At 41.0% G+C, this 255,000-nt stretch overlaps 5 protein-coding genes across 21 annotated transcripts; 1 reads left to right on the top strand and 4 right to left on the bottom strand.

Annotated features, from left to right (window-relative positions):
* Nucleotides 1-120,765: 120,765 nt before the first annotated feature.
* On the bottom strand, nucleotides 120,766-163,517 carry mRpL4 (mitochondrial ribosomal protein L4). The gene is made up of 8 exons (XM_070102222.1): nucleotides 163,361-163,517; nucleotides 160,436-160,533; nucleotides 140,928-141,093; nucleotides 140,031-140,128; nucleotides 138,082-138,208; nucleotides 135,467-135,576; nucleotides 129,661-129,734; nucleotides 120,766-121,704 (listed from the first exon to the last, which is right to left on the bottom strand). Exons 1-8 carry the CDS (start codon nucleotides 163,403-163,405, stop codon nucleotides 121,562-121,564), a joined length of 861 nt encoding a protein of 286 aa, XP_069958323.1. The 5' UTR covers nucleotides 163,406-163,517; the 3' UTR covers nucleotides 120,766-121,561.
* A 6,788-nt stretch (nucleotides 163,518-170,305) lies between these two features.
* LOC128702343 (zinc finger protein 585A) lies at nucleotides 170,306-179,864 on the bottom strand. 7 transcript variants are annotated; one of them, XM_053796560.2, is made up of 3 exons: nucleotides 179,710-179,864; nucleotides 177,365-179,230; nucleotides 170,306-174,083 (listed from the first exon to the last, which is right to left on the bottom strand). In XM_053796560.2, the coding sequence occupies exon 3, from the start codon at nucleotides 173,743-173,745 to the stop codon at nucleotides 170,941-170,943; it is 2,805 nt and encodes a 934-aa protein (XP_053652535.2). In that variant the 5' UTR covers nucleotides 173,746-174,083; nucleotides 177,365-179,230; nucleotides 179,710-179,864; the 3' UTR covers nucleotides 170,306-170,940. The 7 variants fall into 7 exon arrangements, with proteins under 7 accessions (XP_053652535.2, XP_069958324.1, XP_053652538.2 ...); XM_070102223.1 differs by having other exon boundaries at nucleotides 177,365-179,864; XM_053796563.2 differs by lacking the exons at nucleotides 177,365-179,230; nucleotides 179,710-179,864 and adding an exon at nucleotides 175,593-176,672.
* A 152-nt stretch (nucleotides 179,865-180,016) lies between these two features.
* LOC128702427 (uncharacterized) lies at nucleotides 180,017-197,605 on the bottom strand. Of its 2 annotated transcripts, XM_070102226.1 has the most exons (8): nucleotides 197,392-197,604; nucleotides 196,973-197,246; nucleotides 188,292-188,471; nucleotides 187,635-187,743; nucleotides 186,203-186,304; nucleotides 185,547-185,610; nucleotides 183,130-183,189; nucleotides 180,017-181,879 (listed from the first exon to the last, which is right to left on the bottom strand). In XM_070102226.1, exons 2-8 carry the CDS (start codon nucleotides 197,229-197,231, stop codon nucleotides 181,349-181,351), a joined length of 1,305 nt encoding a protein of 434 aa, XP_069958327.1. In that variant the 5' UTR covers nucleotides 197,232-197,246; nucleotides 197,392-197,604; the 3' UTR covers nucleotides 180,017-181,348. The 2 variants fall into 2 exon arrangements, with proteins under 2 accessions (XP_069958327.1, XP_069958328.1); XM_070102227.1 differs by having other exon boundaries at nucleotides 188,292-188,468; nucleotides 196,973-197,605.
* A 118-nt stretch (nucleotides 197,606-197,723) lies between these two features.
* LOC128702345 (uncharacterized) lies at nucleotides 197,724-224,808 on the top strand. 9 transcript variants are annotated; one of them, XM_070102228.1, is made up of 9 exons: nucleotides 197,724-197,858; nucleotides 201,511-201,692; nucleotides 210,452-210,619; nucleotides 212,601-212,706; nucleotides 216,888-216,980; nucleotides 217,570-217,627; nucleotides 217,996-218,079; nucleotides 221,133-221,299; nucleotides 222,450-224,808. In XM_070102228.1, the coding sequence occupies exons 2-9, from the start codon at nucleotides 201,569-201,571 to the stop codon at nucleotides 222,769-222,771; spliced, it is 1,122 nt and encodes a 373-aa protein (XP_069958329.1). In that variant the 5' UTR covers nucleotides 197,724-197,858; nucleotides 201,511-201,568; the 3' UTR covers nucleotides 222,772-224,808. The 9 variants fall into 9 exon arrangements, with proteins under 9 accessions (XP_069958329.1, XP_053652545.1, XP_053652544.1 ...); XM_053796570.2 differs by having other exon boundaries at nucleotides 197,779-197,797; XM_053796569.2 differs by having other exon boundaries at nucleotides 197,785-197,847.
* A 4,623-nt stretch (nucleotides 224,809-229,431) lies between these two features.
* Nucleotides 229,432-241,677, bottom strand: LOC128702344 (protein-tyrosine sulfotransferase 1-like). Of its 2 annotated transcripts, none has more exons than XM_070102221.1 (6): nucleotides 241,273-241,677; nucleotides 236,713-237,018; nucleotides 235,019-235,228; nucleotides 234,235-234,383; nucleotides 233,312-233,419; nucleotides 229,432-232,037 (listed from the first exon to the last, which is right to left on the bottom strand). In XM_070102221.1, exons 1-6 carry the CDS (start codon nucleotides 241,411-241,413, stop codon nucleotides 231,752-231,754), a joined length of 1,200 nt encoding a protein of 399 aa, XP_069958322.1. In that variant the 5' UTR covers nucleotides 241,414-241,677; the 3' UTR covers nucleotides 229,432-231,751. The 2 variants fall into 2 exon arrangements, with proteins under 2 accessions (XP_069958322.1, XP_053652540.2); XM_053796565.2 differs by having other exon boundaries at nucleotides 235,034-235,228; nucleotides 241,273-241,673.
* Nucleotides 241,678-255,000: the final 13,323 nt, after the last annotated feature.

Genomic DNA, 255,000 nt, shown 5'->3' with positions numbered 1-255,000 from the left:
TAAAACTAGGTCAGAGAATGTCAAAACTACAGCCAAGGCACAAAACAGATTGCATTCAGGAATATAAGAGATTTTTGCATATTATTCAAGTAGACCTGAACTCAAATGATACTGAACCTGCCATTAATCTGCTCGCCGGGAAACAGCCTTAGTTTCTCCCCTTTGTTTTGTCTGTGTTTTCTGCTACTATAGTTGACTGCTATCGCTCTTGCCTGGTCAGTAGTCGCCGTGTAGGAGCGAACATTGCTGCTGCTGATACTACTACTACTACTACTAATAATAATAATAATCCTTTGAAGAATAAATAGGCACAATACCATGACTGGAACAATACACAAATAACCCGTACATAGGACCGAAACGTCGTCACAAGTTTCTTTGTCTTACATTCGCATTTTTTGTGAAATAATCTTTTGTTTTACAAATACATAACACAAATGATACAGACCTAGCTGCCATCAATGGCATACTATGTAAGTGGCAGCTACTTTCCTTGGTGACAAGGCTTGGCCGATGACATTTTATAACTGTCTATTCAAGACTGACGGGAAGGAAAGGTAAATTTCATTGTTTGAGACTGCATGTATGGCACCACAAAAGATAACTTGTGCAAGGAGCACTGGGACTGTGTTGCATGTGCAAGCTGATTAGTACAACGTTTTCTGAGCAACTCTGAAGGAAGACCCAACTGTTGCTCAGCTCGCTATTATGCATTATCACCAGGAGTCGGTCAACCCGTAAGGGATAACAAGTTAATGGGAAATTGGAGAACACTTATTATAACCATGGGAAGCGCTAAGCACGTATGGGCGATACGGAGTCTGTGGAACTGTAGGGATCGGGAGGTAATAAAATTTAATACGGAGAATGAGATAGCTAATTCCTATAATCAAGAGTATTTCACCAGAATCAAGGCATCAACACCTTATAAGCGACGTTTATAATATATATATTATAAATCGCAGACAGGCGATCTTAAGTATGTATGACAAGCCACGGGGGGTGGAAATCTTTAGCTCAAGTACTTTCACACTTCTCAGTGCGTCATCAGGAGCTATGCAATGTTGCAAGGCAGCAACTGAAGGGGTGAGGGGAAGTTTTCTCAGAGTAGCGCAGTGCGGGTCTGTCACCTGCCGCTGCCTCTCTGTGGTAGGTGACAGATCCACACTGCGCTACTCTGAGAAAACTTCCCCTCACCCCTTCAGTTGCTGTCTTGCAGCACTACATAGCTCTTCATGACACACTGAGAAATTATATATATATATATATATATATATATATATATATATATATATATATATATATATATATATATATATATATATATATATATATATAAACAGGTAGCCAACGTGTTGAAAATGGTATATAATACCGACAAGTTGAGAAGTAAGATTTGTGCAACAGTTGGTTATCTTTATTGCTGACTGAAACCTTTTGCCTATGTTACACTTCTGACTGCGCAACGTAAAGAAAAGTCCTGGCTCCTAAATGCCCTTAGACCTGCCTAGTCTAAGGGCATTTATATTATTTAAAATAGAAAAAGAAACCACTCTAGGACCAGTCTGTACCTTCACATTAAGTGCGAAGACAATATTAAATTTATAGACACAAAAACTCACCTATACAAATATATATATATATATATATATATATATATATATATAGTAAACTTATATATACAACATACAATCTATTCTACTACATGCCAACATCGCCACACTTGAGTACATATTTACCCAGTACTCACACTAGCTCACTAGCACAGTGCCACTAGTGAGTAAAACAAAATATGTAAACAGAGAGGGTCCTGACACCCCCTTTCTGCAGGCTACTCAACCTGCAGGTTGTACTAGTACTCTCCCAAAACTTAAACAGGCCTCTGCACACTAGGGCCTTACAGGTAAACATGAGAGCACTTCAACCAAAAAGCTAACCTATGGTATAAACTTAAAAAAAAAAAACTACAAAAACCAAACCGTGACGTCTTAGGACATTTTGCTCCAGGTTCTGCCCCACAAACACACCTCACTCTCCTCTCTTGGCCAATCTGACTGACAAGGAATAATACGCGTCTCAGAACAAATCCCGGAAACTGACATTATATATGGAGTGTTTTCTTTTATACAATATTCACTACAACACACTGTGTAATACCTACACAGCAGGCTTCTTCAAATACAGAGTAAGCAGGCGTGGTAGTTTAAATCATGTAATCAGCTCATCAACCTTCGAGAAAAAATTTATGACGTGGTCAGTCCCTCAATCTTGAGAAATATTCAGCTCCATAGTCTGGAAAAATGTTTCAAGGCTGAGGGACTGACCACGTCATAAACTTTTTCTCTAAGGCTGATGGACTGATTATATATCTTTTACTATTACGCCTACTCCCTCTATATTTGACTGAAGAAGTCTACTGTGTAGGCGAAATGTTTCAGTTTCAATAAACAATAAAGATATCCAACTGTTGCACACGTATCTTACACTTCAGTTCGACAATGAGCAACAACGAAGTCACTGTCAGCTTCTCGTACGTGAGAGTAAACATTATTAAAGGTTCTTCACTCTGGCTCATAAATGTATATGACATCTAAAAATTATAAATTTCTGTTTATATTCCAAATAAATTTTACTGTGTGCTTCTTAATATTTCTTGTCATTGTTTCCTTCCCAATTAAGAAGACTTGGTCTGAGACCGGAGCGCTGGGACGAGGATTTCCTAAACCAACATGAAAAACAACCTCTTATACGTACCACAAAAACATCTCCAACTAAAATCAAACTTTAAATTCGAAAACATGGACTTTCTGGAGAAACTTTAGCGGTGAATACGCATGACCTGCTCGGCCAATTAGAATGCAGCAAGAGGTGCCTACTGAAGCGTGATTGGCCGCCTCTTTAGCAGCAAATCACCTTCCAGAAATGTTTAAAATATATAGAATTTCTTACTTATTTCATCCTCCTTGTGCAATTTGAGAGGAACGTGGCATGCTTGCCCAATTACATACCTTACTTCCCAGTCTTTCCAAAATTACAACGCTTTGAAAAAACATGTAAAGCCAATCATAACCGGTTACACACTGCAGTTTGCAATGATCCATGATAAAATTTAGGCTTGTACCAAAACTTGACGGATAATCTTACAAGTAATGCGACAAAAGTGTGGCTAGTTCCTCGGCAACTCAGACACCAGTGCACACGACTAATGCAACATAACACTCGCTACACTGATGAAACAACTGGAAACACAGCTGGATCACCGCTGATAACGCTGGCAACACAGCAGACACACAACTGGAAATACAGCTGTAACAAAATTGGGAATACAGCTCAGTCACAGCTGGGAATAAAGCTACAACATAAAATAAGGAAACATTGGCAACACAAGATTTGCAAATACAGCTACAACACAAGATTAGCAACATAGCTCCTACTGTGTGACCTATGACACAGCAACACAAGACAGCCACCACGAGACTAGCAACATAGCAGCAACACAGGACTGGCCCCACAGATGCAACACAAGACTATCAACATAGCAGCAACAAAAGACTGGCGCCATACACGTCTTCCTCAACATTTTCAGACCTTAAGACTCTTGACATTCCGAAAAAGTTTAGACGAGATCCATTTATTCTGAGAGCGTTCTTACTGACCTCGAGCACCAGTCTTAATATTCATAAAGACAAGACTCGTTCTCACGCGCGCGCGCGCACGCACACACGCACACACACACACACACACACACACACACACACACACACACACTGAGCACATCTCCTGAGGCGCACATCAACCAGATAACTGCTGCAGCATATGGGCGTCTGGCAAACCTGAGAATCGCGTTCCGATACCTCAGTAAGGAATCGTCCAAGACTCTGCACAACGTGTACGTCAGGCCCATACCTGGTCAAGCACGTCAAGAAATTAGAGAAAGTGCAAAGGTTTGTAGCAAGGCTAGTTCCTGAGATAAGGAGAATGTTCTACGAAGAAAGGTTTAGGGAAATCGGCCTGACGACACTGGAGGACAGGAGGGTTAGGGGAAACAAGATAACGACATACAAAATACTGCGAGGAATTGACAAGGTGGACAGAGACAGGATGTTCCAGAGATGGGACACAGAAACAAGGGGTCACAATTGGAAGTTGAAGACTCAGATGAGTCAAAGAAATGTTAGGAAATATTTCTTTAGTCATAGAGTTGTCAGGAAGTGGAATAGTCTGCCAAGTGACGTAGTGGAGGCAGGAACCATACATAGTTTTAAGACGAAGTTTGATAAAGCTCATGGAGCAGGGAGAGAGAGGACCTAGTAGCGATCAGTGAAGAGGCGGGGCCAGGAGCTATGTCTCGACCTTTGCAACCACAAATATAGGTGATTATAGGCGAGTACACGCACACGGTAGTTGGAGGAACAAAGATGGAATATTATCACGATATACATAAATTATCAAGGTAGAGTTCGACAAATGGTGGTAAGAACGTAGATATGCCGAAAACTTTGAGAGGGGATAAGCACACTAATTCATTTACTTTGGACACTTACTGAAAACGTATCTTAAGTTATCAAAGTTCTAGGACTAAAACGTCTTCAAAACGCATTTACGTCCTTTTCCCTCTACTGATGGTAGACAAAGATGAGTGCTACTAGGGATGTAGCAGGACCAAGGGTGTGGGATTGGGAATTACATATCCCAAGGAACCACAGGGAAATAAAAAAAAAACCTTCAACGAAGAGTGAGGTGAAATGACCTGAATAACAACACAATAGAAGTAGATTCCACACTTGGGTAAAAAAAAAAAAAGCCGATGTGATGAAGCTGTTTTGCCAGTCCGTCGAAATCATTGTGAAGGGAATAAAACAATATACAGGTGAGTGGTATTCCAGGAAAAAAGGACAAAAAATATTTGGGGAAAAACAAAAGCTTGAAATTCTGTTAAAAAATAAACTAAAAGGTCCGAAAGTTGAAAGAGAAATGAAAATTTCCTCACAGTATGAAGGAATAGACTGTGCGTAGATTACGGTGGATTACACCCATTCAGCCACAGTGTACAAAATATCTCTGCAGGTAACCCAGATTACCCACTTTTATAAAGTTCCCGATACCACACGAGCCTTGTGGATACAGCATCAGATCATCTATTCATCACTTCTGTTGTACTTTTACCAGGGAAATACTAGCAAATGGAAAGTGAATTTATGAATAAAAAAACAGTGGAGGAAAATTAGACAAACCAGCGAGTAACAATAAACATTTATATAGAGAGTTGTGGAACTTTAAGAACACAGGTACCAGTTGGTTACTTAAAGTTCTCTTCATTATATGGTCTAAACACTTATAAACATAAGGAAACAGATTCCACTACTGCAGTTTAAAAATTCACCCGTTAAATACATTAACCACTAAACCCCCCCCCCCCTAAAAAAAAAAAGAGGGTTTAACACACACCCGTTATTATAATTAACTTAAAGCTACGAGTCAACAAAAGAACACAAACAGTATTAAGACATTAACCAAAGTTAGCGACATGCTATTAGTCACAAAAAAAAAAAAAAGGCATACTGCCTCGACAGCAGCTAGGTACATAGCTTGTTTTGAAATTTAAACTTTCCCGTGATTTCCACAGGTACACTTGTAATTATAGAAACCATGACGAATGCGAAAAGCCTAAATCGTGGGCAAACATTTGAAATGTGTTCCACAGTCAACTACACGCCAGAAGCTACGGAGATGGATGTGGGTAGGGTAGAGAAGCACCTGCCAACAGACAGCTATGGGTGAAGTATGTATGCCCGATCCTCAGTCAGCAGAAAGTTGTCTCCAAGCGACGATTCCTATTGGAGGAAGAAGGCCAAGCACCCACGTCCTGCTGAACTCTGTATAGACTTTTCCTCATCTGTGGGGCCCACCATTTAAAAGTATCTGCGTTAGTGGCCCATGAAGTCACTGTGAGGCACAAGTCTGTTATAACCTGACCAGTGTGAGATGTACCTCACATCTTTCCTCCCTTGTGGCTAGTAGTAAGAGACTAATATGTCTTCCTTTCTGTAACTGTTTAGTTTTCAGGGCGTGCTGAATCCAGTCTTGTGACTGTACCTTCCTAGCTTCCAGGGAGTGCTGGAGTCCAGTGTCTTGTGACCGTAACTTTCCAGCTTCTAGGAAGTACTGGAGTCCAGCCTCATGACTAACTTTTTAGCTGTCCGCAATAACATTCATGAGGAAACGCTAAACTGATAATGCGTAATCAGATGTGATCCAAAGAGGAGTTTCAATTCCTCAGATCAAGATTGCAACACCGGCGTCATGACCCCTTACCCTAACCCTCCCGTCCCATGGAGTTTTCTGCAGGTGCTGGAGCCCAGTCTGGCCTTCCAGGAATGCCGAGAATTTGAGGAAGCAGCATTTTGCAAGGGTAATAACGTGAGATATGCGCCTCTCGTAAATACCGCCCACTCGTGAAGAAAATTATTATACCAAGTCAAAATAAATAGGACGAAACAATTTTACTAGTGAACATTGTTTGGCTGAATACCAAGGTAATTCTCTCACCCTTCAGGAGATGATCTTTCATGCCGGTGTAGGGCTCCTGATCCAGAGAATTGGAGCTACTGCTATTTTCACTTTCCCGAAAATAATAATCTACTTTAATCATATTTTTATAGTGATTTCAAATTCTTCATTTGTTTATCAAATATTCGGAAGCGCTAACCCATAGGGGTCTTTCAGCGCCTGAGGAATGGGGGGCAATCTAAATCCAAGAAACTCCAATTCTCTGAATCAAGAGCTCTTCACTAGTAACACGGCACCCTTCCCTTCTTAAATGGTGCTTTAGTACAGAACATATATTTTCCCAAATGACCCCAAACGGTGACTCAAAAAGGCTCCTAATTGACCAAACAATTTAAAATAATGCACTCTCTTGGACTTTTACTAACCTACATAAGCGAACTTGTGACACTTTGGATAATTTGGAGCCGCCATCAGTTCATAAGGTGGGATTGAACGAGAATATTTCCATTTGAATTCCTTTGGGTCTCCATTTGGGTAAATCGATGCGCCGTGCTGCCATCTACACGCAGTGACTGTCACACACTTATCTAAATTACTGCGTGCAGCCAGCACCAACAACCTTACTGGTTCAGAAAACCGACAAGTTCTCAAACTCCTTCAACCATTCTTCTTGATGGTACTTTATTGATGAAGCCACAGTGTGGCGAAACGTTTCCACAATAAAGATACCCAAGTGTTGCATATGTGTAATTTATCAACAACTTTATTGATCAGGCAATAAAGAGAGGTCTGTTCTGGGCTGGGGCTGAAGGGGCGATGCCCCTGGAAACTACCTTCAAGTAATGTGGTTGTGAATGGTATGATGATACTGATAAGCATGGACACATACAGATATACACAGGATATTTTGCCATGAGTGGCAAAAACAAAGTCATTAGGGCTCACAATGCCATTCGTGGCAAAAGGTTTCCTTTAATAAATGTCTTGAACTGTACATAAGTAGCCTTAGCTTCAGGCAATTTACTGACCTCCAATGGTAGGGAAGGCTAGCAGATGAAGGAGTTTTTGATCAAATTCCACCAAAACATTTAATGGTCGCGCTTGGGAATGAAGGCCACACCTACACTACTTGAAGACTCAACTTTCCAGGTAAAATTCTTCCTCTTCCCAGCATATCATAATGAACTTTACTTGCCGAGGAGGAGATATGATCGAAATTAAAGCTATGGCTTACATGGGTAATCAACTATCTTCCCTACCTTTCTCATATGTTTCCTTCCCACAAAATGGGTCACATCCACGTGATGCGGGAGTCTCTGGAGAGTGCTGAGTGAATCTTTCAGGCAAGTCTCCCAGCTCAGTCTGACAGATTTCGTTACATTGTGTATGCAGTCTATCCTGCGAGGGAGCATGATAGGGAAACATGTTTCCAGTGTTATATTCAGGAGATATCGCTAAACCCATAAGGGTTATACAACACCTGGATAATGGAAGTTAATTATCTGTGATTCAAAGGGAGGGTAGCTCTAATTACTCTTATCAAGAACTCTTTAACGGTATCAAGGTACCCTCTTTGAAGGTTATTTCACTATCAACGATAAGCTCAACATTTTCTTTGTGGCTTAGACGGAGAGGATATTTTCTCATTAATGCTTTTTCATTACCTTAAGTTTACCCGAAGATGGTCTCGGGGATCAACGTCTTTACGACCCGGTCCCAGACCAGGCCTCCGTGTTAACAGCCTGATCAATGAGATTATTGGTTCTCACAAAACTTGGTGCAACGTAAGCACCACAGTTCGGCCGATCAGGAACTCTCCGGAAATTTACCAAATTCTTTCTTGAATAGCTTGAGGTCTATTAGTAATTATCTGTTTGATGAGAGGAAGTTGAAAAGTCTTAGATTCCTTATGCTTATGCATAACTACTATATGTGTAACGTTTGTGTAACTACTTTACCCTTGTTTTTTATTGGGATTACTTTTGTCTATTATGTTTCCCGTTCTTGCAAGAAGTTAATCCGTGCAGATCTGAAACAATTTCCTAGAACTCTGTTAAATTCTGATACAGTTTTCTTGTTTGCACTCCAGGCAGTACAATTTGTAGGATTTTCAGCGTTTAAGAAATTTATAGGAAGCTGGAGTTTACCTGAAAACAGCTTCGTGTGTCAGTGTGTTCCCAGCCTGGTCCCAGACCAAGCTTTCCGGTGGATGGCTTGATCAAACAGGCTGTGGGTTCTACCCGGAAATTGTCCAACGCCTCCAACACAGCCCGACTGATCAGGAACCGACCTTAAGAACCGAGATTTCTTCTTTAAGACAACTAGGAGTCTGTAAGTAAATAAATCGCAATATTTCTTTTCCTCACTTCTCTTCCTTTAATAAACGAGTAGTGTTAAAAAGCATCAGTCTGATAATAAATAAAACAGTATACGACTTCATTATAAGAGCAAAAGAAAGAAGGGGCACTGCAGGCCTACTGGCCCAAGCTAGCCAGGTCTAATTCACACCCACCCCCACTCACTCGTGTATTTAATTAAGGAGGAACACTGCCGAAGGCCTACTGGCCCATACTTATCTAATCTATTTTTAAAACTACACAACGTTTTAGCTTTAATGACGTTACTCGGGAGTTCTACTCGCTCAGTTCGGAGCGTGGCCATAATTTAACAGTCTCCCTCCAGCGAAATGAAGTTATAATAAAGATTTATATTATTTTGTGTGTCTTTCCCTGCACTTGTGGGCTCGCTGCCTCTTCCACCAACTTGAAGTCTCGTTAGCGGCCTCAATAAGATGCTTGTAATTGCCTTCAACATTTCACCAAGTTGAAAAGTTTCCTGGCGTTCAACTCAACATCTTCGCAGCTTCCACCAAGTTTATACCAAATCATGAATTAATTCTAAGTATTGTTTTATGAAATGTTGTGAAGAGAACGGCGTGTTGGCACAACACCTTTGCAAGTTGCAATTCTCAAGTAAGCTATATGTGCAACTCTTACCCTGGTTCAGAATGAAGACGGAAACAAGTGCGGTTTAACAAGACTTAATCGGAACAATGTCCCGCTCTAAGGAGAGCTTTTGCAAGTCTTGAAAAAGCTCGTCTTAAAAACGTTGTCCCAATAACAGTTTGTTCTATGTGTCTGTCTTATAAATGAAAAATATTTTCTCACTTAATAAAATATCTCCGTAGATACACTGTACCTGAGTCACAATCAAATCTGACTTACATATAACACGGGTTCGATCCCCCTGCTAGCCGCAGTGTGTTATTGATATAAACACTCCACCTGTTTCCCGCCGAGGTAGGATGACCCGACAAAGAATACAGTAAATACATTTTTTTTATTTTAGACGAAAGCTTAACCTTACTAAAAATTTACGTGCGCTGACATAAGTTAGCTTATCCCTTCCCAACTTAAGTCTGCCTAAATTTACAGTAAGGTTAGTAAGATTACAAGGTGCCAGCGTGAGAATGAATACATTAACAGTATGCCATGTACACAGTGTTCAACAAGGTGATGATGGGTAAAAGATAATAACATCTGACACAACGCCAGACTGATAGCAACACCTGCAAACCCAACTCTCCCCTCTCCCTTATCCCCCCATCTCCCCCTCTACCATCACCCCTCACTGTCTGCACTAACAATCAGTAACCGGGATTAACAATCAGTGTACCTAAGCCCCCCTCCCCTTACCCGCAACCACTCCTCTCCCTCTCATTTCACTCACCCTTCCATCCCACCACCCCTCTCACTCCTTACTCTTACTATGCCACCACACACTTCCACTCACCAATTTCTTTTCCCTTCTTCTCAGCATCTACACCAATCCCTTCCCTGCCTTCCATGTCCTTTCCATTTTGAATAACCCTCATATTCATCTTACCACTTCCTTATTCGTCACAAAAACAAAGATCAGGAGACCCAAGGTATGAGTAGTGGTAATTTACAACCCCAGTGAACAAGAGGCAGGGCAACGATGAAGAGCCACCTGTCCGAGCGATTTAATAAGGCAGTGATGATACTGAATAACAGGGATGGAAGGACTAACAACAGAAATTAGACAGCATCTACATCTTAAAAGACAAGGCGTCAACATGGGTACTGAAACACTGAACAATAGTATGGTTTAAGCCTATAGAAAGAGGTACAAGTCAGTAGAGATGAGACCAAGTATGGACAGCTTTTAAACTGTAAATTTAGTTCAAACAGAAAAGCCGGGAAACAAGAAGTACAGTACTGAATTTCACGCATGTAACAGACGTATATGCTGTCGAAAGTATTGGGGAAAACATCAGGAAAAGGTTGGTCGAGCATCAAGAGAGGAGCTTGGTTACAGAAAACAAGCATGGATTTAGGGAAGTCATGCTTCAGGAATAATGGAGATCAAGAAATACAGATGACTAGACTGCATGTTTTTGGACTGAAAGAAAATATCTGATAATAACCCTTCTGAGGTTGAGCCATAATTTAGAGGATCAACAAGGGATACAAGGTAAAGTGTTACAGTGGATCATGGAAAACCTAACAAACAAAAGGCTTGGAGTGATGAATGGGCAGACATTTAAACATCGGAAAGATTAACAAGTGGGGTTTCATGACTGCTAAAACCATTATCGTTCTTATCCTTCACCTAACTGCCAATGATAAAGACAACGTGAAGAATAAGAAGTGATTTTTTTAATTTAAATAGCGTACTTCACTGTGTAGAACTTTTCAAGTAGACCTGGTAAAGTTATCAAGGAAAGGATACAAGACAAGGACAAGTTGCAAGGGTGGTAACAAATGATTACTGGAGTTAAACTCTAATAAGTGCAAGGCCATGCAAACTGCGGAGACAAGACCGGAGACGGAATACAGCTTGAGAGATGAGAAACTATAATCACTCGGGAAGTGCACAGGCAGCATATGCTAAGATAGGCACTCTCAAAATTATCTTGAGACTTTTTTAATGAATCTTATGAATCTGTACACGAATAATGTCAGGCCTATCACAGTACGCAGCATCAACATGAAGCCAACACTAGGTCAACAATATTCGAAAATTCGAGAAGGTCCAGAAGCTTGCAGACTAGTCCCAGAGCCGAGGGGACTGAGTTATGAGGAGACTAATAGAACTGAACCAGGCGGCTTTGGAAGATTAAACTTAAACATTTACGTCATACATACAAGATACTCAAAGGATCTGACAGGACGAATGTGGAGAGACTTAAATGAGACACATGGGCGAGGGACCACAGATGAAAGCTAATAACAAAGCTTGTTAAGAAACAAGACTTCAGTTTCAGGGTGAAGCAAACTGAACACACACACAGTTTCAAGAGTAAGATAAGGCCCAAGGGGCTAGGAACCAATAATACCAGCAATTGTAGTTTCAGAGACTGAGCCACGAGCAGAGATTCCGCCCCACGCAAACACAAGGTACAAACAATAACACTACTACCAAGAATACCATCTATACACCACAACAACAGAAGAAAACCACACACAAAAATAAGCTGAACAAAAACACAATGGCCAAACCAACTGAATATAACCGCCAACAGCAGCAGCAGCAGCAACTTTACAAGTGACGAGCAGCTCAATCTGCATCACCCAAGGGAGAGATGCTGCCTGCATCACCCAGGGAACCTGAGTGAGGTGATGTGGTACAAATCAGATGGAGTGAGTGAGGGAGCGACCAGGTCCTAGCCAACATCCTGGAGGCGTGGCTATTCTCAATTCAAGGTTTCCAGTCACGCGTGTAATCTGAGGCCATACCCCAACGCGCTACTGCAGAAGCTAGCCTCAAGAAGACTTTATTCGGATTAGTAACCCAGGAGGGATAATAACACAGTATAACAAAAGAAAGCTAAGCAATGTGGAAATAAGTCACTCTGACTTCTTTTGGGTTATCCTAGGTTCTCTACACATATGCTGCTATGTATGATAATTCTATGTAACTATTTGTGTATACCTGAATAAACTCACTTACTTACTTATTTACCTCTTCCAGAATGCGACCCACAACAGTCTACTAACTCTTTGGCATTTCTTTACTGCAACGTAACCGAGTTAGCAGGTAGGTAATACAAGACAGCAGAACAAGCCTTTACTAACATAACGTTTCACTCATGGGGGAGGGGGGGGGTGCTTTATCATAGTATTGAATAAATTAAGAAAAACGACAAATTGATAAACGAGATGCTGGTGCAATATTTGGGAATCTTTATTCTGTAAATGTTTCGCCAGCAAGTGGCTTCTTCAGTCCTATGCAGAGAAATGGTGGATGATGATGATGAGTTTGAGGTAATCGATCCCTCAACCTGGAGTTGACGTGTTCAGTCCGTCAAGATTAATATCTTCTTCCATTTCTCTGCACAGGACTGAAGAAGCCACTGGCTGGCGAAACTTTTCCAGAATAAAAATTCCCAATTGCTGTACAAGTGTTTCATATTTTCAATTTATCACGGTATTTCCATCATGGTGTCTTAATAAAGGGTTGTCATACTCTGTCTCTGCATTACTTATATTCGTCGGCACTGCCTTCCAACCATGAGCAGCAGGTGTTAGGAAACTTGCTTATTGATGTTACGAAATCACCTGACAAGAGTCAGCTAATCTGCACTTGTCAGACATATCGAACGTGACTCCACGCGAACTTATATTGATAAGCTATGCGATAAACTCATGATTTATACCATCAAGTGGTGAACAGTATCTCTCCCAACACTGGAAAGGAGGTGAAAGCCTACAAAAACTTTGATACATTCCAGCACTTTAGGACTGGGTAACAAATCCACGTATCTGGGGCTGGTAATAAATTTTTTTTTTTTTAATCAAGTACTTGATACTTCTCCTGTCGCAGCGCTTGTGGACACACCACTTCACTCCTGCTACAGTACTTGGCCTGCATCGCCATATCTCATAATTATAAACATTAGCGAAGTCAAGCACGCACTAGTGTCCCCTGTAAGTAACTGTCCAACCATCTGTCAACTGATGTAAAGGTTTGAGACACCATATATTCCCCTTTCGTTTGGTTTGGTAAGGTTAGCCAGGAAACAGGACAAGTGTTTCCTGACGCGAGCCTTAGTCATATGATGACCCACAGCTGGAGCTTTTGGTCATCTGACCGAGGCCTTTCCCTACCTCACTATATCCTTATCCAACCACCTTAGGGCAATCCCCCCCCCCATCTCTCTCTTTCAACTTACCTTCTAGCTATCTTCTCTTCTGATCACTTTATTATGGCTTCGAGTCTTCCTGGGAAGTTAACAATTCTATCTTGTACGATGGCAAGCAATCAACTTTCCCAAGCAGGAAGACGAGGAAGAGCAGTAAGAGGAAGATTAGGAAGTAGAATAAAAGAAAAAGAGAAGTGAAAATGTAGAAAGAACAGAAGGAAAATGGAAAGGAAAAGATAATGAATTGGAGGAAAATGAGAAGATAAAGATAATGGAGAAGATACGGAAGATAATGAGAAGAGAAAAAGGAGAAAATCTTGAGAATGAGGAAGAGGCAGATAAATATGAAGAGGAACAGGAGGGGAATGGAGACAATGAAGAGGACGAGAATAAAAACAGTTGAAAAAACAGAAGAGAATGAGAATGTAGAAATAGGATTAAAACGTAGGGAAAGAAGAGAGAGAAAGAGGAAAATGGGAAAGAGGAGGAGGATAAGAATGTATGAGGAGGAAGAAGGGAAAAAGGGCAGAACAGGAAAAGAAGGACGAGAAGGTATCGAAGAAGAAGGAACAGTACAATATGAAGAAAGAGGATAAACAAAAGAAGGCGTAAGTGGTGGTAATGTTGGTGGTGTAGCAAGCAACTGGCCTCTGGGAGGATACCAACCAACCAGTTCACACTGCTCAATAAGGAGTTATAGAAAGTAAACGTGCTTCACTTGTGACCTAAACGATGCCTCCACCAACCTTCTTGCAAGCTGGTTGACGCCACTGCAAGCCTATCCACAAACAAGGGTTATTAAAACTGCATGTCACCTATTCACCACCCTCAAGAATGATCTCCAATATGAGTTTACTGAGATTCAAGTAAACTAAGTGTACATGTACTGAGATATCCCTCGAATCCCACGTAAACATGCAGTTTTCATCTCAGTATACGATAGATATAAAATATTTATCAAACTACTAAACAAAAAGTAACTCAGGATCAATTTTATCTCTTCAATTGACAACATTAACTACTGAAAGCTTATTATTATAAGACTTATCGTTTCAACGTAACGATGACTAAAATCAACAGCAGCAACAGACTGTGATGAACGTGAGTCTGCGGGCATCAACAGCTTGCTTCATCACCCAGTCAACCATGAAGCCACCTTAGGCCCAGGTGCAAGAATAACCCTGGAAACTGTCCACAGGCATATCACAGGTATACCCAGAGTCAACAATAGTGACAGTAACAGTGTAAGTAACGTAAAGTGAGGGTTCTGATCCAGGTTCAGCCGGGTGGCAACCCACACCTGGGTGATGATGGTGCCTGACTGCCCAGGGTTCGATCTCGGCTGCCCCGTGCTCTACCTCGGCTGCCCCGGGTTCTACCTCATATGAAGCCCATCCTCAAACTTTATTTTGTGTTCGAGAGAAAATAAACGTTCTAAGGTGGTATGACAAGCTCCGCACTGCCAGACGTAAGCCACATTTATTTTTCATTTCGTTATAGTTGGGTAATCGTACCTAGCAATTGTATATTTCCAATACTTTCATTATTAAAAATATTTTATGTCCTTTGTATAGTTTTTTCGGTGAATTTCCCTCGATGTGGATTTGTATGATTAAGTGGAGAGTGGAGGACGTTCTCTACTGGGAAGTGAAGTGGAGGACGTTCTCTACTGGGAAGTGAAGTGGAGGACGTTCTCTACTGGGAAGTGAAGTGGAGGACGTTCTCTACTGGGAAGTGAAGTGGAGGACGTTCTCTACTGGGAAGTGAAGTGGAGGTCGTTCTCTACTGGGAAGTGAAGTGGAGGTCGTTCTCTACTGGGAAGTGAAGTGGAGGACGTTCTCTACTGGGAAGTGAAGTGGAGGTCGTTCTCTACTGGGAAGTGAAGTGGAGGTCGTTCTCTACTGGGAAGTGAAGTGGAGGACGTTCTCTACTGGGAAGTGAAGTGGAGGTCGTTCTCTACTGGGAAGTGAAGTGGAGGTCGTTCTCTACTGGGAAGTGAAGTGGAGGACGTTCTCTACTGGGAAGTGAAGTGGAGGACGTTCTCTACTGGGAAGTGAAGTGGAGGTCGTTCTCTACTGGGAAGTGAAGTGGAGGTCGTTCTCTACTGGGAAGTGGAGGACGTTCTCTACTGGGAAGTGGAGGACGTTCTCTACTGGGAAGTGGAGGACGTTCTCTACTGGGAAGTGGAGGACGTTCTCTACTGGGAAGTGGAGGACGTTCTCTACTGGGAAGTGAAGTGGAGGACGTTCTCTACTGGGAAGTGAGGACGTTCTCTACTGGGAAGTGGAGGACGTTCTCTACTGGGAAGTGAAGTGGAGGACGTTCTCTACTGGGAAGTGGAGGACGTTCTCTACTGGGAAGTGGAGGACGTTCTCTACTGGGAAGTGGAGGACGTTCTCTACTGGGAAGTGGAGGACGTTCTCTACTGGGAAGTGGAGGACGTTCTCTACTGGGAAGTGGAGGACGTTCTCTACTGGGAAGTGGAGGACGTTCTCTACTGGGAAGTGGAGGACGTTCTCTACTGGGAAGTGGAGGACGTTCTCTACTGGGAAGTGGAGGACGTTCTCTACTGGGAAGTGGAGGACGTTCTCTACTGGGAAGTGGAGGACGTTCTCTACTGGGAAGTGGAGGACGTTCTCTACTGGGAAGTGGAGGACGTTCTCTACTGGGAAGTGGAGGACGTTCTCTACTGGGAAGTGGAGGACGTTCTCTACTGGGAAGTGGAGGACGTTCTCTACTGGGAAGTGGAGGACGTTCTCTACTGGGAAGTGGAGGACGTTCTCTACTGGGAAGTGGAGGACGTTCTCTACTGGGAAGTGGAGGACGTTCTCTACTGGGAAGTGGAGGACGTTCTCTACTGGGAAGTGGAGGACGTTCTCTACTGGGAAGTGGAGGTCGTTCTCTACTGGGAAGTGGAGGTCGTTCTCTACTGGGAAGTGAAGTGGAGGTCGTTCTCTACTGGGAAGTGAAGTGGAGGACGTTCTCTACTGGGAAGTGAAGTGGAGGACGTTCTCTACTGGGAAGTGAAGTGGAGGACGTTCTCTACTGGGAAGTGAAGTGGAGGACGTTCTCTACTGGGAAGTGAAGTGGAGGACGTTCTCTACTGGGAAGTGAAGTGGAGGACGTTCTCTACTGGGAAGTGAAGTGGAGGACGTTCTCTACTGGGAAGTGAAGTGGAGGACGTTCTCTACTGGGAAGTGAAGTGGAGGACGTTCTCTACTGGGAAGTGAAGTGGAGGACGTTCTCTACTGGGAAGTGAAGTGGAGGACGTTCTCTACTGGGAAGTGATGTGGAGGACGTTCTCTACTGGGAAGTGAAGTGGAAGACGTTCTCTACTGGGAAGTGAAGTGGAAGACGTTCTCTACTGGGAAGTGAAGTGGAGGACGTTCTCTACTGGGAAGTGAAGTGGAAGCTCTCACACCCGGGTAAGACATCCACCCATATAACCCACCACCACCCACACAACACCACCACCCACACAACCTCACCACCACAACCCACACAACCTCACCACCACAACCCACACCTCACCACCACCACCCACACAACCTCACCACCCACACACCACCACCCATACAACCTCACCACCCACACAACCTCACCACCACAACCCACACAACCTCACCACCACCACCCACACAACCTCACCACCACCACCCACACAACCTCACCACCACCACCCACACAACCTCACCACCACCACCCACACAACCTCACCACCACCACCCACACAACCTCACCACCACAACCCACACAACCTCACCACCCCCACCTATACCTCAGCACCACAACCCACACAACCTCACCATCACCACCCATACAACCTCACCACCCACAACCCCACCACCCCGTAATGGTCAAGCGGGGAGAAGAAATGAACGCAGAATTACCGTTACCAACTACTTTATAAGAGACAGTCTTATGCTGATATCTGTCTCTCTCTCTCTCTGTCTCTCTGTGTCTCTCTCTCTCTCTCTCTCTCTCTCTCTCTCTCTCTCTCTCTCTCTCTCTCTCTCTCTCTCTCTCTCTCTCTCTCTCTCTCTCTCTCTCTCTCTCACACACACACACACACACACACACACACACACACACACACACACACACACACACACACACACACACACACACACACACACACACACACACGCACACACACACGCACACACACACGCACACACACACGCACACACACACGCACACACACACGCACACACACACGCACACACACACGCACACACACACGCACACACACACGCACACACACACGCACACACACACGCACACACACACGCACACGCACACACACACACACGCGCACACACACGCACACACACACGCACATACACACACACACACCTAGGTCTGTGACAGATGAAAGGAAAAAAAAAAAGGGACAGATGAGGAAGGAAGAAAGGAAGGACGGACAGCAAGAAGAGGGTAAAAAGAAAGAATGGGGGAGAGGAGGAAAAAAGTGGAAAAAAAACAGTAAAAGAGGATGAGAAGAGGATTAAAAAGGAAAAGAGAAGTGTAAGAGAAAAGGTACAAGCAAAGGATAGGAAGAGATGATGTAAAAATAATACGAGTAAGAGAGGAACAAACAACGGGAAAGGAGGAAAATAAATGGGAATAACTGAGGCAAACGGAGATGCAAGAGACCAATATAAGGCTAATTGAAGTTTTAAAATTACTTGTGGAATTCAAACCGGTGTGCTGAGTGTCCCCAGACCAGCATGATAACCACCCCATCATCTACCAACTTAATAAATAAGACACATGTGCAACAAAGAATGGTGAAGATCAGAAGGAGTTTGAGGTAATCAGTCCCTCAGCCTCGAGTCGATTAAGCTACGCCTAATCTTTTCACTACCAGACAAGAATATTTAAATTCTAAAACAGGAATTAAACTCATAGATTGGTAAGAAAATAATGCAGGAATAATAACTACATGCACATTGAAAGCACCTCACGTGTTTACGCGGCACGAAAATCAATAATTAAAATTACTTTCATTAGATCAGTGGTACAATACCGATAAGTTGATGACTAAGATATGTGCAAAATGGGTATCGCATCAGGATTTGTCAAGGTGTCCCGTGGCTTGGTTGGTAACGCGCTCGGCTCACATGCAGAGTGTCCGCGGTTCGATTCCCGGCCGGGTGGAAACGCTGGGTATGTTTCTTTACACCTCATGCCCCTGTTCACCTAGCAGTAAGTAGGTACCTGGGTGTTAGCTAACTGCTGTGGGTCGCATTGGGGGTGGTAGTATACGTCAGATAGGGCTGGACTCTGAAATGATCTTAGGTAGGTTAACAGCTCTTAACCTGTAAAATTGATGTTTAAAAAAAACAAAGCCTGCTGGTAAGGCGAAGCATCTCTTAGTAAAGGTGTTGCTTCGTCTAAAGATTTTTATACCACACAGTTATCCTACCTCAGCTTGTTTACAGGCTAAAAGCTGTTATCCTACCTCTGCTCGTTTACAAGTTTAAAACTGTTATATTGCCACAGCTGACTAACAGGCTTAGTAAGAGCGACTATCCTACAAAACTCGGCCCTTTCTTCCGTATGCTACCACCGCCCAGGATACCACCCACAACAGTCTACTAACACCTATATACCCATTTACTGTTCAGCTGAACACAAGCAGCAGGCAAACATGCTTATCGTTTCCAACAACCCCAGGATTGAACCTAGGTCCTTCGGTTGTGAGTCCGGATCTTTATGAAGAAACATGTGCAGTAAAAAATAATTAAAATATGAAAAATACAAGTGTTGGGACAAATTAATACTTATGTACAAGTCAAATATTTTTCTTATTTTTTCTTGCAAACCACCAACAGATTGCAAGAAAAGTAGATAAAGAAAGCAAAGGCTGCAAGCGCCTTGAATCATGCAAGAGCACTTTACAACAATGATAGCGAGACGGGGACCCATCACCACTGATGTTACAAAAATTGTCAGAGGCCAGCATTATGCAATGGCTGGCTAGTGGTGGTAACCTGAGCCAGCGACTGCCCAATGACCCAGCCTGTGTGTGTGTGTGTGTGTGTGTGTGTGTGTGTGTGTGTGTGTGTGTGTTAGTTACCATTTTGTCCTAGGCACATGTCGATTAGACACTAGGCCCGTTGTATCTGCGTGCTTGTATGTATGTATGTGTGTGTGTGTGTGTGTACTCACCTAATTGTGGTTGCAGGGGTCGAGACTCAGCTCCTGGCCCCGCCTCTTCACTGATCGCTACTAGGTCCTCTCTCTCTTTCTCTGCTCCCTGAGCTTTGTGTGTGTGTGTGTGTGTGTGTGTGTGTGTGTGTGTGTGTGTGTGTGTGAGAAATAGGGAGAGAGAGAAATAGGGAGAGAGAGAAATAGGGAGAGAGAGAAATAGGGAGAGAGAGAAATAGGGAGAGAGAGAAATAGGGAGAGAGAGAAACAGGGAGAGAGAGAAATATAGAGAAACAGAGAGAGAAATAGAGAAAAGGAGAGAGAGAGACGACCGGCCAGCCACACCAATTAGAGTGAGTTTTGTGTATGTTAAAGTACACAGAGGGAAGGACTGGAATTAATGGTATGTGTTATGGTGGTCAGGCAGGCAAGCTAGTAGCCCGGCCGCCCTGACGACACTCACAGACAAGCAAGCAGGAAAGAGGACAGGTAGGCGTCAACTATTCAGTGTGCCAGCCAGCCTAGGAACCACTCAGTAAGGCAGGGTGAGAAGTCACCATTCAACCCTAGATAATAAAGGCTGAAACAATCTTTCCCCCGTGCAATATTTCTCCCCTCACTATTTACCTTGTATCTGTTTTCCCCTCACATCTGCCTCACTCCTGCCTTAGAACACGTGCATCCTCTCTATCCTTCCCCACCCTTATAAACCTGTGAACCTCAGCTCTTCCCCATCCTCCCCACATTATTCATTGAGGAAATTTTCGGCTACCCCCACATGGAGGTAATAGAGACTCGAATCATTCAATACAGTGGGAAAAAACACAAAGGAAAATCTTACACTCAAAGATCATAAGTATTATTGATAAGTAAGGCATATGTGCAATAGTTAGGTATTTTTATTCCGAAACGTTTCGGCTACACAGTAGGCTTCTTCAGTCGAGTACAGAGGAGTCTGACGTAGAGATGAGAAGACGATGTAACCAGTCCATCATCCTTGAAGAATATGGAGCAAAACCTCTCTTCCAGGCTCACATCTCTACTGCTAACTCCTCTGTACTCGATTGAAGACACCTACTGTGTAGGCGAAACGTTTCGACAATAGATGCCCAACTGCTGCCCATGTCATTTAATCAAGATATCACAACTTACACATAGCACTACTTTCAGAAGGAAACTTAGAACTGCGTATAGGGAGCAGCCACAGCCTCTCTGATTAGACCATCAATAAGAGTCCTGGTCTGGGAGCGAGCCGCAATTAAATTACTGCAAGAAGTGCACTAAAAGACAACTCATTAAGGATCCATGGCTTTCAACCTGCCTTCGTATACAAGGAGAATTAATTACTAAAAGCTTGTCTTTAAAGGGACCTTCCTTCAAGCAGTTTGATTAGTCTGGAACCACGCATGTTGACACAGTCAACATGCGTGGTCCTGGACTCCTCAAATAAGAAAATATTGCCGAAAAAAGCAGAAATTTCCAAAACGAAAGTGAACTTATTACTACAGGAAGTGGTAACTTGTGATGGCTATGTAGATCTGCTGGCAGCAACAGCATGATCAGGCAATCAACGTCGCGTAGCTGCAACGGATGAAAGATCCTCGCAATCTGTCACAGGTACGCCTCCAGTGGAGGCGTGATAAATGATAAATGTTGTCCTGCTTCCTGCTCTCCCATGATAAATGTTGTCCTGCTTCCTGCTCTCCCATGATAAATGTTGTCCTGCTTCCTGCTCTCCCATGATAAATGTTGTCCTGCTTCCTGCTCTCCCATGATAAATGTTGTCCTGCTTCCTGCTCTCCCATGATAAATGTTGTCCTGCTTCCTGCTCTCCCATGGTAAATGTTGTCCTGCTTCCTGCTCTCCCATGATAAATGTTGTCCTGCTTCCTGCTCTCCCATGATAAATGTTGTCCTGCTTCCTGCTCTCCCATGGTAAATGTTGTCCTGCTTCCTGCTCTCCCATGATAAATGTTGTCCTGCTTCCTGCTCTCCCATGATAAATGTTGTCCTGCTTCCTGCTCTCCTATAAATGTTGTCCTGCCCCCTGCTCTCCCATGGTAAATGTTGTCCTGCTTCCTGCTCTCCCATGATAAATGTTGTCCTGCTTCCTGCTCTCCCATGATAAATGTTGTCCTGCTTCCTGCTCTCCTATAAATGTTGTCCTGCCCACTGCTCTCCCATGATAAATGTCCTGCTTCCTGCTCTCCCATGATAAATGTTGCTCTGTCTCCTGCTCTCCCATGACAAATGTTGTCCTGCCTCCTGCTCTCCCATGATAAATGTTGTCCTGCCCCCTGCTCTCCCATGATAAATGTTGTCCTGCCCCCTGCTCTCCCATGATAAATGTCCTGCTTCCTGCTCTCCCATGATAAATGTCCTACTTCCTGCTCTCCCATGATAAATGTTGTTCTGTCTCCTGCTCTCCCATGATAAATGTTGTCCTGCCTCTTGCTCTCCCATGATAAATGTTGTCCTGCCTCCTGCTCTCCCATGATAAATGTTGTCCTGCCCCTGCTCTCCCATGATAAATGTTGTCCTGCCTCCTGCTCTCCCATGATAAATGTCCTGCTTCCTGCTCTCCCATGATAAATGTCCTGCTTCCTGCTCTCCCATGATAAATGTTGTTCTGTCTCCTGCTCTCCCATGATAAATGTTGTCCTGCCTCCTGCATCCCATGATAAATGTTGTCCTGCTCTCCCATGATAAATGTTGTCCTGCCCCCTGCTCTCCCATGATAAATGTTGTCCTGCTCTCCCATGATAAATGTTGTCCTGCCTCCTGCTCTCCCATGATAAATGTTGTCCTGCTCTCCCATGATAAATGTTGTCCTGCCTCCTGCTCTCCCATGATAAATGTTGTCCTGCCTCCTGCATCCCATGATAAATGTTGTCCTGCTCTCCCATGATAAATGTTGTCCTGCTCTCCCATGATAAATGTTGTCCTGCTCTCCCATGATAAATGTTGTCCTGCTCTCCCATGATGAATGTTGTCCTGCTCTCCCATGATAAATGTTGTCCTGCCTCCTGCTCTCCCATGATAAATGTTGTCCTGCCTCCTGCTCTCCCATGATAAATGTTGTCCTGCTCTCCAATGATAAATGTTGTCCTGCTTCCTGCTCTCCCATAATAAATGTTGTCCTGCCTCCTGCATCCCATGATAAATGTTGTCCTGCCCCCTGCTCTCCCATGATAAATGTTGTCCTGCCCCCTGCTCTCCCATGATAAATGTTGTCCTGCCTCTTACAATAAATACCCTCCCCCCAAGATAAATATACTTCCGTCACCACAACAATCAATGCTCCATCAAAATTGCTCCTCCACTATAAAAAACGCTCTTCTAGGAAAAATATTTTCCCAGCACCACAAACACTGCTCCTCCAGCACCCCAAGCAATGCTCCTCCAGCGCCCCAATCAATGCTCCTCCAGCGCCCCAATCAATGCTCCTCCAGCGCCCCAATCAATGCTCCTCCAGCGCCCCAATCAATGCTCCTCCAGCGCCCCAATCAATGCTCCTTCAGAACCACAATCAATGCTTCTCCAGCACCACAAACAATGCTCCTCCAGCACCCCAAACAATGCTCCTCCAGAACCATAATCAATGCTCCTCCAGCACCCCAAACAATGCTCCTCCAGAACCACAATCAATGCTCCTCCAGCACCACAAATAATGCTCCTCCAGCACCCCAAGCAATGCTCCTCCAGAACCACAATCAATGCTCCTCCAGCGCCCCAATCAATGCTCCTCCAGCACCCCAAGCAATGCTCCTCCAGAACCACAATCAATGCTCCTCCAGCACCACAATCAATGCTCCTCCAGCACCCCAAGCAATGCTCCTCCAGGACCACAATCAATGCTCCTCCAGCACCACAATCAATGCTCCTCCAGCACCACAAACAATGCTCCTACAACACTCCAAGCAATGCTCCTCCAGAACCACAATCAATGCTCCTCCAGCACCCCAAGCAATGCTCCTCCAGAACCACAATCAATGCTCCTCCAACACCCCAATCAATGCTTCTCCAGCACCCCAATCAATGCTTCTCCAACACCCCAAGCAATGCTCCTCCAACACCCCAATCAATGCTCCTCCAGCACCCCAAGCAATACTCCTCCAGCACCCCAAGCAATGCTCCCCCAGAACCACAATCAATGCTCCTCCAGCACCACATATTTTCCAGAGAAAACGTACTAAAGGGTGAGAGTTCTTCAATAGCAGTAAAATACAATAAAAACCACAATAAAGAATAAAAGTTAGGTGAGCACAATTCAAACTTCCATAACTATATTGTAAAGCAGCGTCCACATTACACTACCTGGGTGAAGCAGCGTCCACATTACACTACCTGGGTGAAGCAGCGTCCACATTACACTACCTGGGTGAAGCAGCGTCCACATTACACTACCTGGGTGAAGCAGCGTCCACATTACACTACCTGGGTGAAGCAGCGTCCACATTACACTACCTGGGTGAAGCAGCGTCCACATTACACTACCTGGGTGAAGCAGCGTCCACATTACACTACCTGGGTGAAGCAGCGTCCACATTACACTACCTGGGTGAAGCAGCGTCCACATTACACTACCTGGGTGAAGCAGCGTCCACATTACACTACCTGGGTGAAGCAGCGTCCACATTACACTACCTGGGTGAAGCAGCGTCCACATTACACTACCTGGGTGAAGCAGCGTCCACATTACACTACCTGGGTGAAGCAATGAGGTGCACCTGCACGCGCGCGCGCGCACACAAAAACCATCACAAGTTAAGTATCTGTAGAGAAGTGCTTATTACAATTGGTAAGCAACTAAAACACACACACACACACAACTGATGCACACAAGCACGCGCGCACACACAAAACAGGCAAAGTACTCACCTAATTGTGGTTGCAGGGATCGAGACTCAGCTCCTGGCCCCGCCTCTTCACCTGTGTCTAACGACAAGTGCCTTTGACAAATGGTAACTAACAAGTACACGCACAGGGTGGTCAGTGGGGTGGTCTTGGTGGGGTAGTGGTAGAGGCAGGCTGCATACATAGTTTTAAGAGCAGGTACGATAGGGCCCACTAGGCTAAGAGGGAGTTAATTTCGAGTGTCAAATTAAGAGGGGGGGGAGGGTCAGGCTCTGAGACTATCCCTGCAAGCACAAACAGGCGAGTATAAACAGTGATGCCGATCATAGTCCAGAATGTGGGGCTATATGCAGAGTCTCGACCCTTAAAAACACAATTAGTAGAGTACAGAAAGCCAGACTACAGAAATAGACTATGAAGATATAAAATTTTCTTGTGAAGTGGGAAAGGGAACTGGAAGGATAGAGAATCCAGATGATGACAACAAAGTCAAGTGTAGAGATACCATGGAAAGATTATTATTTAGACATCAGAGGAAGACAATCTAAATGCAGGAGCGCTCAGGATACAACCAGGGCTATATGGAAGCCAGAACAAGGACCAAAGAACGGGAAAATATACAGAGCACAGAGGTAAGAAAAACGGGAAAGGCAGATGAGCTAGAAAAGACTATGGTTACGAAAGAAAGCGGAGAGTGAAAATGACTCGAGTTTTATGACAAAGTAACAGAAACAATGCAAGAGGTCAGGTAGACTGCAACTTCCTAGACTAAGACAGCATGTGACACAGTACCGCACAGAAATCTGACACAGAGCCACACAGAAAGCTACTATGCAAACTAGAAGTGCAGGCAGGTGTAGCAGGGAAGGTAGTGTAGCTTAAAGAAAGCGGAGGACAACAGTAAGGAAGTGTCGGCGTGGACATGGATAATGAGTAGAGTCCTTCAAACATCAGTGCTTGGACCCACCCCTGCATTTTCTAATGTACGTAAACAAGTGGGCAGAAGAAACGGAATCCCGTGGATCACCGTAAATGTGCAATTGGTAAGAAGGATAAGTGGAGAAGACGGAGAGGCTAAAGAGGGATTAAACAGGCTGCAAACAAGATCAACAACGTGTTAACTCGAATTCAATCCTGACAAGAATAAACAAATGAAAACTGGACAATGAGTGAGAAGATCGGAAAAGGAATACAACCTGGGAAGAGAAGCTGCACACAACTTGCAAGAAGAAAGAGCTGGGAGCAATCACTGTTCCAAGTATATCACCAGAAATACATATACATGGTACAATTTCGGTGGAATATACAAACTAGTTAACCTAAAAATTGCTTTCATAAATCTGAATAAAGATTCACTTAGAGCATTATAAACAATGTACATTAAATCCATGTTGGGGTATACAGTGCCAGTAACAAAGCTCTATCTGATCAAACACGAATGTCGAGTGTAGTGGACTACGAGAGCCTTAAATTAGGAAAGATAAGGACCAGGGGGAAGATGATCATAACGTACTCGAGGAGCAGAGTGAGTTAATCTGTTTGAGGTGTAAGGAGAGGGAGTGAGGGGACACAGATGGCAACTCAAGACGAAGATGTAACAGCTACTGCCATGCTAGTAAGTAAGTAAGTAAGTAAATTTATTCAGGTATACACAATACAGTTACATAGAATTATCATACATAGCAGCATATGTGTAGAGAACCTAGGATAACCCAAAAAAGTCAGACAGAGTGACTTATTTCCATTGGGGTCCTTTTACCTTATTATAATATAAAGGTTATAATATTTTCTTATTATTCTATAATGAAGATAACATCTTATTATCATACTAAAAAGACTACTACACGAGGGTCATTAAGACTATCTACAATACGAGGGTCATTAAGACTATCTACAATACGAGGGTCATTAAGACTATCTACAATACGAGGGTCATTAAGACTATCTACAATACGAGGGTCATTACTAGGGATAAGGTAAAATTTACACGTATTTTAGCTAGAAAATAGAAAATCATTCCCCTCCCTTTCTGTTGCTTCATTCATCAGACACTTTTTGGCAGTCTTCTTGAACTGGTTCAAGCTATGACTGGCCTTGACATTTGTGGGTAGTCTGTTCCATTCCTTTATTGCTGTACAATAAAAGGTGTTTGAAGCCTGGCCACTGACTGTGGGTACTACAAAGTTGTGCTCTCTCCCCCTAGTACTATGATTGCTGCGGTTCCCAACCTTGACAAAATTGACAGCAAGATATTCTGGACACTGTTTGTGAGCAATTTTATAAAAAATGATTTAGCTTCAGTTGTTTTACTCTGTCTTCAACATTCAGCATATCCAACTGCTGTAATTCATCCTGGCCTACATGTTCTCTTGGTCCCAGCCCCAGGATGAATCTTACGATTTTGTTCTGGGTGATTTGCAGTCTATCTTTCAGTTTTTTTGTCAAGGCAGAGTACCAAGAAGAGCAAGCGTAATCCATATGGCATTGTATAAGGGCTAGACATAGGGTCCTGCGAGCCTCAGTAGGTAGACACTGTGCTTGTCTATACAGGAACTTCAGCCTGGCATTCGCTTTCTTTACTACACTGTTCCCTATCAATTCTCCTGACATGCATGGGTCAAAGGGGATTCCCAGATATTTAACTGATGAAACCAAAGTGATGGACTCCCCATTACACTGAACATTAAAATTATTTACCCTTCTCAGTTTATGTTTCGTTCCAAAGAGAATGGCTTCAGTTTTCCCTAGGTGTAATGATAGTTTGTTGTCTACTAACCATTTGCTGCAGGACTCCAGTTCCAGTGTTAAAACATTAGCAATATCTTGTGGTTCTTTACCTGTCACTAACAGAGCACTGTCATCTGCATACAGTAGGAGTTTGCACTTGACACTGATAGGCATATCATTGACATAACATAAGAATAGTAAGGGACCCAGAATACTACCTTGGGGAACTCCACATGTTATCGGCAGGGGTTCTGATTCCGTTTTGTTGATTTTGACTATTTGTCTCCTGTTGCTAAGGTAGGACTTAAACCAGTCTACAGAACCTATACCGATAGATTGAAGTTTATTACATAATATATTGTGGTTGACAGTATCGAAGGCCTTTTGCAGGTCTAAGGTTACCATACCTATGAGGTTCCCTTTTGACATTTCAGTTCTCAGGTAATCCATCAGATTAATAAGGGAGGTATCGGTTGAGTAGGATCTTCTAAAGCCCGATTGATAGCTAACGCTCTAATAGCACCTCAAGTCCCAACTCTTCTTGCAGTGTAAAACGTAGGGTTGACAACGCTTTAAGTAGCGACAGTGTGTCCCTGGTTATAATTTCGTTATTAATGGTTAACAATACGTAACTATTCGCTAATTTATTTCAGGTTAATTTAACCTAGGAAAACTATTTTTTTGATCGCTGCAAAGACCGTGAAGAGAAACACTTCCTAACGTTTACATGAAAATGACTAATTGTTGGACAAGTAGCTCCTCCCATCTCGCTGATTTAACACACACTTACGAAACTGCTGGGTGTGCAACATTCTCTGTCAACATCTTTTCCACGCATCTTCCACCCCTTCTTCGGTCTTTCCGTCCTCCTCCTCCCCTATATCTACAATTAAAACATTTTATATTCCCTTTAAACCCGTCATACTGCTCTGTTCTTCCTGTGACACAAACCATTTCAACACTTTCTCGAAGAATAAAAATCACAGCACAGAGGCTCGAACAATTCACCAAAAAAGGAGCACTAAGGAGAGGAACCTGAAGAAGTTTCGGTCCGCTCTGGACCCTTGTCACGTCACAAGATTCATCTCATAAGAACGGGTTTCGTAGACGTTTCGGTCCGACTTAGACTATTAACAAGCCACACACTAACACACGAAGGTAAGGGAACGAGTATATATACTGGCTAAGGGCTCCCGTACCTTCGTTCGTCAGTGTGTGGCTAGTTGACGGTCCGACCCGACTAAGACCATTATCATAAGTTTTTCTCTATGTGCGGGTTATCCGTGTATTGTTCCAGTAACGGTATTGTGTCTTTTCGTTCTCTATAGAGAATATACAGGATGCGAGTGTTGAGAAGGTCGAGGCCTCTACCGACTCTTCTCCCACCTTGGCCAGTGGCAGCTCACACCGGTTTGGCTTAAGTGTTATTCGACCCCTGGGTTTCCACACCGGCTTATCTCTCATCCCTTTCCTAAACCTCTCACCCCATTTTTCCACAATATGTTTTTAAAACTTCGTAACAGCTTTCTAACCTAGCAGTGTCTAACGAAACTTAAATCTAACAATCTCGTCTTAGGGAAACGATAATTGGTTAAGTTTGATTAGGAATGTAGATAAATGGTTCAAAGAACTGACAAAATGTTAAATTAGACATGTGCAACACTTGGGCATCTTCATTGTGGAAACGTTTGGCCACACAGTGGCCTCATCAGTCCAACTGGACTTATGAAGCCATATTTACCTGGAGTTTACCTGGAGAGAGTTCCGGGGGTCAACGCCCCCGCGGCCCGGTCTGTGACCAGGCCTCCTGGTGGATCAGAGCCTGATCATGTGGCCAAAGCTCTCGCTTCACACGGTGAGGGTTCGGGTTCGATTCCCGGCGAAGGCGTGGAAACATTGGACGTGTTTCCTCACACCGGTTGTCTATGTTCACCCATCAGTAAAATGGGTACCTGGGTGTTAGTAGACTGCTGCGAGTCGCATCCTGGGATAAAACTGACCTAATTTGCCCGAAATGCTCGCATAACAAGGGGCTTTCTGTATAGTATTTGATGTCAGCTAGGACTGTATACCTTGCACATGTATTTGTAGTAAATAAAGATATTAATATTATTATAAAGTTACCTAAGTGTTGCACACGTGTCTAATTTATCAAGTTTGCTTAATTAACGTTAACCTAACCTATAAAGTATGTAGAGAAACTGGCTTAAGCATGTAAAGTAAAAACAAAAATGGTGTAAAGACAGGTTGCATTAATCTTAGACTTGACATATTTAATGTCGTTAAGCTAATTATTTTAATATTGAAAGAGCATGTTTCACACCCACACAAAGGTGCCGGTACCACTATACTCTGATACATATTGTCCCGTATAGGAATGGTATACAATACCGACAAGATGAAGAATTAGACACACGTGCAACATCTGGGTATCTTTAATTGTAGACGTTTCGCCATCCAGTGGCTTTATCAATACAAGCACATAATGTGAAGACTGTAGAAGTATATACAAAAGATGAGGTAATCAGTCCCTCAGCCTTAGAGTAGGTGATGAGCACCGTAGTCTTTCAAGATTGAAAATATATACAATGCATAAGAGGTGATGACCATTGTAAGATTACATACATCTAGGAAAGAACATTCACAGAACAACCAAATGAGAATATAATCACAACTATAGAACAAAAGAAACAGTACAGCAATATTGTAAGGAACAAATGCTGAACTTTTCAAGCAATTTTATAAAGACTGACTTAAATGGTCACTGTAATGAACACCGTAGTGTGTCCTGCCGAGAATAATCCAACATCAGGCTGCGACCCAAGTCATTTTTCCGGGAAGAAAATAAGGGGATATAATTATTTTCTGAAATTATCACCTTGAAATTTTTTTAAGATAGTACAGCAATAAAAAATTAATCTGGACAATAAAAAAAAGTCATCAATTTAAAGCTTGACCATCAACCTTATTATCCAGAATTTTTTTTCATTCTTCACAGTTCATTCACTTAAATTACGTCCCAGACCTTAAACTCAGCCAGCTCTCACACTAAACCTGCTTTCTAAACCCACTAACAGACTTTACCTTCCTTTTATTTCCACGTGTGGAGAAAAATCTCCAACAGGGGGAGAATAACATGGGGGCTACGCTCCCTCTCTATTCACCCCTCCTGGAGATTTTTCTCCACACAGAGCATAACATGTGGACATCATCCAACCTTTAAACAATCACGTTACATTTCATTAAGCTAATACGCTTGACAACAATCTGCTTTACACATCTACTAATACAACACTTCCTTTGTCTGCTTCACTTCCTGCTCAGCTTGCCCTCTATAACACACTGGTAACAGTCTCCTCCCTTTGGAAAAATAAACAAGCATGCAGTATAATGCATCCTTCATTAACTACGTTTCGCCCGCAATATACTACATGTGTGTTTACTTTTCCATCGTGTCGGTACTTTTTACCATTTATTTCCTCCTCCCTTTCTACACTGGTCAACGCTAAGAGCCCGCCAGCTTTTGCATAGAAATAAAAGTAAATATAAATGTAAATATAAAAGTAAATATAAATTGTCTGAAATGTAAAAGATGTTTGTCGAGGAGAATATTTTGTCACATGACATCCCACACCGGCCTACCTGGATACCTGGAGGTTATTCCGGGGATCAACGCCCCCGCGGCCCGGTCCACGACCAGGCCTCCCGATGGATCAGGGCCTGATCAACTAGGCTGTTACTGCTGGCCGCACGCAGTCCGACGTACGAGCCACAGCCCGGCTGATCCGGCACTGACTTTAGGTATCTGTCCAGCTCTCTCTTGAAGGCAGCCAGGGGTTTATTGGCAATTCCCCTAATGCTTGATGGGAGGCTGTTGAACAGTTTTGGGCCCCGGACACTTATGGTGTTTTCTCTTAGTGTACCAATGGCGCCCCTACTTTTTATTGGCGGCATTTTGCATCGCCTGCCCAGTCTTTTACTTTCGTAGGGAGTGATTTCTGTGTGCAGATTTGGGACCATTCCTTCCAAGATTTTCCAAGTGTAGATTATGATATATCTCTCCCTCCTGCGTTCCAACGAGTACAAGTCAAGTGCTTCCAAGCGTTCCCAGTAGTTAAGGTGCTTGACAGAACTTATACGTGCAGTAAAGGATCTCTGTACACTCTCAAGATCTGCGATTTCACCTGCTTTGAATGGAGATGTTAATGTACAGCAGTATTCCAGCCTAGAGAGAACAAGTGATTTGAAAAGGATCATCATGGGCTTGGCATCTCTCGTTCTGAAAGTTCTCATTATCCATCCTATCATTTTCTTTGCACGTGCGATCGTGGCACTGTTGTGATCCTTGAAAGTGAGATCCTCAGACATTACTACTCCCAGGTCCCTTACATTATTTTTCCGCTCTATTGTATGGCCGGAGTCAGTAGTATACTCTGTTCTAGTTATTATCTCCTCCAGTTTTCCATAACGGAGTAGTTGGAATTTGTCCTCATTGAACATCATATTGTTTACCGTTGCCCACTGGAAAACTTTGTTTATATCTTCTTGGAGGTTGACCGCGTCCTCAGCAGATGACAGCCTCATGCAGATCCTAGTATTATCCGCAAAGGATGATACGGTGCTGTGGTGTATATCTCTGTTTATGTCTGATATGAGGATAAGGAATAAGATGGGGGCGAGTACTGTGCCTTGTGGAACAGAGCTCTTCACTATGGCAGCCTCCGATTTAACTCTGTTGACCACTACTCTTTGTGTTCGATTTGTTAGGAAGTTGAAGATCCATCTCCCCACTTTCCCAGTTATTCCTTTAGCACGTATTTTATGGGCTATTACGCCATGATCGCATTTGTCAAATGCTTTTGCAAAGTCTGTGTATATTACATCTGCATTCTGATTTTCTTCCAGTGCATCCAAGGCCATGTCATAGTGATCCAGTAGTTGTGAGAGGCAGGAGCGACCTGCCCTGAACCCATGTTGCCCTGGATTGTGCAGATTTTGGGAATCCAGGTGATTTGCAATCCTGCTTCTTAGCAGTCTTTCAAAGATTTTTATGATGTGGGACGTCAGAGCTATTGGTCTATAGTTCTTAGCTAATGCTTTGCTGCCACCTTTATGGAGCGGGGCTATATCCGTTGTTTTAAGTGACTGTGGAATTTCACCCATGTTCAAGCTCCTCCTCCATAGTGTACTTAGGGCACGCGAGAGGAGTTTCTTGCAGTTCTTAATGAAAACAGAGTTCCACGAGTCTGGGCCCGGGGCTGAGTGCATAGGCATGTTGTCAATGGCTTTTTCGAAATCTATCGGAGTTAGGGTAATGTCGGAAATCTGGCATACATTTATGGAGTTTTGAGGCTCATTCATGAAGAAATCATTTGGGTCGTCGATCCTCAGACCGATTAGTGGTTCACTAAACACAGAGTCGTACTGGGATTTCAATATTTCACTCATTTCCTTGTTGTCGTCTGTGTAAGTCCCATCCTGTCTGAGTAAGGGCCCGATACTAGATGTGGTATTTGCCTTGTTTTTGGTATATGAAAAGAAATATTTGGAATTTCTTTCAATTTCACTAATAGCTTTAAGCTCCTCCTGCCTCTCCTCACCTCACATCTTAAACACTCGCCATGCTACAACATTTTAAAAGGTAAATACCCGCTAACATTTATGTTTCACCTAAAAAACGTCATTCAATAAAACATTTATGTTCATGTCCAGTATCTCAATAGCTGTATTTTTTTAATCATTATTAAATTTAAAGGAGAAAAAAAATCAAACTTCAGACAAAACAGTTATTACAAGAGAAATTTTCACAGAAAATTGGTCTGAATGGAGAAAATTACTTGGATAAAGGTTTAGAGGAAAGAATTCTCGTTCCAAATATATATATAACTTTATACTTTTATTTAAAACTTTTGACCGACCACTCTTTACAAGTGGTATAAATGGTGGCAGTGGAGAGTGAGGAAAGGCCACCACCACCAGTGGTCTTATATCTGGGTGGGTTTCATCTCGTGTCCTACAAGGAAGCGCTAACAGGAGACTTGAACTGTAGCCTACAGTTACTGCCCAGTCATCGGTAAGTCACGTGATGTCTGCTCATGCTTGCTCCCGTTATGTCCTCTCTGCACATTTCCTTACACAGATTACACCAGGGATAGACCCAAGAGGGAGATGGATACGTAAAGTCAGTACCTGACCAGCCGGGCTGTTGGACTAAGTGCGGCCAGCAGTAACAGCCTAGTTGATCAGGCCCTGATCCATCGGAAGGCCTGGTCAATGACTAGGCCGCGGGGGCGTTGACCCCCGGAACACCCTCCAGGTAAGAGTTCTCAACCAAGGGGGTGCGATATGGCATTTCAGAGGAAGCGACAGAGTCCCAATGAAAAGCACAATTCCGTTGACTTTACCAAAAACTTTTCTAATTGCTCAATTTATATTTGAAATTTGACTTCATCTTCAAATGTGATATTATTGTTGTAGGAGGCGCAACATTAATCAAACATTTCCTAGGGCTGCGGGACATAGAAAACGTTAGAAACCCTGGATTACACCAACAAAAATTTTGAGTAAATGATTTAGAAATCCGATAAGTTGATAAATGAAACACTTGTGCAATATTTGGGCATCTTTATTACGGAAACGTTTCGCCAGCCAGTGGCTTCTTCAGCCAAATGAAAAAAAAAAGTGATTACCTGTACTGAACTGAAGCCAATGATCGGCGAAACGTTTCCAGAATGAAGATACCGAAATGTTGCACAAGTGTGTCATTTATCAACAAAACTCTTGCTAGAAAATGTGTCTAATATTAATGAGCAGGAATGCTGTGCAATCCTCAATCTCTTAACTGTTTCTCACTTGTAAAACTGAAAGAAAATCTCTCAAACTCAATGAGACTCAAGAGAATATGAGATCATTTATAACAAGAAAGCTTGGGAGTCGTACGTTAAAACTACTCTGTCAGAACTGAACAGACAGGACAGCGAGATCTGTGATACTCCAGTACTGAAACTATGTACTGTGCCAAAACAAAAGTATTCACATTGCTAAACTCACAAACTAATATTTAGTCACTTAGCCATAATACCAACTTACCTCATAATTTGTAATATTTTAAATTTAAGAATTATTCTAAGTCTGCCCGAAATGCCTAGCCATGCTAGGTGTTCTAGTGGTACACTCTGTAATTATTATTTTTCTACATGTAAACCACACAATAACCAAATTCTGTAAACTCAGCATTGTAATCCTTATAGAGAATAAACTTTGAATTTGAATTTGAATTTGTATTGTGTGCGTCAAATGCTTTCGCATTTACATACTGCAGGGCATTTACCGTATGCCAAGTCAGCACAAATCTATTTGAAGCAGATGTCTGAGCCCTCTAATACAAGAAAGAATGTAGACAGCTGACAAAGTAAGATTTTATCATGGCATGGCGCAACTAACGACACCAATTAGGAAGGTGGATGGATATGACCATAGAGCAGTTTCTGATGAGATAAAATGACTTGCGAAATCGTAATAACGATTGCAAACAAATGACAAAACGGGTGGGGCTTGAATCTATGGCGAGTGAGTTTTAGGACTCACTTGCCAGGGGTTCAAACCCCATCCACTCTGTGATTTAAAGCCCCACCCATTCTGTAAATGAAAGAGATAAAATGTTTTGGAGGTCTCCCTCACGGAAGAGGTATTAAAAAAAAAAAATCCCAACAGATACACAACCATTGCCAACCAGTAAGCAACTAACTGAAGCTGAAGAGAAATTTTCGGACGTTTCATCCATGACAACAGAACAAGTTGAACTGCGGGAATCACACCTGAGTCGAGGTCAAGATGTTTAACCTGTAACTACCTTTCATGCACCTTTGATGTGTTCGGAGAGTTTTTCTACTCCCAGAGCCCGGCCATGGGGCCTGGCTCGTCTGGTGTTTGCCTGGTCAACCAGGCTGTTGATGCCGGTGAAGATATTTGTCCATTTTCCTCTTGAAGATTTCTACACTTGTCCCAGCAGTGTTTTTGATACCTTCTGGTAAGATGTTAGTCTGGAGCCACGGACGTTGATTAAAGTGTCCCCCTATTGTGCCCACTGCACCTTTGCTTTCACTAGGTTTATTTTGCGCTAATGGAAAGCTGGATACGATTTCGCTCTCTCTATTTAAACAATCCGTCGATGGTTTGGTTTCTCGTGTAGCATGAATAATGACTGATGACTCAATCGGCTGCGATACAGAAGAAATTATTGGCTTAGCAGAAATGCGTGCTATAGACGATAAAAAAAAAATACATCATAAGTGAAAGAATATGATACAATTCACTGCAATGATGACTTAAGATGGTGAAGAAGTTATAATAATCAGCTGTCAAAAGCTATTCAACAGAATCATGTGTGCAATACAAGAGGGTGACCAGCTGGTCAGTCTCGTGACTTACCACTTAGGCTCTAAATCCACGCACTCCTTGATGATGAGGTGTCGACGAAACAAACAAGACAGTACTGCGAGAATTATGCGAATCTCAGCAAGGAAATCTCAGGAAATTACCAGCACATTACAGGACAGGTCAGGTGAAGGAGCGTGGAGAGAGAAGACAGGCCAGGTGAAGGAGTGACGAGAGAAAATACAGGTCAGGTGAAGAAGCGAGGAGAGAAAATACAGGTCAGGTAAAGGAGTGACGAGAGAGAAGACAGGCCAGGTGAAGGAGTGACGAGAGAAAATACAGGTCAGGTGAAGAAGCGAGGAGAGAAAATACAGGTCAGGTAAAGGAGTGACGAGAGAGAAGACAGGCCAGGTGAAGGAGTGACGAGAGAAAATACAGGTCAGGTGAGGGCGTGACGAGAGAGAAGACAGGCCAGGTGAAGGAGTGACGAGAGAAAATACAGGTCAGGTAAAGGAGTGACGAGAGAGAAGACAGGCCAGGTGAAGGAGTGACGAGAGAAAATACAGGTCAGGTGAAGGAGTGACGAGAGAGAAGACAGGCCAGGTGAAGGAGTGACGAGAAAATACAGGTCAGGTGAAGGAGTGACGAGAGAAAATACAGGTCAGGTGAAGGAGTGACGAGAGAGAAGACAGGTCAGGTGACTTGTTGACGATGATAACATGAAGACAACCCAGCAGTGGGGTATATTTTCACTGATGACCTCGAGTCCTCTGTCCCGGGAAGCCGCCCATAACAAATGATAATACCTATTTACTACCAGTGAACAACTCTCTAATACCTATTTACTACCAGTGAACAAGGGTAACAGGTACAAGGAGACTTGCCCATACCTCTCGACTCGCCCGTGAAGGGAACCCAGGTGTCCTCTTTGGCTAGCCCAGCGGTGTACCACTGAGTTTTGTAGATGAATGGTTCAGAGAACCGACATGTTGATAAATTAGACACGTATGCAACTCTTGGGTATCTTTATTGAGGAAACGTTTCGCCACACAGTGGCTTCATCAGTCCATACAAAGGAGAATCTTGAACAGGAGGAGAATGAGGTAATCAGTCCCTCAACCTTGAGTCGATGTGGTCAGTCCATCAATCTTGAATAGAATACGGCATACGTGTGGAGAAGGAGCTTATAAACCGTTGGTAGGAGAGGTGCAGCAGTCATAGGTGGTGTCACATTTGTTCAATGTGGAAGTAGGTCGTGCCCACCACCTATGACTGCTGCACCTCTCCTACCAACGGTTTATAAGCTCCTTCTCCACACGTATGCCGTATTCTATTCAAGATTGATGGACTGACCACATCGACTCAAGGTTGAGGGACGGATTACCTCATTCTCCTCTTGTTCTTCAAGATTCTCCTTTGTATGGACTGATGAAGCCACTGTGTGGCGAAACGTTTCCTCAATAAAGATACCCAAGAGTTGCACACGTGTCTAATTTATCAACATGTCGGTTCTCTGAACCATTCATCTACAAACCTGTCAGACACTGCAACTTCTTGGGATCTTAACACTTGGGAATTCTTCGCTTGCCTAATTCTTGGGCACGACCTACTTCCATTGAACAAATGTGACACCACCTATGACTGCTGCACCTCTCCTACCAACGGTTTACAAGCTCCTTCTCCACACGTATGCCGTATTCTATTCAAGATTGATGGACTGACCACATCGACTCAAGGTTGAGGGACTGATTACCTCATTCTCCTCCTGTTCTTCAAGATTCTCCTTTGTATGGACTGATGAAGCCACTGTGTGGCGAAACGTTTCCTCAATAAAGATACCCAAGAGTTGCACACGTGTCTAATTTATCACCACTGAGTTAGGTTAGCCCAGTAATGAATGTGACGATGGTTACCAAACCTGCCACTTCATGATTGCTCTCTAGCATCCATCCTCTCAAGTAGCGCCTTGACGCTGATGAAGGGCTTTTGATTCAAAGAATTAGAGCTACCCTTCCCTTGTACTCATTTCCCCAGGCGCTGGGCGATCCTTACGTGTTTAGCGCTCCCCCCCAATCATTATACAATGTAAAAAAAACACCATCCTCTTGCAGTTCTTTCTAATCTTTTATTCTTGATAAGGTTTCATTTTTCTTTTCCTCTTTCTTCAGTTTTCCTCTTATCATTTCCTCGTTTCTCCAGTTTTTCATTCTCTCCTCTCCATAATCCTCCCTACTTCCCCTCTTACCTCCCATAACACTCTTCATCCCTCCCTACCTTCTTTACCGAGCCCTCAGTCTCTCTTCTCTCCCTCCTTACATTCCCTCCCCTCCCTCCTTGCATTCCTTCCCCCTCCCTTCTCTCCCTCCTTGCATTCCCTCCCCCTCCCTTCTCTTCCTCCCTCCCCGGCCAAGAGCCTAATAATAGCGCCACAAAATAAGTGGGGATCAGGATATAGTTAATAGAGATATCCTTAACGCACAAACAATAAATTGAGTTCACAATATTCTCAGCGTGGGGCTGGGGAGACTATAATAGTGCACCCTGGCTGCTAGGGAGAGTGTCAGGGAGCAGAGGCAGGGTGAGTGTCAGAGAGCAGAGGCAGGGTGAGTGTCAGAGAGCAGAGGCAGGGTGAGTGTCAGAGAGCAGAGGCAGGGTGAGTGTCAGAGAGCAGAGGCAGGGTGAGTGTCAGAGAGCAGAGGCAGGGTGAGTGTCAGAGAGCAGAGGCAGGGTGAGTGTCAGAGAGCAGAGGCAGGGTGAGTGTCAGAGCAGAGGCAGGGTGAGTGTCAGAGAGCAGAGGCAGGGTGAGTGTCAGAGAGAAGAGACAGGGCGAGTGTCAGAGCAGAGGCAGGGTGAGTGTCAGAGAGCAGAGGCAGGGCGAGTCTGAGAAAGCAGAAAGACAGGGAAAGTGTAAGAGAGCAGGAAGGCAGGGAGAGTGTGAGAGAGCAGGAAGACAGGGAGAGTGTGAGAGAGCAGGAAGGCAGGGAGAGTGTGAGAGAGCAGAGGCAGGGAGAGTGTGAGAGAGCAGAGGCAGGGAGAGTGTGAGAGAGCAGAGGCAGGGAGAGTGAGAGAGCAGAGGCAGAGAGTGTGAGAGAGCAGGAAGGCAGAGAGTGTGAGAGAGCAGAGGCAGGGAGTGTGTGAGAGAGAAGAGGCAGGGAGTGTTTGAGAGAGAAGAGGCAGCGAGTGTGTGAGAGAGAAGAGGCAGGGAGTGAGAGAGAAGAGGTAGGGGGTATGTGAAAGAGAAGAGGTAGGGAGTATGTGGGGGAGCAGAGGCAGGGAGTATGTGAGAGAGAAGAGGTAGGGAGTATGTGGGAGAGCAGAGGCAGGGAATATGCGAGAGAGAAGAGGTAGGGAGTATGTGAGAGAGAAGAGGCAGGGAGTATGTGAGAGAGCAGAGGCAGGGAGTATGTGAGAGAGCAGAGGCAGGGAGTATGTGAGAAGAGGTAGTGAGTATATGAGAGAGAAGAGGTAGTGAGTATATGAGAGAGAAGAGGTAGGGAGTATGTGAGAGAGAAGAGGCAGGGAGTATGTGAGAGAGAAGAGGCAGGGAGTATGTGAGAGAGAAGAGGCAGGGAGTATGTGAGAGAGAAGAGGTAGGGAGTATGTGAGAGAGAAGAGGAGTATGTGAGAGAGAAGAGGTAGGGAGTATGTGAGAGAGAAGAGGTAGGGAGTATGTGAGAGAGAAGAGGTAGGGAGTATGTGAGAGAGAAGAGGTAGGGAGTATGTGAGAGAGAAGAGGTAGGAAGTATGTGAGAGAGAAGAGGTAGGGAGTATGTGAGAGAGAAGAGGTAGGGAGTATGTGAGAGAGCAGAGGCAGGGAGTATGTGATAGAGAAGAGGTAGGAAGTAAGTGAGAGAGAAGAGGTAGGGAGTATGTGAGAGAGAAGAGGTAGGAAGTATGTGAGAGAAGAGGTAGGGAGTATGTGAGAGAGAAGAGGTAGGGAGCATGCGAGAGAGCAGAGGCAGGGAGTATGTGAGAGAGCAGAGGCAGGAAGTATGTGGGAGAGAAGAGGCATGGAGTATGTGAGAGAGCAGAGGCAGGAAGTATGTGGGAGAGAATAGGCAGGGAGTATGTGGGAGAGAAGAGGCAGGGAGCATGTGGGAGAGAAGAGGCATGGAGTATGTGGGAGAGCAGAGGCAGGAAGTATGTGGGAGAGAAGAGGCAGGGAGTATGTGGGAGAGAAGAGGCAGGGAGTATGTGAGAGAGAAGAGGCAGGGAGTATGTGAGAGAGAAGAGGTAGGGAGTATGTGAGAGAGAAGAGGTAGGGAGTATGTGAGAGAGAAGAGGTAGGGAGTATGTGAGAGAGAAGAGGTAGGGAGTATGTGAGAGAGAAGAGGTAGGGAGTATGTGAGAGAGAAGAGGTAGGGAGTATGTGAGAGAGAAGAGGTAGGGAGTATGTGAGAGAGAAGAGGTAGGGAGTATGTGAGAGAGAAGAGGTAGGGAGTATGTGAGAGAGAAGAGGCAGGGAGTATGTGAGAGAGAAGAGGTAGGGAGTATGTGAGAGAGAAGAGGTAGGGAGCATGCGAGAGAGCAGAGGCAGGGAGTATGTGAGAGAGCAGAGGCAGGAAGTATGTGGGAGAGAAGAGGCATGGAGTATGTGAGAGAGCAGAGGCAGGAAGTATGTGGGAGAGAATAGGCAGGGAGTATGTGGGAGAGAAGAGGCAGGAAGTATGTGGGAGAGAAGAGGCAGGGAGCATGTGGGAGAGAAGAGGCATGGAGTATGTGGGAGAGCAGAGGCAGGAAGTATGTGGGAGAGAAGAGGCAGGGAGTATGTGGGAGAGAAGAGGCAGGGAGAATGTGATAGTAAACACGGAGGGGGAAACAGCTAAAATTTGAGATGAAGATAGAGGTATAAATAAGGGAGGTGAAAATATGAAAGTGAAAAAAAAATACAAAAAGCGAAAGGGAAGCATATGAAGAAGGAAGATGAGAGAGGGAGAAATGAAAGAAGAACGGGATAAAAAGAAAGGAAAGGAAGGAGAAGGCAGAATAGCAAGAAAGAAGAGAATGAGAGAGTTAGGGGAGGGAGAGAGGTGCGTGTTAAGGCCTCAGACCAACTGGTAGAGCAGACCAATATAGTGTACTTTCCTTTCAGGTTTCCCAGTGCGCCAGACCTCACAGGTATGTTACACTGGTCTTGGACCAGTGTAACATACCTGTCTATGCATTATTTTTGTAGTTATGGAAAGCGCTAAACTCGTATGAGTCGTACAAAGTCTGGGGAATGGGAGGTAATCAAGTCTGATACAAGGAGAGGGTAGTTCCATTCCCTTGAATCAAGAGCCATTAGCTAGCATCATGGCACCTCATGGGAACCATGATAACGACGTACAAGGTGGTCGGAAGCTGGAAACACAAGTGAGCTACAGATGTAGGTACGATAATACCCACTAACCAGTGTATGTAGGACAATTTTTGAGGTTGAAGGGGAAGACCAGCAGCTGTGTTTCGACCCTCCCCCTCAAACACATAAGCTACTCACACTACTACTAAACACACTATTGCTGCTACGACTACTACTACTATACACACACTGCTGCTACTACTATACACACACTGCTGCTACTACTATACACACACTGCTGCTACTACTATACACACACTGCTGCTACTACTATACACACACTGCTGCTACTACTATACACACACTGCTGCTACTACTATACACACACTGCTGCTACTACTATACACACACTGCTGCTGTTGCTACTGCTACTACTGTTCACACACTGCTGCTGTTGCTACTGCTACTACTGTTCACACACTGCTGCTGTTGCTACTGCTACTACTGTTCACACACTGCTGCTGTTGCTACTGCTACTACTGTTCACACACTGCTGCTGTTGCTACTGCTACTACTGTTCACACACTGCTGCTGTTGCTACTGCTACTACTGTTCACACACTGCTGCTGTTGCTACTGCTACTACTGTTCACACACTGCTGCTGTTGCTACTGCTACTACTATTCACACACGGCTGTTGTTGCTACTACTGTTCACACACTGCTGCTGTTGATACTGCTACTACTGTTCACACACTGCTGCTGTTGTTACTGCTACTACTATTCACACACTGCTGCTGTTGCTACTACTGTTCACACACGGCTGCTGTTGCTACTACTACTACTGTTCACACACTGCTGCTGTTGCTACTGCTAGTACTATTCACACACTGCTGCTGTTGCTACTGCTATTATTCACACACTGCTGCTGTTGCTACTGCTACTACTGTTCACACACTGCTGCTGTTGCTACTGCTACTACTGTTCACACACTGCTGCTGTTGCTACTGCTACTACTGTTCACACACTGCTGCTGTTGCTACTATTCACACACTGCTGCTGTTGCTACTGCTACTACTGTTCACACACTGCTGCTGTTGCTACTATTACCACACTGCTGCTGTTGCTACACACACACACACGACTTGTTCACACACTGCTTACCACTAGCCAACTACTGCTCTCAGCTAGTCTGTTGCTATTACCACACACTGCACTGATAGCCTCTAGACCACACCTTCACTCTCATGGGCTCTACACTGCTCTATTCTCGTCTTGATCTGTACAATGATAGCTATCTAGCTCACTCTACACTTCTCGAACTGTCCTATCTCGCTCTCCCCACCTCACTGCCTATCTTGAGGCCCTTCTGCTCCACTAACTCCTGCTTGGGCCTGGCAGTGCGTAGGCCTCTTTCAGAGTAATTTACATAACAATGGCACAACTAGCCATAGCATAGCATACATCGTCACCACGCCATATGCTATGTATGCTCTCTCAAAACCTCTGTTGAGGTATACTTGAACACATTTCTGCTTTATATTATGACGACCGGGAGAGAGCTAAGAAGATATAAGCTCAAAAAGGACAATGCTTCCTACACGGTCCAGCTATGATGACCGCAGCTGAGCTATAGAGAAAGCTTGATGAACAGAGTTACTAGATGCGTGAAGGAAGGTATCAGCGTAGTCATCTTCCTGGTGGCGAGTAAGACGCCTCTTATACTGCTTCACATTTTCTCCTGCAGCTAAAGCCTAGTAATTTCCCTCCCCGCTTTCTCTTCCTTTCTTATTACTCATCTTCCTCTTGTCTGTCCTCCTTTACTACCTCATTACTATTACTAATGCTATTTCTTATGCTACTAGTACTACTATTACTAATGCTATTACTATTACTGCTTTAATATTAAACCTGCTACCATTCATACTTATAAAATAATTTACAATTAAAACTTCTAATGTCATTATGATTACTATAATTAATTTATGCTGTTAAAAGTACCAACACTACTAAAAACAGTATCATTTTCTATAAAACCTAAAACAATTTTATAAAACCACTACAAGTGTTCACGAGGTCGCTACTATTACTGCTTTCGTAAAGAAAACTGCAAAAACTATCTTATTTTATGAACACTACAACAACACATTTATAAAACAAACTACTACTATTATCACTACATTTATATAACAAACAATAACTTATCACTACATTTATATAATAAACAATAACTTATCACTACATTTATATAACAATAACTACTACACTCTTCAAATAAAGTTACGTATCTACACGAACCACACTCAACAAACAATATTCTTTTCATATTCTTATTCTCTCTAATTCCCCCTCACCCGTATTTCATATTCTCTCGTTCCTATTTAATTCCCTCATATTTCATTCTCTCGTTCCTATTTAATTCACTCATTTCATGCTCTCGTTCCTATTTGATTCTCATATTTCCTTTCCTCACTACTATTTCATTCTCCCACTCTCTCTCTACAAAAGGAGCACTTTATTTCACATCAGTAAACCACCTCTGCTCTCCTCCATGTTCTTCCCTATTCTCTCCCTCTCACCCATTCTTCCTCTTTCCACTATTTCTATGCTCCCTCTCCTCATAACTACCCCAGCAACACTACCTTAAAAACCACTCGTACGTAACTATTTGTACGTCTCTCCCTCGTTCTCTCTACTACACCCACCTCTCCAGTTTTATTACGTATCCCCAGAAAGGGGATACCCATGTCAGAATTTTTTCCTGCGAGGTTTCCATGAGATAACTTGAGAATGCCTCTTCTGATCGGCTTAAACTTTCAACGCTATTGTATTTTAAATAAAAATTCTGGCACTGGACTGGACCAGGTCTCCATTTGCTGGCTGTGCTTGCAGTACACAGTGCACTCTTTATCGTTGTATTATTGAAATAAAAGATGAATTTTGTATGTGTTTCTGTTATAGTTTTTCTAAGATCATTTTACTCTTATGACTTTTGCTACAACTTTCATAGTTTTAAGATTTTCTTTGAAAGAGTCCAGTCATTATTCTCTCACGTCTAGAGCTACACTGATTCACATCTCGCCTCCTCACTCCCTCCAGGAAGAAGTTACGAGTCTGATTGGTTCTCTGGGGAAGGTAATGGCTTCGACTACTGGCTAGACACCATTTATTTCGTTTTCCATGATAAGACACTAGAAATTATCAAAAAATGTGTGCGTTTCGGGCTATAAGGGGTTAATAAAGCACCATAGCCCAACTGATCTCAAAATGTACAGAGAAACCCATAAAGGTTCCTCTTACAGCAGCTCGATCCTCATCCACAATTAGCAGACGGAGAATCGAGCCTCCAGCAGTCCTTACACTTAATGACCCAAGTGGGTATAGCACCGCACTATCCTAGATTCGGTTGGAGAACACTAAAGTTCAGAGGGTTATTACTGAATCATAACACTGGTCAACAATTTTTGAAAAGTTGTATGCTTCTTAAATGAGATTAGTTAATTGTTATGTATTTTTATGTCCTGAATCCAAATATCACATTGAAAAGTGCTTAATGGTTATAGCTTTAAAGATACGAGACATGTAATATTTGATTTTATTATAACGTACAATATGTGCCAGTATGTTTTAAATTCTAATCCGTACCTACTCTCTGACTTTTTGCGTGACGCTTATAGTGGGCTGAAGAATCATCTTTTGTCAATGACCAGCAATAGTCTGCAAGGATTCTTGTGCCCCATTCGCCCTGGTACCATTTTACCATGGTTGAAAGATCTTGGTGAAACCTTTCACCATGTTCGTCACTAACAGCCCCACAGTTCGCTGGAAAAAAGTCTAAATGTGAGTCCAAAAGGTGGATTTTAAGTGACATGTTACATCCCATGTTCTTTCAAGCCTTGATGAGGTTCTCCACCAATTCTTCTTAGTTGCCTTCCTTTCTGTTTCCAAGAATCCCTTCGCCACTAACTTGAATGCTTCCCAAGCAGCTTTCTCCTCCCCATGGAGGTCTGAATCAAAGTCACCATCTTGAAGCTCTCAAATCTGAGGACCACTGAAGACTCCCTCTCTTATCTTAGCGTCGCTCAGTGAGGGGAATTTTAATGTTAAATACTTGAATCCCTCACCGGATTTGCCCATAGCTTTTACAAAGTTTTTCATGAGTCCCAGCTTTGTGTGTAGTGGTGGTAACAAAATTTTGTTTGGTTCAATGAGAGGTGGATGCTGAACATCTTTCATCCCAGGCTCCAATGATTGACGAGGTGGCCAGTCTCTCCTGGTGTAGTGGGAACCTCTTACACGGCTGTCCCATTCACATATAATAAATATTCATTGCTGCTTTCTAATTTAAAAAGTGTTTGGCTAATAAAATCACCTACCTTTCACCTCAAAATATAAACCTGCACAGCACAACCACCTTCTATGACTGCTGGAACAATAATGAAGGTCAGTGAGACTGTGAGTGTGGTAAGAAACACACTGCCACAAGCCTGTTGGAACCTGTTGTGACACGTAGATGTATACTGAAAAGTACAGCTAACAAACAATGTTAACCATGATATTCATTATCAGTGACCTAAAATTATTTGTAAATTGCTACTCTGGTCTCTGAAGCATTTTCGTTGTTGACCAGTGATATATAATGCCCGAGTACTTCTACATAGACTAAGGAGTGATGTGTTTTCTTCGTTGGGTCGGCCGGCCTTGATAGGAAATAAGCATAGTTATAATAATAATAATAATACCTTTATTTACTACAAGTACATGTACAAGGTATACAGTCCTAGCTGACAACAATGACATACTACTATATAGAAACTCCCTTGTTATGCTTCGCATTTCGGGCAAATTAGGTCAGTGTCCCAGGATGCGACCCACACCAGTCGACTAACACCCAGGTACCCATTTTACTGATGGGGAACATAGACAACAGGTGGAAAGAAGCACGTCCAATGTTTCTACTCTGGCTGGGAATCGAACCCAGGCCCTCGCCGTGTGAAGCGAGAGCGTTAGCCACCAGGCCACCAGTTATTTCAATTATGAGCAAAACCTATTATTTCCGATTTACTATATATATATATATATATATATATATATATATATATATATATATATATTCTTCTTCAACAAGTCGGCCGTCTCCCACCGAGGCAGGGTGACCCAAAAAAGAAAGAAAATCCCCAAAAAGAAAATACTTTCATCATCATTCAACACTTTCACCACACTCGCACATTATCACTGTTTTTGCAGAGGTGCTCAGAATACAACAGTTTAGAAGCATATACGTATAAAGATACACAACATATCCCTCCAAACTGCCAATATCCCAAACCCCTCCTTTAAAGTGCAGGCATTGTACTTCCCATTTCCAGGACTCAAGTCCGACTATATGAATATATATATATATATATATATATATATATATATATATATATATATATATATATATATATATATATATATATATATATATATATATATATGTCGTGCCGAATATGCAAAACTGGTCAATTAGCAAGAACTCACTTAAAATTAAGTCCTTTCCAAAATTTTCTCTTATACGTTTAAAGATATATATTTTTCATTAATGTTGATGTAAAAAATTTTAATTTTGCACCAAAAGAAACTTAGAAAACTTACCTAACCTTATTATAACAAGAAAAATTTATTTTAGCCTAACCCAACTAAATATATTTTAAATTTGTTTACAGTAATTTAATACTAAACAAACACAATGAAATATATTTTTTTCGTTAGGTTCAGAATGATTTTGGCGAAATTATTGCATACTCAAATTTTCACTTGTCCTATATGGCAAGATGAGCGTTGCTATTTAAGCCAAGATCGCAAGTTCTGCCTATTCGGCACGACATATATATATATATATATATATATATATATATATATATATATATATATATATATATATATATATATATATATATATATATATATATATATATAATTTTTCCATGGAGAAGTGGAACAGAATTCTTCCTCCGTAAGTCATGCCTGTCGTAAGAGGCGACTAAAATGCAGTGAACAAGGGGCTAGTAACCCCTTCTCCTGTATATATAACTAAATTTCAAAGGATTAACTTTCGATTTTCCTTTCGAGTCACCCCGCCTCGGTGGGATACGGCTGGTGTGTTGAATTATATATATATATATATATATATATATATATATATATATATATATATATATATATATATATATATATATATATATATATATTATATATATAATATACATATATATAAAACACGAAATTCAATCATCAGAGGGTGTTCAGCAGGGTAACCCACTCGCTCCACTTCTCTTCTGCTTGGCAGTAAGAGAACTAACTTCCAGCCTACGCAGTGAGCTCAATATCTGGTACCTGAACATTAAAATGGTATGAAATACCGACAGGTTGTTAGGTAAGACACATATGCAACAGTTAGGTATCTTTATTTCGATACAGGAGGTTGTCGAAGTGGTCTGTACCAAGATACCCTTGTGTTGCAGTGTCTGACAGAATGAACATTAAAATGGTATGAAATACCGACAGGTTGTTAGGTAAGACACATATGCAACAGTTAGGTATCTTTATTTCGATACAGGAGGTTGTCGAAGTGGTCTGTACCAAGATACCCTTGTGTTGCAGTGTCTGACAGAATGAACATTAAAATGGTATGAAATACCGACAGGTTGTTAGGTAAGACACATATGCAACAGTTAGGTATCTTTATTTCGATACAGGAGGTTGTCGAAGTGGTCTGTACCAAGATACCCTTGTGTTGCAGTGTCTGACAGAATGAACATTAAAATGGTATGAAATACCGACAGGTTGTTAGGTAAGACACATATGCAACAGTTAGGTATCTTTATTTCGAAATATGCAACCTAACTGTTGCATATGTGTCTTACCTAACAACCTGTCGGTATTTCATACCATTTTAATGTTCATTCTGTCAGACACTGCAACACAAGGGTATCTTGGTACAGACCACTTCGACAACCTCCTGTATCGAAATAAAGATACCTAACTGTTGCATATGTGTCTTACCTAACAACCTGTCGGTATTTCATACCATTTTAATGTTCATTCTGTCAGACACTGCAACACAAGGGTATCTTGGTACAGACCACTTCGACAACCTCCTGTATCGAAATAAAGATACCTAACTGTTGCATATGTGTCTTACCTAACAACCTGTCGGTATTTCATACCATTTTAATGTTCATTCTGTCAGACACTGCAACACAAGGGTATCTTGGTACAGACCACTTCGACAACCTCCTGTATCGAAATAAAGATACCTAACTGTTGCATATGTGTCTTGCCTAACATCTGGTACCTGGATGACGGCACTCTGGCAGGTACTGAAGAGTCCCTCGTGGATGACGGCACTCTGGCAGGTACTGAAGAGTCCCTGGTGGGGGACCTACAACTAGTGAAAACACAGGGAGAAGACTTGGGACTCATTCTCAATCCCTCCAAGTGTGAAATCATCACAGCGAACCAGGAAATAATCAATGCTGTGCGAAGAATCCTCCCGGAAGTCTCAACTACCACTCCGTCCAACAGTACCCTCTTGGGAGCACCGCTGGGTCACCAGGCCATCGACACTGTCCTCAGGGACAAATTGAATGACCTGATGAGAATGGAGGAGAGAATAAGCGATCTTGATGCCCACGATGCTCTGTATCTCCTCACAAGGTGTCTTACTATGCCAAGACTCACTCACTTCTTGAGGTGTGCACCCTCTTTTGACAACCCAACACTTGATGAATATGACGCACACCTGAGATCAACTTTTAAGAAGGCACTGAACCTGTCACTAGAGGATGAGCAATGGGATCGGGCAACCCTCCCTGTGCGACTGGGAGGTATAGGGGTGCGCAAAGCAACGCATGCTGCTTTACCTGCTTTTCTGTCTTCGTGTTTGGCTTCCAGTGCATTACTCAAGAAAATAGTTCCCGAACGCTTGAGAGACGTGGTAGGAGCTCAAGACCCCAGGTTTACTGAAGCAGCGATTCGGTGGGACACCCTTACAGACTCCTCCAGTAGACCAGCTCCTCCCAAAGAGCACAAACAGTCCCACTGGGACAAACCGATCATGGAAAACATCGCCAACACAATGCTCTCCAGTGCTTCAGAAAAGGACAAATCTAGTCTCCTGGCAGTGAAGGCACCACACTCAGGAGATTTCCTGTTAGCTGTTCCCAATTCCTTCCTGGGCACCCGTCTCGACCCACAGGCCATTCGGATTGGTGTTGGTCTTCGCCTAGCCGCCCCCCATCCTCACCAAACAGGTGTATTTGCGGCAGGGCGACAGCTGATCAATTCGGACAGCAGAAGGGAAGTATGCCAAACATGAGGAGGTCAATGACATCATAAAGAGAAGCCTCGCCACAGCCCGTTGCCCAGCTCAACGGGAACCCCAAGTACAGAGGTCTGATGGAAATCAAAAGCGTCCTGATGGAGCCACTATGCTACCCTGGAAGGATGGAAAGCAGATTGCCTGGGACTACACCTGTGCCGCCACATTGGCAGACACCTACTTGCCATACTCCGTAGTGGAAGGGGGTGGAGCTGCCAGCCACAGGGAGATCCAGAAGATCCGAAAATATGAAGACCTTCCCCCTTGCTATAACTTCATTCCAATAGGGTTGGAGACCCTTGGAGCATGGGTCAAATGTGCTCTAAAGTTCCTCAAAGAGCTGGGTGAAAAGCTCATCGTAGAAACCAAGGACTACACGGTGACCAGCTTCTTCTTTCAGAGACTCAGTGTTGCGATCCAGAGAGGAAATGCCTGCAGCATTCTAGGCACACAGCCCACCGCAGGGGAGCTGGACGAAGTATGCGAGATGTAGCTCTGAGTTACCTATGTTGTTTTACTTTCTGTTGTATTTTTGTGAATGTTTGGCCAATGTATTTTGTCTTTATATATATTTATATATATTTATATATATATATATATATATATATATATATATATATATATATATATATATATATATATATGTCGTGCCGAATATGTAAAACTGATCAATTAGCAAGAACTCATTTAAAATTAAGTTTTCTAAAAAATTTCTCTTATACGTTTAAAGATATATTTTTTTCATTAACGTTAATGTAAAAAAAATTAATTTTGCACTAAAAGAATCTTAGAAAACTTACCTAACCTTATTCTAACAAACGCAATTTATTTTAGCCTAATCCTACTAAATATATTTTAAAAGCGTTTACAGTAGTTTAATACTAAACAAGCACAATGAAATATATTTTTTTCGTTAAGTTCAGAATGATTTTGGCGAAATTATTGCATACATAAAACTTCGCTTGTCCTATATGGCAAGATGAACGTTGCTATTTAAGCCAAGATCGCAAGTTCTGCCTATTCGGCACGACATATATATATATAATATATATAGATATATATATATATATATATATATATATATATATATATATATATATATATATATAGATATATATATATATATATATATATATATATATATAATAATATATATATATATTATATATATATATATATATATATATATATATATATATATATATATTATATATAATGAGATGAAAAGCTGTAAGCCTTCTCCCTGAAAGCTGGCTGCCTTGGATCAAAGTCTAGCGCAAGTTGGACGCCAAGGTATTGGTCCAGTGTGGTGAGTTTGGTATAGCACTGCATACCTTGTTCTAAGGTTCGTAGGTTCGAGTCTCCTTCAGCCAGAGATCAGTGTTTGTGTATATTTCGCCTGCTCTTGCGAATTCCTTGCGCGCATATATATATATATATATATATATATATATATATATATATATATATATATATATATATATATATATATATATATATATATATATATATATATATATATATATATGCACGCTCCAGTCAGAAAATTATCAATAATTGCTAAAAATCATGATTATTTCTGCTGATTATCACAACTCTGCAAAATTATTAGATGTTATTAAGATTATCCCGAGGATGCACTCCCGAATGTGTAATGTGCAGTACATCACCTCATAACAGAATATCATAATTATTTTTTTTTATTATCACACTGGCCGATTCCCACCAAGGCAGGGTGGCCCGAAAAAGAAAAACTTTCACCATCATTCACTCCATCACTGTCTTGCCAGAAGGGTGCTTTACACTACAGTTTTTAAACTGCAACATTAACACCCCTCCTTCAGAGGGCAGGCACTGTACTTCCCATCTCCAGGACTCAAGTCCGGCCTGCCGGTTTCCCTGAACCCCTTCATAAATGTTACTTTGCTCACACTCCAACAGCACGTCAAGTATTAAAAACCATTTGTCTCCATTCACTCCTATCAAACACGCTCACGCATACCTGCTGGAAGTCCAAGCCCCTCGCACACAAAACCTCCTTTACCCCCTCTCTCCAACCTTTCCTAGGGGGACCCCTACCCCGCCTTCCTTCCACTACAGACTGATACACTCTTGAAGTCATTCTGTTTCGCTCCATTCTCTCTACATGTCCGAACCACCTCAACAACCCTTCCTCAGCCCTCTGGACAACAGTTTTGGTAATCCCGCACCTCCTCCTAACTTCCAAACTACGAATTCTCTGCATTATATTCACACCACACACTGCTCTCAGACATGACATCTCCACTGTCTCCAGCCTTCTCCTCGCTGCAACATTCATCACCCATGCTTCACACCCATATAAGAGCATTGGTAAAACTATACTCTCATACATTCCCCTCTTTGCCTCCAAGGACAAAGTTCTTTGTCTCCACAGACTCCTAAGTGCACTACTCACTCTTTTCCCCTCATCAATTCTATGATTCACCTCATCTTTCATAGACCCATCCGCTCCCAAATATCTGAATACATTCACCTCCTCCATACTCTCTCCCTCCAATCTGATATTCAATCTTTCATCACCTAATCTTTTTATCCTCATAACCTTACTCTTTCCTGTATTCACCTTTAATTTTCTTCTTTTGCACACCCTACCAAATTCATCCACCAATCTCTGCAACTTCTCTTCAGAATCTCCCAAGAGCACAGTGTCATAAGCAAAGAGCAGCTGTAACAACTCCCACTTTGTGTGTGATTCTTTATCTTTTAACTCCACGCCTCTTGCCAAGACCCTCGCATTTACTTCTCTTACAACCCCATCTATAAATATATTAAACAACCACGGTGACATCACACATCCTTGTCTAAGGCCTACTTTTACTGGGAAATAATTTCCCTCTTTCCTACATACTCTAACTTGAGCCTCACTATCCTCGTAAAAACTCTTCACTGCTTTCAGTAACCTACCTCCTACACCATACACTTGCAACATCTGCCACATTGCCCCCTATCCACCCTGTCATACGCCTTTTCCAAATCCATAAATGCCACAAAGACCTCTTTAGCCTTATCTAAATACTGTTCACTTATATGTTTCACTGTAAACACCTGGTCCACACACCCCCTACCTTTCCTAAAGCCTCCTTGTTCATCTGCTATCCTATTCTCCGTCTTACTCTTAATTCTTTCAATAATAACTACCATACACTTTACCAGGTATACTCAGCAGACTTATCCCCCTATAATTTTTGCACTCTTTTATCCCCTTTGCCTTTATACAAAGGAACTATGCATGCTCTCTGCCAATCCCTAGGTACCTTACCCTCTTCCATACATTTATTAAATAACTGCACCAACCACTCCAAAACTCTATCCCCACCTGCTTTTAACATTTCTATCTTTATCCCATCAATCCCGGCTGCCTTATCCCCTTTCATTTTACCTACTGCCTCACGAACTTCCCCCACACTCACAACTGGCTCTTCCTCACTCCTACAAGACGTTATTCCTCCTTGTCCTATACACGAAATCACAGCTTCCCTATCTTCATCAACATTTAACAATTCCTCAAAATATTCCCTCCATCTTCCCAATACCTCTAACTCTCCATTTAATAACTCTCCTCTCCTATTTTTAACTGACAAATCCATTTGTTCTCTAGGCTTTCTTAACTTGTTAATCTCACTCCAAAACTCACCCACTCTCTCATTTGCTCTCTTTTTACATTGCTTCACCACTCTCTTAACCTCTCTCTTTTTCTCCATATACTCTTCCCTCCTTGCATCACTTCTACTTTGTAAAAACTTCTCATATGCTAACTTTTTCTCCCTTACTACTCTCTTTACATCATCATTCCACCAATCGCTCCTCTTCCCTCCCGCACCCACTTTCCTGTAACCACAAACTTCTGCTGAACACTAACACTACATTTTTAAACCTACCCCATACCTCTTCGACCCCATTGCCTATGCTCTCATTAGCCCATCTATCCTCCAATAGCTGTTTATATCTTACCCTAACTGCCTCCTCTTTTAGTTTATAAACCTTCACCTCTCTCTTCCCTGATGCTTCTATTCTCCTTGTATCCCATCTACCTTTTACTCTCAGTGTAGCTACAACTAGAAAGTGATCTGATATATCTGTGGCCCCTCTATAAACATGTACATCCTGAAGTCTACTCAACAGTCTTTTATCTACCAATACATAATCCAACAAACTACTGTCATTTCGCCCTACATCATATCTTGTATACTTATTTATCCTCTTTTTCTTAAAATATGTATTACCTATAACTAAACCCCTTTCTATACAAAGTTCAATTATCATAATTATTACTAGATATTATTACCTTCAAAGCGAAACTGTAAACCCATAAGGGTCATACATGTTGATGAGGGCATCAATCAGGAGGCCTGGTCTGGGACCGGGAGGTGGAATCTGCTACAGGTAGAAAGGCAGGTAGTGCCTGGAGGGACGGGGGTAATCAGGTTTGATCCGAGAATGGGGAAAGTAGCACAATTTTTTTGGAACAAGATCCCTTACTCAGCATCAAATTTGGGTGACTTCCTTACGTTAAGGACACTGCCCACTGTAACTACCCCTCTTGGTAACGACCAATCCAATCACTGCTTCCTGTAACGACTACCAAGAGGCTACACTGCTCAATTTCAATGGACGATTTTCTTTTATGAATATGCGTAAATGGTGCAAGTTTCATGTCAATACGTGTAAGCGTTCTCAAGATATCCACGAACAAAACGGCCGATAAAATTCTATACAATAATCGGACAAAAACTTAAAGACTCATTTTCATGTGAACCTCTGCAAATGCGTTTTTGCCTATGCATCGGATTATAACGAGCGCCTTTTTTTTCCCCACTATAAGTCTTGGAAAATCAGGCTGCGCCTTATAGGCTCAAGGTCAGGGTCAACGGTTTGCTTTGGGTTACACTAGCGTAAAGAGGGTAAGTAACCCTTGAATATGATTACTGGTTTACCATTATGATAATTCTGTCGTGCGCCTTATATGCCGGAAAATACGGTATCATGACTGTGATAGGCGACGGTCACACCAAAATGTGAACGTCTGTTTGTAGTGTATTCCTCGTGGTGGCTTCCCTTTTATGGCAACAAAATAAACTTTTAACACTACCAAGATCAACTTTGTTTACAACACTATCAATATCAATTGTTTCTGCATCAATATCAACTGTTTCTGCAACTATCAACTTCTTGTGGTAGCTATATCTTTTTTCTACAATATCAACTTTTTCTGCAACAATATCAACTTGTTGTGTCAACAATATTAAGATCAACATCATATGGCAACATCAGAAACATTATATGGCGAGCACAATTATGTTAAATTCATATGATTAATATAGAGAAAACGCACATTTCACTTCTGAGAATGACAACAAAAAATAAACACAATGGCAATTACATCTCTGAAAAAAATATGAATATTAATTCAGTTCTAGTTGAACAGACCAGAATAATTTGCACCAGAAATTACATTCTTCACTCTCGCACCCATTCCGCCCCCCCTCCGCGCGCGCGCACACACACACACACACACACACACACACACACACACACACACACACACACACACATTTGTGAACGACATGACGGAAGGAATAGACTCTGAGGTGTCCCTGTTTGCAGATGACGTGAAGTTGATGAGAAGAATACACTCGATCGAAGACCAGGCAGAACTACAAAGGGATCTGGACAGGCTGCAGACCTGGTCCAGCAATTGGCTCCTGGAGTTCAATCCCACCAAGTGCAAAGTCATGAAGATTGGGGAAGGGCAAAGAAGGCCGCAGACGGAGTACAGTCTAGGGGGTCAGAGACTACAAACCTCACTCAAGGAAAAAGATCTTGGGGTGCGTATAACACCAGGCACATCTCCTGAAGCGCACATCAACCAAATAACTGCTGCAGCATATGGGCGCCTAGCAAACCTCAGAACAGCATTCCGACATCTTAATAAGGAATCATTCAGGACCCTGTACACCGTGTATGTTAGGCCCATATTGGAGTATGCGGCACCAGTTTGGAACCCACACCTAGCCAAGCACGTGAAGAAACTAGAGAAAGTGCAAAGGTTTGCAACAAGACTAGTCCCAGAGCTAAGAGGTATGTCCTACGAGGAGAGGTTAAGGGAAATCAACCTGACGACACTGGAGGACAGGAGAGATAGGGGGGACATGATAACGACATACAAAATACTGAGAGGAATTGACAAGGTGGACAAAGACAGGATGTTCCAGAGATTGGACACAGTAACAAGGGGACACAGTTGGAAGCTGAAGACACAGATGAATCACAGGGATGTTAGGAAGTATTTCTTCAGCCACAGAGTAGTCAGTAAGTGGAATAGTTTGGGAAGCGATGTAGTGGAGGCAGGATCCATACATAGCTTTAAGCAGAGGTATGATAAAGCTCACGGCTCAGGGAGAGTGACCTAGTAGCGATCAGTGAAGAGGCGGGGCCAGGAGCTCGGACTCGACCCCCGCAACCTCAACTAGGTGAGTACAACCTCAACTAGGTGAGTACAACCTCAACTAGGTGAGTACAACCTCAACTAGGTGAGTACACACACACACACACACACACACACACACACACACACACACACACATTGAAGTGACGTGTTAGAGGCATGATCCATGCATAGCTTTAAGAACTGTAGTATGACAAGGTTTCCGAAACCAGGAGACACTGAACCCTGTAGAGATTTGAAGAGCTGGGGTCCGTAGCTGACTCGACCCCTGGAACCATGTGAGTACACACACACTTCCCCCTCCTCCTCCTCTCTTTCTCCTACATACTCCCTTTCTATACTGCATACCTCGGATCAAGCCAGATTCCCCTTCTCCTATTCCCCAGACTCTGTATGACTCCCTACGAATTTAAACGTTCCCTTTGAATATAAATCCTGTTTCGCGAGTAGGGACAATTACACAGAAGCTTAACAAGCAATTTATTATACACAAATAATTTCCAGTACTGTGCCAGGAGGGTTAGAATTATTTAGTACACTTATGCTTCTGCCAACTTGTTTATTAATAAATTAATTTCTGGCCCTTACAGCTTATTACACAAATAATTACCATTATACATTTAACAGAGAATTACGCTCCACTGAGCGTGTGTGTATGTATGTATGTATATATATATATATATATATATATATATATATGTGTGTGTGTGTGTGTGTGTGTGTGTGTGTGTGTGTGTGTGTGTGTGTGTGTGTGTGTGTGTGTGTGTGTGTGTGTGTGATGCCGAATGGGTAAAACTGGTCAATTAGCAAGAGCTCATTTAAAATTAAGTCCTTTCTAAAATTTCCTCTTGTACGTTTCAAGATATATTTTTTTAAATGATGTTACTGTAAAAATTTTGTACCAAAAGTACCTTAGAAAACTCACTTAACATTATTATAACAAGCGCAATTTAATTTAGCCTAATCCAACCAAACATATTTTAGATAAGTTTACAATAATTTAATAATAAATAATGAAATACATTTTCTTCGTTAGGTTTAGAATGATTTTTGTGAAATAATTGCATTCACAAATTTTCTTTTGCCTCATTAGGCAAGAATAGCGTTGCTATTTAAGCCAAAATAGCAAGTTTTACCTATTTGGCACGACATATTTATATGTATATATATATATATATATATATATATATACAGAGAGAGAGAGAGAGAGAGAGAGAGAGAGAGAGAGAGAGAGAGAGAGAGAGAGAGAGAGAGAGAGAGAGAGAGAGAGAGAGAGAGAGAGAGAAAGAGTTAGTTTCAGAAATACAAGTTGTTACTGACGCTGATTACATCCTCAGTGTGCTGCTTACTTATTGTATATGATAGTAGTTAAATAGTAGGAACCCCAGCGGTGTATCAGCCTTAGCACTATATGATAGGTACACGGTGGTAACACCCGCAATGTGCTGCTGTACATTGCGGGTGGGGGTGTTTTCCCGGCAAACGTACTAGCTATGTTTCCCTGTCATATTCCAACACACAAGATGGGTTTGATACATCAGGTAATCAAGTGAGTCAGTCTGAGCTGGAACACTTCAGTTGGCATAGCAGCTTCAGTTCCCTTCTAACAGATCTGGGGTTACTATTATTTGGGAATTACGAGCTTTCAGGATGGCATGTTGGTACTGGTTAGAGGCGATACACACGGTAATAATGGTGGCGCTCATGGTGTTGGTACTAGAGACAGCGGTAATGCTTGTGACGATGGCATTAGCAGTGATAATAGTGGCAGACAGAGCTTCAATAGTATTCGTAGTAGAAATAGTGATGACAGTAGTGGTGGTGGTACGTAACTTGTGAGAGGGTGGGAGGGAAGGAAGAGGCAGACTCCTAAGTGATGGTAGTAGATAATTGCATAGTGTAGGAAGTGAGGAATGTAGTGGAGGTGGTGTGGGCGGAAAAGATGGTAATGTGAGAGAAGGGGGGGTGATAATTTAGCTGATAGTGGCGGTTTATTCGTCAAGAAACAGAACAAGTGTCTCCTGACACGGGTCAAATAATGACCAGTAACTGGTTAAACATCTGGTGTTGCCCTGATAGTTTTTTTTTTCGGGGTTTAAAATCGAGAATCACTACCTAGTAGTGAAGAGTGAGCGCCTTAGTGTAGTGAGAGTGGTGTGTTGTGGATGATACCCTGATGACTTGTCACTTCCTACTTGGAATAAAACTGTGATAAGCCTCATATTCACTTCAATGATTGTTACTTTATATGTTCCTCAATATCAACAATAAATTCTAATTAGAAATGTTATATTTTCATATCTGTACTCATCAGGTACAGTGAATCCGAGTATAACAGACGAAGACTATTCCTAGAACTATAACTGAACCTCGCCCTGTGAACAAGGAGTTTGTGGGTGCCTGAAGGTTAACATCGTCCGTTTGTGAATCTAAAGTAACTGTCATCGATTAAGAACAGAGCTAAACTAAGCTAGGAAAGTCTGTGTTTCTGAGAGAAGAATATAAGTCATAACTGGCTACATTGGACATGGAAACACGTGAAAGGAAATGAAGAAGAGACAAAGGATTAAAAGTGAAAGCATTAGAGCAGGTGTTGTATAATTCGCCGTGTTTAAAGTTGAATGCAGAGGAAATATAACTTATAAATGGAGAGTTCAAAATAACCGGTGACTAACAGCCTACCATCTCTAAATCTCTTAAAATTTAGGATTTCGGGTTATCGTATGCTCTGAACTTGCACCTTTGTAAATCTTAGCTCAGTCTGACCTACTGGTCAACTTATTACACAGGTTATTTTGAGGTCGCAGGACAGCAAGCCTTTCTCTGGAATACATAACTCGAGAAATAATTATCATATATTTATTATACATATGGTATTAGGAATCAGAGTATATAAGGATTCCATTGTTGCAAGTTTTACTGCCCTAGGTGAAAAATTGAATATCTGACCTTTTATCTAGCCTAGAGGTCACCATAGGACCAAAGAAAAATTAGCTATAAACAAAGGCTGATTTATCTAATAAAAATTTAGTGTAAATGCATGTTCTTGTTACAGCAAGTTCTCAAAAAAATGTGTGTGCATCTTAAGAAAATTACGTTCATATGACTGGAATCTATGGAAGCAGGTGTATGGGGAAGGCTGTATGCTCCACAGATTGCCATACCAAAGATAAGTACATGTATAGATTGTGTATGCATCAGTGACTGTCAGGAAGTTCCCCAAAATGCGCATATTAAATTTTTGTTTTAATCTACAAAAATAGAATTTACTTCACCGGAAATTATTGTATTCTGATAATTCCTAATATGTATAGTTTAATATGTATATAATTATTAGATAAAAGGACAAGTGCAACTAATGTGACATTTTATTGTAGCAACGTTTCGCTATCCAGGAACTTTATCAAGCTTGATAAAGCTCCTGGAGAGTGAAACGTTGCCACAATAAAATGTCACATTAGCTGCATTTGTGTCCTTTTACCTAACATACTGTCGGTAATTATAAAACATTAATACAAAGTTGATGTTCAAAAAACATTATTTTCCTGTAACTTCAAAATGACCCAAGTCATTAATTACTCTTGACCTATAAATCAGTGGTCAGACTGAGCTAACATTTACAGGCGTTAGTTCAGGATAGGATAACCTTGAAAACCAACTTTAGAGAGAACTGGAGAAGGTAAAGTGTTAAATCCCAGAAAATATTAGTTGTGTTGACATGGAACTCCCGAAATAACAACCAAGGCACCGCAACTAACTCGGCGGTAATATACGACTTACGTTATCATGTCAGATACAAAATACAGTAAATGTTTTCTTGTTAGGGCTGATTATCTGATACATGTATCGTGTCATTGTTATAAGGAGAGGAAACGAGCCTTTTCTTCCTGGCACGTGGAATTTTTTATGAACAAGACCAACAGTATCGTTTGGAAACTGGAAAAAACATGACATTGCTTTCTCCGGAACATTACGAGGGAATTATACTATGAGGTTACAAGTGAGGAATTAATAGGTAATTTAACAACAAGGCGTTACATAGATTAGTGCTATTACATCCATGTTCAAGACCTAAATCCGTAGGGATAAATCAGGGCCTGCAGAATGGGGTAATTAGGTTTGATCCAAGGGGAGAATAGCTTCATTTCCTTGTATCTCGAGTCCTTCGCCACACTCAAGATACCCCACTTTAGGTTGGTACATTATACAAAAATAAATGAGGCGTAATATCTATCGTGTGATATAAATTGTATAGAACCGAAAAGTTGAAGAGATACTTGTGCAACATTTGGGAATCTTTATTGCGGAAACGTTTCGCCAGCCAGTGGCTTCTTCAGTTCAATACAGAGAAGAACGGTGGACGATGAGTTTGAGGTAATCAGTCCCTCAGCCTGGAATCGATGTGTTCAGGCCATCAATCTTGAGAAAAGTACAGCATATGCTGGAAGAGGTGCACGTGATGTACAGCATATGCTCGAAGAAGTGCATATGCTGTACTTTTTTCAAGATTGTTGGACTGAACACATCGATTCCAGGCTGAGGGACTGATTACCTCAAACTCATCTTCCACAGTTCTTCTCTGTATTGGACTGAAGAAGCCACTGGCTGGCGAAAAGTTTCCTCAAAGATTCCCAAATATCGTAATACCTATCACATATAGCATATTACTGCCATGGATGATGGTGCTCGAGGCATCACTCCAGAGAGTCGTAGCAATAAATGATAGGGCGAGATGAGGAAAACCATATAAAGCTCAGTGACCATTGGGACACCATTCTCGTCGAAACTGTCATGTATGCAAGGGATGGGCTTGATGTCTGAAGACTGGTAGTCAAGAGCATTGACTGATCATTGGAGTGGGAGGAGCAGCGTCAGTGGCTGGAGGCGGGTATAAGCTTAAGAGTGATCTGGAGAAGTCTGTAAACAGAGACTAAGGAAATGATCCCAATGTGTAAAAATAAACAGTGTCTGAGTAAAAGCGAAACTTTACGAAACCAATTACAAGATTAATAACAGGAGAAGTGAAGATAAAGCAAAGAGGAGATATGAGAAGAAAAACTTCCTTAACAAATATTTTACAAATAACCAACCTGCAAGAAATTAAACAAGTTAATTCAACTTACAGATTTTTTTGTTTTTTTTGCAATGATCAAGATGGTTAAATGCAAAGTGTCGAGACAAACCTAGCGGAAATCACAAATAAGGATGAACTATTGCACACTGAAAGTGACTTCAAGAAAGTGCCTGAGTGGCAAGTTGTCAGTCAAGTGATGAATTACAACAAATACACATGAAGGATGAAGAGGCAGATGTGTTGAAAAAATGTAGTCATCATTATCGGGTAATTTTTATCATTAATGATCCGATATCTCGATAAGGACGATTTACCGTTCTGTCATACGAGTGTGAAACTGAAGCCTGTTATACGTTTTGAATTCTGGAAGATTGCTGGTCTTATCCTTTCTGTTTCATGAACATGTACGATGACACCTTAACCTTACAAACTTATACCTGCAATTATTATGCATTATTTTTCAGCGTGTTTCTAAATAGTTCTTAATCCTGTAACATTTCCTTTCCGATTTATAAGACCTGGTCTGTGACCGGGTCGCTGAGGCAATGATTCCAGACCCATTAATAGATAACCTTATTGGATCAGTGTTTGGTTTATATGGTTAGCTGTATGTTTACATGCAGTAAATATTGGTTTGTTGATATGTTTGTTTTCAGCAATTGACTTTTGTGGACACGAATCCCTTGATTCAATTCATTCGCTTTTACAAACACTCCAACTTTTTTTGTTCAGATATTTATACTAAACCATATATTAGGCAGGTATTGTAACGTTCGATGCTGGATTAAAAATATAAAAATCATATAACATGATAAAACTTAAAAAAAAAAAAACTACATAATCATACATTTACAAATATATGAATCGACAAAATTAACTCGTTTGTGTTAATTTTGTTATTCATTAAAGCTTAATCAGGTTATTTTTGGCTAATAAAAGTAGAGAATGTTATTACTAGGCAGACGTAACTAGGTAGCCGCTACGGGTGAAGAATGATGTGTGCGCGAGAGGTGGCGGGGAGCATCCATCACCCTGGTGGCACCTCATCAATCAACTTTTAATTTGTAGTTATGTTGTGCTCTGTAGCCATACCTTGCCATCTTAGCTCATAAAGCAACGATTGTCTTGACAAAATAAGCAGTGTAAATTTACGGTTGTAGCGGTGAGTGACCTTTACAAGATTTAAAAAAGTAATAATTATAACAACAATAATATAAAAGTAAATTACAATATATATTTATTATAGTAATAACTATAATAATAATTCATTATTGTAATAACTCGTTCTGAATTTCACAAAAAGAATATATTTATCTTACATTAATTTGTGAATGTGGGTTTGTGGTTATATTTTCCATAAGTCAGTTTTCATGAAAGCCACTACAACCAAACTTTATCACAGGCTTCCGTGTACCCAGGACCAGGTTTTATGCTGTAGGGCATTCCAAAATTTTTAGAGGAAGACGGCGCTTCTTGAGTTGGGGGAGGGGGGTGATCCCGCTCCTGTACTGGAGTGCCTACACTTGTGTTGAGGTTATGACTCAATATTCAAAGGAAAGTGCTAAAGTTTTAAAAATCGTACAGCACCTGTGTAATGGGAGGCTCGAGGTATTCAGGAATGATCTTGTAAGGCAACTTATTCTTTGGATCAAAGGTCCTTCACGGGCATCGTGCCCGTATATACCCTCATGAATTCACCAGCTGCCCTCATCTCAGGTTTCCTTCTCTAATAAACAGAGGCTTCGCTATTTTTATTTTTTGAAACTGTTCGCCTTTGTTGCACTCATTTTAGATCAAATCATAAATGATAAAAAAGATAAACATGTAACACTTAACATCTTAATGTGACGTACTCATTATTCTGTGATCCGACTGAAGAGCGTTGAGCAGGTTAAATACTTTAAAATATAATGTTTATTTTAGTTTTCCGTGTATGTATGTGTGTGTGAGAGAGAGAGAGAGAGAGAGAGAGAGAGAGAGAGAGAGAGAGAGAGAGAGAGAGAGAGAGAGAGAGAGAGAGAGTTATAAATATATATTACTAATACATATATTGAAACACTGGGCGCTCGCTTTCTGCAAAGCAATGATTATGTTCTATACTATACAAACATCACCCACAGGAATAAAGGTAGATTTCAGGAGGTTAAACTGCTACCTACTACAAGTATCTGAACGGTCACTGTAATGACTATCTGGGTCTGCGGGCCGCAAGCAGCAACAGCCTGATGACCCAGTTCGTCGGTAAGGAAGTCTGGCCTAACGCCGGGCTGCGCAGGAAGAACAACCCTCAAAACCGGTCACATGAATAACAAATAAGGCAGGTGAGAGATTTTATGTCAGGAGAAACTGGAAGATTCATCCCGATGTGGATGTTTTCCAGGTAATGACCCGCTCAGTGGGGCTTTTGGTCATCTGACCTAGATCTTTTCCCGGCTTACCGACCCACCTTGTAAAATATCACACAATATACGGAAGAAAAAAAAACGAATGAGGGGAAAAAAAACACCGACGAATTTACAATGAAATTATAGCATCAAGTGATTTAACGATTAAAACCTGCTTACCATAATCCTATGTTAATACACAGCCTCATCCTGTGATCCGATAAGTGACTACTGCTGATCCAAAGATTATTATTACTCCCGTCATTGTCAGTATTAAGTTCATAAACGGGCATAACAGGAGGTACTACACTCCTGTCACATGACTGGGAAAGCGAAGCACGTAAAACGTTTTTCACGTATAGTATTGCTGGTCTTTTCTACCTATGAACGTTCAAGATGACAATATTCTTCTGGAATTCAGTACATATTTGACTTGCTTTCCTGGGCGTTTCTTAACAGTCATTTATTCTTGTAATATTTCCTTTCCAGTATAGTGTTTGAGACCGGGCAGCTGGGAGGGGGAGGGGGGAGGCGATGACTACAAAAAAATCAGTTGTAATAAATATAACATTATCTAACAGAAGACAGACATGGAAAAAATACACTAAGACTTTTAAATTTCTAGTTTGCAATTGGTAAAATCGTGGAAAGCAGTAAGGAGCTTGACAGGAACAAATTGCATTCAGACGCCGTGTAAAGTACATGCCGTAACTCATACGTCCCGAGGGTCTCCCCAGGCAAGCAGCGCCTCATACACGTAGTCGAACACAAGGCTTGCACTGCATACCATTAAACAACTTAGTGTGGAATAAGGAACTATGTCCTGGACTTTAGATTTAGCTGTAATATATGCTAGCGATTATGTCTTACTTTTAGAAGTTTTTATGTTATTACCTAACTAACCGTTATGAAATGTAGTACTACTACTAGTAGTAGTAGTACGTTTCGCACGCATGTTACTAGTAGTAGTATGCGTGCGAAACACAAGCACCGGGTAGGCTGGTAGATAGTAACCAGCCAGGGAGGTGTTACCCTCCTGGCATAAAACAGTGAAATTGTAAACTATTAAAAGTTTTTATTTTTAGCATTTTAGAAGGATTATCTTCTCTGTCAAATAAGCATTAGATGTCATGTAAATCTTAAACTTTTGACAGGGATTCAGAATATAATTATTTTAACCATTTTATACTTTAGTTTCCTAATTTCAGAGGCCTAACCATAACCAGGCACAATGTAGCATTTGTTGAACACTGAGACGGCATACTTGTGCCTCTAAGATAAAAAAATAATCAATAGAAATAAATCATCCCATTTACATTTGCTGTGATATCCTAACATAAATAAAATCAACATTACTCGCCAACATTGTAACTATAATAACAACGGGGGTAATTAAGGCAGTCATTGTTGAGTCCAGTTTCAAGGTTAGGTAAGCTTCGTCAGGAAACAGGATAAGTGTTTCTTGACGCGGATCTAAGTCACATGATGACCCGCCAGTGGAGCTTCTGGTCATTCGACCGAGGCCTTCCGCTGGCTTACCTGGCTTACCCTTGAAAAAAAAATACAATTTCATGATACTGTATCGGGTAGCTCAGAAATCTTCATACTGCCTGACAGGATCTAACCTCCACCCAATCTTTGTGCTAAATAATCCACACACAAGTATAGCATTTCAACTTATACCATTAATAGTAGTATCATCAATAACATTCACAATTATATTAACAATATTAACAAATATCATTAGCAACAATATGAACAAATAACATTAACAACAATATTAACAAAACACTAACAGTAATATTAACAAATAGCTAACAAACAACATTAACAAATAACATTAACATTAAGACGTATAACCTTGAGAATAAGAATATTACAACAATGCAACTGTTCAAAAAAAAAAAAAGTAGACTACTTTACAAAAAAAAAAAAACTGCAAATCTAAGGTAAACAAGTGTAAACACCAGTATGTATAAGGTTTCCCCCACGAGGCTGCAGCCACATGTATTCATGGAGGGGAGCATGATAAGCTATTTCACCAGTCGACTGCTTGAGCCACCTCGCAACGGTTATGCGCGCAACGAATACCAACAAGCCGTTGGATCAGAAGATTGAAAACGTACCTCGGGCGAATCGAGCTGCAGGGATGGGAAGGCAACCTACTTAAATATAGTTTTGACCCGTACCTCGCCTAAAACTGAACTCGTGAAGCGTCAACATGCCAACAAGCGGCCTTTTAACCGATTTTATGCAGCCTGGGAAATGGGAGGTAATCAGGTCTGATCCATGTACGGTAAAGGCAGCTCCGATTACTTAACTCAAGGGAACAATGGTTATAAGAACCATATCATTTAAAGGGATGAACAGGTAAGCCAGCGGAAGGCCTCTGTCAGTTAACCAAAAGCTCCAGCTGCGGGTCATATGATGACTAAGACCCGGCTCAGGAAACACTGTCCTGTTTCATGAAGAACCTTACCTAACCTAACCTGTAGCTCAAGAGCCTTTCACTACCTTCAAGGCACATCCCTCTCCTTCCTCTCCCTCCCTCCTTAAAAAGCAGTTGTCGTGGAAAAAAAAAATGCATAACCTTAGTTAACTGTGTTCCTTGATTTAGAATCCCCCCTCCATCCCCCCCCCCGTTACGCACACAGAAACCCGTTAATTAAACTTATGCCATTTTTTATGCCAAATTTCTAATTTTGCACCATAACTAACATCATAACCTAGCATTCCCAAAATTTACATAATCTAACATATTATTGCATTAAAAAATTCGCGAAACCCGTGTGGATTTACTGCAAATATTAGGAGAGAAGTAAATAATGAATATGAAAGCCATAGGAACACAAGCCTGAGTACATGTTGATAACATGGACGTAGATAAGCATATTTAGGGAGCAACTTGCTTTATAAACATACTGACTGGTGTACTTGTAGCCAGACTTTGGTTTCATTACAAGCACTGCTGGCATATACGTAGATGATCGAATCTGTCTCAAAGAACTGAGTGGGGTTCGAATCTATGCTGTAAACCAGTTGTAAAACTATCAGGTCAACGCTCTAACCGCTGTACCATGCTCAAACTAAAGGTAATGTATATGATCAGATTTATAGTCACTCTCTGAATTCAAATTGCTTGATTGTCCGCTTATTAAGGAAAACAGAGATAGTACGATAGCCTATGTAATATGTCAAAGTATCACAGTTAAAACAAGATATCAGAAATTTAGAGCAAGTATACCACATTTGCTTTTAACATACAATATAAATTATAAATATATACGCAGATATACTCCTGGTAACCCTGCTTCCCAGGCCTTTGCTTTATTCGTATGCTCTTGCGCTACAGTCCACAGGATCGATATGGTGCACAAACTAGCCGCCACTGTTCACATGATGGATATGGTGCACAAACTAGCTGCCACTGTTCACAGGATGGATATGGTGCACAAACTAGCCGCCACTGTTCACAGGATGGATATGGTGCACAAACTAGCCGCCACTGTTCACAGGATGGATATGGTGCACAAACTAGCCGCCACTGTTCACAGGATGGATATGGGGTGTACGATAAACACACCTTTCCCGTGCAAAACAAACTACATATTACCGTCCACAAGATGGATATGAGAGTGGAAAAATTACCTTCTACAGGATGGATATCGGATTACACTATGAACTAGCCTGTACCAACCACAGGATGGTTATGAGGTGCACAATGTAGGCACTTCGTATCTTAATTTACCTAAAACATCTAAGAATTTATCTTAGTTAAGTTACCTGTTTTCCGTGTGGGTGGGGAAGAGATGGAGGGAAGATGAGGGGAGACAAGGCCAGTCGTCAGGAGCAGTGGTTGGTTTAAGATAATTTCCTTTCCAGCAAACCTGAAATCCTTAATGAAGAGTAAACGCGACAGCAGAAAATGCTTCGTCCCAGATTATAATAACAGTGTAAAACAACAGAGGATCAACTGCCACATCTGCACCTGACTGGATGGTCGCATTTTTATCTGGGGCGTTGACAATTCCTTAACCCTCCAGGTCAACTTGTCATGGTGGAAGGTTCGAGCCCCGCGAAACTGGGACACCTTAGGTGGCGAGGTTCGAGCCGCAAGACACTGGGTCACCTTAGCTAGGTGGCGAGGTTCGATTTCGAGCCCCCAAACACCGGGTCACTTTAGCTAGGTGCCGAGGTTCGGCCGCTCTCTCCCTTCCCCCTATTCTTTTCCTATCACTGGATCCTCGCACAATAATGTGCCAAGATACAATAAAGGTTTTTAAGACTAGAACAATAATATACACAAAACTGCACTTATGCAAGATGATAAAACTGGCAGTTACCATTAAGGTCGTTCAGACAATAACAGGGATATATTGGATAACTCTGGCTTCACTCGAAATCAAATTGAAAATGAAATACAATCACCAACATTCCCAGACAGTATGCATGCGGCATCATTATATCTGCATCAGCTTGAAACAATGAAGAGAAATACAGTGTCTTCATATACAATGAAGCTCATGTTCCTATCATTGTGCAGTTACCTGTCCCTAAACTCCATGTACTACGGTTATTCTGCAAGTGTACTTTCAAAACCACATTAATACATCGATAATTCTCTGCCTGCTAACCTTCCTGTCTACTGCTATGGATCAATAAATGAACAACTGAAGAGCTGCAACAGCCTTATGCGTACTGGACTGAAATACGTAGCAATCAAATCTAGTAACCCACGAGACTCTGTCCTTACAAAGAATAAAAGATAGTAACGTTACTGGTGCAATACAGAAATAACGTGCACTTAAGACACAAACTTACGGCGAGGTTTCGGTCCGACTTGGCCCATTAGCTAGTTAATGGTCCAAGTCGGACCGAAACGTCATCATGAGTTTCATTCTCTTAAGTGCTGATTGTGTGTTTATCCTTATAAATATTACAGCAGAGAGATAAGATACGGTAGGTTAGGTTAGGTAAGGTTTATCAAGTAACAGGACAAGAATTTCCTGACGCGGGTCTTAAGTCATATGATGACCTGCACCTGGAGCTTTTGGTCATCTGATCTTAACATTTACAGAGCATTTGGACTGCGTACGCCACTTAGCGGTTACTGCCAGAAAATAAAAGGGATAAAATAAACAATAAAAGCAACGAACACTCAACACAAACTCTAACCAACATCAATTAAAGAACCCATAAAATTACTGTTACAAGACTCCACTAAAAGTTCCCCGAGGTCCCTACAGGCAGCTGTAAGGTTAGACTTGCGCACCAAATATCACAGCTCTGACATGGCCGTGCATATGAAACACCAGAGGCAGGTTTAGATATGTTTTCATCTCTTTTGGGCACACTTTGCTGTGTTAATGCTAAGCCTGATTACTGTGTAGGGAAGTGACCAATGAAGCATTTCAGTTATGGAAAAAATCATGTGAAATAGTATACGAAAGTTTTACGTACCTACCTTAAGCCAACAGTGACCTGTTGTGCCTATTTACAATACTGGCGTGTTGTACCTACTTACAATCAACCCTGACCTGTCGTACCTACTTTCAACCAACACTGACCTTGTATCTACTTGCAACCAGCACTGTGCCGTTGAGTCACCACAAATTGTCTATCTTTTGATCACACTAACACCCCAAGAAAACCTTGATGAAACCTACCACGATAAATGATAAAGCTTATTGTCAGCGTTCTTCTCACAAGCGAAATAACACGGTTCAATGCGTCAGTTGGGACGTGTGTGCAAGTCTCCATACACCTCCTGTTCACCTGACAATAATGCTTTATCTAAGAGTCAGTCGATTGTTTTGAGTCGCATCTTGGGAGAGGATTTAATGACTCCCAATGGAAATAAGACCCACTACTTGGCTAATTGGGAAGGAAAGTAGTTTTGAGATTTGAAGAACTTTTACCTGACATATCACTTAGCGATCTTGGTAATATTATTAGAGAAAAAAAATCCATTGTAATAATAAATTAAAAATGTTAACTACTGGCACGAAGAAAACACAGAAAACAAACGAATTCTGTTACACCAAGTTAAAACAACCTGCTTCAGTTAGAAACCTCGACCTGTTGAGTTAATCTTAAGAGGTTAATCTGAAGGAAGTAGTAGTTTTCAGCACTTCTCTCGAAACATGAGGGAAAGTTGTTACTTGACAATGTTCCAGAACGCGCACAAACGTCCCCTGTATACATTTACAATTTACGGACCTATAATTTACAGATATAAAGCAGCACCACATGGTGCACTAAAAATATTAAATCCTAACATCTGTTAATGGCTCCAGAGATCATCGTCCCCGGAGATCAACGGCCTCCTAAATTGAAAATGAAAAGAGTATTATAGAATATGAACTATTAAGAATCACATGAAAATGTGTTTATACTGAATGTAAGTTGAAGTTTGTAAAAGTTACCATTCATCTTGAGCGTTCATGACAAAGAAAAACCCTATCAGTCCTGCAATAATAAAAACGTTTAATACATTTCAGTTTCACATATATGACAGAACGGCAATACCTCCGGGGATCATTAGAAATACTAAATTCGTTACACTTCAGTGACAACCGTAAACTGCAAATTTTACGAAGGTGACGCTTCAACAATTCACTTATATGAGCTCATCCTCTCTTCGTGTCCCCCCCCCCCCCGTGTAACAAGCCATAAAACGGAGTTCATCCACTCGACTCGTCAATTAGGCAACGTAACTTGGTTATGACATCGCCAGCCCTTGTACGACGCTGTGCCACGAGCAGAGAGAGAGGACAACACCTAATGAGCAGCTCAACCTTCTATAAGAACGTAGGTTTAGACGAATAAGTGCATATTAAAAGCAACGCTATTAAGATGCGACATTTTTTAAATGTATGGTTATAAAGTGACCTCTCCGTAACATTACATTAATGATATACAATACCGACAATACAGAAAACCAGGTAGAAACAGATAAATGCGGTGTAATAAGATCCTTTATCAGCAACGTTTCCCCCCATGTAATGGACATTTTCAGCTCGCAGAGACACATGGCTGGATTTCATTACACCGCATTTGTGTACTTCCATCGTTTAAGTATTTTATACTATTTTTCTCCAATGATATCCAAGTGTTACACATTTGTAATTCGTTCGTCTCTCCGTGTTCATCCTGCCGCTGTTACATCAAGAGAACATGAAGGTTACCTGAAGGATGTTTTTGGGAGTCAACGCCCCCGCGGCCCAGTCCCAGACCAAGCCTCCTGGCTGAACAAGGCCTGATCAACTACGCATCCTTCGATATATATTATTACTTAAAATTAAGTAGTGAAGTCAGCTAAGATTTACATATTAGAAAACTCACGTTTTAATTTACGAGGCCAACACATGATGAGGCCCATAAACTCCCCCTCCCCTCCCCACCCACCCCGTGCCTAATTATGAGGAATTAATACTGCTCATTACATTCCTTATTCTAAGTAAAACTTTTTTTGTTAAGATTTCACAACCGAAGCGGCTAGTTAACTTATTGTGCACCTCATATCCAAAGGGTTAACAGGAGTACAACTGGAACTGTCTTTACAATTGTCCCGTCTCTGGAAAGGAAATTTAGGATATTGGCTTCATGTCTGGTATCTCATTTTCATTAAGATACCTTGACATATCACATAGGTTATTATACTGTATATCTCTATATTCCTCAATAAGTGGACAATCAAGCACATAAAACTGAAATTAAGAAAGAAAGATTATAGTGTTAAGAGCCAGTTCGTACTTAACTAGGTGGTTCATTAATTAATGGGGATCATCTGTTGCTTGCATTTACCACTACAATTACAACTGTAATTATAAAACAAATATGTTGTATGAGCTCTTGCAAAATAAAACTTTGCTTGATTTTAATTTACAGAAATAGCTAACTATCTCTATTTGTCGGCAGAACGTTAGTTACGTATTCCAAAAACTTACAGTGTGTCTGACAGCACATGTTACAGTGGTATCATCCACCATATTGTGGGTCAGCGATTGTTTGCCTCTCGAGAATCGCGACAAACAGTGCTGTGGGATGTTCAAACAGAAGGGAGAAGTCATGTTTTATCATATTCTTGTCGAGAAAGATGGTCGAGAGAAGTGACTACCATCGATCTAAATGCAAAATTGGGTGCCAAAAGATTACACAGACAAACCTGTGTATCAAACACTTCAATTTAAGTAAGTGGTTGTTAATTATTCACGTTTACCATAAAACAAAATGGTTGTCAAATTCCAACATTTAGCTTGAGTAGACTTTTTAACAGTTCGAGCAGCTTCAGCGAAACAGGTCGTGGGATATACTTATCAGCGTGGTCCGAAGTTACCGGGAGAATTGAATTTCTTGGACTCTTGCTCCAGACTTATTTGCAACATTACATAAAGCCCCTGACGTTCATCATTTGCCAGCGGAGGGACTTTCAGAGTTGTGGGTGGAGCTGATACCGTAGATAGATGTCGCTTTCCTTTCTAGTAAAATTGTTTCCTCAGGCGAGTAAGATACACGTGTAACATTTCGGCATTTTTATTGTGGAGGTATTTCGTCAACCACTAATGGACTGATAAAGCCATAGGCCTTATCAGTACAATACAGAAAATACTACTGGAGTAGTAGTATCTGTATTGCAGTGATAAAGCCACTGACCGGTGAAAATTCCACAGTAAAAGATACCTAAGTGTTGCATATGTGTCCAGTACACAAAGATACCCAAGTGCTGCACGTGTGTCCTCCAGATACCCAAATATTGCACAGGTGTCCTTCACAGATACCCAAGTGTTGCACGTGTCCTTCACAGATACCCAAGTGTTGCATGTATCCTTCACAAAGATACTCGATACATTTGTCCTCCACAGATACCCCAATGTTGAACATGTGTCCTGTACAATGATGCTCATTACACATGTGTCCACATGCCCAAGTGTTACACATGAATCCTCCACAAACATACCCAAGTGTTACACAAGTGTCTTATTCTTCATCTTATTGGTTTTGTAAATCACTGATCTATAATAAATGTTTCCTCAGCATCTGCCATTCTTCTGACCTCTCCTGTTCCTGGAATATTTCATGAACATAGATATTCAGTCGAGGACTTTCATATTTCAATCTCGCAGCAGCTTCAGCTACGATCAGTACTGTTCCTACATGTGGCCATACATCTCAAGGCCAACCTGCAAGTACACTATCATCCTGGACCCCAATATCCATGAATGAGCGAGTGTGTTGATTAGGTTCACCATCCTGGACCCCCTCCCCCATGAATGTGCGGGGTGTCACTCAGGTTCAGGGACACCATCATCCTCGCCCCTCCCCACACCCATGGACGTGATGGGTGTCACTCAGGTTCAGAGAATGACACCATCATCTTGTGCCCCGACGTATGTGTAGGGGGTGTCACCCAGGTTGTGAATGACAATTATTCTGGATCCCCTTCCGTCAGACAATGGCGTCCTCGTGATAGTGTCGATCAGATTCACCATCTTGAACCCTAATCCATGATTGTGTGAGGGTGTTGCTAAGGCTCACAAAAAGACACCATCCTAGACTCACAATGAGAAACATAATAGATTACCTGGAACATACAATTCATTTAAAGTTTGTTCATATAAAATTTCCAACAAATTTTTATGTTTTAGTCGTATGTTCAACGATCTTTATCTTGCTAACATTTCAGTACAAATTTTAAACCCAGCATTCACATGTACATATTTTAAATTAACACTATGAATATACCTACTTTTTTCTATTTCATTAATACAATTATTAAAAATACGTATACAATAACATAGTTTTAAGACATTTGAAGTCTACTAGACAATAACCGTGTGTCTGACCGGCAAAATGGCGGACCCAGTTGCTGTAATCATGTGGCCAAACTCTGTCGTGGTTGTCGGAATATTTTCCCTTATAACTTACAACTTAAGAACGCTTTTTATAATTAACACTACTGGTCTAGACAACCCAGCATCAGTAACTACTGAACTGATACTAAAGATCAACATGTACAGCGAATTACAGATTTTCGCAAACCAACTTGCATATCTGTAAGTAGAATAAAAACTTAGAACATTTCATTGAACAATAAAACAAAATTACTGGTAGTGATACAACAAAAATAGTGACATTTAAAACTTCAACTGAATAATGGGTTAGGTTAGGTAAGGTTTGTAAGGAAACAGGACAAGTGTTTCCTGACGCGGGTCTTAGTCATATGACGACCTGCAGCTGGAGCTTTTGGCGATCTGACCGAGGCCTTCCGCTGGCTTACTGGTCCACCCCTTTAAAAATTATGGATATGATTATAACCATTTTTAAGGTTAATTATGGGGGGATTTTTATTTTGGTAATCAGTTTTAAATCATTTACGCACTGGCCTTGAGTTTTAGGACTCACTTGCCATGGATTGAAACCCCACCCGTTACGTGGTTTGTTTACATCACTTATCAGTCGGCCTAATGACTCCTTATGGTTCGTCCAATGGGCACCAAATCTGCTACGGACGTATGCGTTTTAAACTCATCCTTCAAGGAAAAAGGTTCCTTGGTGTAGGAGAGGGGCTCTTCATCCAAGGAACTGAACTTGTACTCTCGTCCCTTGGATGGAACCTGATTTCCTCTCATTTTCCAGGTGTTGTAAGACTCACGGTTTTAGCGCTGCCCCTAAATATAATAAAACATTAACAATAATTTTAATAATAACACGAGTATGATTCTCGTATTTTAAACCAAAATTATTCCAACACATATGAATTTTTGCGTATAGAAAAAATCTGAAATATTTTTTTCATATAGAGTATTTTCGATTAACCGGGAACAATTGGAAAACACATACGTCAATTGTGCAATGTTCAGGATATTTTTTTTTTAGTGAACAATGCACGTCATTATTTCTGTATGCAGAAATCATGACGTGCTGGATCAAACCTGACTTCAGATGAGGAATCAGTATAGACGATTATAATAATCCTGGGGAAGGGCTAAACCCGTAGGCGTCACAGGGCATAAGAAATGAGAAGTAATCACGTGCGATACAAGAAAGGGGAGGACAGGTCCAGTTTCCAGAATAAAGAACCCATCACCGAGGAAAGCATACAGCACCTGATTTGTCATAGTAGTTACTGAGGCATAATATAGCCCGATGCAGTCCTATATTAATGGGGAAGAGCTAAACCCGTAGGGGGGTCATGTATATTCACCGGGAATCCTCGTAATGGCCAAAACAGCGCCTGAGGGGAATTAAGAGATAACTAGGATTGATCAAAGATAAACTTGGTTTTAATTCCTCGAGTCAAGAAATCTTGACCATCACCGGTTGCAATAACCTTCTCCATGTCATCTTTATAACGACTGACTCGCTCCTGGTTAACACAGCTGTACCTTAAAATACCAGCAAAGTTGATGTCATGACTACTGCACATTACTACTCCAGACTGCTCTACATAATGCATGTTGACTTTTATTTTTTTTAATATGGACACAATCAATTGCAGTGTATAAGGATCATTCACCATATAAAAACGCTGGTATACATTATAACCATGATTAATATACATCAATTTAGTCTCGTTTTACCAGGATAAGTCTGAATTAGCTTGTAGATTCATTTTTTAAACAGTAACCTCTAAAAAACATTGCATTATTTAGGTAATTACGTACAATGCTATACTGCATTATAACTTTATACAGAGGTTCAAATACATAATTGTTAAAGAAACACAAGAAGTAAATTATGCAGATTTAACCTAATCTATTATTTTAAACATTGACTTATTTTAGACCTAAGCTATTAATTTTTAATAAGGACACATTCACATACAGTGTACAAGGAGCATTCGTCAAACAATGCTAGCATACATTATAATCCGGGCTTATATTTACGCCTTGAAAGCACTGGCTTGTTTTACCTTGCTTGCCCCGTCTCTCTGGTAAACAGCAATGTCCTGCTTATCTTTAAAGCTTTGCCTGGCCCACAACACCGGTGGCGAGGCACAACACTTACCCAGAGGACAGCCCAAGAGCAGCTCAATATACTGTGTGGAGGAGACTCAAGGTATTCATGTTTAAGCACACATACAACACGATCAGCGCCCCAACCCACCGACCATCACCACTGCCCGAGCAAGACTAACCTCAGCTGAGGAGCAGGGAGGCAGACAGACAGGGAGGGGAGCAGGGTGGATGGTTGGATGTTGGAGGATGGGAGGGAGTGTTGAGGGAGGGAGGAAGAGAGAGAGGAGGGAGGGAGGTTTGCGCACTCGCATAGTGAGGTTTCTTCTTCTCCACATTCAGCGGCCGTTTAATTTCGCGCTTAAGATACAACAACTTCTCGATGTCGCACAAACCGCTAATCCTTCCATCAAATTAATATAAACATTAAAATGTAGTAAATATAAAAGCTAACCAATTTGCCTAATTAAAAGAGTATATAAATGAAAGACTAGCCTAAAAAAAAAAAAAAATAGCGCAGAACTGTCAGCAGGGGGTATTATTGACAACTGAAGGGGTTTCACTCTTCGTCAAAACTTAACGAATGAGAAACATTGATGGCAGCTGGTGATGGTAGGAGGAAAGTTATCGATGCTTAGCGAGTGTTAAGAGTGTATGAAGGGAAGCGTAGAGGAAGATAATGATTACTAAGCAAACAGCGGCTGGTCACAGGAAGGGGCGGCGGTGCATACAGGGTGGGTGGGTCACACTACTTTTGTTTAGCTATTCTCGTGAATTTTAATGAAAAATATACACTGTTGTTCGTTATATTATTTCTTCATTTACAATTTCTCGTTAAGGGGTCTACCTGGAGGTTATTCCCGGGATCAACGCCCCCGCGATCCGGTCCAACACCAGGCCTCCCGGTGGGTCAGGGCCTGATCAACCAGGCTGTTACTGCTGGGAGTACGTAGTCCAACGTACGAACCACAGCCCGGCTGATCCGGCACCGACTTTAAGTATCTGTCCAGCTCGCCCTTGAAGGCAACCAGGGGCTCTTGATCTAGGGAACTGGATCTGTGCTCCAGTTCCCTGAGTGATAAGTGGTTTTGAAACCGACAAGTTGAAGATTGAGACACTTATGCAACATACGGGAATCTTTATTAAGGAAACATTTCGCCACACAGTGGCTTCATCAGTCATATACAAAGTAGAAATGGGTAAGGAGAGGAGGAGTTTGAGGTAATCAGTCCCTCAGCCTGGAATCGATGTGTTCAGTCCATCACTCTTGTAGAAAGTGAGTGATGGCAGGTCATTATCTCAGTCTTGCAGAACTATGCACAGAAGACGACCTGTGTCAGGACATTAGTCTTTATGAATTTCAAGCATAAACAGGAAGATGGACTCTACACCTCACTTCATTCCTGTATACAAGAATCCGTCTTCCTGATTATGCTGTTCATCACTTCTCAGACATCTTCCACTGAGGGGTCATTTCTTCCACTGTCTTCCGTGTATAGTTATGCTAGACTGAGGACTGTTTACTTCATCTACTGTCTTTGTACATTTCTGCACTGAACCGAGGAAGCCAGTAGTTTGCCAAACTTCTTTAGGTTTTGTCTAACTCCTCATTACCAACAATATATAGGTTCCAGGCGAGTGACGTAACTTGTAGCAAAAACTAACACTGACAGCGAGGACACTATGAAGCCAACAGCAACAACTCTATAGCTCTGACCATAAATAACAGCTCTTGTGTTCGATTCCCAGGCAAGGTAAGACGTGACATCAGTTAAAAATTCAAAATAGGACTCGCAAATGGAATCAAGATAATACATCCGTGCAGACTGTAGGCACGCACTGATTTGGCAATGGAGTTGTAAGTGTAGCAAACTGCCAAGCTGGCACGGACGCTCCTACATTATGTTCATTTCTTCACCGTAAGATCGATAAAGAGGAGGAACAAGTTATAATAAACCCAATAAAAGCCATTTCTTTCAAGAGTTTAAACATAAATACGTTGGGGATGATTTAGGTCAATCCATCGAAAGTTTAATGAGTCAAAAAGTTGTACCTCCGCACGCCGCAAAAGAAAAATGAGTTGGGTAATTACAGCGACTTGCTACCACATAGCAAGTCTGTGATCATGTGATATCAAGGCCACAACTTATCAAATAATGATTTTCTTCGAATTGCTTGTCTTCTCAGGGCTGGAATATTGCCGTACACTAATGACCCCTTTCAAGGCATGCGAAATTGCAGACCTGGAGAATATACAGAGAACTTTCGCCGCACGTTTAAGCACAATGAAGCCTGGAGTTTACCTGGAGAGAGTTCCGGGTGTCAACGCCCCCGCGACCCGATCTGTGACCAGGCCTCCTGGTGGATCAGAGCCTGATCAACCAGGCTGTTGCTGCTGGCTGCACGCAAACCAACGTACGAGCCACAGCCCGGCTGGTCAGGAACCGACTTTAGGTGCTTGTCCAGTGCCAGCTTGAAGACTGCCAGGGGTCTGTTGGTAATCCCCCTTATGTATGCTGGGAGGCAGTTGAACAGTCTCGGGCCCCTGACACCTAAATTACTGGGACGGTTGAAGTCCCTTGACCTGTACTCCTTGGAACGCAGGCGAGAAAGATACATGATAATATACACCTGGAAAATCCAAGAGGAACTAGTCCCAAATCTGCACACTGAAATCACTCCCTACAAAAGCAAGACTCATCCGGTGGTGCACCATCCCCCAATGAAAAGCAAGGGCACCACGAGTACGCTAAGAGAACACGCTAAGTGTCAGGGGGCCCCAAGACTGTTCAAATGCCTCCCAGCATACATAAAGGGGATAACAATAGACCCCTGTGTTTTCAAGGAGCTGGACAGGCACCTGAAGTCAGTACCTGACCAACGTCGGCTTATATGCGGCCAGCAGTAACAACCTGGGTGATCAGGCCTTGATCCACCAAGAGGCCTAATCATGGACCGGGCCGCTGGGGCACTCGCCTCCCCCATCCCGAACACCCTCCAGGTATAAAGTAACAAGGAAATCATTACGAAGCTTTTTAAGAAGCCATTTAGTGGCTCATCACATGATGGCGCGCGTTAATTGATTTACCTTGGCGGACAACTAATAACATTCACCACAACATCCACTATAACATTCTAGTGCACATTATTATAAAGCAGCAAGCTAAGCCTTACATTACACAAGACATCGTGAAGTGTGGACAGGTTAATTGTATAGCAAGGCGAAATTAAATTATATTTACTCTGAAAACTGACCTAACAACAAAAGATTTAAACTAAAAATAATAAACAGCTCTCAAGAGAGACCAAGTTTGCAGACACGTAATGTCTGCCTCAAGTATTCTGTTACCCGGCCACGCAACGTGGTACAGCATGAAGCACTGTTCTACGTAGCTCTATATATCTTGACTACACATCAAGTATTGTGCTACGTACTCTACATATACTGATTACACAACATCAAGTATTGTGCTTTATGGTTCTACGTATCTTGAATATACAATGTCAAGTATTGTGCTACATAGTTATACATATCTTGACTCTAGAACGTCAAGTATTCTACATGGCTGGGCATATCTTGAACACACAACGTCAAATATTCTACATGGCTGGGCATATCTTGAACACAACATCAAGCAAGGGCGTTCATACCTAAACTGCAAGTCACTGAATATCTTTATTTCATATCACAAATGAATAATTTCAGAAACTGGTATCGCTAGAGATAAAACACCTCCTTCAATTATGTATCGCTCCCATGAAATCAAACCTCCGGAAATGGCGTTTCCGGTTCTTCAATTTTATGAAGAGAAATTACAAAAACTTTCGTCTGCATGTGCCAGCCCTCTACTGGCTGCTTGGTTTGTTGGGTGTGAAGTCTGTCGACTACACGAGAGCTCTTAATGGCTGCATGTTTACTTATATCTGGAGTTTATCTGGAGAGAGTTCCGGGGGTCAACGCCCCCGCGGCCCGGTCTGTGACCAGGCCTCCTTAGGTCAGTGTCCCAGGATGCGACCCACACCAGTCGACTAACACCCAGGTACCCATTTTACTGATGGGGAACATAGACAACAGGTGGAAAGAAACACGTCCAATGTTTCTACTCTGGCTGGGAATCGAACCCAGGCCCTCACCGTGTGAAGCGAGAGCGTTAACCACCAGGCCACCACAAGTCAACGATAATTTAATCGCTAAAGCAGTAAAACCTGAGCGCTTTCTGTGCTTACATACACACACACATCTTCACGAATCTGAAGATGTGTAAGCACATGAAAGCCCTCAGGGGCATACAGCACCTGCAAAATGGGAAGTAATCAGATTTAATCCATGGAAGGAGAGGAATAACTCCAATGCCCTGGAACATGAGCATTCAGGTGCCCACCTTGCAGACAGTTTCTGGATAACGTTCTGCTTTTCACGATATGCTTGCATAAAATCTTATCGAGCTTAGGGAAGAGCTTCCAATCCCCCAATCAAATCAAACGCGGTGGGGATCCTTAACATATTCCATGCAAATCTTCATGTGAATTGGGCAAGATCTCGATTCCGGAAAACTGCCTCTGATAGTTTCACTCTGTGCTATCTGCATCTCGAGTCACAAAGTTGTAGAGGGGGTATATACACAGAGGTGCATGTATCTCGGTGCGAATTTACTCAGAGGTAATATCTCGGTGTATATACACAGGTTTGTATATCTTGCATATCCACTCACCATCCTTCTCATACACACAAATACACCACAAGTGCTGGAGCCTACACTCCCTCACATACACACAAATGCATATCAAGTGCTGGAGCCTACATTCCCTCACATACACACAAATGCACCACAAGTGCTGGAGCCTACACTCCCCCGCATGCACACAAACTCACCAAAGGTGCGTAACAATATTTACATATGTGCTAGACACTTCAATATTGTTTCCGGCTAGTGTATGCGTCACAGAAATCATTAAAGGGTATTCAAATCTCCAAAACAAATTCCAAGTCTCGTTAATTCTTGTAAAAAAACATTTTATCATATAAAATAGAATTTCACGTCAAATTGAGTCTTTTATGTTCATTTAGCGATTGTAGCATTTTGCATATTATTCTTTTGATGGCACTCCCAGATTTAAATTGTTTGATATAACCGAAAACTAAATTATTTCCGCTTTTACATACATGAGTGACTCATTTAAAAAAAAAACTTTGAAATTTTATAAATTTAGAGAGAAACGGAAGAGCAAAGTGACGAGCGTTTTAATACCAACGTTTGTGATTTACTAACCCAATTACACCTCATGTCCAGCAACACATGCAAACTTTGGGCTCTGCAAAAAAAAAAAAAAAATCTAAATTTTTTCTTTCTTTTATACGAGAAATTTATTATTATTATTAGTAGTAGTAGTAGTATTCTACAGTGGGTAGTGCTCTGGTCTGCAAGTTCTACAAATGGTTCCAACCCTTCGTTCAATGAGTTGTTTACAGGCTTGTCATTACGATCACGCCAGTCATTAATACTGCATTACATTAATGTGTTTCTCAATCTTTGGTGAGGAACTTGTATAGCAAGTAATATCGAAAATGACGGGTTTACTATAAAAAAAATGTACTAGCGTATTTTGAGATTTCAAGATAATCATATACTGTAGTTACAGAGGTGACTTGGCAACCCGCATTGGTGGCGCTGAGACGAGTGTGGGAAGAATGTTCACGAATATTGGTGAGAGAACTGGAGAGCAACGATATACATACACAGATAGGTGCAATAAGATCACAGTAAACAGGTCACAATATGCAAAACAACTACTGAAAAAATTGTGAAATTCCATATTATCAAGGACCTCTATAATGATAATGTGAGAAATCACGAAAGCGATTGGAATTTCATTATTTTTCCCAGTGGTTGCTTTGCACAAAGACAAGTATGTATCTCTTAGTGTATATATACTGACGGTTTACTTCTAGATAGGCTTAAAGCTCAACTAACCAAGTGAATGATGAAGTCATTTCCCAGTTATTTACAAGAATTGGTGGTAGCTGAATTATAATCATAACTAAGTGCTAAACCCACAAGGGTCATATAGCGCTGTGGTAGCTGAAGCTTTTCATAACAATGTTGCAAGAATTCAGGAGTTATACAAGGGCCTGGTATGATATTAAGAACATAGGTACAAATGGACGCCCTACAGTACCTGACGGTAAGTCAGGTGTCCAGGCAAGGAACAATCCACGAAAATAAAGACGGGCAAACACCAAGGATGCTTTACTTTTAAGTGTCCATATATTCCCACCACCAATATTTACAAAGTGTACAGAGCAACGTAAGCAGACACTGTACAAATCAAGAAAAATAATGAGTGAGAGCAAAGCGAGTTCACTCTCTGCTATTGACTTACGACTCTTACAATAGACATGTGTACTGATCTTGCTAGTGCAAGACTGACTCCAACCTGGGGTGTAAGTGTAACAACAATTTGACTGGCGTCAATCTTTCACCCAAATGGTTGGACGTATAACCCGGATAGCCAATCAGCGTGACTGGGGAGCCCCAACAACCGCACTGCCAACTGTCAGCATAGCTAGTACAGTGGGAATGCAAAAGTGGTCGTGGGATGAATTGTAACATACCCTGCCTAGGCAAAGTATGTTACAATTGTAAGTAATGTTGTTATCTGTCTCAGTGAGGCACAAGCAACAATGTACATCCGTGTACTCGTCTATTTATGGTTGCAGGGGTCGAGTCGCAGCTCCTGGCCCTGCCTCTTCGTGGGTGGCTACTACGTTCACTCCCTTCTCCATGAACTTTATCGAACCTCTTCTTAAAGCTATGTATGGATCCTGCCTCCACTGCCTCACTCCAGATAGTTCCACTTCCTGACAACTCTGTGTGTGTGTGTGTGTGTGTGTGTGTGTGTGTGTGTGTGTGTGTGTGTGTGTGTGTGTGTGTGTGTGTGTGTGTGTGTGTGTGTGTGTGTGTGTGTGTGTGTGTGTGTGTGTGTGTGTGTGTGTGTGCGCGCGCGCGCGCGCGCGCCCGCCCGCCCGCCCGCCGTTGCGTGTCACTTATTTGTACTCGCCTGTCCGTGACTGCAGAGGTCGAGTGTCAGCTCCTAGCCTGTACTGGGTTCACTCTCCTGGCTTCGTGAGGCCTTCGTATGTGTGAGAGGGTTAGGGCGGAGAGCTAACCCCAATAAGAGAATTATATACACAAGCAAAAAGACCTGACAACATACGTAAGGTAAGATTAGGGTTCAGTTAGGGTGTAGAATAGGGTAACTTGGTTTAAGTCACGGATGGTTAGATTAAAGCTAGCTTTATATTATTTTTAGTTTAGATTAGGTTTAATAACCATCACTTTTGAGGCAAACGAATGACTTTATGCAGGCAATAACTTGTATAGTAATTTATATTCATTAAATTTAATCTTCTTTTAACTGTGTTTAAAATTAAAATATGTTTAACTAGAAACATTATAGTGAAGACTTACTGACGCTAACAGTAGATAAAACAAGACCCTTTAAATTAAGAGTACCCATAGGGTATATACACCAGAGTACTCTCAGGGTATATACGTCACAGAGTACTCTCAGGGTATATACGTCACAGAGTACTCTCAGGGTATATACGCCAGAGTACTCTCAGGGTATATACACCAGAGTACTCTCAGGGTATATACGCCAGAGTACTCTCAGGGTATATACACCAGAGTACTCTCAGGGTATATACGTCACAGAGTACTCTCAGGGTATATACGTCACAGAGTACTCTCAGGGTATATACGCCAGAGTACTCTCAGGGTATATACGTCAGAGTACTCTCAGGGTATATACGTCACAGAGTACTCTCAGGGTATATACGCCACAGAGTACTCTCAGGGTATATACACCAGAGTACTCTCAGGGTATATACGCCACAGAGTACTCTCAGGGTATATACGCCACAGAGTACTCTCAGGGTATATACGCCACAGAGTACTCTCAGGGTATATACGCCACAGAGTACTCTCAGGGTATATACGCCACAGAGTACTCTCAGGGTATATACGCCACAGAGTACTCTCAGGGTATATACGCCAGAGTACTCTCAGGGTATACAAGCCACAGAGTACTCTCATGGTATATACGTCACAGAGTACTCTCAAGGTATATACGCCACAGAGTACTCTCAGGGTATATACGCCACAGAGTACTCTCAGGGTATATACACCACAGAATACTCAGGGTATATACGCCACAGAGTACTCTCAGGGTATATACGCCACAGAGTACTCTCAGGGTATATACGCCACAGAGTACTCTCAGGGTATATACACCACAGAATACTCAGGGTATATACGCCACAGAGTACTCTCAGGGTATATACGCCATAGGGGATATTTTTGTTTATATATGTCTAGTTCACTTCTTTAATTACCTTCCTCAGTAAGTCAAGCTTACGTGCTTGGTTTATTTGCTAAATATAAAGCCTATCGGCTATACAAAGATCATTAAGGCTGCATATTGTTTTCTGTCAGGATAACAGTTCTTAACCCGTAAATTCAGCAGTAAAAAAAAAAGTGGCACTGTAAACACTGAGTTACAATAGTGTTAGCTCCACACCACCAGGAAATGACACGAGCAAAAGGCAGGCAACTGTAACAGTGCCGTCACTTGCTCTGTTTGTCACTGCTTCTTAATGTTGAGGAAACTTACCCAGCATAACGTTAGCAAATTGTTCCTTCTGCCCTACGCTACAGTTTTATTACTGCTGTTTATTTTATACGTATTTAATTAGTGATTCTATATTGAATTAATTTAGGAAAGGAAAACAGGTGGTGGCAGGGAATATGTTTAGTGGTATTTCCCTAGAGCTTGCTGACTTGGTTTATAACGCAACGATAATTCTGTCAGACAAGCAGAGTTTAAATTCACTGTTGCAATAGCTCAGAGAAAATCCGTCTGAACATCACGAAATTAATATATTTCAATGATGCTCTATGAATTTAATTAAATTTTTGCAGAGATGAAGGTGTATTATATAACATTTTCGTTTACGTGCTAAAATATTTTTTTAATACCCTGTCCGTCTCCCACCGAGGTAGGGTGACCCGAAAAAGAAACACTCACCATCATTTTCACTCTCACTGTCTTGCCTGAGGCTCACAGATACCACAGTGTAGATGTCCCTCTCAACAGCAAATCTCCCAAAATCCTCCTTTAGAGTACAGGCACTGTACTTCCCACCTCCAGGACTAGTGAATTAAGTACCCTCTCATTTCACAAAATCCTCTTCTAATTGCGTAGGAGAAATTCTACGAGGATGTTGGGGAGAACTGGATGAGGATGGTGTGGAAGACAGGAGGATGCTGCGAAAGATAGGATGATGCTGTGGAGAGAGGAGTTCAGCATGTTTGACCCAGTATGGCTATAAATACGACAAATATGCTGATAAGTGTTTATCTATGTATTTTCATTAAAAGGTGTTTACTGATGTGTATAAACATTGAAAAAGTTTCTATGTATATATGCAGTGAAAGTTTAATTTGATCCATATTTTAATTAAGCATGTTTGATGTGAGAGTACATATAAATTGCAGCGTTAATGGTCCCCGTGGAGTTGATAGGCCGTACAACTAACAAATAAACTAAGAGGATATGTGGAAGGCCCACTCATGTGTGAGATACATCATGAAATTTATCGTGAAAACCAACCAAACTGATATAATAGTCCACAGATCCAGATAAATTTTTTTGAACCACTGGTACTTCGCAAGGTGGCAAATTCCAGTTAAGTATTATTAAATAATCTACATCAATACAGATCGATATCTACATATTTACCAGGTGGTATTTGGTAAGTGTTAGATAACAAAGTTTTATCCGAAGACGTGGAGAGTTAGCTATAATTCCTTGGATCAAGAGCTCTTCAACAACATCAAGTACGCCTCCTTCGAAGGGTCAAAAGGACTATATAGTCACCTATCGGTTAGTATACTATTTATATGAAGTAATTAATTACTATTTTAGAGCCTAGAGGCTTATAAACTTAGTATATTGTTACTTTATCATGGCAGAGAAGAGGCTTCTAACATTAATATTAAAACTTAACGTACGGAGGACAATATGTTGATAAACCTTGCATCAACCAGACAGGACAGACGTGAACAATATACCCAGTACTTAATACACATCTAGTAAAGTTAGACGGCAGAACGGAGCGTTATCAAGTGCCTGGTAAGGCTCTCACTTTATTAAGCTCAACACACAGGGAAACTTTTTCCCTCTTAGGATAAGCCATAAGAAGGATGGAAATAATTTCCTATTATTGCTATCCCTCTTATGGCAAACTAATTTTAAACGAAAACTTTAGCTAAGTTCTTTTTCCGAATCTTATGAAAATTCCACGCCACTATTTTTCAATCTTGATTTTTCTTATCTGATTCTCCCATACATTACACACACACAAATCTCTCATCTATAAGAGACACACTGAAAAATGCGTGAACAGGAAGAGGGTGGTAAAAAATATATATGGTTAAGGTGGCCTCACCCCATAGGGCGTTTTTTAAGCAAGTTGCTTCTGTCACACTGTGAAATGTGTCGTTGCTGATGAACAAGACGTGCAACAACCGGGTCTCTTTAGTCTGAAGATATTTCGCCAACCAGTGACTTCATCAAATTAATATAGAGAGGTTACTTAAATGTGTTGAAACTGTAGACAGACAGCAGAAGACAAGGCAAAAAGTCTCTCAGTCTAGATGGTGTTCACTCTAAACCTGATGAATCTGTATTGTACTGATGAAACCAGTGGTTAGCAAACCTTCTTCAAAATAGATACCCACATGTTGCACATGTCTCGTATTCATCAACCGTACGTGTCCTTATGTCTAACATTACCTCTTTTACGTAAATATTTGCATTACCTTATACATATGATATTCATCTTCTACGAGGTGCACTGGTACTTACCTCCAGCAATATCAAGAGGTTATAATCATAACAATGGAACAATGGTTATAAGAACCATATCATTTAAAGGGGATGGACAGGTAAGCCAGCGGAAGGCCTCGGTCAGATAACCAAAAGCTCCAGCTGCGGGTCACCATATGGCTAAGACCCGTGTCAGGAAACACTTGTTCGGTTTCCTGACGAACAGTACCTAACTTAACCTTACCTTGCCTCCAGCTGAAGGTCTCTGTCAAATTACCAAAAGCTCCACTATGCGGGCCATCTTTTCACTAAGATCCGCATGATGAGGAATGTTCAATTTTGTTTTTCCTGACAAATAAAATACGCCCGTGGCCCGGCAGGGAGGTTGAAACCCAAATAATAACCGAGTCGGTTAAACTCCTAGAAAAACCCTCACAGAGTTGACTTTCAAGCTTTATGGTGGCGTTTTCAGGTGGATTTTGCTCTTAATTCTGTTATCGGTAAGCTTTACACCCAGTCAGTGGGTGGGACTTGCTGAATGCTGGAACCCAGTGAGTGCAAGGACCTACCGAGTTCTGGAACTTAGTGAGCTCTGGAACTCAGTGGTCAGTAAGCGTACTAGACATTACCAAGAGAACCACGGAAACAATACAACATAAAAAAAATACACTTATACAAATCCACCATTATTAGAAGCCACAGAACAGCACCTACACAAATCAATCAATATTAAATTCACACTAACGCCTCGCATCGCCCATAAAATATAGAAAAATCCTAAAAATATATAAAAACGAGCTCATAAAAGATTAACTGCGCATCCATTAAAAAATACATTAGACGGCTCACATTAAAATCCTCATGGTGGGAGAAGGGGGGATGAAGGAGGGGGAGTACGAGGGAGAGGGGGCACAAAATGAAGATGAAACTGTGATGACAAATACATTCATGGGGAAGCTCTAAACCCGTAGGGGTCACAGTGCCTGGGGAATGGAGTAATGATTGATGCAAGGGGAGGGTAGCTCCAATATCCGGCACCAAGGCAGCATACCCTTGAAGGGATGAAGGGCAGGAAACGAATTATGTTAGCTAGTTAGTTACCAAGTGTCAAAGGCACTTGTCGATAGACACTGCCTATTCTGTGTGTACTCACCTAGTTGTGGTTGCAGGGGTCGATTCACAGCTCCTGGTCCCTGTTTTTTTTTTGTGTGTGTGCATTCACCTATTTGTAGTTGCAGGGATCGAGTCATAGCTCCTGGCCCCGCCTCTTCACTGCTACTAGATCCTCTCTCTCCCTGCTCCATGAGCTTTATCGTACCTCTTCTTAAAGCTGTGTGTGGATCCTGCCTCCACTACATCACTCTCCAGATTGTTCCATTTCTTGGCAACTCTATGACTGAAGAAATCTTTCCTAACATCCCTGTGACTCATCTGAGTCTTTAAGTTCCAAGTTTGACCTTTTGCTACTGTGTCCCATCTCTGAAGCATTCTGTCCCTATCCACCTTGTCAATTCCTCTCAGTATTTTATGTTATGTTCTCACTATCCCTCCTATCCTCCAGTGTTGTTAGGTTGAGTTCCCCTAACCTCTCCTAGGACATACCCCTTAGCTTCGGAACTAGTCTTGTTGCAAACCCTTGTACTTTATCTAATTTCTTGACGTGCTTGACTAGGTGTGGGTTCTATACCAGTGCTGCACACTTCAATGTGGGCCTGACGTACAGTGACTTGAATGATTCCTTACTCAGTTATCGAAACATTGTTCCTAGGTTTGCTAGGCGCCCTTATGCTGCAGCAGTTATTTGGTTGATGCGAGTCTCAGGAGATGCGCTCAGTATAATACTCACCCCAAGATCATTTTCCTTGAGTATGATTTGTAGCCTGTGGCCCCCTAGCCTGTACTCTGCGGTCTTCCTTGACCTCAAATCTTCATGACTTCGCACTTGGTGGGGGTTAAACTCCAGGAGCCAGTTGCTGGATCAGGCATGCAGCCTGTCCAGATCTCTTTGCAGTTCTTCTTGACCCTCATCTGCTTGAATTCTTCGCATTAGCTTCACATCGTCTACAAATAGGAACACTTCTGAATTTATCCCATTTTATTTTGTCATTCACCAGAAACAGCACCGGTCCTAGGACTGACCCCTGTGGAACCCCGATCGTGTGAGTGAGCTTAAAAGTTGAAGAAGTTTTTTTTTTTTTTTTTTTTTACAAAGTTACAGTGGCAGAAAAGCTAAGCTGTGATGGTTAAGTTATCCTGCGAGCCGTTAGCAACAGCAGCTTGGATGATCAATCAACAAGGAAGCCTGGCCTCAGGCCGGGCTGTGAGGGCAGGGACACCCTCGAAACCAAACTAGGTATGTCACAAGATTACTAATTAAGAGCTGATATTCTACCTGACTCATTTCAAAGCCAAGTCCTAAGGTGCATTAACGCACTCCCCAGGATGTCACCCACAAGTCTACTAACGCCCAGGTGCCTATTTTACTGTTAGGTAAATAGAATTGGTGGGTCTATGAAGACTTGCCCATACGTTTTACCCTGCTTGGGAGTCGAACTCCAGACAGCTATGGAAGGAAGATGGTCAAGAATTCACCTACATTTTGAGGGAAATTATCAGTCGTTGTCCAATAAGTAATAGTGAGAGCACCGACATAAAAAAGATGCCCAGGAACCAGACTACTCTGAGAGTATACAGTTTGTAAACTCACACCATCACCACTGAGGGAAAAGTTCAATATATAGGAGTAGGGAAAGTATGAATGTATGGTGATGGTAGTTTGTTGGGCAGTCTGCTTGTTCAGGTAGGGCGGGTGCCTTAAGAGCCAGCGTTGTCAAAGACTTTCTTTAGATCTGACAGGGCTGAGTAAGCTTTCACAACCACTAGCACACTCATTTTTTTAAAATATCAGAGCACACTCATTTTTTTTAAATATCAGAGATCACTTCTTCGTTCAATTTGGTATTTGAAGTTCGCGTCAGGTTCATGTGTATATTGCTATTCCCTAACTTCAAATAAAAATGCTAGTCCCCCTCCGGCACATTGGACTGTTTTCTTCTCCCCTATACCACACTGGACCCTGCTCTCTTCCTCTTAAGGCACTTCATGCCATGTTTTCTCCTCTATAGCCATCTTCTGGATATCTCTCTTGGATGAGTCATAGCCAGTACTTTTTTCATGTTTTTTTTTTTTTTTTGATCGACAGTCCTTAGTATGTAGGCAGTAAAACATCGATGGTTTCTTTATTTTTGCTATAATTAATTTGATGTCAATATTTTTTCTAATAAAACACTTTTTTCTCTCTTCTGCAAAGAAAGTTTCAAAAAGTTAAAGTGAAGAGTTATCTAAAGAAGAATTAAGGAGATAGCAAGGGCCATTACCTGATGCCTTGGCTTGTGAAGCGAGTGTTCTACCTCTGAGGAGCACGTTGCTTCTGAGGGTGAGCGGGAAAGGCAAGAGTTAACGACGAAATAAATGATATAAAACACGCACCTGGGGAGTGAAAACGGCATGACAGTGACAAACTGCTGCTAGCAGGTGCAACACACTCGAACCTGGTGTGGAATGTTGAGAGAACAACGAGGTATAATATCGGGAGAAGGCAAGGGAAGAAGCAAGAATAGAAGAATGGAAAGAAGAAAAGATGGATGGAAGGAATCAAACCTCAACGGAAGTCAATAAACTTAAGAAAATGAAGTTCGCAACTAGACTAGTCCTGGATTCAGCCAATGGAAATGAACTATGAAGAGAGAGCAAAGGAACTGAAACTGATGAAGCTACAGGACATAAGGAACAAAGAAGATATAAGATGGAAGGTGTGGCGGGAAATGGGCACATATAAGCACATTTGAATTAAGACAAAGGAGACTGGGATATTTTGAAGTATTTATTCAGCTTATAAGTGTGTGTGTTATATACATATATATTTATATGAGAGAGAGGGAGAGAGAGAGAGAGAGAGAAAGAATACACATACATAAATAAACACACATACACATACCCCTCGGGGCCAGTGATCATGTGGTTCTGAGCTTCGAATACATAGTAGAGTTACAAGTGGAAAGAGAAGCAAGAAGGACCGGACGAATGAAGCCAAACTACAAGAAAGGAGACTACGCAGGCATGAAGAATTTCCTGCACGGGGTTCAGTGGGACAGAGAACTGGCAGGGAAGTCAGTAAACGAGATGATGGAATATGTGACAACAATATGCAAGGAAGATGAGGAGAGGTTTGTACCCAAGGGTAACAGAAATAACGAAAAAGCCAGGATGAACCCTTGGTTTACCCAAAGGTGCAAGGAGGCCAAAACTAAGTGTGCTAGAGAATGGAAGAAGTATAGAAGGCAAAGGACCCAGGAGAATAAGGAGAGCAGTCGTAGAGCCAGAAATGAATATGCACAGGTAAGAAGGGAGGCCCGAAGACAATACGAGAATGACATAGCATCAAAAGCCAAATCTGACCCAGAGCTGTTGTACAGCCACAACAGGAGGAAAATAACAGTCAAGGACCAGGTAATCAGGCTGAGGAAGGAAAGAGGGCAGGTCACAAGAAACGACCGCGAAATATGCGAGTTCTACATGAAATTCAAAGAAGTGTTCACAGAGGAGACAGAAGTGACTCCAGAAAGACGGAGAGGTGGGGTACACCAAGTGTTGGACACAATACATACAACCTAGGAAGAAGTGAGAGGCTGCTAAGCGAGCTAGATACCTCAAAGGCGATGGTGCCGGATAACATCTCTCCATGGGTCATGAAAGAGGGGGCAGAGGCGCTATGTCCACCACTAACAACAATCTTCAACACATTTATCGAAACAGGGCGACTATCTGAGGCATGGAAGACAGCAAATGTAGTCCCAATTTTTAAAAAAGGAGACAGCCACAAAGTATTAAACTACAGACCAGTGTCACTGATATGTATAGTATGCAAGGTCATGGAGTAGAGTGGTGGAGCACCTAGAAAGGAATGAGCTTATCAATGACAGCCAGCACGGTTTCAGGGACAGGAAATCCTGTGTCACAATCCTACTGGTGTTCTATGACAGGGTGACAGCAGTAAGACAAGAGAGAAAGGGGTGGGTAGATTGCATTTCCTTGGACTGTAAGAAGGCGTTTGACACAGTTCCACACAAGAGATTAGTGCAAAAGCTGGAGGACAAGGCAGGGATAACTGGGAAGGCACTACATTGGCTCAGGGAATACCTGTCAGGAAGACAACAGCGAGTCATTGTACGTGGCGGTGTCATAGTAGGGGCCTGTAACAAGCGGGGTGCCATAGGGGTAAGTCCTAGGACCGGTGCTGTTTCTGGTATTTGTGAACGACATGACGGAAGGAATAGACTCCGAAGTTTCCCCGTTTGCAGATGATGTGAAGTTGATGAAAATAATTCAGTCGGACAAGGACCAGGAAGAACCAGGCTGCACACCTGGTCCAGCAACTGATTCCTGGAGTTCAACCCCACCAAAGTCATGAAGATTGGGGAAGGGCAAAGAAGACCACAGACGGAGTAGTCTAGGGGCCAGAGACTACAAACCTCACTCAAGGAAAAATGATCTTGGGGTAAGTATAACGCCGGGCACAACTGAGGCGCACATCAACCAAATAACTGCTGCAGCATATGGGCTCCTAGCAAACCTAAGAACAGCATTCCGACATAAGGGATCGTTCATGACCCTGTACACTGTGTACGTTAGCCCCATACTGGAGTATGCAGCACCAGTTTGGAACCCACAAGCATGTAAGGAAACTAGAGAAAGCGAAAAAGTTTGCAACAAGACTAGTCCCGGAGCTAAGGGGTATGTCCTACGAGGAGAGGCTAAGGGAAATCGACCCGACAACACTGGAAGACAGGAGAGATAGGGGGATATCATAACGACATATAAAATACTGAAAGGAATCGACAGGGTGGACAGACAGGATGTTCCAGAGATGGGATACAGCAACAAGAGGCCATAGTTGGAAGCTGAAGACTCAGACGAATCAAAGGGATGTTAAAAAGTATTTATTCAGTCACAGGGTTGTCAGGAAGTGGAATAGTCTGGACAGTGATGTAGTGGAGCTAGGATCCATACATAGCTTTAAGAAGAGGTATGATAAAGCTCATGGAACGGGAAGAGTGACCAAATAGCGGCCAGTGAAGAGGCGGGATCAGGAGCTGTGAATCGACCCCTGCAACCACAACTAGAAGAGTACACACACTATAAGGAGTGAGCAGATCCTCTTGACACTGGTTGTAAGGATATTTAACAACTGTGCTCTTCAAAAGGATAGATCAAGCCAGGTGAGGAGGGCTGATTTAATCAGTGCCACTAGATGGCGTGTCATGCAGACACTTGAGACAAGGTGAAGCCTTCAACGTCTCCTGCACAAGTCTGGACTTCAAAAGCTTAAGCTGAGTTCGTCAAACCAGAGGTGTTTAACCATCGAGGCCGCCTTGTATTAACAAGCACATGCCAAACAAACTCGAAAACGCCAGAAATGTCCTTAAATCAGGCCAGGATACCCATCTAGGGAGGGATGTGGTACCTTGATGCTGGTGAAGGACTCTTGATTAAAGAAATTGAAGCTATGTTTATTCCTTAGATCATATGTGATTACTTTCCATTCCCAAGGCGATGCATGACCCTTACGTATTTACCGCTTCCTAATAATAACCAGTATATAGAATGCCACACAACGAGAGAAGTACCACGTTGCGATGTATGCAGGTATATCAATAGCAATATTGCAATGAACATACTGTAGTATTTTATAAACAACATTCCTAAGTTTAGTACCACACCACGGAACCAAGAGCGCCACCATGGAACCAGGAGCGCCACCACGGAACCAAGAGCGCCACCATGGAACCAAGAGCGCCACCACGGAACCAAGAGCGCCACCATGGAACCATGAGCGCCACCATGGAACCAGGAGCGCCATCTAAAACATTTTCTTTGGTGAGGAAGGGAGGAGTTGTAGGGAGAGAAGAGAATCGTCCTCTAATCCTCAGTAATGTTTCTCTCCTCATGACACTCTTGGCTTGAAAAACGAAATAGCTAAACAAGCTTTTATGGGAACAACGTTTCATTCTGTATATCAAGAAGCATTTTCCCAGTAAAAGCTTGTTGTGGTAACTGGAATAACACGCCAGTAAGTGAGCATAAATGCAGAAACATTACTGTTTAATGTTTAGCTCAGGATTTAGCGTAGACTTGATGCAAGCTCAGCCTTAATTCATATATTTTTTCTTTTCATGCGGTATAGAGATAATGTAGTTTGCGTGTAATATAACAGTGTTAGGTACAAAAGAAAGCCACTGGTATGTAATACATTTCGGGAAAATTAATCCTAATGCTTAAAAGACTACTAACGAATTAGACAGTTACCCCAGTAATGCACACATTTACACCAGTAATACACACAAATGCCACGGTAATGCACACACAAGTTACCCCAGTAATGCATAAACAGCTACCATAGTAATACACACGGTTACACCAATAGGGTGCATTAAGTAGAACTATTAAGTAGGATTTCTTAAAGTTACCTACAATTATATGCACAAGAAGAAAGGTAGGTAAATGAACAATGGTACATATTTAAAAGTATGATTTGTTATTTCAAATTAATTCAATGCCCTTCAGTTAAGTAGGATTTCTTAAGAATTAAAAAAGTGTTTAATATTAAGCTGTCTTTGCATTGCGTGCAATTTATAGCAACAATAATAATTGTGCAACACGCGTGTTCATTCTTGACTGCAATACCTAATTTCCTCTGCTGATTTTATTAAGCTAAGCGTTTACAAAACCGAAAATAGGTGAATATAAGAGTGTTGCGCTTTTGTCTTACTGATCTACCTTTCATGGTTTGTTGTAAAATGTTGATTTAGTGTTGCGCTTCTGTCTATCGGCATACCTTTCATTGTGTTGCAAAATGTTCATCCAGTGCTGCACTTGTGTCTAAGTAAACAAGTTTATCTACATACAATTAGACATTTTAGGAGATTACAACTGCCTTACATAATATGTGCAACTTACCTAGGACAGTCTAAAAAAAATAAAAGTGCCTTATTTCTATTAGGGTCCTTGATCCACCTCACATGATTTCTTGGAAAATGTGCAAGCAACTTCTTGCTTTCTCTTACCACAACACTGGTGTTTGTAATGCGGTCTTACAGGCAACAGAACATCCTTTATTTTTTAAAAAAGGCAATAACAATAACGTTTAAGGTAACTGTTGTCTGTCACAATTTTATTGGTCATTAAACTTCTGAAACGTCTATTACTTCTGTTGCCTACAACCTTGTGGGTAGGGCGTGGGTACACCTACAGCCTCGTGGGTGGGGCGTGGGTACACCTACAGCCTCGTGGGTGGGGCGTGGGTACACCTACAGACACGTGGGTACACCTACAGCCTCGTGGGTGGGGCGTGGGTACACCTACAGCCTCGTGGGTGGGGCGTGGGTACACCTACAGCCTCGTGGGTGGGGCGTGGGTACACCTACAGCCTCGTGGGTGGGGCGTGGGTACACCTACAGCCTCGTGGGTGGGGCGTGGGTACACCTACAGCCTCGTGGGTGGGGCGTGGGTACACCTACAGCCTCGTGGGTGGGGCGTGGGTACACCTACAGCCTCGTGGGTGGGGCGTGGGTACACCTACAGCCTCGTGGGTGGGGCGTGGGTACACCTACAGCCTCGTGGGTGGGGCGTGGGTACACCTACAGCCACGTGGGTGGGGCGTGGGTACACCTACAGCCTCGTGGGTGGGGCGTGGGTACACCTACAGCCTCGTGGGTGGGGCGTGGGTACACCTACAGCCTCGTGGGTGGGGCGTGGGTACATCTACAGCCTCGTAGGTGGGGCGTGGGTACACCTACAGCCTTGTGGGTGGGGTGTGGGTACACCTACAGCCTCGTGGGTGGGGCGTGGGTACACTTACAGCCTCGTGGGTGGGGCGTGGGTACACCTACAGCCTCGTGGGTGGGGCGTGGGTACACCTACAGCCTCGTGGGTGGGGCGTGGGTACACCTACAGCCTTGTGGGTGGGGTGTGGGTACACCTACAGCCTTGTGGGTGGGGTGTGGGTACACCTACAGCCTCGTGGGTGGGGCGTGGGTACACCTACAGCCTCGTGAGCAAGGAGTGGAACGATACGAAGTTACCGAGTCGAGATACACATATTGACTTAGTGAAGTACGCAGCTACTCATACAATAACAGTTTTTACGATGCTCATAATAGCAGTACTGATATTCACAGAGCACCTAGACCCTACAGATCTCACTGTACTCATGCCCATAAGAAATAAATTATATACAGCACATTTAGACACAAAAATCAAATTAACACAATAAAAACTACAAACATGAGTAAAACCCTCAATAAATACTCTCATATTTAGTTAAAATAACCGAGATCGATTAAAAAAAAATTATTTATGTCAAAAGACTCGTTTAAAGTTCGCCGAGGTCCCTAAGGTGCTCTTAAAGAATGAGAGCAAGTCATCATACGATTAAGACCTGTTAGTCGATTTTTCCTGCCAGTGCTACCTCTATTTTCCGTTTAATTTTCACCATGTTCATTTATTACGTCACATGGAAATGTTTATTACACTTTTGCGTAACTGATGTGTGATAAGATTCAAGCTGTAGTCTGTACAACACAGCCTTACACATGTAAGCACGTGCACGATGTGTACAAGATAAGATAAGATAAGATTTCGTTCGGATTTTTAACCCCGGAGGGTTAGCCACCCAGGATAACCCAAGAAAGTCAGTGCGTCATCGAGGACTGTCTAACTTATTTCCATTGGGGTCCTTAATCTTGTCCCCCAGGATGCGACCCACACCAGTCGACTAACACCCAGGTACCTATTTGCTGCTAGGTGAACAGGACAATAGGTGTAAGGAAACGTGTCGGAATTTCCACCCGCCGGGAATCGAACCCGGGCCCTCCGTGTGTGAAGCGGAAGTTTTAGCCACCAGACCACCGGGCCACCAAGCACAGGCAAACATGCAGGCAACAACACAGATAATAACAATAATCTCTATTTCTATAAGGTATACAGGCCTAGATGACATCAGTGGCATGCTACTTTAGGAAGCCGCTTGTTATGCAGAGCATTTCGGGCAAATTAGGCCAATTTTGTTACCAGGATGCGACCCACACCAGTCGACTAACACCCAGTTACCTATTTCTCTCATACGTGAACATGGACAGCAGGTGCCTTAAGGAAACACGCCCTAATGTTTCCATCCGTACTGGGGACCGACTCCCGGACCTCAATGTGTGAGGTGGGTGAGCTAGCAATCGAGGTACGGGACACGTTGACTACGTCAACCACTTTACATTTGACATTCACTATGATCTTACCCAGTGTGATATGACCTATTATGACCTGAACATTATCTGACCTATTGTTATCTGGCCCACAGTGACCCGACTCTCTGATTAGTGAAATATCAAGTACTTCTGAGGGGAAATTCTGCTTCACAAGGATGAATACGAAAGACCTTTAATTAAACTACGTCATGTGTTGTGAGAGTCAGGTTAATTATAAGCAGCTTTGGTCTAGTGGATGGTAACCACGGGCGCATAAACGAGCTTATGTAGCAATGTATAAATAGACAGAATACCTTTAGGAGCCAGGAGCGGAGATTCAACCCCCCCCCCCCGCAACACCCAGTAAAGTATGTTTAGAAATGAACGAAAGGATACACAGGTGAACACAACAACGGACAAATTTGCAGGTAAGCGCATGTAAAGCCGGGAGGATGATAATGGAACATGTAATGAATGGTGAATAAACAGGAGGGTGGACGAAGGGCTCGTACCGCGGTCCGTAAATTTACAATTCTTTATGACAATTTGAGTTCATAATCAATGATGTTACGTACATCATCTTACAATGTATCTTATATGACATACGTGATTTTTCCTCATTTGCATTGCTTTATATTAGTACTACAAATACTGAAAGTACAAGAAATTACGGATATACTTTGTATTTACATTGTATAATATGTGTGTCATGCCGAATAGGTAAAATTGGTCAATTAGCAAAAACTTGTTTGAAATTAAGTCCTTTCTTAAATTTTCTCTTACACATTTAAAAATGTTTTTTTCATTTGTTAATATAAAAATTAATGATTTTGTATCAAAAGAATCTTAAGAATCTTACCTAACCTTAAACCATACCCCGGCCGGGATTGAACCCGCGGTCATAGTCTCAAAACTCCAGCCCGTCGCGTTAGCCACTAGCTAGAGTTCGTCACGGCCACGCTAGCTGGAGATTCGTCTGTAAAAACTTGCATTTGTGGTCACAGAGGTGCCTGTGCTAACCTTCCTATGGTGTAGAAATATACCTAGTTGGATGAATCTTATTGTGGCTAGCTGGTCTAGTGGCTAACGCGACGGGCTGGAGTTTTGAGACTATGACCGCGGGTTCAATCCCTGCCGGGGTATGGTTTATTTGCAATCGTGTCATTACGATTTCTTAAGTCAAGTTACCTAACCTTATTATAACAAGCAATTTAATTTATCCTAATACAACTAAATAATTTTATACAAGTTTACACTAATTTAATAATAAACAAACACAATGAAATATATTTTTTTTCGTTATTCAGTTTTTTTTTTTTTTTTTTTTTTTTGCTAAATTATTGCATACACACATTTTCACTTGCCGTATTCGGCAAGAAGTGCGTTGTTATTTAAGCCTAAATCGCAAGTTTTACACATTCGGCACACACATTATAGTATACATAATATAATAATAATAATATATATATATATATAATCTAGTGAATTATATTCATAATTCGTCATATTTTATTATATTCTACGTATTCAACATAGTGTTTAGAAGTTGCGAAAGGAACTACAATAATTACGGTATATACTTACGAAATCGTAATGACACGACTGCAAACAAACCATACCACGAGTGGGGAAAGAACCCGCGGTCAGAGAGTCTGACAGCGGGTTCTATCCTCGCCCGTGGTATGGTTTATTACGGTATGCAGTTGGTCTATTAAGCAACGTGGCGTTGCCTGAGGGAAAGTCACCAAGTAGCAACTAACGTTAACTCATGGGTAAGCTACCACTAGCAGTCAGTTGGTCCATAGTCAATTAAGGGGTCAGAGGTCTCTGGCCTCTTAAAGGAACACCGGCCAACTCTCGCACACCCATTGTAATATACTGTCAATTTGTGGGAAGTGTGTTTATATTTTGTCTGGCTAGTTTCACTGTAAGTTTGCAGATGTTGGTCGACTTTTGTGGGTCGCATCCCGGAAGGATGGGGAGTGGAAGGTGTAGTATATCTTAGAGCTGGCCTTAGAAATCATCTGAGGTAGGATAACAGCTCTTAAGTCTATGAAACTGATGTATAAAAAAATGTGATGTTCCTACTATGGAACTTATATTTATGGTCTTGATGGTTTTTGTGTGGATGTGTTGATGTTTTCCTGTTTTTCTGGCCCCTGATATACTGACCTCTGCCATGTGTAAGTCAGTCCCTGAACAGGAGTATTTGGCTCATGACATATTGACCTCTACCACTTGTCAGTCTCTGAGCAGTACTACCAGAGGAGACCGGTCTCTGATATTCTAGACTCTAACTCGGCTCTTGTTATTCCACACAGTAGTTGATCTGCACTGGTTACAGATGTATCAAGCCATTGATATTCGGACTTCCGACATAGCCTTTATATCAACCCCGCACACCATGAGCAGTTTTCTTCTTCCATGGTCTGTTTCCTAGGTGGCACTGTCAACACCGCTGTTTTGTCACTGCTCTCCTTACCTCTGTATTTAGTTCTCCATTTATTATCTAGACATCTGTGAATGTACAAGATCTCTGTCTGCATTATTATTCTGTAAGTTGTTAAATTTCTCTCTATTCATCCTTGTTACTGATGAATGATAATATCTTGAAAGAAATGTAACTGTCAAGATACCTGCTTTACGTTGTTACAATCGCTGAAACAGGCTCCTGTCAGGTTGGGAGATGGACCCCCCTGACAGGGTGCGATCTGCAACAAATGGACAGGGGAACACACACTGACGTTGAGATGGACAAGCAAACATACTACGTACATACGAGTTGGCAAGAGAACACGCGCAACGATTTAGGGGTGGACTAGTGAATACAATGACCAGCAGATATACGAGAAAACTGTAACTAAAGTTAAGTGGACAAGCCAATGAATGGAGAGAATTAATACAAATGACAGACTTGATGGAAAGATAAATAAATAAGATCCTTTATTGACAAAGTTTTGCCCATAATATGGGCTTTATCAAATCACAGATTTTTAAAGCCCATTGTTTGGACAAAACGTGGCCAATGAAAGATCGCACTGCACTTAATTTATTTTTTCCCAATGCAATGAATCCACATAGTACTTGTTTACTAAAATGTTACAAAATCAATGGATATGTCGGAGCCGCAGTGGCCGAGGAGCTGCCTGGAGGCATGTTAATACCACTAAGGGAGTAAGGTCAAGATCATGATGGATGCCCACTCCAACCACCAGCTAAGTTATCCCACGCTGGTTTTTGTCCCTAAACCAGCCTCCTCTCCACACTTCTTGTGACCATCTGTATAACCCGTCCTCCAAGATCTTCAGAAATTTCACATTTTTAGATTGAGTGAAAGCGCAAGACAGGTTTTCCATTTGTGTGTGTGTGTACTCACCTAGTTGTACTCACCTAGTTGAGGTTGCGGGGGTCGAGTCCGAGCTCCTGGCCCCGCCTCTTCACTGATCGCTACTAGGTCACTCTCCCTGAGCCGTGAGCTTTATCATACCTCTGCTTAAAGCTATGTATGGATCCTGCCTCCACTACATTGCTTCCCAAACTATTCCACTTACTGACTACTCTGTGGCTGAAGAAATACTTTCTAACATCCCTGTGATTCATCTGTGTCTTCAGCTTCCAACTGTGTCCCCTTGTTACTGTGTCCAATCTCTGGAACATCCTGTCTTTGTCCACCTTGTCAATTCCTCTCAGTATTTTGTATGTCGTTATCATGTCCCCCCTATCTCTCCTGTCCTCCAGTGTCGTCAGGTTGATTTCCCTTAACCTCTCCTCGTAGGACATACCTCTTAGCTCTGGGACTAGTCTTGTTGCAAACCTTTGCACTTTCTCTAGTTTCTTCACGTGCTTGGCTAGGTGTGGGTTCCAAACTGGTGCCGCATACTCCAATATGGGCCTAACGTACACGGTGTACAGGGTCCTGAATGATTCCTTATTAAGATGTCGGAATGCTGTTCTGAGGTTTGCTAGGCGCCCATATGCTGCAGCAGTTATTTGGTTGATGTGCGCTTCAGGAGATGTGCCTGGTGTTATACTCACCCCAAGATCTTTTTCCTTGAGTGAGGTTTGTAGTCTCTGACCCCCTAGACTGTACTCCGTCTGCGGCCTTCTTTGCCCTTCCCCAATCTTCATGACTTTGCACTTGGTGGGATTGAACTCCAGGAGCCAATTGCTGGACCAGGTCTGCAGCCTGTCCAGATCCCTTTGTAGTTCTGCCTGGTCTTCTATCGAGTGAATTCTTCTCATCAACTTCACGTCATCTGCAAACAGGGACACCTCAGAGTCTATTCCTTCCGTCATGTCGTTCACAAATACCAGAAACAGCACTGGTCCTAGGACTGACCCCTGCGGGACCCCGCTGGTCACAGGTGCCCACTCTGACACCTCGCCACGTACCATGACTCGCTGCTGTCTTCCTGACAAGTATTCCCTGATCCATTGTAGTGCCTTCCCTGTTATCCCTGCTTGGTCCTCCAGTTTTTGCACCAATCTCTTGTGTGGAACTGTGTCAAACGCCTTCTTGCAGTCCAAGAATATGCAATCCACCCACCCCTCTCTCTCTTGTCTTACTGCTGTCACCATGTCATAGAACTCCAGTAGGTTTGTGACACAGGATTTCCCGTCCCTGAAACCATGTTGGCTGCTGTTGATGAGATCGTTCCTTTCTAGGTGTTCCACCACTCTTCTCCTGATAATCTTCTCCATGATTTTGCATACTATACATGTCAGTGACACTGGTCTGTAGTTTAATGCTTCATGTCTGTCTCCTTTTTTAAAGATTGGGACTACATTTGCTGTCTTCCATGCCTCAGGCAATCTCCCTGTTTCGATAGATGTATTGAATATTGTTGTTAGGGGTACACAGAGCGCCTCTGCTCCCTCTCTCAATACCCATGGGGAGATGTTATCTGGCCCCATTGCCTTTGAGGTATCTAGCTCACTCAGAAGCCTCTTCACTTCTTCCTCGGTTGTGTGCACTGTGTCCAGCACTTGGTGGTGTGCCCCACCTCTCCGTCTTTCTGGAGTCCCTTCTGTCTCCTCTGTGAACACTTCTTTGAATCTCTTGTTGAGTTCTTCACATACTTCACGGTCATTTCTTGTTGTCTCTCCTCCTTCCTTCCTTAGCCTGATTACCTGGTCCTTGACTGTTGTTTTCCTCCTGATGTGGCTGTACAACAGTTTCGGGTCAGATTTGGCTTTCGCTGCTATGTCATTTTCATATTGTCTTTGGGCCTGTGTGTGTGTGTGTGTGTGTGTGTGTGTGTGTGTGTGTGTGTGTGTGTGTGTGTGTGTGTGTGTGTGTGTGTGTGTGTGTGTGTTAAAGCAAGGTTACGAGATGGGGGTGATTCTGGTAGAAGTGGGAAAATTTCTGCTCGTGCGGGTTACAGCTATAATGGCCCACTCAGTGGGATTAAGTCATCTGACAGAGGCCTTCCACTGGCTTACCTTTCCACCCTTAGCAATGTTCTCAATTTTTCAATATTCTAAAAGAAAACGTGTAGCCTCTAATGAATACATTTTTTTTATATTTGACAAACTTTTAAGGAGATAACTGGCCAACAAAAACAAGCCCGAGGCCTCAGTGAATATTATGTTAGGCCACCCTCGCTTATAAATTTAAGCTACATGTATATTAATTTAGACTGATGGACTGAATACATCGAATCCAGGCTGAGGGACTGATCACCTCAACTCCTCCCCATCTTCCACCTTTCTCTGCATTCGACTGAAGCTACTGGCTGGCGAAACGTTTCCAGAATAAAAGATAGCCAAATGTTGCCTAAGTCTCATTTATCAGCAAGAGAGCTGTGGACATGCGAGGACGTTGACGGGTGCAGACACTGTGCACTGGCCAGTATTAATGATTTAACATACTACCCACTATATACTGTGATTTCTATTTACTGGTGGATGAAACGTCTTATTTAAAAAAATTCTAATGTTGCATACGTGTCTTTCTTACATAGGGCAATATGTTTAATGCAGTCTTCAACTTTTGTTCTACTGCCGATTAGTGAATCTTTTTCGAGTGCACATGACTTGTTTGCATACAAGAACTTTTTCCCAACTATTTTAATATCGATGATCCAGACACGTGTAGCACTTGGGAATCTTTTACTGCAGAAATTTTTCGCCTGCATAGCAGGTTTCTTCAGTCGAATAAATCCAGTTATAACTCTGGAGGCGGTAGAAGTGGAGAGATAATTTAAGGTGATCGAACCTTCAGCCTTGATAGAAGGCGATCAGTCCCTTAGATTACATAGTGAAGTTCCTTAGGGCTTTGGTTTAGGGCCAGGTAATGGGAGTGACCATCCACGCATCGAGACTGAAGGTCTGATCACCTCAAATTACCTCTCCACTTCTGTCTTCAGTAAATAAAAGAAGGCACAATACCGTGACTGGAACGATACACAAATAACCCGCACATAAATGGTCAAAGTCGGACCGAAACGTCGTAGTAAGCTCCTCTCTTCTATGTGCGGGTTATTTGTGTATGTCTTCAGTGTTAAAATCGACTGCATTCGATTAAAGAGGCCTGCTGAGAAAACGACAATAAATATATCCAAGAGTTGTATATGTCTTTTCACCTGATGAGGGTCTCTAATTGGACCGAAATTATTAGTTATGTCTGTGCTACTGATTGTGAATTATTCTTATTAACCATACGTCAGTGTATGGTTTATATATATAATTATATATATATATATATATATATATATATATATATATATATATATATTATATATATACCTTATATTGTGGGTGTACTGTGTAGCTTGCGGGACTTTTTTTCAATATCAGTGGCAGACTGTGTGTTGAAAAAATACTGAACTTTGCAGAGTCAGTGTGGCAGAAATGTCATACTCGCCTCCCATCCCGGTGCTACAGTTTTCGTGTGATGAGATACAACACTATTCACAGCGATCCCTTGATTTGCATATTAATTCATAACCATAGCTCTGTGTTGCACAGCAAAACACGTGGGGACAAAGCGCTTCCCGACAGGCGCAACGGTCTATTTGCATATTGATAGCAGTGTTCTTATGCAGCGTCCGGCACTGTGTCGGCACGGACCCCCCACTACCACTGGACACTCCATTCTCCTGCTTAAATAATGACCACTGTAGAATTTCGGAGCTGGGATACTATGCAAAGTACGCGCGAGCGATCATTGTCACTATAGTTCATGACGTTAGTGTCACTCTTGACGAAAATGGTAATAAATAGCAGTAGTTTCAAGGTGTTGCTGGTCAGTGTAACACTAGACGTGCGCACCTCCCACAAGACTCCACCATCATAGTTGTGGTGTTGCTCTTATTGTTCACCTTTATTGGCACAATATTAAATTTTAAATGAAGGTAGGCAGGTGTAGGTGTGTGTGTTAGTTATTGAACGTTGGAAGTTGAAGCATGAAAAACAATTCGACAAGAATTATAGGCGTTCCCTATATGGAGAGACCTAAGTTTGTTTAAAAATAGTTATTATGACCTAATGGAAGCTTAGCAGTGAAGAGTCAGGAAAATATTGAGAAGGAATATTATAAGTATGAGAGTACAACATACATAGAGTAGTGCATACGTAGAGACTAAATTGACTACTGTAGAGATTGGTTGGGTGGTTGGTTAAAACCTAGTCAAAGGACATTAAGGCTGTCACTATCAATGACGCAGTTGCTAAATAGGCCAGGACTGTGACCAAAGCAATGCAAGCCAGAATTATGGAAAATTTAGACTATTACTTCCCCTTGATTCTAACTGCAGATGTTACCTTATAACAAGATACTCATTTATTCTGAATAACTGTTAGATATAAACATACACACAAAGACAGTCATTGGGATGTATTTCTTTAGTCTCGGGGTGGTTGAAAAAAGTGAAGATATGATAAGGACCAGGTGCAGATATGATGAGGACCAAGAAACCAAAGCCAGGGTGGTCTAGGAAGCGGGACCAAGAAGGAAGCCTCGAGCCCCGCAAACACAAATCGATGAGTATCCAGTGAACATATATTAAAGAACAAAAAAGGCACAAAAATAACCCGTACATTTGTGGAAGAAAATTATGACGATAGACGGAAGCGTCGTCATAAGCTTTTCTCTCCTATGTGCGGGTTATATACGTAAATATACATTACCCTGCCTGGGCAGCCAGTGGGGCAGCAACACCACTACTGTGCTAGCTTCAACTTTGATCTTAATTTCCTGCCCTCTGCTCTACACATCCGCACCAGTCTTGCAGTTTTCCAGCTACAGCCAAGCTGATTAACCTTAACTTCCAAAGTCTTAACTATTACCTAATGAAGGTTTTAGCGCCCGGTGCGCGCTGTTACCATGTACCAAATCTAGAACCACAAGGTGTTTGCTACCACAACCTAGAACCACCGGGAGTGAGCACTTTGACCAAACAACCTAGAATCATCCGGTGTGCGCTACCAAACAACGAATCTAGAACCACCTGATGTTTACTTCCACCAGACGAAGAATTTTAACCCAAGTCACATGCTATGTATTAATTCAAGATGTGATAGGCTAGTCCAGGCTACGTAAATCTACAAAAAACGTATAGGTGAGTACAAATAAAAAAAATACATGTCTGGCATCGAGATAGCCTAGTACAGTCCGGACGCGTTTAAAATCTGCACGATTATCACCATCTGTTGACCGACATCAACAAACATTCTACCTCTTCCTGTACTTTTATTCCGTCATCGCTGAATATTACACACTTCAGTTACTTCCTCATCAAAGACGGAGAGGCACCACACTACTACCAGGGGTCTCTTTTACATATAAATGGCTTGCTAGTTTTCATCATGCATACACATATGGCATGAATTCATTCCCGCCATCTCTATTTCTCTGTACCACAAGTTTTCTCCTTTAACCCTCTCTCTCTCTCTCTCTCTACGAAATATCGTTGTTTATTAACGTGTTCTTCTGAGCTGTTTCATAATTACTTCAATTGCATGATAATTATTTAAATTACAGAATAAATACTTCAATAACATAATAATTATTTAAATTACAGAATAATTACTTAATCACTTTCTCAGTGTACCAATTCAGAAAATTTCCTCTCCGAAATTATTTATATGTTCACCAAAACTGGAATACTGGAATAACGAAAAGTTTATTTTGCAACTACCTTCACTGTGGCCGGGGATTCGAACCCACGTCACATTTCCCAGACTCTATAATTAAATAAACTATTATTAGATAGCGGGTAAGGTAACGTGCTGGAAATTAAAGAAAAAAATTAAGACTAAAAGCAGGTGGCCTGTTCACCTTACTAGTAAGATTGATCGGCTGGTTAACTGGGTTTAGTCTTTGGCCTATACGAAGGTCATCAAGGCTGCTTGGAGCCTGTTCGCCATCAGTCAAGAATACCTTATATTAGGAATTAAAGTTTAAAAACTCTCGGTGTATATATCCTGTGACCTTATGCTAGAGCCTCGTGCTATAATCTCATTAATTATTTTTCAAATTGTTAAGGTTGCAAGCCTCTTCCGCGCGGAGCACCAGCAAGGAAATGCACTGCCTCAACGTGCACTAAATGTATAGGAATCAGCAAGAGCCAATGACCAACACACTGAAGTGTTTCAAGTAAATCGTGTGTAAGGACGAGCCAATTCTCCCAAGCAAACCTCAGGTTGTACTATGACTTAAGAAAAAAAAAAAAAGACGGTGATACTAAAATGTGAACAATAGCGTTAAGCAAGCTTAACCTAAAATCACATACGGTTTGTAATCATTTTTGTAATTGTATTTTCTTCTTTCAACAAAGCAACCGTATCCCACCGAGGCATAGTGGCCCAATGTATACAGAAGGGGTTACTAGCCCCTTGCTCCTAGCATTTTAGTCGCCTCTTACGACACGCATGGCTTAAGGAAGAAGAATTCTGTTCCACTTTCCCCATGTGTGTGTGTATGTCGTTAAAATGGTACAAAATAGATTGGCATATATAAATGTCGTGCCGCTAAAGCCGAATCGCAAAGTTTGGCCTATCTGGCAAGGGTGCACTTCGCTGAATTAGCAGAAAGTGTTTTTGCCATAAATAAGTGAAAATCGATCTGAGCTAACAAAAAAATTATACATCACAGATTTTAAGTAATATTAAATTTAAATTAATCTGTGATATATAAAGTAAAATTTAGTTAAAAAATTGCGTTACTTTAAGGGAGGTTAGGTGAGGTTTGAGGTTCTAAGTTAGTTTTGGTTCAAAAATAAATAAATGTTTATATCATTGTCAATGAATAAAAATGACTAACTTTCTATAAAAGAATTTTTTTGGGGAAAGTTAATTTCTTATAGTATTTCGACCTATTCGGCAAGTTCGCCTTGTTATGCATGAGACGCACACAATTTATTATTATTATCGGGCGTGTGTGCACGTGTTGCAATCCCGGGAATTATCGCCGCCCAGTCCGGTCTCAGATCAGGCTTCCTCAATTATAAGGAAAATATTACAGGAATAAGATCTATTAAGTAAATCAAAGTAAACAGTTAATGTAAGCAGTAGTTTGCAAGCTATACTTGCCATCTTACATGTTCATGAGACAAAGATCTACCATATTGCTATAGTCCAAAACTTTTTAAGAGGCTTCCGCTGCACACTTGTGACAGGACGGTAGTACCTCCCTGAATGCTTGCTATTTGCAAATATTCTACCTCTACTCCAAGCACTGAAAGAAATAGCGAACTGTTTTATTATCAGTAAGATGACTGAACTATTAGGAGTGTATCCATTATCAAACTATGGATTCATAGCACTGACTGCAATCTATGCACTGAATCGTTTCTGTAATACTGAGGGTTAGGGTTCTAACTACATATCCACAGGGGTGATGAAATGGCACTATATAAGGTGAAGTGCTCGTGCCCTCCCACTTGCAGAATGAGCTGCGGGCGCGCAGTAAATTTGCTGCTGCTGGCGGCAATAATTAATTAAAATTAAGGTCAGGGTTGGTCTTACTCTCTCAAAGGGGGATATGGAGAAGAAGAGAGAGAGAGAGAGAGTGAGAAGGGAAAATGCGAGAAGCGGAAAGTGAAGGGAAGGCGATGGATAAACGGGGCGAGGAATGGCTAGAGATTTTTTTTTTTTTGTAATTTCGCTTTTTAAGAAACTGGTATTTTCACACACCAATGGTAACCTAAACTTTTCTGTAAGCAGAATTCACCAGTGTTTTAAGTCTAAGCCAATAAAAAAGTCATTGAACCTGCTGTTATATTTACATGTAAAAATGGCAAATCGGCACCTACACATACCAATTATAATCCGACTTCCTCTAAGTCAGACGCATCAAAGCTAAGTTTGAAGCCGATCAGAGGGGGCATTCTAAAGTTATTGCACGTAAACTTTGGAAGGAAAAATTCTGGCAACCACCTTAACAATCGAATCTGGGTGATACTTAAAAGCCTCGTTACATTGGAAATAAACTTTAGGAATGGATCAGTGATTAACTCTCCCTCAATTTATCGCCCTCTTCCACTTTTAAATTTTAGATACCACTGTTTCTTTAATAATTAACCCACTGAGCCCTTAAACAAATAAATATCTTTATATCTAAATGGGTCGTCAGGCAAGGAAGCACCTGTCACTAGGGCCCGTTGCCAGCGAGGCAGGTTATGGGAGGTCATGGACGAAGATACAACACATGACACAAATAACCCGCACATAGAAGAGAGGGGGTTATTCGTGTGTTATCTGTGCGGGTTATTTGTGTATTGTTCCAGTCACGGTATTGCGCTTTTTTTTTTTTTGTTATTTATACAACACATGAGCTAGTGTAAGTCCTCAAGACATAAAATGTCACAATAACTTTCGTTGAGGAGTATGGGATATTTTTTTTTTATACGTCTAGGCTGAAGGCAAATTCTCATTGGCTTAGGCACATGCCTATAAACAGTGCAGACATTCATTCGCCCTCACTAATTCATCGATTGTTTTGGTCTTATTCACGCTCACTGTGTTTTGGCTCAGTCTGTTTCCTTACATCTTGGGAGAGTTGTGATCCTAGCCCATGGCCGAGTGACTCCTATCAGCTTGGGACTTGCACCGATAATTACAACTTACTTTCGGTGTTTCTGTGTCTCGTTAATGTAATGTATTTAGAGAATAAGAGTAAAATTATAATAAAAAAGATCAGTACTGTTTATTGTTCCCCTTGTGGATAATAGGTCCAACCCCTCACCCTCCCGTTTGAAGTGGCTTTCTTAGTTGTAGCGTTCGTGGAGGGTATAGACAACCCACGTGACCTATTCTTGTGTACCAGGACAAACAAAATAAGGGTGATGGCAACAACCTATATAACTTACGAGACCACATATAGTATCAGTATCCTATCCATCTCTTTCTCTGACTAATACTTGTTTAATGTATGTTATTTAAATGAAATATTGAAGCTGTAATGCTTAGGTATTTAATATTTTACATTAATCCCTATTTACACTGTTTAAAACTTAGACAAGCCTCTTTAAGTACGGTGTTAGATATTCGTAAGGTGTGTGCTCACCGATTTGTTTGAGTGGGTCTTTTTGGTTTTGGCCCAGCTTCCTCGACCATCCTGATCGACATCACTGACTTCTGGCTTACTGAGACTTGAAGTTGTGTAATGAGTTTGCTTCCACCACTGCCTCATAAGCCATTTCACTCTTCAACCACCCTGAGACTAAAGAAATACTTCCTTACATCCCTGTAGTTCATCTGCGTCTTCAGTTTCCACCGGTGTTCTCTTGATTCTGGTCCTTATTAAAATAACGTCCGCATCAATTCCTCTTACGATTTTATACATAGTAATCACGTACCCTTTTGTCCTCTCTAAGGTCTGTATGTACTCACCTATGTGGTTGTAGGGGTAGAGTCTTAGCTCTTGGCTCCGCCTCTTTGCTAGATGCTAGGTTCATTCCTGGTTTCGAGAGTATTATCGTACCTCTTTTTAAAGCTACATACGAATTTTGTCTCTACCACTTCACTCTCCAGGTAGTTCCACTTCCTGACTACTCTATGGCTGAAGAAATGCTTCTTAACGTTCCTGTGACTCCTCCGAGTTTTTAACATCCAACTGTGCTCTCGTGTTCCCGTTTCCCATCATAGTCAATCTGTCCCTATTTACCCTATCAATTCCTCTAAGTATTTTGTATAATGCTGTCATATCACCCTGAGTCCTTCTGTCCTCAAGTGAGTGTGTGTATTTATGCACATATGCTTGTTAATGCTTAAGGAAGTTTGTGTTTAAGTGTAAGCTCATGATGTCCTGTGTATTAACATGCATAGGCTTGGTGTTTCGTGTTCATTTTATATTTACCGTGATTATTTTCAACACCTTTGCAATGGTAAGTTAGCTTTTGCACCCTCCTGTTGGATTATTATTATAATTATAAGGATGCACTGAACCCGTATAGTAAGCAGCAAGTGGATTTTTTATGGAAGAGGCGCCAAATTCTTCTAACATCTTCAAAATTTTATATAACCTGAGCACTGCTAAATTTCGAAGAAGCCCTGACTCGCTGAACTCCATATTAAATATTAAACTATTACATGCCTTAAACAATTTGAACACAGGATTCATACCACACTAAAAAACAGATATAACCTCATTTTAATAATATGGCGGTAAAAAAATTGCAGAAAAAATCTTGACTGATAATACTAACTTCACACATCACCGATATCTTTAGTGCTAAAAATTAGATTTGATAAAAATAAGGGATAAATTCTGCACAACAAAGGGCAACACGGGTTTAGAGCAGATCGCTCCTGCTGCTTGCAGTTGCTCGAGTGTACACCATGACTAGTTCTTCGACTACAAAATGCCGCCGTAATATACAACTGAAAAACTTTCGACAACTTTCGACATTGTGTGGCAGCATACAAAAATGTGCAAAATGAATAACTAGATCGAGGGTAAATACACTCTTTATTTTATAACATATCGAACCCAGAATAATAGTAAAGTAAAATCAGAGGTTGCCTTGTGAAAAATTGTTTCAATAAACTATGCTAGTCCAAATAACCACAGGGAGTGTTCAAGTGACAAAGTTACCAGTTACAGTCATGCTATGGGCAATAAGTTACTGTCCTCGATGACGCACTGACTTTCTTGGGTTATCCTGGGTGGCTAACCCTCCGGGGTTAAAAATCCGAACGAAATCTTATCTTATCTTAACCTAATCTAGTAACCTCGCCAGTTGAAGAACACCCCCTGAGCAAGCAGACAAAAAAAAGGTATCTCTTGAATTAATAAATGTTTTACATAAACTACAAAAAATCACTTGCCTCAGTCCGTGCGAGTCTCTTCAGACCCCTTAGAAAAAGAATTGACACTAATATACCTGTACATACATGGCAACAAGGATGTCGGTGATTTAAAAGGCAAAAAGAAGCAGACAGGTATTATGGCAGACTATGCGAACTGTGTGTATATTATATAAATATTGTCTAGTTTATATATAAAACGTTTTATCCATTAACGAGTTATTTTATGCTGCAACAACAAAATAATAATGCATGATAACTCCGACAGCAGATGATATACAAGCTAACCACGGGGAAAACAATGATAAAGCCTCGTGCAGGTGAAGCGCCATAATAAAAATGGCGCCATTTGATGTCTAACTCAGCCTCCTTCTCGAGAAGACCCGTGCTGGAAGCAGCATCTGAATTTTCAGTCATTAACCTAGGAGGACGAGAGGCAATTAGGTTTGATCCGAAAAAGAGTAGAGTGGCTACAATTCCCTGGATCAAAAACCTTTCACCAGTATTTAGACACCTCCCCTCTTCTCATTTACATTCATGGCGGGAAGCGCTAAATCTGTAGTAGGGAGATAGAAAGCATCCAGGCACGATTCAAGGAATTCGAGAATAGGTCTAATTCCTTGGATCAAGAGCCTCTCACTAGCACCAAGGAACCTCCCATGAGGGGTATATCTCCCTTGATTATTATTATTATTATCAAAAAAGAAGCGCTAAGCCACAAGGACTATACAGCATATCTCCCTTGAAGGATATGGCGGGAAAAAAAAAAAAAAAAATAAGAAAAACCTGTTACTTACCGACCTCCATATCCCGGGTAATAACGTCCAACTCGCTGTAAATCTTGCTAAAGGTCTCACTGAGTGCACTATGGTTACTAAGGTTCACTTTCTATTATAAAAAACTTAATCGCGTTCGTGTCAACAGGTGTTGCTGGAGGTGTAAGTGACGAGCGAGTAACTTCACCGTCACCATGATGGACACTATGTCTCCACCTGCCACAACCCTCAACACTCTGGGTACATCAACATGTACTACAAAACTTTTATATTAAACAGTGTGTCGCTCTGGATTAACCCTTATAAAAATTTGAACCCTAATAAAGCTTATACTCGAGCGAAACGTCATTTGAAATAATTTTTCTCTGTATTATGCCTTTATATACACTTTATGGCTTCTTAAACCAGTCACCATTAACATTTCCTGCCAAGGCAGAGTGGTCAAATATACAGAGTTGTATTAAAAAATTAAGTCGATAATGCTTGCGAAATAACAGATGTATTCAGGGAAATCAACTTCGTATTCATTTTACGTTTTATTTTTCATTAAAACTTGCCCAACAGCCTAATGGGTACCCTTTTCTAGGAAACTACGCAATTTAATAGTCTTGTATTGCCCAACCTGCCTGAAATAATCCTGTTTTTAGCTATTATTATTAGTATCTTTCATTTATGTTAATCGTGTGATATTACGGTTGATTTTTACAGAATTAAAGCAAAAATGTAAATGATAGGCTTGTTCAAATGGTCGTTTGTTTTATAAATTTAAATCACTATTCTGCCTAACACTAGGTATATACACCAGGTGTCTCTCTCTCATTGTATATACAAAGGTATGTGTGTGTATATACATTGAGATGTATATCTGTATATATAGAGCCGTGTATCTGTATATACACTGCGCTGCATGACCTCCGTAGGTTTAGCGCTTTGATAATAATAATAATAATAATGTATATAAACTGAAAGGTATGTACTCGTATATACACAGAGGTGTATATCCAGCGAGTGGCGTGTATCTCTCAGTGTGTATACAGCAAGAGGTATTTATCAGTATATATAGTGAGAGGTGTGTACATGCAGCGAGAGGTGTGTATCTCAGCATATATCCAGTGAGAAGTGTCTTTTTCTGTGTATGTATTGCGAGAGATGTGTATATCTGTATATCCAACGAAATATGTGTATCTCAGTATATATACAACGAACGGTGTGTACTTGTCAGTGTATATAGTGTGTGTATCTCGGTATATTTACTGTACACTGAGATAGTGTAATGTGTATATACTACAGTGCATATGCTACACGGAGATGAATATGTATATATACATTGAGAAGCTTGTATCTGTCCATATACACTAATGGGTTGTGTGTATATATTCCCAAGGCACTGTAAGATGCTTATGGGTTTAGCGTTTACTCATAAATTATAATAATCAACTTAACCCATACATCAGGCCTGCCACCTCACACGTATTTGTCACAATCATAATTCACATGCCTGAAGATATACCAGACAAATAAACAGCTATGAACTGAAACCCCTCAAGGAAGGTTCCTTGATGTTGGTGAGGGGCTCTTGATTTAGGGAATTGGATCTGTGCTCCAGTTCCCCGAATTAAGCCTGAATGCCTTCCACATATGTATAATCCTTTTATTCCCCCTTGATTATAATAATAATATGAACTGAATACTGTGTAAAACATTTTATATATTTTATGTATTATTATTATATTCATAAAGACATGGATAAACCCATATGAGTCACGCATCCATAATCCACAAGATTCCAAAGAAATTTACACAAGAGAAACTACAGGAATACTAGGTTAAACGTACTGAAAAATATTACTATTGTATTTTGCGGAGACCCTAAATCTGTTGAGCTCATACAGCAACAGAGAAATGAGTCAGGTTTGATACAAGGGCAGAAGGGCGTTGACAAGGCCAATGAAGGGGTAAATAAGAGATTTGTGGTTGAATTATCATAATCAAAACTAAGCAATAAGCCCAGAAGGGTCATACAGTGCTGTCACTGGTTGAAGGTAAAACATCTACTGGGGCAATTTGCTTATAGACAGGAGAGAGATACGGTTCAAGAGGGGCTCCAACATGTGCAAGAGGGCACTGAGTCAGTAGCTTCAATATAAGGTCATGTTTTGCAGTGTGCTCACTTCAGAGATATCATGGACCACATCTGGAACAGGGGATGACTGAGAACAATAAACAAATGGAGGAGGGTACACCTGTATAAGTATGGGCAGTACTGATTTTTTTTATATAATCATGGGGAAGTACTGAGCCATAGGGGTCATATAGTGCCTGGAGAATGAGATATTGCTGCTGGACCTATTGTGTGTGTCTACAATCTTTTGGCTACTGGCCACATGATGGGTATAGGGTGCATATTAAATGCTATCACACAAACGGGTGTATCCCCGTTGGTGGGTGTTGATGGAAGATGGGGGCATGTAGACCTTTGCCTCCACCTCCATAATGGGTGCCAAAGTCCTCTGGAAAGAACTAGTAACTGAACACAAAGAAGAAAAATGTTGGAGTGTGAGCAGGGTAACATTTATGAAGGGATTCGGGGAAACCAGTTAGCTGGACTTGAATCCTGGAGGTGGAAAGTACAGTCCCTGCACTCTGAAGGAGGGGTGGGGATATTTGCATTTTGAACTGTAGTTTCAGCACGTCTCTGGCAAGAGAGGGATGGAGTGTGAGATGACAAAAGTGTTTCTTCTTTTTTGGGTCACCCTACCTTGGCGGGAGACGGCCAGTGTGTTAAATATATATAAAAAAAATTATAACCAATATCTTAAGTCCACACCTACCACTAAACCCAACAAGGTAAGGTACAACATGGAGTGGATATACATATGCAGTAGACTTACTTACTCATGCTGGGCAGGTCTTAATCACATCTATTACACAAAAACAGATGAGCACTGCAGTTAGCCTACTGGTCATTTCTGTTCAAGTCCTATACATACCCATTACATAAGAAAATAAGAATAAAGGATCACTGCAATAAGCCTAGTGGCCCATGCTGGGCAGGTTTACTCTCACCCAATCATTGCATAAGAATACAGGTGCACTGCAACAACCTCACTGGCCAGCTTGAGGCATGCCCCACTCACATCCAATATGTGTTTGGTAGAGATCAGTGGGGGGATGGTTAGCCCTGAGGAAAAGGATGGTGGGACAAGCAGGTGACACTCTCTACTTAAATGCATGTAGTACTAAATTGTGAATTTGCATATATTATATACATACCAATTACCATTTTTGAGGATTCTGCCCTATTATTATGGGGAGCACTAAACCTGTAGGAATTATACAGTGACTGTGGGGGGGGGGAAGGGAATGGAAGGCATTCAGACTCAGTTCAGGGAACTGGAGTATATATCCAATTCCCTAGATCAAGAGCCTCTCAGCAGCATCAGGGAACTTTCCCTGAGGGGTTCTGCCCTATCAAGTCTTGCCTGAGACGACTCTTGACAGCCTGGTTAGCCAACTTCTTAATGTCTGCATCACATCCTAGCTGATCATGCACTTCCTGCAGGTATTGATCTAGTTTTTTTATACCATATAGGAGTGATTGGTGGAATGATGAGGCAAAGGGTGCGATAAAAGAGAAAAAGGTAGCTTATGACAGGTTTTTACACAGCAGAAGTGATATAAGAAGGGCAGAGTATATGGAGAGTAAAAGAAAGGTGAAGAGAGTGGTGAGAAAGTGCAAAAGGAGAGCAAATGACAGAGTGGGAGAGGCAATGTCAAGAAATTTTGCTGAGAATGAGAAAAAAATTTGAAGTGAAATAAACAAGTTAAGAAAGCTAGGGAACGAATGGATTTGTCAGTTAAAAACAGAGTAGGGGAGTTGGTAGATGGGGAGCTGGAGGTATTGGGTAGATGGCGGGAATATTTTGAGGAACTTTTAAATGTCGATGGAGAGGGAGGCAGTAATTTCATGCACTGGCCAGGGAGGTATAACATCTATTAGGAGTGAAGAAGAGCAGGATGTGAGTGTGGGAGAGGTGTGTGAGGCATTACACAGAATGAAAAGGGGTACAACAGCTGGAACTGACAGGATCATGACAGAAATGTTAAAAGCAGGGGGAGATAGTTGGAGTGGTTGGTATTTTTGTCTAATAAATGTATGAAAGAGGGGAAGGTACCTAGAGATTGGCAGAGAGCATGTATAATTCCTTTATATAAAGGGAAGGGGGACGAAAGAGACTAAAAATTATGGGGGAATAAGTTTACTGAGTTCTAGGTAGTAGGTTGATAGACAGCAACCGCCCAGGGAGGTTCTACCGTCCTGCCAAGTGAGTGTAAAAGGGAAGCCTGTAATTGTTTTACATGATGGTAGGATTGCTGGTGTCTTTTTATTGTCTCATACACATGCAAGATTTCAGGTACATCTTGCTACTTCTACTTACACTTAGGTCACACTACACATACATGTACAAGCATATATATACACACCCCTCTGGGTTTTCATCTGTTTTCTTTCTAGTTCTTGTTCTTGTTTATTTCCTCTTATCTCCATGGGGAAGTGGAACAGAATTCTTCCTCCGTAAGCCATGCGTGTTGTAAGAGGCAACTAAAATGCCGGGAGCAAGGGGCTAGTAACCCTTTCTCCTGTATAAATTACTAAATTTAAAAAAGAGAAACTTTTGTTTTTCTTTTTGGGCCACCCTGCCTTGGTGGGATACGGCCGGTTTGTTGAAAGAAAGAAGTTTACTGAGTATACCAGGTAAAGTGTATGGTAGAAAGAAAGAATTAGAGGTAAGACAGAGATCAGGATTGCAGTTGAGCAAGGAGGCTTTAGAATGGGTAGGGGATGTGTAGATCAGGTGTTTACATTGAAGCATATATGTGAACAGTATTTAGATAAAGTTTTCATTGCATTTATGGATTTAAAAAAGCATATGATAAGAGTGGATAGGGGAGCAGTGTGACAGATGTTGCAAGTGTATGGAATAGGTAGCAAGTTACTAAATACTATAGTTTTTATGAGGATAGTGAGGCTCAGGTTAGGGTGTATAGGAGAGAGGAAGATTACTTCCCAGTAAAAGTAGGTCTTAGGCAGGGATGTGTTATGTCACCATGGTTGTTCAACATATTCATAGATGGGGTTGTAACAAAAGTAAATGCTAGGGTGTTGGGGAGAGGGGTGGGATTAAATTATGGGGAATCAAATAAAAAATGGGAGTTGACACAGTTACATTTTGTGATGATATTGTGCTTTTGAGGGATTCTAAAGAAAAGTTGCAAAGGTCAGTGAACAAGCTTGGGAGGGTGTGTGAAGGCAGAAAGTTGAAAGTGATATAGATAAGAATAAGGTGATGAGGGTATCAAACAATTTAGATAAAGAAAAATTGGATATCACTTTGGAGGGAGGGAGTATGGAAGAAGTGAATGTTTTCAGATATTTGGCAGTTGACTTGTCAGCAGATGGGTTTATGAAGGATGAGGTAAACCATAAAATTGATGAAGAAAAAAAAAGCGAGTGGTGCGTTGAGCTATCTGTGGAGACGAAAAACATTATCCATGGAGGCAAAGAAGGGAATATACGAGAGTATAGTGGTACCAACACTCTTATATGGGTGTGAAGCATGGGTTGTAAATGCTGCAGTGAGGAGGCAACTGGAGGCAGTAGAGATGTCCTGTCTAAGGGCAATGTGTGGTGTAAATCTTATGCAGAGAATTTGTAGTGTGGAAATTTGGTGTGGAGTTACTAAAAGTATTGGTTAGAGGGCTGAAGAGGAGCTGTTGAGGTGGACTGGTCATTTAGAGAGAATGGAACAAAGTAGAATGACTTGGAGAGCATATAAATCCGTTGGGGAAGGAAAGCAGGATAGGGGTCGTCCCTGAAAAGGTTGGAGGGAGGGGGTAAAGGAAGTTTTGTGGGTGAGGAGCTTGGACTTCCAGCAAGCGTGCGTGAGTGTGTTAGATAGGAGTGAATGGAGACCAATGGTTTTTGGGACCTGACGAGCTGTTGGAGTGTGAGTAGAGTAATATTTTGTGAAGGAATTCAGGGAAACCGGTTAGCCGGACTTGAGCCCTGGAAATGGGAAGTACAATGCCTGCACATTACAGGAAGGGTTTAGGATATTGGCCATTTGGAAGGATGTCTAAATTGTCATATCTGAGCGCCTCTGCAAAGACAGTGATTATGTATGAGTGATAGTGAAAGTGTTGAATGATGATGAAAGTTTTTTCTTTCTTTTTTTGGTCACCCTGCCTAAGTGGGAAATGGCCGATGTGTTAATAACCAAAAAAAATATAATCATATGGGAGCAAGGGGCTGGTAACCCCTTCTGTACAAATTACCAAATTTAAAAAGAAAAACTCGTTTTTTCTTTTTAGACCACCCTGCTTAGGTGGGATATGGCCAGTTCATTGGAAAAAATACATAATCATATGCATTAAAAGTTTCCATAAAACTATAAAAAGAACTGTCTAATGAATCAGTGCTTCTCATGCACCAATACATTTTAAATGGCATATTTAGTAATTAATTTGCTAAGAAAAATTATATAAACATGTACAGCCCTTCTAAAAATCTTAACCAAATACAGTGGACCCTCAACCAGCGATATTAATCCATTCCTGAGAGCTCATTGTTAATCGAAAAAATCGTTAGTCAAGTTAATTTTCCCCGTAAGAAATAATGGAAATCAAATTAATCCGTGCAAGACACCCCAAAGTATTGAAAAATAAAATTTTTACCACATGAAATATTAATTTTAATACACACAAACTGAAGAAGACATGCACAGTTACATGACACTTACCTTTATTGAAGATCTGGTGATGATTGATGGGATGGGAGGAGGGGAGACCGTTGATCTTGTTAGTGTTTAGAAGGGGAATCCCCTTCCATTAGCACTTGAGGTAGCAAGTCTTTTTCTGGGGTTACTTCCCTTGTTCTTTTAATGCCACTAGGACCAGCTTCAGAGTCACTGGACTTCTGTCGCACAACATATCTGTCCATAGATACCTGTACCTCTCGTTCCTTTATGACTTTCCTAGTGTTTCACAACATTGTCAGTGTACAGGTTGCTAACACGGCTTGCAGTAGCTGTGTCAGGGTGATTTTCATCAAAAAAGGTTTGCACTTCAAGCCACTTTGCACACATTTCCTTAATCTTAGAAGTAGGCAGCTTCTTCAATTTCTCTATCCCCTCCTCCGAAGCAGTTTCCTCAGGTCTGCCTTCTTGCTGTTCAAGATGATCTAGCAGCTCATCAGTGGTTAGTTCTTCATTGTCCTCCTCCACCAGCTCTTCCACATCCTCCCCACTAACCTCCAACCCCAAGGACTTCCCCAATGCCACAATGGATTCTTCAACTGGCATAGGATTCTCAGGGTTAGCCTCAAACCCTTCAAAATCCCTTTTGTCTACACATTCTGGCCACAGTTTTTTCCAAGCAGAGTTCAAGGTCCTCTTAGTCACTTCCTCCCAAGCCTTACCTATAATGTTTACACAATTGAGGATGATAAAATGAGTTTCTGAGGTCACTACAAAGCACCTTTCAAACATAGCTTTTGTGTACAGTTTCTTGAAGTTGGAAATGACCTGCTGGTCCATGGGCTGCAGGAGAGGAGTGGTATTAGGAGGCAAAAACTTCACCTTAATGAAGCTCATGTCCCTAGAAAGTCGCTCTGCCAAGTCTGAAGGATGACCAGGAGCATTGTCTAATACCAGGAAGCACTTAAGGTCTAATTTCTTTTCAATTAGGTAATTTTTCACATTGGGGGCAAATGCATAGTGTAACCAGTCATAGAAAAAGTCCCTAGTGACCCATGCCTTACTGTTTGCCCTCCACAGCACACACAAATTAGCCTTGACGACATTGTTTTTCCTGAACACTCTGGGAGTTTCAGAGTGATACACCAATAAAGGCTTCACTTTGCAATCACGACTAGCATTGGCACACATCAACAGAGTAAGCCTGTCTTTCATAGGCTTATGTCCTGGGAGTGCCTTTTCCTCCTGAGTAATGTACGTCCTGCTTGGCATTTTCTTCCAAAACAGGCCTGTTTCGTCACAATTAAAAACTTGTTCAGGTTTCAGTCCTTCACTGTCTGTGTACTCCTTGAATTCCTGCACATATTTTTCAGCCGCTTTGTGGTCCGAACTGGCAGCCTCACCATGCCTTATCACACTATGCCACTACGCTTCTTAATCTCTCAAACCAACCTTTGCTGGCCTTAAATTCACTCATTTCACCACTAGTTGCAGGCATTTTTTTAATTAAATCGTCATGCAACTTCCTAGCCTTTTCACATATGATCGCTTGAGAGATGCTATCTCCTGCTATCTGTTTTTCGTTTATCCACACCAATAAGAGTCTCTCAACATCTATCACTTGCGATCTCTGTTTCGAAAACACAGTTGCATCTTTGGCAAGAACAGCTTCCTTGATTGCCGTTTTCTTGGACACAATAGTAGCGATGGTTGATTGGGGTTTATTATACAACCTGACCAGCTCAGAGACACTCACTCCACTTTCATACTTAGCAATGATCTCTTTCTTCATCTCCATAGTAATTCTCACCCTTTTTGCTGTAGGGTTGGCACTAGAAGCTTTCTTGGGGCCCATGGTGACTTATTTTGCAGGTGCAATCACTACAAAGGCTGTGATAATATGAAATGTTCCAGTTGTATGTTTGGAAGCGACCGCGGTGGCTGGCTTGTAAACACTGGCACCCATGGGACAAGTGAGGCGCGCTCAGGCCAAAGTGGACGCGTCTCGTACGGAACGAATAGCGCTGGTCGGGTTTTTAAGCTCTAGTCGAGGCAAAATTTTTGCGTTAAAATGTATCGCTAGTCAGATTTATCGTTAATCGATGCCATCACTGGTTGAGGGTCCACTGTAAATGTATACTCTAATATTGTTTCATTAAGCATTATTTAATTTCAAGCAAGTGGATTTCAGTAGTAGAGTGTATTTGACTATCTCTAGTTAGGAATTATTAACCCTTAAACTGTCCAAGCAGATCAACGTTCACATGCGTGGCGCTACAAAAGTAGATCTACTTTTTTTTTTTTTACATATTTTCAAACATAACAAAAAAAAAGTAGATCAAAGTTTTTTTTACATGTTTTCAAATGTAAAAAAAAAATAGATCTACTTTTTTTACATACTTTCAAATATTGAAAAAACGTATATATACATTTGAACCGTTTACGGGTTAAAAAAAAAAACAATACTGTAGACTGATTTAATTCAAAATAACTACTGGTACTACATACAGAGTATTTATTTACACAAAGTGAAACAAATGTACCGCTAATTTCCTCATCCAAGTACACTACAATAAGTCCATGTTCTTAGAGAGTTAATGGAAAATTTTACATTGTGAGTTGCTATTAAACAAAAGTTTATGCAATAATTGGGGGTTTACATCCTGTAGAACCTAATCTCTCTCTCTAAAAAAGATCACTACTTTTATTTTTTGTCTAAAATATAGTACTATACATGAGCATCAGAAATATAACATTATGTTATGGACATTGGAGATCCTATTAAATTTTTATTTCAGCCTTCATTTCTAATGTCACAGGCTCCCTAATGAATTTTATAATAGCACCATCACTATTTGTAAAACTTTTATTCTCATCAGACATAACTAGCAAGTTATAAACTCCAAATTGTTAGAAAACAATAAAAGCTTTCACAAGATGCACACCAGAACAGAGCATAAGGTGATCTGATTAGGTAATGTGTTGACTTATTTGCACTCATTTTTTACACGTGTTCATTTTTGTTTTAAAGAGATTACAGATGAGTATGTACCAAGTGGAAGGTACATACTTCATTAAAAATGTCCATGTGAGCAAAATTTCATAATACTATACAAATTTTTGAAGAACAAGAACTGCCTGTTTAATGTTTCTGACTAAACACAACAGCAATTTGAACATTTTAATTTATCAAGACAGAGTGTAATACAATTGATATATTATTTGTTTACTATTATCATGACAGAAAACTGCATTAGTATTATTTATTGTAGCATTTTGCACAGTTAATTAAATGATAATCTGGCTTATTGAGGTGATGCAATATCCTCTCCTCAATACATTGACTGGCAGACACAGTAAGAACTACTGTATTATGCTTTAACATGCTGTACACATTCAGTCCTGGAAAAGAGAAAACTCATTAATTTTCTTTTCATATCTATTTATTAATTTCATCCTTTACTGGCAATGCATTAAACTAACACTGTAAATAGCTTCACATTAACTATGTAACAATTTTTATTAGGCAGTTTATTAATCCTAGTTTATTACCCCTTTTCCTAGTTTTAGTCTGTACAAAATAGTGCCATATCATTATAATAAAAAAACAGCTAAACCGACAAGGGTCATGCAGCGCTGCGGGGCAGAAAATAGAGCCGGGGCTTTAAACAGCTAGGTGGAGAGGGGATCAGAGGTAAGGGGAGAAAAATGCTGGAAGGTATGCTAAGGGCTATGTGTCACAGTTTGTACAGTAAAGCAGTTGCTGACAAAATGTCAAAAAGTGATTGTAAGTCAAAGGAAAGGCTGTCCGCAAGGAGGGAAGGTAAGGTTGGAGCAGTAGGGTGGCGGCATCACTGGAGGTAAATCCTGCGAGTTTGCTGGTAAACCAGACAATCCACAAGAAGGTGAAAAACTGAAATAGGTACCCGACGAACCTCACAGAGAGAAATAGGGTGTCGTTCCATGAGATACCCATGGGTAAGGTGGGTATGGCCGATGCATAGATGGGAGAGCACAGTTTCCCAAGTATAGCAACGGCGATAAGATGGCCACAAACCTAAAAGCGGTTCAATACAGTGCAATTTGTTAAGGTGCATGTCTGACCACTGTTGTTGCCAACGGCCACGAAGACGGGCAGAGATGACTAAAATAATCCCTTAACAGAATACCACTATAGTAAACCGGAAGATCATGTACCACTGACTGCGCAGCAACATCCACCTGTTCACTGCCCTACACATCAAAGTGTCTAGGGACCCAACAGAAAACGACGTCTTTGTTTTTACTAGCCACACGGCGCAACCATAGTTGAATACAAAGGACCAATGGATGAGGGGAATCAAATTGTTTAATGGCTTGTAAAGCGCTGGGGAAATCTGAAATGATCACTGAGGCTGAAAAGGAAAACTGTTGGGGAATTGTAAGCACTGGAGGAATGTGAAGAGACTTGGGCTTATGAGACAGGTTCAACTTTGCAGGTGATAGGCATGAAGAAGATGCAGGCATGTGAGGCCTTGCAGACTGAGAAACTAGTAGATGAGAAGAAGTAGAGGTAGGAATAGGTAAGGAGGTGGGGGTTTCAGAGGGTAGAACCGCAAAAGAATTAGAGACGGGGGTGACCCCAGAAGACATGACACCAGAGGAGCTGGTAGGTGGGGGGACCGGCAAGGTTGGAGGTCTCCTAGCTACTTGAGAATAAGGGACATGAGAAAGATTTCCTTGGAGGTGGATTTCTCGTTCATTAAGGTAGACCTGACATTGGCGGGAAAAGGAAGGATGAGGTTCATTGCAATTGAGACAAGTGGGGGAAAGACTGCAAGATGTATTGGCATGATCCGTGGCACCGCAGATCGGTACTCCGTCACAGATCTGCAGTATTTAGCGGGGTGTCCGAAGCGCCAACAATTTCAACACTGTTGGGGAGTAGGGACCACTTTCCAGATCTCTAGGTAATGGCCCGCGATATAAATGGAGGACGGGAGTTCACGGCAGTCAAAGGTTAAGTGGGCGATGTTACTGGGAAAGCGCCTTCGCCCGCGAGCAGGCAAGACATATGTATCCACTTTGAGAATTGGAAGATCCTGAATGGCTAATTCCTCCAAAATATCATCACTGCAAGGGAGAAAATCACTCTGTACAATGGTAAGCGGTAAAACTACCTTACCACTGCAAGAATTGAGAGTAGCATGCTTGTGAACTGTGATCGGAATGTTATCAAAAAAAGTAAGATGGGAAAGATCATGAGCTTGTTCTGCATTCTGAACTGTAACGATGCATACACCGCTTTGAAGAACGTGAAAGGATATATTTTGGACAACGTCATAAAAGAGCTTTACCAATACTATGGTAAGAAAGATAATCAGTTGGAGATGTTGGTTGTAGGGAAAAGAATTTAGTCCACTGCATACTTGTAAACAAGGTGCATAAAGAAAGTGGGTACTGCGTAGGTAGTTTTTGGGTGGAATGAGCAGACATTGAAGAACCGTCGTCAGCAAATGGTCTGGAACATTTAGGCATAGTACCGTGGGCAGCCCAACCTGAGGTAGGTGGGCGATCCAAAAACTGTTGCACCGTATTCGGGAAAGCTGGACACATAGTTAAAGGCGTGCAAGAAGTAGAGGCACTAGCAGAAATGGGTGGAGCCTCAGCACCTGAAGCAGGTGGCAAAGCATCACCAGCAGAAGGTACAGGGGTATGGGAAGAGTCTGGAGAATGGTCCAATAACAAAGCAGGGTCAAAACAGGATGCAGTAACAGAAAGGGGTCTGGGAGGAGGGTGGGTTATCAGGGAATGAAGTCTCCATGATAGCGATACTTCTTTCTTATTATTTTTAAAGAAAAAAGAAGAAAAAAAAAAAAAGAGGGACAGCAGAGGGACAGTCACTAGAAGACATGAAAAGGCCGTAAGTTCCCCCTCTCATCTGAGAGGACCTTGAGACTGCAAGAGTGCAGATGCAGCGTGGAACCTGTGCCATACCCTACCCTTCATGCCAGTAAACCAACATTCTGGGATAGCAACCTCACATCTATCGAGAAACCTCAGCGGACATAAGAGAGGGCGGTAGGAAACCTGCTACAAAGCATACCTCCTCCAGCTGCCACCTCCCAGAACCAACAGTTAGCCTTTGGAGATACACCCGTCACCTGAAGGACACCCTGCCCGCTTCTTGGAACTCCAGGAAGAGAGCAGGGCACCTCCAGATAATCCAGATTCCATGGCAAACTACACTACTCTCGATGGACCCCACGGAGAGGGATGAACCCCGATATACTTCCCCCTACCTAGAAACCATAATGCCAGAGGGGAGAACCCCAGAGGCTACAAATCGGATGGGGAAAAGGGAAGGTTGGGAGAGGGGAGGAAAGGAAAAAAAGGAGGGATGGGGAGGATGGGATAAGGAAGGGAGGATTGGGGGTAATTAGGTTTGGCCTGAGGAAGGAGACCCAAGGGTCTAATTCCTTAGATCAAGAGCCTCTTTGCAAGAGGCTCTTGAAGAGGAATAGTGTCCATAACTAAAGATTTTTCAAAAAATATAACAGAACATTTAAAACAATCTTGGTTGATGCTGAAGGGCTCTTAATCCAAGGAATCAGAACTACATTATCCTTCCTTATATCAAATCTGATTCAGTCCATTCCCAGGCACTGTATAACCTCTGTTTAATGCTTACCAGTGATTATACAGTACTGTAATAATATAACTTTATTATTTTTATTATTTATGTGCATCCCCATTGAAAGAGAGAAGCAAGTTAATGATATTCTTTTTTTTACACAAGTACTCTATAAGAATGCTTTTGCCCTGCCAAAAAAGATAATTTATTATTTCTTTATGGAAATTTAAAAAAAAGGAAAAAAAAAAAAAATACAGAGAATAAAGCATGAAATGCCCCCACCAAAAAAAAAAACAAAAAAAAACATGGTACTGTAATAGGTAAAAGTGTACATTATTTTTCAGTACTGCACCCACTGTATTCAGTCACAAATTTAACCCTTTGACTGTTTCAGTAGTATACATACGTCTTACGTGCCACTGTTTCAGAAGGATTTATACGTGTAAATTCTAGCGGCTTCAAATCAAGCAGGAGAAAGCTGGTAGGCCCACATGTGAGAGAATGGGTCTGTGTGGTCAGTGTGCACCACATAAAAAAATCCTGCAGCACGCAGTGCATAATGAGAAAAAAAAAATGACCGTTTTTTTGGATTAAAACGCTGAATTTGAGGTGTATTTTCGTATAGTATTTATCGTTGTATTCTCGTTTTCATGGTCTCATGTGATAAAATGGAAAACATATTACAGAAATAGAGATGATTTTGATTAGTTTCACAATGAAAACGACCTTGAAATTGAGCTCAAAGTAGCGGAAATGTTCGATTTTTACCAAGGTTCAGGAGTAAGCAATACGTCCAATACACGTCAACTGGGGAGTCTACTATTCTTTCACTAGTGCACTGATATTATTTATACCATTTTTACAATAATGCAGTGGTCTGCGTAACAGTAAATTTTGTATTTTTTGTATGAATAAAAAATCAAAATAGAAAGCAATAGTAATATAAAAGGGACATAGAGAGACGACTAATGAACAGAGGATATGTTATTTTAGTGCCAAAAATGTCTACATTGTTTATTCTGGACCCTATTTTGAAATTGGCATCTTTTTTAATTTGCGTGAAATTGGCCAAATTGCCAATTTTTGACCACTTTATTGGGCAGTTCAAATCAGTAAATGGGTGGCTTTTTGTACTCGACTGATAGAAAAAATGGAGTTCTAAAGAAATAACTATGAGTTTGGTCAACTGGAACAACGGAACTGGCCAAAAACAGGGCTCAAAGTCGACAAAATAGCCAATGCGTATACATATGTCACTGAGACCGCTAACTTCGTGGGAGCGTAATTCCGAGAGTTTTCGACCAAATTTCATACTTTTGGTGTCATTACCATTGGGAAAAGATTCTCTATCGTTTCATAAGAAAAAATAATTTTTTTTTTCCAGAAATTTTGCGACATAAAATGAGTTTCAGAAAGGGGCTTGCGACAGTCAAAGGGTTAACATGAAGAATAAGTAACTATGACTGGAACAATTCACAACTAATCCACAATTAGAGATGAAACTTTAGACAATGTATGAAGTCAACCTGATAATGGTCCAGGATGAACTGAAGAATCATCTTAGGTTTCATCTCCATATTGTGCATTAGTAATGAATCTTCTTTATAATGTATCAAAGTGTGCAAGGGGCTTGGACATACAGTAGGCATGTGTGAGCATGTTAGATAGGAATGGAAACAAATAGTTTTTGGGATAAGAGGAAATAAAAAAAAACTAGTAAGAAAATAGAAGAAAACCCAGAAGGGTGTGTATATATATATGCTTATAGATGCATGTGTAGTATGACCTAAGTGTAAGTTGTACCTGAAATCTTGCATTTTTTTTTTTTCAACAAGTCGGCCATCTCCCACCTACGCAGGGTGACCCAAAAAGAAAGAAAGTCTCCAAAAAGAAAATGCTTTCATCATCATCATCACCCCGATCCATAAAGGAGGAGACCAAACAGAGTTGAATAACTATAGGCCAATATCCAACTTACACCCTCTCTCAAAAATCTTCGAAAAATTAATTCATAAACGAATCTACTCCTACCTCATCTCCCAAAACATGCTCAACCCCTGCCAATTTGGATTCAGGCCTAATAAAAATACTAATGATGCTATTATACACAAGCTAGAACATATATATACTGCAATAGAGAAAAAATAAGTCCCACTGGGGATCTTCATTGACTTATGTAAAGCTTTTGATACAGTTGACCATGATTTGCTCCACATAAAATTGTCATACTATGGTATAAGAGGGCACTCCCTCAACTACCTCAAGTTATACCTCAGCAACAGAAGCCAATATGTGTACACAAATGGGGCAAACTCTTCCGCACAACCAATTACAGTTGGTGTACCACAGGGAAGTGTCCTTGGCCCTCTTCTCTTTCTCCTATACATAAATGACCTACCAAATGCTTCACAATTACTCAAACCCACACTATTTGCAGATGACACTACATACGTCTTCTCTCACCCGAGCCCAGTCATGCTAGCCAATACTGTAAATACCGAATTACAGAAAATATCTACCTGGATGAGGACTAACAAACTTATACTAAACATTGACAAAACCTACTTCATTCAGTTTGGTAACAGAGCTACAGATGTCCCTCTTAACATAATGATAAACGGATCACCTATCACAAAGCTAACAGAGGGAAAATTCTTAGGAATCCACCTTGATAATAGACTCAAATTTCATACACATATACAACAAATTTCTAAGAAAATTTCCAAGACCGTAGGCATACTATCGAAGATACGGTACTATGTTCCACAGTCAGCCCTCCTGGCCCTATATCACTCTCTTATTTACCCCTATCTCACCTATGGAATTTGTGCATGGGGCTCAACAACAATTAACCATCTCAGACCACTAATTACTCAACAAAAGGCTGCAGTCAGAATGATAAAAAATTCCCACTACAGGCAGCACACTCCACCAATATTCAAAACACTAAACCTACTCACCATACAAAACATCCATACTTATTACTGCACCTATTACATACATAGAACACTTAACTCTGATATTAACCCTCCCCTCAAACATCTCCTTGCCAACCTCAACAGAACACATGACCATAACACAAGGCACAGATCACTCTTTGATGTTCCTTATGTCCATCTCACGCTATGCAAAAACTCAATGCATATAAAAGGCCCTAAAATCTGGAATTCATTACCTGTAAATATAAAAGAAACACTACCTGTTTATAAATTCAAGTCTCTTCTCAAAGATCACTTACTCACCCAAAACCAAATAAATACTGAATAACTGAACCTTATAAATTGTTTATCTTAAATGTTTCTCACAATTATATCACATAAATGTTAAACCTAAGACCCAATCTAACTTTGTTATTTTTTTAAATACACTACCTAACAGAATACTCCATTCTACTGAATGTACAGCAATGCATGCAACCATATGGCCTGTCTTTGTAATACTCATTTGTGCTTTATTGTTATCTGTTTACAATAATGTTTTATCACTGATTACATCATTGCTTAGTTAATCTTAAGTTAATTTTAAGCCTGCCCATAATGCTATGCATACAAGTGGCTTTGGCATGCTGCTCTTACCTGTATTTTTTTTTGTACCTCTGTATGTATGTTCAAATTATTAAATAAATAAATAAATCATTCAACACTTTCACCTCACTCATACATAATCACTGTTTTTGCAAAGGTGCCCAGATACAACAGTTTAGAAGCATATATAAAGATATATAACATATCCCTCCAAACTGCCAATATCTCAAACCCCTCCTTTAAAGTACAGGCACTGTACTTCCCATTTCCAGTACTCAGGTCCAGCTACATAAAAGTAACCAGTTTCCCTGAATCCCTTCACTAAATATTACCCTGCTCACACTCCAACAGCTCGTCAGGTCCCAAATACCATTCGTCTCCATTCACTCCTATCTAACACACTTACGCATGCTTGCTGTAAGTCCAAGCCCCTCGCCCACAAAACCTCCTTTACTAGCAATCCTGCTATCATGTAAAACAATTACAGGCTTCCATTTTACACTCACTTGGCAGGACGGTAGTACCTCCCTGGGCAGTTGCTGTCTACCAACCTACTACCTAAAACATGGTGACATTACACATCCATGTCTAAGGTCTACTTTTACTGGAAAGTGATCTCTCTCTCTCTCTTACACACCCTAACCTGAGCCTCACTATCCTCAAAAACTTTTTACAGCATTTAGGAACTTATTACCTATTCCATACACTTGCAACATCTGCCACAATGCTCCCCTATCTATCCTATCATATATATGATAAATGTAGATAAATGGCTCGGAGAACTGACAGGTTGACCCAAAAGAAAAGAATCCTTTCTACGTAAGCCATGTATGTCATAAAAGAGGCAACTAAAATGCCAGGAGCAAGGAGCTAGTATAAATTACTAAATGTAAAAAGAAGAAAAAAGCATTTCTTAGTTATGCTGCCTTAGTGGGAGACAGCTGGCATGTTAAAAAAAAAAGTTTGTTCTGCAGTAAATCAAAACTGGTCAATACTCATCAAAAACCCACACTTTGGAGAGAAACCTTATGACAATGCTTTGGTCCATCCTGCACCACTGTCAGGTCACAATATAAATATAAAAAACAAACAGAGAAGGCCAGAAGACACTATGGCAAGAACCGTCATAAAGTTCCTCTGCTAAGTGAGTCTTTTTTGGTGAATTGTTCCAGCCACACTACTGAGACCATTTATTCTTTCTGATCAATATATTCCACTTACCATATACTGGCATGAGGTTTATATGATTTATGGTATCGGTAGCAACAGTTATATTACGTGGCATCAAATCACAACTGAAAAATAAAATAAACATTGTAGAATAAATGATTAATAAAACTTCCAATCACACTGCTAATACAGTAATTCTTTCTTTTTAGCTCAATAAATGCAGTACTGTAATGTAACTATCTTAAATAAAAAGCTGAAATTTATCTACAATAAAGCAGTTCCATAACATACAATTTATATAAATAGAAACAAATGCAATGCAGCACTTCAATATTTTTTATTATTTCCCTCAACAAGCAAAATGTATTACTATATTAATAGTTTACAAAACTGACAAGTAGAAGTATAAGAAACACATGTAACACTTGGGTATCTTTAATGTAAGTGCTTAATCAATACGATGAAGAGGTTAAATGGTGGAAGATACGAAACGATAATCTGAGGTGATCAGTCTCTTAGCCTTGATAAATCTAAAGTAGATGTACAAAGATAGAAACGTGTACTGGAGACAGGTGAGGTGAAGCAGCTGGAGATGACATCACAGGTGAGTGGAGCCCACTAGCAGAATTAAGTCATGCCAATAGGCTAGGCTGATCAGGACTGATCGCCTCAAATTACCTTGTCACATATTCCACCATTTATTCTCTATTTTATTTAATTATAAAGCCACTTATTGTTTAAACATTTCTACAATAAGATACCCAGGCAATGTACATGTGTCATATTCATCCACTTGCCAGTTTTGTGTATCATTAATCTGACACAGTAACATCTTGGAATCTTAGTACAGAGAATTTTTCTACAACTTTAATGTTTCACTAACCCATTGGCCCTACTTCCATTAAAGAGCTCCACCCACCTGTGACGTCTTCTCAAACTGCCTCACCTCACCTGTCTCCAGTATACAAGCGCATCTACTTTATACTTACCAAGGCTGACAGACTGGATACCTATCAAGGCTGAGAAACTGATCACCTGAAATTAACCATTTATTCTCTATTTTATTTATGAAGATGCCACTGGTAGGCGAAAGATTTCCAATAAAGATACCCAAGTGTTGCATGTGTCTTGTTGAGCAAAACTCAGCCTAAATAGAATATTCAAACAATGCACATGTTTCCATTTACATGAACTGAGTGTCAATATATTTATACTAATATACTTTCATTATTATTGAAAGAATTAGAGGTAAGACAGAATGTAGAATTGTGGATGAGCAAGGAGGTTTTAGAGTGGGTAGGGGATGTGTAGATCAAGTGTTTACATTGAAGCATACATGTGAGCAGCATTTAGATAAAGGTAGGGAAGTTTTTATTGCATTTATGGATTTAGAAAAGGCATATGATAGAGTGGATAGGGGAGCAATGTGGCAGATGTTGCAAGTATATGGAATAGGTGGTAAGTTACTAAATGCTGTGAAGAGTTTTTATGAAGATAGTGTGTCTCAGGTTAGGGTGTGTAGAAGAGAAAGAGACTACTTCCTGGTAAAAGTAGGCCTTAAACAGGGATGTGTAATGTCACCATGGTTGTTTAATATATATCTATAGATGGGGTTGTAAAAGAAGTAAATGCTAGGGTGTTCATGAGAGGGGTGGGATTAAATTATGGGGAATTAAATACAAAATGGGAAGTGACACAATTACTTTTTGCTGATGATACTGTGCTTATGGGAGATTCTAAAGAAAAATTGCAAAGGTTAGTGGACGAATTTGGGAGTGTGTGTAAAGGTAGAAAGTTGAAAGTGAACATAGAAAAGAGTAAGGTGATGAGAGTATCAAAAGACTTAGATAAATAAAAACTGGATATCAAATTGGGGAAGAGTATGGAAGAAGTGAACTTTTTCAGATATTTGGGAGTTGACGTGTCAGTGGATGGATTTATGAAGGATGAAGTTAATCATAGAATTGATGAAGGAAAAAAGGTGAGTGGTGCATTGAGGTATATGTGGAGACAAAAAATGTTATCTATGGAGGCAAAGATGGGAATGTATGAAAGTAAAGTCGTACCAACACTCTTATATGGGTGTGAAGCTTGGGTTGTAAATGCTGCAGCGAGGAGGCAGTTGGAGACAGTGGAGATGTCCTGTCTAAGGGCAATGTGTGATGTAAATATTATGCAGAAAATTCGGAGTGTGGAAATTAGGAGAAGGTGTGGAGTTAATAAAAGTATTAGTCAGAGGGCTGAAGAGGGTTTGTTGACGTGGTTTGGTCATTTAGAGAGAATGGATCAAAGTAGAATGACATGGAGAGCGTATAAATCTGCAGGTGAAGAAAGGCGAGGTAGCGGTCGTCCTCGAAGAGGTTGGAGGGAGGGGGTAAAGGTGTTGTGGGCGAGGGGTTTGAACTTCCAGCAAGTGTGCGTGAGCGTGTTAGATAGGAGTGAATGGAGACAATGGTATTTGGGACCTGACGAGCTGTTGGAGTGTGAGCAGGGCAATATTTACTGAAGGGATTCAGGGAAACCAGTTATTTTATATAACTGGACTTGAGTCCTGGAAATGGGAAGTACAATGCCTGCACTCTGAAGGAGGGGTTTGGGATATTGGCAGTTTGGAGGGATATACTGTGTATTTTTATACGTATATACTTCTAAACTGTTGTATTCTGGGCACCTCTGCAAAAACAGTGATTATGTGTGAGTGAGGTGAAAGTGTTGAATGATGATGAAAGTATTTTCTTTTTGGGGATTTTCTTTCTTTTTGGGTCACCCTGCTTTGGTGGGAGATGGCCGACTTGTTGGAAAAAAAAAAACTTTTATTATACATAATATTCATGAATAGAAAATTCTGAATGTCAGCAATTATATAGATCACATTATACAGTAAGTTTTAATCAATGTAAAAATGTTTTCCTCGATGAATCTGTGACTCATATGTGACAGCTTGAGCATCTTCAAACAAAGGAATTCTATTAAACATGGGAAAATCACACCACTGAATATTGAAGGGATAAAGTACTACCACATTAAAACCACACAAGAAATCAAAGGTAAGTGTATACTGAAAGTAAGAAGTTGGTTGTTATATATACCTGTCCTCTCATATATTTACAGAACAGAAAAGGCCAGTAATTCTGCAAGCACAAAATTTTTAACAGCTTTTCATTTTGAAACGACATGACAAGATGGCAATATCGTTCTACACAGTGGTTGCCAATCTACCTACATTTGGACACACATGCTGGCTAGAATCAAGGTATATTATAGCTTACCAATGCCTATGGACTTACTAAGATGTCTGATTATACACCTTCAGAGTGTAAGGTTCACGATATTTGGGGTACATTTTTTTTTTTCAACAAGTCGGCCGTCTCCCACCGAGGCAGGGTGACCCAAAAAAGAAAGAAAATCCCCAAAAAGAAAATTCTTTCATCATCATTCAACACTTTCACCTCACTCACACATAATCACTGTTTTTGCAGAGGTGCTCAGAACACAACAGTTTAGAAGCATATACATATAAAGATACACAACATATCCCTCCTAACTGCTAATATCCCAAAACCCCTCCTTTAGAGTGCAGGCATTGTACTTCCCATTTCCAGGACTCAAGTCCGGCTATATACTTAGAAAATTGCATCTTATATAGTATAAATATGATACAGTACATTATTTTTATGGTTATAATTCAACAGTAGGCAAAATTTATCAGTATAAAGACTTGCTCTGCATTCCATGTCCCTTTACCAAATCTGCTGGCACCATTTGCCAACTAAATGGTACCTCATTAAGCATGAAAGAAAATCAAGACGCAATTCAAGACTGGCTTGCTTGCTTTCAAGATCATATACCTAGTACTTGATCTAAGACATGAAGGAAAAGTTAGGATATTGGACTAATTGGAAAGTTGGAAGTCAGTTGATATTCTGAGTTCTTTCAGGATTAATATGAATTTTACATGCACTGTACTTAGAGAACGTGCATATATAAATAATAGACCATCGATTAAAATGGTTTCCTTTAAAATGTTTACTCCATAACCCTATTGTCAAATTGTGGCATATTTTCATTTTACTTCATAAAATTCAATTTAAACAGTTCTGTTCCTTAGTAGGGAAAAAAATTTCAGCGCTTGGTAGGGAAAAAATTTCAGTGCTGCAAGATGGACGGCGGGGATCTTCCCCTCTGTGTAGTGAGCAGTAGGCAGTCTGCCTGCGGGTCAAGCCACTGTCTTCTACGGGAAAGGCCCTAGTTTCCTACCCTGCCACCTCTACCAGTGCTTGGTATGCATCCAGTAAGGTACCCAGCACTGTCCGTATATCGGCTTATGGTCTTTTCATTACCATACAATGCATCTGCTAAGGAACCATGGTACCCAGGAGGCATGCAAATGATGCAGGAAGTGGCAAGATAAAGTAAAAAAAGTTCAAGTCTTGGAATTATGAAGAAAATCGAGATATCAGATAAGCTTAAATGTGGTGCCTGTGTGGTGGACAGGGTGAGAGCTTATGGCCTTAATGAAGCGTTGGTTCGTATGATTAAAAAGAGTGAAGCAAATATATGGGCTTGTGCAATGAATAACCAGGGCTGTTGTCTGATTTACTGACATTATGACTAACCTACTGACCTGATTGATTCACTGAATGACTGATTGACCTGATTTACTGACTTGACTGATTTACTGAATGATTGACTGACCTGATGATAAACTAGACACGTGCAACTCTTGGGTATCTTTATTGAGGAAACGTTTCGCCACACAGTGGTTTCATCAGTCCATACAAAGGAGAATCTTGAAGAACAGGAGGAGAATGAGGTAATCAGTCCCTCAACAGGCCTAGCTGACATCAATGACATACTACTATATAAAAAGCCGCTTGCTATGCTGAGCATTTCGGGCAAATTAGGTCACTTTTGTCCCAGGATGCAATCCACACCAGTCGACTAACACCCTGATACCCATTTTACTGGTGGGTGAACATAGACAACAGGTGTAAAGAAACATGTCCAATGTTTCCACCCTTTCGCCTGGAATCGAACCCTGACCCTCACCGTGTGAAGAGAGATTTTGCCACCAGGCCACGGGGCACCTATTGACTTGACTCATTTACTGAATGCCTTGACTGGCTTACTGACTTGAATCACCAACTTGACTGATTTACTGAATGACTTACTTAACTGACTAACTTGACCGATTTATTTAATGACAACTGATTTCCTGAATTACTGATCTAATGACTTGACTGATTTACTGAATGACTTACTTGACTGACTGACCTATTGACTTGACTGATTTACTGACTTCACTGGCTTACTGACCAAACTGACTTATTTACTGAATGACTTTGCTGATCGACTTACTGATTCACTGAATGACTTGATTGACTAACTTGAATGAGTGACCCACTAAACTGAATGACTGTACTGACTTGACTGACTGACCTACTGACTCACTTGACTGGATGACTTACTGACTGGACTACCATCCATCTCAGCCCAGATGGGCCTTGGCATGCCTCTCCACTCCCTCCTTCACAATCATCGACGAACACCAGCAACCACAATTTCAAGTACGAAATATTATTTCTGTTGCACTTGTAGCCTTGAACAATAGAAATAACATACGTAATGACAACGAACACCAATTACATTATCATTTTTACTTTCCTAAGATCTGGAAACCTAAAAAAAATTGTTTGGCTTTTTTTGTGGGTTCCAGGAACGTAACCCTATTTTTCCCATAAGTTCCTCAGTTTCTTTAACATTGATTCGTCTAACACTGCATTTTCAGGACCCTAACTACCGTCTTAATCGACAGTCTACTGTATGTGAAATAAATCTGAGAAATTAAAAGACATACTCATCCACAAATAAAACAGATGGTCCCCAGCAGCGATCTTCACAGAGCTTTTCCAAAAATCCAGCTTCATCGGAAGGCATATCAAGGTTCTCTACAATCTTGAGATCATCCTGTGGAAAACAGATATATACAACACAACAATTATGTAGTTGACACAAACTTAATATAGATTGTTAAGCATTTAAGGATGAAACAGTTTTAAGGTGGTCATCAGATACTGACCTATGACAGAAATAGCTTAACAATTCTTTTAAGTATAACTATGAATTACAACTTGCATCTACCACTCCTTTATTCAGTTACATGGCCTAGCAAAGTGCTGTCATCACACACTACTCCACATCTCATACTTGTTTATCCTCTTTCTTAAAAATAAATAATAACTATTACTTAATCTCTTTAATAAATTTATTAGAGGCCCCTTCATCATATCATTTATCCTTGACACTCCCAACTTACCTACTATGCTCTCTATAATTCCCCCCGCCCACTTTATAATATAGGTCACCTATAATTACTCTTTCACTTGGCTTAAAACTCCCTCAACCTTTGCTGAATGCCTCCCAAAATCTGTCTCCCTCTCTTTCTCCTCTACATTCCTGACCTAATGTAATGAAGGTTAATCCTACCCAACCTCTCTTAGGCTACTCTACATTTAGATATAACAAAGTATTATTTAACATCAATGAAATACCTGTAGTATATTATTTTTGTGCTGCTCAGACTGATTTTTGCAGAGATACTGCAATTATGAATTTACACTCAGCTTGTTTGGCAAGACAATCAATGCTTTATAAACAAAGATTGCAATATCTGCAGCATTCTATTTTGATGTAAATAAATGGTGAAAATGGCTGAACACTGCAAGTGTTGTTTAATGTATATGAATCTATTGCTTTCATATAAAATGTAAAGAATTAGGTAAGGTGGGAAAAGGGTAGATCACAATAACACACAGTGCTGCTTAAGAGAAACTACCTACTGTATACCCATTAACATCACAGGTAGACAGTAGTTTAGTAGACAGCAATCATACAGAGAGGCATTAATGTTCTGTCATAAGTGTGAAACTGAAGTCTGATAAATATTTTGCACCCTGGCACAACTGCTGTACTTTTCTTTCTGTCTCATGAACATGCAAGATGAATGGTAAATCTAATAGACTTTTACACACTTCTGCTTCTCTAAATATTCAACTCACATTACTGCAGTATATTCATGGGGAAAGTGTTAAACCTATAAGGGACATTCTGCACCTGGGGAATGAAAGGTCCTGTCATCAGGTTTGATCAGAGGAAAGGGAAGGTGGCTCAAACTTTTTGTAATTTGAGCCCTTCATTAGTATCAACATAGATCCCTTGAAGGGTATTTTATTATAGACTCCACTGATTCAGTTTCAGCATAAAATTTGAACAAACGACTTTTAATATTCTATCACCCATCAGTTAATGTTTTTGGCGATCATCCCTGCAGCCCAGTCTCAGACCAAGCATCCTAAATGGCAATGGAAATATTTTTGGAATAAGATCCCTTAAGAAATGTATACGACTCTGAAGCTAACCATATACTAAATGTAAACAAAATTTTGTAAGATATAAACCTGTCATCTTACATGTTAATGAGACAGAAAGATAACACTAATTCTGTCATAGAGCAAATCTTTTAACTAGCTTACATTCATTTTCATGACAGGACAGTAGTACGTACTACCAAGGCGATTGTTGTCCATCAGATCACAATCTGTAGGAAACTAGTAATGAATATTGTTACATGAATAGGGAAGTTCTAAACCCATAGAGGTCATACAGTGCCTGGAAGCAATCAGGTTCAATTCAGTAAAAAGGAAGTCAGATCCAATTCTTTGGATCATGAGCATTTCATCAGCATCAAGGAACCTCCCTTGAGTGGCTAGTAATGTACGAAATAATAAATAAGAGATATTGACAGAATTAAGTACGAAAGGATGGAGGGAGGGGGTAAAAGAGGTTTTGTGTGAAAGGAGTATGGACATACAGCAGGCATGTGTGAGCAAATGATTTTTGGGACTTGATGAGCTGTTGGAGTGTGAGCAGGGTAATATTTTGTGAAGGGATTCTGGGAAACTGGTTAGCTGGAAGTACAATGCCTGCAATTTAAAGGAGGGATCTGGGATATTGGCAGTTTGGAGGGTTATGTTGTGTATCTTTATACGTATATGCTTCTAAACTGTTGTATTCTGAGCACCTCTGCAAAAACAGTGATAATGTGTGAGTGTGGTGAAAGTGTTGAGTGATGATGAAAGTATTTTCTTTTTGGGGATTTTCTTTCTTTTTTGGGTCACCCTGCCTCGGTGGGAAACGGCAGACTTGTTGGGAGACAAAAAAAAAAAAAAAAAAAATCTGGGATATTTGCTGCTTGGAGTGACATCTGAACTGTCATATCCGAGTGCCTCTGCAAAGACAGTGATTATGTGTGAATAATGGTGACAGTGTTTTCGTTTTTTTTGGGCCACCCTACCTTGGTGGGAGATGGCTGTGTTAAAAAAAAAAACTTTGCATTACAGTATACAAAGGATGAAGAAAATTCAGCTAATCCATGCACTCAAACTAATGCAAAGTTCTTATACAGAGCATCACCTGTGCAAATTTAGCTGATAAAGTGGAGGTAAGGCCCATTATTCTTTTTCCAAATGACAACATGTAGAACTGCGTGGTGAATGCTCTTGGGCCATGTACCACACCCCCACCTTTCCACAATGGCGAACTGAAAAAAAAAAAAATTCAAGTAATTTGACACCCCACTTGAAGTCTCCGTAGAGTGCTCCATGCAAATTTACGATACCCTTAGTATACTTTAAATGAGTCTCCCACAAAAAATTTTGAATACTTTTTTAGTTATTTGAGGTGCTTATTTTATTCAGGCTTAGCACATGACCTGATGAATGACATTTACAAGGTAAACCAACCTGTGAGTTCATTCAAAATGTGCTCACTGGATTTTCCTACACCCATATTTTTTTGTGTGTGGATACTCATTCTTAGGAAAGTCAGTACAGTGGTACCTTGACTTATGAGTTTAATCTGTTCTGTGACCTAGCTCATAACTCAATTTGCTCATATATCAAATCAACTTTCCTCATTGAAATTAACTGAAATGCCATTAATCCATTCCAGTGGAATTCCGGCTCTCGGGAGGCACGAGAAAATACTTCAATATAATAGTAATATCAGCTCTACGGTTTATTTGTCTATCAAAATTGATCTAATATGACATAATAAACAATATAAATAACATAGAAACATGATATATACTCTAATATGGATAAAATATGTCATTATGTGATGAGTGGTAGCGGCCACTCCTGCTCTGAACATATTTTCCCATTCTTTCCCTTCTGAAAACAGTGTTTGTGAGGCTAACTGCACTAGATCACTAGTTTCATAAAGAAAACACTGAAACAATGTATTTATAAATAAGAAATATTGTATAAAAACATAATAAAACATAATAGAGAATGTAAAGAAATAAACTGGTTTTATAAAGTGTAAGTAGTATTTTCCTTGGAGAACAGATGCTGGCGGAGATGGAGAGTGGGCACACCTTGCTTATGTTTATCTATGATTTCATTCTTTAATTAAATGGACATCATCCTCTTTTTCTTCTCAACACTGTCCTTTGAACTTACTTTCTTAGGACCCATGGTTAGAAAAAAGAAATTTGGCCAAATAACTGTGCAAACCGCAAGCACAACACAAGAGAAATGCTTCCATGGCGAGGTAAACATGTGCACTGCTGAGCGGATGTTGTGGTTTTCGCTGTGCCAACTAGTGGCGGTGTTTTGAAGGTCGCTTGTAACTCGGATTCTGGCTCGTAACTCAGAGCAAAAAATCGACCGAGCGACAGCTCGTAACTCGAAAAACTCGTATGTTGGGGCACTAATTTCACTGTATTAGTGAAATTAGTACAATATTTAAATATACAAACTTTCTAAAAGACAAAATGAACCCCAATTTAAAAAATATATATTAACTGTATGTACAGAATTGAGAAGTCTACACCAGTGTTATATTCACTGGGACCTGCAGGAATGTAACCCACTGTGAATTTGCAGGAGCACTGTACATCACTAAGAAATTTCAGTCACATATTTCACAGTGGTACCACGTTTGACTAACAACCAAAGGACCCAGACTTGACCCTGGTATGGGTGGGGACACTGTGCATGATCACCTAGCAGCAAACAAGTACTTAGGTGTTAGCCAGCTAATCTGGGTCACATCCTGAGGGGTGGTAGTATACCTTGGATAGGGCTAGCTTGTAAATTCAAATGTGTAAGTCAACAGAGTCAACACTTATTAACTAATGAATACTAACCATCACTGATGTAACAACTGAGCTTGAAAGTGTTAACTTAAACCTACTCAAAACAATTCTGTCTTACTGTACTGCTTAAGAAGGGTGAAGATAATTTTTATATTTTGTTAGTTGCAAATGTCTACATTATTTACAGGAAAAGAACTAAAAAAAAAAGCAATGTACACCACTTAATGTGTTAGAAAGCCTTTAAATATCACTTCATACTCACCGAATGGAACCATGTCTTGCTCGTCCTGTTCCCTTTTGTGGCCATGGTTTCCTACCCCCTCCTCGAACCTCTGACCGCAGTTTGGTATGTGAAGTATTCTGAAAGGAGTACCTTGCGTAAATTGACTAAGTACTGTGCACTGAATTTTATTAGTTAATACTAGGTAAAGTATACCTGGAGATGGTTTCAGGGGTCAACACCCCTGCTGCATAAATACTGTATACAAATATCTATAAACACATGAAATATACTACATTTGTTGTAAGACTACATTTGCTGTAAGACTAGAAACACTCTGAGCCCCAGTTCCCAGTTTTAAGGATTCTTCTACCCCTGTAGCCTGGCTTGAGGTCAGACTTTCTTGATAACTTTGTCAAGAAGCTTGTTGATCCTAGTGATCTGCAGTCCTACATAGCTATTACAGCTTGGTTGATCAGGCACTTGAAGGTAGAAGTCTAATTTCCACTTGCAACTGCCTACCTTTGTTCTGGCAACATTTGTTATATCAGCCCATAGCAGGGTGAATAGTTGTGGACCATGGATATTGACACTGGTTTATTTTTTTAACACACTGGCCATTCCCACTAAGATAAGGTGACCCAAAAAGAGGAAACACCTTTAACCCAATTCACTCAATCACTGTTTTCCTGAACATATGTTAACATCACAGTTCAGATGATCCTCCACACTGCAACACCCTCATTCTTTCTCAGATTGCAGGAACTGTACTGCCCACCTCCAGAACTCAAGTCCAGCTAACCTGTTTCCATTAATCCTTTTTTTTAAGTGTTACTTTGCTGACACTTCAACAGCACAAAAAAATAAATCACTCACTTCTATCTAATGTGATAACAAGCCTATTTTAAATGCCAGGGTTCATGAATTATATAAACTTACCACCATGCGATACTTCTGCTGCCAGACTACATTTTCATGGATGATATCTAGCCTTGGGTAGGTAGCAAACACTTTGGGATGTAAATGAATGAGGCCCACGTGAAGATTTTCTCCACTAGGATCAAGAGTTTCTATCCAAGCTTCTCGCGCTACTTCTGCAACATTCCTGATACACGAAAAAGCAAATACACGCATGAGTTATGTAATGCCAAAGAACAAGAGTGAGAACATAACAGGACTAGACCTTTATATTACTGTAAATACATTAGAAGCAGTAGCAGCAATGGAGCTGCTTGATGCTTATTAAAAAGATAATTAATTTTATTTCCAAAAACAGTTGATAATACAGTGGACCCTTGACCAGCGATGGCATCGATTAACGATAAATCTGACAAGCGATACATTTTATCGCAAAATTTTTGCCTCGATTAGCGCTAAAAAACTCGACCAACACTATTCCTTCAGTCTGAGACACGTCCACTTCTGGCCAGTGTTTACAAGCCAGCCAGCCACCGCGGTCGCTTCCAAGCATACAATCGGAACATTTCATATTATCACAGCCTTTTTAGTGATTGCACCTGCAAAATAAGTCACCATGGGCCCCAAGAAAGCTTCTAGTGCCAACACTACAGCAAAAAGGGTGAGAATTACTATGGATATGAAGAAAGAGACCATTGCTAAGTATGAAAGTGGAGTGCATGTCTCCGAGCTGGCCAGGCTGTACACAAAACCCCAATCAACCATCGCTACTATTGTGGCCAAGAAAACGGCAATCAAGGAAGCTGTTCTTGCCAAAGGTGCAACTATGTTTTCGAAACTGAGATCGCAAGTGATAGAAGATGTTGAGAGACTTATTGGTATGGATAAACGAAAAGCAGATAGCAGGAGATAGCATCTCTCAAGCGATCATATGTGAAAAGGCTAGGAAGTTGCATGACGATTTAATTAGAAAATGCCAGCAACTAGTGGTGATGTGAGTTAATTTAAGGCCAGCAAAGGTTGGTTTGAGAGATTTAAGAATCGTAGTGGCATACATAGTGTGATAAGGCATGGTGAGGCTGCCAGTTTGGACCAAAAAGCAGCTGAAAAATATGTGCAGGAATTCAAGGAGTACATAGACAGTGAAGGACTGAAACCTGAACAAGTGTTTAATGGTGACACTGACAATGTTGTGAAACACGTTAGGAATGTCATAAAGGAACGGGAGGTACAGGCCTCTATGGGCAGATATGTTGTGCGACAGAGGTCCAGTGATTCTCAAGCTGGTCCTAGTGGCATTAAAAGAAGGGAAGTAACCCTGAAAAAGGACTTGCCACCTCAAGTCCTAATGGAAGGGGGATTCCCCTTCTAAACACTAAGACCATCAACACACTCCCCTCTTCCCATCCCATCAATCATCACCAGATCTTCAATAAAGGTAAGTGTCATGTAACTGTGCATGTCTTCTTCAGTTTGTGTGTATTAAAATTAATATTTCATGTGTTAAAAATTTTTTTTTCAATACTTTTGGGTGTCTTGCACGGATTAATTTGATTTCCATTATTTCTTATGGGGAAAATTAACTTGACTAACGATTATTTTGACTAACGATGAGCTCTCAGGAACGGATTAATAGCGTTAGTCGAGGGTCCACTGTATTTACAAATAGATACACAAAAGTACATGCTATTATGCAGAGCACTTCTGGCATACTGAAACTGACTAGTCATTATAACTTACAATTAAGAAAAAAAAAAAACGATACATATTAAATAGAGAGCTAAGAGTGATACATATAATTTTTTTTTTTATTATCACACTGGCCGATTCCCACCAAGGCAGGGTGGCCCGAAAAAGAAAAACTTTCACCAAGTTCTTTGTCTCCATAGACTCCTAAGTGCACCACTCACCCTTTTCCCCTCATCAATTCTATGATTCACCTCATCTTTCATAGACCCATCCGCTGACACGTCCACTCCCAAATATCTGAATACATTCACCTCCTCCATACTCTCTCCCTCCAATCTGATATCCAATCTTTCATCACCTAATCTTTTTGTTATCCTCATAACCTTACTCTTTCCTGTATTCACTTTCAATTTTCTTCTTTTGCACACCCTACCAAATTCATCCACCAATCTCTGCAACTTCTCTTCAGAATCTCCCAAGAGCACAGTGTCATCAGCAAAGAGCAACTGTGACAACTCCCACTTTATGTGTGATTCTTTATCTTTTAACTCCACGCCTCTTGCCAAGACCCTCGCATTTACTTCTCTTACAACCCCATCAATAAATATATTAAACAACCACGGTGACATCACACATCCTTGTCTAAGGCCTACTTTTACTGGGAAATAATTTCCCTCTTTCCTACATACTCTAACTTGAGCCTCACTATCCTCGTAAAAACTCTTCACTGCTTTCAGTAACCTACCTCCTACACCATACACCTGCAACATCTGCCACATTGCCCCCCTATCCACCCTGTCATATGCCTTTTCCAAATCCATAAATGCCACAAAGACCTCTTTAGCCTTATCTAAATACTGTTCACTTATATGTTTCACTGTAAACACCTGGTCCACACACCCCCTACCTTTCCTAAAGCCTCCTTGTTCATCTGCTATCCTATTCTCTGTCTTACTCTTAATTCTTTCAATAATAACTCTACCATACACTTTGCCAGGTATACTCAACAGACTTATCCCCCTATAATTTTTGCACTCTCTTTTATCCCCTTTGCCTTTATACAAAGGAACTATGCATGCTCTCTGCCAATCCCTAGGTACCTTACCCTCTTCCATACATTTATTAAATAATTGCACCAACCACTGCAAAACTATATCCCCACCTGCTTTTAACATTTCTATCTTTATCCCATCAATCCCGGCTGCCTTACCCCCTTTCATTTTACCTACTGCCTCACGAACTTCCCCCACACTCACAACTGGCTCTTCCTCACTCCTACAAGATGTTGTTCCTCCTTGCCCTATACACGAAATCACAGCTTCCCTATCTTCATCAACATTTAACAATTCCTCAAAATATTCCCTCCATCTTCCCAATACCTCTAACTCTCCATTTAATAACTCTCCTCTCCTATTTGTAACTGACAAATCCATTTGTTCTCTAGGCTTTCTTAACTTGTTAATCTCACTCCAAAACTTTTTCTTATTTTCAACAAAATTTGTTGATAACATCTCACCCACTCTCTCATTTGCTCTCTTTTTACATTGCTTCACCACTCTCTTAACCTCTCTCTTTTTCTCCATATACTCTTCCCTCCTTTCATCACTTTTTGTAAAAACTTCTCATATGCTAACTTTTTCTCCCTTACTACTCTCTTCACATCATCATTCCACCAATCGCTCCTCTTCCCTCCCGCACCCACTTTCCTGTAACCACAAACATCTGCTGAACACTCTAACACTACATTTTTAAACCTACCCCATACCTCTTCGACCCCATTGCCTATGCTCTCATTAGCCCATCTATCCTCCAATAGCTGTTTATATCTTACCCTAACTGCCTCCTCTTTTAGTTTATAAACCTTCACCTCTCTCTTCCCTGATGCTTCTATTCTCCTTGTATCCCATCTACCTTTTACTCTCAGTGTAGCTACAACTAGAAAGTGATCTGATATATCTGTGGCCCCTCTATAAACATGTACATCCTGAAGTCTACTCAACAGTCTTTTATCTACCAATACATAATCCAACAAACTACTGTCATTTCGCCCTACATCATATCTTGTATACTTATTTATCCTCTTTTTCTTAAAATATGTATTACCTATAACTAAACCCCTTTCTATACAAAGTTCAATCGAAGGGCTCCCATTATCATTTACACCTGGCACCCCAAACTTACCTACCACACCCTCTCTAAAAGTTTCTCCTACTTTAGCATTCAGATCCCCTACCACAATTACTCTCTCACTTGGTTCAAAGGCTCCTATACATTCACTTAACATCTCCCAAAATCTCTCTCTCTCCTCTGCATTCCTCTCTTCTCCAGGTGCATACACGCTTATTATGACCCACTTCTCGCATCCAACCTTTACTTTAATCCACATAATTCTTGAATTTACACATTCATATTCTCTTTTCTCCTTCCATAACTGATCATTCAACATTACTGCTACCCCTTCCTTTGCTCTAACTCTCTCAGATACTCCAGATTTAATCCCATTTATTTCCCCCCACCGAAACTCCCCTACCCCCTTCAGCTTTGTTTCGCTTAGGGCCAGGACATCCAACTTCTTTTCATTCATAACATCAGCAATCATCTGTTTCTTGTCATCTGCACTACATCCACGCACATTTAAGCATCCCAGTTTTATAAAGTTTTTCGTCTTCTCTTTTTTAGTAAATGTCTACAGGAGAAGGGGTTACTAGCCCATTGCTCCCGGCATTTTAGTCGCCTCATACGACACGCATGGCTTACGGAGGAAAGATTCTTTTCCACTTCCCCATGGACAATAGAAGAAATAAAGAGGAACAAGAGTTATTTAGAAAAAGGAGAAAAACCTAGATGTATGTATATATATATATGCATGTGCGTGTCTGTGAAGTGTGACCAAAGTGTAAGTAGGAGTAGCAAGATATCCCTGTTATCTAGCGTGTTTATGAGACAGAAAAAGAAACCAGCAATCCTATCATCATGCAAAACAGTTACAGGTTTCTGTTTCACAGTCATCTGGCAGGACGGTAGTACTTCCCTGGGTGGTTGCTGTCTACCAACCTACTACCTATTTTATATAAATACAGTGGACCCCCGGTTAACGATATTTTTTCACTCCAGAAGTATGTTCAGGTGCCAGTACTGACCGAATTTGTTCCCTTAAGGAATATTGTGAAGTAGATTAGTCCATTTCAGACCCCCAAACATACACGTACAAACGCACTTACATAAATACACTTACATAATTGGTCGCATTTGGAGGTGATCGTTATGTGGGGGTCCACTGTACAGTGGACCCCCGCATACCGATGGCATCACATAGCGATTAATCCGCATACCACTTGCTTTAATCGCAAAAATTTTGCCTCACATACCGCTTAAAAACCCGCTCACCGATTTTCGTCCGAGACGCGTCCAATGTGCGGCCTGAGCCACGCTCACATGTTCCGCCGGTGGCATTGTTTACCAGCCAGCCTCCGTGGTAACATCCAAGCATACAATCGGAATATTTCGTATTATTACAGTGTTTTCGGTGCTTTTTCTGGAAAATAAGTGACCATGGGCCCCAAGAAAGCTTCTAGTGCCAACCCTACAGCAATAAGGGTGAGAATTACAATAGAGATGAAGAAAAAGATCATTGATAAGTATGAAAGTGGAGTGCGTGTCTCCGAGCTGGCCAGGTTGTATAATAAACCCCAATCAACCATCGCTACTATTGGTGGTACAGCTGCTGCTGCTGCTGCACTGTCAGCTGCTGCTGCTGCTGTAGCATCGTCTGCTGCTGCTGTAACATCGTCTGTTGGTGCTGTAGCGTCGTCTGTTGCTGCTGTACCACCGTCAGCTGCTGCTGCTGCTGTAGCATCGTCTGCTGCTGCTGTAACATCGTCTGTTGCTGCTGTACCACCGTCAGCTGCTGCTGCTGCTGTAGCATCGTCTGCTGCTGCTGTAGCATCGTCTGTTGCTGCTGTACCACCGTCAGCTGCTGCTGCTGCTGTAGCATCGTCTGCTGCTGCTGTAGCATCGTCTGCTGCTGCTGTAACATCGTCTGTTGCTGCTGTAGCATCGTCTGTTGCTGCTGTACCACCGTCAGCTGCTGCTGCTGCTGTAGCATCGTCTGCTGCTGCTGTAGCATCGTCTGCTGCTGCTGTAGCATCGTCTGTTGCTGCTGTACCACCGTCAGCTGCTGCTGCTGCTGTAGCACCGTTGTTGGTGTGGCTTATTGAGAATACCAAGAAACAATTAACCCCAGAGGATTTGCCACCCAGGATAACCCAAAAAAGTCAGTGTCATCGAAGACTGTCTAACTTATTTCCATTGGGGTCCTTAATCTTGTCTCCCAGGATGCAACCCACACAAGTCGACTAACACCCAGGTGAACAGGGAAAAATGCCTGGAACTAGTGCTCATATTGGTGAATTTAAAGCCAGCAAAGGTTGGTTTGAGAGATTTAAGAATCGTTGTGGCATACACAGTGTGATAAGGCCTGTTCTGGAAGAAAATGCCAAACAGGACCTACAGTACTCAGGAGGAAAAGGCACTCCCAGGATACAGTGTCTCATCAGTCATTGCTGCATCTTCAATAAAGGTAAGTGTCATTTATTCTTCATTTAGTAGACTAGTACATGCACAATATATACTGTGCATGTACTACTCTACTATTGTGCATGTATCCTTCTCTTTGTGTGTGGGAAAATGTATATTTCATGTGGTAAAAATTTTTTTTTCATACTTTTGGGTGTCTTGCACGGATTAATTTGATTCCCATTATTTCTTATGGGGAAAATTCATTCGCATACCGATTATTTCGCATAACAATTACCCCTCTTGCACGGATTAAAATCGTTATGCGGGGGTCCACTGTATTTTATATAAACATTAAAACCCAAGAAAATTACAGTGGGGTTTCTGAGCTGAAAAATTGAGACTGTAATAGAAGACAATATAAACATAACTCCTGAAAACACATATCACAGACCATACATAGCACTAATACCCATCATGCCTTGCTAACAAAACCAAGATATCGTGACAGTCTGATTTATCAAAGCTTTTCTGTCCTCTACAGGCACTCCAGACGTGTAGAGGACAGTACAAGCATAGTATTTTGGGGGGAACACACAAGTGCCACACAGGACAAGACAAAAATAACAATGACAATTTACCTGCCCTATTGCTTTGCAATTAAATTCCTACATAAATATTTATATATTGTATTTTCTGTAAGTTGATTATCATATTGATGATAGTGGTATTGGCAGCACACTTCTGCCAACACTATTATTAATGTACTATCATTATTAAAACATTCAGATAAACCAACCATAACCATATAAGAAGAAACTAACCTTCAAGTTCAAAATAAACATTTTGTAAAATGAAAAAGTACCCCTTAATTTATAGAAGGGGCAATGTAAAAAAATGTTTTATTTGTTTTGAGCTCAGTATGTTCCCCTCAATCTACAGCTGCTTATGGCTGGTAATTTATTGCAATTCAAGAGGTTTTTAACCTAAATTTTTAATAAACTCTTACAAATTTCAAGAAAATCCTCAAAATCTATACATTGTATACACATTTTTTCTTCAAAGCGGCACATGCAAAAACCCTCGGACATAACACAAATATGAGAAGAGTACTGCACATTTCATCCACAATTTAATTACAATCTTGCAGAACCACTAAACTCATAAGGGCTGTACAGCACCTGAGGACTAAGAGATTAATAGATTTGATAGAAAGGAATAGTGCTAATTTATTGGATCAAGAACTCTTCAGCATCAAGGCTCAGCATTCAGTAACTACAAATGTGAACAATTATGTATATATAACACCGTAGCCTTTACAAAGCTTATACTGTACAGCAATACATTGTCTGACAACAAGACTACTTATTGAAATATTTTATTGAAATACAATATTAACCTTTTTGTTCACATGTGGGTTTGTCACTGACCCATGATTTTTACACATATAAATAGGTAGAAATATCACATTACACTGAATAAATTAATAATTAGGTGGTCAAAATAGGTGGTGAAGACAGTGCATGAGCAAGGATGTTAGTTAGGTCAGGCAAACACATTACAATAGGTATCATGACATAAATTTACAATCATTTTTTCAAGGCAAAAAATCCCATGAGGTTTAGGTGGTAATTTTTAACAAAAGTTTTACAACAGTAGGTAGATATGAGCTTGCAATAGATCAAATGGGGATGATAATTATATTTTCTTTATAAATGCTACTGTTATTATTTAGTTATATGACTGTTCCCTGTGAATGTGTGCATCACGGATAAGCTGACCTGTAGCTCAGTGGTAGAGTGCTTAGCTCAACTGAATACACCTGGGTGAAAGTCCTGAGTAAGGAGCTTTCCCTGTTCACCTATCAGTAAGTATGTACCTGGGGAGGGGTTAAATGACTTGTGGACTGCATCCTGGGAAAAGTTTTCACATCTTAGATATCTAAGACTGAGCTTTGAAATAAGCTGAGGTAGGATAACAGTATAGACTGTACATTCAAATGCACAAAAAATACATTCACAATTGAACTAGGCAGGACTGTTCACCCTTGTTTAAAAATGATTGCTCACTCTCACTCTGGTGATTATTTGTAAGGAGAGTAAGCTAAGTGACCTACACATACACTGCTCTACGTGAAAGTTTCGTAGGTTAGTAGACAGCAACCACCCAGTATGGCACTACCCTCCTGTAATGTGTAAAACTAAAGTTCATTAAACATTTTGCCTAATGACAGGAATATTGGTCTATACAGTGGAACCTCGGTATTCGAACAGCTCTGTACTCAAACAATTCGGTACTCGAATGCTTTGTTCGGTAAAAACAAATCGCTTGGTAGTCGATCATTTGCTCGGCACTCAACCAAACAAACATGACCTGCCAGAACATGTGTCAGTCTCCCCGCGGCTGTTGCTCAGTCCAAAACTCTGCTGAACTTCACTGTAAACTATTTCGTGTTTCATTGCATTTTTTGGTGTTTTTTTATATTATTTGTATAAATAAGTCACCATGGGGGCCTAAGATTAGTGATAACACCCAATCAAAAAGAAAATTGGTTAATGTGTGTTTGCCCTGATGTAAACACTGCCTCTACCTCTCCACATAATATGCCTTTTATTATTAATTTCAGTGTCTTTATTGTGCTTTTAGGTTATCTACTGAATTTCTGATATAAAGCTGGAATAAATGTGATAGATAGATAATCTTTATTACCAATATTAGCGTAATTACACAACACTGTATTCGTGCCACTGCTAGTATCCGGCTATCAAGACAACTCATCAGATACTGGATGCTCCTTCTGCTATCCCCTCTCTCTCTCTCTCTCTCTCTCTCTCTCTCTCTCTCTCTCCTATAGCTCCTCCCACTTCAGGCCCCTCATATATTATGCTTGCTTTCCATTTTGAATTGTTATTCACACAAAAAATAGATTTACTGTTATGCAGACTACTGTATTATTGAAAAAATGGTATAAATAATATCAGCGCATTTGTGAAACCATATTAGACCCAACAGTTGATGTGTATTTGATGCATGATGTGATTTGTTTACTCTTGAACATCAGCAAAAATCGAACATTTCCGCTGCTTTGAGCTCAATTTCAAGGTACTTTTAGTTTGTAAACCATTCAAAATCATCTCCATTTCTGTAATATATCTTTCATTCTATCAAATGATACCAAGAAAACAAGAATACAATTAAAAATACCATACGAAAATACACCGCAAAGTTTCTGTAAGTGTATTTTTGTGGTCTGAAACGGATTAACCTAATTTACGTTATTCCTTGTGGGAAAAATTCGTTCAGAACTCAAACAGACTGGCACTCAAACAGCCTTCTGGAATGAATTAAGTTCGAGTACCGAGGTTCCATTGCACTTTGTTTCATGAACAAACAAAATAAGAGGTAAATCTACAAACTTTTACTTACATTCAGTATACATTTTCAGTCTCGGCTGAGTGGTTGAGGGGAGTAGACGTGTGCTGGGGATCTGGACCTACTAATTCACAGGCCTACCCATTTCTCCCGACTGATAAGTCATCATTAAAACTCCTACTGTTGGAAGACAGCTTCAGTGTTGTGAGAACTCTTATGTGCGAGCTGTGACTAAGGATATACCTGGTCAAACACTGGAAATAGTTTTCCTTTTTGCAAAGGCCCTCACAGGCCTCTGCTTCCCCTCTGCCTTTCATTTGACCTCAGCCTTTCGCCTCTATCAACATGGAGTGTAGAGGCGAATTTTGCTAGTCCACTGCTACTCGTGCCTCTCAAAATGCTCACAACTCATCGCTTTACCAACCTGAGGAATAACGACGAGTGTGCAGTCCTATGTGAGTTGGTAACCCAGGTGTCCACACACTGAAAATTCGTCTTTCACTCCAAGACACGTGTGCTAGAAGTTCTGCAAGTTTGGAGTAACAATCTCTACGAGTATTGCAGTGTGTGGTAACTCTTGAGAAGTCTGCCTCAGCCTGTGACCTTGAGCGAGGCACTGCATCACCTGCCTGAGACTTTCGCCCATATTGACTATGTGAAGAGAGGCGAATGTGCGTGCTCAGTTGCCCCTGCTGTTCTCCTGTGTCCCCAGCTCTCCTCCTTTAAACTCAGCCGTTCGCCTCTATCAACGACGTGCAGTGTAGAGGTGTATTTTGCTGCCCCGCTGGTACTCGAATATGTGAGTTCCGCAAGTGCTGCAGATTTGTTGTAACTATTTGCATGAGTGGATTACGCTGACTTAGGACATTGTGCTACCATCAGTACCTACGTAGGCTTAAAATGAGTGAGGAATGTCTGGCCTGCTGGGTGACCTTGAAAATGGCACTATAAGACCCGCATGCCACTTACACCCATACTGCGTGTGTCTAGTGAGGTGAATGTCCCTTCCTCGACTTTCCTATTCACCGGTATCCCTTAACTCGTCGCCATTATCTACATATGGGATAAGGGCGAGTTTAGCTGATCCAGGCCAAACAGCGCTCCAAGCCAGCCAGTGAAGGCCAAGGCTACATCTGTTCTGAATCCCAGAATGCCTTTGTGAACGTTCTACAGTGTTCCGGCCGTACCTTCGGTGTTGTGAGAACTAGTTCTTATGTAGTGAAAATTTGTGTCATTCCAAGACACGTGTGCTAGATGAGTTAACAAGTAGTACAGGGTTGGTAACTCTCGAGACGACTGTGGGCCCAGTGAATGACCTTGAAAATTGCACTGCGACCTGCAGGCCACTACACCCATATTGCCTGTGTCTAGCGAGGTGAATATCCTTTCCTTGTCCCTTCTCCTTCCTCGATTTGGAACTCAGCCGTTCGCCTCTATTTGCTTGTGGTCTAGAGGCGGTTTTTTGCCAGACCACATGGGTGCTTGAGTGCCCGTGTCCTCTGTGCCGCACTCCGCTCATCTTGCGAGTGTCTCCTGTGTGCCTGCCTGCCTGCTGCAAGCAGGTGTCCGGGTGGTTGGCGCGGGCTTGGCGAGCACAGTCAAGCAAGCTTGAGGGTGGCACTAGAAGCTAGCCAGAACAAGCTAAGGCAGCCTGCAGTTATAGCTGTCCTAGGGCCCAGCATGTCTGTATACGTTCTGCAGTGCTGCTGGCATACCAGTGTTTCCTGTAGTGGCTAGTGGCTTGAGACATGCAATTTGACGAGCATTGCAGTGCTGACATTTTGAGTACATGCCAGAGGTTCACTTATTGTAAACATAGTAAGCATTGGCTTGTACACAGTGAACATTCATCTGTCATACGTGTGCTAGAAGTGTTAAGTGCTGCTTTCCCCAACAGTTAATTGTCATTTGTAAGCCTGTATTAAGACTTTAAAAGGCTCAGAGTGTACTTCAGTGTAGTGACTCCTTACATTTGATAAATCAGTGTAATACATGCTCTGCTCAGTGTAACTGAACTATTAAATACGGTTACATAATTAAGTTGCTTGTCCTAGTGTCATTGTTGTGTTTTCTAATACATTTTCTCGTTCAGACTGAAACTTTACTGCTAAATTCCCAGTAATATTTCAAATTGCAGTGTTCATCTGTGGTGTGAGTGTGTAACTTATGCTTTGTATTTTTACTGTGAACAAGCTTACTCCTGCATAATGTTCAGTTTCATGAATACTTTCTTACTTGAGTAATTCGGTTACCTTTCAACTGTGTTAAGCAAGAGTCAGCCTGTTAACATCTATGTTCCTTGCCATCTCATCTAGTGGGTCTAGCGCCTAGTTAAAATTGTAATAGTAACAATTTGCAATCATTATACTTCTAGTTATACATTGTGTAAATTGTTTTAGACTATTTGATCAACTGGATTGTAGTGTTTAACTTCTGATACACCAATTTAATGACTGCAGACACGCACTGACACATAATAAACACATTAAAACGCTGGTAACTCCAGAAGCTGGGCCTAGTGTGTGACCTTGAGAAGTTGAGTGTGTTTATTACGACCAGCGGTGTACCACTCTCACCTATATTTACATCAACAAAAGTGTATTCTAAGTGATAAAGTGTACACTTGGTGTACTTGGTAACACTTGTCATACATAGTAACGCGTGTGTAAGTGAGATTGTTTAGGTACTGGTTCATCTATCTACAGCTGCACACTTATGCTTGCATACATGTATAACATAGTAACGTGTGAGTTACCCAGGATGGACCAAGGAAGTCGACCAGAGTGATTTATCTCATTGTCATTGTAACATTACCTAGTTTTTTTTTGTTTTGTGTTTTTTTTTTTTTTTTTTTTTTTTTTTTTTTTTTTTTTTTTTTTTTGTTTTTTTTTTTATAATACTGTTTACAATCTATGGTTGGGGTAAGAGGTTGTCTTCAGCATTCATTGTGATGTCTGCTATATTATTATTTCAGTGAGGTACATTAGGTGGCAGTAGCCTGAACTAACTCAAGTGGAAGTTATCATTGAATTTGAACCTCATGTTTAATGTGATGTATGTCAGAATTCTAATTTTATGCTCAATATTACCTACTTTGTCTCTCTCTCTCTCTCTCTCTCTCTCTCTCTCTCTTCATCTTTGTAATTTGTGATAAGGTGTAAGACCTCGCCTGTACCATCCATTATATCATTATATGTACCATATTATTACCACACATACAAGAGGTCTCTGAGTGTGTTTTTGGTGGGGTGTGTGTCGTATTGAGTGGTGGTGGTCTGGGTTGAGTATGGTTGGAGGTGTTCATTGAACTTGAGCACTTGTGTCTTGTGATCTATTTTGGACTTCTGACTTTGTAGTGAATATTTGCTCTTGCATAAGCTATAAGGGAAAGATAAGCGAGGAATTCTTGTGTTGTGAGTCTTACACCAGATATCATCACTGGCAAACATGGCAACTGTCATAGAGGAACCTATTTCTGCAGGTGATGGAAATGAAGATAGCTTCCAGACCTTTAAAAGTAAACAAAAGAGAAAAAGTGAGAAAGGGCTAGAGCGTCGACGTAGTCAGACTCACTTGACTCGTACACAATGTGATACTAAACGTCCTTGGTGCACAGAGGCTGCAAGAAGTCTTTCTTCAAAGGAAGAATGTGTTAAGCTGAACTTCCCTGACAACACCCCGCTGCCTGCTAAGTGTGCATGGCTAATGGAAGCTGTAAACAAGCATCCTAACTCAAGGATCCAATTTAGGAAAAACACACACAACTTTGTGTTTGTGGAACAGAATAAAGAGCTGATTAATGATCTACTTAGTACACCTTATGGGGATATTAAGCTGCTCCGACCTCCATCAGACACTCACCACTTTAAAAAATGGGTCAGTATCATAATCTTTGGATACCCTCTCTGCATGGACCCATCCCATCTGACTCTAAGTGAGCATATCATCAAGCCTAAAAGACTTAAAGGAAAATCCCAAATTATTGCCAGTTGGGTAGGTCCTGTGCCCCTCCCCCGGAATATCTGGGTGCATGGTTTACGTTTCCTAAACATCGAAGTGTACCTACCCCCTAAACGTAGGTGTTACAAATGCCAGCACTATGGCCATGTTGCAGTAGACTGTGGAATACTACATTCTTGGTGTGGTAAGTGTGCTGGGAAACATTCCACTAGAGAATGCACAGTAGGCCCTGACAGCCGAAAATTTAAGTGTATTAACTGTAAAGAAGTTGGGGTTACAGTTTCCCACAAGGACTGCAGTCAGAACCCAAACAACCTTCGATGTAAACCTGATAACAGTCCTTTAATGGTAACTGAGGATGGGGCCATCCAGTCTACCACAGCCAGATCTGAGACTGAACCTCTGCAAAGTGTGCAAGAACCCCACCTCACTGCAAAGGATTCTGGTGATACCAGAATGCCATCACACACACCAGCTGTGGAGGAGCTAGCCATCCCTGCTAGCACATATGGAACTACTGGTCTGCCACTACAGATACCTATGGCTACACCTGAATATGGGGATGAGTTTGTCATTTCTCCCAATACACACAACTACAACAGTCAGACGGACACCACACAGGTAACCTCCCTGGAAATTGGAGATGAGTCAGATGCACAGGACCTACCTGCAATGAATGATGAAACAGAGAACACTAATGTAACCATGGTACCTGTTAAGGTGATAGGTGTTAAAGAAAGCACTAACCCAGAAGTGCCATCCTCCGGAGAGGCATTGGATTCGCCTGACCTTCCTCATATTATAACAACTTTCCAGAAAAAAATTGAGCATCTTGAACAGATCCTGACAAGTTTAATAAATATATGTAATCAGGATGATGCTCTTGAGCATGGTGATGATGTCAAAAGTGCAGCAATCTCCGTTCAGCTTCCAGCAATTTGTGAGAAAGAAGCCCATAACTCTTGCCTTCAAGACTTGCCTTATCACTGGCTGCCAAAATGCCGAAAAATGCTTAAAAATAAAGGTCCTGAAGATAAAGACGTACAAACTATGCTATTTGCTCTTAAGTATCTGCACACTGTAGTCAAAGCATAATAGTTTTACCATCTTATGAGCAAGAGATTGTAATAACTCACTACAATGGATACATTACAAATCTTTTCATGGAACATTGCTTCCATCAGGAAGCGGTTGCCTGACTTACATCATATTAGTGCAACCAAGAATATTGATGTCATCTGTTTGCAGGAATGTAGATTGAAAGATGGAGCACCTCCACCAAACTTGCCTGGATATGCAGCTTATAACCTAAGGTCAACCAACTGTTGTGTGATGTATGTCAGAAAGAGCTTGCCACATTCACTCCTTTCCTTGCAGAGTCGAGTTAACATGCAGTATCATGGTGTCAAAGTATATGCAGGCGATTTTTCCATAAACATTTTTAATCTCTATGCCCCAGCGAACCAGCTTCGACCTGATGCTTTACCAGATCGCATCAATAGTGAACCTACCATCATTCTTGGAGATTTTAATGCCAGACATAAGAATATTGGTGGGTCTATAACAAACACCAATGGAACTAAACTAGTGAGATTGCTAAATGAGCATGATAATGTTCGAATTGTGGGCACTACTGAGCCTACTCACATATATGGTGGCATACTAGATCTGTGTCTTGGATTTAATACATCATATACGATGCATGACTCTGTCATAGTTGATGATCTTCTATCTGATCACTTCCCAAGACTAACAACTGTCAATCTTGATCACATCTCCAGCAATCAAGGAGCTAAATACAGAAGGAGGAAACTTATTCTCAAACCAGAACACAGAGACAACTTTATTAACCACTTGGATCAATGGTATAAGAATTACGAGCCCATTGGCACACAAAAATTTAATGATGATTTAATTACCACTATTGAGAGTGTTCTCACAGATCAAGTGGGCAGGAATAGGAAACAAAAACCCTCCACTATAAATAACAATAAAAACCAATGTAAATACTATAATGATCCACAGCTGCGCAATCTAACACATGCAGCTAGGAGGATTGGTAAAGCATACCGTGAATGTAGAACCCCAGACCTGCTCAGAACGTTCCAAGCTGCACTAACAAATGCAAGGAATAGAAAGGAAGAACTTAGGCAACAGGAATGGGAACAGTTTGTTAGTGGATTAAATAGGTCCACCCCTTTGAGTTTGGCTTGGAAAGGTATAAATAAAATAACCAGGAAAAAGACTGGCAATGTTGCTCATCCCTTTCCTCTTGAAAAAGCAAATGACCTCATAAATGACTGGTCCAAAACATCCAGGCATGAAAGCCTTCCATCTCATATTAGAAAAAATTTAGAGAGTACTTCTGAAGAAATGTTGAAACTGATTAATTTTATGAGCCAAAATATTGATGAGAGTGATTGCCTCTTTACCGAGTATGAATTAGATAATGCATTAACCAAAGGTCGATCAACTGCTCCTGGAGAGGATGGTATAACCTATGATATTCTCAGAACTCTAAGGCACGTGCCTGATAACCCTTTGTTGGCACTGTATAATCTCAGTTACATTGAGGGCGTTCTTCCTACTTCCTGGACCAATAGTCTCATTGTGCCTATCCCTAAGCCCCAACAGCCTGATACATTTAGGCCGATCTCCTTAACTAGTTGTCTTTGTAAAACTTTTGAAAGAATGATGCTTAACAGACTGTACTACAGAATCAGACATCAACTTTCCCCCTACCTCTATGGGTTCATGAAAGGTAAAAGTGTGCAGAACTGTATTTCCACCTTTCTCACTGCACACACCTCTACTAGTTTTACCACTTTTCTTGATCTAAAATCTGCATTTGATATTGCGAACAGAACCGTTATACTACATGAACTAGCCAAAATGAATATTGGTGGTAGCTTACTCTGCTGGATAATAGGATACCTGTCAAATAGAGTATCCTCTGTCCTTTACCAAGGCTTCAGAAGTGATTCTAAAGAAATGTCTTTAGGTACACCGCAGGGAGGAGTTCTTAGTCCCATGCTATTTAATATTCTGATTAATGCTCTCCTAAATGCTCTACCTGCCTCACCTAAACATATAGCTATAAGCTATGCTGATGATATCATGATCCATACAACAGGGCATAAGAAGATGAATACCATTCTTAATGAAGTTCAAGCAATTTGTAATCGACTAGGCCTCATAATATCTTCCTCTAAAACTAAGATATTAACAAGCAAACGACATCCCCCACCCATCTATTTGCAGGGTGAAATCATTAGCTACGTTAAAACTTACAGATATCTTGGTGTAGATGTACCCTTTAACAAATCCACTATACCACAACTAAACAAGAAATGTAAAGCTAGGCTAAATGCTCTCAAAGCTGTTGCTGGCTACAATCCCAACTATGGTGCAAATGTGAGAATCGTGAGAATGATGTACATAGCCTATGTTAGGTCCTTAATTGATTATGCTGCTCCCATGTTGATATTAGCTAGAGAAAGTTCTCTCCGACCCTTGGAGTTAATGCAAAATGAAGCTCTCAGGATTATTCTTGGCTGTCCCAGATCTACAAAAGTTCTTAACATGAGGAAGGAGCTTGGTATTTCTAGTATCAGTGATAGGATTGTTGAAATTAACACTGTACTCGGTATTAGAATGTTGAGAAACGAACCAGACACTGTCACAGTGAATCTTACCAAGTGTCTAGAGGTAAATACACACAGATCTAAATGGATTGTGAAAACGTGCAATTGCATTAAGTTTTATAACCTGCATGAACTGTATCACTGTAGGCAACAAGAGCATTTCACCCCTCCATGGAAGATGTGTTCATTTAATATCACATACCTACAAGTCCCTCCCAAGAAGCTCATTGCTAGTAATCCCTTCCTTAAATCTCTTGTTAGAGCAACTGCTCAAGAAGAAATTTCTCACCTAGCTGGTAGTAACAAGTTATCACAAGTTATATACACTGATGGATCTAAACAGGAGTCTTCTGGCAGGGCTGCATCTGCTCTTGTTGCCACCTCCCTAGTTAAGAACGATAATAAATTTGTTGAGTTAGGCATAAGAATTAACAACTGGGCGTCTACACTGCAAACTGAATTGTTTGCAATCCTAATGGCGCTAAAGCTAACCTATGACACTGAGCTTGACTCTATCATCATTACTGATTCTATGTCATCATTGAAGGCTCTTGGCTCATATAATGACTCCAACAACATGCTCATTGGGGAAGCCAGGTATAGATACTCAAAAATTAGGGACAAAGGAATTAATGTACAATTGCTATGGATCCCATCACACATTGGATTACTCCTTCATGATAAAGTTGATATGTTAGCCAAGAAGAGTATCGAGAAGGAGAATGTAGAATATAACTTTGGTATAACTGTGTCTAGCATTAGGAATAATATTAGGAGAGAAGTAAATAATGAAAATGATTGTTATAGGAATGCAGTTAGAAGCCTGAGTAGATCTATAACCCACTATGATAACATGAACGTAGATAAGTATGTTTATGGAGCAACTTGCAATGTGAACAGACTGACTGATGTTGTAGTGGCCAGGCTTAGGCTTGGTTACAAGTACTTCTGGCAGTTTGGGAGACACACAGATGATGATCAAACTAAATGTAAATTATGTGATCAGGCATATGGTCACTCTCTTGAACACTATGTGCTTAATTGTCCACTTATTGAGGAATACAGAGACAGACAGTATAATAACCTATGTGACATGTCAAGATATCTTATTAATGAAAATAAGATACCAGATATACTAAGCAAATTTCCTAAATTTGCTTGTAACAGATAAGTGAACTATAGATATGTAGATATAAATCCATATGTATTCCTGTTAACCCTTTGGGGCCTAGTTCCTAGGCCTTTTGTGTATCCATATGCTCTCGCGCTACCGTCCACAGGATGGATATGGGGTGCACAATAAACTAGCCACTTCGGTGGCAAAATCTAAAATCTAAGAGTGATTTTCGTGTGCAAGTTCGGTACTAGTCCCTCTAGGATCTTCCAGGTGTATATAATCATGTATCTCTCCCTCCTGCGTTCCAGGGAATAAAGGTTTAGGAACCTCAAGCGCTCCCAGTAATTGAGGTGTTTTATCTCCGTTATGCGCGCCGTGAAAGTTCTCTGTACATTTTCTAGGTCGGCAATTTCACCTGCCTTGAAAGGTGCTGTTAGTGTGCAGCAATATTCCAGCCTAGATAGAACAAGTGACCTGAAGAGTGTCATCATGGGCTTGGCCTGCCTAGTTTTGAAGGTTCTCATTATCCATCCTGTCATTTTTCTAGCAGATGCGATTGATACAATGTTATGGTCCTTGAAGGTGAGATCCTCCGACATGATCACTCCCAGGTCTTTGACGTTGGTGTTTCGCTCTATTTTGAGTCAATACAATTACATTGCTCTGATAGCTTAGGTGACTGGAAAAAAAAAAAGTGGATGTGGAAAATTTAGTAAAGGTTTATCTACGTAAAACAAGCAATCAAAGAAGAGGGAGTGGAAGATTGAAGGAAAATCTGGGTACGTGGAAAAGAAAACCGAGAATTAAGAGAAATGCCAAGTTATTCAAAATTTTAAAGAAATATTATACGGTGGAACCTCAAATATCAAACTTTCTTCATTCCAGATGGCTGTTCGAGTGCCATTACCAAACAAATTTATTCCCATCAGGAATAATGTAAATTAGATTAGTTCATTTCAGACCCTCAAAAATACACTTACAAAAATACACTTACATAATTGGTCGAATTGGGAGCAGTTCAATATCTGAGGTTCCACTGTAAATACAAAATACAATTATGAATAAACATGAAAAATGCTTAGCATGAAAACGATTTTTTAATTTTAACCCTTTACCAGGCCTGGAGAGGGGTGATCACCCTTTTCCACTCTTGGTAAAGGGGTGATTACCCTTTCCCAGGCCTGGTAAAGGGTTAAAACTTGAGAATCAGGTCTAGAGTAAAATGAGCTCACTTGTCAATCTCAGATGTTTCATTCAAAATCAGCGGAGCTGAAGGAGCTTGGGGAACTGCTACTGCTTCTGTCTGCCATCCTGGTGTTGTGCCAAAACACTGAAAAATGCATTTCAGGAAGTAACAACTTGTTTGATAAAGGTATTGGATTCAATAAACTGCATAAAAGGGACATGTTACACAGTATACTGTGCTGTATATGAGGCATGGCTGATAGCAAGAATGGAATATTATAACTTTGGCAACAATGCATTAAAATAATACAGTATTTACGTAAAAAATTATGACACATAGTATAGTACAGTGTACAGTATACATATCTCATAGAGCAGAAGATTTTGGCTCATGCAGGTGGGAGATTCTGAGGACATTACATTTTATTTTGTGTTGCCAAGTTGGGCTGAATAGGAATTAATTAACAGGGCCTCATCAGGCCATTTATTTATCTGACTTTTTTGGGTAATCCTAGAAAATCTACACATGTGCTGCTATGCATAAACAGTAATAACACAGTTCCATAAACATGTAATACAATGGACCCCTGGATATTGGCCGGTGCAGATACCAGCCAAATTGGATTTCGGCTGCTTTTCTGGCCCAAATTTTATCCTGGATTTCGGCTGGCAACTCAGAAATCGGCCGCATTGGACATGTCCGCCCACCACGCCATGTGAATGAGTCAGTCTGGCTGTGTCTCTTGGTAAGTGAACAACACTCCGCACCTTCATCCAAGCATTTCATTGTAAACCATTTTTTTTTGTGGTTGTTTATTGAATGCAATTGCAAAATAAGCCACCGTGGGGCCAAGAGTTAACCACTGAAGAGCTGCAAGACCTCTTCATCTGCAACAGCAACAGACCACAGCTGAGGAAATAGGTTCAGAGGAGGAGGAGAAGAGAGGGAAGAAGGTGCCTTCTTTAGCGATTAAGGACATTTGTGCCATATTTGCAACATGTTCAGTTACAAAACCTTGTCCCACTTCAGGCAAATCTTAAAGAGACGCCAGAAACAGACCACTCTTGACAGTTTTTTTTGCGACAGGGGTGCAGTGACTCTCAAGTTGGTCCTAGTGCCAGTAAAAGACAAAGAAGGGAAGTAACTCCAGATAGGGACTAAATACCTGAAGTCCTTATGGAGCAGGATTCCCCTTCCAAACAATAATCAGTCCTCCATGTCTCCTCCTCCTTGTCTTCCATACACCAACAAGAATCTTCAATAAAGGTAAATGTGATGTTAAATGTTCATTTATCCATTTCATTAGTCATTTCATTTAGTTCTCATTTTTTTGTGTATGTAAAACTATAGTTAATCTTTAAAAAATGTATTTTTTGCTAATATTTTTGGGTGTTTGGAATGGATTAAGTGTATTTACATTAATTCCTCTGGGAAATATTACTTCTGTTTTCTCCCTTTTCGGATTTAGGCCGACCTTCTGGAACGGATTACGGCAGACCTTCTGGAACAAATTACAGCCAAAATCCGAGGTTCCACTGTACAACCATGACCAGTTTTAAAAGTCATCTGTTTTCAAATCCCAGTTTAGGTATGAGACTGGCTTAGGGGAGGGAATTATCCCTGGAATCATTAATATACAAGACATGGCTGTGACCAGTTTTGAGTTTTTCTACCCTTGGAGCCCAGCTTGGGGCCCAGGTTTTTCTGTTGCTTGCCTGTTCAACCGGTCTTTTGCTGTTGGCAGTGTGCTCTCCCACATATTATTATTATTACAATCAAGGGGGAAGCGCTAAACCCGGAGGATTATACAGCGCCTGGGGGGGATGTGGAAGGCATTCAGGCTTAATTTGGGGAACTGGAGCACAGATCCAATTCCCTAAATCAAGAGCCCCTCACCAACATCAAGGAACCTTCCTTGAGGGGCTCTCCCACATAGCCATCATCGGTTGGTTGATCTGGTACTTGGCAATACTCATGTTTCCTTTTGAAAACTTCTACATTAAAATTTACATTGACATTTACCACTCCATAACCTATGTCTAGTTTTAAGTAGTGTGTGAGCATTAGGGTTAGTCTGCGCAAAATGCTCATGCATGCTAGTATCTTTCTTTGTGTACACAATATTTTATTACATGACATGCAAAGAAATAAAAATTTTGAATTTTGAATTTCTGATATTGCTGCTAAGCAGGTTGAACAGTCTTGGACCATGTTATTATTATATATTATAATCATGGGGGAGCACTAAACCCGTAGGATTATACAGCTCATGTGGAGGGGGGGATGGAAGGCATTCAGGGAACTGGAGCACAGATCCAGTTCCCTAGAACAAGAGCCCCCTCACCAGCGTCAAGGAACCTTCCTTGAGGGGTCTTGGACCACAAATGTTGAGTTATCAAGGACCCCAATGGATATAAGTCACTGACTCTTTTGGGTTATCCTAGGTAATTTACACTATGTATGATGATTGTACTCATGTGTACCTATACCTAAATAAACTTTCTTACCGTGCTTATGGCAACCCTGCTTTATATGGTCTATTTTACACTTCCTCTCATATCTCTCACTCCTGTACATTTTTATGGCAGTGTGCAAATTTGAGACTTGGCCCTCAGGTTCATCCAAGGAATGGGCGATTATAATATAATCAAAGTAAGCACTAAACCTAAAAAGGGTCCAATAAATGAGAGGCCAGGTATAATTCCTTGGATCAAACACCCCTCACCTCACCTATATCAAGGAACCTCCATGGAGACGAACAATTCTACAAAAATATGAGACTACTCACCCCAATGGAAATACCAATAACAATGGAAATAAATCAGTCAGACATTTTGGATTATCGTTGGTAATTTACATTATATATGATAATTGTATGTGTGTACCTGTATTATTATTATTATAATCAAAAAGAAGCGCTAAGCCACAAGGACTATACAGGGTGTGTGTACCTGTAGCTAAATAAACTTACCCTTAAAGAATTTCGAAGAGTAGGATAAAATAATCTTTGAGCCATAATACAATGGTGTTCTGGTCGGGTTTGTAAGGACCAGTGACAACTTAAGCAGTGTCATTCCTGCTTCCTCATGTACGGAGAAGATACGTTGTCCACAGCTGAGCTATGAAAGAAAAGGGAACAGGAATTCCTTTATAAATAAAAACAGACACAAGAAGTTCCCAAGTAGATCAGGTGGACCACCTTCAATCCCCAGCAGAACGAGTCACCCTCACCTGAGTTCAGCAACCGGCTACCCACCAAAAACCGTAAAAGAAATGTTTGCAGAGCGGAAAAATGGACCTGGCTGGAATTAAGATAAGATTTCGTTCGGATTTTTAACCCCGGAGGGTTAGCCACCCAGGATAACCCAAGAAAGTCAGTGCGTCATCGAGGACTGTCTAACTTATTTCCATTGGGGTCCTTAATCTTGTCCCCCAGGATGCGACCCACACCAGTCGACTAACACCCAGGTACCTATTTGCTGCTAGGTGAACAGGACAACAGGTGTAAGGAAACGTGTCGAAATATTTCCACCCGCCGGGAATCGAACCTGGGCCCTCCGTGTGTGAAGCGGGAGCTTTAGCCACCAGGCCACCGGGGAGCGCTAAATCCATAGGATTATATAGTGCCTGTAGGGGAGGGGGATGAAAGGTATTCAGGGAACTGGAGCACTGATCCAATTCCCTAGATCAAGAACCCTTCACCAGCGTCAAGAAACCTCCTTTGAGGGTCGGCTAGATTATTATAATCAAGGGGGAAGCGCTAAACCCGGAGGATTATACAGCGCCTGGGGGGGAGATGTGGAAGACATTCAGGCTTAATTCGGGGAACTGGAGCACAGATCCAATTCCCTAAATCAAGAGCCCCTCACCAACATCAAGGAACCTTCCTTGAGGGGGGGTCGGCTAGAACCGAGTCCTGAGAGTGACCGGCGGTCAAACTAAATGAGGACAATTATCCCAGAGAGAATGGGGGAAATCTGTCACTGATACTCAAGCAAGAGCGAGACGTCCGCACTCAACGATGACTGGCGCAAAAGTCCTGTTAAAGAGTTGATACACACTCACTTGATTATTATAATCAAGGGGGAAGCGCTAAACCCGGAGGATTATACAGCGCCTAGGGGGGGGATGTGGAAGGCATTCAGGCTTAATTCGGGGAACTGGAGCACAGATCCAATTCCCTAAATCAAGAGCCCCTCACCAACATCAAGGAACCTTCCTTGAGGGGTCACACTCACTTGAGTGAACACTCAGCGAGCCACCAACACCAGATAAAACCAACCAACCAACACTTAGAAAGAACCATCAGCAAGGAAATTATTTATTTTTATATTTATGGAGAAGTGCTAAACCCACAAGTCATACAATGTCTAGGGAATAGGAAGCGATAATTCAATTCAAGGGGAGGATGGGTCCAATTCTTTGGATCAAGAGCCCCTCAAGGGATGAAGGAGTTGAGCGGAAGTTCCTAGGCCTCCTAAATTTCATATACGTATTCATATATTTTATTTGGATATGATACATAGTTGTACAATGAATTAAAGTAGTTGGGTGAACATGCCAAAAGCCCTTTGTATGCAGAGCATTATGGGCAGGCATTTGAAGTACAGGGGCTTCCTCTCAGACTGCAGCAATCAAAGCATGTCTAGTTTGCGACATCAGTAATGCTCTGAATACATTTCTCCTTTGTGTTGCAGGATATAGGAATACATTTACTTATTATTTGTCATTGAAGTTTGTGTTATCTGGTTTGAAAATTGCAAAATCACTAGTATTATATGCTTTACAAATTCTCCATCAACATGAGTATGTACTAAACAGGAACAGGTATCAGTATAGAAACCTCATTAATTGCTACTACCAACACCATAGAATAAACTGCCGGGAATTATATCATCTCAGCAACTTCCCATGGATGTAATAATACTGCAGACTCTGATTTATTGACACCAATTTATCATTTGTGACCCCAATCCATTCAGTGATACCCATCTAATATGCAAGAATCCTCATTAACTGTATTCATAAGCCAGCCTAAAATCCTTAAGACAGTTCAATATGATAAAAGCGTTTACTGTTAAAACCATTTGAGATCATGTACATATGAATCAACTAATTATTGCCTTATTGGTTTTATGATAGGTTTTAGTTTGCCCGAAATGCTCTGCATACTAAGGGCTTTCTGCGTGTACACCTAAATGTCACCCATCTCTGTACAAATATTGTATCATGCTGATTATTATTATTATTATTATAATAAAAAAGGGCTAAACCTACAGCTGTATCATGCTGAAATAAAGAATTTGAATTCCCTCATCACCATCTTTTCTCCCCCACTCTCCCATCATCTTCATCACCTCTATCATGCAACATTATATGACCCTCATGAGGTGAGTGCTGTCCCTGGATACCATATATTTTGTTTTAATCAAAGGGAATGGCCCAATCCACTGTGGTCATATAGCTCCTTGGGAATGGGAAGTGTTCAGGTTCAGTCCAAGAAATACAGCATAACTTCAGTTTCTTAGATCAAGAGCCCTTCACTGGCTTAAAGGCACCTGCCTCCCTTGAGGGACATTAATCAAGTACTGGCTGTTAGCTTCCTCTCTGGATTATTATTATTATAATCAAGGGGGAAGCGCTAAACCCGGAGGATTATACAGCGCCTGGGGGGGGGATGTGGAAGGCATTCAGGCTTAATTCGGGGAACTGGAGCACAGATCCAATTCCCTAAATCAAGAGCCCCTCACCAACATCAAGGAGCCTTCCTTGAGGGGTTCCTCTCTGGAAGGACTGCCATGCACAGAATATACACTTGGGCAGTTGTTAGCCTCTGCAGATGGGACTTCACTGGCAGGGAAAGCCCCTGCTTGTACAGCTCACAGCATCTATGAAGCTTACAATTCCTCCGCGCTTCTTTTTTGATTATAATAATAATAATAATAATTACAATTCCTGCACCACAAAAATGTGGCTGTGCACAGTGTATTAGTCATTTCATGTAGAATTACCATTAAGTCTTGTAAAACAGACCCAAATTGTTCAGTTCTTGCCAAAAACTTTTAAATATTGCTTCTCCCAATCAAGCTGTGAATAAAGTAGGGCGATACTGTCCATACATTTGAATAAAAAGTACTTTATTGAACAATACATAACAATGACTACATTAACAAGAAAGCTTCATATAAACAACAAATAGGTTAGAGAATTAGTTTTTACAATATTTCAGTAAATGAAAGATTGTACAGTAATGTGTATCTAATGTTTTTCATATCACATGTATTTTAGTGAATTTACATATTCTTATGCTGTAAAACATTAATATCTCTAATATGCCAACAAACATGAAAATGATAAAACCTTTTATATCGACACAATGAATTATAAACTTAATAATGGCCATCTGAATGTGTTGACAAACATGAAAAACATGAAACCTTTTTATATCATAACATCATTAATAATACTTTATGACAGGGATAAGAGACTTAAATGATGACCATCTTAATATGTTGCAAACATGGAAAAGATGAAACCTTTTATATATGACATCATTATGAATGCATTTGCACATTCATTTCCTACTATACATTTTTGTACTTAATTACTTTTCATAAGCTTATCTTATAAATTATTTATTTATCCTAGTACCAAAACACATAACTAAATGGTGTAAACTGCAAATATTAGATAGATAGAAAAAATATAGCTCTAAATATGTCTTGGTAAAGTTTTCCATGGAAAATGAGCATTCACCATATTAATTAGTAAGATACACGGAATCTATGTTCTAGGACAAAATCTGAAAGTTTTGCATATCAAATAAAAACAGAATCAAACTTAACATGGCAAACAACACAGTACTTTGCAGGATTTCCAGCTGCTATGACAGACGAGTCAGTATCTTTGTATGATGCATTTTTTATATTTAGCATACAGTGTACTGAAAAACAGATACAATAAAAATATATTAATAAAGGTACCAGGTATTTATTTTTAACACTGTATTCCATAAAAGCACTGGTAAGCATAAATACCAATAAAAACTTAGTTCTCGATTATAAATAATAGATTGGTTAACCTCTTTTTGAATAAAAACACTTCTACACTGGGTGAAATAAGGAAACCCTATGTTGTATTGTGTAAAAGCAGGGAACCCACTACTGTATTGGGTAAAACAGGGGAACTCACTATAGTACTTTGTGAAAGAAGAAAACCCTCCTTGCCTCTGAGGTTTTATTTTCACCTTATCTTTCAATAAAGACAATTTTTTCATGTCTCATTTTTTCTTTCCTCCTCCTATTTGTGTGTTCTTATTATTACTAGTACTGTTTAATTATATTATAATAATATATTCATTGGAGGGGTAATACAGGAGGCCCTCCACATCTGTGAGGGTTAGGGGATCAAGAACCTCGCAAATCTTGAAAATTCGCGAATGTTTGGTGCACAAATATGATGTAGGGAAATATAATACTGTATTGTAGCATTCACGAATGTTTTGATGAACAAATATATTGTAGGGAAATATAATAAGAGCATTTACTAAGTCTAACAATACTGCTGCTTCTTTAACCTATTGAACCACAAAAAATCATAAAACACATGAAAACATTGTAAAATATTGTATATACATGTTATGGTTTAATAATAAATAATGAACAAACAAAACACTCGCCACACAACTGGGCATTCGCAAATGTTCGAAGCTCGCGAAAGTGGAACTCACGAAAGTGGAGGGCTAGCTGTACACTGCAGGATGGGAGCTAATCAGGGTTGATCCAAGGAACAGGAGGGTAACTAATTTGTTGGATCAAGGGCATTCCATCAGCATCAAGACACCACCTTGAAGGGTTTGTTAATAAAAAAGCTCTAAACCCATATGGATCATACAGTGCTGATATGCTTGATGAGTACATGAGGTCTGTATTTCTGTCTGCAAGTACACTAGTCCTTTCAAAGGAGAGCCTTGATACTGGTGAAGGGGTAATGATCCAAGTAACTGGAGAAAATCTGATTGCCTCTCTTTTTTCAAGAGGTGTGCGACTCTTACAGACTTAGTATTTCCCATAATAATAATAATAATAAATTAGTGCAAGTAATAACCGCTTCACTTTTTTTTACAGCTTAACTAGCAAAATAAAATTCCCTGATACTGTGTCTAGGATTTTGGTAAGAAATGAGTAATAAGATCCAAGAAATATATGGAAAAGATTCAAAATGTGGTCACCCATTCCAGAGAACTCACATTCGTTTCAATGCATCAAATCTTTATATTATTATTATTCCTTTCCTTTCACCACACCGGCCGTATCCCACCGAGGCGGGGTGGCCCAAAAGGAAAAGTGAAAGTTTCTCCTTTTACATTTAGTAATATATACATTTTAGTAATATATACATTTAGTAATATGCCAGGAGCAAGGGGTTACTAACCCCTTGCTCCTGGCATTTTAATCGCCTCTTACGACACGCATGGCTTACAGAGGAAGAATTCTGTTCCATTTACCCATGGAGATAATAGGAAATAAAGAAGAACTAGTAAGTAAATAGAAGAAAACCCAGCTGGGTGTGTATATATATGTTTGTACATGCATGTGTAGTGTGACCTAAGTGTAAGTAGAAGTAGCAAGACGTACCTGAAATCTTACATGTTTATGAAACAGAGAAAAGGCCACCAGCAATCCTACCATCATGTAAAACAATTACAGGCTTTCGTTTTACACTCATTATTATTATTATTATTATTATTATAATAATAATTGGGAAGCACTAAACCCTTAAGAGATATATACTATCTTTTGCTGCATTAAAAATATAAACATTAACAATTAATACTTCAGCTTTATCAGCAAGCTGATAAAGCCGAAGTATTCTTTTTATGACTTTATTACAACAGACAAAATTTGCAGCTTTTACACAAAATGATAATTTATGAATAAATTAGATTTCTCCACTTTAATGCAAAATAGTTACATATATTGAATAACTTTCCTTATATTAAATAACAAAAATATTGCAATCACAGGTATGCTATTTTAATGTTTAAACATTTGGTTATTAGTTAACAATGAAGTTTTTTTATTTTATTATCACACTGGCCGATTCCCACCAAGGCAGGGTGGCCCGAAAAAGAAAAACTTTCACCATCATTCACTCCATCACTGTCTTGCCAGAAGGGTGCTTTACACTACAGTTTTTAAACTGCAACATTAACACCCCTCCTTCAGAGTGCAGGCACTGTACTTCCCATCTCCAGGACTCAAGTCCGGCCTGCCGGTTTCCCTGAATCCCTTCATAAATGTTACTTTGCTCACACTCCAACAGCACGTCAAGTATTAAAAACCATTTGTCTCCATTCACTCCTATCAAACACGCTCACGCATGCCTGCTGGAAGTCCAAGCCCCTCGCACACAAAACCTCCTTTACCCCCTCCCTCCAACCCTTCCTAGGCTGACCCCTACCCCGCCTTCCTTCCACTACAGACTGATACACTCTTGAAGTCATTCTCTTTCGCTCCATTCTCTCTACATGTCCGAACCACCTCAACAACCCTTCCTCCGCCCTCTGGACAACAGTTTTGGTAATCCCGCACCTCCTCCTAACTTCCAAACTACGAATTCTCTGCATTATATTCACACCACACATTGCCCTCAGACATGACATCTCCACTGCCTCCAGCCTTCTCCTCGCTGCAACATTCATCACCCACGCTTCACACCCATATAAGAGCGTTGGTAAAACTATACTCTCATACATTCCCCTCTTTGCCTCCAAGGACAAAGTTCTTTGTCTCCACAGACTCCTAAGTGCACCACTCACTCTTTTTCCCTCATCAATTCTATGATTCACCTCATCTTTCATAGACCCATCCGCTGACACGTCCACTCCCAAATATCTGAATACGTTCACCTCCTCCATACTCTCTCCCTCCAATCTGATATTCAATCTTTCATCACCTAATCTTTTTGTTATCCTCATAACCTTACTCTTTCCTGTATTCACCTTTAATTTTCTTCTTTTGCACACCCTACCAAATTCATCCACCAATCTCTGCAGCTTCTCTTCAGAATCTCCCAATGAAGTTATGTACAATGAAGTTATGTACATTAAATATCAGAAAGAAAATAGTTTCCCACTGATTAACTTTATGAAGATTGCTTCTCAGGAGGATAAACCTTAAAATGACATTATATGTTGGTTACTACTGGATCAATGCACTCCTTTTTGATTATAATAATAATACTGGATCAGTTTTCAGAGAAGATTAGCAAGCTACAATATACAGTACAGTACAGTAGTAAATTTTCAATATGATATTTCTCTGTTTTAAGAACTTAAAGTTAGAATCCTATACATGTATATATATTGTACCAAATTCAAAGTAATACGGCATTTTGACATTTATAGACAATACAATCTTTTACTCTTGCTATGTTATGTTCAATGACTCGTATTGGTTTGGCCATTTTCAGGAACGTAAATGTACAAGATATGGGTATTTATGTCTTAGTGACTTCATTATCATTCTATTTTAATATAAATAGTTTTAATTAACATTTCATCTTTAGGTAACTTTCCAAATTTATTTTGTCATCCTTCTCACTCTCACTGTCAAACTCTCCAGGTAAACTTCCTGTATGTTCTATTTTAACACACTGTGATAACTTTTTAGCATCTGTATCTTCATGTCCCATTTCATGCTTTATTAGGTTTTGTTTTAGACAATCACTAGATTCTTCATAGTCAACTTTAACACACTGTAATAACTTCTGACCATCTATATTTTCATGTCCTATTTCATGTTTCATTATGTTTTGCTTTAGCCCATCAGTAGTTTCTTCATATTCTACTTTAACACACTGTAATAACTTAGCAGCTTCATCTTTCTGTTCAGTTTCATGGGTGGTCATGTGTTGTTCCAGTTCATGGGTGGTCATGTGTTGTTCCAGTTCATGGGTGGTCATGTGTTGTTCCAGTTGAAAATTTGTGCTAAATATACAATTGCACTGTAAGCATTCAAAAGATGTTTTTTTATTGTGTGACTGGAAATGGATTTTCAATGTGCTTGGGTGTCTATACTTTTTTTTACAAATCGAGCATTCATAAAGCTTATCACAATTATGTCTTCTCAGTGATCTTTCCTCTTTGAATTGTCTAGAGCAGAGAGAGCACTTAAATCTCCCTTCACTATGCACCAGCATGTGTCTTTGAAGAAAATTTAATCTAAAAAAATTTTTAGTGCATATACTACAGTGAAACTGTTTTTCATCAGAATGAATCATCCTGTGTCTCTTCAGACTATCTTTACTTATAAATGCCTTATTACATAAAGAGCAAGAATATGGTTTTTCACCAGAATGAATACGCAGATGTACTTGAAAGTAAGCAGTGTTTGAAAATTTCTTGTTACACGATACACATGTTAACTTTTCTGCAGTGTGAATTTTCATGTGCTTTTTTAGCACATACTTATCAACAAAACTTTTCTTGCAATAGGAGCACTGGTCATGCTTTTCTCCTGTATGAGTTCTGAGATGACGAGACAATTTGCTTTCAAATAAAAAACGTTTCATACAGAAAGAACACTGAAGAAATACATTTTCAGAATTTGATGATCTTTTAGTTTTACGACAAGGATTACCTTTTAAACTGCCAGACCACAGAGATGCATTATAGAAATCAGTTTCAACAATTTCATCTGTAATATGGGTACAAGCCATCTCCTTCTGTTCATTTATGGCTGGCCCACATAAGATGTTACATGTATTAGAATTATCCCTGGTCACAGACCGGGCCGCGGGGGCGTTGACCCCCGAAACTCTCTCCAGGTAAACTCCAGGTCCAGGTAACATTTTGTCAGGCAATATGAATTCAGGATTTGTAATATTGTCCCTATGGTTTGCTATATAATCAAGGGCCCCTTCTGTTTTGTCATGAATAAGCATGTTACACTTACCAGAAATGTCCTTCAATGTTTTGTCGGGCAATATAAATTCTGAGCTGGCATTACTTTCCCTTTGGTTCCAGATATAATCAAGAGATCGTTCCATTTTATCATCATGAATAAGCATATGCTGCTTGAAAAGTTGAAGGGAATTAAATGTGCACTTGCAATGAATGCATTCATAACAAAATACTCTATTTTTTAAACTATTTTGTTCGTGTCTTTTCAATCCTTTCTCAGTTACAAAGCTTTTACCACACTCAGAACAGATATACTTCGATGGTATGTGGATATGCAAGTGTTTTCTCAGTCCAAACTTTGTAATGAATTTTTTTTTACATTCTGCACATTCAAATGGCTGTTGACCTGTGTGATTATACACATGTTTTTCAAATTTTGTTCTGCTTAAAAATTCCAATGTACACAATGAACATTTATGAATCAACCCTTTAATATGTATTTCTAAATGCCTTGAAAGAATACCTATAGTTGCAAAGCCCTCCATACAAACAGAACACGAAAAGGGCTTCTCTCCAGTGTGGCTGGGCAAGTGATTTACATACGATTTTTTCCATGTAAAGTTCTTGTTACAAAATGAGCAAGAATATGGCCTATCCTCTGAATGTAAAAGCATGTGCTGTTTTATGCATTTAAGTGAACTAAACCCCTTGTTGCACAGAGGACAGGTGAATATATTTTCCTTGGAATGAGTTTTCTCATGCAAATTCAAAAGACTTTCATCTGTAAACATTTTGAAGCACAACGAGCACTCATATCTTTGTTGATGAACATGCATGTGTCTGGTAAGTTGATGCTTTGTGCAAAAGCCTACTCTACAAACTGAGCAAATATGTGGTTTATTTCCTTTATGATTAGCCTCATGGATATTTAATGTTGATTTATCTTTAAATGTTTTGGAACAAACTGAACATTCATATGGCGCTTCTCCAGTATGAGTTCGCATATGTCTCTCATGGTTGGCTTTCAGAAAAAATGTTCTCTCACAAATGAAACACTTAAAAGGTTTTGTTTCTGTATGCAATGCAATATGTCTTTTGTGAGAACCTTTTTCTGAAAACCTTTTCAAGCATAGTGAGCACTCAAATGGTTTTTCTCCAGAGTGAATTCTCATGTGCCTCTTATGACTCCAAATGGTGATAAACCTTTTTCCACAGATTGTGCATTTCCAAGGTTTATCTCCTGTATGAATTTGTTTATGTCGGTTCATGGAATATCTACCGAGAACTTTTTTTTGACAAACCTCACACTCCAGATAGTTTTTTGTTTTGTGAGTTTTTGTATGAATTTCCAACTTGGACTTTCCATTAAATCCAATTCCACACACAAGACACTGGAACACCTCAGAACATACATCACGTTCATATGGCTTATCTTGTGTATGAGTTTCCATATCAACACCTTCAAATAGGTTTCCACAGTGTGAAGTTAAAAATCAGAACATTCTAATAACACATCTCAAGTGAGTTTTAGAATCAGTACAGTACATTCTAACACCTTATCTCCAGTGCAAGTTGTCATATGTTTAAGTACCAAGGGTGTGGCAAAATTAGCTTCACATACAGATCACATAAATGGTCTCTTCTTACTGTGACTTGGCTGGTGTTGCTGGAAGGCACTTCTTTTAGTTCTTATACTGCACAAGGTATACTCAAATGATTATCCTCTTGCATGGCCTTTTATGTGTGCTTTTCTAGTTCATTCTTTGAATTCTCGCCCAGAAACAGAAGACTGAAAGAATAAAAACATTACCTTAGAAAAAATTCATGTCATTACTAATGACTAATAAATTCATGCAATGAAGCATGTTTACCACACTTCACATTTTTAAATGTGAATCTCTCACCATTATCATGAGACAAGAAAATATTTATTTTTTCAAAAAATCTTTGAACAATTTATTTTGTATCAATACAAGATTTCAGAATGAAAATAAATTTACTGTGACATATTTGTTAGATAAAAACATTATAAAATCTGCAGCCACTAAGTGAAACAAACTGTCTTCCCTGACCCTAGTGTTCCCCCATGCCCTTCAAGAGGTGTCTGGGTCATTTTTTGAGCAACAGCTAGACTAAGCATTAATGAGTTGGCAAAATTTCTGTTTTATTTCTGTGAATTATTCACAACTATCCCACAAACTGGGGTGTAAGCTGAAGACAGTGTTTCTCCTCATCTTGAACCATAAGTTATGTTATTTAAGATTTCTACTTCAAATTGTAGATTTACTGTGAATTACTTAAGTCACAGTAGGATGACTTAATCTGAAGTGAACAAGCTTACATTTCATAATTCAGATACAGATTTCTTACTCACTATTTCAAATATGCATACATAATAAACTAAACAAAATTTTAGAACAAAGCCATTTAGATTCCTTTTTAAATCTTCAGACCTATAATTGTCACCACTTGACAAATATAAATTATTATAAGGAATAGTAGAATAGTGAAACATCTTTATTTCCAAACCAAAAGAATTACACATCTTTCACACACAAAATAAACCAGTTTATATTAATGAATTTATGTATGTTCTCCCACACATCTGTTACCTGTGAATAATAAAAAAATATACCGGTGTCTTAGGTGAAGGCTTAAAAATAAACTTTAAACCAGTAGATAAGTAAAAATTAGCCAACACAGTATGCTTCATCAGTTGAATAGAGATGGCAAATATGGAGACAGCATAAGCAGTGAAGAGGTAAGATGTGATTAGTCATTCAGCCAGAGATGTGTTCAACTTCATAGTCTTGCCTAATGTTCAAATCCTGAACATTTCCCACCAGGGTAGGATAACCCAAAGAAGAAGACATATTGACCATCATTCATGCAATAGTTGTTTTGCAAGAAGGGCACAAGCATCATAATTCAAATGACCCTCAGAACTGCAACATCCAAAAACCTTTGCACAAATTTATAACACTGTAAAAATCATATGTAGTCAGATTGTCATGGCAAGTCCTAAAACTCACAGGCCAGTGAGTTAACCACTTGGCCAGCTGGCTCTAATGAGATTCATCCAAATAGGTATATTTCTATGCACCATAGGGAAGTTCCATGATTTGTTTGCAATCATGTTATTATGATTTCACGAGTCAGGTTATGTTTTTCAACAACACCACACCTATGTTAAAAAGTACAAAAAAAAAGACCATTAGCCCCCAGTGCAGATTTAAAGTTCCAATGGAAATGTCACACTTTATGAGGGGGAAGAGCAGTAAACCGTTAGGGGTCATACCATGCCCTTAGGAACAGAAGCCAATCAAATTCGATCCAAAGAAAGGGTAGCTCAAGTTCTTTGGATCAAGAGCACTTCATCAGCATCAAGGCACCTCCTTTGATGGGGTAAATGTATTATTTTTGACGAAATTGAGTTAATATAGGTTAAATCTACTTAATGCACTATTGAAAGTTTATTTAGGCACCAATACACATAAGTACAATTATCGTACATAGTGTAAATTATCTAGGATAACGCAAAAAAGTTAGACAAAGTGAATAATTTCCATTGGGATGCCCAATATCTGTGTTCTCAAAACCATTGTAAATAATGTATCTGATGTGCGCAAAACAAAATCTTACTAAGTTATGTATGCAAACCAAATAAAATCTTACATGTTAGGTATGCAAAACAATAAAATCTTACTATGTTATGAACGCAAAACAAAAACTTAATATGTTATGTACTCGAAACAAAATCTTAGTAAGTTACGTATGAAAATCAAATAAAATCTTAAGTACTGCAGTGAGTTTACTGGAGTTTTGCTTACCTTCCATACAATTTTTTTACATTGGCTTTGAGAACACGAATGTCACAGACACATGAAATATTGCCTTATATAGATTTAACCTAGGATAACCTAGCAACTTATTTATCTCGGGACATCAGTAACATTTGCTTTATTTTTGTTGTTGTTATTAAGGGCTCTCATAGCCTAAGCTGTATTGAGACCAAATTAGTTACGGTAATTGTGATCAGTATGTTATTCATTTTTTTTTTTTACGCAAGCTTAGGTTTGTGCAGTTGTCTTATTTAGTAACATGTATAAAATATCCGGGATAATCCATTAAGGTCAAACAAAGCGACTTATTTCGGCTGGGGTCCTTTTTAATATAAGATTTTCTTAGATGTCAAAATGTTGGACCTCAGGCCATGGGCCCCTCATGGAAGATTCCTTGATGTTGGTGAGGGGCTCTTGATTTAGGGAATTGGATCTGTGCTCCAGTTCCCCGAATTAAGCCTGAATGCCTTCCACATCCCCCCCCAGGCGCTGTATAATCCTCCGGGTTTAGCGCTTCCCCCTTGATTATAATAATAATAATAATCAGGCCATGGAACCTTAAATAAGTTTATTTAGACACAGGTATACATAAATAATAATACACAGTGCAAATTATCTAAGATAACCCATAAAAGCCAGACAAAGCGATTTATTGCCATTTGGGTCCATAGTTGTGCCGCTTAAACTTTTGTTACCCCAGCACACTGTGCACCCTATCCTCATTTTGTGGACGGTATCGCATAAGTTAGAATTATATTATTATTATTATTATAATCAAGGGGGAAGCGCTAAACCTGGAGGATTATACAGCGCCTGGGGGGGGGATGTGGAAGGCATTCAGGCTTAATTCGGGGAACTGGAGCACAGATCAAATTCCCTAAATCAAGAGCCCCTCACCAACATCAAGGAACCTTCCTTGAGGGGAGTTAGAATTATAGATCATATTACCGTTAAGAATTAAGTGTTTGGCCATATCTGACTTTCTTGTGTTATCCCAGGTTCTCTATACATATGCTGCTATGTATGATAAAATCTATGTAACTGTATTTGTGTATACCTGAATAAACTTACTTATTTGACTAACGCCCACTGGAAGGGTATGGGAGTAACAACCGCCCACGAGATGGGTATGTGATGACTACCTCCCGCAGGATGGACATGGGAATGATCGCCCACAGGATGGGTATGAGAAGACTATCGGCCATAGAATGGGTATGGAGTGACTTACCGCCCATAGAATGAGTACAGGGTGACTATCAGCCACAGGATGGGAATGGAGGTGACAACTGGTCACAAGATGGGTGCGTGGTGACAACTGTCCATAGGATAGATATTGTGTGACTACCGCCCTCAGGATGTGTATGGGGGTGACCGCCCACAGAGTGGGTAAGGGATGACTATCATCCATATGATGGGTACAGGGTGTGTGATAACAAGGTATCAGACTAACATATAACAAAAAAAATTTGTACAATGGTCTTGAGGTAAAAGATATAATCAAATATGGACATTGTTTATGAATGCTAATAAAATTTATATACACGTGTATATCGTATTTCTTTGGATTTGGTGAGGCTGGTTCTCATAAGACTTTATTCCCTTTAAGGGAAGTTAGGGAGGTGCCGCCTCACTAATCGCCCCTCTGAAGTTGGGGTGCAGTTCCCCACCCCTGAAGTTGGGGAGCGCCTTCGGAAGTTGAGGGAACACTCCCCACCCCCTTCACCCCTAAATCAACTAAATGTGGTTATTTTGTGTTTGTCAATGTGTAAATACACTTATATCGGATTTACCATTATTATTTAAAATATTTAATACTTGTTATTTATGATCTACAATGATTTATGGAAAGATGATGTTTTGGGAGTTCTTAGCTATATTTGCTTGTAACAGATAAATGAACTGTAGATATAAATTCAAATGTACACCTGTTAACCCTTTTAGGGCCTAGTTCCTAGGCCTTTTGTGTATCCATATGCTCTTGTGCTATCCTCCACAGGATGGATATGGGCTGCACAATAAACTAGCCACGTCGATGGCAAAATAAAAAAAATCAATTAGCAAGGAAGCTCAAGCTCTTATTTGTACATCTGATAAAAACTCATAGGTATATTAGCTCTGTAAGATCGATGGCTGCACAATAAACTAGCCACGTCGATGGCAAAATAAAAAAAATCAATTAGCAAGGAAGCTCAAGCTCTTATTTGTACATCTGATAAAAACTCATAGGTATATTAGCTCTGTAAGATCGATTACTAAGTTCTGTGGAATTACCTGTTATACGAGTCACTATAGGTTAAAAAGGGTTTTCTCTCATTTAATCTATTTTTACTGCTAAATTACACAGCAGAATATTAGAGATAACGAGACATGAAAGAATGAGGTATAATGCATATAATAAACTTGGGAATGATTAGAAGACACAAATTATTATAAATATTGTTATTTATACAAACAACCTATGAATAAGAAATGTTTATCTTAGGAAAATGGTGTTCACCATGATAATAATTCACTACAATAACGTAGTGGCAGTTAACAAAGCAAGTGTACAATATGCAAGATATACATTATAATCTGTTGCTTACTGTGGTATTTTCTGCTTCTGATGCTATATTATTACATTCATGGAGAACGTTAAGTCTTCTCTGTATAGTTTACATCAAATGACATCAACTTGCGACCTCAGGATATGAATCGGATGATTGAAGCCAGTGATAATTGATGGCATGTATGTATATAAGTATTTGAGGCTGTACATACCTAGTTATATTTCCAGAGCTCGAGTCACACACTAGCCTAGCTTCTACGATCTTATTCACCGGCTGTACTGAGGAAGTAGTGTCTGCTTGTTTATACACCCGCTGGGTCAACGTATGGCGGGAGGCGGTAGTGGTGTTGCCCTTTAAGAGAAAAATGTATTGCCCAATTCTGGGTGGGAATAGGAAAGGAGACAAAGTTCCCTCCAAAACCAAAATGGAAACAATATGTTTCCAAGTAGGTCATATGGGCCCCCTTGACTAAACCCCGGCAGTGCCAGATTCTTACAACAGTCTCTCTCCAGCAGGACGCTTATCCTCAATCATACATAGCCTTCCTCTTTGTATTGGACTGATGAAGCCACTGTGTGGCGAAACGTTTCCTGAATAAAGATTCCCATATGCTGCATAAGTGTCTCAATCTTCAACTTGTCGGTTTTTCAAACCATTCATCACAACTGTCAGACACTGCAGCATCATGGGATCTTCTTACAAAGAATTCTTCAACGCTTGTTCAACCTTTGGACAAAGACCTACTTCGACTAGTGGATGGTACCACTATGATCCCGCCTCCGTCTGCTTCAAGTCACCTCACTACAGTATATAAGCCACGTCTACGGCCCTATGCTGTACATTCTACAAGATTGATGGACTGAACACATCGACTCCAGGCTGAGGGACTGATTACCTCATACTCCTCCTCTCCTTACGCCTTCCTCTTTGTATTGGACTGATGAAGCCACTGTGTGGCGAAACGTTTCCTGAATAAAGATTCCCATATGCTGCATAAGTGTCTCAATCTTCATACATAGCCTACTGGGCTGTTTAACTATTATGCTTCATAGACAACTTTATATACAACAATCAAATAAGTATTCATTTTAAAATATTAATTTAATATATGAATATCTTACTATACAAAAAATAAGTTTTCTGTGATATTCGGATGTAGGGGAATTCAGTACGAGATAACCAGCTGGCAAGACAATATCATTATTATTATTACAATCAAAACTAAGTGCTAAACCCACGAGGGTCACACAGTACTGCAGGGCAGGATATGCTGAAAATTAAATATGTGAAGATCAGAGACCAGCGAGGGCTAGAAGTATGCAAGAGGTAGAGTCAGTATGGGTAGATGGGAGCGCTAAAGGGAAAATGTAATCAAGTTGGTGTGATCAAGGTCTCACTGACAAAAAAGTCAAAGAGGGAGTCTACGTCAAAGGTGGGGCTGTCAGCGAGGAAGCCAGATAAAGTGTGATAAATTAGACACATGTGCAACACTTGGGTATCTTTAATAAGGAAACGTTTCGTCACACAGTGGCTTTATCAGTCCCTACAAAGGAGAATTGTGAAGAACAGGAGGAGTTTGAGGTAATCAGTCCCTCAACCTTAAGTCGATGTGATTAGTCCATCAATCTTGAAAAGAATACAGCATATGTGAGAAGAAGTGGCTTATATACTATAGGCAGGTGAGGTGAAGCAGTCGTAGGTGGTATCACATTTAACTAATCCAAATGTGGAAGTAGGTCATGCCTAAAGGTTAGGCATGACTGATCACATCAAGGCTGAGGGACTGATTACCTCAAACTCCTGTTCTTCACCATTCTCCTTTGTATGGACTAATGAAGCCACTGTGGGGCGAAACGTTTCCTCATTAAATATACCCAAGTGTTGCACATGGGTCTAATTTATCAACTTGTCAGTTCTCTGAACCATTCGTCTACAGATAGTGTGTTAGAGCGGTGACGACGCCGGAGGTAAATTCTGCGTGTCCACTGATAACACAGGACAGTCTTTTAGTAGGTGGTGAACTGACAGCGGAACTTGACAATTCTCACAGAGCGGCGCTGGGCGCTTCTCCATGAAATACCCATGAGTGAGACGTGTGTGCGATACGAAGGCGGTAGAGTGTAGTCTCCTGAACACTACAGCGATAAGAAGACCAGAAACCCAAACAAGGTTTGAAGAATACAGTTTTTATGGATCATCTCAGATCACCGCTGTTGTGGCAAGGCAATAGAGGCGGTGAGGTGCAAGGCTGTATAGACAAAAAACTGTGGAAGTTACTGAAGGAGTGTTCTAAATTTAAACAACTAATTCCTGCTGGAGAGGACTAAGAGTCGAAAGCTTGAATGATGGGGCCGTTGGTGTCACTAAACGTATGTTGAGAGAACAGTATATTCTGTCATTCACAACCAATAACGAATAGTAGGCGTGTAGAGAAAGGGGAAGAGTGGCGGGAGTTATTCACGCCCTTTCTCAGATATGGGAAGTCATTCGCGACCTTTCCTACAACCCCTCTCATAAATAACACATATGTAGGAGAGTGGCTTTCAAGACCAACCTTATGGATAGCAACATAGGTGCTCCATAGTGAAGATTCATTTATCTACATTAATCACAATATTTTGACGATATTGGAACAAAACAAGTAGGACTAATAATATCATAACCTAAAGATGAGTAGATTCTATATAAATATTTGTGTCCATTGAATTTCGTGTCTGGAAGTGGTGTAACATGGATTTATTTCCCGAGGCTAAGCTGTTAGGGGTGACGACGCTGGAAGGTCGTGTCATGGGTCCTTTAGGCAGACATAACGAGCACCTCTCGTGAGAACAGCTATTTAACGACCCCACAGACGACTCGTCATCACTCCTGCTATCCTCCGAGGGAGCCTGGAAATTCACCGTCTCCGAAGAAACATTCAGGTTGATGGTAAAGACTTGCTCATGATCGTCGCCGTCCACCGCAAGAGGCTCAGAAGTAGCAGTGGCAGGAGCAACACCATCACTAGTAGTCTCGGTGCTGGCCTGGCTTACACTGGTGACGGCGGTCGACACGGAAGATATGCTCGACGTGCCTTCATTATCGTGGCTACCTTGTGAGATGGAACGGAGACGCCATCGGGAAGTTCTTCCTCCGACATTAGATTCAGATCTCGTTCCTTGGTCGTTGGAGGCCCTGGACGACAAAACGGACTCCTGGAAACGACAGTAACAAATACTGTGATAATATGAAAGCATATAGAAATAGACATAAAAACGATATGAAAATATATGTCGTTTCGGGCCGTCCTGGATCATCAGTTACTAAATGACAATGATCCTAAACGGATCGAAACGTCTTCTAGTTTCAACTGTAATATATGCGTTAATTGTGAATTGTTGTAACAGCATTTACTGTAACTTATTCTTTATGGTGAATATATGTCACTAATAGTTAAAAATATACTTCAGTAGCAATAATTAAAGGAGAATACTGTTTAATTTTGTTTTATAGGTTCAGTTAAGCTTAATGATTGGCACAACACTATGATAATTGTCAAAAAATGCTTACCAAAACACGGTAATTGTTAACCATACTTACCTGAGCCTTGATCATTATTATAAATACAGTATTTGGTTGTAAATGGTACAGTGATACCGTAAAAAGGTGTAAAAGGACACTTGTTTACAGTTCTGTATATTTGTTAAAGAAAACATTTCGCCTCGAGTGACTATCAGTTTTAATTACTAATGAATCCACTCGTGGCGAAATGTTTCCTTTAATAAATACTCAGAACTGTTACAAGTATTTACCAGAATCTCGATTAAGTAATACCTACCTGAAGTGTGATAGTTATTAGGTTTGTCCTATGAAATTCGATCAATATTAGAGTTTACTTAAACCTAATTATCTTTATGGATGCTGAAATAAATCTAAATTTTTAATAGCCTGCTATAAGACGTGGTATTTGGGTTTCTACACACTAGTTAAAAACACAAAAACACTTTCTCGTGTACTAAGATGGATTTGCCTCTTGTCCTGACTCGGCGTGTTGTTGTTGCTGTTGTTAGCTTATTTGTCAGGAAAAATCATATGACACGAGTCTTACTCATACTTTAACCATCTCGCTGGTTCCTTTAATAAGTTCTTCGTCGAGATTTCACTGATATTTTCATGAAAATGTGACTTTTAATTAATTTTGGCCTGAATATTACATGGTTACTCGGAAAGACTAAGTTTCAATTCTTAGTTACTAGACCTGGCTTGAACCTTAAACAAATGCACAGTTAAAATATTTTAATGTTAATGTAATAATAATAATAATAATAATAATAATAATAATAATAATAATAATAATAATAATAATAATAATAATAATAATAATAATAAATGGCCTGACTAACTTTGATCAACTAGTTCTGACTAAGATTAATTGATCTGACTTTAACCTGAGGTGACTACTCACGTGACTTGCGTAATGGCTTTGAATGGTGAATGCTGGAGTCTTCTGCGTTGAATGACGACGCTGTTTGAGATAGAAACAGTTAGATTGAGCGTTAATAATGGTGACTGGTAGTTAGAATGATAATGGAAATAGTACTGACTGGTAGTCAGAATGTTTGGTAATGGGGTAATGTTTGTTTGACATGTAAATATGAGTATGCACCCCATACCCAGCCTGTGGGCGGTAGTCAAAAGATTACAGAGGTACATAATGGGTCCAGGGACTGAGCCCCAAAGTTTTGATAGGTGAACATTAGACAGCAGGTTTCTTAAGGAAACACGTCCTAATGTTTCCCAGCCATACCGGGTATCGACCCCTGGACCACAATGTGTGAGCTGACTGGGCTAGCGCTCGAGCTACGTAGTGTGCGGCTTCCTCCTTATACATGATAGTTACAATTTGGAAGCTGAACATTAAAATGGTATAAAATACCGACAGGTTGTTAGGTAAGACACATATGCAACAGTTAGGTATCTTGAAACGTTTCGCCTACACAGTAGGCTTCTTCAGTCGAGTACAGAAAAGTTGATAGAAGCAGAAGATACTTGAAGACGATGTAATCAGTCCATCACCCTTAAAGTTTTGAGGTGGTCAGTCCCTCAGTCTGGAGAAGAGCATTGTTCCATGGTATGAAACAATGTTTCATACCATGGAACAATGCTTCATACCATGGAACAATGCTCTTCTCCAGACTGAGGGACTGACCACCTCAAAACTTTAAGGGTGATGGACTGATTACATCGTCTTCAAGTATCTTCTGCTTCTATCAACTTTTCTGTACTCGACTGAAGAAGCCTACTGTGTAGGCGAAACGTTTCAAGATACCTAACTGTTGCATATGTGTCTTACCTAACAATTTGGAAGCTACAATAAGCTTGTAGTGGAAAGGGAAATGGTAGGGGCAGAGTGGAGGAGGTGCTAGTGGTGACTGACGAAGGAATGGTACTACACCTGACGGCGGTGTCAAATATTACTTATAAGGGTGGTGTTAGACCTGATGTTGGTATTAAAGAGTACTGATGGCGGTGTTTAAGGATGAAAAAAACTGACAGTAGTAACAACAATGCTAAAGATTTATTTTGATAAAATTTATATTTTCGGTGAAATGTTGGACCATGTATATTTTTGTATCTGACATTCTGAAGTGAAAGGGACAAATTCAAGAATCCCTTTAAATTTATATATTTTCCATTATTATTTTTTAGAGAGTATTCTGGTGTTAGAAGTTACTTAATAATAGGGATGCCAAGCCCATGATGACACTCTTCAGGTAGTTTGGTCTATCTAGTCTGGAATATTGCTGGACACTAACAGCACCTTTCAAGGCAGGTGAAATTGGTGACCTAGAAAATGTACAGAGAACCTCCACGGTACGCATAACTGCGATAAACTGCCACAATTACTGGGAATGCTTGAAGTTCCTAAACCTGTACTCCCTAGAGCGCAGGCGGGAGATACATGATTATATACACTTGGAAAATCCTAGAGGCATTCGTACCAAACTTGCACACGAAAATCACTCCCTATGAAAGCAAAAGACTCGGTAGGCGATGCAACATCCCCCCAATGAAAAGCAGGGGCGCCACTAGTACGATAAGAGACAGCACAATGATGTACTGTCTGCTAGTTTCATATCCCGCTGCACTACGGTGCTGCCCTCTCTAGGCCTGCCCAGGTCAGCGAGACGCGGAACCTACCCGGTCTCACTTCACGGCCTACCCCCACGGGTTCAACAACCTCTCCTCCACGGACTGGCTATCGGTCATCCCCTCACTTTGCCCGTTGTGTACTCACTCCTTTTTTAAATTAAAGCCAAGTTAGTCTACGGCCGTATCTCTGCAACCTACGCTACCCCTTCGGCACTAAACCGCTTTTCAACACAAAGAACAGCATTAACAATAAGTGTAAGAGGCCCAAGACTGTTCAACTGCCTCCCAGCATACATAAGGGGGATTGCCAATAGACCCCTGGCTGTCTTCAAGAAGACGCTGGACAGATACCTAAAGTCAGTACCTGACCAGCCGGGTTGTGGTTCGTACATTGGGTTGCGTGCGGCCAACAGTAACAGCTGGTTGATCAGGCCCTGATTCACTATAAAGCCTGGTCACAGACCGGACCGCAGGGGGGGCGTTGACCCCCGAAACCCTCTCCAGATATACTCCAGGAAATGAAGTTAGTTTCACAATGTAATTTTAGCATATTCATGTACCTTCTTTGTTGACCTCTGAGGCCGTGGGGACATAACCATACTTGAAGGTGTTTTTTCATGCGCACATTCACGCTAGTATCAACATTTGTTTCAACACAATAAATAATACGTAAATCTATTTCTAGGACAGGTCAGGCTGGAGCCATGACCAGCAACTTGCACTACTTACCTCCACTCCCTGGGCTCCAGGACACAGGCCACAACACCAGGGTTCCGTCTGTCTCCATGGTGGACTGTGGAAACACACTTGTATACATTAGTCACATATATACATACATACATACACACACACACACACACACACACACACACACACACACACACACACACACACACACACACACACACACACACACACACACACCTAACCTTATAACAAGCGCAATTAAATTTAGTATAATCCAACTAAATATATTTTAGATAAGTTTACAATAATTTAATAATAAACAAACACAATGAAATATATATATTTTTCTCGTTAGGTTCAGAATGATTTTTGCGAAATTACTGCTTACACAAATTTTTGCTTGCTTTATTCGGCAAAGAATAGTGTTGCTATTTAAGCCAAAACCGCAAGTTTTACCTATTCAGCACGACATTATACATAATCAAGAGAGATATGGCAGTTTACAAATGCCGTTCAGGCAAATACAAACGAAAGTGACCATTCGTAAAGGTCTTACTAGTAATGAGAACAATATAACCCGAGTTTAAAGGCCTAATGGGCAATGAAGAAAGGTCGATTACAGACATCTGTGGCGATTACGGAGGAATATGGCCGCTTTGAAAGGTTTCTATGGCACAGAAAATTAAAGAGAGACTCACTTGACATAACAGTTGTAGGCGACGAGGACAGAGGTAAACAAGACGATAAGTGCCAGACCAATCAGCACCATCTTGTAGGTCCAGGACGTGTCCGTCGTCACGCTGTGGGAAGAGCAATGTCCAGATTATGTCTCCCCCAAGGTTGGTTTCTTCAAGGGAGGTACCTCAACGCAGCTAAGAGCACTCTTCCTTGGGCCAAACTTAAATTAGCTTCCATTACAAAAGCAACGTATAACCCATAAGGTTTTAGTCCCCCTCCAATATAATAATTATTATCTTTGAAGAGTGATGTTATTGCATCACTAAAAGTTTTATTGAGAAATAGTGCATTGGATTTATACCGGATAATGGTGCCATGGAAGCTATGGTAATGAAAGCTCTCAGGGAAGTTATAGTGGATTATGATAAGAAAGTTTCAGTAGATGAGGTATAGGCTCATGGAAGCTTTTTAATTCATTGGCAGACTATGGTATTGTGGGGGGGGGAGGTTATGGTGGATTATAATGTCTAGTCTTTCACTTACTAGTCGATGAGGAAGCTGACAAATGGTGAACCAAAGATATATAATAAAAACTATATTTAGCTAAATATCTGGTCGGATATAGAGCAGATAAGTCGACAGATGGTGTTTCTTGTGCTTTTATATTGCGGCCTTAGCAGTTAAATGTATTGCCCTTTGACTGTCAGCTCAAATGGCCTTTCATAGGAAGTTTCATGGAACTGGACTTATTTTCCTCTTCGGTGAATCGAAACTGAATACCTTCCATTCCCTAGGAGTTATATGACCCTATGAATTTAGTTCTTCCTCTGATTAAACTGAATATATGGTCTTGCTAGGTTAGCTACCGAAGTGACTTAAAGGGAACCTTGGCCCAGTAGAGTGACACGCTATATACACTGAAAGTTTATCTTTATATCTAGTTGAGGAATATTCTTGACTTGTGATGAAGAGATTACATGCAGCCTTAACGAGCCTCGTGTAGCCGATCTCAGCATCGGTAGAACAATGGCTGTTTAAACACCGAGATGGTTATTAGTTGGCAAAAACCCACGGCAGGACAAACTCTTCCGTTTCCTGGTACTCATAACACACCTGTAGATTGAGTGGATTCAATGGCAGTGAATTTCCCAGCGAGCGTAAGCTAAGGCTTTTGTGATTATATATTTCTAAGAGGAAAGGGGAGCGCTTATATCTTAGTTTAATATTCCCACTGTTTATGCATTCGCGATTAACAAGGAAAAGTTTCTTCTCCCTGGTAGATAATTTGCATATACCAGAAGCAGTATGGGACAAAGAATAACAAGAAGAGTATACTTCAGTCTGTGTAATATACCTGGAGTATACCTAGAGAGCGTTCCGGGGGTCATCGCCATGAATCCCAAATAAAGTTTAAATTATTATTTTAATGTTATTGCTGTTGTAATGACGTACCACAGGTTGTTCTGGTTTTCACCACGGGGACAGTGGCAGTAGTTGTCACTCCAGCACACCCCAGGCCAGTCGCAGGTGATGCTGGCGTTGCACCATGACCCCAACACTCCTGTACAAAACCACACAATTACACCTCTGATACATCGAATAAGTTTATCTACTGTTGCTGCTGCTGCTCCTGCTGTCAATACTACTGATACTGCTGTTACAATTAATGCTGTTGTTGTTTACATTACTAATGATGCTGTCGCTACCACTGTTACTGCTGTTAATTAAAATACCACGTGATTTCAGTGCATGTTTGACGCAGTTTTTTTTTCCTATTGCTGGTGATCTAATAAACAGACCTTGTCTTCCCTTTACTTGGCTCAAACTTCATTGCCACCTATTTCCACCAGGCGCTGTCTAACCCCTTCGGGTTTAGCGCTTATCCATGACTGTAATACTACTATTACTGCTACTAATAACAACAATAATAATAAGAGTAGAGGTGAAGCGGTGAACAGTGACTTTTTGACTTATTCAGTATAATCTAACATAACCTAATCTAACATCCCCTAACTTAAACTTAAATTAAATCGAGAAATTTACTGAATGCCGCACTTTAGGAATTGATATAAAATGTGATGACGGGTGCCGCAGTTGCGGTTGACTTACCGCAGGTGCCGCAGTTGAAGACATACTTGGCGGAGAAAGGCTCGCTGACCTCATAGTGATAGATCCAACAGAACGGTGGAGAGCACGAACACTGCCCCTCGTGGCACTCTAACAGTGGCTCTGTGTACTGCCAGCAGTCCCGGGTCTTCTCACAAGGCAGTGATGGTAACTTCACTCCTACTGCAAGGCACGTAAACCACAATGTTACGGACCTTAATGTAATGCATCTCTGTCTCTCTCACGAAAGTTTGGTAGTTGAACTAGACACACACACACACACACACACGACACTGGAGGCCAGGAGGGTCAGGGGAGACATGATAACGACATATAAAATACTGCGCGGAATAGACGAGGTGGACAAAGACGGGATGTTCCAGAGATGGGACACAGTGAAGAGACGGGGCCAGGAGCTCGGACTCGACCCCCGCAACCTCAACTAGGTGAGTACATACACACACACACGTATGTGTGTGTGTGTGTGTGTGTGTGTCTAGTTCAACTACCAAACTTTCTGTGTCTAGCATTAGGAATAATATTAGGAGAGAAGTAAATAATGAAAATGATTGTTATAGGAATGCAGTAAGAAGCCCGAGTAGATCTATAACCCACTATGATAACATGAACGTAGATAAGTATGTTTATGGAGCAACTTGCAATGTGAACAGACTGACTGATGTTGTAGTGGCCAGGGTTAGGCTTGGTTACAAGTACTGACTGATGTTGTAGTGGCCAGGCTTAGGCTTGGTTACAAGTACTGACTGATGTTGTAGTGGCCAGGCTTAGGCTTGGTTACAAGTACTTCTGGCAGTTTGGGAGACACACAGATGATGATCAAACTAAATGTAAATTATGTGATCAGGCATATGGTCACTCTCTTGAACACTATGTGCTTAATTGTCCACTTATTGAGGAATACAGAAACAGACAGTATAATAACCTATGTGACATGTCAAGATATCTTATTAATGAAAATAAGATACCAGGTATACTAAGCAAATTTCCTAAATTAGCTTGTAACAGATAAGTGAACTGTAGATTTGTAGCTTTAAACCCATATGTACACCTGTTAACCCTTTTGGGGCCTTTTGTGTATCCATAAGCTCTTGCGCTACCCTCCACAGGATGGATATGGGGTGCACAATAAACTAGCCACTTCGGTGGCAAAATCTAAATCTAATACATATATATATATATATATATATATATATATATATATATATATATATATATATATATATATATATATATATATATATATAAAACAACCACTGTGAAAGAATAGAGAAATTCCAAGCGCTTTCGTGACTACTCACATTATCAAGGAACAATGTTCCTTGATAATGTGAGTAGTCACGAAAGCGCTTGGAATTTCTCTATTCTTTCACAGTGGTTGTTTTGCATATTCTGAAATCACCTGTTCACCGTGATCTTATTGCATATATATATATATATATATATATATATATATATATATATATATATATATATATATATATATATATATATATATATATATATATATATATATATATATATAAATGCTTAACAAGTCGCAAACAGACGAAATTATTTGCAAACATTATCTCTACGTCCACAGCAGGATTCGAACCTGCAAGCTTTACATCAGGTCTGGCGTTGCTGATAAAGTATTGTGATGCAGAGTTTGCAGGCCAGAGTGCAGAAAAGTCTTGTGTGTCGACCCACCCCACCCACTGTGTATCACCCCTGTACACACCTCAACCCACTCCACCCACTATCTAGCACCCCTGTATATACAACCCACTATCTAGCACCCCTGTACATACAACCCACTATCTAGCACCCCTATACATACAACCCACTACCTAACACCCCTATACACGCCAGTTAACAGGCTTAATGCCAGGAAGGACACAGGTGACTGTCAAGGAAAGTGTGTAATCATTAATGTTTGTAGAGCAACATGTCGCTCTTGTGAAGAATTCTGCAGCCTTAGCAACAATGGCTTCCTGAGTCGAGCTAGTTTTGTCGCCTGAGTGGTTAACTAGTTTATTGTGCGCCCCGTGCTAATCTTGTGAGTGGCAGCGCAGAAAAAATAAATAAAAGGATTACAGATGTCACAGTACACATTGCTGGTGTCCTGGCACACTGTGAGCCATAACACACATGAGCCAGGAGACACAGTGACCCAGGAGACAGTGACCCAGGAGACACAGTGAACAATGCATGTATATTCTATATGTACTAAAGATGAACATGGGGAATATAAATGTGCCCAATTTAGATAAAAACGTAAGTACTTCATTGGCAACAGAAGCTCTCTATAATCTCAACACACCAACATAGGAACCTTTGGAGATAATCTTCAAGAACTAATCATAAACAATAATCTCGGTAATAATTGCTGGTGACATTAACATATATCTCACCTAGGAAGAAGACCCATATATATCTGGCTTCCAAAAAACGTGTATGATTACCTACTACTGTCTTCAACAACCAAACGTACGTGAATTACTGAGACATCTGCATCTTCCCTTGACCACATTTAGACAACCACAACAGCTGCTCTAAAAGCTGGCATGATCAGCGATAACACAGCTGATCTTGACCCAACTGTTCTAGTTATCAGCCTCACTGAGGCTCCACGATGAGGTTTCAGTGAATAATTTTATGATGTCTATAAGTACCATTGATTGGGAGACAGAATTCAATATATTCATTCATGTGTCCATATTTTCCTTAAAAAAATTGTCTCTATAACATTGTCACATAAAAACCAAGCAGGTCAAATTAATACTAATACTACTACTTATAATAATCTTTATTTCTACAAATATATGTACAACGTATACAGGCCTAGTTGACATCGAGGACATACTACTATGTAGAAAACCCCATGTTATACAGAACATTTCGGGCAAATTAGGCCAATTTTGTCTACAGGATGAGACCCACATCAGTCAGCTAACACCCGGGTACCTATTTTACAGCTAGGTGAACAGGGACAGCAGGTGTCTTAAGGAACCACGTCGTAATATTTTCACCTGTACCGGAGATCGAACCACGGATCTCAACTGAGTGCGATAGGAATCGAGCTACGGGACTAAATAATCCTTGGCTAACCAACCACATCCTGAGAGCCATTGACCAAAAGCCTATCTACGAAAGAAATACAGAAAGGGCTTAATTACCAAAGAATTAGAAATAATATACATCAACACTTGTTCTACTTGTAAAGAAATCTAAAAAACTATAATATGCCACCAAGTTCCGAGAAATAAAGCGCGATATCAAAAAAGAGAAAAGAAATTTTACTGACTAGACCTAATGAACCCCACACTCATATTACCGATACTGTAAATAAACTTAATGATTTCTCAACTCAAGAGGCTAAACTCGCCAGCAAAATCCTCAACTCAATTGCTCAGATTAGTGATTACTTCACTGGCAGTGTCAAGATTCCCTCTACCAGTCCCCAACAAATTCTATAGAGGTAACTTTAACAACAAATGCACTAAAAAACAAATCAGGTTATTAAGCAAGTATACCACCGTTGTTGTATAACCCTTGCTGTTTAGCGCTTCTTTTTTATTATAATAATAGTATACCACCATTCCTGTATAAGAAAGCTTTTCACGTGCCATCACGTCATTGCAAACCTGTTTAACAAATTTCTTGAAACCAAAACTTTTCCTAATATACTTGAGGTAACTCGTGTTACCTTCCAATCCACGAAGGTGGAGACCCAACTGAAGTCAACAATTATAGAGTAATATCTAACATGTAGGTACCGTCACTTTCCTTGGATAATATCTCATTTCTTTCTTTTCTTCAGACGTTGTACGACCTTCTATTGATGCTGGTGAGGGGCTCTTGATCTAGGGAATTGGATCTGTGCTCCAGTTCCTTGAATTGAGCCTGAATGCCTTCCATCCCCCCCTACATGCGCTGTATAATCCTATGGGTTTAGCGCTCCCCATGATTATAATAACAATTCTATACATTCACCACTTTCCCTTGAATATAATAATATTCCGTTCGTGTAAAAGGACATAACACCGACAAAAGTCTGTGAAACAACATCTGGGTTCAGTGACGAATTCCCGGCAAGTCCTTGGGAGATAATGTCTGTTTACTGCATTATTTTCTCGATCTTTCTGTATCTGCAGAGCCTCCATTAAGAGGCTCTTCATTGGATTGATTTTTTTTTGGTTACTTAGTTTATTAATACAAATACAAAGTTTTATATCTTCATGTGGTACAAATAATGTAGTTTTACATGTAATAAAACATAGGTAAGCACGAAAGAAAGTTGTGCCTGTTAGTAGCTGCATGCTAGTAGCTGCATGCTAGTAGCTGCATGCTAGTAGCTGCATATTAGTAGCTGCATGCTAGTAGCTGCATGCTAGTAGCTGCATGCTAGTAGCTTCATGCTAGTAGCTGCATGTTAGTAGCTGTATGTTAGTAGCTGCATGCTAGTAGCTGCATGCTAGTATCTGCATGCTAGTAGCTGCATATTAGTAGCTGCATGCTAGTAGCTGCATATTAGTAGCTGCATGCTAGTAGCTGCATGCTAGTAGCTGCATGCTAGTAGCTGCATGCTAGTAGCTGTATGTTAGTAGCTTCATGCTAGTAGCTGCATGTTAGTAGCTGTATGTTAGTAGCTGCATGCTAGTAGCTGCATGCTAGTAGCTGCATGTTAGTAGCTGCATGCTAGTAGCTGCATGCTAGTAGCTGCATGCTAGTAGCTGCATGCTAGTAGCTGAATGTTAGTAGCTGCATGCTAGTAGCTGCATGTTAGTAGCTGCATGCTAGTAGCTGCATGTTAGTAGCTGCATGTTAGTAGCTGCATGCTAGTAGCTGCATGTTAGTAGCTGCATGTTAGTTGCATGCTAGTAGCTGCATGTTAGAAGCTGCATGCTAGTAGCTCCATGTTAGTAGCTGCATGCTAGTAGCTGCACGTTAGTAGCTGCATGTTAGTAGCTGCATGCTAGTAGCTCCATGTTAGTAGCTGCATGCTAGTAGCTCCATGTTAGTAGCTGCATGTTAGAAGCTGCATGCTAGTAGCTGCATGTTAATAGCTGCATGCTAGTAGCTGCATGTTAGTAGCTGCATGCTAGTAGCTGCATGCTAGTAGCTGCATGCTAGTAGCTGCATATTAGTAGCTCCATGCTAGTAGCTGCATGCTAGTAGCTGCATGTTAGTAGCTGCATGCTAGTAGCTGCATGTTAGTAGCTGCATGTTAGTAGTTGCATGCTAGTAGCTGCATGTTAGAAGCTGCATGCTAGTAGCTCCATGTTAGTAGCTGCATGCTAGTAGCTGCACGTTAGTAGCTGCATGTTAGTAGCTGCATGCTAGTAGCTCCATGTTAGTAGCTGCATGCTAGTAGCTCCATGTTAGTAGCTGCATGTTAGTAGCTGCATGCTAGTAGCTGCATTTTAATAGCTGCATGCTAGTAGCTGCATGTTAGCTGCATGCTAGTAGCTGCATGTTAGATGCATGCTAGTAGCTGCATGCTAGCTGCATGCTAGTAGCTGCATGTTAGCTGCGTGCTAGTAGCTGCATGTTAGTAGCTGCATGTTAGTAGCTGCATGTTAGTAGCTGCATGTTAGTAGCTGCATGCTAGTAGTTGCATGTTAGCTGCATGCTAGTAGCTACGTGCTAATAGCTACATGCTAGTAGCCGCTTATAAACCTTTTCATACCTCGTAGATTATATTCAGTTATTTTCTTAACCCATTATTTAAACGTTCTTCGCGACGGATGTTTGAACCACCATCATTGCGGTTCTTTAATTCTATACTTATATTTCCCACTTTAACTTGTCTATCTTATAATTTTTACACATTTTTCCCTGCTTTTATGAACTGTGATGAGTTTTGTATCACTGTTACATTCATTATTGACCGGCGTCCAGCTGCCACAAGTTAGTAAAACAGCTCTCATCCATTCATACGTATCTTTATGTATATACACTGAAAGTGTGATTTGATCTTTATTTTTGAGATAAAAGAATTCTTGGCTGGTGGTGTGCAGGTGGTGCTCAGCTTTAATGACATCATGCAGTCGATATCCTTTAAACCTGAAAAATCAACATTCTTGTTTTACTCTGTCTTGTTCCTTTCTTCATTGATCTATTGAATACACGTTTGTAACTCTTGCAATGGAAGCTCATATTATAATGGCCCCAGATTTTTTTTAATAGGCGTTATTCATACCTATTTCTTTCCGAGTTAAATTTTTTTCAGCATTGTCATTAGTTTTGAAGAGATGGTGTAGCCTTGGTAAACTCTTATCTCGATTTCATATTATGGTTATCTATGTAAATGTTACGAATCATGTCAATATATATCTATTAAATTTACATAGTTTCTTAATATATTTTTAATACAGTGTACCTACTGTAGCGAAATCCTTCTCACAATCAGCCAAGTGCCAGCACAATGGAGCAGTGGTGTTACATACCATGGATAACAGGAGTAATATGAAATTAAAGTGGATTTTTCATTATGCTGTATAGCAACTTATAGACTAGACATCTAGTAAAGCCAGAGTTGCTCTAGTTTATAGCAGAGCCCAAAATTCATTTACGAGTCAGTTCAATGCTAGGTTTGTTGTGGACTAGACTTCTAGAAGGACCAGAGTTATCCACTTATACAGCAGTTAACATAAAGTATTAACAAGTCAACTGATTAGAGATGAGTCACTTTAACATCCTCTCTTGAACTGCCTTTAGAACCTTGAACATATATAAGTAATATATGCCAAAATCCCCACAGTGAATTATAAATTGAATACTTAGAGCACTTTCGTGTGATGAGCCATACATCTTCACAGCTGGAGGCTATAGTAATGCATGTATATAAATTCACAATAGACATTATGAATAAGGAGACTCATGAGTATTACACCAGACCAGTGGAGAAACTTAACTGCCCGTCTTCGAAATTTATAACGTAGCTGGAGTCTAATCTTTGATGACAGGGCCGAGAAAGCTGCTACACTAAATTGGATGGTGATTTGTTCGTCAGGAAAAGGGAAAGATACTCCTGACACGGGAACTTTTTCCGTTCCTGCTCTTCCACACAACCGTTAAACTATATGATGGGAATAACAAAAAAAAGGCACAATACAGTGACTGGAACGATACACAAATAACCTGCACATAGAAGAGAGGTCCAAGTCGGACTGAAACGTCGTCATAAGCTCCTCTCTTCTATGTGCGGGTTATTTGTGTATATATGTTGGGAATTTAAGCTTAAAATGTTAAGACATGTGGCCTTCCCGAAGCTGGGACACTAATACGTGCTTGCTTACTTACATACGTAGTGGAGGATGACCTGCTGAGCTTACTTAAGTTTGACCAAATCTCCCAAAGACAGTCTATTGATGGTGAGCTCATCATTTTCTTTGATTAAAATAGCAAAAAATATTTCAATAATTGCCAAAATTTCGGCACTTTTTGGACCAACGAATTTAGAGTTTTTCGATAATAGGACTATTAAATTTAGTTTTATTAATCTAGATTCTAGACGATTATGAATCATAACCAAATGCTGTGATAAGATATTAACTACTTTGTTTAAGTAAGATTAGGTTAGGTTAGGCGTTTAGGTTAGGTTATGTTAGAAAGGACTACTGTGTATAGGTAAGATTAGGATAGGTTCAGTTAAAATAGACTGGGTTTAAATGGGTTAGAATACGTTTAGGAGCTCTTGTGTTAAGGTTAGGTTAGAATGGGCTAAGGATCTGTTGTGTTTAGGTTAGATTAAATTAATGAACTGCTGTGTTTGCTCGTTTGAAAATAAGTCATTCACAAGAAGAGAAAATAGTGTAAAATCACCTTATAGTGTATTAGTTAAATATTTGGAGCTCCAACCCCCTCCCCCTCCTTCGCTAAAATCCTGACATCAACATGTCGCTACTGAAGGTCCTGGAAAATAAGCCTTGAACTACTGGGGTCCTGGCTTAAACATGACACTGGCAAGAGTCCTAACATAAACATGACACTGGCAAGAGTCCTAACATAAACATGACACTGGCAAGAGTCCTAACATAAACATGACACTGGCAAGAGTCCTAACATAAACATGACACTGGCAAGAGTCCTAACATAAACATGACACTGGCAAGAGTCCTAACATAAACATGACACTGACAAGAGTCCTGACAAACTTCGCACTGTCCTTGATCCAGACTGATTGCAACACACTAATATTCTCTGGTGGTTTGCGAGGCATGACCACCTCTGAATAACTGATATTATTTATGGGTTTAAATCTCTTCGAGGCAGGTAGATGTCTTGATGCTTTTGAAGGGCTCCTGATCCAAAGAATTGGAGCAACCCTCCTCTCTTTCTTGGATCAAATCTATTTACCCCCCATTCTCCTAGCGATTTATGATCCCTACGAGTAACGTTTCCCCATTAATATAATCAATGCCTTTTGTTACACACTTGAGTGTACTGCCCCAGGATGCCACCTACAACTGTGGGTTATCACTCAGGTACCTATTAGCGTTTACACAAAAAATAATAGGTGTAAGGGGGTTTTGCCCATCTCCACCCGCTCCAGCATTGACCCCAAGTTCGACGGTTGTAAACCGATGTAGTTAACACTGAGCTACAAGTCATTTACTTGCTATTTCATGGTATTATGTTCAAAATATTTTTGTTTACGGAAAGTTTAGGTGATATACCTTGTGTGTTTTTGTTTTTGTTGTTGCTACTGGTGGGTGTGGTATTGTTAGCTTGGGGTTCCCTGGAGTAGACAGACAGGAAGCGGGGCAGCAGGAAGTACGACACAGGAGGCTCCTTGGTGGGCACTAATAGCTCCTGGACAATGGGCTGAGTGTTGAGTCTTGCTGTTGTGGTGTTCCTCAAGGAATCTGTTTCCCCCACTACCATGGAGCAGGCAAGGACAGCGAGGAATTCCATAGATGCTCTCATACTGAACATCTTCGCCGTGGCATCCTAGAAAAGGAAGGTGCTGATGTTCTTATAGTTGCAGAAAGTATTGATAAACGAGAACTTAACGGTGTTCGTAGATCACAATATTGGCTAGAATTGTACCCGCTTGCAAAAAACACTTCACTCTGGTGGTGAGCACTTCACTTACATCGTTATCTGTGATGACATAACGTTGTACCACCTCACATTTTATATTAATTTTAGATTTACGCCTATTAACGTAGTGTGCTACAGTTTTGAAGCTCTGGTATAGCTATTAATCACAGTTAGCACTTGTATTGTAGAACACCAGCCACTTGTGAGGCTAAATGTTTGATGGCTCTTCCACCTGAGTTGCGTCGGAGCCTCAGCCAGGTGAGACAACTGTCAGGGAACGGAGGGGGAGGGTTGGGGTTGATGGGGAGGGGGTCGCAGGGAGGGGGATAGTGAAAATGGAGGGAGAGGAGTACTGATAGATAAGTGATAAGATAGATACAAGTTGCGTGCGCCACGGCTTACCAGCAAGCAATGAAACTCAACTTTACGTATGGGCACCTGGTATTGACTGCACCGAGGTAGTGGGTACTGCTGTCCTCTCCCCGGGAGATGTACTGGAATAATCAAGGTGTCTCGGGGGTACGGGTAAAAATGTGGAGGAACCTTTCCATTACAGGTGTAAAACCAAGGAATTTAACCCATTAATGATTAGGGTGTTGGATTCACTATCATATAAGATCATTAACTGTGTCAGAGATGGAAGTAGTTTTATACCGTCTACTTAATGTTCAGAAAAGTTAAAACACGTGAGCCTATTAATGAAACACAAAATATAGGTTCAACAAACGCTCACAAATCGCACATCAGTTATTTTGACACCTTGGTAGTGTGTGGGTATAAAACACGTGAAGAAAAGGAATCCTCCTACACAGGTTATAATACACTGAACAGTCTCTCGGTGTATATATACTGAGAGTTTACTTAAATCCCTATTTTAAGAAATAAAAATATTTTTAATAGACGGTGAACAGGTTGCATGCAGCCTTAGTGATTTTCCTGTAGTCAACAGGTTTCAAACCCAATTAACCAGCCTCAATCCAAGAGCGAAATATTGTGAGAAATAAAGGCTTTCTCTACATTAAGTGTCATTCATGTCGCCTTGTTGCCTCAGTGTGTGCGTGACTTCTGTTGATGGTGGACTTGCTATGTACCCGGCAGGCAACTCATGAATACTGATACCTCATTACAAGCGAGTCCGTCAGTGCACTGATCACCTCACACGTACCACAAACATTACTTAAGGAACTTTGAAGTAGAAAGAGAGGGTTGTATGATTAAAGTGTACATGAGAGCAGCAGGTACAAATAAATGTGCTATAAGATGGACTTAGACAGGATATAAGAAAGTATTGGTTTCTCAATGGAAGCGGATATTAATTAAGAAAAGCTGCCAAGGATCAGTAGGCCTACCGCAGAGATTATTATTTTATTATTTTCTTGGGTCCTTCGTTACTGAGTTTTCCAAGCAATATATACGTCCAATAGATATATTTTTGATCAAACAAACATAAGATAGAAATATGTTAAAAACTGGTTAATTAGTTATGTTAATAACATTGACACGGAGGTTCCGGGTTAGATTCCCGGTGGGGTAGAAACATTTCGACGCATTTCCTTACACCTGTTGTTATGTTCGCCTGGGTGTCAGTCGACCGGTGTGGGTCGCATCCTGGGGAGACAAGATTGAGGACCCCAATGGAAATAAGATAGACAGTCCTCGATGATTCACTATCTTTCTACAATAAAGATACCCAGATGTTGCACAAGTGTCTTAATTTCATCTTGTTGGTATTGTATACCATTCTTGTACAACGTTATCTATGGAGGCAAAGAAGGGAATGTATGGAAGTATAGTAGTACCAACACTCTTATATGGATGTGAAGCTTGGGTGGTAAATGCTGCAGCGAGGAGACGGTTGGAGGCAGTGGAGATGTCCTGTTTAAGGGCAATGTGTGGTGTAAATATTATGCAGAAAATTCGGAGTGTGGAAATTAGGAGAAGGTGTGGAGTTAATAAAAGTATTAGTCAGAGGGCTGAAGAGGGTTTGTTGAGGTGGTTTGGTCATTTAGAGAGAATGGATCAAAGTAGAATGACATGGAGAGCGTATAAATCTGTAGGGGAAGGATGGTGGGGTAGGGGTCGTCCTCGAAAAGGTTGGAAGGAAGGGGTAAGGGAGGTTTTGTGGGCGAGGGACTTGGACTTCCAGCAGGCGTGCATGAGCGTGTTTCGATAGGAGTGAATGGAGACGTATGGTATTTGGGACCTGACGATCTGTTGGAGTGTGAGCAGGGTAATATTTAGTGAAGGGATTCAGGGAAACCGGTTATTTTTGTATAGCCGGACTTGAGTCCTGGAAATGGGAGGTACAATGCCTGCACTCTAAAGGAGGGGTTTGGGATATTAGCAGTTTGGAGGGATATGTTGTGTATCTTTATACGTATATGCTTCTAAACTGTTGTGTTCTGAGCACCTCTGCAAAAACAGTGATTATGTGTGAGTGAGGTGAAAGTGTTGAATGATGATGAAAGTATTTTCTTTTTGGGGATTTTCTTTCTTTTTGGGTTACCCTGCCTCGGTGGGAGACGGCCGACTTGTTAAATATATATATATAAATATATATATATATATATATATATATATATATATATATATATATATATATATATATATATATATATATATATATATATATATATATATATGTATATATATATATATCGTGCCGAATAGGTAAAACTGGTCAATTAGCAAGAACTCATTTAAAATAAATTCCTTTCTAAAAAAATTTCTTATACGTTTAAAGATATATTTTTTTCATTTATGTTAATGTACAGAGTAATAATTTTGCACCTAACCTTATTATAACAAGCGCAGTTTAATTTAGCCTAAGCCAACTAAATATATTTTAGATAAGTTTACAATGAAATATATTTTTTGGGGGTTAAGTTCGGAATGATTTTTTTTCTAAATTTTTGCATACACAAATTTTCGCTTGTCTTATACGGCAAGAAGAGCGTTGCTAGTCAAGCCAAAATCGAAAATTTTACCTATATGGCACGACGCACACACACTATATATATATATATATATATATATATAAATGTCCTATTTACCGAAGAACTCAATAATGTCACCCCTTCCCATGTCATGTGATAACACTGATACTGAGCCGCCTGTGACACTATCTAATCTCCACCCCGATGACGGTGATAAATCATAGACAAAAATAAGCAATGTAGCCATTCTCTTCTCAAACATTAAACTAAGCCTTCCCATCTGTTATTCTCTGGTATATATATTTTTAAAAAAAAATTTGATATCACGAAGGAAATATAATTCTTTTCCTCATAATCTTCCGTCAAGTTTCAGTATTCAACACAAGATGGAAGATATGAAACACTTCTGGCAACACTAACTGGACGTAGCGGTGTCACTTCTCACAGGCTTGGTAGCAACGATCTCCACAAGTCCAGGAATAACGTATATTTGTCTGGTGGCAGGTACAGTGTTACCACATGCTTTGATACCTCGTGAACGGTATCAGATACCTAGTGAATACTAGATACCTTGTGAACGATACCAGATGTCTCGTGAATAGTAGTGGATACCTCGTGAATACCAGATACATCGTGAACGGTACAGTATACCTTGTGAACGATACTAGATACCTGGTAAAGGGTACCAGATGCCTTGTGAACGGCACGAGGCACTTCATGAACTGTACTGGATATCTCATGAGTGTTGCAGAGCCTCAGCACAACAAATGGCAAAATAAAGAATAACCGAATTTGGCGTTACGAATTTACACACACAGATGAGGATAACACTGTAATTATGATTATCATTTTTATTATTATTTGTAATGAACGGACTTTAAGAACAGAAGAATCATGCCCAAGTGACCACAGTGTTACGGCTCACTTGCCATGAGTTCGATTCCTACCCGTACTGTGGGTTGACCACAGTGTTGTTAAGCTTTCTCTGACATTGAAGTTGACCCTCGAAGTGCAAGTGATCCTTCGCCAGTACTCTAGTTCATATCTATTTCAAGTGTCATTCTAACACAAATTTATGTCCTAGTCAGTTTTATATTTTCATGTTGCCACACCAATGAGAGTTCCTGAAATTCATTATTCATCTCTCATCACAACTGATCCGAAATATATATTTTCATTGTATAACCCATCCCAGGTGACCTACTAAATCCGGCTTATTTCTACCCGTCCCATAGGTTCTACCTATCTCAGATGTCTTCCTGAAAACGAACTTAAACACCCAGGACACCGAGAATGGGATGTCTCGAGCCAGTAGGACGTCCACATACATCATCACCAGGGAGGATGGGACCGAAAAGTACCTTTATAATGAGGATCCTCTTGCTGGTGCCTCTGCTAGTTGTTGGGAATGTTGGAGGTGAGTGGTGGAAACAACGATCAGGTTTATTTACGTTTTTAACTTCTATGTTTTTCCCGTCTCCCGTTTTCTGCTTGTCAAACATTTTCTTGTCCAACCTGTCATATCTTTTGATTATTTCGTATGGCATAATGCCTCACCTGGTCCTTCTATTTAGTGTGATATCTAACTAAACGCAAGCTATCCATCTTTTTCACTGTTGATTTACCCCCCTCCCCCCACTACTGAATTAGCATAAAAACTTATGTAAAGTAAAAGGACACAAGTGCAACTAATGTGACATTTTATTGTGGCAACGTTTCGCTCTCCAGGAGCTTTGTCAAGCCGATACAAACAGTATATGGACACAGAGGGTATATTAATTCTCCACGCACCAACACCACTCCCAACAAAGTTATAATTCTTCCCAACAGCCAGGTTGCACTGAACGTTTCTAAAGTACTTTCACAAGCTTACACCAGAGTCGCCATCGCTTCTAGCACTTCAATAAAGGATCTAACCAGGACAAAATCAAAGCACCACGAACCAGTCAATGCAGGGGTTTACACTATACCCTGTGGGGGCTGTGACAAGATTTATGTAGGTGAAACAGCAAGAAACCTCGACACCCGTCTCAATGAACACATTTACGCATGTAGGAACGATAACTTGAACAACGCCTGTGTACAACACCGAAATTCCACCAATCATCTCATGAAATTCAGGGACGCCCAATTAGTGATCAAAGAAACTAATTTCCGCAGACGCAAGTGCCTCGAATCAGCACTGATCGCTGTTTCGAATACAATTAAACAAAACAACGGCAGCTTCACTATCTCTGAAGTCTTAGCGAGAATCCTCCTGAAAACAGTAAACCCTGCCATCACATAGTCTCTCCTGTTATACTACACTAAGCACATTACAGAGAGTGAACACTGAAACAGGCTGCCTCTATCCAGTCTATATTTGTCCAACCTATTTTTATGTTACCCAAGTAATAGCTTTTATATCCTTTTACTCATGTACGAATTAATTGCTCTACCATATTGTATTACTACTACAACTTTTGTCATACTACTACTACTACCACTAGTGAACATCGAAATGGTACCTCACTAGTATTGCACCTCACTCTAAGCCTTTATATACCCTCTGTGTCCTGTTTGTACCCGAAGAGGACCCAGAGATGACTGCGGCCACACTAGTGTACCATGGGGTCAACGAACCAGACAAGCTGTTACCTGTGATAATGACATATCCTCCTCCTCGCTAGTGTCCATAGTTACATATGGTGTCGCTTATGAGATGCACCAGTTGAACTGACCAGAGGGGCGCTTGAGCGGCATGCGTCGCATCATTGTGGAAACCTTTCTCCATCGGGAGCCAGAGACGGGTCATCGCAAGATTGGGACCCGTGCCAGGACTATGGTCTTGGCGAACATTATACACACACATATACTGTTTGTAACGGCTTGACAAAGCTCCTGGAGAGCGAAACGTTGCCACAATAAAATGTCACATTAGTTGCACTTGTGTCCTTTTACTTTACATATTGTCGGTAATTCTACCAACATTATTATAAAAACTTATATAGGATTTTGCCGTTTAGATACAGAACTCTCTGACAGTAGGCTTTTGTCTTCCACTTGATTAAGCGCTCTTTGTATAACAACATTTTGCAGAATTGTTTGAGACAAGTCTGTAGTATTGCAGGTTCGTTCCCCGTCCCCCTCCCCATCTCTCTCATGTCCCTGCTACATTAACTCGTGAATCACTCCAGCACTGCTTCAGTCAGTTCAGTCTCCAAGGTGTCTGATTCTCCATGTAGTTCTCAGTAATTTAAGTATGTTTTCTTATAATTGAAGTGCTGATCAATAGTTTTGCCACTTCCTCAATGGCGAATCTCAAGACCCTGTATCTCTCCTTACCTGGAATATACCTGGAGAGGGTTTCGGGGGTCAACGCCCCCGCGGCCCGGTCTGAGACCAGGCCTCGTGTTGGATCAGAGTCTGATCAACCTTGTACATTTTGTTTACTTTTTGCTATTAGGCAAAAAGGGGGGGAAGGGGGGGTTGTCCTGTACATCGCAGAGTCACTTGTTTGCACAGAACTGCTTAATGCCTCAAATGATGTAGTGGAAGTTTTAGCAGTAAAGATCGAGAACCAAAACCTAGTCATTGTGGTAGTCTACAAGCCTCCGGATGCAACGTCCCAGCAATTCCAGGAACAGCTGTTAAAAATTGACCACTGTCTGGAAAATCTGCCAGCTCCTTTCCCCAACATCTTGCTCCTGGGGGATTTCAACTTAAGACACCTAAAATGGAGGAATATAGCAAATAATGTTGTTGCAGTAATAACACCAGGAGGCAGCTCTGATGAGAACTCACACTCACACGAGCTTTTAAATCTCTGCACAAAATTCAATTTAAACCAGCAAATAATAGAGCCTACTAGACTGGAGAATACACTAGATCTCATCTTCACTAACAATGATGATCTGATATGAAATGTCACCATATCAAAAACAATATACTCAGATCACAACATAATTGAGGTTCAGACATGTATGCGCGGAGCCCCAGACCGACATAATGAGATTAGTCACGAGGGAGCATTCACCAAATTCAACTTCAATAACAAAAACATAAAGTGGGACCAAGTAAACCAAGTCCTAACCGATATAAGCTGGGAAGATATACTAAGCAACACAGACCCCAACTTATGCCTAGAACAGATTAACTCGGTGGCACTCGATGTATGCACAAGGCTTATTCCTCTAAGAAAAAGGAGGAGTAGATGTAAAATAGAAAGAGACAGGCGCTCCATTTACAGGCGACGGAAAAGAATAACAGAGCGGCTAAAAGAGGTCAATATATCTGAAATGCGTAGGGAGTCACTGGTCAGAGAAATAGCAAGCATCGAACTTAAGCTAAAGGAATCTTATAGGAGTCAGGAATCGCGGGAAGAACTAAAAGCCATAAACGAAATCGAAAGAAACCCAAAGTATTTCTTCTCCTGGTATAAACCTTGGTAATAAATACCGACAAGTTGGATTAGAAAGACACGTAAGCAAACACTATAACATATTTATTAGAAAACGTTTCGGTCCTGGGACCTTGATCACTTCTAATCTACAGTGTTCCTCCATTCTTATGTTCTTATGACATTCCTCAGGTCACGTGCGTCACATCTCACTCTCCGCCTATATATATTATGTCTTTCTACCTCTGTATGTTAGAAGTGATCAAGGTCCCAGGACCGAAACGTTTTCTAATAAATATGTTAGTGTTTGCTTACGTGTCTTTCTAATCTATTTCTTCTCCTATACCAAATCAAAGTCGAGAACAACGTCCAGTATTGGGCCCCTACTTAAACAAGATGGGTCCTACACAGATGGCAGCAAGGAAATGAGTGAGCTACTCAAGTCCCAGTATGACTCAGTTTTTAGCAAGCCGCTGACCAGACTGAGAGTCGAAGATCAAAATGAATTTTTTTATGAGAGCCACAGAATTTGGTTAACACAAGCCTATCTGATGTTATCCTGACGCCAAATGACTTCGAACAGGCGATAAATGACATGCCCATGCACTCTGCCCCAGGGCCAGACTCATGGAACTCCGTGTTCATCAAGAACTGCAAGAAGCCCCTATCGCGAGCTTTTACCATCCTATGGAGAGGGAGCATGGACACGGGGGTCGTCCCACAGTTACTAAAAACAACAGACATAGCCCCACTCCACAAAGGGGGCAGTAAAGCAATAGCAAAGAACTACAGACCGATAGCACTAACATCCCATATCATAAAAATCTTTGAAAGGGTCCTAAGAAGCAAGATCACCACCCATCTAGAAACCCATCAATTATACAACCCAGGGCAACATGGGTTTAGAACAGGTCGCTCCTGTTTGTTTCAATTAATGGATCACTACGACAAGGTCCTAGATGCACTAGAAGACAAAAAGAATGCAGATGTAATATATACAGACTTTGCAAAAGCCTTCGACAAGTGTGACCATGGCGTAATAGCGCACAAAATGCGTGCTAAAGGAATAACAGGAAAAGTTGGTCGATGGATCTATAATTTCCTCACTAACAGAACACAGAGAGTAGTAGTCAACAGAGTAAAGTCCGAGGCAGCTACGGTGAAAAGCTCTGTTCCACAAGGCACAGTACTCGCTCCCATCTTGTTCCTCATTCTCATATCTGACATAGACAAGGATGTCAGCCACAGCACTGTGTCTTCCTTTGCAGATGACACCCGAATCTGCATGACAGTGTCTTCCATTGGAGACACTGCAAGGCTCCAGGCAGACAGAACAGCATTCCGACATCTTAATAAGGAATCATTCAGGACCCTGTACACCGTGTACGTTAGGCCCATATTGGAGTATGCGGCACCAGTTTGGAACCCACACCTAGCCAAGCACGTAAAGAAACTAGAGAAAGTGCAAAGGTTTGCAACAAGACTAGTCCCAGAGCTAAGAGGTATGTCCTACGAGGAGAGGTTAAGGGAAATCAACCTGACGACACTGGAGGACAGGAGAGATAGGGGGGACATGATAACGACATACAAAATACTGAGAGGAATTGACAAGGTGGACAAAGACAGGATGTTCCAGAGATTGGACACAGTAACAAGGGGACACAGTTGGAAGCTGAAGACACAGATGAATCACAGGGATGTTAGGAAGTATTTCTTCAGCCACAGAGTAGTAAGTGGAATAGTTTGGGAAGCGATGTAGTGGAGGCAGGATCCATACATAGTTTTAAGCAGAGGTATGATAAAGCTCAAGGCTCAGGGAGAGTGACCTAGTAGCGATCAGTGAAGAGGCGGGGCCAGGAGCTCGGACTCGACCCCCGCAACCTCAACTAGGTGAGTACAACTAGGTGAGTACATCAACCAAATCTTTCAGTGGGCTGCAGAAAACAATATGAAGTTCAACGATGAGAAATTTCAATTACTCAGATATGGTAAACACGAGGAAATTAAATTTTCATCAGAGTACAAAACAATTTCTGACCACAAAATAGAGTGAAACACCAACGTCAAAGACCTGGGAGTGATCATGTCGGAGGATCTCACCTTCAAGGACCATAACATTGTATCAATCGCATCTGCTAGAAAAATGACAGGGAACCTTCAAAACTAGGGATGCCAAGCCCATGATGACACTCTTCAGGTCACTTGTTCTATCTAGGCTGGAATATTGCTGCACACTGGTGGCCTGGTGGTTAACGCTCTCGCTTCACACGGTGAGGGCCTGGGTTCGATTCCCAGCCAGAGTAGAAACATTGGACGTGTTTCTTTCCACCTGTTGTCTATGTTCCCCATCAGTAAAATGGGTACTTGGGTGTTAGTCGACTGGTGTGGGTCGCATCCTGGGACACTGACCTAAGGAGGCCTGGTCACAGACCGGGCCGCGGGGGCGTTGACCCCCGGAACTCTCTCCAGGTAAACTCCAGGTAAGCACCTTTCAAGGCAGGTGAAATTGCTGACCTAGAAAATGTACAGAGAACCTTCACGGCGCGCATAACGGAGATAAAACACCTCAATTACTGGGAGTGCTTGAGGTTCCTGAACCTGTATTCCCTGGAATGCACGCGGGAGAGATACATGACTATATACACCTGGAAAATCCTAGAGGGACTAGTACCGAACTTGCACACGAAAATCACTCACTACGAAAGCAAAAGACTTGGCAGACGATTCAACATCCCCCAGTGAAAAGCAGGGGTGTCACTAGCACGTTAAGAGACCATACAATAAGGGGCCCGAGACTGTTCAACTGCCTCCCAGCATACATAAGGGGGATTACCAACAGACCCCTGGCAGTCTTTAAGCTGGCACTGGACAAGCACCTAAAGTCGGTACCTGACCAGTCGGGCTGTGGCTCGTACGTTGGTTTGCGTGCAGTCAGCAGTAACAGCCTGGTTGATCAGGCTCTGATCCACCAGGAGGCCTGGTCACAGACCGGGCCGCGGGGGCGTTGACCCCCGGAACTCCAGGTAAACTCCAGGTAAACTCCAGATGTACTATTACAGATTACCACCACTACTACCTTAATTATTTGGTTGTTATAATTAGGGATGTATTGGATATCCGTATCTGCATCCGCAAAACATCCGCACAATTTCTTACATCCTCATCCTCATCCTTATTTTTTTCTAAATGAGATATCCACATCCACCTCCGCATCAGCAATCACGATCAAATAAACATCCGCATCTGCATCCACATCCGCGCCAAACAAAGAGGATGTGGCGGATATTATAACCTAAATTACAGAGCTTGCATCCCACATAAGAGCATAGGAATGGAAGAACACTGCAGAAGGTCTGCTCACAAACTTATCCAATCTCCCTTCCAAGCTACCCAAGATTTTAGACTCTATAACCCCACTCGGTAGATCATCAGATGCAGCATTCTCCACCTGACCACACCATTCTGAACCTGACTATAAATACTCGTGTACCTTCCACCCCAGGTAGATCTGTTTGTGACTTGAAAAAGCCCACTGTGTGGGCGAAACGCTGTCAATAAAGGATTACATTATACTGCATATGTGTTTATATTTCCATTGTGTCGATATTTTATACAATTTATTTCCAACATATGGGAGTTGGATTTGAGTGGGACTTGCACGTGAGCAAATAGAATTATCAAAGCTTATTATGATCGAGGCTAGAACCTTGGGTAGCTGTAAAGAGAGATTGGACAAATATACGAGTGGGAGGGGATGAGTTTGATTGGTGTCGTGGGTGCGAGAGTTCTTGAGTAGCTTTGGGTAGTGGTGTCAGCATAGTTGCTGATCCCCTTATATGTGTTATATAGATTAGCTGAGTATCATAGTACCATCCATGTGCTTTATAAAGAAGCTCCCTAGGCCTGTGACTGTATAACGTCACGGGATACAGCTTGAGTGAGACGAGCTGCCTCGTCCTCACTCGACGGACCACCTACAAGCAGGCAGAACAAGGCAGGCCTGGGATCCTGCCTCTCATCACAGTCTGACAATATATATAGTGTTACCATCCAACAAGGTGTTTACCTTCAACCCTCGTTTCTCCTACCAAACCCCACACGACAATTTGGTGCCAGCGGAGGGCCTGTAATTCTGATGATTACAGCGATTTCTGGAGATAAATTTCTACTGAGCCGGTCGCCACATTCTGACGCTAGGCTGACCTAGCCAGCCAGCTACCTCAAGCCAGCTACCCCGACCAAGCTTCTACCAGCCTCTACAATATTCACTGGTCAGTCTCCTTGTATTAGTGTTTGTCTACTTATTTGCATCACTCCCAAGGGGTTGACCCGAGTTTGCAAAGTAAGCCAAGCTACTAAGCCAGTCTGTGGTGGGGGAGTCGGAACAACCCAGTCCAGCCCAAGCCTTACACACCATCCAGCCTTTGCCTGCCAAACCAGCTTTCCACCCCTGCTGTGCTCATCGTTAGAAGTTGTCGGGCCATTCTGTGTGAAGGATTAAGATAAGCCAAGCCAGCCAGCAACTAACCCAGGTGACTAACCCAGTACTCAAGCAAACCACGTGGGTACAGTCTTCATCGCTTGTGCTTCAAGCTCCAAGCCATTCTGAGTGCTTTTTCATCCCTGTGGTGTTGTGGTATTTCGTGGGTTTGTTTTAAGCCGGCCCGGATTAAAATGTTTTCGCGCCAGTGATGGTGTCCCCAGTGAGGCTTACGCTGTTCATCCCATAGGCCCAGTTACCACACGGTCTCACCACCGCGGCCTCAGCCCTGCCTCAGCCCACTCACCAAACCACTACCACTGTTTGTAGTCTTACTACAGGTTCTAGCACCATATTTTAAGGACCACATAGGGGGTCAAGAGCTAGAGTGTGTTCTTTTGTCAGTAACTCTTGATTAGACTCAGTGTTTATTATACACTGGTTTTGGTAAGGACCTGCCTTGTATGGGCCAGTAGGCTTTCTACAATGTTGTTTCATTCTTATGTTCTTTAGACTGTTAAAGAAAGTGGCAGCTCATGGCATTGAGGGAAAAGTGCTGTCATGGATCGAGTCATGGGCCTAGTATGGACCAACAGGCCTGCTGCAGTGTTGCTCCTTTCTTATGTTCTTTATTGAAGAAACATTTCGCCACACAGTGACTTCATCAGTCCAATACAAAGCAGAAAGGCATAAGGAGAGGAGTTTGAGGTAATCAGTCCCTCGGGTTGGAATCGATGTGTTCAGTCCCTCACTCAAGATTATTATGGGGAAGCGCTAAACCCGTAGGATTATACAACGTATGTGGGGGGGAGTGATGGAAGGCATTCAGGCTTAATTCAGGGAACCGGAGCAGATCCAATTCCCTGGATCAAGAGCCCCTCCCCAGCGTGTAAAGTGCTTTTGAGCCAACAAATTGCATATTTCCTACTTTTTCTTGAATCAAACATTATTACTCCCATTTTCCAAGAGCCGTATGACCCTTACGGGCTTAGGGCTTCCCCATGAAAGAATATGGCTTGAAAACAAAGCTAATTTTATTTCCTCAATGTAATTTTTATATAGAATAGTACAGTCGCACACTGCATGTGTTCACCTTGAGTATACCTTAACAGTTATACCTGGAAGAATATACCTAGATGGTGTTTCGGGGGTCAACGCCCCTGCGGACCGAGCCATAACAAAATCTGCGCATTTCCCTGCTCTACGTCCCCTCTCTTTTTTCTTCGCCTTTCTACGCAACTTCTTTGTCTCTCGTGTCTTCGTATTCTTTCCTCCACTGGCCCTGCCTTGTCACTGATGCTCCTTTTCTTCCCTACAGGACAGAATATCCCAGACGTGGTGTGTGATGGTGATAGTGACTGTGATGGCTGGCAGTGGGCGGCGCCCCTCCCACAGTGTGTCTCGTTCAGTTGTCGTTGTCCTGAAGGAACCTGTGTTATCTACACTCTCAGTAGTAGTGAATACCTCTACTACTGCGGCGACTGTGGTGAGTCGTTCTTGCTTCCCCTCCGTTCAGTTCTCTTCTTCTGTCCTGCTTCTCTCTTCAAAGCACTTGATATTATTAGCCTGGCTGGCAAAGCTCTGACTCACGAAATCGTAATGACACGATTGCAAACAAACCATACCACGGGTGGGATAGAACCCGCGGTCAGAGAGTCTCAAAACTCCAGACCGTCGCGTTAGCCACTTATTGTGGCTAGCTGGTCCAGTGGCTAACGCGACGGTCTGGAGTTTTGAGACTCTCTGATCGCGGGTTCTATCCCCGCCCGTGGTATGGTTTGGCAAAGCTCTCGTTTCACACACGGAGGGCCCGGGTTCGATTCCCGGCGGAGTAGAAACATTTCGACGCGTTCCTTTCACCTGTTGTCCTGTTCACCTAGCAGCAAGTAGGTACCTAGGTGTTAGTCGACTGGTGTGGGTCGCATCCTAGGGGATAAGATTGAGGACCCCAGTGGAAATTAGACAGACAGTCCTCGATGACGCACTGACTTTCTTGGGTTATCCTGGGTGGCTAACCCTGCGGGGTTAAAAATCCGAACGAAATCTTATCTCTTATTATTCTGGGGTACTTTCAGCACCCTGTTAAGTATGTCACTGTAACATAACCGATGTTTACGTAATTACTTACAAATGTATATTAGGCACCGTGTCATGTAATTAGCGGACGAAGGATCTAGCCTCCACCATTCCTAGCACTGAATGACCCACGCGGATGGAGGATCTAGCCATCACTATCCCTTGTTCTAAACAACCCACGTGGACGGTTAGTTAGTTTAATATGTTTATTATGCACCCCATACCCATCCTGTGGGCGGTAGTCAAAAGATTACAGAGGTACATAATTGGTCCAGGGACTGGACTCCAAAGTTTTGATAGCTGAGCAAGTTACAGAGGTAATGAATTCACAATCTACAAAGGTAATGAACTCACAAATTACAAAGGTAATGAACTCCGGGTAGGTCTAGTCACAATCATGACAAGTTACAAAGGTATTTACAGATTACAGAGGTACGTAATGGATCCAGGGACTGGGCCCCAAAGTTTGGATGGCTGAACTAGGTACAAGGTAATGAACTCACAAGTTACAAAGGTAATGAATCCTGTAAGAATGGTTACTTACGTTTATACATGGCTACAATCATGAACAAATTATAGTGTAATGAGCAATTCACACTTCCACACCCGGTCACAACTGTAGTGAGTTATTGGTGCAAATATTGATTGTTGAGTCACACACACACACACACACACACACACACACACACACACAAACACACACACACTCACACACACACACACACACACACACACACATAAACACACACACACACACATACACAAACTCATACACACACACACGCACACACACTCATACCGGTGAAGAGCAACCGGTGAAGAGGCGGGGCCAGGAGCTAAGACTCGACCCCTGCAACCACAAATAGGTGAGTACAAATAGGTGAGTACACACACACACCCACTCATACACACACACACTCATACACATACACACGCACACACAAACACACACACAAACACACACACACACACACACACACAAGCACTGAACAAGCACCTAAAGTCAGTTCCTGATCAGCCGGGCTGTGGCTCGTACGTTGGTTTGCGTGCAGCCAGCAGCAACAGCCTGGTTGATCAGGCTCTGATCCACCAGGAGGCCTGGACGGAAAATCAAACTTTCATTTCCTTAGCTAAATGACTCACAGGGATGGAGGATCGAGCCTCCACCAGGCTTTGCACTAACCCACACGGCCGAATGATCGAGCTTCTTCTATTTCACATAAGTTATTATTACTGAGAGGTTCGCCTCTGTAATAACCATAATATCATGACTTTACATTTGCTGGCTACGTTCTGATTCTTCTGTCTCCTACTGTTTTCTGTGAGGCTACTTTCTTGACTTCTGGAGATGTGTGCGTGTGTGACCTAAGATGACCTCGTCTCTCCCACAGGCACTCTGGGATCACAGTGCAACGACACTTTAGAGTGCAATGAACACTGGGTGTGTTCCAACGGCTTCTGTAAGTGTAAGGATGGTTTCGTCTACAGAGAATTGTGGTAAGTACTGGAGTAGGGGAGGTGTAGGTGGCAGTGGAACTGAGCAAAAAATTACTAAGATTTTCTGCATCTTATTCTGAGGGTTGTTTAGATACTAGCAACCGGGAAGGTGTCCCGTAGCTCGATCGCTAGCGCACTCAGTTCACACGCTGAGGTCCGGGGGTTTGAATATCCTCCGGTACGGCTGGTAAACATTAGGGACCTGTTTCCATAAGACACCTGCTGTCCCTGTCCCTTTTCACTCATTAGTTTAAAATAGGTACCTGGGTGTTAGTCGACTGGTGTGGGTCGCATCCTGGGATAAAACTGACTTAATTTGCCCGAAATACTCAGCATAACAAGGGGCTTTCTGTATAGTAGTATGTCATTGATGTCAGCTAGGCCTGTATATCTTGTACATGTACTTGTAGTAAATAAAGATATTATATTATTATTAGGGTACCTACTACGGAGGACTTGTGAATATGATGAATCGATACTGACTCCCTGGAGAGACCATGCGTCCATGGGAGCAGTGAGTTGTACTGACTGCGTCACCTTCGCTTACAAGCAGTGATACAACACAACACCTGTGTAGGGTTATTGAAACTGTGAATTTGTGTGGTTATTTCCACAGTAATTAGTGTTTGCATCAGGGTGAGATGATGTAGCCCTTAATATTTATACCGTCTACCCAAAGATTATTGGTTACAAATCACCTCAGGTGATTTGTAACCAATGCAGAAAAAGGGCTAAAATTGAAGTATATTATGTTTACGTCAGTTATTTTCTTTAATCTGAGTAAAGGTATGACTGGTGTTTGTGAATATGTGTTGCGCAAGCGTTCATGTGTATGTAATTCGCATTTCTAATTATGATTGAAACGCATTTCAGAAATCGAAATACCTTTCACTTTCCCCTGGATATATTTGACATGATCAGTATACATTTCTGATGAGTTAGTTGATATACAAGTGATATTCTTATCTTCCCTAGAGAAATTTAATGTTAAGGCAGATAATCATTTTTTTTTTTTGTGTATGTGAGGTATGTGAGGCAGCTCTGATGAAAACTCACACTCACACGAGCTTTTAAATCTCTGCACAAAATTCAATTTAAACCAGCAAATAATAGAGCCTACTAGACTGGAGAATACACTAGACCTCATCTTCACTAACAATGATGATCTGATAAGAAATGTCACCATATCAAAAACAATATACTCAGATCACAACATAATTGAGGTTCAGACATGTATGCGTGGAGCCCCAGACCGACAAAATGAGACTAGTCACGAGGGAGCATTCACCAAATTCAACTTCAATAACAAAAACATAAAGTGGGACCAAGTAAACCAAGTCCTAACCGATATAAGCTGGGAAGATATACTAAGCAACACAGACCCAAACTTATGCCTAGAACAGATTAACTCGGTGGCACTCGATGTATGCACAAGGCTTATTCCTCTAAGAAAAAGGAGGAGTAGATGTAAAATAGAAAGAGACAGGCGCTCCCTTTACAGGCGACGGAAAAGAATAACAGAGCGGCTAAAAGAGGTCAATATATCAGAAATGCGCAGGGAGACACTGGTCAGAGAAATAGCAAGCATCGAACTTAAGCTAAAAGAATCCTTTAGGAGTCAGGAATCGCGGGAAGAACTAAAAGCCATAAATGAAATCGAAAGAAACCCAAAGTATTTCTTCTCCTATGCCAAATCAAAATCGAGAACAACGTCCAGTATTGGGCCCCTACTTAAACAAGATGGGTCCTACACAGATGACAGCAAGGAAATGAGTGAGCTACTCAAGTCCCAATATGACTCAGTTTTTAGCAAGCCGCTAACCAGACTGAGAGTCGAAGATCAAAATGAATTTTTTATGAGAGAGCCACAAAATTTGATTAACACAAGCCTATCCGATGTTATCCTGACGCCAAATGACTTCGAACAGGCGATAAATGACATGCCCATGCACTCTGCCCCAGGGCCAGACTCATGGAACTCTGTGTTCATCAAGAACTGCAAGAAGCCCCTATCACGAGCCTTTTCCATCCTATGGAGAGGGAGCATGGACACGGGGGTCGTCCCTCAGTTACTAAAAACAACAGACATAGCCCCACTCCACAAAGGGGGCAGTAAAGCAACAGCAAAGAACTACAGACCAATAGCACTAACATCCCATATCATAAAAATCTTTGAAAGGGTCCTAAGAAGCAAGATCACCACCCATCTAGAAATCCATCAGTTACACAACCCAGGGCAACATGGGTTTAGAACAGGTCGCTCCTGTCTGTCTCAACTACTGGATCACTACGACAAGGTCCTAAATGCACTAGAAGACAAAAAGAATGCAGATGTAATATATACAGACTTTGCAAAAGCCTTCGACAAGTGTGACCATGGCGTAATAGCGCACAAAATGCGCGCTAAAGGAATAACAGGAAAAGTTGGTCGATGGATCTATAATTTCCTCACTAACAGAACACAGAGAGTAGTCGTCAACAGAGTAAAGTCCGAGGCAGCTACGGTGAAAAGCTCTGTTCCACAAGGCACAGTACTAGCTCCCATCTTGTTCCTCATCCTCATATCCGACATAGACAAGGATGTCAGCCACAGCACCGTGTCTTCCTTTGCAGATGACACCCGAATCTGCATGACAGTGTCTTCCATTGCAGACACTGCAAGGCTCCAGGCGGACATCAACCAAATCTTTCAGTGGGCTGCAGAAAACAATATGAAGTTCAACGATGAGAAATTTCAATTACTCAGATATGGTAAACATGAGGAAATTAAATCTTCATCAGAGTACAAAACAAATTCTGGCCACAAAATAGAGCGAAACACCAACGTCAAAGACCTGGGAGTGATTATGTCGGAGGATCTCACCTTCAAGGACCATAACATTGTATCAATCGCATCTGCTAGAAAAATGACAGGATGGATAATGAGAACCTTCAAAACTAGGGAGGCCAAGCCCATGATGACACTCTTCAGGTCACTTGTTCTATCTAGGCTGGAATATTGCTGCACTCTAACAGCACCTTTCAAGGCAGGTGAAATTGCCGACCTAGAAAATGTACAGAGAACTTTCACGGCGCGCATAACGGAGATAAAACACCTCAATTACTGGGAGCGCTTGAGGTTTCTAAACCTGTATTCCCTGGAACGCAGGAGGGAGAGATACATGATTATATACACCTGGAAAATCCTAGAGGGACTAGTACCGAACTTGCACACGAAAATCACTCACTACGAAAGCAAAAGACTTGGCAGACGATGCACCATCCCCCCAATGAAAAGCAGGGGTGTCACTAGCACGTTAAGAGACCATACAATAAGTGTCAGGGGCCCGAGACTGTTCAACTGCCTCCCAGCACACATAAGGGGGATTACCAACAGACCCCTGGCAGTCTTCAAGCTGGCACTGGACAAGCACCTAAAGTCAGTTCCTGATCAGCCGGGCTGTGGCTCGTACGTTGGTTTGCGTGCAGCCAGCAGCAACAGCCTGGTTGATCAGGCGCTGATCCACCAGGAGGCCTGGTCACAGACCGGGCCGCGGGGGCGTTGACCCCCGAAACTCTCTCCAGGTAAACTCCAGGTAAAGATGTGTGGCAATATTTGTACTACAGTTAAGTTCTACAATAATGTAAGAGTTATTAAAAAAAACCACTACTACCCCAGTGACTCATTACCAAGTTCATACTCCTCTTCCTCTTATTTTTCAAACAGACGACCCAGAATGTCTTCTAACAAACACCTTATTATCTTCCGCTTACCATCCAGCGCCTCCCATTGCTAATCCATTTGCTTAACCCCTTTTATGACACACACAACTAATTCTCTCATCTCTTCCCCTTTTTTCATAGATTTCATTGCCCATGTATGCTACCCATTCTGCGTAATGGAATACGACAGGGAAAAATTGCTATTTTCTGTCCCCACACTATAACTATCACATAGAATACGGTAGCAGCACACTGTGGGTGTATACAGTCTTAAAGAAAAGACAGGTGCAGAACAAGATGTCTTGGAAACGTTTCGCTTTCTTAAGAGCTTTATCAAGGAACTGACTAGATGAAACTGTAGAGCAAAATGTTACAACAACAAATCTTGCTCTGCATCTGTTGTTTCTTCGTTACAGTGAGCAGTAGACCACCGTGTCTTATATCCACTGTTATTAAAATGAGAATGTTGGCGTTGACAGCGTGACGTACCAGCCACTACCCACGTCAGTCAGCAGTGTAGTGCTCATCGTCATCTTGGCTGCCCTCCTCCTCGCCCAGAAACTCATCAGCTCGTGAGTATACCTGGAGGGTGTTGGGGGTCATCGCCCCCAGCGGCCCGGTTCGTGACCAAGTCCATGGGCAGTGTCTTTCATGAAGCCATAAACCCGGTGTAGATCGGTTAAGAAAGGGACATGAAATCAACACCAGGTGAATATAGAGAACGAACTACACAAAGCGTCATCTACAGATAAATAAAGGAGAATTGTTATTTTGTAATTATTATGTCAAGAAACGTGCTTCCGCCTCTCCCTTTTATCAAGAGCCAAACATTAATTACCCTAATTCAAGGTATCTGTCGGAGACGGAGATCCCTTTGTCGTGATTTAATGTATATTAAATCATGACAAAGGCAGGACTAAGCCGTATTAAATCTTATCTAAAGCTTTATCACACTGCACGTCCCACAGTCAACACCAGAGAAACCATCCTTATATCCTCTGCCACAAGGACATTTCCCGATGACATACCGACACTGACACTCTTGCATACATTATGCTCATTCCAAAAGTGATAACACCTTACATGAAGTGTTGCACACAATGTAAAACAGAGTGCCACAATAGCAGAGAGACAGCCAATGACATTTATCTCTCCTTGCAGGAGGAAGGCAATTAAAAAGTGCTTCAGTCGGAGTTCAGAGGACTCGGAGGAGGAAACTGTGAGTATGAGGCTGCATTATTATTATTATTATTATTATTATTATTAGTGGTGGTAGTGGTATTAGTAGTAGTAATGATGGTAGTCGTGCAGCAGTATATGTGAGAGAGCACAATTTACCATCTCGAATTTTAAGTAGAGTTTATATTAGATTAATCACGAAATATAATAAAATATTGTATAATACAATTCATACAGGAGCTACACCAGAAAATGAAACAAAAATATTTAGATTTAATTCCGTTTAAATTAAATATACTAATTCATTATTAAAGATTCCTGTATATACTTGCTAATGTGAATGGCAATTCAAAACTATAGCTATTAAATCGCAACAGTAACGCGAAACGTGACTGATTGTTTCCACAGAGAGTTGTGGGGTATAATCCTGAGAGCAACAACAAGACAGCTGCCTTCACCGTTGCCAACTCAGACTTCATGGCTACTTCCGACGTACGTGATTATACTTTTGGAAGGGGGTGTACACACACACACACACACACACACACACACACACACACACACACACACACACACACACACACACACACACACACACACACACACACATGCAACCACAATTAGGCGAGTGCACACAACTAGGTGAGTACAGGAATAATAAAAAAGCCAGGATGAGCCAATGGTTCACCCAGATGCACGGAGGCAAAAACCAAGTGTGGTAGGAAATGGAAGAAGTATAGAAGGCAAAGGACCCAGGAGAATAAGGAGAGCAGTCGTAGAGCGAGAAATGCATATGCACAGGTAAGAAGGGAGGCCCAACGACAATATGAAAACGACGTAGCAGCGACAGCCAAATCTGACCCGAAGCTGTTATACAGCCACATCAGGAGGAAAACAACAGTCAAGGACCAGGTAATCAGACTAAGGAAAGAAGGAAGAGAGACAACAAGAAACGACCGCGAAGTATGTGAGGAACTCAACATGAAATTCAAAGAAGTGCTCACAGAGGAGACAGAAGTGACTCTAGAAAGACGGAGAGGTGGCGTACACCACCAAGTGATGGACACAGTACACATAACCGAGGAAGAAGTGAAGAGGCTTCCGAGTGAGCTAGATACCTCAAAGGCAATGGGGCTGGATAACATCTCTCCATGGGTCCTGAGAGAGGAAGCAGAGGCGCTATGTGTACCCCTAACAATATTCAACACATCTATCGAAACAGGGAGATTACTTGAGGCATGGAAGACAGCAAATGTAGTCCCAATTTTTAAAAAAGGAGACAGACATAAAGCACTAAACTATAGACCAGTGTCACTGACATGTATAGTATACAAAGTCATGGAGAAGATTATCAGGAGAAGAGTGGTGGAACACCTAGAAAGGAATGATCTCATCAACAGCAGCCAACATGGTTTCAGGGGTGGGAAATCCTGTGTCACAAACCTACTGGAGTTCTATGACAAGGTGACAGCACTAAGACAATAGAGAGAGGGGTGGGTAGACTGCATTTTCTTGGACTGCAAGAAGGCGTTTGACACAGTTCCACACAAGAGATTAGTGTAAAAACTGGAGGACCAGGCAGGGATAACAGGGAAGGCACTATAATGGATCAGGGAATACCTGTCAGGAAGACAGCAGCGAGTCATGGTACTTGGCGAGGTGCCAGAGTGGGCACCTGTGACGAATGGGGGTCCCACAGGGGTCAGTCTTAGGACCAGTGCTGTTCCTGGTATTTGTGAACGACATTACGGAAGGAATGGACTCCGAAGTGTCCCTGTTTGCAGATGATGTGAAGTTGATGAGAAGAATTCATTCGGACGAAGACCAGGCAGAACTACAAAGGGATTTGGACAGGCTGCAGACCTATTCCAGCAACTGGCTGCAAAGTCATGAAGACTGGGGAAGGGCAAAGAAGACCGCAGATGGAGTACAGTCTAGGGGACCAGAGACTACAAACTTCACTCAAGGAAAAAGATCTTGGGGTGAGTATAACACCAGGCACATCTCCTGAGGCGCACATCAGCCAAATAACTGCTGCAGCATATGGGAGCCTAGCAAACCTCAGAACAGCATTCCGACATCTTAATAAGAAATCGTTCAGGACCCTGTACACCGTGTACGTTAGGCCCATATTGGAATATGCGGCACCAGTTTGGAATTCACACCTAGCCAAGCACGTAAAGAAACTAGAGAAAGTGCAAAGGTTTGCAACAAGACTAGTCCCAGAGCTAAGGGGTATGTCCTACGAGGAGAGGTTAAGGGAAATTGACCTGACGACACTGGAGGACAGGAGAAATAGGGGGGACATGATAACGACATTTAAAATACTGAGACTTGACAAGGTGAACAAAGACAAGATGCTCCAGAGATGAGACACATCAACAAGGGGACACAGTCGGAAGCTGAAGACACAGCTGAATGACAGGGATGTTAGGAAGTATTTCTTCAGTCACAGAGTAGTCAGGAAGTGGAATAGTTTGAGAAGCGATGTAGTGGAGGCAGGATCCATACATAATTTTAACCATGGTTCAAGGAGAGTGACCCAATAGCGACCAGTGAAGAGGCAGGGCCAGGAGCTGTGACTCGACCCCAGAGCCACAACTAGGTGAGTACAACTAGGCGAGTACACGCACACACAGGGGTCAGGAGCTCTGAATCTTCTCCACGACTTTTACATACTATAGATATCAGCGACATTAGTCTGTAGTTTAATGCTGCCCGTCTGTCTCTTAAAAATTGGAACAGCAGGTGCTGTCTTCCACGTATCAGGCAATTGCCTTGTTTCGACAGAATTATTGAAGATTGCTACTAGCGGCACACACCTGCAACCACAAATAGGTGAGTACACAACTACATCCCAGAGCTAAGGGGTATGTCGCACGAGGAGAGGTTAAGGGAACTGAACTTGACGACACTGGAGGAAGGAGGGACATGATAACAATGTATAAAATACTGAGAGGAACTGACAAGGTGGGCAGGGCCAGAATGTTTCAGAGTTAGGACACAAACAAGGGGTCACAACTGGAAGTGAAAAACTCATATGAGCCACAGGGATGTTCTGAAGCATTTCTTCAGCCTTAGACCTGTCAGGAAGTGGAACAATCTGGAGAGTGAAGAAGTAGAGGGAGGATCCCTACATAGCTATAAGAAGAGGTGACATAAGGCTCTTGGAGCAGGGAGAGTGTGGACATAATAGCTATTAGTGAAGAGGCGGAGCTAGGAGATTCGAATCGATGCCTGCAACCACAAACAAGCGAGTACTGACACACACACAAACACAGGTCATTTTGACACTTTCCGCTGGTTTACAGGTCCACTCGGTAAAAAAAAAGAATAAAGAGCACATCATAGGATATGCTGGTAGGTTCTCCACCTCACATACACAACAAAGGATCAACACAGAGTAAGACGGTAGTGTGTTTTGTTAGTCAGGAAACAGGACAAGTGTCTCCTATCAGCTAGTAACCCCATCGCTTATCAGATTACCTGTGAACTTTCCAACAAGGTAAACACAAATAGGTTTGTATTCTCTTGTCCTTTTCCAGGATCCTGACCTGGAGTTGGCGCTTGAGCTCTCTCGTAGATTCTCACCCAGTGGGGCGGATTGGTTGCTGCAGCCTACATCCACCTGGTCCACCATAAGTTCCTCCACCACCAGTAGGCCTAATATGCTCTCTTCCAACCGAGGCTCGTCACAGCCAGGACCGTCAGGGTGGGTACTCTATAAGCCTACGTGTCTGTTTTGTAGTCACCGGCATCTGTGGCTGCCGGTGAGGGAATCATAATGCAAAGAATGGGACTTGCCCTCCCTTCCCTAGGATCGAGCCTGATTGCTTCCTATTCTTCCCAAGGCGCTGCATGACCCTATGGGCTTTACGCTTCCACCTGAGTACAATAATAATAATAATAATAATAATAACCCTTCACGATGTATGTGTGTGTGTGTGTGTGTGTGTGTGAGGGAGAGAGAGAGAGAGACAGAGACAGACAGACAGAGACAGACAGACAGAGAGAGAGAAAGAATCGAGCTGGTTTACCCTATGGCATCTTGAAATACAGGTATAGTTTGAAGAACCGGTGAATATTATCATTATTAACATGCATATTCCTATGTTAAAATACATTAGAAGTGAGTTATAAGCAATGATTTTTTTAGGCAGAAATGTACTTAAGAGGTTTGTTAAGGCAGTATATGTACTTATCAATTATCGAAGCAGCAGAATTATACTAATTAATGTTGAACAGCAGAATTATACTTAAGAACAAAGTTTGTTGAGGATAAGTTTAGTTCAGATAGCTTATTATGTGAATTTGTAAATTTGTCAGTATGCGATACTAAGGCAGTGAGTGATTATGGACACTAGTACCTTACATGGCATCGGTTGGATATTGAGCGTCAGGTTTGGGGCACTACTTTCATGAAATTCCTAGGTCGTAATTTGCTTTCCTATGAGAAATATTCTTGCTAAGGAAAACAGGCATAGGGATAAGAGTTTGGTTCATTTGTCAGGTCAATGGGTCAATCATCTTTTTGGGAGTCTGTCTCCCATCATTATCCTAGTTTGCACGTATTGTTCATCTCCCTATTCCTCTTCACTCGTTTGAAATAATCGGAGTTGTTTTTTAGAGCCTATGCTTAGTAAGACGGGTCACTAGTGTTAGGAGCTAAGCCTGAGGTAATGGGCTTGAAGTGTCTGACGGGGGATCAAGCCTTCAATATTCCATGCGCTGAATTGCCCAAACGAGTTTAGCGCATGATATAAAATATAATGTTTAGTAAGACTAAGTTTAAATAAAACACAGTGGACATTTTCAGTTTTGTAAATACAACCATGCTAACTCACCCTTACACTCTTCCACAGGCTGCGAACAAGGTTATCCTCGTTAGTGAGCAACAGGTCATCCAACTCGTCGCTATCTCCCTGCCACCGCTCAACACACCTCTCCATATCTTCCTCTTCCTCCACACTATCTGAGGCTCCGTCCATATTACCCTACTTTCCCTCTCGTCCTGACTCAAACATCTCCACATTATCCTCTCACAGATCAACATCGACTATCTCCAGGAGCAGCAGGCCCAGCGCCTTCATGTCGTTTTTCCCATCGTTGACGTCGCACCATTTGTCAGTGTCTAACCACGACAATGACGCCAGTGAAAACGACGTCACAGTGTCCAGACTCTGATACACTGTTACACCACTAAACTGGCATTATTTAGCAATTTTCAAAGCAAGATCTAAGGACGAATTGGAAAGTTACTCGGTGCAGCTCTTGGGTGAAATGTAGTCGTCTTCAGTAGAAAATGCTAATATTTCAATGTGGATTTGAGTCCTCCCATACGCTGAAGACTGCTGATCTTTGTGTCAGTGGTGCTGAAGACGTAGGTGTTGCTGAACACTTAGTGGTTAATGTAGACTTAGTCGTGTTTTTAAAGGACAGGTCTAATCCAGGAGACGGACTGCAGTTTTTCAGTTCCTAGCAAATGACAAATTGAAAATTAACCTAGACCTAGCCGAAACTTCTGACTAGTTTCCATTTCCAGTCTCTGTTAGCTACGACTTGTTTTAGCCACGATATTGTTAATTTTTTTTCCACGAATGTATCGAGAGCATTTATCATATTCATCCATGAACCATGGCTGGTAGTAGCGGATAATTAGGTATAAAAAATGAAGATTATTTGTTATTTATTAATAGATATCTTCAGCGATGGGTTTAATTTGGACTAGGAAAAATGTTGATAAAAAAAATATATCATCGCCTAGTTTGACAGGAAAACATTGCAACGTGATGGAGTATTACGGGAAAGCACTCCTGTGTGATGGAGTTTTACAGGAAAGCACTCCTGTGTGATGGAGTATTACGGGAAAGCACTCCTGTGTGATGGAGTATTACAGGAAAGCACTCCTGTGTGATGGAGTATTACGGAAAAGCATTCCTGAGTGATGGAGTATTACAGGAAAGCACTCCTGTGCGATGGAGTATTACGGGAAAGCACTCCTGTGTGATGGAGTATTACGGGAAAGCACTCCTGAGTGATGGAGTATTACGGGAAAGCACTCCTGTGTGGAGTATTACAGGAAAGCACTCCTGTGTGATGGAGTATTACGGAAAAGCATTCCTGAGTGATGGAGTATTACAGGAAAGCACTCCTGTGCGATGGAGTATTACGGGAAAGCACTCCTGTGTGATGGAGTATTACGGGAAAGCATTCCTGAGTGATGGAGTATTACAGGAAAGCACTCCTGTGTGATGGAGTATTACGGGAAAACACTCCTGTGTGATGGAGTATTACAGGAAAGCACTCCTGTGTGATGGAGTATTATGGGAAAGCACTCCTGTGTGATGGAGTATTACGGGAAAGCACTCCTGTGTGGAGTATTACAGGAAAGCACTCTTGTGTGATGGAGTATTACGGGAAAGCATTCCTGAGTGATGGAGTATTACAGGAAAGCACTCCTGTGTGATGGAGTATTACGGGAAAGCACTCCTGTGTGATGGAGTCGACATGAAAAGCATCCTGAGTGAAGTATTGACAATAAACCATGCTGAGTGATGGTACCAATAACTCACTACAGTTGTGACCGGGTGTGGAAGTGTGAATTGCTCATTACACTATAATTTGTTCATGATTGTAGCCATGTATAAACGTAAGTAACCATTCTTACAGTATTCATTACGTTTGTAACTTGTGAGTTCATTACCTTGTACCTAGTTCAGCCATCAAAACTTTGGGGCCCAGTCCCTGGACCCATTACGTACCTCTGTAATCTGTAAATACCTTTGTAACTTGTCATGATTGTGACTAGACCTACCTGGAGTTCATTACTTTTGTAATTTGTGAGTTCATTACCTTTGTAAATTGTGAATTCATTACCTCTGTAACTTGCTCAGCTATCAAAACTTTGGAGTCCAGTCCCTGGACCAATTATGTACCTCTGTAATCTTTTGACTACCACCCACAGGATGGGTATGGGGTGCATAATAAACATATTAAACTAAACTGAGTGATGGTAAATGACAGGAAAACCATCCAACGTGATGGAACACGAGACGAGTGATTTCGACTTTTACTGATTTTCACCATTTTTAAATTCCCTACACTCTATGAATGATATCATTGATTAAAACACCTCCACGTACATTTCTTTGTATCATAGCGATGTTTGTATTTTGATCAATTACCTGCATTAAAATAAGAACTTACTGATCCAAACACTAAGCCAGATCTATAATTGCCCTTAATACTTTATCCCATATAAAATAAACAGGTACAATACTGTGACTAGAATACACAAATAATCCATACATAGGGGGGAGAGAGGGAGAGAGAGAGAGAGAGAGAGAGAGAGAGAGAGAGAGAGAGAGAGAGAGAGAGAGAGAGAGAGAGAGAGAGAGAGAGAGAGAGAGAGAGAGAGAGAGAGAGAGAGAGAGCTTACGACGATGTTTCGGTCCAACTTAGACCATTTACAAATGAAATATTATTATTATTATAATCAACTTTCAAATTTACAAATGAAAAATGGTCCAAGTCGGACCGAAACATCGCCATAAGCTCTTTTTCTCTCTTATGTGAGCGTTATTAATGTATATCCCATTTATTTGCGTTTTGAAGTATGTCACAATATCATAGCTTGAGTAATTCACAGCTAACCCACAATTCGGAGAGGAAATTTTTAACGTTTCGGCGCGCCATGGACCATTATCATGTCGATTCGAAATGTCGTTTAAAGTTCCTTCTTTGTATCGTGGGTTGGGTATCCATTTGCCTTGTCTGGTCATTATTATTATTACTAATGCTGATGAGGATATCGTGATGGAAGGTTAAACACACTAACTGCACAGAACGACCACTTAGTTACGTCTCACAATATGGTCATCCACTAACAAGATCGTTCCAATGCGGTCTCGCTCTTCCCTACTGCGCAGGACCCATTACTTTTTTTTTAACACATCGCCCGTTTCCCACCGAGGCAGGGGGGCCCCGAAAAAGAAGAAACTTTCATCATTCACTCCATCATTGTTGTGCTAGAGGCGAGCCTACACAACAGTTAAAAAAAATGCAACATATTAACACCCCTCATTCGGAGCGCAGGAAATGTACCTCCCACCTCCAGAACTAACCGGTTACCCTCAATCTCTTCACAGATATTACCTTGTTCACACCCCTACATGGTGGTGGCCCGGTGGCCTGGTGGCTAAAGCTCCCGCTTCACGGAGGGCCCGGGTTCGATTCCCGGCGGGTGGAAACATTTCGACACGTTTCCTAACACCTGTTGTCCGGTTCACCTAGCAGCAAATAGGTACCTGGGTGTTAGTCGACTGGTGTGGGTCGCATCTTGGGGGATAAGATTGAGGACCCCAATGGAAATAAGTTAGATAGTCCTCGATGACGAACTTTCTTGGGTTATCCTGGGTGGCTAACCCTCCGGGGTTAAAAATCCGAACGAAATCTTATCTTAACAGCACGTAAAGTCATAAAAACCATTTGTCTTCACTCGTTCCTCTCTAACACACTCATTCACGCTTACTGGAATTCCAAGCCCTTCGTACACAAAACCTCCTTTACCCCCTACTAAACAAGAAATGCAAAGCTAGGCTAAATGCTCTCAAAGCTGTTGCTGGCTACTATTATTATTAAAATCAAGGGGGAAGCGCTAAACCCGGAGGATTATACAGCGCCTGGGGGGATGTGGAAGGCATTCAGGCTTAATTCGGGGAACTGGAGCACAGATCCAATTCCCTAAATCAAGAGCCCCTCACCAACATCAAGGAACCTTCCTTGAGGGGGTTGCTGGCTACAATCCCAACTATGGTGCTAATGTGAGAATCGTGAGAATGATGTACATAGCATATGTTAGGTCCTTAATTGATTATGCTGCTCCCATGTTGATATTAGCTAGAGAAAGTTCTCTCCGACCCTTGGAGTTAATGCAAAATGAAGCTCTCAGGATTATTCTTGGCTGTCCCAGATCTACAAAAGTTCTTAACATGTGATAGGATTGTTGAGATTAACACTGTACTCGGTATTAGAATGTTGAGAAACGAACCAGACACTGTCACAATGAGTCTTACCAAGTGTCTAGAGGTAAATACACACAGATCTAAATGGATTGTGAAAACGTGCAATTGCATTAAGTTTTATAACCTGCATGAACTGTATCACTGTAGGCAACAAGAGCATTTCACCCCTCCGTGGAAGATGTGTTCATTTAATATCACATACCTACAAGTCCCTCCCAAGAAGCTCATTGCTAGTAATCCCTTCCTTAAATCTCTTGTTAGAGCAACTGCTCAAGAAGAAATTTCTTACCTAGCTGGTAGTAATAAGTTATCACAAGCTATATACACTGATGGATCTAAACAGGAGTCTTCTGGCAGGGCTGCATCTGCTCTTGTTGCCACCTCCCTAGTTTAGAACGATAATAAATTTGTTGAGTTAGGCATAAGAATTAACAACTGGGCGTCTACACTGCAAACTGAATTGTTTGCAATCCTAATGGCGCTAAAGCTAACCTATGACACTGAGCTTGACTCTATCATCATTACTGATTCTATGTCATCATTGAAGGCTCTTGACTCATATAATGACTCCAACAACATGCTCATTGGAGAAGCCAGGTATAGATACTCAAAAATTAGGGACAAAGGAATTAATGTACAATTGCTATGGATCCCATCACACATTGGATTACTCCTTCATGATAAAATTGATATGTTAGCCAAGAAGAGTACCCAGAAGGAGAATGTAGAATATAACTTTGGTATAACTGTGTCTAGCATTAGGAATAATATTAGGAGAGAAGTCAATAATGAAAATGATTGTTATAGGAATGCAGTTAGAAGCCTGAGTAGATCTATAACCCACTATGATAACATGAACGTAGATAAGTATGTTTATGGAGCAACTTGCAATGTGAACACTGACTGATGTTGTAGTGGCCAGGCTTAGGCTTGGTTACAAGTACTGACTGATGTTGTAGTGGCCAGGCTTAGGCTTGGTTACAAGTACTGACTGATGTTGTAGTGGCCAGGCTTAGGCTTGGTTATAAGTACTTCTGGCAGTTTGGCAGACACACAGATGATGATCAAACTAAATGTAAATTATGTGATCAGGCATATGGTCACTCTCTTGAACACTATGTGCTTAATTGTCCACTTATTGAGGAATACAGAGACAGACAGTATAATAACCTATGTGACATGTCAAGATATCTTATTAATGAAAATAAGATACCAGATATACTAAGCAAATTTCCTAAATTTGCTTGTAACAGATAAGTGAACTATAGATATGTAGATATAAATCCATATGTATTCCTGTTAACCCTTTGGGGCCTAGTTCCTAGGCCTTTTGTGTATCCATATGCTCTCGCGCTACCGTCCACAGGATGGATATGGGGTGCACAATAAACTAGCCACTTCGGTGGCAAAATCTAAAAATCTAACCTCCAACCTATCCTAGACTGACCCCTACCCCCGCCTTCCTTCCACTACAGATTTATACACCCTCCAAGTCATTCTATTTTGTTCTCCCTCTCTTCATGTCCGAGCCACTTCAGTTATATCGTTAATTATTCAGGTTACAATCATCCTAAATAAGTGAAGACACTTTTATATAATTATAATTCGGCAACTTATAAATTTACGCTACCGTCGCCTGCAATAATTATCAAGATATAAATTTGATGTGATTTTATATATTAATAAAACTGACGTTGGTAACCCACAGACATGTTAATTTTGCACACAAATTAAAATCTTTATTTTATATATTAACTTTGTATGTATTTTGAAGAGTATCTCTCTTGGTATGTGTGCACTGAGAGCAGCAGTATATACAAAGAGGCATGCATATATATATATATATATATATATATATATATATTTATATATATATATATATATATATATATATATGTATATATATATATGTCGTGCCGAATAGGCAGAACTTGCGATCTTGGCTTAAATAGCAACGCTCATCTTGCCATATAGGACAAGTGAAAATTTGTATATGCAATAATTTCGCCAAAATCGTTCTGAACCTAACGAAAAAAATATATTTCATTGTGTTTGTTTAGTATTAAATTATTGTAAACAAATCTAAAATATATTTAGTTGGGTTAGGCTAAAATAAATTGCTCTTGTTATAATAAGGTTAGGTAAGTTTTCTAAGTTCCTTTTGGTGCAAAATTATAAATTTTTACATCAACATTAATGAAAAAAATATATCTTTAAACGTATAAGAGAAAATTTTAGAAAGGACTTAATTTTAAATGAGTTCTTGCTAATTGACCAGTTTTACATATTCGGCACGACATATATATATATATTATTTATATATATATATATATTATTTATATATATATATATATATATATATATATTATATATATATATGTCGTGCCGAATAGGCAGAAGTTGCGATCTTGGCTTACATAGCAACGCTCATCTTGCCATATAGGACAAGTGAAAATTTGTGTATGCAACAATTTCGTCAAATTTATTCTGAACCTAACGAAAAAAATATATTTCATTGTGTTTGTTTCGTATTAAATTATTGTAAACGTATCTAAAATATATTTAGTTGTGTTAGGCTAAAATAAATTGCTCTTGTTATAATAAGGTTAGGTAAGTTTTCTAAGATTCTTCTGGAGTAAAATTAAAAATTTTTACATTAACATTAATGAAAAATATATATCTTTAAACGTATAAGAGAAAAATTTAGAAAGGACTTAATTTTAAATGAGTTCTTGCTAATTGACCAGTTTTACATATTCGGCACGACATATATATATATATATATATATATATATATATATATATATATATATATATATATATATATATATATATATATATATATATATATATATATATATCGGTTTATAGTATATACACTTAGAGTTTACTATAATACCTATACTGGAGCCTTGAGTGATAGTGTACAGTTGACATGCAGAGTTAATGACCCTTGTGTAGTTGATAGGCTTGACAATAAAATGATCGGAGTCGCATCAATATCCAGCTACTACTGGGCATCCCAGAAATAAAACTAGGTTGAAGTACATGTATATAAGAGTGGCCAGTAAGAGGGTTGCTATCCTAGGCCAGTTGACTGATTGGGTTTAAAGCCTATCGCCTACACGAAGGTCATTAAGGCTGCATGTCACCCATTCATTAGTAAATAATACCCGGAGCATATATACGCTGATAGACATATACACCTCTCAGTCACAGGATATATACACTGAGAGGTGTCTAAGCGTATATATGCTGATATACACTGAGAGGTGTATGTCTCTCTGCGTATATAAGCTGAGTTTTTCCTTTACTCCGCATTTTAGGGATTAACGTATTCTTGCCTGGCGGTGAAATGGTTACTTTGCAGCCTTCATGACCGAAATGCACATGAATGCTTGTAGCTTTCTTTAGTGCTAAACAATATTTTATTACATGTAAACTGCACAGAGAAATAAAGTTTATTTGTTTGTCGTAATCGATAGGCTCTACACCCCAGTAATTAACCTCTCGGTGTGTTTCAGTCCCTCTCCAGCTTTGATGTCGGAGAGGAAGGCTCTTGACCCAAGGAATTTGGGCTGTTCTTTTTGTTTTCCTTGGATCGAACCCGATTGTCCCTCATTCCCAAGGCGCCTTATGACCCCTACGTGTTTAGCGCTTTCCATAATAATAATAATTATTATTATTATTTAGCCAAATCAACAGTAAGGAGCATTTATTACATCTGCTGCAACTGACTCTGACCAGACACAAAGGCCTCACTGAAAACAGTGAACATCGATAATTTACAAAATTCCTTGCTGAGATTTTGGTAAGATTTACGTTAGTAAGACTGCCCCAGACCTGGCAACACATATTATTGAATATAAATACGCCTCTAGATGATACAACATTAATTATGAGTGTTATACGTCATATTTTGCATTATCACATGACATAATGGACAGAAGTCGAACTAGTCATCAAGGAGAGAAATATATGATTTTTAATAGAAGTGTCCAAAACAAAGGGAACTTTCACTTGGCGAAACCCTTGGCATATCATCTCTAGCATAGCGTCACCGCTATCCTTCTTCATCTTACTCTCCTCTCCTCCACACACACACACTATTGTCTCCATTCAGATATCTCTCCTGACTTAAAAATAAAAAGTACTTTAATACAGGAGAAAGGTTGTGAATATCAAAGTTTCCTAAATTGCACTTCACTTTCTTTATCAACAAACTGAGGGCTGGTCTCAGACCGGGCCACGGGGGCATTGACCCCCGAAATCCTCTCCAGGTAAATTCCAAGCAGTGTCAAATTCTGAAGATTGAGACACGTATGCAACATATGGGAATCTTTATTCAGGAAACGTTTCGCCACACAGTGGCTTCATCAGTCCAATACAAAGTAGAAAGGCGTAAGGAGAGGAGGAGTTTGAGGTAATCAGTCCCTCAGCCTGGAGTCGATGTGTTCAGTCCATCAATCTTGTAGAATGTACAGCATAGGGCCGTAGACGTGGCTTATATATTGTAGTGAGGTGAGACGAAGCAGGAGGAGGTGGGGTACCATCGTTTCCTGAATAAAGATTCCCATATGTTGCATACGTGTCTCAATCTTCAACTTGTCGGTTTTTCAAACCATTCATCACAACTGTCAAGACACTGCAGCATCATGGGATCTTGTTACGAAGAATTCTTCAACACTTGTCCAGCCTTTGGACGAAGACCTACTTCGACTAGTGGATGGTACCATTATGACCCCCACCTCCTGCTTCGCCTCACCTCACTACAGTATATAAGCCACGTCTACGGCCCTATGCTGTACATTCTACAAGACTGATGGACTGAACACATCGACTCCAGGCTGAGGGACTGATTACCTCAAACTCCTCCTCTCCTTACGCCTTTCTACTTTGTATTGGACTGATGAAGCCACTGTGTGGCGAAACGTTTCCTGAATAAAGATTCCCATATGTTGCATACGTGTCTCAATCTTCAACTTGTCTGTTTTTCAAACCATTCATCACAAGTGTCAAATTCTATTCCCGCAGCCCGACCTGTGACCGTCTGATCAATCAAGCTATTGCTACTTATAGCCCTCAGACCATATAGACATCATATCCTGGCTGATTTGTCACTGCTGGAAAAAGGCTGCTCGTTAGTGAATCGGTTTTGTGTTGGCATTTGCTCTGTGGTATAGGGCGCTGAAAAACCTCCTGACGGAGTGACGATCGGCGGAAGTCATATTTAGGGGCTTTTGACCCCAGGTGTAGGTCAATTTATGGTACTGTGGAGGGTTGGCGTGAGGATCGTAGCCCAGGACGGCGAGCATGGGAGCCAAGACGTTCATATCTTGCAGGAAGTGAAAGGGAAGACGTCCCACCCAGGAAGTGAGGGCCTCCGTGTACCTGGCCTGCTGTACTTGGCTTGTTGATTTCTCCAGCCTACAATGCGGAAATCATCATGGTCATTATGGTGGCTGTGGAAAACTTTAAATTTTCCCAAATTCAGCAGGTATAAATTTGAATATAATAATTGTGTATTAAAATGATGCTGATTTGACCCTTCGAGAAATTTTGTGTGAAGGAGGGTATGCAGCGGCCGTGGAATGATACAGGGGGAAGGACACCATAGTGAAACTGAATGGCTGAACGCTGATCTGTTAGTTGTGCAAAGTAATCAGGCATCATCGAAGTTCAGTTGGTATGTATCAAACTCAATCCGTAATTTAGGAAATGCTGACACGTTCCCACTGAAGAACTGGGTTAGCGTGGAAAACCTTTACAATTCGGCTACAAGGGCGGAAAAATAGGGGACTCCGATTCTTCCCAGCAGCATACCTTAGCTAAGTGACGCTTCCGATAATGTATAGTAGTTTTACATTGGCCATTGTAAATTCTAGCTACTGGAGTAGCGTTAGGGTGTGTTACAAATAAAAATTGTGATCCAGTAATTAAATGGTAAGTGGTAACATGAATTTCTTTTCTAATAACACCATTGTATTATATATATTGTACTAATAGTTATATTTTGTATATCCAGCAAGTAAACTCAAATATACAGTCCACACAATTTTAATTTACAAGAGTAGCTGGTTTTAACATTGTATTTTTTAATTTAATGTCAGATCTAGCTTTTTGTGGGAATGGTATTGGAGTGGGCATCGAGGAGTGACAGTTCTGCTACCTACTGTGACTGAGTCCCACTTAACTCGCCCAAATTACTTGCACGTAATAATTCAGGTAATACTCTGTAATTCTCATGCAGGTAATTTCTCATATAATAATTTTTAGTGGCCATCTCCACATCAGCAGACTGAGGATCAAGCCTTTACCACTCCCACATGGGTTTAACATTTCACATAAATAATAAGTATGTGCTGCATATCGCTATATATATTAATAAAAAAATGCGGAACAGGAGAGTCATAGATAAAATACCTAGTATTTAGAAATTCGTGTAAAAATACTGGAGAAAGTAAAAGTATTATAATACAGATAGGCTCTGCATGTTCCTTACTGGTCTAGCGTTTCCCCGGAAATAAGATATATGAAAATAGTGAATCACGAACAGAAACATGATAGAGAAACATTCGAGGACAGCATTAAAAACTGATATATTTTGTGGACTACGTATTCAGACTTAGAATGGTGCAGAGGGAGGAGGAGAGATAAAAGACTAAATACAATGAGTGGTTTATAACAGTGAAGGAACTTACGGATTTAGTGAGATTCTTCCATTTTCCCTACCGATGAATTTCTGGTGTTGGAGGACACTTGCGCGCCATGGTAGGTCTAGGAACTTCAGGACAGCTCTCATCACCTGCCTGGAGAAGAAGCAGTAGTGTTGTAGAATCACCAACAACAGGATGGGGAAGGAAAAACAACAATGTATACATGTATTTTCGCCTACGTCACACGGGGCTCTAGCTCTTGGGCGTATGCCTGTGTGCATATTTGAATATGTACACGTGTCTTTGATGAAATATGTATGTTTCTCTTTCTTCATTAATTTTAATTCACACAAAATATATATATTTTTTAAATCATCCATTAAACCTCTGAATCTGGTTTCTCACTTATGTTATTATTTCATTCCTTCTGACTACCTTTCTCTCTCCACCATCATCGTTCCCTGGGAATGTCCTTTTTTGAATACAAGCCCTCGCCAGTACCTTGCAAAGTCGCGTATCAGTGATCCCCTGCCAGTTTATCAGCACTCCTTGCCGCGACCGGGTGTGGACGTGTGAATTGCTCATTACTCTATAATTTGTTCATGATTGTAGCCATGTATAAACGTAAGTAAATTTACTTATATGATTCATTACATTTGTAACTTGAGTTCATTACCTTCGTACCTAGTTCAGCTCTCAAAACTTTGGGGTCCAGTCCCTGGACCCATTATGTACCTCTGCAATCTTTTGACTACCGCCCACAGGATGGGTATGGGGTGCGTAATAAACATATTAAACTAAAAAACTTTTCGCGTCCAAGACTCCTGAACCACTATCTGCCTAGCGACTGGGTTAAGCCCTGGTACTATCCCTTCCACTCAATTTTCCTCTCACCAACCTATTCTTCCACTATCCCCACAAGGGTCTTACCTGTTCTCTCGTATCGTATCCCTGGGCCTTCACATTACCTAGGGTGGATGATAAGTTGCTCATAGAAAACTGGAAGGCACGAGGTGGGACCCAACTGTTCACACTGCTGGTACATACTGGAGGTGGCCACGCTCCATGTCCTCAAGCTCTCCTCCTCTGACGCTGCGTTGAAACCCATGATGCTCACCTATGATAAACAAACACGTGACACACGAACCTCACAGGTGCTCACACCTCTGTTTACAGTTGTCATAAGCCAAGACAAAGAAACCTTTTTTGCTAGAGTTAATACTGGAATGTAGTACGCCGTATATACATTATTGTGACAACCACCAGTGTAATATACCTGTGTAAGTTTCCGATCCTGGTTTACCTCCATCCGCTTTTTGTTTGTTTTAACTAACAGACGGGTTATGGGGGCTTGGAAAAAGTTATTGGGTATCTTATTATAAAAAAATGTTGTTCATTGTAATAGTGTTGCAGTTGACTAATTATTATTATTATTATTATTAAGGGGAAGCGCTAAACCCGGAGGATTATACAGCTCAGTTGACTAATACCCAGGCACCTACTTACCGCTAGCTACCAGGCTCGTAACCTGAATAAATCAAGGAGTTACACTTCACACCACAAGCTCTCAGTTAGCAGTCGCCTAGGGCTTTGGCGTATAGGCTTGATGCATACGCAAAAATTGCCATACATTGGCTGTAATTTATGATACCATGTCATTTCTTATTTACACAATTTTAAGTATTTTGCCTCAGAATTCTACGAAAGGGGCTGACCCTCTTAACACACACACACACACACATACATACGTACACAGTGACACATTACCCCTCTGCTGATGACGGAATGGATGACTGCTCGTCCGTCGCGGATGACGAAAATAAACTTGGATTTGGGGAAGAGGCGGTGGAGGTAGACGGCGGTGAGCATGACGAAAGGATCTTTGTTACACAGTCTGGTGGCCCCGGAACCGTCCTTAATGATCACCCTCAGCAAGAATTTGGCCACTGCTCGATCCATTACCTGCACTCACACATTTAAAACAGCTTGGGATAATTTATGAAACAGGCACTCATACAGCATGAAATTTCACATTTTCGCGAGTGTAATAAATTGTGCACAAGATGTCTGTGGGCGTGAAACTAGGCTAGCCCAATTGCCAAACCTTATTCTTAGACCACAAAGATGGTTATTGGTTTCATTGACCATCGCCTCCGTTTCCCGATCTCAGACCAGGCCACCTAAATTGGAAAGAAATTATCATAGGAAAGAGAACTATATTAAAAACACACAGGAAATCATTACAATCATGGGAGAGCACTAACCCCCCATAACGGTTATACATCATCAAGGGGGGGGGTGAAGGCATTCAGATTCGATTCAAGGAACTGGATCACAGGTTCAGTCCCTTAGATCAAGAGCCTCTCACCAGCATGAAAGAATTTCCCTTGAGGGGACATGAAATTAAGCACATATGTACATTGTGAGTTGACTTGACTTCTGATGTCCTACAAATTCATTACTGATGAATGGTTTGAAAAACCGACAAGTTGAAGATTGAGACACTTATGCAGCATATGGGAATCTTTATTCAGGAAACGTTTCGCCACACAGTGGCTTCATCAGTCCAATACAAAGAGGAAGGCGTAAGGAGAGGAGGAGAATGAGGTAATCAGTCCCTCAACCTGGAGTCGATGTGTTTAGTCCATCAATCTTGTAGAATGTAGTACATTCTACAAGATTGATGGACTGAACACATCGACTCCAGGTTGAGGGACTGATTACCTCATTCTCCTCCTCTCCTTACGCCTTCCTCTTTGTATTGGACTGATGAAGCCACTGTGTGGCGAAACGTTTCCTGAATAAAGATTCCCATATGCTGCATAAGTGTCTCAGTCTTCAAATTCATTACTATTCACTGTGGGCATCGCAAGAAGTGGTGGCGACTCGATCTTCGCTTGTAGTAAGAACGAACCACTCAAAGCGCCTCTCCTTTAATGGAGGTGCATCGATGCAGATGAAGGGCTTTTGATCCAAAGAATTGGACCTATCTTCCCTTTCCTTGGATTATACCCAATTGCCTTATATTTCCCCAGGCGCTGCATGACTACGGGTTTACTCTTGCCACATTACATATACTACTGTACAATAAAATATACTATACAATATACATATATGTACTGTACAATACACGTATACAGTAATTCTATATATGCTATACATATACTGTACAATAAAATGTAACAGAGAAGCTTAGACTTATCAGTTACATAGGAACGTTCAATAAATGAAATGTATGTAAATAAAACAATATTCTGTTTGACAAACTGCATCTTGTCTTAATTCACACAGTTGCCAGCATATTGTGCTATTGATGCACATCTTATTTTCTTTTTATTATATCACTGTGACCCTTCGAGGAAGGTGCTTCGAAATCTTGCAGTCAGGTTTGCTCTCTACATGAACAATGAGATAAAAGGTAGGAAGAGCCATTTTACCAGTCTTACCTCTAGGGTGAAACCGGCTTGAGACATACGGTGGTGGTTCCCGGATGTGTTGGTCAGTGAGTGCCAGAACATAGCCACTCTGGGGACAATGTGCGTCTCCTCCCCGCAGTGTACGTCACCATGCGCGTCCAACATGGAGCGCAGGAGCGTGGTGCCTGAGCGAGGGTGTCCGCCCACGAAGATAAGGGGGTACATAATATGTTTGATGGCTGGGGCACGCTTTCTGGTGTAGGTAGGTCGGTGCGTGTGCTTGATAGTTTGAGAATGTTTGTTGTTGGCGGCTTCTTGGGGTCGCTTGTACGTCTCCTAAGATGAAAAGCAATGTCAAATGAAGGGCGAAAGGGGCCTGTACGTTCAAAGATGTAATTGCCCACTGGATGTATACGCAAATGTGGAAGGATCTGTTACAGGTTTATACAAGCGTAAGATAATCTGCTGGAGATGCACACAATCAACGGGATATGTTAGAGAAAAAGAGAGGTGCACACACACACATGGGATGATCTGTTCACGATGCATATAAATATGGGATGGTCTGGTCTCTAGAGGTGCAAACAATTATGGGGAGCGCTAAACCCATAGGGATTATACAACGCCTGTGGGGGGGTGGAAGGCATTCAGGCTCAATTCAGGGAACGGGAGCACAAATTCAGTTCCCTAGATGAGAGCTCCTCACCAGCATCAAGGAACCTCCCTTGACGAGGTGCACACAAGCATGGGATAGTCTGTTAGAGATCTGCACACACACACACACACACACACACACACACACACACACACACACACACACACAGGGGTCAGTTCTAGGACCAGTGCTATTTTTGATATATGTGAACATGATGGAAGGAATAGACTCTGAAGTGTCCCTGTTCGCAGATGATGTGAAGTTGATGAGAAGAATTAAATCGGACGAGGATGAGGCAGGACTGCAAAGAGACCTGGACATGTGGTCCAGTAACTGGCTTCTCGAATTCAACCCAGCCAAATGCAAAGTCATGAAGATTGGGGATGGGCAAAGAAGACCACAGACAGAGTACGTGTATAAGCTAGGTGGACAAAGACTACAGACCTCACTCAGGGAGAAAGACCTCGGGGTGACCATAACACCGAGCACATCACCGGAGGCACACATCAACCAAATAACTGCTGCAGCATACGGGCGCCTGGCAAACCTGAGAATAGCGTTCCGATACCTTAATAAGGAATCGTTCAAGACAATAAGGAATCGTTCAAGACACTGTACACTGTGTATGTTAGGCCCATACTGGAGTATGCAGCACCAGTCTGGAACCCACACCTGGTCAAGCACGTCAAGAAGTTAGAGAAAGTACAAAGGTATGCAACAAGGCTAGTCCCAGAGCTCAAGGAGGAAAGGTTAAGGGAAATCGGACTGACGACACTGGAGGACAGAAGAGTCAGGGGAGACATGATAACGACATACAAGATACTGCGGGGAATAGACAAGGTGGACAGAGATAGGATGTTCCAGAGAGGGGACACAGGGACAAGGGGTCACAACTGGAAGCTGAAGACTCAGACGAGTCACAGGGACGTTAGGAAGTATTTCTTCAGTCATAGAGTTGTCAGCAAGTGGAATAGCCTAGCAAGTGAAGTAGTGGAGGCAGGAACCATACATAGTTTTAAGAAGAGGTATGACAAAGCTCAGGAAGCAGAGAGAGAGAGGATCCAGTAGCGATCAGTGAAGAGGCGGGGCCAGGAGCTGAGTCTCGACCCCTGCAACCACAATTAGGTGAGTACAATTAGGTGAGTACACACACACACACGTACACACACACATATATATATACACACACACACATACACACACACACATACACACACACACACACACACACACACACACACACACACCTACACACACACAACAGACCTAGTGTCTAATCGACATGTGCCTAGGACAAAATGGTAACTAACACACACAAGGGCAGACACTTATTGAAGCTTTAGACCCTAGTAGCAATTATCGCTTTTTATAACCCAGAATTACTGGTATGTATTAACAGTATCTCCCCGCATACCTCCCCCATACACACACACACACACTCATACAAAAACTCTCACACACACACACACACAATGGTAACTCACACACTCACACACACACACGTACTCATATACAACAGGCCTAGTGTCTAATCGACATGTGCCTAGGACAAAATGGTAACTAACACACACACACACACAATGTACTATTTAAAGAAGCCTCTTTAGTGATACGCCATAGACGCTCGAGCTAATAAACAGCGCTTTGAGCCGATTAAGAAACGTGTGTAGTCATAGCTGCAGTTTCGGTGACATTGTTATTTACAATGTAATCACTTAATTCAGATGATTAGAAGAAAGGGACATTCAAGCCTCTCCTATTAAAGTTAAAGATTCTGGAAACTATCTGTAGCTCAACGGTACAACGCTCGGCTCACAACAGAAGGAAGTCAGGTTCAATTCCCAGACTGGGTGATACTTATGTCACCTTACACCTACTGCCCTAGTTCACCTAGCAGAAAGCAGGCATGGAGGAGGGGTTGATGGGGGTAAAGGCGATGGGTAAAGCAGCTTTGAAATAAGTTGATGTAGTTTTTATTAATTTATTCACTACTGAATATTATAAAACAAGCGCTAAGCTCGTAAGGGTTATACAGCACTGGCTGGGGTAGGATAATAGCTTAGTGTTGTTATATTATGGGGGTCAAACAAGTACATGTATGTAAATTCTATGGTGTATTATTATAATAAAATTATTATTATTATAATCAAGGGGGAAGCGCTAAACCCGGAGGATTATACAGCGCCAGGGGGGGGGGATGTGGAAGGCATTCAGGCATAATTCGGGGAACTGGAGCACAGATCCAATTCCCTAAATCAAGAGCCCCTCACCAACATCAAGGAACCTTCCTTGAGGGGTATTATAATAAAAAAGAAGCGATTCTATATGGTGTAAAAAACTTAATTCATGGTTTTCTAATCATATTTTCATCGGGAAGCGCCAAACATGTAGGGGGTTACTAAGGGGGAGCATACATTTGCCCAGCGCGAACGAAAAAAAAATATCGAAAAAATTCACAAATTGAATTAATCATATAGAAAAATAACTTAACTCTCTGGCAACACACTGGTAAAAGAATCATTGTTCTACGACATTCCTACAAGGAATTATAGTCATTTAAAACACCTAGGGTGATGTCACCACCCGCGGCAGGTCTGCTCACCTGTCCTCAATTTTCATGTTTTTTTCCGATTTTTTTTTTCGTGTATTTATTGTATTATTCTTTCTAATATAATAATTGACGATTTGGCATCATAAGACAGTGGGCGGGACTTATAAGTAGACTTACAGCCAATCAGAAACCTTCTGGGAACATCTTGACGTCATCAGAAATTCCAGTCTCGGGAAAGCCGGGGAATATGCTTCAATATAACGCTATTATCGCGTCTACGGCTTATTTATCTATCACAATTGATCTAATATGACATAATAAACAATATAAATAACAAAGAAATATGGTAAATACTCCAGAATGAATAATATATGGCATATTCTTCGAGTGCTCCCTCGGAAATATAATATTCCTATAGTTAGGGATGGGCTTCCATTCTCCTCTTATCATCTCCAGGGTCCTTATATTAAAGAAAACGGATATGGGTAACTATGATATACATTCGTAATGCAGTATAAAACTGAGAAAAATGCTATTTTCTCGGAAAAAAAAAAGAAAAAAAAATCGGTGGTCCGGCTGTTTCGTAGATTATCTCTGAAGTAAGTTACTCACATATATATTGACTTACTGCCGTTAATAATAGCAGGAATGCAATGAAATTAACAAACAACATAAAGGAAAGATTGTTTTACAAGCTGGTGAGAATCATTTTGAGATATCATAATTTGTTTTTTATTTTTGTGAGGGCAAAAGTCAGATATTTGGCTGAATGTCAAAACCATACAAACTTTATTTTTTTTTAAGAATGAAGATAGGATAAATTACAGTAAAGCTAATCATGATAAATACAGTTTAGCATTATTTTATGCGTAGATAATGCCAAAACAGCTTCTCCAAGTCCCACTTCGACAGGACCTTGCAATATGTATGATTATTAGTAAATATTTTTTTTCTCAGTTGTTTTTTGAGCTATCTTATTGAAACTTGGTCACATTAAATTGGAAAGGGGCTTCTTTACATACAAAAAAAAAAAAAAATGAAAGAAATCGAACGAAAAATAAAGGAGTTCAGGTGCTAAAGTATATGGGCTCCTTTAACGCCTTGGAAAAGGGAGGTAATCAGGTTTAAACCAAGAAAGGGGAGGTTAACTCCAGTTCCTAGAGTGAAGAGCACTTCACCGGCATTAAGGTACCCCTTCCCCTGGTAGTCATGGAGGTGCAGGGGCGGCTCCAGAATGTCAGAGAGGCTTAGGGATGACACCTGTTGCAAGGAAGGCTAAGAGATTTGTATTAAGGCTGTTATTTATTATTATTATTATTATTTGGTGATTGGGGCTTCTGTTTCCCTTTGTACCGGAGGGATAAGCATAACTAAACACACTTACTTGGGGGTTGTTCAGCAGGTTGTGGTGGTGCTGGGGTGCGGCTGGGGTGTCCTCTCGTACATACCTCACATACACGATGTTACCAAGTACTGTGGCCACCACCAAGTAGTAGGCGACTCCCAACCCTCGCTCACCTACCATTTTTCAGTACCTCGCACTGTATTTCAACTTCAGTTCAAGGTTTCATTTTTAAAGTCCGAGGATTCAACTTACAAGTTCAAGGGTTCAACATAATTATTTATACTTCATATATGTGCCTCACCTATTGTAAATAACCAAATTTAGGGCCTAAATAACATAATATACACTCAATACAATACACCAAATTGAAGGAGTTTGGTGGTGTGGTGTTAGAAGAGGTGGAAAGTAACCGAGTGACTGTCATTCTTTGCCAAACACCTGCTTCACTCAACACCTGTGGGGAACACATGTTCCATTGTTATCTGTTATATTTAAGCAGAAAGGTAAACCCGTTGGGGGTCATACACGCCCAGGGAATGAAAATTAATACAAATGTTAAAAGCAGGTGGGGATATAATTTTGGAGAGATTGGTGTATTTGTTCAGTATTGTTGTATACTTTTGCATGAAAAAATGTAAGGTGCCTAAGAATGGGCAGAAAACAAGCATAATTCCTGTGTATAAAGAAAATGAGATAAGAGAAAGAATAAGAATTCAGGGGAATAAGTCGTCTTGTGTAAACCATGTAAAGTGTAGGGCAGAATTATTATTGATAAATTAGACACATGTGCAACTCTTGGGTATCTTTATTAAGATATCTCATTCTACTCCTGTTTTTCAAGATTCTCCTTTGTATGGACTGATGAAGCCACTGTGTGGCGAAACGTTTCATTTTTTAAAATTTTAAATATTCCTTAATAAAGATACCCAAGAGTTGCACATGTGTCTAATTTATCAACGTGTCGGTTCTGTGAACCATTCATCTAGAATTATTATTGAAAGAGTTAGGAATAAGACAGTAAGACTGCAGAGGAACAAAGATGTTGACCATGTGAAAATAAATGGTATAAAATACCGACACGTATTTCATAACACCAATACGCAAGCAGGTCTGACGACATAAGGAATGCCTGTGTACAACGCCGTAATTCACACAACCACTTGATAAACTACAGAAACTCAAGACTTATCGCCACAGAAGACAACACTCAATACCGAAGAATCCTGGAATCATCACTTAATTCTATATCCGACAACTTCAACCCGAATAGTGGCTTCTATAACATAGCTGAACCACTTGTAAAGAAACTTCTTCATCACTATCCCACATTAAGAACACAGGAATGGAAGAACACTGTAGAAGGTCTGCTCACAAACTTATCCAATCTCATTTCCAAGCTAACCAAGATTTTAGACTCTATAACCCCACTCGGTACATCATCAGATGCAGCATTCTCCACCTGACCTCAGCATTCTGAACCTGACTATAAATACTCGCGTACCTTCCACCCCAGGTAGATCTGTTTGTGACTTGAAAAAGCCCACTGTGTGGGCGAAACGTAGTCAATAAAGGATCACATTATACTGCATATGTGTTTATATTTCCATGTTGACCATGTGTTAAGCTGAAACGTGAAAGGGTATGAAACTGTCGCAATTATTTATAGTTGTGAAAAAAATAAAGGCTAGGGTGTTTGAGAGAGGTATGGGATTAAAGGACAATAAATCTGATACAAAGTGGGTATTGTGGCTCACGAAATCGTAATGACATGGCTGCAAACAAACCACGGGCGAGGCTAGAACCCGCGATCAGTCATAAAACTCCAGGCCGACACGGTAGCCACTGGGCCAGCTGGCTACAACAAGATTCGTCCAACTAGGTATATTTATACACAATAGGAAGGTTAGCATAGGCACCACTGTGACCACAAATGCAAGTTTTCACAAACAAATCTCCTGCCAGTGTGGGCGTGACTAGCTCTAGCTCAAGTCCCCTCAAAGCTGTCATCATGACTCACGAAATCGTAATGACAATTGCAAACAAACCATACCATGGGCGAGGATAGATCCCGAGATCAGTCATAAAATTGTCGCACTATGGTATAAGAGGGCACTCCCTCAACTACCTAAAGTCATACCTCAGCAACAGAAGCCAATATATACACAAATGGAGCAAACTCTTCCGCACAGCCAATTACAGTTGGTGTCCCACAGGGAAGTGTCCTTGGCCCTCTTCTCTTTCTCGTTTACATAAATGACCTACCAAATGCAACGCAACTACTCAAACCCACACTATTTGCAGATGACACTACATAGTCTTCTCTCACCCGAGCCCAGTCATGCTAGCCAATACTGTGAATACCGAATTACAGAAAATATCTGCCTGGATGATGACTAACAAACTTACTCTCAACATTGACAAAACCTACTTCGTTCAGTTTGTTAACAGAGCTACAGATGTCCCTCTTAACATAATGATAAATGGATCACCTATCACAAAGCTCACAGAGGGAAAATTCTTAGGAATCCACCTTGATAATAGACTCAAATTTCAAACATGTACAACAAATTTCCATATCTTCGATATGGAAATTCCGTATCTTCGATAGGCATACTATCAAAGATACGGTACTATGTTCCACAGTCAGCCCTCCTGGCCCTATATCACTCACTTATTTACCCCTATCTCACCTATGGAATTTGTGCATGGGGCTCAACAACAATAAACCATCTCAGACCATTAATTACCCAACAAAAGGCTGTAGTCAGAAAACAAATTCCCACTACAGGCAGCACACTCCACCAATATTCAAAACTCGAAACCTACTCACCATACAAAACATCCATACTTATTATTGTACTTACTACATACATAGAACACTTAACTCGGATATAAACCCTCCCCTCAAACGTCTCCTTACCAACCTCAACAGAACACATGACCATAACACAAGGCACAGATCACTCTGATGTTCCTCGTGTCCATCTCACACTATGCAAAAACTCAATGCACATAAAAGGCCCAAAATTCGGGAATTCATTACCTGTGAATATAAAAGAAACACTGTTTATAAATTCAAGTCTCTTCTTAAAAATCATTTACTCACCTTCAACTAAATAAATACTGAATAATTGTATCTCATAAATGTTTACCCTGTGACCCAATGAAACTTTGTTATTTTTAATTACAATACTCCATTCTACTGAATGCACAGCAACATAGTAAATGACAATATGTCTTTGAACATTAAAATGGTATAAAATACCGACAGGTTGTTAGGTAAGACACATATGCAAGTTAGGTATCTTTATTTCGAAACGTTTCGCCTACACAGTAGGCTTCTTCAGTCGAGTACAGAAAAGTTGATAGAAGCAGAAGAGACTTGAAGACGATGTAATCAGTCCATCACCCTTAAAGTTTTGAGGTGGTCAGTCCCTCAGTCTGGAGAAGAGCATTGTTCCATAGTCTGAAACAATATGGAGTTGAAGTGACAGGATGGAGCCTTATATAGCGCCAGGAGGTGAGACGTAGGTCACTAGTAGAACGCAGATGTTGGGAGGTCAGGTCCCTCTCAAATCCAGCCGTTCTCACTAGTAGAGGTTGTCGAAGTTGATTTCAGGTCTGTATCAACTTTTCTGTACTCCACTGAAGAAGCCTACTGTGTAGGCGAAACGTTTCGAAATAAAGATACCTAACTGTTGCATATGTCTTACCTAACAACAATATGTCTTTGAAATGCTCATTTGTGCTTGTTATTTGTTTACAATAATGTTTACCAATGAATATATCATTGCTTAGTTAATCTTAAGTTAATTTTAAGCCTGCCCATAATACTCTGCATACAAGTGGCTTTGGCATGCTACACTTAACCACTGTATTTCCTTATACTTTTATGTATCATGTTCAAATTAATAATAAATAAAACTAGCCACCGGGCCAGCTGGCTGCAACAAGATTCGTCCAACTAGGTATATTTATATACCATAGGAAGGTTATCATAGGCACCACTGTGACCAAAAATGCAAGTTTTTACAGACGAATATCGCGCCGAATCTTGTAGCCAGCTGGCCTAGTGCAGTGACTAGCACGTTGATCTGGAGTTTTATTACTCTGATAGCAGATTCTATCCCCGCCCGTGGTTGGTTTGGGTATTGTCACATTAGCTCTCTGCCAATTATTATTATTATAATCAAAAAGAAGCGCTAAGCCACAAGGGCTATACAGCTCTCTGCCAATGATAGTCGTTTCAAGAGATTCAAATTAAATAAATAAATAAATAAATACCGATTGTACAGCAATGCATGCAACCATACGACCTGTTTTTGTAATACTCATTTGTGCTTATCTGTTTACAATAATGTTTTACCACTGAATACTTCATTGCTTAGTTAATCTTAAGTTAATTTTAAGCCAGCCCGTAATGCTATGCATTCAAGTGGCTTTGGCATGCTGCATTTAACTGTATTCTTTTGTACTTCTCTGTATCATGTTCAAATAAATAAATAAATAAATAAATAAAAAGTGAACGTAGAAAAGAGCAAGATGATGAGAGTAATAAAAATGGAGTGGGGTGTACACGTTGACTAATAGGTCTATGAAACATGAGGTGAACCATGAATAGATAAGGTGGTGTTAGTTACCATTTTGTCCTAGGCACATGTCGATTAGACACTAGGCCTGTTGTGTGTGTGTAGGTGTGTAGGTCTGTAGGTGTGTGTGTGTGTGTGTACTCACCTAGTTGTACTCACCTAGTTGAGGTTGCGGGGGTCGAGTCCGAGCTCCTGGCCCCGCCTCTTCACTGATCGCTACTAGGTCACTCTCCCCGAGCCGTGAGCTTTATCATACCTCTGCTCTGTGTGTGTGTGTGTGTGTGTGTGTGTGTGTGTGTGTGTATGTGTGTGTATATGTGTGTGTGTGCATGTGTGTGTGCATGTGTGTGTGTGTGTGTGTGTGTGTGTTAGTTACCATTTTGTCCTAGGCACATGTCGATTAGACACTAGGCCTGTTGTGTGTGTGTAGGTGTGTAGGTGTGTGTGTGTGTGTGTGTGTGTGTGTGTGTGTGTGTATGTGTATGTGTGTGTATATATATATATGTGTGTGTGTGTGTGTGTACTCACCTATTTGTACTCACCTATTTGTGGTTGCAGGGGTCGAGTCCTAGCTCCTGGCCCCGCCTCTTCACCGGTTGCTACTGGGCCCTCTCTCTCCCCGCTCCATGAGCTTTATCAAACCTCGTCTTAAAACTGTGTATGGTTCCTGCCTCCACTACGTCATTTTCTAGGCTATTCCACTGCCTTACAACTCTATGACTGAAGAAATACTTCCTACTATCTCTCTGACTCATTTGTGTCTTCAACTTCCAATTGTGGCCTCTTGTTTCTGTGTCCCCTCCCTGGAACATCCTGTCTTTGTCCACCTTGTCTATTCCACGCAGTATTTTATATGTCGTTATCATGTCTCCCCTGACCCTCCTGTCCTCCAGTGTCGTCAGGCCGATTTCCCTTAATCTTTCTTCATAGGACATTCCCCTTAGCTCTGGAACTAACCTTGTCGCAAACCTTTGTACTTTCTCTAGTTTCTTGACGTGCTTTATCAAGTGCGGGTTCCAAACAGGTGCTGCATACTCCAGTATGGGCCTGACATACACGGTGTACAGTGTCTTGAATGATTCCTTACTAAGGTATCGGAATGCTGTTCTCAGGTTTGCCAGGCGCCCATATGCTGCAGCAGTTATCTGATTGATGTGTGCTTCCGGAGACATGCTCGGTGTTATACTCACCCCAAGATCTTTCTCCTGTGTGTATGTGTGTATATATATATATGTGTGTGTGTGTGTTACCATTGTGTGCGTGCATCTGTGTGTATGCGTGTGTGCGTGTGCACGTGTGTGCGCGTGTATGTGTATGTGTGTATGTGTGTGTGTGTGTGTGTGTGTGTGTGTGTGTGTGTGTGTGTGTATGTGTGTGTGTGTGTGTATGTGTGTGTGTGTGTGGGTGATGCTAGAGAGGGACCTGTTGGCATCATGTAATACCAGTTCCCAGGATGGGTAATATCCTCTTGCTTAGTAATTTTGAAATACTGTAACTACCGGATTTTTGCTCTACAGTGTTACTGACAGAAATTAGTGCAGCTTCAATGCATTTTCTCCGTTTTAAGTCGTCTTCTTTAATCACTAGTTTAGCTTCATTGAATTTCATGAGGTGTCCAACATCGTCCCTATGTTGAACACATGCGTTTTTGCGGTCATCATTTCTGCAAGCATTTTTGTTCTGCTATCCTAATGTCCAGAGATCTGGCTGTTTCCCCTACATATACTTTGTCACACCCCCCACATGGTATAGTGTAGATTCCTGCACTTGTGCCAGAATCATGCTTGGGTTTTTGTATCAGGTTCCTAATAGTAGTTGCAGAGCTGGTGGATATTTTAGTCAGTTTTCTGTTAAACATTTTTGAAACATTAGTGGCAACATTGCTGACCGGTAAAACGATGTAACTTGGAGGCTTTTCTTCAATTTGATTGGTGTTGGGTAACTTGGAGGTTTTTCTTCAATTTGATTGGTGTTGGTCTTGCTGAGGATACGTGTCGCACGTTTCCTGCAGTCACGTATGAAGTGTAGGGGAAAGTGTAGTGAACTAAAAGAGTTGGTGATTTATGTACATTCTTCTTCGAGGAACTGCGGACTAGAAATTCTGTAGGCTCTCAGAAAGAAGCCAATTAATACCCCTCTTTTAGTTCTTGTGTCATGGTGAGAGAAGACATGTAGAAGATCGTTCTTGTAGGTAGGCTTCCGGTAGACTTTAAAAGAAAGTTTGTTTTCCCCGGTGCGTAAGAGAACGTCGAGAAAAGGTAATTGGTTATCTTTCTCCTCCTCTAGTGTAAATTTAATAGTAGGTTCCAGAGTGTTGATGGTGTTGAGGATGCCCCGTACGTCTAGATTTTTGGGTACAATGACCAAAATATCAACAACGTACCGCATCCATGTAACTGAACGAGGGATGTTACTGAGGATCCTTCTTGATTCCAGGTCTTCCATATATAAATTGGCAAGAACTGCACTAAGGGGGCATCCCATGGCTAGTCCGAAGAGTTGTTTGTACTTCTTGTCCTCAAACCTAAAACAGTTATAACGAACACAAAAGTTCGACAAGGCTCACAAAATCTTGGCGGGGTACAGGTAACTCTGTATCATCTTCAATCACCCTGCGAAGAAGATCAATGTCTTGATCAACTGGGACATTGGTGAATAAGGCAGTCACGTCAAAATTTGCAAGCTTCTTATCACTCATGTCGAGATCCCTGATACGGTTAAGGAGGTCACCCGAATGCTTTAGATGAGCCCGACTGATTGTACCCAGGAGCTTAGACAAATATTTCGCCAAAACTCCTGCTAGACTGTGTGGGGCGCTGCCGATTCCAGATGTAATGGGTCTCATAGGCACATTTGGTTTGTGGGTCTTTGGTAAACCATAAAGTCTTGCTGGCTTGGGGTTGGTAGGGATGAGGCGCAAGAGCTTTTTACTTTCTTCTGATTTCCTGAGTATGCTGCGGGTCTTGCTGAGAAAAGAATCTGTTTCTTCCATGCATGTTCGGGGATGGAAACGTATGTGTTGGCGTCGTTCAATAAATCTTGCAATGTGTTCAACATAGGGATGATGTTGGACACCTCATGAAATTTAATGAAGCTAAACTAGTGATTAAAGACGACGACTTAAAACGGAGAAAATGCATTGAAGCTGCACTAATTTGTCAGTAACACTATAAAGCAAAAATCCGGTAGTTACAGTATTTCAAAATTACTAAGCAAGAGGATATTACCCATCCTGGGAACTGGTATTACATGATGCCAACAGGTCCCTCTCTAGCATCACCTCCTTAGTTCCACTACTACTACTACTACCACCTCTACCCACACGCCACCTCACCTGACTCCTGCCACTATATATATACGTTTTCTCTGTATTAGGACTGAAGAAGCCACTCGTGGCGAAACGTTTCCTTTAATAAATGTCCTGAACTGTACATAAGTGTCTTTTTCCACATCTTGTCGGTTGTGGAAATTATTTAATTTCCGAAGCTATAGTGCCTAATAAGTGTTTAATGTGTTGATTTGGGTCAAAATGTATTTGTATTTTGAATGGAATCAACTGGGTTCCCGCTGCGCCTGCGCAGATGTGCGCGTGGGGGGGGGGGGGGTGTAGAGGTCGAGCTGGGGCACGAGGTGGCGGCAGTGTTTTGAATGTAGTGAGGAGGCTGGGAAAGCATGGAACCAGGAAATTGGCGTTCACAGCGGCCTAAGTATTAATACAGGCCTCATTTCATAATAGGAAGTGTCGTAACTGTTCCTGGTGGAGAGTGAGGGAACTGATTTACAGGACCACCGTAATAGAGTGGTAAAATGAGTGAATAAGGGTAGGACTGGGTGACTGGCGCGTCGCCATGGACTGTGTCCCGGGGAAAATTACCTTTGGTTTAATCATCACTCATCGGTCTCAAATCTTAATGGAGTGGTCTCCAATGTGTATAATAATTATGAGACATTAAACCGTCTTGTAAATCGTAATGTAATCAGTGATAATAACACTAAGTTAAGGAATCGTTGAAGCAATATGAACCGTCATTCCCAGAGTGTGTGTGCACATGTTTATCTCGTTGTTCCTGTCCCGAGGATAGTGAAGGCTTTATGGAGTCCCGACATCTAAACCGGGACAAACCGACGGATACCTCGTCCTGCTGGAATAAGAACCGTGTCCGTGTAGCAGGACATCGAAATGAGATGGTGAATGGAGGAAATAAGGAGTATCAATCACCCACAGTTAAGTAACCCTTCTAGTTATAGCAGACTGATACTGGCCAGTTAGGTATGTTGTAATTGGATAGGTTATGAGTGATCCAGCTACATCAAGTGACCACCAAAGAATATCTGGTAAGTGGTGAGATTATGTACAAGTGTTTTTCCTTGATGGATATATCCATGTGTAACCTACCCCCCCCCCTTTCATTCAGTTACACTAATATAATCTATACAGTCCACAATTAATTAGTAGCACCGTACTTGTGGGTGCTATCCAATCCATACTGGTCTCGGATAGATATGGATAAGATTGTGAGGTCGAAGGAACCACCTGCCGTGACCAGAGGTGGTTAAGTTTTCTCACATGTCTACATGGGGTGACTACGGTAAACAACATGGTTGTCTCCCAATGAGTTTACTTGTATGCATGTAATATTATTATTATTATAATCAAAAAGAAGCGCTAAGCCACAAGGGCTATACAGCGCTGACATGTAATGTTGAGGTACATAAAGGTAATCACCCTAGAAAATTTTCCATATCGGTATCACCATATCATTTCCTCAGTGTTGTCATGATTGAGGGCAATGCGTGACGTGAATTAGTATTATATGCAAAGAATTCAGAGCGGCAATTACAAAATGGTGTGGAGTTACAAAAAAATATTCACAGAGTGGAGTTGAAGTAGTTTGGGCATTAGAGAGGGTGGAGTAGAATAGCGTGATCAGACTTAAGACAGGTAAAAATGTCATGCCATACTGGAAAAGCAGTCATGAACTTTATAGGCGAGATAGCAGTGGATGGAAGGAATGGGTCTACAACTACTTTTACTTCATGTGCTACTGAACTACTACCCAGAGAGCTGTCTACCCCTGGTGCTACTTATAGATGCAATTATTTCTACTTCTAAAAACTGTGCTAATCTGGCATCAAAGATGGATATCCTGAGCAGCCTGAGAACCAGAATGCAGGTGGCCCTTATTCAGAGATGAACTTCATTAGTAGAATCAGATATTTGCTAAGTGTAGGTCCAACCAGTTCTTTAAAAAAAAAAAAAAAAAAAGGCAATGAAATGACTCCCACAACTTTTGTGGGGAAATTCTTCCAGTGCACCACAAATCTGCGGTGTATAATTTTGGGTCAGTTCTTTGGTTATTAATTACAATCTTTATAATTTTTTTAGTAGTTAAAAGTGTACTTTTATCAGTGGATCTGAGCATGCTGTTCGTTAGCCATGGGTTGTTCAGTCTCTGCTTAATTCTAATAGGAGAATACTTATTGCAGAGGCTTTGTGTGTGTGTGTGTGTGTGTGTGTGTGTGTGTGTGTGTGTGTGTGTGTGTGTGTGTGTGTGTGTGTGTGTGTGTGTGTGTGTGTGTGTGTGTGTATATATAAATATATATATATGCCTCGGTGGGAGACGGCCGACTTGTTGGAAAAAAAAAAAAAAAAAAAAAAAAAAAAAAAAAAAAAAAAAAATATATATATATATATATATATATATATATATATATATATATATATATATATATATATATATATATATATATATATATATATATATATATACACGTATTTATCACACTGGCCGATTCCCACCAAGGCAGGGTGGCCAGAAAAAGAAAGATTTTCACCATCATTCACTCCATCACTGTCTTGCCAGAAGGGTGCTTTACACTACAGTTTTTAAACTGCAACATTAACACCCCTCCTTCAGAGTGCAGGCACTGTACTTCCCATCTCCAGGACTCAAGTCCGGCCTGCCGGTTTCCCTGAACCCCTTCATAAATGTTACTTTGCTCACACTCCAACAGCACGTCAAGTATTAAAAACCATTTGTCTCCATTCACTCCTATCAAACACGCTCACGCACGCCTGCTGGAAGTCCAAGCCCCTCGCACACAAAACCTCCTTTACCCCCTCCCTCCAACCTTTCCTAGGCCGACCCCTACCCCGCCTTCCTTCTACTACAGACTGATACACTCTTGAAGTCATTCTGTTTCGCTCCATTCTCTCTACATGTCCGAACCACCTCAACAACCCTTCCTCAGCCCTCTGGACAACAGTTTTGGTAATCCCGCACCTCCTCCTAACTTCCAAACTACGAATTCTCTGCATTATATTCACACCACACATTGCCCTCAGACATGACATCTCCACTGCCTCCAGCCTTCTCCTCGCTGCAACATTCATCACCCATGCTTCACACCCATATAAGAGTGTTGGTAAAACTATACTCTCATACATTCCCCTCTTTGCCTCCAAGGACAAAGTTCTTTGTCTCCACAGACTCCTAAGTGCACCACTCACCCTTTTCCCCTCATCAATTCTATGATTCACCTCATCCTTCATAGACCCATCCGCTGACACGTCCACTCCCAAATATCTGAATACATTTACCTCCTCCATACTCTCTCCCTCCAATCTGATATCCAATCTTTCATCACCTAATCTTTTTGTTATCCTCATAACCTTACTCTTTCCTGTATTCACTTTTAATTTTCTTCTTTTGCACACCCTACCAAATTCATCCACCAATCTCTGCAACTTCTCTTCAGAATCTCACAAGATCACAGTGTCATCAGCAAAGAGCAACTGTGACAACTCCCACTTTATGTGTGATTCCTTATCTTTTAACTCCACGCCTCTTGTCAAGACCCTCGCATTTACTTCTCTTACAACCCCATCTATAAATATATTAAACAACCACGGTGACATCACACATCCCTGTCTAAGGCCTACTTTTACTGGGAAATAATTTCCCTCTTTCCTATGTACTCTAACTTGAGCATCACTATCCTCGTAAAAACTCTTCACTGCTTTCAGTAACCTACCTCCTACACCATACACCTGCAACATCTGCCACATTGCCCCCCTATCCACCCTGTCATACGCCTTTTCCAAATCCATAAATGCCACAAAGACCTCTTTAGCCTTATCTAAATACTGTTCACTTATATGTTTCACTGTAAACACCTGGTCCACACACCCCCTACCTTTCCTAAAGCCTCCTTGTTCATCTGCTATCCTATTCTCAGTCTTACTTTTAATTCTTTCAGTAATAACTCTACCATACACTTTACCAGGTATACTCAACAGACTTATCCCCCTATAATTTTTACACTCTTTTGTCCCCTTTGCCTTTATACAAAGGAACTATGCATGCTCTCTGCCAATCCCTAGGTACCTTACCCTCTTCCATACATTTATTAAATAATTGCACCAACCACTCCAAAACTATATCCCCACCTGCTTTTAACATTTCTATCTTTATCCCATCAATCCCGGCTGCCTTACCCCCTTTCATTTTACCTACTGCCTCACGAACTTCCCCCACACTCACAACTGGCTCTTCCTCACTCCTACAAGATGTTATTCCTCCTTGTCCTATACACGAAATCACAGCTTCCCTATCTTCATCAACATTTAACAATTCCTCAAAATAATACCTCTAACTCTCCATTTAAATATATATATATATATATATATATATATATATATATATATATATATATATATATATATATATATATATATATATATATATATATATACACGTATATATAATATATATATATATATATATATTTATACATATATATTTATACATATATATATATATACATATATATGTATAAATATATATGTATAAATATATATATATATATATATATATATATATTATATATGAAAATAAGAAAAAATTTTGGAGTGAGTTAAACAAGTAAAGAAAGCCTAGGGAAAGTATGGATTTGTCAGTTAAAAACAGAGTAGGGGAGTTAGTAGATGGGGAGATGGAGGTATTAGGTAGATGGCGAGAATATTTTGAGGAACTTTTAAATGTTAAGGAAGAAAGGGAGGCGGTAATTTCATGCACTGGCCAGGGAGGTATACCATCTTTTAGAAGTGAAGAAGAGCAGAATGTAAGTGTGGTGGAGGTACGTGAAGCATTACGTAGAATGAAAGGGGGTAAAGCAGCTGGAACTGATGGGATCATGACAGAAATGTTAAAAGCAGGGTGGGATATAGTGTTGGAGTGGTTGGTACTTTTGTTTAATAAATGTATGAAAGAGGGGAAGGTACCTAGGGATTGGCAGAGAGCATGTATAGTCCCTTTATATAAAGGGAAAGGGGACAAAAGAGATTGTAAAAATTATAGAGGAATAAGTTTACTGAGTATACCAGGAAAAGTATACGGTAGGGTTATAATTGAAAGAATTAGAGGTAAGACAGAATGTAGGATTGCGGATGAGCAGGGAGGCTTCAGAGTGGGTAGGGGATGTGTAGATCAAGTGTTTACATTGAAGCATATATGTGAACAGTATTTAGATAAAGGTAGGGAAGTTTTTATTGCATTTATGGATTTAGAAAAGGCATATGATAGAGTGGATAGAGGAGCAATGTGGCAGATGTTGCAAGTATATGGAATAGGTGGTAAGTTACTAAATGCTGTAAAGAGTTTTTATGAGGATAGTGAGGCTCAGGTTAGGGTGTGTAGAAGAGAGGGAGAATACTTCCCGGTAAAAGTAGGTCTTAGACAGGGATGTGTAATGTCACCATGGTTGTTTAATATATTTATAGATAGGGTTGTAAAAGAAGTAAATGCTAGGGTGTTCGGGAGAGGGGTGGGATTAAATTATGGGGAATCAAATTCAAAATGGGAATTGACACAGTTACTTTTTGCTGATGATACTGTGCTTATGGGAGATTCTAAAGAAAAATTGCAAAGGTTAGTGGATGAGTTTGAGAATGTGTGTAAAGGTAGAAAGTTGAAAGTGAACATGGAAAAGAGTAAGGTGATGAGGGTATCAAATGATTTAGATAAAGAAAAATTGGATATCAAATTGGGGAGGAGGAGTATGGAAGAAGTGAATGTTTTCAGATACTTGGGAGTTGACGTGTCGGCGGATGGATTTATGAAGGATGAGGTTAATCATAGAATTGATGAGGGAAAAAAGGTGAGTGGTGCATTGAGGT

This window comes from Cherax quadricarinatus, chromosome 80, assembly GCF_038502225.1.
Source record: "Cherax quadricarinatus isolate ZL_2023a chromosome 80, ASM3850222v1, whole genome shotgun sequence".
In the NCBI taxonomy this organism is placed as follows: domain Eukaryota; kingdom Metazoa; phylum Arthropoda; class Malacostraca; order Decapoda; family Parastacidae; genus Cherax; species Cherax quadricarinatus.
The sequence above is the reverse complement of the archived record's forward strand: the minus strand, read 5'-3'. Positions and strand labels throughout refer to the sequence as shown.

What these genes read in the sequence shown, in the direction of transcription:
- mRpL4 (XM_070102222.1), bottom strand. Translation starts at nt 163,405, where the DNA reads ATGGCTCAAAGATTATTTTATCCTACTCTTCGAAATTCTTTAAGG. An exon ending in GAAACATCTGAGATTGACAA is followed by an intron (nt 141,094 to 160,435) that starts GTGAGCTCATTT and finishes TTCGTGTATCAG; the next exon opens with GAATGTTGCAGAAGTAGCGC. An exon ending in TCTGTTTTATTTGTGGATGA is followed by an intron (nt 129,735 to 135,466) that starts GTATGTCTTTTA and finishes TTTATTTTTCAG; the next exon opens with TTGTGATTTGATGCCACGTA.
- LOC128702343 (XM_070102223.1), bottom strand. Translation starts at nt 173,745, where the DNA reads ATGGAAACTCATACACAAGATAAGCCATATGAACGTGATGTATGTTCT.
- LOC128702427 (XM_070102226.1), bottom strand. Translation starts at nt 197,231, where the DNA reads ATGTTCAGTATGAGAGCATCTATGGAATTCCTCGCTGTCCTTGCCTGC. An exon ending in GCCTACAACTGTTATGTCAA is followed by an intron (nt 185,611 to 186,202) that starts GTGAGTCTCTCT and finishes GTGTTTCCACAG; the next exon opens with TCCACCATGGAGACAGACGG. An exon ending in AAAGCCATTACGCAAGTCAC is followed by an intron (nt 181,880 to 183,129) that starts GTGAGTAGTCAC and finishes TGTCGTTTCCAG; the next exon opens with GAGTCCGTTTTGTCGTCCAG.
- LOC128702345 (XM_070102228.1), top strand. Translation starts at nt 201,569, where the DNA reads ATGGGATGTCTCGAGCCAGTAGGACGTCCACATACATCATCACCAGGG. An exon ending in AGTTGTTGGGAATGTTGGAG is followed by an intron (nt 201,693 to 210,451) that starts GTGAGTGGTGGA and finishes TCTTCCCTACAG; the next exon opens with GACAGAATATCCCAGACGTG. An exon ending in TCACAGCCAGGACCGTCAGG is followed by an intron (nt 221,300 to 222,449) that starts GTGGGTACTCTA and finishes ACTCTTCCACAG; the next exon opens with GCTGCGAACAAGGTTATCCT.
- LOC128702344 (XM_070102221.1), bottom strand. Translation starts at nt 241,413, where the DNA reads ATGGTAGGTGAGCGAGGGTTGGGAGTCGCCTACTACTTGGTGGTGGCC. An exon ending in GAGGGGTAATGTGTCACTGT is followed by an intron (nt 234,384 to 235,018) that starts GTACGTATGTAT and finishes TGTTTATCATAG; the next exon opens with GTGAGCATCATGGGTTTCAA. An exon ending in CAACTTATCATCCACCCTAG is followed by an intron (nt 233,420 to 234,234) that starts GTAATGTGAAGG and finishes CTTCTTCTCCAG; the next exon opens with GCAGGTGATGAGAGCTGTCC.